Source organism: Oryctolagus cuniculus, chromosome 6, assembly GCF_051225735.1.
Source record: "Oryctolagus cuniculus isolate XC-2025 breed Fujian yellow rabbit chromosome 6, ASM5122573v1, whole genome shotgun sequence".
In the NCBI taxonomy this organism is placed as follows: Eukaryota; Metazoa; Chordata; class Mammalia; order Lagomorpha; family Leporidae; genus Oryctolagus; species Oryctolagus cuniculus.
The window spans coordinates 2,457,868-2,724,095 of NC_142872.1; the positions used below are offsets into that span (position 1 = coordinate 2,457,868).

At 50.2% G+C, this 266,228-nt stretch overlaps 12 protein-coding genes, 1 non-coding gene and 3 pseudogenes across 20 annotated transcripts; 9 read left to right on the forward strand and 7 right to left on the reverse strand.

The window, feature by feature from the left end:
- Window positions 1-5,163: 5,163 nt before the first annotated feature.
- Window positions 5,164-6,182, reverse strand: LOC100356160 (olfactory receptor 14A16-like; annotated as a pseudogene).
- A 10,970-nt stretch (window positions 6,183-17,152) lies between these two features.
- On the reverse strand, window positions 17,153-18,112 carry LOC100355911 (olfactory receptor 6F1-like). Its single transcript, XM_002723170.4, has one exon. It carries the CDS (start codon window positions 18,110-18,112, stop codon window positions 17,153-17,155), a length of 960 nt encoding a protein of 319 aa, XP_002723216.1.
- Window positions 18,113-27,568: 9,456 nt separating this feature from the next.
- On the forward strand, window positions 27,569-28,534 carry LOC100355668 (olfactory receptor 14A16-like). Its single transcript, XM_002723169.4, has one exon. It carries the CDS (start codon window positions 27,569-27,571, stop codon window positions 28,532-28,534), a length of 966 nt encoding a protein of 321 aa, XP_002723215.3.
- Window positions 28,535-30,486: 1,952 nt separating this feature from the next.
- Window positions 30,487-31,422, reverse strand: LOC100351873 (F-actin-capping protein subunit alpha-1 pseudogene; annotated as a pseudogene).
- A 3,871-nt stretch (window positions 31,423-35,293) lies between these two features.
- LOC100355420 (olfactory receptor 6F1) lies at window positions 35,294-49,257 on the forward strand. Its single transcript, XM_089334738.1, has one exon. It carries the CDS (start codon window positions 38,071-38,073, stop codon window positions 39,010-39,012), a length of 942 nt encoding a protein of 313 aa, XP_089190864.1. The 5' UTR covers window positions 35,294-38,070; the 3' UTR covers window positions 39,013-49,257.
- A 3,248-nt stretch (window positions 49,258-52,505) lies between these two features.
- ZNF496 (zinc finger protein 496) lies at window positions 52,506-75,348 on the reverse strand. Of its 7 annotated transcripts, XM_070075749.2 has the most exons (9): window positions 74,841-75,297; window positions 73,964-74,090; window positions 73,301-73,729; window positions 72,975-73,146; window positions 71,849-71,925; window positions 63,227-63,359; window positions 62,705-62,809; window positions 61,020-61,133; window positions 57,744-60,506 (listed from the first exon to the last, which is right to left on the reverse strand). In XM_070075749.2, exons 3-9 carry the CDS (start codon window positions 73,688-73,690, stop codon window positions 59,869-59,871), a joined length of 1,629 nt encoding a protein of 542 aa, XP_069931850.2. In that variant the 5' UTR covers window positions 73,691-73,729; window positions 73,964-74,090; window positions 74,841-75,297; the 3' UTR covers window positions 57,744-59,868. The 7 variants fall into 7 exon arrangements, with proteins under 7 accessions (XP_089190862.1, XP_069931850.2, XP_089190860.1 ...); XM_089334734.1 differs by lacking the exon at window positions 73,964-74,090 and having other exon boundaries at window positions 57,744-60,489; window positions 74,841-75,315; XM_051829713.3 differs by lacking the exon at window positions 73,964-74,090 and having other exon boundaries at window positions 63,227-63,338; window positions 74,841-75,303.
- Window positions 54,759-58,552, forward strand: LOC103345959 (uncharacterized). Its single transcript, XR_016234992.1, has 2 exons — window positions 54,759-54,909; window positions 55,128-58,552. It is a non-coding gene; the product is annotated as an uncharacterized LOC103345959 (transcript).
- An 18,486-nt stretch (window positions 75,349-93,834) lies between the features above and the next one.
- NLRP3 (NLR family pyrin domain containing 3) lies at window positions 93,835-120,743 on the forward strand. 2 transcript variants are annotated; one of them, XM_070075751.2, is made up of 10 exons: window positions 93,835-94,465; window positions 100,425-100,946; window positions 102,844-102,957; window positions 103,367-105,155; window positions 107,679-107,849; window positions 109,508-109,678; window positions 111,426-111,596; window positions 115,297-115,467; window positions 116,187-116,357; window positions 120,112-120,743. In XM_070075751.2, exons 2-10 carry the CDS (start codon window positions 100,670-100,672, stop codon window positions 120,209-120,211), a joined length of 3,135 nt encoding a protein of 1,044 aa, XP_069931852.2. In that variant the 5' UTR covers window positions 93,835-94,465; window positions 100,425-100,669; the 3' UTR covers window positions 120,212-120,743. The 2 variants fall into 2 exon arrangements, with proteins under 2 accessions (XP_069931852.2, XP_069931854.2); XM_070075753.2 differs by having other exon boundaries at window positions 93,835-94,461.
- A 1,667-nt stretch (window positions 120,744-122,410) lies between these two features.
- On the reverse strand, window positions 122,411-123,482 carry OR2B11 (olfactory receptor family 2 subfamily B member 11). The gene has a single exon (XM_070075764.2). The coding sequence runs from the start codon at window positions 123,365-123,367 to the stop codon at window positions 122,411-122,413; it is 957 nt and encodes a 318-aa protein (XP_069931865.1). The 5' UTR covers window positions 123,368-123,482.
- An 11,836-nt stretch (window positions 123,483-135,318) lies between these two features.
- LOC100354909 (olfactory receptor 2G3-like) lies at window positions 135,319-136,245 on the reverse strand. Its single transcript, XM_070075737.1, has one exon. The coding sequence runs from the start codon at window positions 136,243-136,245 to the stop codon at window positions 135,319-135,321; it is 927 nt and encodes a 308-aa protein (XP_069931838.1).
- A 10,914-nt stretch (window positions 136,246-147,159) lies between these two features.
- On the forward strand, window positions 147,160-150,904 carry LOC100351117 (putative olfactory receptor 2W6 pseudogene; annotated as a pseudogene).
- A 3,391-nt stretch (window positions 150,905-154,295) lies between these two features.
- Window positions 154,296-194,977, forward strand: GCSAML (germinal center associated signaling and motility like; the record flags this gene model as incomplete). Its single annotated transcript, XM_089335751.1, has 5 exons — window positions 154,296-154,573; window positions 186,392-186,445; window positions 190,915-190,964; window positions 192,752-192,780; window positions 193,348-194,977. Coding segments are annotated over 5 exons (648 nt in total), but the record flags the coding sequence as incomplete, so codon positions are not given.
- LOC100354653 (olfactory receptor 2C3) lies at window positions 162,178-163,137 on the reverse strand. Its single transcript, XM_002723165.5, has one exon. The coding sequence runs from the start codon at window positions 163,135-163,137 to the stop codon at window positions 162,178-162,180; it is 960 nt and encodes a 319-aa protein (XP_002723211.3).
- A 145-nt stretch (window positions 194,978-195,122) lies between the features above and the next one.
- On the forward strand, window positions 195,123-214,753 carry LOC100354396 (olfactory receptor 2G3). Its single transcript, XM_089334733.1, has 5 exons — window positions 195,123-195,974; window positions 196,274-196,492; window positions 197,422-197,533; window positions 200,399-200,493; window positions 210,273-214,753. The coding sequence occupies exon 5, from the start codon at window positions 213,052-213,054 to the stop codon at window positions 214,078-214,080; it is 1,029 nt and encodes a 342-aa protein (XP_089190859.1). The 5' UTR covers window positions 195,123-195,974; window positions 196,274-196,492; window positions 197,422-197,533; window positions 200,399-200,493; window positions 210,273-213,051; the 3' UTR covers window positions 214,081-214,753.
- Window positions 214,754-234,399: 19,646 nt separating this feature from the next.
- LOC138850043 (olfactory receptor 5V1-like) lies at window positions 234,400-241,594 on the forward strand. The gene has a single exon (XM_089334628.1). The coding sequence runs from the start codon at window positions 234,478-234,480 to the stop codon at window positions 235,363-235,365; it is 888 nt and encodes a 295-aa protein (XP_089190754.1). The 5' UTR covers window positions 234,400-234,477; the 3' UTR covers window positions 235,366-241,594.
- A 4,006-nt stretch (window positions 241,595-245,600) lies between these two features.
- On the forward strand, window positions 245,601-249,094 carry LOC100353639 (olfactory receptor 5V1-like). The gene has a single exon (XM_008251334.4). It carries the CDS (start codon window positions 246,870-246,872, stop codon window positions 247,821-247,823), a length of 954 nt encoding a protein of 317 aa, XP_008249556.4. The 5' UTR covers window positions 245,601-246,869; the 3' UTR covers window positions 247,824-249,094.
- Window positions 249,095-266,228: the final 17,134 nt, after the last annotated feature.

The following is a 266,228-nucleotide window of genomic DNA, read 5'->3' on the forward strand; positions in this document are numbered from 1 at the left end:
TGTAAGAGAAGCTTTCTTGTCCCTTCTATCTGTTTGTAGCCCAAGGTTTTGATTTTGTAAATGCTTGGATATGACACTCAAAAGCTTTAATAGTAGGAGTTGTACTAGAAAGGGAGAATCTTGGTCATGACTATACTAATCACATTTTCTTTAGAGAGTTTGCATTAAAGCAGATTATTGTGGCATTTCAAAATCTGTGCTGGTGGAGATCATCAAAAAACAGAGCAATAATACAAAGCAAAAGTAAGACTCTGGAAGGAGAAAAATAAAAAAACAAGATTTAATTAGATTTTATAAATCTAGGACACTATTGAAGAGAACTCACAAAACGTCCAGGAGACAAGAAACACTTTACAGATAGATGTCTATTTACTCACAGGCTGATTTCTGGTCTTCACCACACATTTATACATGCATTTTTACCAGGGGCTTGGACCATCTCTGCTGACCTGGGAGGTTAGTGTATAAAGACACCGTTTGTGAGTTTTTGAGCAACTTCTAAATCTAGGAAATTATTTCTGAACATCCTATTTGTTTGTATATTATTCTGTTGTGTACCACTTAGGTTTTGGGTATAGATGGTATGTGCATGCTGCTTTGAAACACTGCTGCACTGAGTCTCCAGGGAGAACATCTTTGTCTCTCACTGTTTCCCTCTGAGAACAGAATTGACCACGGACTGCTTCTCACCAAAAAGCTGAACCCAGCATTATCCCATCACCCTAAAGAAAAGGAACTATATTATGTCTTTAATTCAGAAAACCTAGCCCCTTAGAGTTCTCCATGTTGGTACCTACTCCATCACTGCACACGGGCAATTCAGCACTAATTCTTGTTTTTGCTACTAAAGTCTTTTCTAACATCCACATATTCTCATCTTCAGACAGACCTGGAATCTGAGACACATGTGTCTATATTTCAGATGCCTCCATGACTACATCTGACCCCTTCCTTTCAAGGTGTCTTCTAAATTGTCTCCCAACACCCACTGAGGGAACACTTCACAATGTCAACTAGGCACATTTTCAAATAAAAAAAAAATCTGAGCCGGCGCCGTGGCTCAATAGGCTAATCCTCCACCTTGCGGCGCCGGCACACCGGGTTCTAGTCCCGGTTGGGGCGCCGGATTCTGTCCCGGTTGCCCCTCTTCCAGGCCAGCTCTCTGCTATGGCCAGGGAGTGCAGTGGAGGATGGCCCAGGTGCTTGGGCCCTGCACCCCATGGGAGACCAGGAAAAGCACCTGGCTCCTGGCTCCTGCCAGGATCAGCGCGGTGCGCCGGCTGCAGCGGCGGCCATTGGAGGGTGAACCAACGGCAAAGGAAGACCTTTCTCTCTCTGTCTCTCTCTCTCACTGTCCACTCTGCCTGTCAAAAAAAAAAAAAAAAAAAATCTGGTATGAGAGGCACTCACTGCAGCCTCACTTTATAACTTTTTTTTCACTTTATAATTAAATATCTTGATATTGTTAGTAACAAGATGAAAAACTTTATTGGATTCTATGTCCCATACAATATTCTCTACTTCATAAATTCCTCTATGTTGGACATTGTTTATTTCTGTTATTTCAAAACAGCTTTGTGACCAATACACTTGGACAATACATCCCAGAGATGTGCACCTCGTGCAGTGATTGCCAGGATAGCAGTACTTCTTACTTTGAGCCCTACCACATCTCCCTCCCCTCCCCTCTCCCTCTCCCTCCCCCTCCCCCTCCCTCTCCTCTCTCTGTGTAACTCTGACTTTCAAATAAATAAGTAAATCTTTTAAAAAAAGGAGAACTTTAGAAATTGCATTTAGGCCGGCGCCGCGGCTCACTAGGCTAATCCTCCGCCTAGCGGCGCCGGCACACCGGGTTCTAGTCCCGGTCGGGGCGCCGGATTCTGTCCCGGTTGCCCCTCTTCCAGGCCAGACCTCTGCTGTGGCCAGGGAGTGCAGTGGAGGATGGCCCAGGTGCTTGGGCCCTGCACCCCATGGGAGACCAGGAAAAGCACCTGGCTCCTGGCTCCTGCCATCGGATCAGCGCGGTGCGCCGGCCGCAGTGCGCCGGCCGCGGCGGCCATTGGAGGGTGAACCAACGGCAAAGGAAGACCTTTCTCTCTGTCTCTCTCTCTCACTGTCCACTCTGCCTGTCAAAAAAAAAATTTAAAAAAAAAAAAAAAAGGAGAACTTTAGAAATTGCATTTACACATGGAAATTAAGCATTGTGCTCTTTCACCAAGGGCTCAAGGAAGAAATTAAAAAGGAAACTCTAAAAATATCTTGAGATGGGGCTGGGAATGAGACATAGTGGTTAAAGCTGCTGTCTGCCATGCAGGCATCCTATACGGGCACTGGTTCTTGTCCCAGCTGCTCTACTTCTGATCCAACCCCCTGCTAATGGTCTGGAAAAAGCGGAAGAGAATGCCCCAAGGATCTGGGACCCAGACATCCATGTGGGAGACCTGGAACAAGCTACTGGCTTTGGCCTGCCCCAGCCCTAGCCATTATGACCACCTAGAGAGTGAATCAGCAGATGGAAGACCCTCCCACCCCATCTCAGTCTCTCCCTCTCTCTGCAACTCTACTTTCAAAGAGATAAATAAATTTAAAAATGAAAATGAGACAAATAAAAATGGAAACAAACTTTCCAAATCCTATGGGATAGAGCAAAAGCAGTTCTCAGAGGAAAAGTTTGTGGCTATGACACCAACATCAAAAATCAAAAAAGAGCCCAGATAATTGAATGTTGCACAAAGAGAATGAAAAACAAGAGCAAATTAAATGTAAATCAGTAGGTAGGAAGTAAAAAAAGATCCCAAGAGAAATAAACTAATTAGACTAAACAAATAATACCGAAGATCAAGGAAATGAGAGCAGATTTTTTAAAAAAATTAACAAATATTTAGATATAAAAAAAGTGATATATGACTGAAATAAGAAATTTGATGGGAATGCAAATTAATATAACCACTATAGAAAACAATATGGAGATTCCTCAAAAAACTAAAAATGGATCTTGCCTATGACCCAGCTATCTCACTTCAGGCAATATATCCAAAAGAAATGAAATGGGGCTGGTGCCGTGGCTCATTTGGTCAATCCTCTGCCTGCAGCACCAGCATCCCATATGGGTGCCAGGTTCTAGTCCTGGTTGCTCCTTTTCTAGTCCAGCTCTCTGCTGTGGCCCAGGAGGGCAGTGGAGGATGGGCCAAGTGCTTGGGCCCCTGCATCCCCATGGGAGACCAGGAAGAAGCACCTGGCTCCTGGCTTCAGATCGGCGCAGCGCCGGCCATAGCAGCCATTGGGGAGTGAACCAAGGGAAGGAAGACCTTTCTCTCTGTCTCTCTCTCTCTCACTGTCTATAACTACCTGTCAAATAAATAAAAAATAAAAAAAAAAGAAATGAAATGAGCATATAGGAGTGGTAGCAGCACTCCCATGTTTATTGCAGCTCCATTCACAGTAGCAGAGGTAAGTAATCAACCTAAATGTCCATCAGCTGATTACTGGATTTAAAAATGTGCTGTACATACACAATAGGATGTTACTCAGACATAAAAAAATGAAATGCTGAAATCATTATGCAATAATGAAATTATGAAATAAGCCAGACACAGAAAGACAAATTTTACATGTTTTCTCTTGTATGTGGAAGTTTATATATATAAAGAGTATAAGAATGTGTGCATGTCATATTATTTGGCATATGGACAGCTTTAAGTGCTTTCTTTACTAAATTATACCTTCTACAAAATAATACAGCCTCCTTTCCTCACTCTGTAATCCTTGACATGAACCCCATATTATGTGATATTAAAATCCCCACTTTCAAGAAAAGTAGTATGTAGATTATGTATGTAACATTCACATATGAATATGGGAAAATGTTAAAACTGCTAAATATAAAATATAAATAGTTAAAAAATCAATATCATAAATAAAAAAGGAGGGGCTGGCGCTGTGGCGCAGTGGGTTAACGCCCTGACCTGAAGCGCCAGCATCCCATATGGTCACCGGTTTGAGACCCGGCTGCTCCACTTCCAATCCAGCTCTCTGCTGTGACCTGGGAAAGCGATGGAAGACGGCCCAGGTACTTGGACCCCTTCACTAGCACAGGAGACCTGGAGGAAGCTCCTGGCTCCTGACTTCAAATCAGCACAGCTCCGGCCTTTGCAGCCGATTGGGGAGTGAACCATGAGATGGAAGATCTCTCTCTCTCTCTGTGTAGCTCTGACTTTCAAATAAATAAATAAATCTTTTTAAAGAAAAGATAAGCTTATTCTAAAAGTAAATAAGGAAACATTAGAATTAATACCACATATTTACAATGGATCATTAGGAACTATTAAGAAAAATTATACAACAAATTGGTAAACCTAAAAGAAATAAACTCCCATGCACATAAAAACTACTAAGATTGAGTCATAAAGAATGAGAAAATACAATAAAGAGTAATGAAACAGTCTCAGTAATAAATTCTCCATCAAAGAAAAGTCGAGCCCTGATGGTGTCACTGCTGACTCTACAGTGTTTGACAAAGACCTAAAGCCAATTCTTAAACTACTTTAAAAAGTAAAAGGGAAAGAATTTTTCCAAGCTCATTCTTTGATGCTGGCATTACCTTGATATCAAAAAAAAGGCAACTATACAAGTCAAAATCCCTATTGAAAGCAGCATGAAAATCCTCAGCAAAATACCAGCAAACCAAATCAACAGCACATGAGAGCACTCACCATGATCAACTGGAATCTACCTCATGGAATTAAAAGGCTGGCTCAGTGTATACAAATCAATGGATGTTACATTTCACGTTACAGAATTAAACACAGCAACCTCACAACCACTCCAACAGACACAGAAAACAGTTGATGAAGCATTCTTTCATGATAAAAATGCTCAACAAATTAGGTGTGGAAGGCACCTCCCTCAACATAATCATGCGTGGCAAACCCAAGGCAAGCCTCATAGTGAGTGGGAAGTTTGAAATTCTCCCTTCTAAAATCTGGAATAAAATAATGAGGCCCACATTCATCACTGTGTTCAAAAGTCCTAGATGCAAAAATTAGGTGAGAGAATAAATACAGAGCATAGAAATTAGCAAGGAATAAGTCAAATTGTCTGTTTGAAGACAACATGATCTCATATATCAAAACTCAAAAGTTCCAACCAAAAATCTAAATTGTATCAAATAGCAGAGAAAAACAGAACTGTCTTTTCAGAAGCAATTATCATCAATCTATTTAAATCAAAAAATTTTTTGAGCATTTTACCAACAACAATCCCAAGGCCAAGGCCTAAGGCCACCTGCATGTCCCAATTTCTCAGGCTGTAAATGCGGGGATTTAGGGAGGGGGTAATAGAGTGTAAAGTACAGATGTCAGCACTTTCACTGAAGGGGAAGATCCAAAATTTGGGGCTAAATATGCAATAATTCCTGAAGAAAAGAACAACTTCACCACAGCAAGGTGAGGCAGGCAGGTTGAAAAAGTCTTCTTTCTGCCCTTTTCAGATGGGATTCTCAGAACAGTAGAAAAAATGTGAACATAAGACACAACCATAAAAATCAAACACATAAGATCAAAACAGAAGCTAGCAATGATAAATGCATATTCTAGGGATTGCTGTCCAGAACAAGCAAGCATGATCAGCAAAAGGATATCACAGAAGAACAGGTGCACGATGTTGGACCCACAGAAGTGGACTGAGAATGTGCCTGCAGTGTGAAGAGATCTATACACACACCCACTGAGCCACGAGACAGTCACCATCTGCACACAGGTGTGACTACTCACGATGGCCTCATAGTGCAGAGGGTGGCAGATGGCGACATAGCAGTCATAGGACATCACCAGAAGGAGAGCATACTCCGTGCCAGCGAGAGCAATCACGAGGAAAATCTGTGAGGCGCATCCCAGGAAGGAGATGGAACGACTGTTGGTCAGAGAGTTCATGATGGATTTGGGGAGAGTGACAGAGACATAGCAGATGTCAATCAAGGACAAATTCTTTAGAAACAAATATATGGGTGACTGGAGATGCTGATCCAGAGTGATGAGGGTGATGAGGAGGAGGTTCCCCATCAGGGCTGCCAGGTAGAGCAGCAAGAAGAGGGTGGCACACAGCACCTGAAGCCCCCAGTCCTCAGGGAGCCTCAAGAGCAAGAATTCTGTTATGGTGGTCCTGTTTGCCACTTTCCCAGCCATGCTGCCCCTTTTCTGTGAGAAGGTCTATAGCACGGATAACCATCTACTCAGACAAGCACGCACCAGTCCTGGTCTTCTGGTTGTACCCACCTTCTCTTAGGTGGACCCCGGTCAAGCTACAGTTCACCAGACAATCATCAGATAAATGTGAGTATACATCAAAATGTTTGTGGAGAATGGAATTAAGAGATAAGTATATTTTGGCCCAAGAAGAAACTTATACTCCACTTACAGTTCTCTCATAGTGTACATTTCCCATGAACATTTTGAGACATCTCATATATCATATAACTCATCACATCATATTTTCATGGAAAAAGTTTAAATGCAGTTGATATTAAGGACAACTTAGGATAGGCAGAAAATGTATGAATTGAAATGTGTTCATCATTCAGGAGCAGCAGGAGTTTTAGTGTCTTTCCCTCCTTAGGTTGTCCGTCTGGCAGATGGGAGGAAATTTCCTGTAAATCTGTTCCAATACTTCACAGGTGTCACAGATCTACATAGTGATAGATGAGAGGAATAGTTCTAGTGTTCTTTGATACAGCAAGCTGAGTGCCATTGTCAAAAATGCATTATATGTTTCAAAATAGAAGAGAGGATTTAGAATGTACTTGACATCAAGAAATGTAAAAAGTCTGTTTGTGGATAATGTAATTACTCTGAATTGACCATTGACCATTGCCTCATAGATAGATAAATAGATAGATATACTTAATGTAAAAGGAGACTTCAAAATATCTACAGTAAATAGAGTTACAAGATGTATGTTGTGGTGCAGAAAATTTGAGATTCATGCACAGTAAGGGTTTTCAAAAAGCTCAAGGAAAGTGAGTTCTATGGGAAAACTATACATGGATTTCATAATTTTTGTATAAAATAAACACATTTCATTCCCATTTTCCATGAACTTTTCAAAACTGTTTTTGATTTGAAAGGTAGAAAACAGAGATGGGACAGGGTGGAAGAGGGACAGAGAAAGAAAGTTCCCATCTCCCTAAATACTGACAAAGGTCCAGGACTGGGCTGGAACCTTTGACAGAAGTTGTCAAGAAATCCAAGTCTCACAAGATTGGCAAGAGCTCAGTCAGGGGGTCCCTTGAGCCCTCGTGACTACCTCCCTGGGTCTGCATTGCTGGGGAGCTGGGGTCAGGAACACAGCCAGGAATCAGACCCAGGGAATTCAATGTCGGACGTGGGCATTTAGCCACTAGGCGAAACACCGGCTTCCTTTGTAAAATTATTTTTTTTATTTGAGAAGCAGAGAGACAGAGTTCCTGAACCCACTGAGGTTCCCTTATATACAGCTCTATAAATACTGTAGCTGTGAAACGAAAACACCAAATTCCAATTTACAGATATATACACATGTTGTATGCTGATCAAAGACTAAATTTTTATATCTTAAAAATCATCCACATTATCACATTTCAAGAGGTCATGTGACAAGAGCGCTGAGTAAAACAAGAAGTGCGCGTTTGTCTCTCGGAGCCGCGGCGGCCCCGGAGGCCGGCGCGTCTGAGGGTCCTCGCCACACCCTCGGCAGAGCCCCTCGCGGCGTGCGCGTCTGGGGCCGCTCCTCGGTGCACCATAGGTGTCCGTCACGGAATCGCCCGCGGCGCGGGACGCCTCGCTACACTGTTAAAGGCGCATTTACAACCGGAGAATCGCCCCGTCCCCGACTGACCTCTGGCGAATAGGAAGCTGGGTGGTCTGGACGCGCGGCCGTGCACTGGCCGCCCGGGTCCTCGCGGACACCTCGCGGCGGTCTCCCGGGTCCCCTCACGCCCGGCGGGCGCCCGCGGCGCAGCTCCCGCCCGAGCACCGCCAGGAAAGACCCGCGTCTCCGCCAGCACCGGCTGCTCTGTCTGCGGCGCCAGGAAACCGGAAGGTGGCGCCGCGGTGAGCGTGCGGGGCTGAGCCACGACCTCCGGGGCAGGCTCCCCGCGTGCTGACAGGGGAGTGACGGGGGTCCGGAGCCCGCGTCAGGGAGTGAGGAGGGGTCCGCAGCCCGCGTGCTGACAGGGAATTGAGGGGGGTCCGCAGCCCGCGTGCTGACAGGGGAGTGACGGGGGTCCGGAGCCCGCGTCAGGGAGTGAGGAGGGGTCCGCAGCCCGCGTGCTAACAGGGGAGTGACTGACGGGGTTCCCGCAGCCTGCGTGCTGACAGGGGAGTGACTGACGGGGGTCCCGCAGCCCCCGTGCTGACAGGGGAGTGACTGACGGGGTTCCCGCAGCCTGCGTGCTGACAGGGGAGTGACTGACGGGGGTCCCGCAGCCTGCGTGCTGACAGGGGAGTGACTGACGGGGGTCCCGCAGCCTGCGTGCTGACAGGGGAGTGACTGACGGGGGTCCCGCAGCCTGCGTGCTGACAGGGGAGTGACTGACAGGAGTCCGCACCATGCGTGCTAACAGGGGAGTGACTGACAGGAGTCCGCACCATGCGTGCTGACAGGGGAGTGACTGACGGGGGTCCGCAGCCCGCGTGCTGACAGGAGAGTGACTGACGGGGGTCCGCAGCCCGCTTGCTAACAGGGAATTGAGGGGGGTCCGCAGCCCGCGTGCTGACAGGGGAGTGAGGGAGGGTCCTCAGCCCGCGTGCTGACAGGGGAGTGACGCGTTCCACAGCCCGCGTGCTGACAGGGGAGTGAGTGACGGGGGTTCCGCTGTCTGGGTCTTGACGGGTGTGAGGAGGAGCCACAGCCTGCGGGCTTCCATCCAGCTGCCGGCCACGGGACATTTATTTCCTCCCCGATTCCCCAGGGCTGGGGGGACTTTGGCACCGGCCCAGGGGTGAGAACGTGGTGAGGTCCTGGTGGTGGGGTGAGCCTGGCCAAGTGGCCGGTGGCTCTGGAAGCACTCAGGAAGGTGACACGTGTGCCCCCCGGGAGGAGATCGCAGCGTCGGTGGAGTCTTTCCACTCCTGAAGCTGTTTTCACCTTACCTTGTTGTGGTAAATAGAACTTTTGCATTCAGGTATTAAAAGGTAAATCCAGGAACACATATTGAGCCATATGCTAGTTTGTTTTGCATTTCTACTTCTGCAGTAGCTTCTATAAAAAAAAATGGATTCTTATTTTTTGAAACACAGAACTACAGAGCAAGAGAGAGAGAGATAAAAATCTCCCATCTGCTGGTGCACCCCTCAAATGCTCTCAGCAGCCAAGCTGAGGCCAGGATCAGTCACCGTGATGGGTGGCAGGGACCCAAGTACTGGAACCATCATCGGCTGCCCCCTATGATGTGCTTTAGCAGAAAGCTAGATTCCAAGCTGAGGGGGAACTGGATCCCAGGCGCTCCAATGTAAGATTCAAGTGTCTAAGTGGTAGCTTAACCCGCTACATCACAACGACCACCTGTGCAGTAGCATTTATAGAAGAAGTATTCAAGTAAAATAACAAGGACTGTAGAAAACAAATTGACTGCAAAGTCTACTGCCACATTTATTCCCAGAGCTAACTGGAATTCAGGTTTGGGAGTGTTTCCTCAGCACACTTCCTCTTTAGCCGCGTAGTTATGGAGAAGGGTCTTCTCACATGCACTGCCGGGGCTCATAGACTCAGCTCTTTACAAAACCCCACTTCACAAGACTTCTTGCTTTTATATATAACACAATATTCTATTATGGGTAGTCAGTGTTTTGACAACATTTCTACCATAGTAGCACATTAACATAATTTTCCATATATTGCCTCTGTGCACATGTGCACATGGTTCAAGAATGTCTTTGAAACATAATTGATATATCGAAGATCAATTTCCTAAAGTTTCTGCTAAACTGGTGCCAAAAATGTTTGAAAATATCTGTTTCCAGCATGTGCTCAGGAGTTTGCCATCAACCCATGCTCATATATCTTGCAGTAAAACAATTCAATAATACTTTTATTTTGTGAAAATATGTATGATAATGTTTACCACTTTAGCCATTTTTACGTTAATTGGCATTATCTATGCACATGGTTGTTCAACTCTCACCCCTTTGATCTCTAAAATGTAAATGTTTCCATCTTCCTTAGCTAATATTGTGTCCCATTGCATAGTAATTCCTCGTCACTTTCTGCCCATAGCACTCAGCAACTTACATTTGTCTTCTGTCTTGGAGTTTGACCAGTCTATCATACAAGTGAGAACATACAGCATTCCCTATTTTGATACTAGCATATTTCACATGGCAAAATACCCTCAAGTCTCACATTGTAGAATTGAGTTAACATTTCCTCATTTTTAATGTTGATTGTTACACAGTTACACACACATACACAGACGGGCCTTTAAAATGTTCATGGAGGGGCTGGTACTGTGGTACAGCAGGTTAAAGCCCCAGCCTGCAGCACCAGCATCCAATATGGGTGCCGGTTCAAGTCCTGGCTGCTCCACTTCTGATCCAGCTCTCTGCTATGGCTTGGGAAAGCAGTGGAAGATGGCCAACTCCTTGGGCCCCTGCACCCATGTGGGAGACCTGGAAGAGGCTCCTGGCTCCTGGCTCCTGGCTCCTGGCTCTTGGCTTCAGATCAGCTCAGCTCTGGCAGTTGTGGTCATTTGGGGAGTGAATCAGCAGAATGGAAGATCTCTCTCTCTCTCTCTCTCTCTCTCTCTCTCTCTCCCTCTCTCTGTAATTCTGTCTTTCAAATAAAAAAATTAATTAATTTTAAAAGTTCATGGAAAATGTATATTATGAAAGAACTATGTGGCCGGTGCCATGGCTCACTAGGCTAATCCTCCACCTGCGGCACCGGCACATGGGGTTCTAGTCCCGGTCTAGGCGATGGATTCTGTCCCTGTTGTTCCTCTTCCAGGCCAGCTCTCTGCTGTGGCCCGGGAGTGCAGTGGAGGATGACCCAGGTCCTTGGGCCCTGCACCCACATGGGAGACCAGGAGGAAGCACCTGGCTCCTGGCTTCGGATCGGCGCAGCGTGCCGGCCGCAACATACCAGCTGTAGAGGGCACTTGGGGGGTGAACTAACAGAAAAAGGAAGACCTTTCTCTCTGTCTCTCTCTCTCTCTCACTAACTCTGCCTGTCCAAAAAAAAAAAAAAAAAGAAAGAAAGAAAAGAACAGAAAAAAAGAACTATGCACAGATTTCAAAAATCATTTGCACCAAAATAAACTTAATTCCATTTTCCACAAATTTTTTAGGTCCCTCACCATCTCTGTGTGTATAATATTTTGTTTGTTCATATAATTAGGTTGGATCTGTGTTTTATTTATTGTGAACAATGCTGCTATTGCAATTGGTGTATGAGTACAAACTCTCTTTGCATTCCTGCCTTCAAAACTTTCACGTAGACTTTCAGTAGTATGGATCAAGCGGAAAGCTGGGGTGTGATTATCTGAGTAAGCGGATACCGCTTTCCACAGGAGCTATACCATTTTACATTCCAAGCACCCATACTTTAAGATTAAAGTGTCTTCACAGCCTTACCACACTTGTCCTTAACTTTTGCTTCTTTTTTATTTTGACAGTAGCTATTTTAATGTATGTGAAGTGATATCTCCTTGTAACTTTCTTTTATATATCCCTATTGATTAATGATATTAAATTATTTTCTATATAGTTATTGGCCATTGGTATGTTTCTTTGGGGAAAGTTATCACACAGGCCCTTAACTTATTTTAAATCAGATAGTTTTGTTCTTGCTAGGTTTTCAAATTGGTTTATATACACAAGATGTCAAAATATAGCAGATACATGGCATGCAGATATTTTCTGCCATTCAATGAGTTGTTTTTTTTTACTAAATTCATAGTGATGCTCTATGCACACATTTTTAAAAATTTTTAAATGAAGATCAAGTTGTCTATTTTGTCTTCTGTTGCCTGTGTTTTTGGTGTCAAAATGAAAAATCATCAAAAAACCCACTATTGTGAAGTTTTATTGTCTATTTTTTGGCTTTGATTGCCTGTGCTTCTGGGGTCTTTTCCAAGAAGTCTTTCCCTATGCCAATGTCATGCAGGGTTTCCCTGAATATTCCCTAGTAATTTGATGATATCACATCATAGATTTAGATCTCTGTTCCATTTTGAGTGAACTTTTGTATAAGATGTGAGCTAGGGAGTCTTGTTTTATATTTCTGCATGTGGAGATCCAGTTTTCCCAGCACCATTTGTTGAAGAGACTGTCCTGGCTCCAGGGGTTGTAGATGTGTGGGTTAATTTCTGGAGTTCCTATTCTGCTCGATTGGTCTACACATCTCTTTTTGTGCCAGTACCAGGCTGTTTTGCTTATAACTGTCCTGTAGTATGTCTTGAGCTCTGGTATTGTGTTGTCTCCAGCTCTGTTTTTGTTGTTTAAGATTGCTTTAGCTGTTCACAGTCTCTTGTATTTACATATGAATTTTAGCATCATTTTTTCTAGATCTGAGAATAATGTTGTTTGTATTTGATTGGGATTACATTGAATCTATAAATTGCTTTTCAGTAGTATGGACATTTTGAAGATGTTGATTCTTCCAATCCATGAACATGGAAAATTTTTCTACCTTTTTGTGTTTTCTTCTATTTTTTTCTTTAATGTTTTGTGATTTTTAACATGGTGATCTTTCACATCTTTGATTAAATTTATCCCAAGGTATTTAAATTTTTTGTAGCTATTGTGAATGGGATTGAGCTTAGAAGTTCTTTCTCAGCTATAGCATTGCCTGTGTATACACAGGCTTGATTTTTGTGTGTGTGCATCCGAAGCCAGGAGCCAGGAGCTTCTTCCAGGTCTCCCACGCAGGTGCAGGGGTCCAAGGACATGGGCCATCTTCTACTGCTTTCCCAGGCCTTACCAGAAAGCTGAATTGGAAGTGGAGCAGCCCAGTCTCCAACAGGGACCCGTATGGGATGCCTGTGCTTCAGGCCAGGGCTTTAATCTGCTGAGCCACGGCGCTGGCCCCCTCCACTCTCTTCTTTATGACAGGTTTTCTCCCTTCTCTCCTCTAACATTGTTGAAATGCATTTTTGTTGTTAAGTACACCAGGCCCAGGAGACAAATGCCAGAGGGCTCGCTCTTGCCTGGGATCTGAGAATCCCAGCTCCTAGCAGCAGAGGGAGCAGTGGTTCCCCAGGCTGGGGCTGGGGCCAGGGTCGGGGGCCAGCAGAGATTGGTGAATGGTGCAGAGCCCCCAGGAGAGCATAGAGGTGAGCTCTGCTGTTCCACTGCATGGCAGGGAGACCAGAGCCAGCAAGATCATGTGTCTGAAGAAACCAGAGAGAGGCCTTTGACAGCGCACACCACAAAGACACGATATGGTTCAAAGTGAGGGACGCTGCCATCCTTGCGACCACTGCATGGGATGCATGTCTACAGGAGCAGCAGGGCACCCCACAGACACATACAATGTGTCAAGGTGTCAATCAGGAGTAAAAGTTGAAACACCGTGCAAACAGCAAACATTCAATCCAAAGAAAAGAGGTCAATGAATAAAACCACAGCTATTCATAGTGTATCTAATGCATGTGGAAATACTGTGGCTGATGATTGTGAACTGACACACAATGTTGAGCAAACCGAGTGTTTAAAAACTATCTGACCTACACCTCACATCAAGTGCCCAGTTACCAAAACTACAGCATAAACTAAGACTTTAAGGAAGAAAAAATAAAAGTTCTGAAACAAAAACACAGTGATAGCCTTGAAAACATTTGGGTAATGGTGGTATTTCTAAAAAACTTCTCTAAGTACAAAAAAGGTGGAGTTTAGGATCAAAATATAAAACAAAATGAACACATTTTCTACAGATTAAAAATAAAGAAGCATTTTAAAAATATAACTGGAGATATATCTGCACCTCCAAGAATAGAGGAAGGATTGATGTTTCTGATAGACAAAGAAAACCCATGGTTTGAAGAAAAAAAAGAGTTCAACACAACAAAAAAAATGGGAAAATGCAAGGAAAGATTGCACAGCTCTCATATAGGATGCTCTTGTGCATTTCTGTGAAATGTCAAACTCATCCAACTAAAATTCCCAGTGTTGCTCCCCCTCTTCGTGGAGGAACGACACTAAGCCCTGCCTAGGCTTCATATCCGAGTCACGGCACCATTATGTCGCTCCCCCTCTTCGTGGAGGAATGACACAGGACCCTGCGCTGTTCTTTCGTCTGCTCGGCCCTCCCCGGGTTTGCTGCTGGTTCTTCCCGGGTTGGCTACCGACCCTTCCACCTCCGTGGAAGGGCGGTTCCCCCTGCCACATTCCCCACTTCCGCGGGGGAGCGGCACACCGCCAGCCGGCCGGCTCTCTCGGGGGCTGCTCAGGTGTTCCTTCAGATAGATGTTCCTCTTAGATGTTCCTGGTGCATGTTGTCTCTCTCCTCCTTTATAGTCCTCTTCCACCAATCCCAACTCTGCTACCCACACGCCGAGTACGCTGCTCTCCTCCAGTCAGGAGTAGGTCCTACAGTTTATTGGTTGAACTGGAGGCAGCTGTGTAGAAGCTGTTTCTCCCTTCTCAGCGCCATATTGTGGGAGAGCAGATGCATAGAATAAGTCTTAATTCCAGTAACTTAGTCTAGTCCGAGTTGCTCCCCACACCCAGGGCCTGCTTTGTGGTGCAGTGGGTTAAGCTACTGCCTGTGATGGCTTTCCTTATGAGCACTGGTTAGAGTTCCAGCTGCTCCACTTGCAATCTAGCTCCCTGCCTGGGAAAGCAGCAGAAGATGACCCAGGTGCTTGGACCCCTGTCTGCGCCCATGTGGGAGACCCAGAAGAAGCTCCTGGCTCCTGAATTTGGCCTGGGTCAGCCCTGGCCATTGATGCCATTTGAGGAGTAAACCTCCCACCCCTGCAATCTCCCTTTGCCTCTGTAACACACTGTTTAAATAAAAATAAATAAATATTTTTAAAAAAGAAAAGAAAATGTGATTATTAAGTTCTGTCAATGTTTTCCCCTTTCCAGTGAAATAGCAGGATTACAACTTCTGGAAGCAGTATCCAAGCATTTACAAAGAGAACCTTGGGCTGAAAATGGATGGAAGGGACTAGAGGCCTTAATTTGCAAGTATTCAAATTGCACTTGGAATGATAGCCATACCAAAACTCACACTACCTTTGCCCATATAAAATGGAAGACCAAGTAGAAGTATGTAGACAGGGAGTTAGAAAGAGGGAAAGACATGAACCTTTCCAAAATACCAGTTTTAGGGAAAATTGCTACTGTTAATGGGATAAAGAGCTCTATCATCTGTTGGGAAGGCACAAAGAAGTGGCTATACACTGATTCAGTGTAATGCACTATGGCTGAGGTGGTTTGCATGTGTTGTTTGACAAATTAAGGGGCAGAAAAAATGATAGTGTAGTACAGCTGACGTTACATTTACACATAAAAATAACTTGACAACAGGTGCCATGACTATATATTACTTTAAAAATGAACACAAATTAGCATTAGAAAAAATATTTTTATTACACTTTTCACAGGTTCCAGAAAATCACAATTGAGGTAAAAGTAAGAAAATATTTCAAACATTGGCCTGGGCACCAAATTCTAGATTTTATTATTGTCTTATCAGTAAAAATGGGTTGTTTATGAGCCTAGATGCTTAAATTGTGTTTCTCTAAATTTAATCTGTTTGCGCATTCCCTAGGTTCTGGCTGAAGGGCAGATTCTCACTTGGGGACCTGCACACCATTCTGCACCCACCCCCGAGGAGATGAGGCTGAGGTCTAGGGGTGGTAGTTTGCCAGAAGAACAGTAGGGGGTAGTCCCAGGGTGGGTGGGCACTGGTTCTGAAGAGCACAGGTGGGCCTGACTTCCTCCCGCAGCCCTGTTACCCTCAAGTCTGAAACCAGACTCGCATTGCTGAAGCCCATACAGCTCTCCTGAGCCCAGGAAGGGGAGAACACACAGGAATAGTAGAAGCCCAGTGTGCTGTGTGTCCCTCTCTCCTTCACTTGGTGAACAGTCAGTTGCTGCTGAATTAAGCCTCTGCTTGGACCTTTTATGGGAGAGTTGATGCTCATTTTGCTATGTTAGAGACACCATTTCTGCACCAAGTTTTCCTTTTCTGTCCCTCCATGTATTCACAATGTTACCCTTGCTAATATTTTGAAATTGAGTTAATTTACTCTCATTCCTGTATAATCAAAAAATATTATCTAATATTTTTCAAATGACATACATAATTATAATTACAATAAAAATTAAATCATTGCCAATTCCTACAATGCATCTAGGGCATCAAAAACAATTATTAAAAGTTTACCTAGTTTATATGCATATATGTACATACACATATAGGTATATTAAATACATAGTTTATAATTTACTTGAGAGACAGACAGTGAGCTCCTATCTGCTGGTTCAATCTCCTAACAAAAGCGATGGGAGGGTTGGACCAGGATGAATCGGGAAACAGGGAACTCAATCCAAATCCCCTATGTGGGTGACAAGAGCCCGATTACATGAGCCATTACTGCTACCTCCTAGGGTCTGCATGAGCAGGAATCTTGCAGTCAGGAGCCAGAGTGGAATTGGGAAACCAGGCACTCTGATGTGGGATGTGACCATCTTCATCAAGTGTTTTCACCATTAAGCCAAAAGCCCACTTCCAGTGCGATATATTGTGGGGTGTGAAGGGTTAAGCTATGTGAGTCCATCTACTCAGCAGAGGAACACTGCTCTGGTCAGTAGGGTTCTTCTGGCTGTGGTTACTCTTATGGTGTACATTATGAATGAATCCATGGTTCCTGTTAAGATGTACATTATGAATGAACCCAACTGCAATAATTGGACTAAACAAGTCTGCTTTCCAATCGTGCTCACCGCCTAGGCAGGGACTGTCCTTTCTTTACATGTCTGACAAGGTAGCTTTGTACTAAATGTTCTTAAACAGAGCAAGATTAGGGAAACTCAGTAGAATTCAACCCAAAATATAGAGTACAGACATGACTGTACTGGATGGCCTCATTTTCCTAGTAGAATATCTATGACTTACCATTTTTCAGTGTGGCTTGAGAATCTACTCTGAAGTGCTCACTTCTGTTGATAACTCAAAACTCCTGCCTGCTTCTAAACAAGAGAAATCTCTTTTGTTGCAGGAATTTCCTGAACGCATTCTTCACATCTTTGTTTCTCAGAGTGTAAATGAGAGGGTTTACCAGGGGGGTGATCACACAGTAGAACACCGAGACCATCTTCCCAATGGTGAAGTTGTACTTGGAGGGAGGGCGGACATAGGTAAAGATGATGGTGCCGTAATAGATGGTGACTACAGTGAGGTGGGAGGCGCAGGTTGAGAAAGTCTTCTTGCGAGCCTCCCGGGAAGACAGCCTGATGATGGTGACCACAATGTTGCTGTAGGAGGACATAGTGAGAAGGAAGGAACTGAGAATCACAACAGAGCTGCAAGTGTAGCCCACGGCCTCCACCAAGAATGTGTCTGAGCAGGAGAGCTTAAAAATCGGGTCTGAGTCACAAAAGAAATGGTTGATCTTCTGGGGACCACAGAAGTTCAGATGAGTGATGAGTATGGTAGGTGGAAGGGGGGCAATGAAGCCCCCAATCCAAGACCCTGCAGAGCAGCGCAGGCAAATCTGGAGGCTCATGAGGAGGGAGTAGCGCAGAGGGTTGCAAATGGCCACGTAGCGGTCATAGGCCATCATGGCCAGCAGGATGCACTCTGTGGCCCCCATGGAGAAGAAGAAGTAGTACTGGGTGATGCAGCTAGCGACGGAGATGGTGACAGCCTTGGAGAGGAGGGTGGCTAGCAATTTAGGCACCGTGGTGGTCGTGTACCAGATCTCCAGGAAGGACAAATTTCCCAAGAAAATGTACATGGGCGTCTGCAGTGTGGGATCCATGAGAACAATGACAATGATGAGGGTGTTTGCTACTAGGGAGAGCAGGTACACGGTGAGAAACATCATGAAGAGCATGCGCTGCAGAGAGGGCGTGCCTGGGAACCCCAGGAAAATGAACTCTGTCACTGCCGTGTGGTTTGTTCCACCCATGTCTCATCTGCTGTCGTCTGAGAGGGAGGAAAGCAGGAAGGAAGATAATGGGAGACTCAATTTGTGTAGTGAATGACTAGTGGAGCCCCTGATAATAAAGGAATTTTGGCTTTGCATGGATTATCTATTTGAATTTCAACATCTATCTCAAAATGTCTAAGTTTCATTTGTAAGTATTCCTCTCCCTTTCCTCATCTTTGACTCTTTGTTATAAAAATGATTGGGGATGGTGCTAGGGAGTAGATGGTGAAGCCGATCCTGCCGTTCTGGCATCCAGCGTGTGCTCTGGTTCAAGTTCAGACTGCTGTACTTCCAATCCAGCTCCCTGCTGGAGGCCTAGGAAGGTAGCATAGGATGGCATCCTTAGGCCCCTCACCCACATGGGAGACCCAGAGGAGACCCCTGGCTCCTGGTTTGTACTCGCCCAGCTCTGGCTATTGTAGCCATTGGGAAGTGAACTAGAGGATGAACAATTTTTCTCTCCCTCTCTGTCTGTAACTCTGCCTTTCAAATAAAGAAATAATCTTTAAAAAATGATTATGATACCCTGTCTCCCAATATTGGTGAGGAAGGCTCAAGGAAAAGAATTTTCAAGAAGGTCAGAAACTGATCCTAAGAGAAATGTGCACACCCAGGGATGTATTCATGCCCCTGTGATGTGTTCATGCACTTTAGTACCAAAGCAACTGATAATAAGTAAAATTAAATTGAAAAAACATTGTAGTTGCCACAAAAATGTTTTTGTACTCTATAGGAAAAATATATATGAAAAATAATTAAATATCTACAATAAGCATCCTGACTTGATATCTGTTTGCCACAGTGCAAATGGCAGCAGAAGACAACATGGAGTCAATGAGGCTCCTACCTGTAGATCACCTGTGTTGTCTTTCTGGAAGTTTTGACTGGTGAGGAGGACAGGTACACAGGCATGCTACACAGCATCAAGGCTCCCTATGGGCACTGCTTTTGCACTCAGGACATTTTTGAGTTACATTTTATGAAATTGTAGTGAGACGTGGTGATTGTATTCTGAAATGAAAATATGGTGAGAACATTTTACTGCTCCAATATTTGACCCCACACACAATTGATTCCCGAAAAATATGAAGGCTTTACCATTGTACTCTTAATAACAAAAATGAAATTGTCCTTCTTACAGTCCACGCTATAACTAAAAGCAAAAATACATGAAGAACATTGATAACTCAAGAAAAACTATTTTTATGAAAGAGTTTGCAATGCTTTAAAAAACTTTCCCCTATCTTTGATTATGTGATGCTGTACGAAAACCACTCACAATGCTGTTTTTCACATAAGGACTAAGAACAGAGGGCTTCTCATTGCTGTCATGAAAAGATGCTGCAGGTGCATTTCTCCTACTGGTAACAAAAAGGGCAAATTTATTATTTAGAAAGAAAACATTTAGACTCGGGGACAAACTCAAAACAGTATTACCACCCAGAAGAAAAATGTTTGCTTTTCCTGGAACAGATCGTGGTTGTTCAGTTCAGCCTAAACTACAAGATTAGGATTGCTTCTTCTTTAGATGTAAACAATCTTAGAAAGGAAGTAGAAGATAGAGAAAAATTCATCCTAAACCAATGAATATGTCTATAAAAATAAACTCTAAAGTATAAAATGAATCTACATATGTTTAAATTTCATTTTGTGGTTTCAGTTTGTAAACTGCATGCATTCATCTAAACGAGTATCTGAGGGAGGGAGGGCATTGCTTCAGACCAAAGGAGGATCCTAACTTGCAGAAGCACTGGGGTCCTGTCATTTGGCCCACCCCTCCCTCACTAAGTGGGTGGGTGAGAACAGCATGGATAGTGTCCCTGAGATACACTCACGGCTTGTGTTCTGTTTTGTGTTTTCCTAGAATGTTCTGGTATGAGGTCGATCTTCGTCAGTCTCTTTTCCAGCAGGGCTGTGTCTGGGAGCATCCTGTGTCCATCGCATCACAGGGGAATGGACCAGGCGTCTCCTCACTGCTGTGTCCTGGTGTCCAGACCTGCTGCACTATGGATAAGCTCCAAACTCTTTTATTTTATTATCATTTTTGTTAATTTCAGCTGTGATTTCCCTGTGGCCAGTGAGTAGGGAGAAGTGAGGTCTGAGAGACCCTCGTGAGCAGCACAGGGATCATGAGCCTGGGGCCTGGAGAGCCGCCCTCCACCCGGGACCTCCACCTGGGTTCCCCAGGGCCTTTCCTTGTGAGGGTCAGGGAGTGCTCCCTTGGCAGCAGGAGGAGGCAGGGAGCATCAGGAGGCTCAGAAATGTTGCCTCAGGAACCTAGGGAGAGCACTCTCAGTAGCGTCATTAGCTGCCACTGCCTTTGGTGTGCACCCCTCAGAACAGGAGGGCAGAAATCCATCTCAGCTATTCCAGCCACCAGGAGTGTGGGCAGAAAGTTGTGTTTCAGCATTCAAAGTGTAAATTAGATCAACCTTCAAGATTCTTCCTTTCCAATAGCAGAGCTACAAGAGAAATCACGTAAGCACTAGACTGGCATCTCTTTATAACAAATAACACAACCAAGGAAACGATTTTTTATAGCTATAGTTTTTATTTCATTTTAAGTGATTCATAAGAAATGTGCATATTTAGGGGGTCCCATAAATTGATTCAGTACATACATCTATGTAATAATGTTGGGCTTAGAGTAAAAATATCTATCTCCTCAATCATTGATTATTTCCATATAGTGAAAGCCTTCAAAATCCTTCCTTCCAGCTTTTAGAAGTATATATGCTGGGCCAGCGCCATGCTCACTTGGTTAATCATCCGCCTGCAGCGCCAACAACCCATATGGGCACTGGGTTCTAGTCCCGGTTGCTCCTCTTCCAGTCCAGGTTTCTGCTGTGGCCCAGGAAAGCAATGGAGAATGGGCCAAGTGCTTGGGCCCTGCACCCACATGGGAGACCAGGAGAAAGCACCTGGCTCTTGGCTTCAGATAGGTGCAGCAAGTGCGCCGGCTGCAGCAGCCATTTGAGGGGCGAACCAACAGAAGGAAGACCTTTCTCTCTCTGTCTCTCTCTCTCATGGTCTAACTCTGCCTATCAAAAAAAAGGAAAAACAGAGAAATGCTTATTTAGTTCTGTTTCTCATTTTTAAAGGGATAATTTGTATTTTAGCTATCGAGTTCCTAACATATTTTGGATAATAACTTCTTTTCAGATGAATAGTTTCTCCTATTATGGAGATTTTTCTCTTCACTCTGTTGGTTGCTTCCTTTGCTGTGCAGAAGCTTTTTAGCTTCGTGAAATCCCATTGGTCTAGTTTTGCTTTGTTTCTGTGTTTTAATGTCTTGTTTAAAGAATTCTACCCATCAAATTTCATGAAGTGTTTCCTCTATATTTTCTTCCAGTAATTTCATAGTTTCTGGTCATTCATTTAAGTCAATTTTTTTGTACATGCTGAGAGATTGAGGGGTCTAGTTTTATTCTCCTTTGCATACAGATAATTTTCCCAGCACCACTGAGTGAAGAAACTTCTGTTCTCTAAGCATGTTCTTAGCACCTTTGTCAAAGAATAGATGGCTACAGATGTGTGGGTTTATTTCTAGGCTATTTCATTTTTCTCTCTATTGGTTTTAAGGCAATATCATGCTATTTTGATTATTATAGCTTTCTGGTATATTTTGAAGTCAGACATGTGATGCTTTCTGCTTTGTTCTTTTGGCTCAAGATTGCTTTGTCTATTTGGGGGCTTTTACAGTCCCATATAAATTTTTTTTTTTTTGACAGGCAGAGTGGATAGTGAGAGAGAGAGGCAGAGAGAAAGGTCTTCCTTTTGCCGTTGGTTCACCCTCCAATGGCCACCATGGCTGGCATGCTGCGGCCAGCGCACTGCACTGATCCGAAGGCAGGAGCTTCTCCTGGTCTCCCATGGGGTGCAGGGCCCAAGCACTTGGGCCATCCTCCACTGCCTTCCCGGGCCACAGCAGAGAGCTGGCCTGGAAGAGGGGCAACCGTGACAGAATCCGGCGCCCCGACCGGGACTAGACCCCGGTGTGCCGGCGCCGCTAGTTGGAGGATTAGCCTATTGAGCCGCGGCGCCAACCAGTCCTATATAAATTTTAGGATTTTTTTTTAGCTGTGAAGACTGACATTGATATTTTAACAGAAGTTACATTGAATCTGAAGATTGCTTTGGATAGTAAAAACATCTTACCCATATTGATTCTTCTAGTCCATCAACACTCAATGCATTTACATTTTTTTCTGTCCTCTTTAATTACTTTCATTAATATTTTATAGTTTTCACCACAGAGATCTTTAACTTCTGTTGTTGAATTTACTCCTTGGCATAATTTTGTAGTTATTATAAATGGGTTTGTTTTCTGGATGATTTCAGATGATTTGCTTTTGGAGAAAATGCTATCTAAACAATACTGATTTTTGTATGCTGCAACTTTCCTGAACTTATTACTTCTGATAGTTTCTAGTGGGATTTTTGTGGTTTTTCATATGTAAGATCATGTCACCAGTGCACAATGACAAGTTAGCTTCCTCTTTTCCAATAGGAACAGCATCATTTATTTCTATGTGTTCATGCAGGAAATTCCAGTGCTGTACTGAATAAACTAGTGAAAGTGGGCATTATAGCCTTGTTTGACATCTTAGAGATTAAGCTTCCAGTTTTTCCCATTCTGTATGGATGTATTATTTATATATGGCCTTCATTATAAAGAAGTACATTGCTTTGTACCCAACTTACTCAAAAATGTTTATCATGAAGGATTTTGGCAAATGCCTTTTCTGCATCCATTGGGATGATCAGAGGGTTTTTGACCCTCATTCTGCTGATGTGGTGTATCATGTTTACTGATCTGCATATGTTAAACCATCCTTGCATCCCTGGGAGAGATCCCATTCAATCACGGTGAATAATCTCTGCACTATGCTGTTGGAGTGAGCTTGCTAGTGTTTTGTTGAGGATTTTTACATCCATGTTCATCAAAGATATGGGCCTTAGCTTTGCTTTTTTTTGTGTATTTGTCTGATTTTGGTATCAGGGTGACATTGGCATTGTAGAATGGGATTAGAAGAATTTCTTCTTTTTCTATTGCTTGAAATAATTTAAGAAGCTTTAGTGTTATTTATTCTCTAAACATTCAGTCATATTCAGGAGTAAAGTCATTTGGACCTGGACTTTTCTCTAATGGAGATTATTATTATGGATTTAATCTTGTTACCCTTTATTGATCTGTTCAGGTTTTCAATTTTTCCAGGATTCAATCTTGGTAAGGTGTCCAGGAATTATCCAATCTGTTGTCATATAGTTTTTCATAATAATCTGTAATTATTCTTCATATTTCTGTCATGTCGGTGGTAGACTGTGCTTTTTTAATTTTATTCATTTTAGCTTTTTTGCCTTAGTCTAGCTAGGAGTTTATATGTTTTGTTTTTCTTTTGCAGAAACAAGCTCTTCATTTTAGTTACCTTTTCTATTGCTTTTTTTTTTTATTTTTTTTTATTTTTGACAGGCAGAGTGGACAGTGAGAGAGAGAGACAGAGAGAGAAAGGTCTTCCTTTGCCGTTGGTTCACCCTCCAATGGCCGCCGCTGCAGCCGGCGCACCGCGCTGATCCGATGGCAGGAGCCAGGATCCAGGTGCTTTTCCTGGTCTCCCATGGGGTGCAGGGCCCAAGCACCTGGGCCATCCTCCACTGCACTCCCTGGCCATAGCAGAGAGCTGGCCTGGAAGAGGGGCAATCGGGACAGAATCCGGCGCCCCAACCGGGACTAGAACCCGGTGTGCCGGCGCCGCAAGGTGGAGGATTAGCCTATTGAGCCACGGCGCCGGCTTTCTATTGCATTTTAAATGTGTATTCCATTTATTTTTGCTCTCATCTCCATTATGTCTTTCTTTCTACTAGTTGTAGATTGGTTTGTTCTTGATTTCTAGTCTCTTGATGTTTACTGATGAGCTTTTTATTTGAGATTTTTTTGGTGCTGCCTGCTATAAGCTTCCTTCTTAGTACCACTTATTATGTATCCAATACATTTTGATATGCTGTGTTTTCATTTTCACTGGTTCAGAAAAAATTTCAAATTTCCTTTTTAACATCTTCTTGACCCATCAGGTGTTCAGCCATAAGGTTTTTTTTTTAATTTTCATGTACATATTTTTATCATTTTGAAAGTTTTTTGCTACTAATTTCTAATTTTATTGCATTATGATTGGAAAATATGTTCAACATTATTTCAAATTTTTGAGACTTGTTTTATGACCTACCATACGAGCTGTCACAAAAAAATGTTCCATGTTCTGTTGAGAAGATTACATATTTTGCAGCTGTGGGATAGAATGCTCTATGGCTGTCTTCTATGTCCACTTGGTGGTTTTTTATTGATTTTCTATCTAGATGACCTGCCCATTGGTGAAAGCAGGATCTTGAAGTCCTCCACCATTCTCATTCTAGTAATAATGTATTTCTTCAGTTTTTCTAGCTATGAAAAGTCATTTTTTCCATAATTTCTGAAGGGCAGCTTTACTAGAACTTTCTTGGTTGGCAGTTTTATTTCAGGATTTGAATGTCTCATCTGTTCCTTCATGGCTTGTAAAGTTTTTGTTGAAAAATTCTATTCCTTGGTTATTTAGAGCATGTTGTTTAATTTGCACATAAATGTGAATTATGCAAAATCCCCCATTATCTCCTTTAGCAATCTGACAGGATAACTGAATTATCCCTGCCTTTTTCTCCCTTTGAGAAATTTACAAAATGCTTAAGCTTATGACCAGATTTTACTTTTGATACACTCTTTTTGCCTTTGTGTATATGCATAACTTCCAGAGCTCTCTTTCTCAGAATTCCCCAGCATCAACCTCACTTCTGAGACCAGCTGCATGTTTGGAGATATCTGAGAAAGAACATTCTGTGGCTCAGCAGGTTAAAGCCCTGGACTGAAGCACCGGCATCCCATATGGGCACTGGTTCAAGTCCCGGATGTTTCACTTCCAATCCAGCTCTCTGCTAAGGCCCAGGAAAGCAGTAGAAGATGGCCCAAGGCCTTGGGCCACTGCACTCATGTGGGAGACCCAGAAGATACTTTTGCCTCCTGGTTTGGGTGGGTGCAGCTCTGGCCGTTGCGGTCAATTGGGGAGTGAACCAGTGGATGGAAGACCCCCCTCTCTCTCTCTCTCTGCCTCTCCTCTCTCTGTGTAACTCTAACTTTCAAATAAATAAATAAATCTTTAAAAAAAGAGAATATTCTGAGACAAACAAAAATGGAAACACAACATATTAAAACCTTGGAATACAGCAGTGTTAGTTTTCAGAGAAAAGTTATAGCAGAAATGCCTGCATCAAAAAGGAAGAAAGGTGTCAAAAGATTAACCTAACATTACTCCTCAGAGAACTAGTAAAAAGAAGTACTAACTAAGCCCAAAGTTAGTAGAAAGGAATAATAAACAACAAAGATGATAAACAAAATAGACATTAGAAAAACAATATGAAATTTCAAGGAAACTAAGAGTGGATTTTTGAAAAGATAAATAAATTAGGATCCTTAGATTAAGAAAAAAAAGGAAGACTCAAATAATTAAGATCTCAAATGAAAAAGGTATATCTTGCATAGTTTCTATTTATATTTGGCCTATAAATTGTATTTTGCCTATAATTAGACAAATAGCAAACTACTTTTGCCTGATACGAGTTTTGTGAGTTTGTGAATTCAAATTATTTCATTACCTGAGAGTGTGGCATCACAGCAGCCCATCAATGGCAGGCCTGCCATCAGTGAGATTAGTCTTACCATAGGAAAACCCACCGGATGTAACGGTTCCTCAAACATAGACCTTAATGTTTACACTCCCCAGCCTCAGCACCTGTAATGATCTCACAAAACAGCAACAGAAACCTTGGCCATAGAACTTAATTAACCCTCATCTAATTAGTCAACTGTTACTGCCCCAAAAGATTCAAGAGCCACATAAGTGTCTTCGTTGGACCTGTGCTTGCCAAAGCAGAGAAGACAGAAGCTCAGTGAGCACCCTGGCAGCAGACAGGACGTCACCATCCTGCAGAACCAAAGTTCCCCTCATCCAGCTTCCTTCCTCAGACTCATCCTTGCCTTGGAGGACTGCAGTGCTTTCAACGATGTGCCCCTGAAATTCAGGAAAGCGATGCTTTATCAGGTAATGGATTTGCCCTAAACCTGACCCCTCCTCCAGAAGTTGACCTGTGTCACTCTAGCTCTCAGTGTGTGTCTTAGGTAGGAAAACCTACCTGACCTTTTGACATTTCACTCAACTTCAGGAATAAAAGGCAAGACTGCATTTTAACGTTGTTTACTAGATCCAGGGAAGATGATAAAGCTGTTCTCAAGTCAATTTCTTCTTAAAAAACTGATGGACCAAGTAGAATGTGTGGGTACTGCACAAACTATTTATTTTATAAAGCGAGATCACATATTACTTCCTTCATTAGACACTCCATGAAAACATCAGTGGTCCAGGGATGACCTTGACATGTGAAGGATACAGGTCAGGATCATGCAATCTGTCAGCCGTTGGCTCAAACAGCGTTGCAAAGAACCTGTTCCTCTGCCTTCTCTCCCTTCCCTCACATACTGCAGCTAAAATGACAAGCAGGAAAATACACTGTCAAAATTCTCTTGTTGCTTTTTCTAAAGATTTATTTATTTATTTGAAATTCAGAGGTACAGAGAGAGGGAAACACACACACACACACATATACAGAGAGAGAGAGAGAGAGAGAGAGAGAGAGAAGAGAAGAGAGACAGAGATCTTTCATCCACTGGGTTCACTCCCCAGATGGCCACAACAATCAGCTAGCCCAAGAGGAAGCCAGGAACCAGGAGCTTCATCCGTGTCTCCCACATAGGTGCATGGGTCTAAGGACTTGAGCCATCATCTGCTGCTTTACCCAGGCCATTAGCACGGAGCTGTATTGGAAGTGGAGCAGCCAGGACACAAACCGGCACCTATATGGGATAGCACCTATAGCATTGAAGGCAGCGGCTTTAACCACTATGCCACAGTTCAGGTCCCCGTCAAAATTCTTTCTAATGCTTTTTCAACTTTTAAACAGTTTCCAAGTATGACTAATAATTCACTTCTCTCCTGGATCCAAAATTTCCCTGGCAATTTTCACGAATTCCCACGAAGTCGGAGGAAATCTTTATTTATGGGAAGCTTAGGCAATCTTTTTTGGTTTGCCTCCAGTTTAGACCATCACATGGTAAAGTGGCCCAGCCTACTCTTCATAACTGCCTCAATAAAGTACATTGTTTGCAAACTGAAACATTAGAGTTAGCAAGTTGTGATTTACTCTGTAATACCTTGACCATGAAAATGTCTCCGAGAATAGAAGAGAATCCATCAACCATAGAACTAAAAGCAACAATTAAAAAAACAGATTTTGAATATATTTGTGGATAAGACAATCATCATTTTTCCTATGTATCCACAGGCAGGGGTCAGCATGGCTGAGACAGTGGCAAATAGGACCACCATAACAGAATTCTTGCTCTTGGGGCTCCCTGAGGACTGGGGGCTGCAGGTGCTGTGTGCCACCCTCTTCTTGCTGATCTACCTGGCAGCCCTGATGGGGAACCTCCTCATCATCACCCTCACCACTCTGGATCAGCATCTCCAGTCACCCATGTATTTCTTCCTGAAGAATCTGTCCTTGATTGACATCTGCTATGTCTCTGTCACTCTCCCCAAATCCATCATGAACTCTCTGACCAACAGTCGTTCCATCTCCTTCCTGGGATGCGCCTCACAGATTTTCCTCGTGATTGCTCTCGCTGGCACAGAGTATGCCCTCCTTCTGGTGATGTCCTATGACCGCTATGTCGCCATCTGTCACCCTCTGCACTATGAGGCCATCATGAGTAGTCGCACCTGCGTGCAGATGGTGACTGTCTCGTGGCTCAGCGGGTGTATGTATGGGTCCCTTCATGTAGCAGGCACATTCTCAGGCCACTTCTGTGGGTCCAATGTTATTCATCAGTTTTTCTGTGATATTCCATCATTGCTTACCCATGCGTGTTCTGGAGAGCAAATTCTAGAACAGGTATTTATTATTGCCAGCTGTTACTTTGCTTCCATGTGTTTTATTTTAATGTTTGTTTCCTATGTTCGCATTTTCACCACTGTCCTAAGAATTCCTTCTGCACTGGGCAGGCTCAAAGCCTTCTCCACCTGCATGCCTCATCTTACTGTGGTGACCTTGTTCCTCTCCTCCGGGTTTATTGCATATTTAGGCTCAACTTCAACATCCCCATCATCACTGAATGTCTTTATTTCAGTGTTATACTCTCTGCTACCTCCCAGTCTGAATCCCGTTATTTACAGCCTGAGAAACAGGGATGTGAAAGCAGCCTTGGACAAAATTTGCAGTGGGAAGCTGACACCAAAGGTGTCAATGTCTGCATGTCGATGATTCTGAGAGTTGCTAACGCCTATCAGATGATGTGGTTTTACACATGTCTCAAGTTATCAGATACCTTTTACATCACTCTTGCTGCTAGGCAGGATGTCACCTTTTGGAATATTACATGGGTCTTAATGCTTGAAGTTTAGCTCAGCAATTCCCAATACTGTGCAAGTCTCTCATGTACTGTGTCCACTGCGACAGACCCCAGGCTTGCAGTGCTGTTTTTTTCACTTCATGTTCATGTTTGGCAGTACAAGACTCTTTTCCATTCTGGATGATTTTAGGATTGTTTCAAAATTTAAATAGTTTTTACACAATTCCTGTTAGTGTTTTTCCCTTCATTTTACCCTTACGATATTTAAAATGAAAACAAATAATTCCAAATCTGTCATTATTTTTCCTTTCACTTGTTTGTATTAGGAACAAAGTTTCCATGATCTAAAATACTGATTAACTAAATAGTCATTTCCTCAGTTGTATGCTTTCAAACATTACATTCAGGATAAGCTTTTTTTTTTTTTTAGAAAAAAACAGGTATATTTCTATTGGACTACCTGATACAGAAGATAGTGTGGTATGGATGGATAGTATGAATAACAAAAAATACAAATATCTTTTATTTGAAATAAACAAAAATGCTTACACAGCTCAATGAATCACTTGGAAACAAACTCTTGCTTGACGGTATTTCTGAGCAAAAACAATGCTGAAGCACAAACACCCTTCTTTTTTTTACATGTATTTGGAGACAGGCAGGAAGACACTACTTGGTTTCTTAAAAAACTGACCTTCTCTTAAGGCCTGGTCATAGAAGTGTAAACAATGTAAATGAGTCCACCATTATCAGTTGTCATATCATATCTATGTCACCTGTGTATTCTGAGATCATACATATACCTGCCAATATACCTGGGAATGGTTGCTAGATCACAGTTACATTTGTGTTCTTGGCAGGCAGGACTGAGGAAAAGTAATTTGAAACAAGTATTACATCCTATTTAGAAGAAATCACTAGTATTCCCTTAAATAACAGGTTACAATAGAAAGATACTGCCTGGAAGTTATCCTTTTCACTTTGGTTCATTTTTCATGTTTGTGAATTACGTAGTTGAGTCATTTGCTTATAGTACAATCCTGCCACAAAGTATTAAAGCACAAGATAATTATTATCCTTCAATATCTGCATTTTTCAAGTTTTATACACTATTATATCCACAGTCGGTCAGCAGTTCTTCAATAAAAAAACATAAATGCGTAAAACCATTCTAAAAATACAGATGTCTATAACTACAATGGGACTAGCTGGAAAGGAGACAATGAGCGAAGAGGAAACAAAGGAAACAAGTTCATGTGCAGGGAATGTGGTTCAAGTCTTTGGATTTAAAAACAAGTTCCCCAGAGAAGCTGGCTATAATGGAATTTCCAGAAAACCTTCTTTGTCCCTCAAAAAGGATCTGAAAAGCCCCAATTCAAACTTTTGCAAACTGCCATTATGAGATGCTGTAAATGATCAACGCAGTCAGAAGGAGAAGGACGAATGTGTCTTCCGTTTAACTAGAGTTTGTAGTGTAGCCCCTTAAGCTGTTGGTGGATCAGAAAAAAACACTGAAGTACCAGGTACCAGAGTGCTTTGAAGGATAGGGGTAAAAAAGTACTGAACATATTATCTGTCTAAATCAGTAACAGGGCTTCATGGCTAAGAAAATTTTCTAAACAGTAATATGACTTCAGGATAGATTTCTCTCTCCAACATTAAATGTAGGGAGAAAAAAGATTTACAAGTAGATATAGTGGTAACAGAAAATTACAAGGCAGAGAACACAAAAGAAATTAAGACAATGCTGTAGGTTCAACAGTACTTCAAAAACTGTTAACTTTGAAAGCCCTAGCAAAATATCATTCTTGTTTATAAACCACTTATTTATCATATGGCCACACGTTGAATCCTTTTTGTTCCACATACTGAAGAATCTAAGCCTTTAAGCATTCTGCATTTCTTTGCCAATCTTGTAGCTGAGTATCTTGTTCCAGTCGACTTTGGTGCGGGTAACTGGAAGTTGCCGGCGCAAGGCCTTGAATGTGGTGTCTGACATGGTTTGATAGTTTTCACTAATTGCTGTCTGATATTCATTTTCTGCATTCTCTATGATTTTAATAAACTCCTTGGCAGTTTGTATTTCATTCAACACAGTTACTGAGTCTTGTACATCTTTATGACTAACCAACTGAACATTGCCGTCTTCGAAATAGTGAACCTGAATCTTAAGCACTCCAACCACTTGGGCTATAGGTGGTGTCATGGTGAATTTCCAGGCTGATCTCCAACGACTGTTCCAGAAGTTTTTAGGCTGAAATTGGTGGCTTTCAATACATGCAATAATAGTCTGCTGCCCATCTATAGTTTTAGCATACACAGCACAGAATCCGTTGGAATAATGATCTTTCACATAGGCTCTCAAAGCACTGTCACAGGATTCTCTCCACGACTTCAAGCCTCCATCTACTTCCTCTGGCTGGGGATCACTTGCTTCTTTCCATAAGTGATCAAACTTAAAGGAAATTTTGTTTCTTGGATCTAAAAATCTGCTATTACCCAGGTCACCGTGCTTTGTAATTAAGACCTGATCTTCATATCCTTCTATCTTCACAGGCGTGAACTGATCCATGTTATACTGGGCAAATGCATGTGCTGCCCCTTCCCTGAGGAGATTGTCATTATTAAGTAGTAGTCGGACATCATTGAATACTTCATTAAATTCTCCTGGGGGTGCATGAGTGATGAATTTAGCAGCTATGCATACCTTCTCCTCATCCGACACCCGATCCTCGAAGTCGGCCATCTTGGACTGCTCTGGCCCAGCCCTCAGGATAAGCTTTAAGAGAGTCTGTGAGTGGAGTATGTGGGCAGCAGGTGCCCTTGGCTAACCACACAATGACAATGTTGAGAGTGGTGATAGTGGGTGGCAGATGGGACGATTCTCACTGCACATCCACATAGCAAAAACTGTGCTTGCCTCACACAACCAGGAATGGTGCAGTTATGAGAAGACAGAATTTGCTTTCTGACCATTAAAAAAAAGATGCTTGCATTCCCAGTAGGGAATTTCTTAATTTAAAAAAAAAATTCTTGAAAGCAATACAATTTGATAGGTTTAATTTCTATTTAATAAATAGTCTTAAATTTGAAACTGTCTCTGTGAATTATTTGACATTGGTTATTTGCATATTTCTGCCGTCTACCCTTGTGGCACCAAACTCTCACCGTTGAACATCAAAGTGAGCTGCAAGCCATACTGTCTTAGTTTCCCTGGCTCACAACTTATTTCTGTAATTCATGTGTTCTGGAAACACAAGGCTGGTGCATATTCCTAGAGTGTTTTGGAAAATTTCTGGAGTGTTTTGAACTAGACATAAGAAGGGCATCATGCAAAGCAGTGACACCTGTTAAGGGATCTGCACAGCGGAGATGACCTCAGGACTGGGCGACTTCTGGCCTGGGAGGGCAGAGGAGTTTAAGTTAGAGGCCACTGGGTAAATCGCCTCTTTGTAGTCCCTTTAAAACAAGGCTGGCCAAAGCAATAAAGTGATGTACACTGAGAGATAACGAGAGAAGCAAGGACACAGCACGGAGACAGCACCAAGGCCCCTGCCAACACCTTCAAGATTTGCTTCAACCAATGAAAAGGCAGGCGACAAAACCCTGGACTTTGATACAGAACGTGACTATGCTCGGTCCTCCCCCTGATATAATTCAGGCACTTGATTCACTCAAACTGCGCTCTTGATGAGGAAATCAGTCATTGCAGAGTGGACTGAGATGCATCAGTAACAGGAGCTGGGGCTTACTTGTGGGTGGGGGGTCAGATAGTTCTCTTTTTTTCTTTTTTAAAAAAGATTAATTTATTTATTTGAAAGACAGGTTCATTCCCCAAATGGCTACAATGGCCAGGGCTAGGCCAGGCCAAAGGCAGGAGCCTGGAACTCCATCCATGTCGTCCATGTAGGTGGCAGGGGCCAGGCACTCGGGCCATCTTCTGCTGCTTTCCCAGGTACATTAGCAGGGAGCTGGTCAGAAGCAGAACAGCCAGCACTTGAGGCGGTGGCTGAACCCACTGCATCCAAATGCTGGCCCCAACACTGGTCCGGGACCAGGTATTTCCTGTGCTATTGATACAGTTTTCCCACTCAGTGTGACATAAAAACCAGTCTTCTCCAAATGAAAGCAGTTATTTCCAGAGAATATGGACGACATTAGACACAATGACTCTATCAGCATCAATGTCTTGCTTCTGCTGCCTGAACTGCAGCACAATGGTTAAGGAAGGGTCATCAGGGCAAAGGTCATCAGAATTCTGCACAATGTTCTCTCAAAGCTTCAGGGAGGCTGGCGCTATTTCAAAGTTAAAAATAGGAAATATTAGAGCACAGCAAAATTATACAAAATAACTCACATATAGTAAGTATGCAATAATTATAATTATATTTTCAAGTCACATTTAATATCAAGTCAATACGCCCATGATTCAAGGAAATTGCTGTTATTTGAAACCAGAGATTTCAGACCTTATTGGCCTTAGATGTAAAAATCAGTGTCCCCTAATACAAACACCACTTCAATTCATTTTGAAATTTCACTTCGACACAATTCCACTTGGCCATATTCAGGAAAATAAAAGTCAATAGTTTGAGAATATTAATAATCATAATAAAACAGAAGTACAAATAAATAAAATCTCATTTGATTCTCTACATTTCAATGATCCCATTGACTCTCTGTGTAAGAGAAATCAAAGTTTACTGGTTATATATTTTCTTGGGATTATGTGGTAGACAAAGAGCATTTTGCTACCTATACATCTAGTAGCCAAAATGTTTTTTTAGGACTTAGCTAAAAGTTCCTCTGATGCTAGTAAGACCTATCAGAGGCCAAAGCAAACAAATACAGAAGCAAAAAGCTCTTAACTTCCAAATTCCTACAACAATGCCTTCAAAAACAATTTGTTTCATTGTTCACAGTGAGAGGTTCTAAGGACAAGCATTAAGATTTTGTTGGGGCCCATGCTATTGTGCTGTAGGTTAAACCCATGATGCCTGTGATGCTGGCATCCCTTATGAGCACCGGTTCATGTCCCAGATGCTTCACTTTCCAATCCAGCTCCCTGCTATGGCCCAGGAAAGCAGCAGCAGAAGGCCTCAGTGCTTAGGCCCCCGCACCCACGTGGGAGACCCAGAAGCAGCTCCAGGCTGCTGGCTTTGGATCAGCTCAGCTCTGGCAGATGCGGCTATTTGAGGAGTGAACCAGTGGATGGAAGACCTCTCTCTCTGGCTCTGCCTTTCTCTGTAACTGTTGCAAATAAATAAAATAATTTAAAAAAAAATAGTGAAAACAAAGGTTGTCCACCTGCAGCCCTTCTTGGAGTGCTCATTACCAAGTAAACGAAGCCCACACCTGCGACAGCACCAAATCCTGACCCGTAGACACCAGGGAAAGCCCGCATGGGGGAAACCCTCAGGAAAGCAGTCGTGGAAAGCAAAGCACGCTAACTCTGCAAGCAACTGTGCCAAGACCAGACACAGCCGGTTTCCATGGAATGGAGCAGAGACATCTGTTTCTGCAGCCCATTGCCCTCAGGAGTGTTTACAAAAGCCAGCTCCATTTAAGAGTAATGAGACCTCTCCAGTATCAAACACAGTTTTGCAACATAAAGGTTTAAGTCTTCTCATTGTGAACATTCCAGGAATAGAACATCTCAAAACTGAGTCGTGGGAAATCTTGAGAAACAGTCGTGATCCACACGGGTCCCTTCACAGATATCTGACCTTGGAACGTCAGCAGTTCCTCTGTTACATTCAAACGCCCTCCCTTGATGCTAAGATGCTCTTGGAGCTCTCCCTCCTCGTGGCTCTCTCGCCTGGGCCATTCACTAGAGATGCACACACAAAACCTAAGTACCTCGTCTTTACGAAGGATGGTGTGCTTCCTCTGGAAATAGTCTCAGATTCCCTCTTCTGAAGCCTCTTGAAGTCCCTGATCCTCGATGGCAGCCTGCCTCTAATCTGAGCGGCAGCGCCGACTAGCTGTTTCCAACACTTGGAAAGTAAGCCTGCTCTGATGAAGCATGTGTGGGGTACTGTAGAGGTTCAGATAATTTCACACAAACACTCTCACACTAAAGTTGTTAGAAATAAGCATTAAGGGGAGCTGGGAAGTCTTTCGTGCTTTCTCCCTTGGATCACTTCGCCTGGTGTTTTCAGTCCTGGTGGCTTCCTAATGCGCAATCATCAACATCTTGAGAGTAAAAGTCAACTGTTCACAACAATTTGAAAGCTTTCAAGTGATTCTGGAGTTCAGGAAACACTTCCAGATTCCTACTGTTCTGTCCCGTCCCTATCCTAAGACCACCAACGGGCGCCCTATGGTCCAGCAGGGTGAGGTTTGTCCACCCAGGCCACAAGGGGTATGGTGAGCTGCAGGGATCATGGGGTGCCTTCTTAGAGAAAGTAAGGGATTGGGCTTTCTTGGGCTTTGGTGATGGGTGCAGTTGATGTGAAATTTAAAGAAAGGAGTGTGCTCGGGCTCAGGGTCATGTGCCAACACCAGATCTGGACTGTGAACCAGACCTACATGTTTTGGTTCCTTAGGAACTACAAAGTCGTGATGAACCAGGAATTGGCATTCAAAAGCTCCATCCCTGAAGCTCTGGGGCTGGGGAGGAAAGTGAGATGTGCATCTGCACCAATGGGAGCAGGTGCTGCCCACAGGATGGGAAATTTTATTCTCACTCATACACTCCAAATCCACAAAATTCCTGATGTCTAAGATTCTAAAGAAGAGAGTTTCTCAGGAAGGAGGTAGTAATCACTTAAAGAAGGCGTCATCACATGGCACTTAACTGCATGGTGTCCTCAGGAGAAACTGTTCCCTAATCTATGTTTAGCTGTCTTTTTTTTTCCCTTGCTCTGCTACTTCCTCTTTAATGCTGGGCTACTTTGTAATTTCCAGTTGCACCATGCCTTTTGTTTCTTATGCTTTTATTTAAGGTAATTGGATTCGTTTTAAAGACTTCTTCACACATCTGTTGGACTCCTTTTACATTTGCTCGGCTGAAGCTCTCTGCCAGGCAAAAGGCCCAGGTTACCATGCACAGAACCCAAGAGACATTCCTTTCCTGTGCCGCAGACTTCACAATCCAGGCCTTTAAATCCAAGGATCAAGAGATTCTGTCACCCACTAGGAAGAGTTAACACAGGTCACATCTTCGTGCCAGCCTGAGTATCCCAGAGAGAGCCCTTCTCCCAGAAGATCCATCCGCTCTTGGCAATTACTCGATCACACAGTATTCTCCATGTGGAGCTGAGGGTGAGGAAGAGAAGATGTAAGGAAGGGGAGTGGAGACCACAGGGAGGCTGGGGCCTCATCAGAAGGACAAAGGAGGCAGAAGAGTGGCAGAGGTCATGGAGGGCTGAGATGACCAGAGAGTGAAGGCCGTCTAGAGAGGAATGAGGAAGGCAGGCACGACAGCAGTCAGTGCACAATATGTTCAAATGAAGAAAGCCATGGAATGAAAAAAGGAGGTAACCAAGGCTGAGCTCGAAAGACGCAGCTTGTGGAGTCCGTGGGGTTTGTGGCAGAAAGGACCGCAACTGGGTGAGTCTTTTGCTGACAGATTCCATCCAAGGTGAGATCAGTGAGCAGTTCTGTGAGCACAGATCCGCGCTCCTCAGTAGATCCCCACAGCCCTGGATCAATGCCCTGACTCTCCTGTGAGTCAGAAGCAGTCTACATGCAGCTGTGTTATAGACGCTGCCTATTTCCATGAAAAACATATATGTGTTCACATATAAGAAATTAACATGACTTACTGTACTTGATAGGTAAATTGTTGAATGATCAGTCTATCTCTTATAAAGTAGGTGAATCTGGTAATTAATTTTAAAAATAGAAACTTTATTTATCTAAAGAAATCTTCTTTTTTTAACTTTTACTAAGTCTTAGAATTGATACAGAAATGACTGAGCCACACAGGTCCCATCACAAGCACCATACACTTCAAATAAATCGCACCCCAGGGTGTCTGACAAACTAAGCAGCTTAACTGAAAATAAAGTCTGAAAATATCATTTCATTATTAAGTAATAAACATTCTATTTATTATCTAATTTTAGTAATCAAATTGGATTTTAAGTTTTGAAAATGGAAAGATGAATATAATGGTTTTGTTTCACATAGCTTATGAAGGTTAAGATAGAATCATTTCTAGTAGTGGAGTTTCAAAAGTACTTTGAACATAGATTTCTTTTTGAAGATAAATTAAACTATCACTTTTGAAGCTGCTGATAGGCAGCATAGGAACCTATTGGGGGAAAGGTCTCTGACCACAGCAGGTTCAAAATGCAAGGGTCAGACCCCCCAGACCCGTGCTGTGTGGACCACCCTGTAGTCAGGTGCTGTTGACACAGGGTATGTGCCTGACCAACCATGACCTTTGGTGCTGGGGAGAGGGAGCAGGAGGATGGAGAGTGGGCATGTCCTAGGCCTGATCCTAGGGTGTGGACAGTAGGCGTGTCCTAGGCCTGATCCTAGGTGTGGACAGTGGGTGTGTCCTAGGCCTGATCCTAGGGTGTGGACAGTGGGCATGCCCTTACACCTGACAGACAGTCTGGCAGGAAGGCACCAGCCTCTGGTTCCAGCATCTGCCTCCAAATGCAGGCTCCAGTCACCTGCGGTAACAACAGCAGAAGAGCTTTCCACTGCTCTCTGAATGTGCAGAGTATGTCGCCCCCAAAGGTGGTGTTCAGAAACAAACCATGGGGCCTGGTTTCAAAGCGATGCTCTGCCCAGCTGCACTCAGCACACCAGTTCCAAGTGAGCACCAGGAGGTGCCTGGTGCAGCAAGCTGGTGCAGGAGGGTCCCGCCCCATGTGGGGACACAGACCGTTTATGTGAGAGGAGTGACCACAGCCGTGAACTTAAACACAAAAGGGGCAGGATCCGAGGAGCCAAAGCATCATTCTGAAACTGATTACTTTTTAAATTCTTTTAGTTCACTTTTCCACGTTCTTTTTGAAGACAGAGATTGTACATTAGAAAATCAATTTGGAAGTCATGACTCTCACACACAAGTGAAACCAGACAGAGTTCTGAATGAAGACAAAATTGTGTGCTTATATTCAAAGGTCGTGCGGAATCTGGTTAAAATATGAAGAACGGAGTCAACATGGAATGACCAGCTTTGTGGGTTTGGTTGTACTTTTATGACAGCATTGGGTTGTGTTTGACGTAGGATGATGGAGGCACAGGCTGGACTTCAATATTGGACCTGAAGTGTAAAATTCTTTGCCCATTACTTCCCTAAACTGCTAATCCGCTATGACAGCACCTGATTCCATGCGTCATCAAACAGGTGGTGTCCACGCCTTCTGCCTCTTAATACAGTGCAGGCACTTGGCAAATCCCATGGAGACTCTGTGTGCATCCAGCTGCTGGCTGGCACTTGTTCACGAGTCAACATCTTTCTAGGACTGAGAGACAGGGACGCATCATGGACGCAGACAACAAGACACTAGCCCAGGACTTTGTCTTGCTGGGCTTCCCGGGGCCCCAGGCCCTCCAGCTGTCCCTCTTCTCATTGTTCCTCGTGATGTATGTCCTCACAGTGGGTGGGAATGTGGCCATCCTGGTGCTCGTGGGTACCGCCCCCCAGTTACACACTCCCATGTACTTCTTTCTGAGCAACCTCTCTTTCCTGGAGATCTGGTATACCACCGCCGTAGTCCCCAAAGCCCTGGCCGTGCTGTTGGGGAGGAGCCAGGACATAGGGTTCCCCAGCTGCCTCCTGCAGATGTACCTGGTCTTCTCCTTAGGCTGCACAGAGTACTTCCTCCTGGCTGTCATGGCATACGACCGCTACCTGGCTGTCTGCTACCCGCTGCACTACGGGGCCATCATGAGCAGCCTGCTCTCCTTGAGGCTGGCCCTGGGCTGCTGGGCCTGTGGCTTCCTGGCCATCGTGGCACCCACTGCCCTCGTCAGCAGCCTGTCCTTTTGCGGCCCCCATGCCATCAACCACTTCTTCTGCGACATCGCGCCCTGGATCGCCCTGGCCTGCTCCAGCACACAAGCCGTGGAGATCGTGGCCTTCGTGATCGCCTGTGTGGTCATCCTGAGTTCATGCCTCATCACCCTGGTCTCCTACGTCTACATCATCAGCACCATCCTCAGGATCCCCTCGGCCAGTGGCCAGAGCAAGGCCTTCTCCACGTGTTCCTCCCACCTCACTGTGGTCCTCCTGTGGTACGGGTCCACCATCTTCCTGCATGTGCGAACCTCCATCAAGGATGCCCTGGACCTGAGCAAGGCCATCCACATCCTGAACACCGTGGTGACCCCCGTTCTCAACCCCTTCATCTACACGCTCCGGAACAAGGAGGTGAGGGAGAGTCTGCTGAGAAAGTGGAAAGGAGGTAAACTCCCCACGGTGTGATGGGGAGGTGTGCTGTGTGCCGGCCCCCAGACTGCAGGGCTCTCCATTCCTGCAGCATGGCAGGTGTTCTGATCATGGCTCCAAGTGCACCACAGAGTGACAGGGATGCTTCTTTGGTTCCAGGGGGGAGAAAACAAAGGGGAAACACCTGGAAGACAAAATCAGACCTATCAAGGGAAACACTGGGTGCAGGAGCTCTCCTTTCTCATGCAGGAGGGGAACAGGAGTTTTTGATATAAGCAAACTAGCTTGTCCAAGCAAAATAGTCGTACATTGACATGGGTTTTCTTTTGAGTTTTGTTTATAACATTAGGGACACATACTCAGTGTGAAGCGTGCATAACTAAAACTCCAAGTTCTCGTTCTTTGTAAGATTTTTGTATCACCTTGTAAATCTGGGGTGTAAGAACTAGGACAGGAAAATACATGAAATCATAATGAAATGAGAGTGCCATTATTCCCACATGATATTTTCTTGGGTGAGGTACGGCAATAGATGCAGATGGCAGGGGAAGCTGCTAACTTGCAAGATGCCACATCTGTTTCCCCAGAACTGAAAGGGTTTGAGTAAAGCTATAGAAGTCCCGTGATGATCCGTGTTCAAGGTGCTGTCCCACAGAATTAGATTTCAGAGAAAAAATAACCTTGGGGTACAATTAGAGCGTTTTTGTTTTTAATTTCCCTCCAAAAGACCCCATCCTTAAGGAGCCAGAAGCAGGCCTTGCCTTCTCAGCCATGCACCCAGGAAGATTCATTTCCCCTCACCCACTTCCCAGGGCTGGGGTTAGACACTGCAGTCAGGGGCTGGCCAACAGAGCCAGGCAGAGGAACGGGCTGGGGCTGTGTTCTTCCCCCAGGAGGAAGGCGGGGGCTGGGAATGGCTGCCCTCAGACCTCTCTGTTCCCAATATTGGGAACCTTTCCTGGTTTTGGAAGTGAATGGGGCGGGGAAGGCTGCGTGTTGGAAGGACGCAGGAGAACATGTTTTAACTGAGACTGAGTCCCCTGGCAAAGATGTGCCTCTGCTGAAAGTCTACCTCCTGGGGCCGGCGCGATGGTGCACTAGGCTAATCCTCCACCTGTGGCACCGGCATCCCATATGGGCACCCGGTACTAGTCCTAGTTGCTCTTTTTCCAGTCCAGCTCTCTGCTGTAGCCCAGAAAGGCAATGGAGGATGGCCCCGGTGCTTGGGTTCCTGCACCCGCACGGGAGACCAAGAAGAAGCACCTGGCTCCTGGCTTCCAATTGGCGTAGCTCCGGCCATAGCAGCCATTTGGGGAGTGAACCAACGAAAGGCAGACCTTTCTGTCTCTCTCTCTCACTGTCTGTAACTCTACCTGTCAAATTAAAAAAAAAAAACCTTAAAAAAAAAAAAAAAGAAAGTCTGCCTCCTAAGAGACCGTGGGGGGGAAAAGTGGGGCACTTCTCCCACCCGTCACAAGGGTCGTGGCCGGTATCTGTGCAACAGAAGACAGGTTAGCAAAACAAAAACATGATAAATTTGTTTAATAAGAAATTTACATGATTTAAACTTTTGGTCAGAAAGGATGTCCCAAAGACCCAGAGAGAGCCATGTTTTTTTTGTTTTGTTTTGTTTAGATTTTTTTTTATTTATTTGAAAGGTAGAGTACAGATAGTGAGAGGGAGAGACAGAAAGGTCTTCCATCCAATGGTTCACTCCCCAAATGGCTGCAATGGCCGAGCTGCACCGATCTGAAGCCAGGAGCCAGGAGTTTCTTCTGGGTCTTCCATGCAAGTGTTGGAACCTAAGGACTTGGGCCATCTTCCACTGCTTTCCCAGGCCATAGCAGAGAGCTGGATCAGAAGAAGAGCAGCTGGGATTAGAACCGGCATCCATATGGGATGCTGGCACCACAGGCGCAGGATTAGCCTACTGGGCCATGGCGCCGGCCCCACAGCCGTGTGTTTTAAGGCTTAGACTCAGTGAAGAATGCACAGCCTTGTAGAGAAGCAACTGGAAAGCAAGACTGGGCTCAAAGGGTAACAAACGGAGGGGGCCCAGCCTGGCCCTGCTGCTCAGCCCCTCTCAGCCTCTGGGAGTCCATACCCAGCTCCAGTACATGGCATGGCACTTGTCACTTGAGGTTCTCCAGGGAGAGAATAGAGAGGCATTTTCCTAGGTTGGAAGAGGAATCTTTCTCTCTCTCCTCTCTCTTTCTCTCTCTCTCTCTCTCTCTCTGCCTCTCTCTCAGATTTATTTATTTACTTGAGAAGCCAGACAGAGGGAGAGACAGAGAGAGAAAGAGGTCTTCCATCCACTGGTTTACTCCCCAAATGGCCACAATAGCCAGAGCTGAGCTGACCCTAAGCCAGGAGCCAGGAGCTTCTTCTGGGTCTCCCACATGGGTGCCCAAGTACTGGGGCCATCTTCCACAGCTTTCCCAAGCCATCAACAAAGTCTAAAATAATGCTCTAGGGCCAGCATTGTGGTGCAGTGGGTTACGTTGCTGCCATGCAACACCAGCATTTCATATCAGAGCACCGATTCCAGTCCTAGCTTCTCTGCTTCCCATCCAGCGCCCTGCTAATGCACTTGGGAGGCAGCGCAAGACAGCCCAAGGGCTTGGGCCCCTGCACCCATGTGGCAGATCCAGAAAAGGCTCCTGGCTCCTGCTCACAGCCTGGGAAAGCAGAAGATGGCCAGAATGCTTGGGCCCCTGCACCCACGTGACAGATCCAGATGGAGCTCCTGGCTCCTGGCTTCGGCCTGGCCCAGCCCTGTGTTGCACGCATTGTACAGGGTGAACCAGCAGATGAACAATCTCTGTCTCTCTTTGTTACTCTGCTTTTCACATAAATTAATGAAATTAATCTTTAAAAAAAGAAAATAATGCTCTGAGATATTTAAAGGTACATTTTAAGGCAATAAATATGAAAATGTGACTGAATATCTCTGAGGAGAGAGAAAGGGAAATAGGATCTGGAAAATATGAATTACTTTATCTGCAACTGTTTTTCAATAAAAAAGTGTAAAGCAAATAAAAAATAGAAGTTTCAGTAAAAACAGAATGTGACCAGTTCAGTAGGAGACAGAGCAGGAAATGTAAGACTACTGCAATTTTTGTTAAATGTGAGAATTTTGCATGAGGCACAGCAGAGACACACACAGGGCAGTGCTTTTGAAAGCGTGTCCTCCAGGAGTGGGAGAAACGCATCTAACGTCTACCTCTAACAATCGGGAGATGTGTAGGTGCAGCACTCTCAGATACACACTGAAGTGCTGATGGATGCGTGAAGATGCCCTGGGGACACCTGGGAAAACAAGCAAACATCAGAGAGCAGGTGCAGAAGAAAACAGAAGGGATGAGATGGCGTCAGGACGCGGCTTCCTCCTGCCTTGTGGCGTGTGACAGGACAGCAGTAACCACAGGGTGAGGAAGCCTGCAGAGCACTGCCTCGGCCGTGTGACCAAGGTCAATGCTAACAGCCACGACAGGACACATCCTTTATACCACGTGACAAGAAGTCTTCTTCTTTCGTGACTTGTCACTCGAGAACATACAACCCACAGCACATGCAACCCGAGTTGATCCTGCCTAAGTGCAGTTGGCTCCCACACTGCCCTGCGCCCACGGCCTGAGGATCTCCTCGGTGCCTTTTCACACACTGCACACCTCCCATGGTCTCACCTCCACAGGCCAGGATAGCCGAGCATTCCCACCCACTCCCAACGAGAGGAGGTACTGGACTGCTGACCCTGGTTGCACAGGAGTCACCCCTACTCTGCACAGCCATCCGTACTGTGAGAAACCGAGAGGTGAGATCAACTCCATTACAGGGTAGGAAAAGCAGAAATATCAGGAAAGGGCCGGCGCCGTGGCTCAATAGGCTAATCCTCCACCTTGCGGCGCCGGCACACCGGGTTCTAGTCCCGGTTGGGGCGCCGGATTCCGTCCCGGTTGCCCCTCTTCCAGGCCAGCTCTCTGCTATGGCCAGGGAGTGCAGTGGAGGATGGCCCAGGTGCTTGGGCCCTGCACCCCATGGGAGACCAGGAAAAGCACCTGGATCCTGGCTCCTGCCATCGGATCAGCGCGGTGCGCCGGCTGCAGCGGCGGCCATTGGAGGGTGAACCAACGGCAAAGGAAGACCTTTCTCTCTCTGTCTCTCTCTCTCTCACTGTCCACTCTGCCTGTCAAAAATTAAAAAAAAAAAAAAAAAGAAATATCAGGAAAGAAGAAGGCAGGGCCCCCTCTTCTGCCAGCAGTGAGCTCGGCTACTCCCAGTGCTCCCTGCGACACCCGCAGACCACCACGGTGCTCACCCCCAGTCTACTCTGAAGGCACAGTGTGAGGTGGGCATTGGCTCCCTGCACCCCCCTGAGAAGGGATACAGCAAGGGCAGCACTGATGCACCCAGCGAAGGGGTGAGGTAACCCACAGGCAGCCTCCAGGGACAGACGCATGTGCACCAGCGAGAACAAGTCAGGAGGAGCACGGTGCAGAGGGCAGGCAGGCTGGTCACCATGTACAGGGCACCCAGAGGGAGGGGAGGATCCAGAGCAAGGCAGACAGGGGCAGGCATGGTGGCACAGTGATGCCGGCATCCTGCTTGGGCGTGCTGCAAGACCCAGCTGATCCACTTCCGATCCAGCTCCCTTTAATGCACCTGGGAAAGCAGTGGGAGATGACCCAAGTGCTTGTAAGAGACCTAGAAGAAGCTCCAGCCTCCTGGTTTGGCTTATCACAGCCCTGACCATTGTGGCCATTTGGGGAGTAAACCAGCTGGTGGAGGATCTCTCTCTCACTCACTCTTGCTCTCTTTCTCTATTTCTCTCATCCCTCTAACTCTGCTTTCCAAATAAATTAGAAAATAATGAAATAGGCCAGTGCCACGGCTCAGTAAAGTAATCCTCTGCCTGCGGCGCTGGTACTCCAGGTTCTAGTCCCAGTTGGGGTGACGGTTCTGTCCCAGTTGTTCCTCTTTCAGTCCAGCTCTCTGCTGTGGCCCAGGAGTGCAGTGGAGGATGGCCCAAGTGCTTGGGCCCTGCACTCCCATGGGAGACCAGGAGATTCCTAGCTTCGGATCAGCACAGCACTTCAGCCGTGGCGGCCATGGGGAGGGTGAAACTACTGAAGGGAGACCTTTCTCTCTGTCTCTCTCTCTTACTGTCTAACTCTGCCTGTCAAAAATTTTTAAAAAAAGAAAATAATTACATAACAAATTAAAAGGAAATGCACACAGCCCCATGCAATAAAATATACACATAGCCCCACAAGACAGAGAGAATGATGTGGACAAAATATTAATGCCATGGCTGAGAAACTGCTCTGTAACACCAGAGAAAGTTAACAGTAGTTCAATAACCTTCACAGCTGCACTGGCTAATCTGGGTCCATCTTGTTAGCTCACTTACTTCTTTTTCCTACCATTTTCCAAGGGGCTCCTTTTTTTCTTTTAAAGTGTCTTGAGGTTTACTTATTTACTTAATTGTATTCATTTTATATGGAAGCTGGAGGGGGAGGGGGAGGAAGGGGGGGAGGATGGGAAGGCTGGAGGAGCAGGGAGGGAGGTGGAGAGCTTCATCTCCCATCCACTGGTTCACTCCCCAGATACCCCAGTAGCCAGCGCTGGGTCAGGCTGGAATCAGAAACTCCATGGGTCTCCAGGTGGGTGGCATGGGCCCAGGTACTTGAGCCATCACCTGCTGTCTCCCAGGGTGCGATCAGCAGGAAGCTGGCATCTCCCAGGAACAGAGCTGGGACTTGAACCCAGCACCATGATCTGGGATGCAGGCATCCAAGCGATGATGTAACCGCTGAGCCAAGCTTGCACCCCGGGCTTGTCGTTTTAATTGTGCCTATGTTTTCAGTACTGTAACAGAAAGGCCAACACTATTCCAACTTTAAAATTAAAAAATAAATAAATAAATAAATAAATAAAGCCTTAGGGGCAGGGGTTTGGCTTGGCAGATAAGACACTGTTCGGGAACCTGTGGCCCACCTCAGAGAGCGTGTGTTGGATCCCTCACTCTGGCTCCTGGTTCCAGCCTCCTGCTAACGCAGACCCCGGCAGGCCACAGTGATGACCCCAGAAATGGGACCCGCACAGGGGAGACTGGAATTGGGTCCCTGGCTCCCAGCGTCAGGATATTTCAGGAGTGAAAGAACAGATGGGAGCTTGCTCTCTCTGTCTCTGTCTCTCTGCCTATCCAATAAGGAAATATTTTTTAGAAGAAAATCTCCCATCACAATCCAGGAAAATGCCCACCCGACAGAAGCACCAGGGAGGCCAGAGCCACGTCCTGGGATAGCACAGGGCCTGGAGTCGCTCCTCATAATACTCCACTGCCCAGAGGCCATGCTGGGAGGCCTTGGGGACCCTGCCCTCCTGGTCCACACTGCTCAGACACACGCCCAGCGTTCAGGCCTTCCTGTCCCCCACCTCAACCTCCCAGTAGTACTGCCTGGCGAAGAACTGCTCCTGGGCCAGCACGCAGGGGTCCTGGTCAAACCTGCTGGTGCTGGGTGGCAGGTCCTGGTCGAAGAGCAGTCGCCTCACGCTCTTCTGATCCTCAGACAGGGAGAGCCTGGGGCTGGCTGTGGCGGGGTCCAGCGAGGGACTCACTATGGAAAGAGGCCATGGCTGGGCATCAGGGGTGGGTCCACCATCCCTCATGCACAGGAATGTCAGGGTCTGCCCCACCTTGGGACCCCTGTACTCTTCCTGTGCTCCCTGCCAGCCATCAGCCTCAAGCAGGTGATGGGGATCTGCTCCTGGGGTGGCAGAGATCTGGCTGAGTGCACAGAGTGTGTGCATGTGTGTCTGTGAGACTGTCCCAGTGTGTGTGCATGTGTGTGTGTGAGAGAGCATGCCAGTGTGTACCTGTGTGTGTGTGACAGTGCCAGTGTGTGTGGCATGTGTGTCTATGTGTGAGGGAGCACACAAACGTGTCTGTGTGTGAGAGAGCATGCCAGCATGTGTGTGCATTGTGAGAGTAAACCAATGTGTGTGTCTGTGGGAGAGTATGCCAACGTCTGGAGAGCAGCGGGACTCCGTGGCAAGCAGGCCAGACTTTGCAGCATGGGGCTGGGAGAGAAACCATGTGGCGCTCAGGAGCCTGCTGAAGCTGACACTCGTGTTTGAAGGCTTGGGGGTGTCTGAGACGTGGGAAGGCAGCTCTGTCCTTACAGCAGGGCAGAGTGCAAACACTGGTTCCAGCTCAGAGATTTTGACTGGGGGGCAGCATCTGAGCATGGGAACAACCAGGACCAGACCCGACTCAGGATGGAGGGCCACCCTTGTGGAGTGGAGAAGACCCTGGCCCAGGCTGGGGCTTCCACGAGTCACTCAAACTCCAGGTGATGCCATGACCTTGCCACGAGTTCCACCATTCAATCTCAGCATTCTAAATAAAAGCTCACACAGGAGCTGGTGCTGTGCTTTAGCAGGTGAAGCCACCACCTGCTGTGCCAGCATCCCATAGGGGTGCCGGTGTGTGGCTCAGCTGTGCCACTTCTGATTCAGCTCCCTGCTAATGCACCTGGGAAAGCAGCAGAAGATGGCCTAAGAACTTAGGGCTCATCTAAGACACTGCCCTTGGCTTTCCTCACTGACCTTAGCTTGGATTTTAGGGGCCTTCCTAAGAAGCAGGCTACTGTCTTTGGGAAATGATAGGAAAAGGAGGTTTAGACTCCAACTGAGTGCCCTTCAACCTGGGATCCTGACCCCATCCAGGTCTCCCAGGCACTGAGGGATGGGGCTGTGTTTGCAGAATTGTGCACAGTCAAGGGGATGGCATTGGGTCAGGAGAGGAACAATCAGCAGCCCAGAAGGCCTTGGGAGCTCTTCCTGTTGGAAGGGTCCATATACTGGACCTAGAGGAAGTGACCTCACTTCCTTGGTGACGGGCCACAACAGAACATGGAACTCTGGTAACCAGGCACCCACATTCTAGTGGTAGCCATTGCCAGCTCACTTGATAGGAAACGTTGCAGGGAGAACTATGTTCCCTTGCTGCTGCCCTTCAAGGCGAGGCTCTCGCAGAGCCAAAGCCCAGAATGAAGGTCTCTTCCAGCGTGTAACACGCTGGCTGAGCTCTCACTATGGACGCCTGTGGCCACGGGGGAGGAGGCAGCCACAGGTAACAGGGTTTACAGCCCCGGGAAGTCCCGTCCAGGCCCGGAGTCTCTGGTGACCCCACGTGGGCTGTCCTCCCGTCCCCACAAAGGGGACAAGAGGAGGGGACATTCCTGCACAGCACCAGGATTCGGGCATTGGAGGACAGCTGTGGTACCCATTCCAGGGATGGCGGATGGGAAAGTGGGTGTTGGGGGCCATTTTGTCCACTCAGGAGTTACATCTGAGTTCTCCTGTGTCACCTGGAGTCCTCCTGGCTGGGGGTATATACAGATGTCCCTACGTATGTGACCTGGGGAGTGGAAATACTCACGGGGTGTCTCCTGTGGGACACTGACACCTTCTGGCCTGGCTCCGGGCACTCTGTTTGCAGGGATCCACGCTGGAGATCAGCAATGATTCCCGTGAGGAACTCATCTTCTCAGGCAACGGACAGGTGTGTCAGGCCAACAGCCGTGGACAGTGCTGGGCTGGGCTGAGGGAGGGGCCTAGGGAGATACACAGGCAGGGACTCAAGATGAGCAGACTGGGCCGAGGACCAGAGCCTGGATATAGGTACCTCTGGGTCCTGTCCTGGTGTTTCCCACCCGAGTGACTGACCCCAGTCTCGTTCCTAAGAGATCTCACCCCTCTGCTGCCCACTGACAGCTGGGTTATGGCAACCCCATGTCGGGCCCTGGTGGGATTTTCAGGGGAAAGGTTACTACTGGTTCCCTGGATACGAAGTCAAGAGCGTCTGTGTGTGGGACAGCACTGTTTTCCCACCCAGCCCAGGAATCCCGGGCAGGGGTCAGCTCTGCTGTGCTTCCAGACCTCCCCACAACCCACGACAGAGAACCCAAACCACACACACAGGGGTGAGGCTTACACTCGAGAGAGAGAGAGACTACTCCATGCATGTGTCGGCAGTGTGTCTCTCGGTCTCAGCCCTGGAGCCTCCACCCGTCTCCATCCTGTTCCATGAGAAAGGAGATTTGTCCTGCAGCTCAGCTGGGATTCCAGTGCTCGTCCCCGGCTGCCCTGCTGCAGGTCACGGCCTCAGAGAGCGCCCCTGGAAGCCTGGTCTGCTGGGCAGTCACAGCCCAGGGCCCACACGAGGGTGGCTCTCACACAGGAGTTTGCACACAGTGCTGGGGGCTGGATGTCCCTGTGTCTCCTGCTTGTACATGTCCATCTCCGTTCCCGTGTTCTCATGTTCTCCCGTGCTTCTCTGTGTCCTTGTCCCCTCTCCTTATCAGCACGGCAGAGCTGGGGCCCACACCATGGCCTGGCCTAACATCCATCACCTCCTCAGGAGCGCATGGCACATGCAACCACACTCAGGGACGCAGAGTCAGAGCGTCACCGTCGCTCTCACAGGAGCTAATGCCCTGCTGAGACAGAGGCCCAGACAGCACTTGCTGGGGAGAGGGGCTGAGGTGTCCCCCTGGAGCAGCCACGGTCAGATCACCGTGCAGAAGGGCTGTGGCTGGGACACCGCCAGCTGCCATCTCTGCACTGCTGCTCCCAGCTGCTGGCCTCCCTGGGGGGATACTCTGCTCTCCCCACTCTCCCACGCTGCTCTCTATGTGGCCAACAAAGTCATTCTGGACCTTTCATTCCCACCCCCCAGGGATGTGAGGGGTCACCTGGTGCAGCTGGATGCCCTCTGTGAGGGGATCTTCTCCCAGCCCAGACTCCCATGGTCGGGGGTCCCTGGAGCCACCTCTGACTCCTGTCCCTGCTGGTCCCCCCTAGTTTGGAGGTGTGTCCACACTGCACCTGGCGGAGGTCTGCCCCCTGCGGAGCCTGCAGCCAGGCACCGGGGCGAAGCTGGAGGAATCCCTGGTCCCAGCCTCTTCAGGAAGAACCATCACTTACCTGTCTGCTCTGCTGTGCTCACATGGCGACTTCAGTACTGTTCCGTATTTCCTGGACCAGATATTCCATAGGTGAGCTTCTGTGCCCTCCAGGCACACGGGGCCTCTGCTGTGTGCCAGAGCCCCCTAGCTGTGGCTCTCTGTGCCTGTGTGCTCCTCTGAGAAGTGGGGTGGTGTGGGCGTGAGCCTCAGGGTTTGACAGGGACCATGTGACTGCAGACATGGCAGGGGCCTGGTGCCTGCTCTGTGGCCAGGGCTGCTGGAGCTGCACTCATCCCTCTTCTTCTGGTCTCTGCACCCTTGGGACTCAATAGCCCACGGCCCTCGAGGTTTGGAAAACCCCACAGAGCAGCCCTGCTTTTCCATCTGTAAAGGAGACCTCCCAGCCCCAGTGCCCGATTCAGACAGAGCAGGGCCTGGGCACTGGGTGTGGGGTCCAGGCCTCTCAGCTCTCTGGCAAGGGTCCATGTGTGGTTCATCCCCACAGCAAGTGAATGTTAAACACTGGGCAGTCACTTTGCAGACACGTGTCACAGCTCAGCGAGCAAAGCAGACAGCATTCCCGGGGCCTCTTGACCTGGGAGGACCTAGACTCCCCAACTGAACGCCTGCCTGGATCCTGTCCACAGGGTCAGAGGGGAGAGGATCGTCCTCCCATGGTCTTGTCAGGATGTCAGAGCCCAGGCCCCACTAGGATGTCACGGACTGTGGGTCCAGTCGGAGGCCTTCTGTCCCTGCAAATTGTGGGAGCGAAATGTGGGCTGTGGCTGGGGAGAGACAGACAGGGTGTGGATCTCCCACTTTCTGTGACTCCTCTGAGAGCACCGAGGCCCGAGGACTCCCCTCAAAGGAAAGGAGAACAGAGCTGGGAATGGGGTCCCAGACCTGCAAAGGAGTGGGGGGTTGGGGCGCAGAGCAGCCCAGGACATGTGCTTCCCAGCTCCACCCACAAACCCCGTCCCCACCCCTGCCCCAGGAGGCCCAGACCTACAGAGATCCTGAGAAACCTGCTCCTAAGTCTGCCTGGAGCCTCCGTGCTGAGCACTGGGGAACCTCCCCTCATGAAAGGTCACTGGGAGGCTGTCACCACGGGGTGTGCACCAGTCCTGTTGACCAGGTCTCCCACGGCCAGGGCAGCCCAGGAAGGCTTGGGGGGTGGGGTCATGCTCTGGACAGGCTGAGGCATGCCCAGGGCCCCAGAGTCACAGAGGGGCCCCAGGCAGTGCAGTGTGACGGCCAAGGCCAGCCTCTGACCCCGCTGCCCTCGCTTGCGTCCCCAGCAACATGGCTTCCTTCCTGGGACGCTGCAGAGACCTGTACGAGGCAGAGCTCCATGGCAACACCAGCCTTCCACTGCTGAAGATGAAGGTGGGCTGCAAGCCTGTCAGCATGCCTGGAGGAGACCTGGGGACCCAGGTGTACTTTCTGTATGCCCTGCCCGGACACGCCCAGCACCCTGAGGCCAAAGCAGATGGTGAGGGGCAGCACAGTCTGCAGGTCTCTCAGGGGTGGTGTTTGGGGCTGGAATCCCCTTCCAGGCAGTGCGACCTCTCGGGGTTTGCAGAGGTCACTGGAAGGTGATTCACGTTGGCGACCCTTTCTCTTCTTCCAGCTCCTGCTCTGCGTGCAGGGCCAGCACCCTTCTGCACACTGGCTCTGGAGCCAGCTGCAGCACCACTGACTCAGCCAGGACCTGCTCCAGAGCCAGGGCCAGCTTCCCCATGGGGCCTGCCCCCATGTGCACAATCAGCACCAGGGCCAGCTCCACAGGTCTCCTCTGGCTGGGCTGGGACTGCAGAGGAGCTGCCTGGGGTGGAGATGGTTGACATCACCACCTTCTCCCCCAGGAAGATGGCAGAACAGCTCACACTTCTGGATGCGGTGAGCAGCCGGCTCTGCTGGGCAGGGCCAGGACCACGGCGTCCCTGAGGCACCTGCTGCCCCACACAAGCCCTGGCCAGAGTCCAGTGTTCTGAGTCAGCCCAGGCTTCATGTCTCAGCCCCATTGTGACCCGGGCTCGTTTCTCATGTCCTAACCCACCTGTCTCCTGTGCACAGCAGAGATGGGACACACTCATGCCAGGTGCACAGAGCGACAGACAGAAAGCTGGGCACGGTGTGGCCCGGTGGTGGTGGAGGGCACTCACTGAGGTGCAGCCAGGCCCCCCGTCCCTGCCGGTCTGCCCAGAATGCCTACCTGTCTCAGCACTGATCAGGCTTCAGAGTTGGACGGGGTCCCAGAGCAGACACGCAAACAGAGCCCCTTGTTGTAGCTGCCACAGGGAGGTGCGCTGGGATGGGCACAAAGAGCACAGGGCTGATGGCGATGGGCTGAGGGATGGGGAGTTGGCCAGGACGCCCCGGAGAAAACACCTCTGTGTCTTCTCTCCAAGAATGGGCTCTGGGCCGTGGGGCTCTGGGCACCCTCAGGGGGATGCTGCTCCCACCACTGTGAGCCCCATGCACAGCACCCCTGCACTCTGAGTGGGGGTGGCTGTGCCCATGGGACACTCTCCTCCCCAGGAGCTGTTCCAGAAAGTCGTGCCCTTCCACTGCCTGGGCTCCGTCTGGACCAAGAGCAACAAGAGAGGCAAGGAACACCTGGCCTCCACTGTCCATGCCACCGTCCAGCAGTTCAACTGCGTGACAAATTGTGTAGTAACCACATGCTTGGGGCACCCCAGCATGAAGGCCACAGACAGGGCCCGTGTGGTGGAGCACTGGATCAAGGTGGCCAAGGTCAGCTGTGGGTGGCCAGGGCCCTCGCTCACTGCACTCTGGGAATGGCCATTTTGCTTTATCAGCCCTCAGGAGTACACCCTGTGGCTGAAGACCCTACACAGACCCTGGGCCCTTCCTGGCAGGGAGGGGCCTGACCTGACTCACTTCCCCCAGGGGTGCATGCTCACCTCCCACCTGAACCTCCGTGTGGGTTGAACCCAATCCTCTCCCTGTGAGGGTGGCCACAGTGCCCTCGTGCCTTCCTGTGGCTCCGTGGGCATCTGATGCAGGAGGGGGACGTCAGCCCAGGGGGATCAGGTGACTTCTCCCTCATCCGCTCTGCTCTCCAGGAGTGCCAGACCCTCAGGAACGTTTCCTCGGCCCATGCCATCCTCACTGCTCTACAGACCTCCCCAATTTGTCGCCTGCAAGAGACGTGGGGAGAAGTCTCCAGGTGGGCGCCTTCTCCCACGGGAGCACCAGGGTGTACCTGGGACCCTAGGACTCAGCATTATCCCCCATGACTCTGGGAGGGGCCAGACGTGGACTCTAAGGGGAGGCATGGGGAATGGCACTTTTGAGACCCCTAGACCTTCTGCCTAATTTTTGCCACAGGATGATATTTGCTTTGCTGTCAGGCACCAGTTCTTTAATAGTGCTCCTGGGCAGCACCGGAGCTCCCTGTGCAGGTGAACTTGAGGCAGAACGGTGCTGCTCAGTGGAGGGGAGGGGCCCAGGAGAACCACTTGAGCTCCCCTCCTGTCTCCTGGGCACCAGGGCTTAGGGAACTCAGTGGGAAACTCACCTGGGCCGTGTGCATCCTCCTTGCTCTCAAGCATAGGGAGCTGCACTCACCACGCTCCCATCACACTGAGTAGCTCTTCCTGGTTTCCCATCTCCACAGCAAAAGCTGCAAAAAATTTGAGCGCCTGTGTGAGAAGGACAATGGCTTGAGCAGAGATCGACTCACCAAGGTAGGGGGGCTGGAAGGTGGGGCAAGTGTTTGAGGGGTAGGGAGGAAGCAAAGTGTCACCACCCAGAACCTGTGCAGACCCTGCCTGTCACTCAGAGATGATCCCTGGGGGCCACTCCCTGAGTGGCAGGGGAGATGTGCAGCAGAAGCTGTGGTTCATCCTCAACCCTGCTGGGGCTGGGGGGAGCGCCCAGTGGGACTGGGTGGCCAGCACCTTTCAGCCAGACCTCCAGAGATCACCTGGCCCTCTCCCTCCATGGCTGTGCCTGGCCAGGGACCAGGACACAGAGAGCCCTGATGGAGACTGGTCACTGCCCAAGGCCTCTGATTTCTCAAGTAGAGGATGGGGCTGATGAGCCTGTTATGCAATGCTCACAGGGGGTCGGTGAGGCACCAGGAAGGGTGATGCATGGTGCAGGGCCTGGCCTTCCTCCCAGGGGACAGTGAGGAGGGGGAGGGCAGGCGTAGGATGCTGAGTCAGGACAGCTGTGAGGGGGGGTGCCCAGCACCCTTGCCAGCCAAAGACCAGACCCAGGAAGGCCCCTTGCTCAAGGTGCCCCCAGTGAGGGTGGGAGCACAGAGTGCACTTGGGTGAGGGGTGAGACATGCAGGGCCCAGCAGAAGGCCCAGGTGTGGGCAGGGGTCAGAAGGACAGGCCCTAAGACCCTGACCTTGATCCTGGCAGAAGGGTGCCTTCAAGCTTGCTGCCCGGGAGAAGAATCCACAGAGAGCACAGATGAGGCTGCAGAAACAACAGAAGGTGTGTGTGCCTGGGCAAGGGGAATCCTCTGTCACAATGGAGCCCGGGCCACAGGAGCAGGGCCTCTACCTCCAGCACTGCCTGCAGTCCCCACACTGCCTCAGTGGCCCCCACCGGAGAGACCAGAGCCAGGGCCTGGGGCAGCTGGGCTCTCAGTGCACTTGGGGCTGAGGTGGCACTGGGGGCCACATAGCCTGTGTGCCCTTGGACATCCCAGCAGGAGTCCTAGCAGTGACTGCTGTCCTGGGAGTAGCTGGGAGGATGGAGAATGGGGGAGGCTGCCAAGGTATGGATGGCTCCCAGGGGGAGACATGAGCCAGGGTCCAGGAGCTGGGGTGGAGGGGTCTCTGGGGCCAGGGCTCGGGGGGCAGCTGAGAGCAGGTGCTCATCACCACCCCCTGTGGCACAGGGAGTCGTCCCCTTTCTTGGCACCTACCTGAAATACCTGGTGATGTTGGACACTGTGATGGGGGACTCTGTGCATGTGAGTGATCCTGGGGCAGGTGGGGTGGGCCGGGTCCCTGAGGCTTGGGGTCGGGGGGGTGGGGAGAGCCTGGACTGCGTTCTTAGCCTTCAGTGCTGCCCCCCCTCTCCTGAACCTCACAGCCATCCCTGGGGCTGGGGCTTCACTGCCTCTGCCCTGGGAGTGTCGGGGCCTCCAACCGGGTGGCCCTCCCTTTCCTGGAGGGACAAAGCTACACAAGGTCTTGGCTGAGCCTCCTTTGCCTCTCCTCGGGTAGGCTCCATGGGCAGGAGAGAAATTGGGCCCAGCAAGGTCAGGAAGCACTGACATGGCCAAGCACCCTCGCCCATCCCAGCCTCTGTTTCCCTCCTGTCACCAGGCAGGGGAGAACAGCAGGTCCCCTCTCCAGAGCTCACCCAGATCCTTGTCCTTGCCTACCCACATCCCCTTGATGGCCTCATGAAGGGGAGGGTTGGGGCTGGGCCCGGCTGGGGGTGGTTCTGATGGACTCTGTTTGCCTTCCAGCAGGCTGATGTCAGCTTCCAGAAACTGAATAAGGTGAGCAGCTGTGGCCTCACTCAGGGCAGGAGGGCACTGGGGGTCACAGGTGGCCCCAGTCGGGACCCCCATGCATCACCCCTGCAGCTTTGCTCTATTAGGAGGGCTGGGTGCACATGAGGGGGAGACCCATCCCTAGGGTGGGTGAGGGTAGAGGACTGGAATCAAGGAGAAGCCCCTGGGGAGGGGCTGTTTGCACCCCCGTCGGAGGCCAGGGTGGGGCCTGCATGGGCTGGAGGGGAGGAGGCCTCTTAAGAGGAAACACCCAGAACCTCACAACCCCTCCCCTACCAGTTCCCCACAGCGTTCCTAGCCCAGTGTCCTGTGTGTCCCTCCATCCCCAGGAAATTAAAGTCCTGCAAGAAATCCAACTACTGCAGGTGGCAGCGAGCAAGTATTATTTTAAGCGTGATGAGGAGTTTGGCCTGTGGTTCCGGTCTGTGGAGTTTCTCACGGAGAAGGAGAGGTGAGTGATGGGCAGGAATTAAGTGAAGCCTAGTGTGGGGGTGGGGAGGGCTCTCCCTGCTGTGCAGCTGCAGGAGGCATTGTCCAGGCCCCCTGGTGGACAGCAGGCCCTGTCCCATGGGCACTTCTGGCCCCAGGACTGCAGCTCCTGGACAGGCCCTGGGAGGGAGGCCTGAGTTGAGGCTCTTGGTGGACTCATGGTTGTGCTCTCTCCGTTAGCTACGCCCTCTCCTGCCAGCTGGAGCCCCCTGTCAAGAAGCCCACATCAGCCTCAAGGCCATGAACACCATCGTGATGCCCTCGTGACCGAGTGCTAGAACCTCAGGAGCAGATCTGAGCTCATTGTGAGCCTGGTGCCTGGGACAGTGGCCTCCCTGCTGTGAAGCTGAGGCTTGCGTTGTATCAGTTTAATTGCCCCTCTTATGTTTTCTCTTTTCCCCCATTTAACTATAGTCACTGTTAGTAACTCCCTAGTAGAGTTTTATTAAAGTTAATATAAATATGTTGCATCATGAGTTTCATGCTTCCTCATCATTGCTTCCCCATAACTGAGGTTGTGAGCGGTGTTCCACCCGTGCAAATGTGCCGCGGACATGGGCCCCTCCTAGTTGCAGCTCCTGGAGCTGCACCTTGCTGTTTGAGGTTCCCTGAGGTTCTTCTCCTAAGAGGATCTGGCAGATCATGTGATGCCTGGTGTAAAAACACTGCCTCACTCCTCCTGCACTTTCTGCCCTGGGTTTAGGATATTGGGTCCAGCCTGGCCTGGTCTGGCTGTGGTGGGCAAATGGGAAGTGAACCAGCAGATGGAAGGTCTCTCTCTCTCTCTCACTTTGCCTTCTAAATATATAAAAGAGGGGCTGGTGGGCTGGTGTTGTGGCATAGTGGGTAAAGCTGCCACCTGCAATGCTGGCATCAGGGGTGTGTTCAAGTCCTGGCTGCTCTCCTTCTGATCCAGTCCCTGCTATGGCCTGGGAAAGCAGTGGAGGATGGCCCCAGTCCTTGGGCCCCTGCACCTATGCAGCAGACCCTGAAGAAACTCTGGCTCCTGGCATCCGATCAGCCCAGCTCCAGCCATTGTGGCCATATGGGGAGTGAACCAACAAATGGAAGACCTCTCTATCTCTCCCACTAACTCTAGCTTTCAAATAAATAAATAAGTAAAATAATAAATCTTTAACAATAGAAAAAAAGAATAAAAAGCATTTTAGATGGAATGTAAAAATACTACCACAATGTCAAAATGCTTTATCATAAAAGTTTGTTTTGATGTCTGTATCACTACGGGACACATTAATGGCTAGTATCCCTGAGACATCCAAAAGAATGTGTTGCTTATTTTCATAGGAACAAGCCGTCTGTTTCTGGAAATAATGGACACACTAAGGGCTGGGCTTCATGGCAGCAGGTGCCCCTTCCTGACACTTGCTTTGATCTCTCATTCTCCATCTTCTCTGTATTAACTTTTCTATGTCCCCACATTTTCACTGGAACTTGCATCTTCAACCTGCGAGGCGACAGCAGTGCTGCAGGGTCAGCACCTGTGCCTGTGGACGGCACATTTGTCTTCAAGTCCCCTCAGGCAGAGCTGTCTTAGGAAACGTTCCTGACACACCTGGGAGCCACCAGCTTTGCAGAAGCTAGGCACACCTGAGGGGAGTCCCAGGGCCTCAGGCACCAGCGCTGACACACAGTGGGGCCAACCGACACCTGACGCTTGCTGTAAATGATGTCGGAGGGCAGGGACTCGACCTGGCCTTTCTGATTCCAAAGGCTGACTTGAACTTGTCTTCTTGCACTTTGCTGTGTCTCACCTTTGTCAGCATTCAATCATTGCGTGAGTAGTCACCATCAGGCACATGGCAGTGTTTTCCGGTTGGGGCTCTGAGTGCTGGTATTTAAACTCTGGCACAGGTTTTGGTGACACGGCACAGATCTGTCAGGTATGTACATAGTGGAGGAGCTACAGCGTAGAAGCTGCATCTCTGCACCCTGGGGGACACTGCCGGGTTCCTGGAATGCTTGTAGCATTGCACACCCACAGCACAAGCTCCCTTGCATGGCCGTGACCCTGCCAAATGGTGCTGTCCTTCCCATTGTGATCGCCTGACTGCTCTGTGCTTTCAGGCTCCATCTGAGTGTACCTGATTCCTAAAGAACTTGAGCATTGTTGCAGGTGTTGGTCACTGAAGAACCTCTTTTATAGAGACATTTAGGGGTGCGTGATGGGGTGCTGTGGGGTAGGCCGTTGCTTGGGACAGCTGCATGCCATATTGGTGTGCTACGCTGCTTCCCATCTGGCTCCCTGCTAGTGCAACCTGAGAGGTAACGGATGCTCGCTCAAGTGCTTGGGTCCCTGCCGCCCACACCGGAGATCTGGATGTATTCTGGGCTCCTGGCCCCTGCCTGGCCCAGCCCTAGTTGCTGCAAGCATATGGGGCCATCAGCAGATAGATCTCCCACTCACCTTGCCTTTCAAACAAATAGTTATTTTTAATTTATTTTAAAACATTGTTGCTGGGGCTGGCACTTCAGCTTAGCAAGGAAAGCTGCCACACCTGCAGTGCTGGCATCCCATATGCGTCCTGGTTTCGAATCCTGGCTGCTCCACTTCCGGTCCAGGTCTCTGCTATGGCCTGAGAAAGCAGTAGAAGATGGACCAAGTCCTGGGGCCCTTCACCCGCGTAGAGACCTGGAGGAAGCCACTGGCTTTGGATCGGTGCAGCTCCAGCCATTGAGGACAATTGGGGAGTGAACCAGCGGATGTAAGATCTCTATCTCTGTAACTCTGACTTTCAAGTAAATAAATCAATCTTTAAAAACTACACACATTGCTGCTTTTTATTTTTAGGTTTATTTTATTTGCTTGAAAGTTACAGAGAGAGGGAAAGAGATCTCCCATCCATTGGTTTACTCCCCAAATAGCCGCAGCAGCCAGGGCTGGGCCCGGCCAAAGCCAGGAGGATGGAACTGCACCCAGGTTTCCCACGTGGATGCTGGTGTTGCCAGCTGTGACTTTACTTGTTACGCCACAGCGACCTCCCCTGCCCCTAAATAATCTGCCTACAGGCACCTCTTCAGCTGCCTCACAAATACCTTGTATATTTTACCCACCTCAGCTGAGGCCAGAAATGCCAGTGGCCAAGGGAAGGCAGATACTTCTGCTCCACCACACTCGGGCCTGGCGGGCTGGGGGACCGCACCTTCTCTCAGAGAAGCCCCTGGCCGTGCCCCAGCCCTGCAGGCTCTCCAGACACAGGCTGCGGTCTTCCTGCCACCAGGTTCCTGGCTTTGAATCACAGCTGGGTGCCCTGACAGTACCTGGGGGGTGGGACTGCCTCCTCTGGGCTCCAGTCCATCACAAAGCCCGACTTGCAGGCAAGACACTCACCGGAGAGCAGAGGGCTTCTCTCCCAGCCAAGTGTCCACAGCCCCAGGGGAAATGACCTTCCTGAGGCCAAGGACATGCTGGGCACACACGGGCCAGGCCTGGATATCACAGAGTGGACTTCAGAGGGCCCCACTTCTGTGTGGGGTATCCCCATCCTGGCTGCTAGAAACCAAGGGCCTCGCCAGTTCTCTGAGGTCTGACTGCAGGGTTGGACCATGCTTCCTGTTCCTAGGCCAGTGGGTCCATCTATCCAGCACTCACTGAGGCTACAAAGCCTTGCAACTGATTGGGTGTGAGGCAGAAGCCTCTTGGTGTGAAGTGACGGGGTGACATGGAGCACTGGGCACCTCCACCCCACCTGCTGCCCAGCAGTGGGCCCGACACAGGAACACCCACCTGATCCCGGCACCCTGGCTCAGCTGCACAGCCCCCAGGCCTTCTCACTGGAGCGGAGCTGACACAGCTGCCTCCCGGGAGCAGCAGCACCAGCTCCTGGTGCTCAGCCTCACTGCCCGTGGCTGGCCATGCCTGACCCAAAACCCCCTGCAGGGGACACCAGCCCAGGAGGCAGGCCCTGCAGTCTGAATCCCGCTCCAGCAGGCTCAGGAGGGAGGGCAGCAGTGCAGGTGTGGGCGGATGTGTGCCCTGCAACTGCGGTATAGACAAGTTCATATGGGAACAGTGACTTACGTCTCTCTGAGAAGGGAAACCAGGAGACAGACTCACAGAGCACCACAGCCAGGAACAGCCACACCTGCCAGGAAGGCCCTGGAAGCTGGGGCAGAATCTCCCCTACAGCCCCCCAGGAGGGTCCAGCCTGGCTGACAGGTTGCCCCCAGACCTGCAGCCTTGGGAATTGTAACCGGCATTCCTGCTGTACCAAGCCACCTGAGGTGCAGAGCCCACTGGGGAACGCTGCTGAAGCCAGGCAGAGCAGGATTTCAGACAAGCCTCAGCTGGGGGCCCGGCACCCCCAGGCCAATGCCCTCACTGGGGGTTCAGCTCCTGGACATGGAGGGCAAGGAGGGCTTTAAGTCCTTTCAAACAACCACAGCTCAGCTTCCAACTCAAATGTTTACCAAGGGCATCTGGGCAGAGAAAGGGGCATTCTGGGGCAGGTGCACAACAGTTAAAAAGGAGAGCTTTGCCTTCCTGGGGAGCCCCACTCCCCCGCACACATCCAAAGGGACCATGGCGGGTTCCCAGCCCTGAGCACCCTGGAGCTCCCACCATAGGGCTCCCCACCCCACCCCCACCAACAGCCTTTCAGCTGCCTTGGAGACAGGATGTGCTGTGCACCGGGTCCACTCCCCACCCAACCTGTTGGGCAGGGACAGCAGCCAGCCTGGACTCTGGGGTCCGTGCTCAGGGCAAGATGGGAATGTTAGTGCTGAGGACTGGTTGGTGACCCAGTGGTCCCAGGATGGAGACCAGCCCTCTGCCAGCTGGGGCGACCGTGTGCAGGGGCCTCTGAGATGGAACAAGCACTGGTGGGGCTACTGTGGCAGCAGGTGGGGCTAGACACGGCCCGGGCGCAGGGGGCAGCAGGAGCATGGGGCTGAGCCGTAGCCCTCAGTAGGAGTTTAGGGCCTGCTTGGAGCGCCTCTTCATGTGCACGCGCTCGTGGCGGAGGAGGTCCGAGTTCTGCCCAAAGCTCTTGACGCAGTAGCGGCACTGGAAGGGCCGCATGGCGTCCTTTTGGTGTGTGTGGCCGCGGTGCCGGGCCAGGGGCTCCCGGCGCTGGAAGCCCAGTCCCTCCTCGCTCTGCTTCTCCGGCTCCAGTCTGCTGGGCTGCCGGTGGATCCGCCGGTGGGAGAGCAGGTGGGAGTTGAGGCGGAAGCTCCTCCCGCAGGAGCCGCACCTGTAGGGCTTCTGGGCCTCGTGGGCCTCCAGGTGGCCGTCCAGGTCCTCGCCTTCGCTGAACAGCTTCCCACACACAGGGCACACGCGTGGCTTCTCCCGGTCCCGGCGGCTACGCAGGTGCCGTACAAAGTTGACCCTCCAGCGGAAGGCCTTCCCACACGCGGGGCACACGTAGGCTTTCCTGGAGGCGGGCACCTCGCCTGCCATCTCCTCACTGCCCTGGCAGGGCTGCGGCCCATGGGGGCTGTGCTGGGAGTCCTCGTCCCCAGAGCTGGACAACACGATCTCGATGGTCACCTCCTCCTCCTCCTCCAGGCTGTTCTCCAGGACCTGTGGGCCGCCTCCAGCTACAGGAAACCAAGCTGGTCAGGGGTGCCACCAGCCCCTGAGAACCCTACCCAGAAGGCCTGGCTCAAAGCCCAGAGACACCTGTTCCTGCAGTGCTCCTGGGTGATCTCGGTCCTGGCTGGCCCTGCAGGGACCACAGGTAGAGCCACAAAGCAGCCATCACGGCCCAGATGCTGTGCCCTTCTCTCCTCCCTCCCCTCTGGCCACAGAGGCCCCTCCAAGCTCAGAGCCTGCACTTCTCTGTGTAGGGTGGTAACCATGGGCACACCGTATACACCACCTTCCTTCCCCAGTGGGAGGTCCCAGGGGGTCCAGGAAGGTGCCTGACTCTGAGCAAAGCCCAGCCTCCCATTGCAGCCCAGTCACAGCCCACTTGCCCATCACAGCCCATCATTCTCCCATCCCACCCGGTCACAGCCCAGCAGCCATGTGGTTGTATGGTCATGCCACACACATGTGTGTGTGCATGCACCATGCATGGGTGTAACTCTGTGCTCCAAGCCCTGCTGTACCTGGGTGGGTGCTTGGAGGGAGCGCCATTTGCTGGAAGGCCTGGGACTCCAGCACCTGCAGCTCATCCTGTTTCCTTCTTTCTTCCACCTCGAACAGCTGGAGGGCTGGGAGGTCTTTGCAGGGGAAAGGGAAAATCGTGTGTCTGGCACTGGGGGTGCACCAGGGGCCGGGCTGTGAGCTGAGGGCAGCCCCGGGAGCCACTCAGTGTCACTGAATGAGTGAGCTTGAAGGCAGAAAGGGCCAGCACCACGAGGACGGGTCTAGAGCCAGCAAGAGGGGCCGGCACTGTGGCACAGAAGGTTTAGGCACGGCCGTGGCGCTGGCATCCTTATGAGCACTGGCTCCAGTGCTGGCTGCTCCACTTCCCATCCAGCTCCCTATAACATAGCCACTGAAAGCAGCGGAGTAGGGCCCAGGTGCTTGGGCCCCTGGCATCCACGTGGCAGACCTGGGTGGAGTTCCAGGCTCCTGGTTTCAGCCTGGTCCAGCCCTGGTTGGTGCAGTCCTTTGGGGAGTGAACCAGCTGATGGAACATCCTCCTCTCTTTCTGTCAACCACTGCCTTTCTTTCTTTCTTTCTTCCTTTTTTAAAAGCTTTATTTTTTATTTGAAAGGCAGAGTTACAAAGGGGGAGAGTCAGGGAGCTCTTCCATCTGCTGGTCACTCCCCAATTGTCCAAGAGGCTCAGATTGTGCCAGGCAGAAGCCAGGAGCTTCTTCAGGGTCTCCCACGTGGGTGCAGGGGCCCAAGCACCCACATCATCTTCCACTGCTTTCCCAGGCCATTAGCAGCGAGCTGCATCAGAAGTGGAGCAGCTGGAACGTGTTGCAGGCAGTGGCTTTACCTGTTTTACCTCAAGGACAGCCCCAAAACTCTCTCTTTCAAAAGAATGAATAAATAAATATAACTGTGCAAAAATAAAGCCTTTGAAAGGATCAGTACTGACCCTGGTCTGCGCTTCTCCCTCTGGCAGGAGTAGAGCAGGCCCTCCCCTGCCCTGGGGTGCTTTCCCTACAGGCCTATGAATACCCAGCTGGACTGGTGGGAGGTGGTGGGGACTTGCGGTGGCTGGGATGGGGGCGACCACAGGGCGAGGATGGAAAGCGCGGGGTGGGACACATGGCAGCGTGGCTGCTGGCCTCAGAGCTGATGCAGGCAGGCGTGGGCACCCAAGCCCATGTGCTCCAGGGCATCTTTGAGTCCCATCGACAGGGGGCGCTGATGCTGAGGATCCTGCACATGCTGTCCCCCAAGGTGCAGACTTCCCAGCCCCAGCACTGCAGGCCCCAGGCACAGAAGGACTGCCCGAGCCCTAGCACGCACCAGGCCTAGGGTGGGTACCTGAGGGACACCTGGCCCCAGTGTGGCTCAGTTAAAATGAGGGACAGGGACAGGGCAGGGCATTAGGACCCAATGACAGGAACAGGGACAGGGCTGGGCACCAGTACCCAGACAGCGACAGGGACAGGGCAGGGCACCAGTACCCAGACAACGACAGGGACAGGGAGAAAGCAGGACAGCAGTACCCAGACAATGACAGGGACAGGGCAGGACAGCAGTACCCAGACAGCGACAGGGACAGGGCAGGGCACCAGTACCCAGACAGCATATGAGGGCTGCTCAGGAAACCCAGAAACAGCCTGGCTCTGCCCCCTCGCCCACCCAGTTCTGGAACCTTCACTCACCAGTCGGGGAGGCCTGGGGTGCTTCCTTCCCCTGCAGCTCCAGCACCTCTGGCAGCAGCTCACTCTCCTCTCCCTGGAAGGGGCCTGGCAGGGCGGCTGGGTCATCTGCTCCAGGAGAAGGCAAGGCACCCCACTGAGCAGCTCCCAAGGTGGCCAGCGCAGCCAGGCGCAGAGCCCAAGAAGCTGAGCGGAGAGGGGGGAGGAGTGTGGTGGGCAGGAACCCCTAGGGGCAGGGCCGGGGCCTTCAAGGCCGGCAGGTGTGAAGCCAGAAGCAGACAGGGATGCTGGGCCTCTGGTGACAGACAACCCGGGAAGCCTGAGCCACAGGTGTTAAAATGGGGGCAGGAGCCAGGGCGACATTTGCTGAGCCACCAGGCACAGACCTGAATACACCTCCAGTCTCCTGCTGTTACAGGGGGGAGCTCCTGGCAGGGACCCCAGCCCCCAATCTGGTGCACAGTCGCACTCGGGAGGGAGACCCTGGCAGGGACCCCAGGCCGCCATCCAGGAGCCGGGTCTTACTTGGGGTCACGGAGACTCCGCAGTCCTCCCCAATGATGAACTCTCCATAGAAGCCAGTCTGGCCGGGGTCCAAGAGGGACCAGTCCTCTTCAGAGAAGCACAGGATCATGTCCTTGAAGGGAGAAGCCCGGCTCTGGAACCAGAGGCCAGGCCTGGGTCAGGGGCTGACAGCACACTGTGGACAGACGCAGAACCAGGGACACGAGAAGCCGGGCATCGTCTGGTGAGGGCCTGCATCTCAGCTCAGGGACCTCCTGGGGCAGAAGGTTCTGGTCCTGCCTCCTGGGACCTCACACGGGGGTCAGGGGTTCATTCATGAAACCTGGGCACAGACGTCCCCACCCTGGCGCTCCAGCCCCGGCAGCCCAGGCCCACGTCCTCCTTGCAGGCTAGCACGGTCCTTGCATCCCAACAGCCCCCGTCTGGTGCAGGTGGCACCTGTGTCAGGTGTGGCTGCAGGTGTGACTGTGGAGATGACTGCTCCTGCCGGGAGTGGGATCAGGCACATTCCAAAAGGGAGAGATGCGGGACAGGAGGGACAGGTCCCAGACAAGTCCCAACCTGCGGGCGGGACAGCAGCCCTCTCTGGGCCTGCATCTGGGCCTCCAAGGCTCTGTGGCTTTGGGCGGCCCTGCCCCCACGCCCCTCAGTGTCCCAGCTGGGACGTCCCTGAGTGTCCCAGGCTGGGTCCAGGACAGCGACTCCACCAGTCAGGAACTCTTGCACTGACGCTGTCCCGCCCGGGAGGCACAGCGCGGGGACTTGGGGCCATGTGTGGAGTAAGCCAGCTGATGGAGTCAGCCTCTCTCTGCCTTTCTAATGCACGCTCACAGGGCCACACCTTTCCAGCTGTCTCCTGAGCTGCACTCTCATTCTCCTTAACCCAGACAGCCTGAGAATGTTCCGGATCTTCAGGCTCTGCTTCCCTTCTGAGTACCAACTCCATCACAAATCGTTCCCCTGGTCTCACGTTCATCACCCACAAGGTGTGCCTTCCACAGGGCACGGATCGGGGCACCCCCACTCAACCCCTCCCCTGTGTGACCAGGCCTTGCCCACCCACGTGTCCACCAACAACCTGTTCTCACCGCACAGGACCAGAGGTTGGCCCCCGAGGACGGCGCTCCCCTGGCCCCGAGCCCTTGCCCGGGCATTCACAGCAACACAGCTTTTTCTAGGACACAGCCCAGACCCTTCCAGCCTCTCCACAGCACCCGGCTCAAAAGCCACTCCCACACGTGGTCTGTCAGCCGGCACCTGCTGCCCTCTGGGCCGGCCTCCCCCAGGTGTCCTCGGCAGCTGTGCAGAGGGCCCTGCAGGGTGGTGCTGGGCCGAGGCCCTGCCCTGGTCACAGCGGCCTTCCTGTCACTGTCCCCGCTTGGCAGAGGGGCTAGGCAGCTGGCGGTCTCTTACCGGCTCTTACCACCATCTGCTTGGAGACTAGGATTCCAGACCCTGATTCTGAGGGATGCACACATTCAGACCCTTGCACCAGGGGAGAGGGTGAGCTGGAGATGGGTGGGGAGGAGCCCCAGCAGCACACAGCTCAGGGCCGGATGTGAGAACAGGCCTTCTCCCAGTGCTCCCAGCGACACCCGCAGTCCACCACGGTGCTCACCCCCAGTCTACTCTGAAGGTGCAGTGTGAGGTGGGCAACGGCTCCCTGCACCCCCCTGAGAAGGGATGCAGCAAGGGCAGCACTGACGCACCCAGCGAAGGGGTGAGGTAACCCACAGGCAGCCTCCAGGGACAGACGCACGTGCACCAGCAAGAACCAGTCAGGAGGAGCACGGCGCAGAGGGCAGTCTGGCTGGTCACCACGTACAGGGTGCCCAGAAGGAGGGGAAGGTCCAGAGCAAGGCAGACAGGGGCAGGCATGGTGGCACAGTGATGCCGGCATCCCACTTGGGCGTGCTGCAACACCCAGCTGATCCACTTCTGATCCAGCTCCCTTTATTGCACCTGGGAAAGCAGCGGGAGATGACCCAAGTGCCTGCTTGGACCCCTGCCCTCATGTAGGAGACCTAGAAGAAGCTGCAGCCTCTGGGCTTTGGCCTGGCACAGCCCTGGCTATTGTGGCTATTTGGGGAGTAAACCAGCTGATGAGGATCTCTCTCTCTCTCGTCCCTCTAACTCTGCTTTCCAAATAAATTAGACAATAATTAAATAAAAAATTAAAAGTAAATGCACACAGCCCCATGCAATAAAATATACACATAGCCCCACAAGACAGAGAGAATGATGTGGACAAAATATTAATGCCATGGCTGAGAAACTGCTCTGTAACACCAGAGAAAGTTAACAGTAGTTCAATAACCTTCACAGCTGCACTGGCTAATCTGGGTCCATCTTGTTAGCTCACTTACTTCTTTTTCCTACCATTTTCCAAGGGGCTCCTTTTTTTCTTTTAAAGTGTCTTGAGGTTTACTTATTTACTTAGTTGTATTCATTTTATATGGAAGCTGGAGGGGGAGGGGGAGGAAGGAGGGGAGGAGGGGAAGGCTGGAGGAGCAGGGAGGGAGGTGGAGAGCTTCATCTCCCATCCACTGGTTCACTCCCCAGATGCCCCAGTAGCCAGCGCTGGGTCAGGCTGGAATCAGAAACTCCGTGGGTCTCCAGGTGGGTGGCACGGGCCCAGGTACTTGAGCCATCACCTGCTGTCTCCCAGGGTGCGATCAGCAGGAAGCTGGCATCTCCCAGGAACAGAGCTGGGACTTGAACCCAACACCATGATCTGGGATGCAGGCATCCAAGCGATGATGTAACCGCTGAGCCAAGCTTGCACCCCGGGTTTGTCGTTTTAATTGTGCCTATGTTTTCAGTACTGTAACAGAAAGGCCAACACTATTCCAACTTTAAAATTAAAAAATAAATAAATAAATAAATAAATAAAGCCTTAGGGGCAGGGGTTTGGCTTGGCAGATAAGACACTGTTCGGGAACCTGTGGCCCACCTCAGAGAGCGTGTGTTGGATCCCTCACTCTGGCTCCTGGTTCCAGCCTCCTGCTAACGCAGACCCCGGCAGGCCACAGTGATGACCCCAGAAATGGGACCCGCACATGGGAGACTGGAATTGGGTCCCTGGCTCCCAGCGTCAGGATATTTCAGGAGTGAAGAACAGATGGGAGCTTGCTCTCTCTGTCTCTGTCTCTCTGCTTATCCAATAAGGAAATATTTTTTAAGACTCCCAACCTAATAACAACCCCAATGTGTGTCCCTCTCCTGGTGGTGGAAGGCAGTCACTGACATCAGTGCAGGACGGGCAGCAAGGAAGTTCTCAAGTCAGTGCCACAGCAACTCTGATAAAAAGGCTCTGAAAGCAGAAATGGGATTTAGAGGGCTGGCACTGTGGTATAGCGGGCAAAGCCTCTGTCCGCAGTGCTGGCATCCCACAGGGGGTTGCTGCTCCACTTCCAATCCTGCTCCCTGCTGATGGCCTGGGAAACACCAGAAGTTGGCCCAAGTGCCTGTGGCCCTGCACCTCTGTGGGAGACCTGGAAGAACCTCCTGGCTCCTGGCTCTGGCCTGGCCCGGTGCTGGCTGTGATGGCCATCTGGGGAGGGAACCAGTGTATGGAAGATCTCTCTCTGTGTCCCTTTCTCTCTCTCTGTACCTCTGACTTTCAAATAAATATACCTTAGGAAAAAAAGAAATTGGATTGAGGAACAAAACTGGACTGATGTGAAAGTGTAGAAGCAAACACTGGTCCCCAGGAAAACTTAACCTGCAGGAAAGAGAACGAGGCAAGGCAGTCAGATGACTCTCAGCCCATGTGCCTGATGTGGCGGTCGACTATTTAGACCCAGAAAGTAGGTTCTAGTCCTCAATCACAATCAAATCAAAATAAAAAGCCAAAACACTAAATAAAAAAATCTTTCCAGGAATAAAAGTAAAGAGAAATGATTGGCAGATGTTTCACAAAAATATTACAAATGCCTACAGTAATGAAACAGAATGAGTGAGATCAAGACCCATGACAACTAGAAGCAAATGTGCTTGACAGATGGCCTAGATCACACACACAGCCCACAAGGCACATCTGGAAAAGCCTCCATCCTGAAGAAAAACACAGGCCAAGGCAGTAGACATTTACAAACACATGTGATGGGGCTGATGTTGTGGTGCAGTGGAAATTAAACAGTCACCTGCAAGGCCTGCATTCCATGAGTGCAAGTTGAAATCCCAGCTGCTCCACTTCCAATCCAGCTGGGACTTGAACCAGTGCCCAAATGGGGTGCCATTGCCACTGGCGGAAAGTTAACCTACTAAGCCACCTGCTGGCCCCATAATAGATCTTTATATACAGATTTAAAAAGTAAGAAAGAGGTCAACATAGCAAAGAATGCACACACCATGTCATCACTCCCACTTTGATGATGAAGATTCAGAAAGAAGGGTGATGATATTTCATCAACAGCCTTCTGGGCCTCATGCAGAAAATCATCAGATTACACCTTCCTAGCCTGGAGGCTGAAATGCCCACACCCAGTCACAGAGAACCCCACAGAACCCTCAGACACATCTGAGAAGGTCAGTTCACAACACTCAGCATATTTTTATATACTGTCACAAGCACCTGGAGGATAAATGAAAAAATCCAAATATAGCATTTATAAGCATCAAAAAAATCAAAAATAAAAATTTTTCCAAAATATGTGTGCCTGACCCTAATACCGAAGAGTGCCACAAGTCAGAAAACTGCATGGATTTCAAAAATTTTTGCATCAAAATAAACATTTTTTAATAAATTTTCTGGAATTTATCTCCTTTAATTTTAATTAATTAATTTAATTTGAAAGGCAGAGAGACAGATCTTCCATCTGCTGGCTCACATTCCAAATGTCTACAATAGCTAGGGCTGGGTCAGATCAAACCCTGGAGCTCCATCCGTATCTTCCACACCTGCCTTAAACTTACTTTTTTACAAAAAACATTTTTTAAAGATTTATTTACTTCAGGTAACAGAGAGAAAGGTCCTCCATCTGCTGGTTCACTCTCCAAATGAGCTCGGTTGACTGGAAGCCAGGAGCCAGGAGCTTCTTCCAGTCTCCCACGCTGGTGCGGGGACCCAAGCCCTTGGGCCATGTCCTGCTGCCTTCCCAGGCCATAGCAGAGAGCTGGATGGGAAGAGGAGCAGCTGGAACTAGAACCAGCACCCATATGGGATGCTGGCGCCACAGGCAGAGGCTTAGTTCACTATGCCACAGCGTCTGACCCTAAACTTACTTTTTAATTTCATTTTCCATGAACTTTTTCAAGCTCCTTCATACACACACACAGGTACTTCAAAGTTTGTGGACAATGGAATTAAAGGTTAAGTTCGGGGGCCAGTGTTGTGGTGCAGTGGGTTAAGCAACCACCTGCAACACTGATGTCCCTGGTTCAAGTCCCGGCTGCTCGACTTCCAATCCAACTCCCTGCTAATGCACCTGGAAAAGCAGCAGCAGATGTGGGAGACCTGGATGGAGCTTCAGGCTGCTGGCTTCAGCCTGGCTCAGACATGGCCACTGAAGCCATTTGGGGAGTGAAACAGTGGATGGCAGATCGAGCTCTCTCCCTAACTCGGCCTTTCAAGTCAATAAATCTTTAAACACACACACACATACACACACAAAAGCTGTTTGCTTTGGTATCAGGAAAGTCTTCCCATATTACATTTTCCATGAAGTTTATGAAGATCCTTCATATAAATGTAACTAATGAATCATTCAGTCAGCGGGGAAATGCACACTAAAGCCACACCAAAGATCCCCTTTAAAGGCCTACATTTTCCGACAAGAGCAAGAGTTGCTGAGGCTATGACCAGCTGGCCTTCTGCCCTCTGCTGGGAGACCACAGGACAATCCCACAGAGGTGGCTCCTCATGCAGCTCTCCCAGGCCACAGACACGCGCACAACAGCTGGGGTGCAAGTGACCAGCTCCTCACCAACGGGGAAATGGACAGACAACTTCAGACATGTGATGGACACACCTGGTGATAAAAGAGCACCCACCGGGAGACAGCAGCTGTGCACCGGCCGGGGCAGGACGGGATGCAGACTACCAAGCACATCCAACGCCACTCATACGAAGTTCTCAGACGGGGCACTGGTCTAGGGACAGACGCTTGCGACGGCCCGGATGGGGCACAGCTGCGCTGCCAGGTGTCTCGGGGACTTGATGACTGTGGCAGCCACACAGCTGCACCCATTCATGAGCAACTCCAAACTGCACCTACTGTGTATGCAAGTCATGGCTCAACAGATTTTAAAGAGAATAGACTTATCTTAAAACCTTAAGTCGGGGGCCAGTGCTGTGGCACAGCGGGTGAACGCCCTGGCCTGAGTGCCGGCATCAAATGTGGGTGCCTGTCAGGGGAGACCCAGAAGAAGCTCCTGGCTCCTGGCTCAGATCGTGCAGCTCCGGCCGTTGCGGCCATCTGGGGAGTGAACCATCAGATGGGGGACCTCTCTCTCTCTGCCTCTCCTCTGTGTAACTCTGACTTTCAAATAAATAAATAAATCTTTAAAACAAAACAACCTTAAGTCGATGAAGATTAAAAGATGTAACAGAAAAGCAGACACCTATGTGGTGGGTGACCAGGGCAGCAGCTAAGATGCTCTCGGGACGCCCACATGCCGTATGGAGGGCCTGGATTACAGTCCCAGCTCTTCTTCTGATAACTCTTCCTGCTCTGCACACCCTGGGAGGCAGCAGGTGGCAGCTCAGGCACTTGCGTCCCTGACACTTATGTGGGAGACCTGGACTGAGTTCCAGGCTCCTGGCTTTGGCCTTGCCCGGCCTCAGTTGTTGCAGGCATCTGGGGAGTGAGCCAGGGGATGAAAGATCTCGGTTTCTTTCTCTTCCCCAGGGAACAGGTATAAAATAACTCAGACCCCCATCCCAGTGACCAGCCACACGATCCACGCGGGGCTCAGGACCCACTTGGCTGGCGTGCCCACTGCCGACCCCCAGAGATCTGTATCACCACTGCCTCCTACCACTTCAAGAACCACCGCCCCCAGGACATTCCGGAAATCCTGAACAGGACATGTGCCAGGCGAGGATGCCAGGGGGCTTCTGCTTCCGGGTGAAATCCCCCGTGGTGACTGCAGTGCTTGTCTGGGAAGCCAGTCGTCATGTGAGCAAGCCACCAAGGGCAGCCTGCATGCAGCTGTGTAGACTCAGGAAGCGTGGGGTGCGCCGGGGGAAAGCAGGGCAGAGAGGGCAAGAAGGGGGAGGGTGGGGAACTGAAGGGATTTGCCATTCCCGATCCTGCCCCCTGCTTGAAATAAATTCCAAAGAGCTGAAAATAGAAACAGAAAACCTAGTAAATCCTACATCTATCCCATTCTGACCCAGAGGCCTGAGGAGGGGCTCAAGGGGCCTGCTGCTAAGGGTGGGCATGGCCAACCCCACCTTCCCATGCTGTTGCACAGGAGGTGGAGCCCCAGGAAGACACAGAGCTCCCCTGAGGGCTTGCTGGAGACACTTGGTGCTGCTCCTCTGTGAGGAACAACAGCAACTGTCACTAGGAGGAACACGGGAACCTGGCACTCAGAGCAGCTCGGCAGGCAGAGGGTGTAGGGCTCTGGGCATGCCTAGGAGGAACAACCCACCCAGAAATGGCCCTGGGAAGACAGACTTGACACAGAAGCTCGTCTGGGGGCAAAATCATTCTGAACTCCACGTGGGTCTCTCACGGCACATATCTTCCATGACCTTTGGGAAGACTCTGCGTATGCATGGACTTCAAAATGCTTTGGCATCAAAATAAACTTGTCTTTTATTCCCTTTTCAAGTTTCTATTTATTTATTTTCATTTTTATCTGAACGGCAGAGAGACAGTAAGAGAGAGAGAAGAAAGAGATCTACCTGTTGGCTCATGCTTCAACAGCCAGGGCTGGGCCAGGCTGAAGCCAGGAGCTTGGAATGCAATCTGGGCCTCCCACGAGGATGGCATGGACGCTGCCTCTGAGGGCACACACTCACAGGATACTGGATGGAGAGCAGCAGGACAGGAACCAGGCACCCAAATATGGGATGCAGGTGCCCCAAGCAGCACCTTAACCACTGCGGTAAAGTCTACCCAAAACTTGTGTTTTAATTCCATTTTCATGAGCTTTTTGAAGTACCATTGTGGGTGCAAATATCACAAAACCTGAAACCCTGTTGGTTCCAAGCACCTCAGACAAGGGATCCTCAGCCTGTAGCTCATCCACTATTCTTCATTCAGTTTCCTACTGGCCAGGGAGCGTGCAATGAAGCAAGTGCCCACGTCCACGGAGCCCATGCTCCCGTGGAAGCAGATGACGCCACACCAGCCAACCAAGCGCTTGGAGGAGAGGCTCTGTGATGGGACGTCACAGCTGAGACAGTGACGGGGCAAGAAGGACCCAGTGTACCTGCCTGGCCAGCACCACCTCATCTCTGCAGAGCCCAAGCAAGCCCCATAGGACATGGTATTGGGCACACCAAGGCCATGCCCTAAGGACACAGGACTGAAGTCGCCTGGATCAGCCATCACTGCCTGCAGAGTGGGAGGAGGGCTTGAGACCCACCTGTCTCACCTCTTCTGGGCTGGGCTGAATACCTTGTGAGGTACAAGAAGCAAGGTTTCAAGACTTGCAAAGATCACTCACCGGAGGCAGCTGAAGGGCGGTCACCTGGGGGGCACCCCGCATACTCTCTTCCTGAAAAACTGGCATGTCCTGCAGAACTGAAAGAGACCAGACGAGGGTGTCCCAGTGAGCCAGTCCCCGTCCCACTCCAGGGCTGTCTGGCAAAGGAGACCAGGGGATGGCACCAGCAGACAGCTCGTCTGCAGGGAGGGTCTTAAGATGATACACTCCCCCATGTACAGCTTCTCTCTGCGTGGGTCAGGACGATACCCTACCCACTCTCCCCCAGCGCCTCTCCCTTCCCCCCACACCCTCAGGGCCTCTCCCTACCCAGCCTGGGAGGGTGTCCCCCACACACCTCCAGGGCCTCTCCCTGCCTGGTCCAGGACGATGCCCCCACACTCAGGGCCTCTCCCTGCCTGGCCCAGGCCGTATACACAGACACTGACTCTGGCAAGATGTGCTCCCAAGTTCATGCTGAGGTTCCAACCCTACAGCAGCACAGGCTGTGACTGCACTTGAAGGGCTGTTTCAGGAGGTAAAGCTCCAGAGGGTGAGCCCAGACCTACCCAGACTGGAACACACCCAGGTGCCCACCCTCCTAAGTCAGTGACAGAGCCCCTGCCTGGGCCCAGTGAGCAGCCCTGGAATTCACACACCCACCTCACCTTAACCATGCAGAATCCTGTACAGTATTGCATGTGGATTTAACAGGTGTTTTGTTTCTAGTGAAAAGCTGATTACAATGCCAAGGATGACAGCACAGACCCCTGGCCTCCCAGACTACTGCACAACCAGGATTCCTCCCATCCAATGGCACTGGAACCACACCTGGGCCTGCCACCTCCCTGTGCCTCCCTGGAACACCACAAGGACCCTGCAGGCCACCGCTCAGCTGGGGCCACAGGTTCCCGGAAGCTCAGGCCACAGCTGTGGACACGGTCCAGAGATGCACCTCCAAGACACCCACCTCTGCAAGCGCTCCCTCTGGGAGGGCAGAAGTCCCCATAAGGCTCTGAGTCCATCGTCCGAGGGACGGACCCACACTCTGGGAATGGCTCACAGCTCCTCAGGGGCCAGGGGAGTCAAGAGCCACCACCCTAACAAAGCCCACACCCACCACACAGGGCCGCCAGGGGCTGCGTACCTGCGTCCCCACTGAGCTGGCCTGGAGGTCTGCTTGGGAGCCCCGGGCTCTGAGCCAGGGCCACGGGCTCGGTGTCTGGGCCCCCAGCAAGGTCCCTGTGCGGTTCCGCCTGCAGCTGCTCCTGCTCCTGCTCCCCATCCTCAATCACCACGGGGTCCTCACAGTGCTTGAGCTGCAACCCCAGAGGGGGCTTTTCAGACTGAGGCAGAGCACACCGGGGCTGGGGCTCACCACAACTCCACAGCTGCCCACCCCAGGCTCCGTCCGGGCTCGGGCAGGTGCAGTGGCCCCTCCCACACGCGGACCGGGGCTGATCGCCAGCTCACCCACTGCCAGGGCCGGCCCGGCTCGCGCTCCAGCGCCTCCACCGCGGCCACTGCCTGTTCGCCGCTCTCTGGCTCCTGCGCCCGCACCCAGCTCTGCACCTCTCGGGGCAGGATGGCCAGGAACTGCTCGAGCACCAGCAGCTCCAGGATCTGCTCTTTGCTGCGCCGCTCCAGCCGCAGCCAGCCCCGGCACAGCTCGCACAGGCGGCGCAGCGCCTCACGCGGCCCCGCCGCCTCTTGGTAGCGGAAGCGGCGGAAGAGGCGGCGGGAGGACTCCGGGCTGGGCGGCTCGGCGCGAGGGCCGGGGTCTTCCCCTGGGGGGCTCTTCATCTTCCGGGGCTCTTCGCTCTCCTTCGGAGCCAAGACTCGGGGGCACAGCGCCGTGGGCATGACCAGCTGCAGTGACGGGGTCAGCGGCCGAAGACAAACCTGGTTCCAAACAGAAATCGCGGCTTCGACGCTGGGTCCCGGGGTCACGCCTGGGGCAGGGGGTCGGGAAAGCCCTGGAGTGCGTAACAACCCTTCTGGACACAAGACAGTGCCACCGCCTGGGTCCCTAATGCCGTGGGGGTGGAAGGGGTGCGGGAGCGGGAGAAGAGCCTCCAGTGGCCCTCGGGAGAGCAGGTCGATCTGGACAGGACCCACGGGTGCCCAGCCCTCTACCTTGAAGCTTCGGAGCTCCAGTGGCTGCCCTCGCCCTGCGGGCCTACACACTCGGAGCACCCCACCCTGGGCTGCAGCGCGGCTGGGAAGAGCCTGGGCCGGACCCGGAGGTCACCAGAGGCCGCACCTGCAGGTTGCCACAGAAAAACAGGGAGGCACCTAGCACCAGGTCTTCCCACGAGTCTGGCGTCCAACTCACTCGGACATCTACCCCATCTGAAGTCGCCCTGTCCCCACCCAGAGACCTGGTCCCTGCTCTGGGCTCCACCCACAGTCCTTCCCGCGCAGGCAGGGACGCCGCACTCCCACGGCGGGCTCAGAGCTCCTGAATCCCAGGCTGTAATGCAGGAGGCACAGCCCCGCAGAAGCCGCTGCCGTCGGGGGGGACCTGAGGCCACTGCAGCTGAGCGCGGGTCTCCGAGGCACATCTTGAGCACCGGAAAAGTGGGCGGGCAGGTGGCGGCACGGTGCCCTGCCCGGTATCTGCTGCTCATACCCCCTCTGCACTGACACCTGGGCGTGAGCGCCGCTTAGGCGTCCCGGTGAGGAGGCCGTGCGGGCCTGGCTCCTGCTCTGCAGGAGGACCCATGAGGCCAGAGCAGCTGCAAAACCTCCGATGGGCACCCAGGTCTCTGCAGTGCAGCCGGCGCACGGAGCGGGCACTGGGCCAGCGGCTGTGACCCGTCGGCGCCACCTGCCCGCGCTCCGCACCGGCCCGGGACTCCCAGCCACACCTGCAGCCCCAGTACCCAGGCCCCTCGCCCCTTTGTCCCCCGGCCCCTGGCGCGAGCTCGGCCCGGCAGACGCGAGGGGCGGCCCCGGGGGCCGCGGTCGCCGGGATCCTCCGAGGAGCGCACTCTCCTCCCACCCCGCGCACCTCGCGGCCTTGGCTCGGCCCCGGCGTCCACCCGGGCCCCTCGCACGGCGCCGGATCCAGCCCCCGGCCGCGGCCGCCGCTGATCCTCTCCGGTGAGGCCTCCCCGCAGGGCCCGATTCGCTGCGGGCCGGCGCCGCCCGCGCGGCCGCGCCTCGCGCCCGCCCCGCCGCTGCCAGCCGCGCGCCCCCGGCCGCTGGGCGCCGCCGAGCCCGCGGACGCCGAGGCGCGGAAAGGCCGGACCCCGCGCGCCCTCCCCCGGGACACTTCCTGCTCCGCTCTAGGACGGCGGAGGTCTCCGCATCTCAGTGGTTCGCTCCCGCCCCCGGCCGAGGTGTGCGCGGGGCGACACCCGACACCCGACACCGCCGGGCCCGCCCCGCCCCGCCCGGGCCCCGGCCCCGGCGTGCCGAGGGCCCAGGCGGGGGTCGCGCCGGCCCGGGCCGTTCCCCTCCTTGGTGCCCCTCGCCCACGTCCCGGGAAGGCGGGCCAGGGGCGCTTCCCCTCCCGGTGCCCCTCGCCCACTCCCGGAGAGGGCGGTCTGGGGGCGCAGGAAGGCCTCTCCCACCCCCTCCCTGCTCCACCGCCGCCTGATCTCCGCGAGTCCCGAAGGCGCGGCCGTTGGCTCAGCCGAGGGGCGGAGGGGAGACAAGACTTGGACCCCAGGAGGTGGTGAAGGAGTTAGGGTCTCTGCCCCGGTGCTGTCACCCACGTTTCAGATGGGGCTTCCCCGGGCCAGCCGGTTTGTCAGGCCCTGAGTCCGGGTGGCCAGCGCTCCACGCCCTGCTCCATCCTCTGTCCCCCTCCAGGGCAAGGAGAGGAGAGGGAAGGCAGACTCCTTCAGACCCTCAAGGGCAAGCAGTGGGAAGCCCTCCTCCCTAGAAGTGGCCTGGTCTAGTAGGTGGAGGGTTGTCTGGATACCAGAGGCCCAGTGGCCATGGCTGTCCTGGTGCCTTGGGCCTGAGCCCCTTCCTCCCCTCCTGCATTGACTGCAATGGGCGCCAGCACTAGTTAGATGCTGGGATCCTCTGGCTCCTTAGGGAAGGAGTGGGGCTCCTGTGTGGACAGCGATTCCTCCTGGGCTGCCAGCCAGACCCCAGTTGGCCTGGCTCTCCACCAAGTGGCAGGGGCTATGCTGGATGCAGAAGGGCCCTGTAAGAGCACCTGCCAGGAGCCACACCTGGACTCAGGTGCTGGTCACAGCTGGTGTGCTCGTCCATGAGTAGTAGTCTGGGACCAGCTCTAGGGGACTGGAATTGGTGCTCGCTGCTCCGCACCCTGTAGTTCTAAAGTAGGTAAAATGTAGGGCTCTGAGGTTGCCGCCATCAGCTTGGTCCCACCAGCAGTTAGGATCTTTCCCCTTTGAGACAGCTCCCTGCCAAGCCCCTCCTCTGTGTTCCTTCTGCATTTAGCTCAGCTCAGAGGTCAGAGTCTGGGTTCTGAGTCAGCACCTGGGCTAACTCCTGGGGCCTCGTCATTTCCTAGCCAGATGACCACAGGCCCTTGTAACTCCTCTGTGCCTCGGTTTCCTCCTCAAGAAACAGGGATGATGCTGCCAACTGCATTTTGTGGTCTGTGGGATGGTTCAGTCGTTCAGCAAACCTGCACTGAGGACCTGCTAGGCACCTGTGGTCCTGGTGGCCTTCCAGGCCATGCTGGGCATCCTGAACACAACTGGCTGCTGGTGGGAAGGGGCAAGGGCCAGGAAACAAGAGTAGAGTCTGGGCAGCGTTGTGGGGTAAAGGGTTAAGCAGCCATCTGCAATGCTGGCGCCCCATGAGTCCTGGCTGCTCCACTTCCAATCCAGCTCCCTGTTGATATGCCTGGGAAAACAGCGGAAGATGGCGAAGTCCCTGGACTCCCACCCACGTGGGAGACTAAGAGGAAGCTCCTGGTTCCTGGCTTCAGTCTAGCAGAGTCTTGGCTGTTGTGACCCTTTAGGGAGTGATCTCTCTCTCGCGCTCTCTCTCTCTCACTCTCTCTCTCTGAGGGAAAAAAAAAAAAGAGTAAAGGCAATGACGTGAGTGATGTGTGCCCTAGAGGGAAGCAAGTGGAGCAGCGTCCAGAGGCAGGAGTGCTGGGGAGGGGCTGGCAGTGGGAGAGCAGGGCAGGCCTTACTTCCGGTCACATTTGAGACTGAGGAGTTGACCAAGCTCAGCTCTGGATGGAGGGGGCCTGGAGAGGGTGGCCAGTGAGCCAGGGAGGGGCTGTCAGCTGGAGGTGAGCACACTGGAGGCTGTGGGAATTGTTTTCCTCTGCACCAGAGGCCACCAGCGCTTGCTGCATCACAGTGCCCATCCTACCCTGGGGAGACAGGTGGACAATAAAGAAATGACAGTATAATTCCATAGGTGAGAGGGGCTGGAGAACAATAGCAGGGAATGTACTGGGACAATGTGGGGGGGCGGGGTGCCCCCCCAACCATGTCACTGGGCAGAGGTTGGGGAAAGAGCACGAAGCAGCAGCTTACTTCACTGGGCAGAAAAACTGAGAGGATGGTGAGCCTGGGCCTAATGCGCTACTTAGCTTTTTTTTTTGCTTTCCTTCTCTTTTTAAATATTTACGTATTGAAAGGCAGAGTGAGAGAGAGACAGACAGACAGTGAGCATGTCTTCATCTACTGGTTCACTCCCTAAATGTCTGCAACACTCATGGCTAGGCTAGGCCAAAGCCAGGAACCTGGAACTCCATCCAGGTCCCCCATGTCAGTGGCAGGGACTCAAGTACCTGGGCCATCATCTGCTACCTTCCTGGCACATTAGCAGGGAGGTGGACCTGAATCAGAGGTGCTGGGACCCGAACCAGCACTGGGATATGGGATGCTGGTATCCTAAGTGGCGACTTAACCAGCAGCACCACAATGCCCACCCCATGGACTCTTCATCTTACCAAGATCATCAGGCAGGACAGACAGCAGGTTCCCTTTAGAAGCAGGGACCCAGGCTGACCCCTGGAGCCAGCTGGTGAATGCTGGCCCCATCTAGAGCCAACCAGGCCCACTCCTCACTGCAGGCATCAAGGAGTGAGGGGCTGTGATAGGAGATGGGACTGGGGGAATGCAGGTTTCTTGGAAGGGGCTGGGGATGACTATGGGTTGGGGACTGGCAGATTTTCCATCCCTTGAGGGAGAGAGTCTGGCAGGACCAGAAAGTGCTGGGAAAGGTAGGGGGAGGAGAGAGGATGGGAGAAAAGGGAGGGATAGTTCCTGCCCACTTTGAGGCTGAGGGAAATGCAGTTGGTGTGGAGCTCTGAATCCCAGTGAGGGGACCTGGAGCCAGGAACCGTAAGGGTCTGGGTAGAGCCAAGGCTGTGGGGCTGTGGTGGGTGCAGTGCAAGGTGGCCATGAGCTTCATTTTAGAGATGGGCCAGATAACAGGCCCCGCCCTGGAGGAGGTAGGCAGTGAGCATCTGTGCAGCTTCCTGCAGCTCCACCCACCCTCCGGAGTAGGGGCACGGTGTGTCTGCATGCTTCTGTGGCAGTAGATGTGATTGACATTTAAATCTGTAGACTAGATACTGGATGACTCTGATGGGCTAGGCCTCATCCAACCACTTGAAGGCCTTGGGAGCCAAGACAGAGGTGCCCCAGGAAGCATGGTTGGGACCTGCAGCCCACCCTAGCCACAGCCTGCCTCTCAGACTGGGATTTGCAAACCCCAGGATCTCAGGAACCAGTTCCAAAAGCTGCGGTTCTCTCTCCCCAACCCCCACCCCAAAACCCTTACCTCCCCTCTCCCCTCTGTTCTCTCCCACCCCAAGGCAGAGGGGGGACTGGAATGTGAGAGAGAGCAGGGATGACAAGGTCATCTTGCAGCTGGAAAGGTGAATGGGCTGTAGCAGAGGAAATGAGAGGTTACTCACAGAGAGTGAACTTTGATGGACAAATGGCTTGTCTAAGAGTCAGTAATTTCTATGAGGGCAGCCATTATGTCTATGCCTCACCCCTGGGGACAGATGACAAATAGTGTGGAGCCATCACCTCATCAGGGACCCTTTTACTCACCCAGAGTGAGGGACAGCTTCTGGGTGAGTTCTAAGAAATGCATCAGGAATTGTCATCACGTGTTTGGGGGAGGGGAAAGTCCATAGGGTAGCTGTTCAGAAAGATGCTCCCACATAGGATGTGTATCATGGTGGTCAGACTTAAGCACATGGGGCAGAGATGTGTTAAAGTGAAGTAAAGGGTGCCTGTCAGACACGTTCTATCTGGTTAGCAGGCATTGCTCCAGCTGCAGGGTCCAGCCTGGTTCAGGGTGGCTGGGAATTGAGGCTCCCTGGAATGTGACTGAAACCTGAAACCATTCTAGGGACCAACTATAGGGGCCTTTGGTGTCTTGAAATGGAAATGAGTCACTGTAAAGACTTTTAGTGGGGGGTGGAGGAGTCTGAGTTGGTGACACACCCCAGTGCTAGAAGCTCCTTGGTAAAGTGGTCAGCATAGCCCTGGCCCTAGCAGATGCAGGGCCAGGGGTGTTGGTTCTGTGACTTCGACTCGCAGACCTCTTGGGGCATGGACACCCAGAAGCGGCTGGAGTCTGTGGGAAGGGCTCTGCTTGCTGATGACTCTCTGGCTACACAGGCCTCCCAGCTGGCACAGCGGCCTGGGTACATCTATTTTCTCTTTTGCTGAAAGCAAAAAGACCTCCAAACACACTGGTGGGCTAGTGTAAGTCACTGCTCTAGAAGTTGTCACTAGAGAGAGGGGTGACTCCCTCCCTCCCCTTGAGTTCACCTTGTGTGCCGTCATGAGCCTGTGTGGTGATGTCGGCCCAATCAGCCCACCAGGGGCAAGGCTGTAGCTTGACAAGGTTAGGTGTGCGAGACCACCAGACCTGTTGTCTGGGTACAGTGTAGTAGAGGGGCTGGGACGTGGCTAAAAGAGAGAAGGCTTTTGTGAGGTTGGTTATGGATGAAGGAGGAGGAGGATGTCGGGCGTGTTACAAGTAATTTTCCCTGGGGATCTTTAAGGCTCAGTCTAAACAGCGAATTACACTCTGGGAGGCAGATGAGACAGAGGACTCACTAGCACAGGCCTTGGAGGAGGAGCACAGCAGCCATGCAGGTAAGAGACAGGGAGATATGGGGGCCCAAGGATAGGTCAGAATGCTGCACACAAGCACGAGATTTGAGGGGACTTGGCTGGTCACTGTGTCATAGGCAGGGGAGGTCGAGAAGGGGACTTCGAGGCAGAGATGTGCCTATCCTACTGACACACCAGGTTGTCTGGAGCAAGGTACTTGGACCTATTTATGTGGTTGTTGAGATCCAGAAAATAGGAATTTAAAAAATGTAAGCTCCTCCCCTCCCTCTTCTGTCCCCCACTTGGAGCCCCCAGGGGCTCCATTTCCAATCCAGTTCCCTACTAATGTACCTGGGAAAGCAGCAGAAGATGGCCCAGTCCCTGGGCCCCTGTACCCACCTGGGATACTGGATGAGGCTCCTGGCTCCTGGCTTTGGATCCGCCCAGCTGTGGCAACTGCAGCCATTGGAGGAGTGAACCAGTGGATGGAAGACCTCTCTCTCTGCCTCTCCCTGTTTCTATAAAATTCTACCTTATAAATAAAGAAATAAATCTTTTTAAAAAAATGTAACGGGCAGGTGTTTGGCTATGGTTAAGATGCCCATGTCCCAGTATCGAGTGCCAGGGTTTGATGCCCACCTGTAGTTCCTGACTCTGGTTTCTTGCTAATGTGGGCCCTGGGAGGCAGGAGTCCCTGCTACCCAAGTGAGAGACCTGGATGGAGTTCCTGGATCCCAGCTTCTGCCCAGCTAGCCCGGACTGCTGTGGGCACTAGGGGAATGGGAGAGAGTCCTCTCTCTCTCTTCAAAGTAAATTTAGGTACACCAGAGTCGTGGCTGTCTTGGCTGCTATTTAGAGGTGGGCCTAGGAGTAGGGGTGACTGTAGATTGTGGCCGCTTGGGAGGCCTGGGAGGCTCAGCTACGGGCTCCCCTAGTCCTAACGGGTGAGCAAGTGGGGCTGGGGTGTCCTTGGTGGGAAAGCAGGATTTACTTCCAGAGGGGGTATGGCAGTCCTTAAAGGACTCTGCTGTGTTCCCCACCTCGGCCTGTGGAAGGCAGGGCTACCTGCCCTCTCAGTCCCTGCTGGTTTTCCTGGTGTTTGTCCCAGACAGGCTTCCGCTCTGCCTGGAGGGAAGCACCCAGAGCTGCCCTGAGCGGTGACTCTGCCTTTTTTTCTCTGCTGCCTGCTCCTTGAGTGAGCTGGATTCCAGCATCCGGGAATTTCAGGAGGGAAAGTGGCTCAGAGAGGGGACACTGGTCAAAGGTCCAGTGCTGCAGGGGTGTGGTTGGGGTCAAAGGAAACTGCAGAAGGCACCGCAGTGCTGGGATGAGGGTGTGCCTTTGAAGTCTGCTCTGAGTCATCTCGGGCGGGGTGACCAGTACTTCATGAGGGGACCTCGGGCGGGGTGACGGGTACTGCGTGAGGGGACCTCGGGCGGGGTGAGGGCACCCATGAGAGGAGACCTCGGGCGGGGTGACCGGTACTGCGTGAGGGGACCTCGGGCGGGGTGACCAGTACTGCGTGAGGGGACCTCGGGTGGGGTGAGGGCACCCATGAGAGGAGACCTCAGGCGGGGTGAGGGCACCCGTGAGAGGAGACCTCGGGAGGGGTGACCGGTACTGCGTGAGGGGACCTCGGGCGGGGTGAGGGCACCCATGAGAGGAGACCTCGGGCGGGGTGAGGGCACTGCGTGAGGGGACCTCGGGCGGGGTGAGGGCACTGCGTGAGGGGACCTCGGGCGGGGTGAGGGCACCCATGAGAGGAGACCTCGGGCGGGGTGAGGGCACTGCGTGAGGGGACCTTGGGCGGGGTGAGGGCACCCATGAGAGGAGACCTCGGGCGGGGTGATGGCACCCATGAGAGGAGACCTCGGGCGGGGTGAGGGCACTGCGTGAGGGGACCTCAGGCGGGGTGATGGCACCCGTGAGAGGAGACCTCGGGCGGGGTGACCAGCAACTGGGTGAGGGGACCTCGGACGGGGTGAGGGCACTGCGTGAGGGGACCTCGGGCGGGGTGAGGGCACTGCGTGAGGGGACCTCGGACGGGGTGAGGGCACCCATGAGAGGAGACCTCGGGCGGGGTGAGGGCACTGCGTGAGGGGACCTCGGGCGGGGTGAGGGCACTGCGTGAGGGGACCTCGGACGGGGTGAGGGCACTGCGTGAGGAGACCTCGGGCGGGGTGAGGGCACTGCGTGAGGGGACCTCGGGCGGGGTGATGGCACCCGTGAGAGGAGACCTCGGGCGGGGTGAGGGCACTGCGTGAGGGGACCTCGGGCGGGGTGATGGCACCCATGAGAGGAGACCTCGGGCGGGGTGAGGGCACTGCGTGAGGGGACCTCAGGCGGGGTGATGGCACTGCGTGAGGGGACCTCGGGCGGGGTGAGGGCACTGCGTGAGGGGACCTCAGGCGGGGTGATGGCACTGCGTGAGGGGACCTCGGGCGGGGTGATGGCACCCGTGAGAGGAGACCTCGGGCGGGGTGAGGGTACTGCGTGAGGAGACCTCAGGCGGAGTGAGGGCACTGCGTGAGGGGACCTCGGGCGGGGTGATGGCACCCATGAGAGGAGACCTCGGACGGGGTGACCAGCAACTGGGTGAGGGGACCTCGGACGGGGTGACGGTACTGCGTGAGGGGACCTCGGGCGGGGTGAGGGCACTGCGTGAGGAGACCTCGGGCGGGGTGACGGTACTGCGTGAGGGGACCTCGGGCGGGGTGAGGGCACTGCGTGAGGGGACCTCGGGCGGGGTGAGGGCACCCGTGAAGGAGAGCCCTGTGTGGATGACGGCACCCGCTGAGCAGACGCAGGTCCCGAGACGCGGTAGTGGTGGCTCCGGAGGGCGAGTGCGCACGGCGCGGGGCGCGGGCTCCCGCCCTCACCTCACTAGCGGGTGCGACACTGAGACCGCGCATGCGCACCCTCGTGCCCACAGGCGGCTCCTCGGCTGGGACGGTGGGGTCTGAGGGCCCGGTTAATGGTGCGGGTTGTTTAACGAACGGGGCGTGCGTTCTAATAAGGGCGAGGCGCAGTCATCCTGCCCCTGTCCACTCCTTATACGGCCGCGTGTTTCCTGTGATGGAGGCTGGCAGGTGTCACTTAGCCTGCCCAGGAGTTGTGATGAGCGCACAACGAGCTGTACACAGGTCAGTCTGCGTCAGCCTCGGTCCCTAAACTGCTGGGACCTGGACCATGCTGGGGTCTGTTTATCTCCAGAGCCAGAGGAACCAAGCCAGGCCCGTGGCCCTTGAGAAGCAGGTGCCTCACTGCTCCCTTGCCTCCCCTCAGGATCCCCTCCCTTAGCCTTTGCTGGTGAGGGGCCGTGGTCTGTCTGCTGAGACTTCTTTGGTTCTGTGTGTGGACCTGTCGTCCCTGCCTACCCAGGGCATGGGGCCCTCTGGACCCCTGATCTGAGGGTCCCAGCACTGGAGCAGCTGAGTCAGAAGCTGTGTCTGGCTCAGCCACAGTGAGAGTCCTTGCATGCTCGTCATTGTGATGTGAAGTTGCTGTATTCCAGAGGAGATGACTTAACAAGAAGGTTGAGAAGATATGTGTTGAAAACCAGTGACACAATTTCAGCCATGTGGCATCCTAAGACAGGTGGAAACCAGGTGATACCGAGGGCATCCCTCACTGGCTGCCAGACGGAGCTGTTGGCTACCCTTGCCCAAGGGAGTGCAGCATTTAGCTAGGTCACCCATCTTCTGTCTCATTCCCCTGTGCCAGAGTTGCTGATGTAGGTACAGCAGGTCTGGTTCATTGCAGCACAGGCTGCACCTTGCTCAGTGGCAAATGGCCAAGGGCAAGTTGTTGCAAGAACCACTCCTGCCAGGGAGCCAAGAGAGGTTGATGTATGACCGAGGGCATTGCCTATGGTGTGGGCCAGGTCCCTCCTGGCCAGAGTGAGATGTTTTATGTGGCTTCATGCTAAGCAAAGCCTCCCCAAGGGGCAGTTAACCCAATGGCTGTCCCTACGCCCAACCAAGATCAGCCTAATGGCCCATTTCTTTCATGTTGGACTTGCTATTTGGTGGACAGAGATGCCTTTTGGAACCAGAGTTCCCACTGAACATCTACCCCTGTGTAGACAGCTGTCGGTGCACTGGTAGGAACTCCTGAGAAAGAATTGTGTGTTGTATTGGCCATTAGGATCAGACTGGTAGTGTCTGTAGCTTACGCATTGTTTCAAGTGTCATTATCTGTTCACCCAGGTGAAAGTTATTAAATCTGCACTGAGGGAGAGATAGGCTCCCCACTTGGTTTCTTGGTTTCATAGAATGGGTCATTACAGGGGGATTGGTGGGCCTTATAAGTTCCAGAGAAACTTTGAGATTGTGTGTTGTAGCGCCTGTTTGGCTTGGGATGGATGGGACTTTGCCTACTACTACGCACTGAGGTGGGGGTCTCTGAGTCCTACTTGGACAGGCTCCATACTCTTTGCCCTTCTGTGCATCTTGGTGTCACAGACCATGGTAGAGACCCAGGCAAAGATGTGTCTTGAAATAGTGACCCCTCCTCCATCTCTTCTGTGACAGTCAGAGAAGAGGGGACGGACTTTAACAATTTGGTTAATCTGGCTATGGTACTAAGTAGATCTCTCCCCAGGAAGGGTGCTGGCCTTCTGGCATCACAAAGAAACTATGAGATTGTGTTAAGCCTCCCATGATGCAGCACAGGGGAGAATCTTTCACTTGACTTCCTGCCTGCTCCACCAATGGTGCAGGGGGGCATGGTCAAGGGTCCAGAATTGTCAAATGAGGCAGAGCAGTTTTATGAAAATTCAGTCATCTTACCTGCCATGTCGCAGGTCACCTGAGGCTCCTCAGCAGAGATCGTGAGGTGTTCCATAGGAGTCTAGGGGTGAGGGTGGTGGTGTCTCAGGCCGCTTCAGTCCTTTAGCCACAGTGTGGGCTGCTCCAGACCCCCTTCAGGACTCAGAGCAATCTTACCCACCGTGGCCTCATGCCAGCATGTAGGGCAAGGCCTGGGAGGCATCTTTCCACCCTGCAGGTGAGGACGTCCTTTTTCCAATGGCCCTCAAGCTTACCATGGTATCAGAGGCTGCCCAGATCCTGCCCCTCCAACTTACCTTGGCCTGGGTGCCATCCTGCCACTTCTGCATTGGCTTGGGCACCCCCAGCTACCCTCTGCTTTTCCTCTGCTGTGCAGCAGGTAGGTAGTAGGGCCTCTGGGTCTTGTCAATCAGATTAGAAGTCACAGCCACTTTAGTGGGTCCTAGGAAAATCACCCAAACTTTTCCTGGCATAAGGACCAATCAGACACAGAAGCAGGTGGACCCTGAGGGTGTCCCCATGCCCCTCGGGAACCTCTCTCAAAGGGGAGGTTCTTTGTTCTGTTGCCTACTGTAAAGGGCTGTGCTCAGGGCTCCCATCCCCCTTGCTGGGTAAGGTAAAGGTGGACAAAAGCCAAAGGAGCAGGGGACAGCGCGAGGTTGTTGGGACATGCGGAGGAGTGCCTGGTTGGCTGGGATGGAACCTGGGGAAAGAGAAAGGAAGGGAGGAGCAGCTGGCCTCCTTGGAGAAGCACTCAATAAGGAGTCATCTAAGATATCAGGCTTCTGTTTGGGTGGGGGTGGAACTTGATGGAGCTGAGGCCTAAGGGCCAGATCAGAAGTGCCCCTCTCCCGGTCAGTGTGGCCCACCCCAGCTCAGGGGCTGTGATGCCTGTGTCTGAAAAAGACTGAGACTGAGACAGCCCTGCAAGGTGGGAAATGTTTCCTAAGAGTTTGGGAGGGGTGGAAGTAGGAAAGAGAAGTTTCCCCTGCAGTTTCTGCCCAATGCCGGGGAGAAGGCATCCAAGGGCCCTCAGGGAGGAATGAGGGAGAAGGTCCTGCCAGAAGTCATCAGATTGGTTTAGAGACATTAGATCATCCTACGGAGACAGCAATGGCTTGGAGTTCCTCCCCTCCCCCTTCCTTCCTGTTGCTTTGAAAAGTTTGTGTCTTACTATCGTCATCCCCACTATTTAGTGTGAACTCTTGATGGCGAAAAACTGTTGTTGCTTCTACAAACACAGAAATAAAAGTGATAAATCCTAGACATCCTCCTTCCTGCATTGGACTTGTTAACCCAGGCCCGGAAAGAGCCAGGAGGCATAGCGCTGGGGGGACTCCCGCTGAGCTCCGCTGGATTCCCTGGCTTCCGGTCTCTTTCCTGCGGGGCTGAGACCGGGCCTCCGAAATCCCAGAGCCTGCTGAGAGCGGGGTCGACACTGCCCTGTCCCCCCAGACCTCTGCACGGCTCCTGCCCTCCATCCTCAAGCACTGCCCGTGGGCCTCAGCTGTGTTTGTCGCCGAAGAGCTGCGCGCACGGTCAGGGGACACGGGACTGGTCGTTTCTAGCCCAGGGGAGATGGGAGTTCCCGCTTGGACGCACCCCGCGGATCCGGTGCCGCGGGTACTCCCAGACGCCCGGCGGAGACCTCTGGGGTCTGGGAGGCCGCGGACGCTCAGGGGCGAGCTCGCCACCGCCCAGAGAAGCCACGCAAGCACGCTTTGTGAACTTGAACGTCAGTCTGGACGAAGCCCGGGTGCGGCGGAGCCTGCGGCTGGAAGTGACCCGCACATGCACGCACCCCAGCCCGAAGGGCCAGGGCAGGGTGAGCGCGCGGCGGGCGGAGCCTCCAACCGCACACAAGGCTCCTTGCGCTGCTGCGGGCGCCCACGAGGCAGGTGCGGGGCACCTGGGCTCAGCGCCACCGCGCGGGGGCGTAGATGCAAGTGTCCCCGCGGCAGCGCTGCTGCAGGGGTTCGCGCGAGGGCGGCCGGGATCCTATGGCTGGCCAGGGCCGGAGCCAAGAAATCCTCCTTCCTCGAGAGGTCCCTGACGTTAATCACCCGCGGAAATGTGGCGGCCACAGCCTCGGCCGGCGCGGGGACCGATGGTCGTGTCCCAGCCACAGCCCCTGTGGACACCCTAGTTTGTGAATTCCCGGGGTGGGGAGGCAGCCCCGGGTGCTCTGTCGCGGGCGCGGGCAAGGCAGGGCGCGAGCGGGGGACCAGGAGCCAGCCTGGCCCTTGCCCCTCCCCTCGTGCCGCGGCGCCCCGCTCCAAGTCCCGCACAGGAGCCACCACCCCTTCCTGGGGACCACCGCGTGCAGGCAGCCCCGCTCCTGATCCTGGGAAGGCAACCCGGGCCGGGAGGGGGCGGTTCTCCCCAGGGTCCGCGCTCTGTACGTCGGCACGCGGGCCCTCCCGTCGCCGCTCTGCGCCTCCACGCTTCCCAGGTCCGCGCGGTAGGACAGTAACCCGGACCAGCAGTCTCGGCCTCCCGATTCCCAGAGCGCGCCGTGCAGATTCCAGCGTTAACGTGCCTGAAAGGATCTTCCCGAGAGAGGCGGGCGCCCGCAGTCCTCCTTGGCCTCCGTGGCCTTGCGCTGCGGTGGGTCCTCAAGGATACCCCGAGGCGATCCTGGGCAGAGCGAGCCCGGAAAGCCACTCTCACACAAGCCGCGAGGCGGTGCGTTGCTCCCAGGGGAGGTGTCCGCAGTCCCGCACCCAGGTGCTAAGCCTGGGCCGTGCGTCTTGTTATTCTTTCCGACTTCAGAGGACCGACCGCGGTCAGCCGAGGCCTCCCTTCCTCCCGTGAGCCCAGCGTTCGCTCTTCTGCACGCCAGGGTGAAAAGGCTTCCCCCGCGGGCCTTGAAGGAGGCAGAGGGCCCCGGCTGTCTTCCCACGCGTCCTGAGTGGGGGCTGCCCTCCTGGCGCGGGGCTGCTGGAGCAGAGGTGTCACCGCAAGTGCACCCCTGGGAGCCCCGCAGCAGCAGATCTATTTCCGGATTGGCTAGGGAGCAAAGGCATGGTCTTAGAGTTCAGGGCTGGGGCTGAGTTCCAGGGCGGGCCTCTGGCTGGTCCGCAGGGCTGGCATTCCCGGGAATGGCAAGAAGAACTGGGTCTGGGGTTGGATTCTGCCGTCCTTTCTGTGACCCAGACTTGGCCGGACATTGGCTACGGGCTGGCCGATTCCAGAACTGCAGGCTCAGATCAGCAGGTGAGTTCCTGCGGGTGCTCTGGGAGCAGAGGCCAGTGCTGAGAGGCCGACCGCGCTGACCCTGGTGACAGTTTGTGTCACTTTCTTGAGTTTAATGAGCCAGGCTCCACAGACGAGTTGCAAGCTGGATGCTAGAGTCTGCCAGAGAGGTGGCTTGGTGGCTTTTGTGTTTCTCCCTCCTGTCCCCCTTGCTGCCTTCTGCCTCTTGTGTTTGGGACTGGAGACTTTGGGAGGATCTCCCAGCTCTTGCTGACTCTCATTAGCTGCGTGATTTTTGTTCACCACTGGATATGAAAATTTGGTGCATATTTGCTGGTGCACGTGCACACACGTTCACTTCCATGACTTGGCCTGTGTTGTGGCAGGTGTGTGTGGGTTTGCAGTGAGATATTTCAGTCCACACTTGCGACTCAGGATGTCCTGTTCACAGGGAAGCAGAGCCCCTACCCCTGATGCCTAGAGGTCGACTTTGTCAGCTCCCAGTCCCTCCCTTAGCCTGCACTTCCTTTGTTTTCCCTTTGATGGTGGGCGGTCAATTCCTTGCTGATTAACTTGTCCAACTGAGGGAGTGGCTGGGGTTGGGGGAGGAGGCTGGCTTTGTACCCCAGCGACTAGAGCTCAGAATGCAGGACTTAGCATCTCAATGCCAGCCTCTTTGCTGGGAGCTTCACTGGGACTCCCGACCCGGCAAAGTGATGGTCTGGAGACCCCAGACAGATCAGAGCACACCTGACCCCGGACAGACCAGAGTGCACCTTTGCGGTCCTGAAAGAGATGGTTGGCTCCCCTTGAAACCGATCCCCCAGCCTCTGGTCTGTCCCCTTTAGCCCAAGGTGTCCTTGCCTGCCCGTCATCAAAAGGAATTCACTGACTTGAGGGAATGATCCAGCTGGCCCTCACAAGGTTCTAATCACCAGACTCAAGGAGTCATCTGCTCCTCCAGTAGATGAGAACCTTGCTGGCCACTGGGGTGGTCTGTGTGGGGGAATGCCAGGTCTGGGCAGGATGTAACTGCTATGTAACCCCCAGACCAGCTGGAGCCCACTTGGCCCTCTTAAATTCCCTAAAGGGCATGGCATCACTGACCAATCAAAGGAAGGTCACAAGCTCCACTGACCAACCAGAAACTTGGACACGAGCTGATCACGCACCTCTCAGCCCCAATTTCAGTCTGTAAGAACCTTCACCCCGCACTCCTCAGGGAACCTGGGCATTCAGCCAGCTCCTTGCTCCTTGCATTGCAATAAACACCTGCTTTCTCCCACCACCCCGATGTCAGTGGTGGGGTTTCTGCACGTCGGGGGAACAGACCCAGTCTGGGGGTTCTACAGTAAGGCCTTCAACCAGTTTGGGGTGTTGTTCCACAACACTCTGACTGACCAATCAAAGACAGACCAGGAGCTGGCCAGCACCGAGGCCAAATCCCTGTATTGTGAAGGCAGGACCCAGCCTCTGACCTGTGTCCCTTAGTCCAAGAAGTCTTTCCTTCTCCTTTATCAAAAGGAATCAGTGACTTGAGGGAGTGGCACAGCTGGCCTGACAAGGCTCCAATTGATAAAACCCTGCTGGCCAGCATTGTCTGGAGGGGATTGTTTAGGGCAATTCCAGGTCTGGGGCAGAGGGTTATGACCTACTGGGGCTCCTGCCCATCATAAATTCCCTAGAGAGCACCGGGAAGCACCACTGACCAGCCGGGAACTAGGATTTGAGCCAGACATCTCTCAGCCGTGTTCCAGTCTCTTCGTCGCCAGCTTCTCGGGGAGCCTTGGTGTTAAGCAATAGCTGCTCCGCTTGGTGACAGACACTGACTTTGTCCCACCACCAGGAAGTGATTGGCTTCTGCACCTCAGGAAAGAAGACCCAGAGTAGGGGTGCTATGGGAACTCCTCTAACCAGTTTGTGGGCTTGTTCTGCAACAGAATGGTGGAGCCGAAAGCAGAGGCAGGGTGGGAGGTGGGCAAGGTCCCAGCCAAGACTGGGCAGAGCCTCGCCCAGGGACTGCAGACTGGATCTGACAGAGGAGGTCTGCGTGTTCTTAACTTCCCTTGGGAGGGTTCTCAGCATACAGGGAAACAGTAGGAGCCAATCATTTAATAGGTACAATGTATAACGTAATAACTAGTACTGATGTGCCATACTTCTGGGTTACAGGATAGTCTGTGATGGATATGCACTGCAGTGTCCATTGTGCGCCACAGTTCACACACAGCAGTGTAACTCAAGCTGTGATCATCATCTATGCTTCCGTTTCCTCCTCCCAGGAATGAGGGTGTTGAAGATAGCAGTACCAGCTGTGATGCTGAGATTTCTGTGCTTCTAGTCCAGCTCTTTCCTGGCTCCGGGGTTCCTGAGTACTAGGTACAGGAGCAGGACCATCTTTTATTGCTTACCTTGGCGGGTCACGCTGATGGATGGCTCCTGGAGGAAGAGGGCGTGGCTGCCCCCGGGACTGTTAGTGGCAATGGGTGGGATAGGTTCCTGTCTTCGTACAAGAAAGAATTCAAATGTGAGACAGAGAACAGTGGTAAGCTAGGAAGCAAGGTTTAATGGGGGTAGGGTATCCATCAGAATGGATGGGACAGAATATGAGAGAGAGTGCCCTGTCGCTCAGACTGGGGAAAGCAAAGCTGCATGGTTTAATGGAGAATACCCGTGGTAGGCCAGGTGGTCGGCTCAGCAGAGAGCTGAACGCTCTCAGCCTGTGTTCAGACTGGGGCTTAGGAGGGAAAGGGGTCCAGTTCTTCCCCATGCTGTTTCTCCTTCTTCTCCTCCTCTTCTAGGACAAAGGGTTTTCTGAGTGTGAATTAGGTGAATTCCTCCCAAGCTGTCACTACTCAGTGCTATCAGACTGGGGAGCACACCTGGCGCCAGGCAGAGGCGCCTCCCCTAGAATGGAAAGGTTTTATTGCCCAGTGTTGTCAGACCAGGCAACCCATGTGGTGCTAAGGAGAGAGGACTCTCCCGGGGAGCTTTCCTTGGAGAGGGTGAGGGCTGAGACCACCTGGAGAGCTGTCAGGATGTGGGTGGGCTGCTCCCTAGGTGAGCTACTGCAGATGCTTTGTTTTCCTCAGGCCTTTCCCACACATAGGCTAATTTCTAACTTCCTACCTAACAGAACCAGCCCTGTCTGGAGCGCCCTCCCCACTGTCTTCAGCAGGGGAGAGGGGCTGGATCCTGGATGGCCAGTGGTATCACTTATGGTGTCTACATGAGCCGATTCCGTGATAAACCTCTGCATATGCCCACAAACCTGACACAGCCGCACCTAGCCCTGTCCCCACCAGCACTCCCAAGGGCTCCAGACAGAAAAGCAGCCGTGCCCTGAGCAGAGTCGGGAGGCAGAGCTGCCACTGCTACCAGACGTCTCCCTCCCTGTGAGTTGTCAGACACTGAGACTCACCAGTCAGAGAGGGGCTCGCTCAAGGCCCTGCTCCAGCCCATAAAGGGAGGCCACAGGGACTTTTGTGTGCTTGGATTAATGTTAGGATTTGCTAGGCCATGGGGACACACTAGTTAATTTCACACCTGGCACACGGGGCCCCATGGAAGAATGACCCTGAGGATGTCACAGTGGAATCTGATGTTGGGGACATCCTAAGCCGGTAAGCACATCCTTGTAACTTGTTGACTTCACAAACACCTGTCAAGGGTCAGACCACCTTATCGCTGTGGCTGCTCCCTCCCCTACAAACAGCACCCTCTGACCATGGGGTGCAGCTCTTCCTCCCCTGCTTGCTGCCTGTCTTCAGTGAAAGTCTTTTCTGCTTTTGCCTGTTGCCCTAAAATCCTACAAACCAACAGAACAGCTATGACCATGACCGCTGACATTATGGTGCCAGAGACTAAAAGCTAGAACAAAAGGTGAATTACTTGTGTAAGGAAACAATACACATGCAAATATAAGCTATATAAGGGTGTGGTGAGAGGAGCAGCCATGTGCACTTTGCCCGCCTGTCCCCACCAAGTGGGAAGTGAGAGCTGATCCTCGGCTTCCTCACAGAGTCTGCTGCTGCATCCCAGGTCACTGTACACGCATGTGAGTGAACAGACAACGTCTCAGGAGAGTGGCGTTGGCCTCACAGGTCCTCTGAAGGGGTCTCTGGCCATATTTTGAGGACAGCAGTGCTGAGCGAGCAGAGCGTGTCTGGAGGGCATGAGTGCTGGTTTCCAGCTAGGGACCGTGTGACTGCCTCACACATGTCTTACCTGTGTGCAGAACAGCCATGGGCCACATACGGGTACACAGTGAGGGCTTGTGGTGAAAATAATAAGAACATGAAGGAGGTCAAAGTTATAGGAAGATCTGGATCTGGAGAATCTGTCAGGACTGAGAAGACATTGTGTGAGTTCTTCAGAGGACTGGACCAGCATCACAGGAGGTGCTGCCATTGAATGTCACCAAGGGCAGCACAGCAAAGTGCTTTTCAAGGGCCCCAGGCTGCCTGGGGCATCCACACTGCTGTGTGCTCCAGGCCGGTGCTGTTCCTCCCATGGGTGACTCTGGCTCTTGTGAGTGGGAAGCTGGAGGCCATGCGGGCTGGGGACCCAGGGGGCGATGTTCAGGGCAGAGGAAGAGGGAGTGAACTTCCCATCCTCACCTCTGTTTTGCTGAGGCCCTCACCTTGGCTCCGTCTCCTGGTTCAGACCTGTTCAGGAACAGCCTCGCAGGCACACCCAGCTGTGCGAGCACCACCTGACCCAGTCAAGTGGACCCGAATGGCCCAACACAGCCGCCCCATCGAGGGGGATTTGGCTTCAGGGACAGAAGAATGAGAGAGCTCACACTGGGGGGCCATGCCCGCTGAGTGGAAGGACAGGAGGACAGGGGTCCCCTCAGGGGTCCTGGAGTCCTAGACCTCCAAGAGGTGCTGATCCCATGGCCTCCCAGAGCAGGACTGGCCAGCAGCAGTGGGGGGAGGGCCACACCCATTCCCCTGTGGGGTGTTTAGGACCTTCAGGTGTGGACGCATAGACAACCTCATGCAAGACGCCTTCCAGTCCTTACCAGCACTGCCCTGGGCCCAGGGCCCACAGAGATGCATTCCTCATGGAGCTGGGGGCTGAGGTCCAACGTCAAGATGAGGCTGTTCTGGCATCTTGTGATGTTGCCGAACAACACCCCAAACTGGTTGAAGGCCTTACTGTAGAACCCCCAGACTGGGTCTGTTCCCCCGACGTGCAGAAACCCCACCACTGACATCGGGGTGGTGGGAGAAAGCAGGTGTTTATTGCAATGCAAGGAGCAAGGAGCTGGCTGAATGCCCAGGTTCCCTGAGGAGTGCGGGGTGAAGGTTCTTACAGACTGAAATTGGGGCTGAGAGGTGCATGATCAGCTCGTGTCCAAGTTTCTGGTTGGTCAGTGGAGCTTGTGACCTTCCTTTGATTGGTCAGTGATGCCATGCCCTTTAGGGAATTTAAGAGGGCCAAGTGGGCTCCAGCTGGTCTGGGGGTTACATAGCAGTTACATCCTGCCCAGACCTGGCATTCCCCCACACAGACCACCCCAGTGGCCAGCAAGGTTCTCATCTACTGGAGGAGCAGATGACTCCTTGAGTCTGGTGATTAGAACCTTGTGAGGGCCAGCTGGATCATTCCCTCAAGTCAGTGAATTCCTTTTGATGACGGGCAGGCAAGGACACCTTGGGCTAAGGGGGACAGACCAGAGGTGGGTCCAGCTTTTCCATTGTGGGGGTTCCGTTTCTGCAGGGACTTGTTCCCTGCCTCACAGACAGCACCTTCTGGCTGTGTCCTCACCCAGTGGATGGGCCCCTTTCACAGAAGCTCACACACATCCCAGCCACACGGGCTCTGCCTGACTTCCTAGTCACTCAGAGTTCCCAGCTGACACTAAATTCCAGGCTCAGGAGCTTGTGTATGGATTATGGAGGGACGCATTCAGTCCACACGGCCTGCAGGAGCCGTTTGTTAGGCTCCATCCAGACGCACTTTTCCCCCTCCCAGACACGTCAGTGGGGAAGCTGCACCACCCCCTTCCTGCACTCGCTCTCCCCAGGCTGAGAGCCCCTGGCGGGGGGGGGGGGGGGGGGGGGGTGTGTGCCACTATCACCGACAACCAGCAGAGGACAGCAGAGAATAGCAGGGGCTGCCTTCAGGCCACAGGGCTGCTGGGGGCTGCACCAGGCAGCCTGGCCAGCTTGTGCTTAGTCCTGGAGGGGGCAGGTGACAGGTCAGACCCAGTAGGAGCTGGGACACCCCAGCGTAGCCTGCAGCTGGAGGAGCAGGGTGAGTCAGGTGCCCAAAAGGAGAAGTGCCCACCATGTGGTCATGAAGAGTGTTGTGACAGCTGGTCCAGGCCACTTCCAGTTTTTTTGTTTTTGCTTTGAGAAATCTCAGTACATTGAAAAAAGAAGTGACCACGGAACTGTGGAGTGTTTTAAATTTCTGCATGGAATGAACCTCTTCTTAATGAAAACTCGGCTTTGGAGGAGCAATGTGATTCTGTGCACAAAAGAGATGGAGCCAGCTGACCACGCAATTCTGCCAGGATGCGGTCCTGTCTTTTAGCAAAGTGATCTCATTTGGGGAATTTTGAGGTCTCCACTGACAACTGTTGAAGAAAAACTTATCCCAAGACTGGGTAGGTGAGTAAGAAGACTTTGTTCAGGACAATTGCTGTGGGGGTGTCTGTGGGAGACAGAACTGGCCCCACTGCAACAACAAGGACATGGTTAGGGTAAGGGGGCACAGAGCTGACACTCAGGGAGAGGGCATACAGAGCTGACGGGGTGGGGGGCACAGAGCTGACACTCAAGGAGAGGGCACACAGAGCTGACACTCAGGGAGAGGGCATACAGAGCTGACGGGGTGGGGGGCACAGAGCTGACACTCAGGGAGAGGGCATACAGAGCTGACGGGGTGGGGGGCACAGAGCTGACACTCAGGGAGAGGGCATACAGAGCTGACGGGGTGGGGGGCACAGAGCTGACACTCAGGGAGAGGGCATACAGAGCTGACGGGGTGGGGGGCACAGAGCTGACACTCAGGGAGAGGGCATACAGAGCTGACGGGGTGGGGGGCACAGAGCTGACACTCAGGGAGAGGGCATACAGAGCTGATGGGGTGGGGGGCACAGAGCTGACAGGGTGAGGGGACACAGAGCTGACAGGGTGAGGGGCACAGAGCTGACACTCAGGGAGGGGGCATACAGAGCTGACGGGGTGGGGGGCACAGAGCTGACAGGGTGAGGGGCACAGAGCTGACACTCAAGGAGAGGGCACACAGAGCTAACACTCAGGGAGAGGGCATACAGAGCTGACGGGGTCGGGGGCACAGAGCTGACAGGGTCGGGGGCACAGAGCTGACAGGGTGAGGGGCACAGAGCTGACACTCAGGGAGAGGGCATACAGAGCTGACAGGGTGGGGGGCACAGAGCTGACAGGGTGAGGAGGTGCAGAGCTGACAGGATGAGGGGCACAGAGCTGACAGGGTGAGGAACACACAGAGCTAACACGGTGAGGGGCACAGAGCTGACAGGGTGAGGGGCACAGAGCTGACACTCAGGGAGAGGGCACACAGAGCTGACAGGGTGAGGGGCACAGAGTTGACAGGGTGAGTGGCACAGAGCTGACAGAGTGGGGGGCACAGAGCTGAAGGGGTGGGGGGCACAGAGTTGACAGGGTGAGGGGCACAGAGCTGAAGGGGGGACAGAGCTGAGAGGGTGAAGGGGCACAGAGCTGACAGGGTGGGGGGGACAGAGCTGAAAGGTGGGGGGCACAGAGCTGAGAGGGTGAGGGGTGCAGAGCTGACAGGGTGAGGGGACACAGAGCTGACAGGGTGAGGGGCACAGAGCTGACAGGGTGAGGGGGACAGAACTGACAGGGTGAGGAGCACACAGAGCTAACACGGTGAGGGGGACAGAGCTGACAGGGTGAGGGGCACAGAGCTGACACTCAGGGAGAGGGCACACAGAGCTGACAGGGTGAGGGGCACAGAGTTGACAGGGTGAGGGGCACAGAGCTGACAGAGTGGGGGCACAGAGCTGAACGGGTGGGGGGCACAGAGCTGACAGGGTGAGGGGCACAGAGATGAAGGGGGGGACAGAGCTGAGAGGGTGAAGGGGCACAGAGCTGACAAAGTGAGGGGTGAAGAGCTGACAGGGTGAGGGGCACAGAGATTACAGGGTGAGGGGCACAGAACTGACAGGGTGAGGGGCACAGAGCTGACAGGGTGAGGGGGCACAGAGCTGACAGGGTGAGGGGTGCAGAGCTGACAGGGTGAGGGGCACAGAGCTGACAGGGTGGGGGGGTGCGGAGCTGACAGGGTGAGGGGTGCAGAGCTGACAGGGTGAGGAGGGACAGTGCTGACAGGATGAGGGGGGACAGAGCTGACAGGGTGAGGGGGCACAGAGCTGACAGGGTGAGGGGGACAGAGCTGACAGGGTGAGGGGGCACAGAGCTGACAGGGTGAGGGGGACAGAACTGACAGGGTAAGGGGCACAGAGCTGAGAGGGTGAGGGGCGCAGAGCTGACAGGATGAGGGGCACAGAGCTGACAGGGTGAGGGGGCACAGAGCTGACAGGGTGAGGGGGCACAGAACTGACAGGGTGAGGGGGACAGAGCTGACAGGGTGAGGGGTGCAGAGCTGACAGGGTGAGGGGGACAGAGAGTTGACAGGGTGAGGGGGACAGAACTGACAGGGTGAGGGGGACAGAGCTGACAGGGTGAGGGAGCACAGAGCTGACAGGGTGAGGGGCTACAGAGCTGACAGGGTGAGGGGTGCATAGCTGACAGGGTGAGGGGGCACAGAGCTGAGAGGGTGAGGGGGGACAGAGCTGACAGGGTGAGGGGGACAGAGCTGAGAGGGTGAGGGGCACAGAGCTGACAGGGTGAGGGGTGCAGAGCTGACAGAGTGAGGGGGGACAGAGCTGACAGGGTGAGGGGGGACAGAGCTGACAGGGTGGGGGGCACAGAGCTCAGCCATGGTGACTGGGAGGCCCCACCTGGCGGAGTCTCAGTGGGGCTCCTGCACCTGCCCCAGCCCTACCTTACTTTCCCTGTGATGTCTGCAGGTGCTGTGTTGAGCCCGCTTATGCAGAACTGCCCACGTTCCTCATCCCCTGTGCCCAGAGCCCCACCTGCCTTCGTTTTGGCCGGGATTGCCCATTCTGATATTTCCTCTCCTGCTGCCCCTCCCCTTGTTATAGGATGGACCCAGCCCCACCCCTCCCCCACTTCGACATTCCCTTTGCTGGCCCCAGCCCGGGTCACCGTGGCCCTCAGCTGTCTGCCTCATGGGCTGTGAACAAGGGCAGGCTGCTCTTGCTAAAGGGACCCAGGTCCAAGGTCCTGAGGACCCCCTCAGCCCTGCCCATCCCAGGGCCTCAGTGCAGGATCACCAGGCCCATAAAGGTGTCCATCCCCTGCATCTCAGAGCAGGCGCTTGCTTTCTTTTCCTTTGGCTCTTTTTTTTTTTTTTTTTGACAGGCAGAGTTAGACAGTAGCTAACTGTGAGAGAAAGAGAGAGACAGAGAGAAAGGTCTTTCTTCCGTTGGTTCACCCCCCCACCCAAAATGGCCGCTACGGCCTGAGCATTGCGGCCGGCGCGCTGCGCTGATCTGAAGCCAGGAGCCAGGTGCTTCCTCCTGGTCTCCCATGCAGGTGCAGGGCCCAAGGACTTGGGCCATCCTCCACTGCCTTTCTGGGCCACAGCAGAGAGCTGGACTGGTAGAGGAGTGAGGGGAGCAGAGCTGACAGGGTGAGGGGCACAGAGCTGACAGGGTGAGGGGCACAGAGCTGACAGGGTGAGGGGTGCAGAGCTGACAGGGTGAGGGGCACAGAGCTGACAAGGTGGGGGAGTACAGAGCTGACAGGGTGAGGGGCTGCAGAGCTGACAGGGTAAGGGGCACAGAGCTGACAGGGTGAGGGGTGCAGAGCTGACAGGGTGAGGGGCACAGAGCTGACAGGGTGGGACAGAATCTGGTGCCCCAACTGGGACTAGAACCCGGAGCCAGCGCCGCAGGTAGAGGATTAGCCAAGTGAGCTGCAGTGCCAGTCCTTTGGCTCTTTCAACTGGTTACTTATTATTTAATATTTTTGAAATACTCAATTAAAATTATTTAAATTTTATTTGAAAGGGAAGTGGAGAGGGAGAGTTACAGAGAGATCTTCTATCTGCTGGTTCACTCCCCAGCTGCCTGTAGCAGCCAGGAGCCAGGAACTCCATGGGAGTCTCCCATGTGAGTGCTGCCTTTCCAGACACATTAGCAGGACATGGATTGGAGACTCCAAATTCTAAAAAGTCAGAATCTGAAGCACTTCATGTCCCAAGCATCTCACACACAGAAGGCTCTGCCTATAGCCCCTGTCCCTGTGAGGCTGCCCTGCCCCAGCTCCCAAGATGTGAATCTGCACCACACACCTGCTTCCATGACAGCAGATGCCTCCCTTCTGTCTCAGAGTGCCCTGCATGTGGTGTCGGTGGGGACGGCAGTGGTGCCATCTCATCCGTGCCAGACCTGAGGGCCTTGCATTTATCCAGCCACTTGATCCCCTGTGAGGATTCTGGGACTGCCCCTACTTTACAGACGAAAAAACTGAGGCACAGAGAGGGAGATGTTTGTCAGCCTCTGTCAGTCTGGGCCCTGCTGCCACTGCAGGGAGCAGAGAGCGGGTCTGCATCTACCTCTCCTCTGCGGGTGGGTGGGCGCTGTGCAGCTTTGCACACAGGCCTGGCTCACACCACACGGGGAAGGAAGTGGCCTCATCCTGCAGTGCTGCAGAAGTGCAGGCAAGCAGGTAAGGGTCAGGGACTAGGATTTGTGGGCCAGGTGTTTGGCCAGCACTGAGAGCCTCGTACCCGATACTGGAGTGCCTGGGTGCAAGCCCTGGTTCAGCTCCCTGCTGATGTGCACCGTGGAGGTGGTGGTGATGGCTCCAGGACTTGGGTTCCTGCCACCCATGTAGGTGGCATGCAGTTCACCTGGCCCAGTCCCTGCCACTGTGAACATACTAAATGAGTGAGCCAGCAGATAGAAACTATCTCTGTCTATGATGGAGAGCTCCTCGATATGCAGGCAGAACAGGGAGTGCTGCTGGCCTGGTCAGTCCCACCTCTGCCAGGCCACACTCTCCCTCTCCGGCCTCAAGTCCCTTGCCATCCGCAGGAGGTCAAGGGAAGGTAGGTGGGGCCCTGAAACTTCACTGCTGGCTGTGGCCCTGTGGCTTCCACAGGTGCCACTGGGGAGAGTGGGCAGAGCAGATTCAGCCCAGCTCAGCACTTCCCCAACCTGCCACTGAGAACACACTGCCCCGGTCGGACTGGGCAGGAACTGCTCTGGGCCCTTGCCTCTGACACAAGCTTGCTCACTGTGGCTAAACCACATCCTTCCTGCTGGGAAGGCCCAGCTGTGGCCACTGCGAAGTCATCGCATTTCCCCTTGGGCTGTGTCCCAGGCTGGCGTGGGTGAGTCTAGCTTCCTGTGGCAGGGTGGGCAAACAGACCAGGGGAGGAATGGGAGAGGACATGCTGGCAGAATTGAAATTTCTTATGCTGGCCTCCCAGTCTATCCTCACGATGTTGCAGGAATGCTTTCTTGTGGATCAGGATCTGGGCACTGTGTGTGTGTACATGTGGGCTGAGGCAGGAGCAGCAAACGTGGCCCACACCCTCCTGGCAAGCCGCTCACAGCAGCGATGTGTGTGGGAACCCAGTGCGCTCTGGGATCAGGGCATCATAGGAAGGACCAAGGGGTTAGAAGCTGGCTGGTCTGCAGGGTAGTTGGAACAGTGTGGAGAAGCAATCTGGGTGCATATGGATGGATGTGGGGTGGTGCCTGGGGCTGGGAGCAGAGCAGCAAAGAGCAGAAAAGAAAGGGCGAGGAGTGGCCATGTTTTTGCCAACCTAGAGGGCTTCATGCTGCCCGGGTACTCATCCTTTTAACACTATACATGGTTTCGGGTGCAGGCTGAGCTCTGCCCACAGCACCAAGTGAGAAGCTGAGGAGAGAACAGCTCCACGCTTGGCCCCAGGTCCACCGACAACAGTCTCCAGGAGACGTGGAGGATCTGAGACTGCAGGCCATGTCCGGCCTCTGTGGGGCTCCAAGTGCTCTTGGGAAAACTCAGTGACTTCTGCAGGGGAAGCTCCATCATAAATGTCAGTGATTCAGTGTAGATGCCTGATGCATGTTGGTGATTCTGCAGTGTAGACGCGTGTGGTCAGTGCCTGCTTGCCTGCTTGCCCCTTGTTCCTCTGTTCGGCTGACTCTGATTGTTTGGTTTCTGCCTTCTCTGCCCCTGCCAGCTGCTGCCTGGTGTTGCTGGTTACTCACCCCCCTCCCAGCCTCCTTGTTCTGTTCCTCATGCAGCTTCCCTTGGTCACAACAGGAGCAAGAAACCAGAGCCTTCAGTTAGCAGGACTGAAATCACCTCTTCCACACTCTCATTTACAGAGCAGGGAATGGCATGGAGGGACAGGGTGACCTTGTCCAGGTCTCAGCCCAGTGGTCAGTGGCACCAAAGGGACATCAGGAGGTGTTGTTTGCCACATACTGCAATGCGATCATGACTCTGGAATTCCTTATTTATTTGTTTGTTTTTCCAGTCTTTCCACAGGAGCCTCTTGCTCCATGGCTCAGGGAATGCTCCTGGTTGGAACTGCCAGAACTTTCCAGAATTGAGGATGGTGACTCATTACAGCTAAGCGATGCTCTTGCCTCCGAGTTTTCTGAGATTTTGTTAGTTCAGTTCTTCTGGAGTGGACAGAAGCCACCTGTTACTCTTATGCCATTTCCATTGCCTGCTGTTCCCATGTGACACTAAGCCAGGGGCCCTGGAAGGGCAGTGGGGATGGCCGGCACTCGCTGCAAGTTGGCCCAGTACCTGGAGGACCTTGAGGAGCTGGACCTCAAGAAGTTCAAGATGCACTTGGAGGACTACCCCCCCGACCAGGGCTGCATCCCCCTCCCCAGGGGCCAGGCGGCCAGGGCTGACCCTGTGGATCTTGCCACCCTCATGATTGACTTCAATGGGGAGGAGAAGGCCTGGGCCATGGCCCTGTGGATTTTCACGGCCATCAACAGGAGAGACCTTTATGAGAGAGCTAAGAGGGATGAGCCAGTGTGGGGTGAGTACATGGAGGCTTTTAAAAAATAGGTGGAGGGGGCTGGTGCTGTGGAGTAGTGGGTAAAGCCGCTGCCTGCAGTGCAGGCATCCCATGTGGGCATCAGTTCGAGTCCCGGCTGCTCCACTTCTGATCCAGCTCTCTGCTATGGCCTGGGGAAGCAGTAGAAGATGGTCCAAGTCCTTGGGCCCCTGCACCTGTGTGGGAGACCTGGAAGAATCTCCAGGCTCCTGGCTTTGGATCGGCACAGTTCTGGCCATTGTGGCCAACTGGGGAGTGAACCAGTGAATGGAAGACTTCTCTCTCTCTCTCTCTCTCTCTCTCTCACTCTGCCTCTCCTTCTCTGTGTAACTATGATTTTCAAATAAATAAATCTTTAAAAAATAAAAAATAGGTGGAGGCAAGTAGAGGACATTCAGGGTGACATTCACTGTGTGAGTGGAGCCTGTGGTGTGTTCAGTGCACTCCAGTGCCACCAGCCTCAGAACCCCTCCCTCTTGCAAAACCAAAATTTCTATTTGTCACAAAGAGAGAGCTCTTCCATCTGCTAGTTCACCGCCCAGATGCCCACAGCACTCAGGGCTGAGCCAGGCTGAAACCAGGAGGCTGAATCTCAGTTCAGCTTCTCCCACGTGGATGGCAAGGGCCCCAGTGATTCGGGCCTAGGTGCCTTGTTCTGTGAGTGGGGTTCTTGCCCCCACGGAGGTCAGACTTGAAAGCAGAGGCATGGACAGTGCCCACATGAGAGCAGGATTTGTTTGAAAATAGGAATGACCATGCATCCAAGTGTGAGAGTGGGTCATCCCACATGGAGAATGCTATTCACTCCCCCCGCCATGAAGAGAGGGAGAGAAAGGATGCCTGAGTAGTACCCCCATGCATGGCCGGGGCAAAAGGATGGCCTCTCCCTGCCTCCCAGTCTCTTCCTGAGGCAGGGGTGGTGCCTTAACTGAATTGTGGTCATCATGGTGTCTCCTTCCCCTTGGTCCTGGATGAGGCACAGGTGCATCTGGGAGTGTGGGCGTATGAGACCAACAGGTGAATGAATAAATTTACATTGCAGGACTGACAAAAATTCCAGGTCACCCAGCACTAACTCCCACCCGATTGCCCCAAATCAAAAGTACTTGAGAAAGCTTCTGTTCTCTTACGGTACACGTTGGCAGGAAACTGGAGTCGGGCTCAGAGCCAGGACTTTAACCCAGACACCCTGATGTGGGATTTGGGAGTCCCAAGCAGCGTCCTACCAGCTGTGCCAAATGCCTGCCCTGATTATTCAGCACTTTTTTCTTTAAAGATTTATTTATTTTACTTAAAATCAGAGTTACACGGGGTGGGGGGGGGATCTTCAATCCTATGGTTCACTCGCGAAGTGGCCACAACAGCTGGAATGGCACAGATCCAAAGCGAGGAGCCAGGAGCCTCCTCCGGGTCTCCCACGCGGGTGCAGGAGCCCAAGGACTTGGGCCACTTCCACTGCTATCCCAAGCCATAGAAGAAAGCTGGATGGGAAGAGGAGCAGCTGGGTCTCAAACCAGTGCCCATATGGGATGCTGGCGCTTCAGGCCAGGGCTTTAACCCACTGTACCACAGCACCGACCACTGATTCAGCAGTAGAGCAACCAGATTTGACGTAAGACAGATCAGTAATTTTAAGACCCAGAAGTCTAGACCTGAAAGTATGAGATATGGGTGACAAGGGTGAAAGGCACCTGGGGTCACCACGTGTGATATTTCTTGGCCATCTCCAGGGTGTTAGGCTTGGGGATGGCTTCAGAGCCATCTGCCATCTGCACCTCTGAGTCAAGCTTTGATTTCATGGTGTCTGGGGCAGGGATCTTTGATCCATGCCAAGTGTCATCCTCTGCTTTTTGACCCTTTGTATTTATTTCACGTTCAGAACCTGCACATGTTTCTAACGCCACTGTGATATGCCATGAAGAGATCATCGAAGAGGAGAGGATGGGTATCCTTGGGCACCTCTCCCGGATCTCCATTTGTACAAAGAGAAAAGGTAAGCAGCAGGGTGGGCGTCCACTTGGTGTAGAGCCAGGCTCAGGAGGCGGGGGAAGCCAAGCAGCCAGGGGCTCTGCCGTTCTTCCCGCTGGCCCAGGCACACCCCCACTGCTTAAGACGCACACTCAACCCAGAACCTGGGGAGGAGATCCTGTGTTCCAAGGCCTGGGCTGCAGACCCCTTACAGGAAGCAGGTTGAAGAAAGGGATTTTCTGGCTTGAGGCTTTCATACAGCCCTGGTCTGCTCCACTGTGCCCATGAGAAATCAGACACTTGGGTTTCCAGGACACACTCTCCCTCCCCCTGGTGTTGGAGAGAAACCATACCTCCCAGCTCTCAGTTCTGACTGCCACTCCGTCCACAGACGTGTGGCTGTGCCCGCAGTCTGATTGCTGTCTCTGCCCTAGATTACTGTAAGAAGTACCGCAAGCATGTGCGCAGCAGGTTCCAGTGCATTGAAGACAGGAATGCGCGGCTGGGCGAGAGCGTGAACCTCAACAAGCGCTACACACGGCTTCGCCTGGCCAAGGAGCACCTGAGCCGGCAGGAGCGGGAGCAGGAGTTGGTGGCCATCGGCAGGACCCACGTGTGGGACAGCCCCGCAAGCCCCGTCCGGGTGGAGCTGCTCTTCGACGCCGATGAGGAGTGCCTCGAGCCTGTGCGCACGGTGGTGCTCCAGGGGGCAGCGGGCATCGGGAAGACCATCCTGGCCAGGAAGATCATGCTGGACTGGGCTTCAGGGCAGCTCTTCCAGGACAGGTTCGATTACCTGTTCTACATCCACTGCCGGGAGATGAGCCTGGGGATGCACAGGAGCCTGGTGGACCTGATTGCCGGCTGCTGCTCCGACCCCAGTCCCCCTGTGAGCAAGATGTTGCACAGGCCGTCCCGTGTCCTCTTCCTCATGGACGGCTTCGACGAGCTGCAAGGTGCTTTCGATGAGAGCAGCGGGGCGCTGTGCAGTGACTGGAGGGTGGCCGTGCGGGGGGATGTCCTCCTGGGCAGCCTCATCAGGAAGAAACTGCTCCCCGAGGCCTCACTGCTCATCACCACCAGGCCCGTGGCTCTGGAGAAGCTGCAGCACCTCCTGGACCGCCCCCGCCACGTGGAGGTGCTGGGCTTCTCCGAGGCCCGGCGGAAGGAGTATTTCTTCAAGTACTTCCTGGAGGAGGCGCAGGCCAGGGAGGCCTTCAGCCTCCTCCAGGAGAATGAGGTCCTGCTCAGCATGTGCTGCATCCCGCTGGTGTGCTGGATCGTGTGCACGGGGCTGAAGCAGCAGATGCAGGGCGGCAAGCACAGGGCCAAGACCACCACCTCCAAGACCACCACAGCTGTGTACACATTCTTCCTGTCCAGCTTGCTGCAGTCCCGCGGAGGCAGCCAGGAGCAACGCCTCTCTGGCCACCTCCGGGGTCTCTGCTCCTTGGCTGCTGATGGCATCTGGAACCAGAAAATCCTGTTTGAGGAGCGTGACCTGAGGAGGCACGGCCTGCAGGAGGCAGAAGTGTCTGCCTTCCTGAGGATGAGCCTGTTCCAGAAGGAGGTGGACTGCGAGGCCTTCTACAGCTTCGTCCACTTGACCTTCCAGGAGTTCTTTGCCGCCATGTACTATGTGCTGGAGGAGGAGGAGGAGGAGGAGGAGGAGGGGGCAGGCACAGGGAGGAGCCCGCCGGCAAGGGGCTTGGACCTCCCACACCGAGATGTGAGGGTCCTTCTCGAAAACTATGGCAAATTCGAAAAGGGGTATCTGATTTTCGTTGTGCGTTTCCTCTTCGGCCTTGTGAATCAGGAGAGGGCCTCCTACCTGGAGAAGAAGCTGAGCTGCAAGATCTCCCAGCAAGTTCGGCCAGAGCTGCTGCGGTGGATCGAGACAAAAGCCAACGCCAAGAAGCTGCAGATACAGCCAAGCCAGCTGGAGCTGTTCTACTGCCTGTATGAGATGCAGGAGGAGGCCTTTGTGCGGGAGGCCATGGGCCACTTCCCCAGAATCGAGATCAACCTCTCCACCCGCATGGACCACGTGGTGTCCTCTTTCTGCATTGGAAACTGTCACAGCGTAGAATCACTTTCACTGGGGTTTCTGCATAATTCACCCAAGGAGGAAGAGGAGGAGGAGGAGGAAGAGGAGGTGGAAAGTCCACTCTTTGATGTGGGCTGCCCCAACCGCCAGGGCCCTCATGCCGCCTGCTCATGGAGGTAAGCCAGCTCATCTGCAGCCATGGGTAGAGTAAGCGTCTGCTGCTGCACCTTGTTCTTGTACTCACTTCCTCTCCTCTTTTATTTTCTTATATATTTGAAAGGCAGAGAGACAGCTCCCGTCCGCTGGTTTACTCCCTAACCTGCAACATCCAAGGCTGGGCTGGAGCTGGAGCCAGGAGCCGGAGAAGGGACTTGAACTCAAGCACTCTGATATGGGATGTGGGCATCTTTTAGATAATTTTTCTTTATGCATTTTCATCTACTTGAAAGGCAGAGAGCGTGGGAGAGAGATCTTCCATCTGTTGGTTCACTCTCCAAATGCCTGCAACAGGAGCCAAAGCCAGGAGCCTGGAACTCCTGGTCTCCTGTGTGGGTTGCAGGGACTCAATCCACTACCTCCAGGAAGCATTAACAGGAAGCTGGATGCAGCAACCCAAGCTGCAGCTTCACCCACTGCACGGCTCCCTCCCCATGGGACATGGGTATCTTAACCACTGAGCTAAATGGCTGCTCCTGCTCTCCCTGTTCAGTTGTCTTCCAATCGCAGTTTCCACAGGCACAAAACAATGCCCCCCATTCCTGCCAGATCTCTTCATCGGACCCATTGACTCATGATTGGCAGATAGAAGAGATGAGTAAGAAACAACCCCCCGAAAGAGTAAAGCAGTCAGCAAATGTTTGGGGATGCTGGTTTCTCACAGAGGTTAGCTGGGATGTGGGATTTCACACACACTCCAGCCTCTGGTGATCTGCTTGGGGCTCTGTGCCAGGCTCCAGCAGTGAGATCAGGACTGCTGGGCCTACGTAGTGTAGGGCAGAGATGTGGTCTCTGATCACAGAGGCGGGAGTCCAAGACCTAGGGCCATCCGTGTGAGGGCTTCTGAGGGGCAGGCTGTGCAGCTGGCCGCACCGGGTAAGACAGCCCTAGGCCCAGAGTCTCAGGGGAGAGGGACCCGAGCTGCCCTGAGGCCCGAGGGCAGTGAGGAACAGCCCAGGAAGGCGAGAGCTTGGGAGGGTGGGCAGTGCTTTGGGACCTGGGCACCTGGGAACGAGCCTTCCGAGAGAGATGGGGGTGAGGGGGACGTGCACCCCTCGCTGGTTTTCAACGCTGTGGATGCTGAGGGGTGCCGGGTGTGGGAAAGCTCAGTCAGGTCGGTCCGTCCCTGCCCCACAGTGGTGAGACGCGAAGGTTCTGGAACCCGCCATCCTAGGCTCAGGGAGGAGCGCCGGGCTCTGCTGCCTGGGTGTTGTGGCTGCCCACGGTCTGCACTGGGTGCCCAGCGGTAGAAGGCCCCAGTGTGTCAATCTTCACACGAGGCTGGGACAGGACCAAGAGGGAACTGGGTCTTTCTGCCGGCAGTGGTGAGTTCCCGCTCTTTCCGGCTGCCCGGACGCCCTCCGGCCCACCGCGGCCGGGAAGGACCGGGTCCTGCCATGGTGAACGGAGTAGCATTCAGGGACAGGGATGGGAAGCAGGCCCATTTCTGAGACGGCCAGGAATTCAGACCTGCTGGAGACAGAGCCGAGCGTGGGGCTGCTCGCTGCCTTGCGCCTGCGCCCAGCCTGAGTGAAGCGTCCGCGTGGTGGTTCCTGGCAGGGGAGGGTGCCGTTCCTACGTGGCGGCCTCCAGCCACGTCCTCACAAAGTGAAGGGCGGGGCATCTCTGGGCTTCCTCTTGCAAAGGCCCTGATCCTGCTCACGAGGGCTCCACCCTCAGCCTCGTCACCCCCACGAGCCCAGCCCCCAACCACAGCACACAGCACTGTGCTGGGTGAGAGTTTCAACCTAGGACCTCTGGAGACCCCACATTCAGACCAGAGCCCTGGGGAAGGAGAGGTGGGCAGACAGGAAAGGAGGCGGCCCTGGGTCTGTGGGGGAGCAGCCAGGAGCCTGAGCAAGAACTCCCACCCAGAGAAGGCTGGTGGCATCCCCAGAGCAGAAACTCAGCACTGGGTTCTGGTGACAGCAGCCACTCTCGGCCCCTGGACCTCGCTTAGTGGTCCCAGAACCTTCAGGGGGCCTGGTCAGCACAGCAGAATCAACACCCAGTCCTAGATATGGAATCAGACATACGTGTGAACGAGAGCTGAGGGCGAGTCCGAGTGTCACTGCACAGAGAGCGACCTGGAGTTGGAAAGTCATTGGCAGAAGCCGGCCCTGCTGCAGATTCCAGCCTTGTGCCTGTGACAGCACCTGTGTTGCGGGTGACAGCACCTGCGATGCGGCTGTCAGCCCCGTGGGCTCACTCTCTCTCATTCACAGGAGGACCTGACTCCCTACGTCTCCCATAGTGTCTGGGCTGTGGCCAGGACAGCTGGAGAAAGGGAGCAGAAGGCCCTCTTGATCAGCCAAGCCTCAGGCTGCACTTCCGTCCATCATGAGGTGTCCGCCTGGTCTTCTCATGTCCTCAGCCCCTTCTCCCTCCAGGAATCGCCTTTGGTTCATGACCCCTTTCTTAACCCTGCGCCAGTTTCTATTGTGGAGCCTGATTTCCTTTGCTCTCCTTCCTTCGACCGCTAGATTGGTGAACTCCTGTCTCACGTCCAGCTTTTGCCGGGGCCTCTTCTCAGTTCTAAGTACCAATCCAAGCCTGACAGAACTGGACCTGAGTGACAACAGCCTGGGAGACCCTGGGATGAGGGTCCTGTGTGAGGCGCTCCAGCATCCCGGCTGCAACATTCGCAGACTCTGGTAAGCCCATGGGTGTGCAGTGCTGACAGAGGGGAGACTGGAGAAGGCTCTTAGGGACTGCATCAGGGCGCAGGAACTTCCCACGCTGTCATGGAAACAAAATGCCCCAGGGGTGGTGCTTGGACATTGGACAGCAGAAGCTTATTTCCTCACAGCTCTGGGAGCGGCAAGTCCACGGCCCGTAGGGTTGGTGGCCTCTGAGGTTCGCTCGTGGGCTCCTTGATGCTGTCTTCCCCTGTGTCCTCAGGGGTCATCCCTGTGCATCTGCGTCATGAACTCTTCCTGCATTCCTGTGAATGGGGCCCACACTGAGGACCTTGCTTTGGCTTAACTTCCTCCTTGGAGACCCTGTTTCCAAACCCAGCCATGCTCTGAAGTCAGGGGGGCAAGGGCCTCAGAACAGGAGCAGGGGGAGGCAGAGCAGGTCAGAGGCCAAGTGCTTGGGGGTGTTGGCAGGGGAGAAGGAAGGGCAGCGGGGAGGAGAGCCAGGCCCCGCAAGTTCCCTTTTCTCTGGCCTCCCTCAGAGCCCCAGACTGGAAAGCTTCGCCACACCACAAGGGGACAGGAACTAGAACACACCAAAATGTGATTTTCTCTTTCCTTTAAAAAAAGATTCATTATTTATCTGGAAGCCATGTGCCTCTGTGATACTCTCCATCACCCCCACAAGAGTCCTCTGCAGGTCCCCGGAGGGCAAGGCACAGCAGGAAGTCCAGTGACACTGTGGGGTTTGTGGGACAGAGGAGGCCTCCTTGTCCATTTGCTTGTAGTTGGCCTGGAGGTGGGGTGGGAAGGAAGGAGTGCAGCAAGTGCAGGCCCCGTGGACGCTGGCGTGGGAGGGGCTGTGGTGTCATTCTCGCCCCATGGGGCGCACACATACTGGGGTGTGTGTGGTCACAACACTTTCCCATTGCTACAGCAATGACTGAGGCTGAGCACTTAGGAAGGAAAGGAACTCACTTAGCTCACAGTTTCACTAGTGTGAAATCCAGACAGCACGGCCCTGGCTCCTGGGAGAAACACAAGTGAGACAGAGAGGGGAGATCGCAGAGGGGGAGTTGGGAATCTGAGTTAGGAGTCCAGTGCACAGACTGAAGTGGCTTGGTCTGTCAAAAGGGCTCACTGTCCTGGGAACTAAGTGGGTTCCACAAGAGCTACCTTAGTCCCTTCTGAGGGCCACTCCACGGTGACCTCACCTTCTCCTGTAGACTCTACTCTTAAAGGTGCCTCCACTTCTTAAGGGCACCAGGATTTCCACATATGAACCTTGGGAAAAACAAACCAAGGCCTCTGACAAGTCCCTCATCACCAGCGACGGCTCCTTAAGTTTCTGCTGCAGGGCACTTTAAGTGAGGTGGAGCACAGTGCGATGAGGGCAAGAAGTAGCTGGGCACAACCCCACCAGGGGCGTGGTGCGGGCCTGGGCCTGGGTAGCTCCGGGGTGGGTCGTGGTGTACCTGGTGCTCTTTGCTGCCAGGCCATCACACAGGGGTGCTCTCCATGCTCATGATCCCAGGCTGGGAGCTGCTGAACTGTGCTCGTGAGCTCGCTGGTCAGGTGATGCGCCCTTGAGAGAGCAGGGTGTGCCACCCTATGCGGGTGGCAGGGACCCAAACGCTGCCTGGTACTAACGCTGATGCTTTGTGCTTGGCGCCAAGGCTGGGCCGCTGTGGCCTCTCCCACCAGTGCTGCTTCGACATCTCACTGGTCCTGAGTGGCAGCCAGAAGCTGGTGGAGCTGGACCTGAGTGACAACGCCCTGGGAGACTTTGGGGTTAGGCTGCTGTGTGTGGGGCTGAGGCACCTGTCCTGCCAGCTGCAGAAGCTCTGGTGAGTCTGCACCACCAGGTGCCTGGGTCTCTGGGTCTCAGTCTGCTGTCCCTGTGCCAGGGAAAGACAGAAATAGAGTAATACCTGCCTTTCCGGTGGGTGGAGCCTGGCTGAACAGTGCTGGGCAGGTTGCTGCTTTATGGGAGAGTTGGAACCACCCCCAGGTCCTCTGCACACACACAGAGTGCCCCATGCTGGGGTACTGCCCTTCTAATGCTTCTGAGAGGCCAGAACCTTTAAAGTTTTTTTTATAAATAAATAAAGGCAGGAGAGGGAGAGAGAGAGAGGTAGAAGGAGGGGGAGAGGGAGAGGTAGGGGGAGAGGGAGAGGGAGAGGGAGAAGGAGAGGGAGACAGAGGGGGGAAGAGAGAGAGAGAGGAAGGAAGGAAGGAAGGAAGGAAGGAAGGAAGGAAGGAAGGAAGGAAGGAAGGAAGGAAGGAGAGAGAGAGAGAGAGAAAGAAAGAAAGAAAGAAAGAAAGAAAGAAAGAAAGAAAGAAAGAAAGAAAGAAAGAAAAAGAAAGAAAGAGAAAAAAGAAAAAAAAAGAAAGAAAGATCTTCCACTCATTGGTTCATTCCCCCAAATGCCTGAAGCAGCTAGGCTGGGCCAGGCTGAAGCCAGGAGACAGAACTACACAGGGATCTCCTATGTGGGTGGCAGGGACCCAAGTATTTCAGCCATCACTGCTGCATCTCAGGGTGTGCATTAGCAGGAAGCTAGAATCAGATGCAGAGGCAGGACTCAAACCTAAGTATTCTATGTGGGGTCTGGACATCCAAGTCTTGTCTTAACTGCTGTGCCAGCTATCTGCCTGAGACTGGAATTTCAAGGAGAAGACAGTATTGGAAAGGGCCAATTTCCACCCATTGGGATGACTTTCATAAAATAAATGCAGACTCACAAGAAACCAACAAGTGTTGGTAAGGATGTAGGGAAACTGTGCACTGTGGGGGAGGCATGAAGCAGTGCAGCCATGGTGGGCACAGCATGGCAGGTCCTCCCACAGGAGAGCATGGCCATTGTCCAGCAATCCCACTTCTAGGTCAGTGCACACCAGAACTGGAAGCCGAGACACATATCTGTATCCCCACACCTACAGTGGCACCAACAGTGGCTAGGAGTTGGAAGAAACCCAGCTGTGCCTTGATGTATGTAAGAAGTGGCACCCATGGCCTGTGGCTTTAAAAGGCATTCTGATCTCTGCTGGGACACAGATGGACCTAGTGCCAAGTGAGACGAGCCACATGAAAATGGACAGAGGCCATGTGACTCCACTTACGTGAAGTTCTGAGACCAGCCAGTGTTGCAGGGACAGTAAGCAGGATGGAGGTTGCTTGAGGCTGGGGGAGGTGGAAGGGGAGTTAGTGTTTAATGGGTGCAGCCTTTCAGTGTTGCAAGATGAGAAGAATTGTGCAGATGGATGGTGGTGAGGGTTGCGCAACGGCGGGAAGGTTCATAAAGCCACTGAGCTGTGCCCTTCAGAATAGTTAAAATGGTGAATCTTATGATGTGTATTTTGCTATAATGAAACTAAATGCAGCGGCTGGTAAGATGTAGTATTGACATAAGCTTGGAAGGTGCCTGCTTGTTATTACAGCCAACAGAAAATGGAATCAAAAGTTGCAGGCTTCGGTTCACTCCCTCCCACACGTGGACTGGCATAGAGGCAAGGCAGTTATGGGGCCGCCATGGCCCCTGGGGGACAGGAAATGACAGACGAGACCCTGACACTGTGCTGTCTTCATGGAAGGTTGGTCAGCTGCTGCCTCACGTCCATGTGCTGCCAGGATCTCGCCTCAGTCCTCAGCACCAACCACTGTCTGACCAGGCTGTATCTGGGGGAAAACACCTTGGGAGACTACGGAGTTGGACTTCTGTGTGAAAAAGTCAAGCATCCACAGTGTAACCTGCAGAAACTGGGGTGAGTCTTTGTGGGTGTCCCAGCAGAAAAGGCCTCCTCAGAGCTGTCATTTGGGAAGTGTGGGTGAGGTTATGGGGGCAGTGCCCATTGCCTCCTATTGTATTATTTCTCTTCTTCAGCCATTTGGTCTCTGCCACTCTGTTCAATGGCCGTGATTTGCCACTTCATTTCCCAGGGACTCTGGGAGCTCTGTGGTGGGTTGGAGGGTAGCGGTGAAGAAGACAGACCAAGACCTGCCCTGTCAAGCCAGTGACACTGGCACAGCCACTCAATGAAGTCTGGGTGGGGACTGTGAGGGAGCAGGGGACAGAGGTGAGGGACGCAGGATTTTGGTGCAAAGTTGGCCCTCAGGGACCCTGGCTGTTGCTCTTACAGGTCCTTCTCAGTCCTCATCCTAATTGACATCTGCTGACTTTAATTCTGCTCACCACTCCCTCCATGAGTGCTTCTCCCGCTCTGCGTTAAGGTCACTGCTGTCTCTCCTGCCAATGTCTCAACTTCTTCTTGAGATCCTGAACTGATTTCTGTGGTCTGGGGATTTCACCACTGCTTTACTATTTTTTTTAAAACTTTCTGTACTTCCTGGAATGTCTTGTATTTCCCTCAGTGTCAACAACAATCTATAGACAAACTCTAAACAGCTCTCAAACCCTGATATTGCTCGTGAGCTTTGTTACAAAAATCACAGCCTTGGTAAAAACACCAACACTACAGACATGTGAGGTCCCATGCACCCAGTGTAAACACAGAAACATGGAGTCACACATACCCAGTGTAAACACAAATGACACAGAAACATGCACCCAATGTTAACACAAATAACACAGACATGTGAAGTCACACACACCCAGTGTAAATACACAGACACATGGAGTCACACACACCCAGTGTAAACACAAATAGACACATGAAGTCACATGTACCCAGTGTAAGCACAACACAGACATGTGAAATCATATGCACCCAGTGTAAACACAAATAACAGACACGTGAAGTCACATATACCCCGTGTGAACACAAATAACGGACACATGGAGTCAGTGTAAGCACTAGACACATGGAGTCACACACACATGAAAACACAGATAGCAGACATGTGGAGTCACATGTACCCAGTGTAAACAGATAACACAGACACGTGACGTCACACACACCCAGTGTAAACACAAATAACAGACACATGGAGTCACATGTACCCAGTGTAAGCACAAGACACATAGAATCACACAAACATGTGTAAACACAGGTAACAGACATGTAGAGTCACATGTACCCAGTTTAAACAGATAACACAGACATGTGGCGTCACACACACCCAGTGTACACACAGATAAAAGACACATGCAGTCACATGTACCCAGTGTAAACACAGGTGACACAGACAAGTGGAGTCACACGCACTCAGTGTAAACACAAATAACAGACACATGGAGTCACACGTACTCAGCGTAAACACAACACAGATGTGTAGTCACACACACCCGTGTAGGTAACACATATATATGGAGTCACACACACTCAATGTAAACAGATAACACAAACATGTAAAGTCATACACACCCAGTATAAACACAAATAACACAGACACGTGGAGTCACACACACCCAGTGTAAGCAGATAACACAAACGCATGGAGTCACATGCACCTAGTGTAAACAGATAATACAGACACATGAAGAAAAAATGAAAGCCCCTCTTAACCCACATAGAGAGCAATTTACAACAGTCACATGAACATCCATCTGCCCATTTACCCATCCATCCTATTCATTCATCTGCCCATACATTTATTTATTCAGGCATCTACCCAACCACCCATTTACCCAGCCATGCATCCATCCATCCTATCTTCATCCATCCATCCACTTATCTCTCCTATCACCCATCTATCTCCCTATCTTCCATCCATTCATCCATCTGTCCTATCATCCACCCACCACCCATCCATCCATGTCTATTTATCCACTCATCTGTTCTATCATCCATCCACCCATCCATCCATCCATCTGTCCATGTTACTAATCTCTATCTATTAGTTTTCTAGGACTGCTATCATGAAGTAACACAAACTCAGGGATTCAAATAATAGTTTATTGGCTCTCAGTTCTGGAGACTGAAGTCCAAGATTAAGGTGCTGGTAGGGTTGGTTCCTTCTGAGGGCTGTGAGGAAGAATGCATTTCACACTTCCCTTCTGGTTTCTGGTGGTTTTCTGAAAACCTTTGGCATTCCTTGGCTTATAGATGCAGTATTCTGATGCCTTTACCTCTAGGTGGCATTTTCTCAGTGTCTCTGTGTCTATCTTTGTGTCTGAACTTCCTACGTTGATAAGAACTCTAGTGATATTGGATTTGGGCCCACCTAATGGCCTCATCTTAACTAATGACCCCTGTAATGACTGTATTTCCAAGTAAGGTTCACATTCCGAAATACTGGCAGCTAGGAGTTCAACATAGGAAGATTTGGGGACACAATTCTACCCATAGCACTCGTTTGTCTATTGAAACCAGATCACCATAGAAACACTTTTCACTGATTTTTCTCTCTTTATTTAAAAAAAAGATTTATTTATTTATGGGCTGGTGCTATGGCATAGCTGGTAAAGCCACTGCCAGCAGTGGTGGTATCCCATATGGGCACCGGTTCAAGACCCAGCTGCTCCACTTTTGATCCAGCTCTCTGCTATGGCCTGGGAAAGCAGTAGAAGATGGCTCAAGTCCTTGGGCCCCTGTACCCATGTGGGAGACCTGAAAGAGGCTTCTGGCTCCTGGCCTTGGATTGGCACATTCTGGCTGTTGCAGCCAACTGGGGAGTGAACCAGCAGATGGAAAACCTCTCTCTCTCTCTCTGTGCCTCTCCTTCTCTCGCTGTGTAACTCTGACTTTCAAGTAAATAAATAAATCTCTTTTTCAGATCTGAAAAAGAGATTTATTTATTTATTTAAAAGAATTACAGAGGGGGGGGGGAGGTAAGGGGGGGAAGGGGAGAGATCTTCCATTTGCTGGTTCACTTCCTGGATGGCTGCAATGGCCAGTGCTGGGGCAGGTTGAAGCCACGAGCTAGGAGTTTTTCCAGGTCACCTGCATGAGTGGCAGGGGCCCAAGCACTTGGGTTACCTTCCGCTGCTCTTTTCAGGCCATTATCAGGGAGCTGGATTGGCAGTGGAGTAGCTGGAACAGGAATTGGTGTCCGTATGGGATGCCAGTGTCTCAGGTGGTGGCTTTACCCATTAAGCCACAATTCTGACCACTGATTTGGTTTCTTTATTTATCATGGATGAGTCTCCATGCTGGTGTCTGAAGACCTAGAGATTCCATGATATGCGTTACCATAATTTATTTACCATTCATGCACGTTATCCTGACATGGTACATGATAAGATATCTCTTCCCAGTAGGTGTAGAACTAAGTTGAAGGGATTGGTTGAAACCAACACAATTACACTGGTCACATTCCTCTGATACAGTGGACTGGGGAATCTGCATGGCAAAGAGGCGGAGGAGATGGGGATCTGGATTGGTTTGCTTTTGCTCCTTCTGCTGTGATCCCAGCAAAGTGTCTGTGAGATCATCATTTGTGTCTCCTGCAGGAGCCAGAGACCGGGAGTCAGGATTATCCAAGCTGGGGCTCATGACCTCCCCTCTGGGCAGCTGCACCATGCCCAGGAGGGACTGGACATTGAGGCTCTACCTTCTCCCACAGGCTGGTGAATTCTGGCCTTACCTCAGCCTGCTGTGCAGCTCTGTCTGCAGCACTCAGCACCAGCAGGAGCCTCACACACCTCTACCTGCGGGGCAACGCCCTTGGAGACGCAGGGGTGAAGCTGCTCTGTGAAGGACTGCTGCACCCCAGCTGCAGGCTGCAGATGTTGGAGTAAGTCCCTCGGCTCGTTCAGGGGACAGGAATGTGAGGTGGCTGAGGGGCTTGGGGAGCCATGACTGTGACAACATTGGTCTCTGAGAAGGGAGGTGTCTTCCTCAAGTTTGTTTTGTCACAAATATGGAACTGGGACACATTCTAGATGGTACCAGCGGAGACTCAAGTCCTTTTGCCAAATCTCTGTGCCGTGAGATTGGGGGTTTGTGGCCTGGGGGTTAGCACACTGGTTGGGATATCAGAGTGCCTGGGTTTGAGTCTGGCTCCTGCTCCTGACTCCAACTTCCTGCTAATGCAGACTCAGGCAGGCAGCAGACAATGGCTCAAGAGAAAGCTCTGCCAGTCCAGCTGGGAGGCCTGGATTGAATGGCTCCCAATGGCTTGCAGAAATTTGGGGAGTGAAACAGAAGATGTGAGTTCTCTCCCTCTCAAATAAATAAAAATTAAAAAATAGGTTGTGGATGATGAGGCACCTCATTTTATGGAAATGTGGTGGAAGACAGAATTTTGGAAAAATCAACTCACAAACCACTGCTGCTAACGTGACCTGCACAGTCCAGTGGACTTGAGGAAGACGCTGGCATCTACAATGGGGAGAGGAGCGACGCGGGCACATGAGGTGCCCACTGCTCAGTCCCAGCCCTGCCTGCAGGGTGGGAGCTGGGGCCCAGGCGTGGTCCAAGGCACACTGTCTGTCTGCATCCCGCCCCTTGCAGGTTAGACAGCTGCAGCCTCACCTCGCACTGTTGCTGGAATCTCTGCACGATCCTGACCTGCAGCCGCAGCCTGCGGAAGCTGAGCCTGGGCAACAACGACCTGGGCGACCTGGGCGTCATGATGCTCTGCGAGGTCCTCAGACAGCCGGACTGCCCCCTGCAGAGGCTGCAGTGAGTGCGCATGCGCGCGGGGTCCTCGGACACCGTCTGTGCTTCCCGGAGGCTGCAGTGTGTGCGCGCGCAGCGGGGTCTTCAGTTGCGTGGCTGCATCTCTCAGGCAGCAGTGAGTGCACTGCCCGGTCCTTGGACGCGGGGCTGCGCCTCTCAGAGGCTGCAATGAGTGCGCGCCAGGGGGTCCCCGTGATGGATTCAAAGTGCCCAGGAAAAGGAGCCAGTTACCAAAATCCAGGACTGCTTTGCCTTTATCTGCAATGGTGCTAGGAGGGGCTGGGCCAGGTGTTGCAGGATTTAAAAAATGGGACGTGTGTCATGAACTAGGGTGTTTAGAGCAGTGGAGGCTCCGTGGTGTGGCAGGGTCTCATCCACAGCTCCAGGAGACTCCAGTCCCGGGACAGCGGCCCCCTGGTGCTGTATTTTGTGCAGGGGCGGGAGCCTGCGGGACTGATCTCCAGCCACCCAGTAGTGGAGGTGTTCACAGAACGCAGCTGTGTTTGGGGACAGCGGCCTCTCTAGGTAGAGCTTCCCAGCTGTTGGTGGCCCCTGTGGCTGTGACCACCCCCCTGTGAGACCCTCTGTGTTTGCTCCACTCTGTCAGCAGGTTCTGCACAGCCTGGCTGGCCACTGTTCTTGGTCATCCTGTCTGTGGGTGTGCAATCCTTGGAGCTCTGTGAGGGGCTAATTTTCCTTATACTTGCTCCCTCCTTTAAGCACTCCAGGCTTCCGGCTCTGCCATAGGTGTGCTGTATGCCCCGCTATGTCCTGTGAATTCCCTAGACTTTGCCACATGGACATTAATCAGCCTCCAGGTTCTACAGTGCTGTCCCCTTTGCAGTCACTTGCGAAGCCCTGGTGCCATCTTGGGCGTCTCCTTGTACAGTCCCACAGCCCACCCCTAGCCACATCTTTAGGTCTCCAGCTCAAGCCACAGTTCCCTGTTTTACTTTTTAAAGATTTATTAATTTTATTTGAAAGGCAGAGTTATAGAGAGAGAAGGAGAGACAGAGAAAGAGGTCTTCCATGATGGCCCAAGTCCTTGGGCCCCTGCACCCATGTGGGAGACATGGAAGGGGCTCCTGGCTCCTGGCTTCAGATCGGCACAGCTCTGGCCCTTGTGGCCAACTGGGGAGTGAACCATCAGATGGAAGACCTCTCTCTCTCTCTCTCTCTCTCTCTCTGCCTCTCCTCTCTCTGTGTAACGTTGGCTTTCAAATAAATAAATAAATCTGAAAAAAAAAAAGAGAGAGAGAAAAGGTCTTCCATCTGCTGGTTCACTCCCCAAATGGCTGTGGCCTCCAGAGCTGGGCCAGATCGAAGCCAGGAGCCAGGATCTTCTTCCTGGTCTGCTACGTGGGTGCAGGAGTTGAACTGGTGCCCATATGGGATGCCAGCACTGCAGACGAGGCTTTATCCTCTGCCACAGCACAGGCCCTCACCATTCCCTCTTAGTACGGCTGCCCTGGGCTTCTGCTGTGCCACCGTCTGTGTTGTTCTCACTTTGGCCAACAGAGGACGCAGCTGAGATGAGAGCCAGACCCCACCACTCCCACCCCTCTTCCCAGTGTCTTCCTGTCACAAGCTCATGGCTGCCTTGGTGGCCCTGCGACTCCTAAAGATCTAGCGCTGGTGTGTCCTGCACGTCACTGTGGTCTCTTGCTGATTCAGACCCACGCAGGCTTTGGGACTCTGCAGCCACTGCCTCTGCTTGGAGCACTCTCCTTGTAGGCCTGTGCTTTCTGTCCCCAGGTCTGCTCCCCCAGGCACCTCAAATGTGCTGCTGGACACAGGAAGCACCCCCTTTATCATTGCCTCACTCCACCCCTCAGTGTAGACACCACCTCACCTGCTGCCCTCCCCTCCCCTCCCCTCACTCCACCCTGCAGCATAGATACCACCTCACCTGTTGCCCTCCCCTCCCCTCCCCTCAGCATAGACAGCACCTCACCTGCTGCCCTCCCCTCACCTCACTCCACCCCTCAGCGTAGACACCACCTCACCTGCTGCCCTCCCTTCCACTCACTCCACCCCTCAGCATAGACACCACCTCACCTGCTACCCTCCCCTCCCCTCCCCTCAGCATAGACACCACCTCACCTGCTGCCCTCCCCTCACCTCACTCCACCCCTCAGCATAGACACCACCTCACCTGCTGCCCTCCCCTCCCCTCAGCATAGACACCACCTCACCTGCTGCCCTCCCCTCCCCTCCCCTCACTCCACCCCGCAGCATAGATACCACCTCACCTGCTGCCCTCCCCTCACCTCACTCCACCCCTCAGCATAGACACCACCTCACCTGCTACCCTCCCCTCCACTCACTCCACCTCTCAGCATAGACACCACCTCACCTGCTGCCCTCCCCTCACCTCACTCCATCCCTCAGCATAGACACCACCTCACCTGCTGCCCTCCCCTCACCTCACTCCACCCCTCAGCATAGACACCACCTCACCTGCTGCCCTCCCCTCCCCTCCCCTCAGCATAGACACCACCTCACCTGCTGCCCTCCCCTCACCTCACTCCACCCCTCAGCGTAGACACCACCTCACCTGCTACCCTCCCCTCACCTCACTCCACCCCTCAGCGTAGACACCACCTCACCTGCTGCCCTCCCCTCCCCTCCCCTCAGCATAGACACCACCTCACCTGCTACCCTCCCCTCCACTCACTCCACCCCTCAGCGTAGACACCACCTCACCTGCCATGTTATATTTTTGTTGTTTCATTACCTATCTCTTCCCCCCAAATGCAAATTTCATGAGTCTTGGGACTCTGGTGTCTGTCTTAGCTCAAAGGTGCATAGATGCAAGTGTGGTTCTGCGCTGCTCTCTTGTGCAGACGCAGCAGGGTGTGTTTCCTGCAGTAAAGGCAACATTCCCAGAGCAAGAGAAGGAGGGACCCAGGGAAGCTTGGTCAGGACAAAGCTAGGGACTCTGCTGTGGGTGAGGTCACTGGCCCAGTCCAAGGGATACTTGGGTCCCAACCTGGGGCACAGGCTTAGCGTAGATGATGCCCCAGCTGGGCTCTGCTTGCCCTGCCATAAGAAAACACTGCGGCGCTGTGCACTGGTGACTTAGACACAGATGGTTATCTTCTCACACACCCCATTGAGCCAAAAAGCCCAGAATTCAGGTTCTGGGGAATTCAGTGTCTGGCAAATGTGTTCATGAGCTGCACACACACACACACACACACACACACACACGAGTGGGTCATAGACAGAGGGACAGAGACAGACACACAGAGCCGGAGTCAGAGCAGAGACGCAGAGCAGCAGAGGCAGAAGGAGCCGTCTAGTGTCTCAGGAGGACTCCTCTGACTCTGGGGGTCTCCAGACCCTGGCCGGCCATTCACACACGTCTGGAGGAAACACTGGATTGTGAGCAAATCAGGGCCGATGGAAGCGACACAGGACAAAGATCTGGCTCCTGGGGTCTGAAGCCCTGGGTCCGAGGAGGCCTGGAGGGCCCGGGCTGCCACAGCACAGCCGACATGTAGCTGTGAGGAGATGCTCAGAGGCGGTCATTGACAGGGAGGCTGCAGGCACCGAGTGCATGGGCACTGTCTGCGGCGGCTCCGGCCGGGTCAGCTGCCACCACTTGGCCTTGCCACTGTGTTGGTAGACGTGCGGGGTGCAGGTCCCGTTCTTCCCAACACAGAGGTTACCAACTCGACAGGGCCGCGTGGACATGCCGCGCTCAGAGCGCCATACCCGCCGAGCCGCCTCTGAGTACCTGTCTGCCCCGCAGGTTGTGTGAGATGTACTTCAACCCTGAGACGATCCACGCCTTGGAAACACTGCGGGAAGAGAAACCTGCATTGACTGTCGTTTTCGAGCCTTCGTGGTAGCAACGGAGCTGCCCCCCTCCCCGCCCACCTGTGCCCAGGTGCGCCCATGTGGGAGGAACCCTCCTGCATCCAGTGTCAAGACCACAGCTCCGCTGTCCCCCAGGTCCAGCTGGAGAGCCAGGGCTTGTGGTGGAGCCCTCACGTGGGGAACCCTGTGCCTCCTGCGCCCCTGGCAGAGATTCTGGGCACAGCCCCTATGGTTAGCCTGCCTTTCCCGATTTCCGCTGGCTTTTGTCACTCACACTCCCACTGTCTGTCAGTGGACTGACCACCGACCACTGCATAAAGCTACGCCCTGCATGCTGTCTTGTAATTGTGTGTCCACTATGTATTTATTTTTAATGTTTTGTAACAGTTATATTTTCTAATAAAGATTCACGCCTATTGTAGCTTGCTGAAAATTCAGAAATATAAAACAACCTTTTTGTATTTATTGTGTTAAATTGTTTCCTGTACTTAATTTTTAAAAACAAGTACCTTGAAATTTTAAAAATTACTTATCTGAACTAATAAAGATGAATTAATTGCTCTATGAATGTAAAAGGTCTTTTTGTTCAGGGCATGCATCGCTGTGCCATGGGTTAATCTGCCACTTGGGACTCCTGCATCCTGTATCATAGTGCCTGGGATCAAGGCTGCTCCACTTCCCATGCAGCTTCCTGCACCTGGGAAGGCAGTGGAAGATGGCCCAAGTGCTTGGATCACTGCATCCATGTAGGAGACCTGGATGGAGTTCCGGGCTTCAGGCATGGATCCAGCTCAGGACCTGCTGTTGCGGACATTTGGGGAGTGAACCAGGGATGCATGATCTCTCTTTCTCTCTGTGTTTCTCCTGCCTCTCTATCACTCTCCTTTCAAACAAACTTAAAGACAGCTCTTTGTGAAATGATTCCATGTGGTAGTAGTGGGGGAGTGTCACCTAGCTCAGCTGGGACGGGGGTGGAACTCCTGCAGGGGACGTTCGTGGCTTCGTTTTTCTGGAGGAGGTGGCCAGTCCTGACCCTTGGCCAGTTTCAGTTTCAGCACCTTGGGTGCTGGATGGGTGATGTTGGCTAAGTTGTCACAACCTAAGAACCAATTCTAAGAGGAAAAAGAGGAACCATGGCAAAGATTGCACAAGGGTACGCGTTGGGTCACTCAGGGTGTTGCCTACATCTTGCAAGCTCTCCACAGATGTTGACTGGAACAGTTCCTCGAACTTCCTTTTTTATTTAAAATATTTATTTATTTATTTGAAAAGCAGAGTTACAGAAAGAGAGGGAAAGGCAGAGAGAGAGAGAGAGAGAGAGAGGAGATCTTCCATCCTCTGGTTTACTTCTACTTCCCAAATGGCCACAATGGCTGGGCCTATGCCAGGCTGAAGCCAGGAGCCAGGAATTCCATCCAGGTCTCCCATATGGGTGGCAGGGGCCCAAGCACTTGGGTCATCCTCCACTTCTTTCCCAGGTGCATTAGCAGGGAGCTGGGTTGGAAGTGGAGCAGCTGGGACTTGAACCTTTGCAGGTGGTGGCTCAACCCACTGTGTCACAGCATCAGCCCCTGAGCTTTGTATTTCAGGTTTCGTTGCCCTTAACTGTTTGGTTATAGTTGTGCTCTCAACTTGGAGGTGGTCCTTTTATTTTACTGGTGAAACTCACACAGACCCTGCCCATTTGTGGCAGGCTTGTCTGTGGCAGGCGCATCTGTGTCACGATGGGGAGAGCGCCTCAAGAAGGAAACTTGAGTGACAGAGTGGGAGCTCCCCTGAGATCACAAGAGGAGGCATTTTTGGAAAGCATCACATACAACTCACAGAGACTGAAACCTGCAGAGGCCTGTGTCTGCTGCACTGTGGTCCAGGTTGCACTATGCATGGAAAGGAAGAAAGAAGCTTGGACAGGGACAGAGAAAAACGAAGCGACAGGCACCAAGGAAAAGGAGATCAGAAAAGAAAAAATGCAACAGATACTCATCGAACAGTGAGTTGTCGACACGGTCATTGACAACCAGGGCCTGCAGAGTGGTGCCTGTGGGACCGACTTTATTTGCAGACGCGACCACACGGCTTGGAGGAACACATGTTCTGGACCTGGCACTTCCACGGTCCTCCCATCGTCCAAGGACGACTCTGGTTATCGATCCTGAACTGAAGAGTGCTCTGAGCACACAGAGCACTTGCACCGTGTTCTGTCGCCAGGGTGACTGCCGTGACTCAGACCCTCATCTCCTGCAGGGCCTCCAGGCCCTGGCTAGGAGTCTCCTCAGGGCCCCCTTCACGTCCTTATTCCTCAGGGTATAGATGAAGGGGTTGAGGGTGGGGGTGATTATGGAATAGAAGAGTGAGATAAACTTGCCCTGCTCTTGGGAGTAGCGGGAAGGGGGCTGCAGGTACATGTAGATGGCCGGCAGGTAGAAGAGGGAGACCACCAGCAGGTGGGAGGAGCAGGTCCCAAAGGCTTTGTGCCGTCCCTTGGCGGAACGGATCCTGAGCACTGCACGGGTGATGAAGCCGTAGGACAGCAGGATGAGGGCCAGGGGCACCAGCACGAAGAATGCCACCAGCACGGCCAGTGTGGCGTCGTTCACTGCCGTGTCAGCGCATGACAGCTTGATCATGGCCGGCACCTCGCAGAAGAAGTTGTCCAGCACCTGCCGCCCACAGAATGGCAGCTGTACCGTCAGCACCACCTGAACCAGGGAGTTACCAAAGCCACTGAGCCAGGCCATGGCTACCAGTAGCAGGCAGAGAGGACGGCGCATGATGATGGCATAACGAAGGGGCTCACAGATGGCCACGTAGCGGTCCAGGGCCATGGCGGCCAAGACGACACACTCAGTGCACCCCAGCCAGTGGAAGATGGCGTACTGCACGGTGCAGCCCCCGTAGCTGATGGTCTTCCTGGAGCTGCCCATGTTGACCAGCATCTGTGGGACCGTGGTGGTGGTGTAGCACAGGTCCAAGAAGGACAGGTGGCTGAGGAAGATGTACATGGGGCTGTGCAGCTGGGGATCCAGCCGGGATGCCAGGATGATGGCAATGTTCCCCAGCATGGCCAGCACGTAGGACACCAGGAGGACCACAAAGAGGGGCAGCTCCAGCCATGGCCTGTCAGAAACACCCAGAAGGATGAAGTCCTCGGGGGGGTCCCCCAAGGCACTCTGGTTGTCACTTCTCATGTCGAGGCATTTTCTGACACCTGAGGGAGGGAAGCACTGCTGGCTCAGTCCTGCTTCTCTCTCTGCCTCAGACACCTGGACACTTGATGGTTTCAAAAATTTCCTCCACCTGTGACCTCAGGTGAGCACCTGCAGCAGCTTCTCTTCCCAAGACATGCAGTGTTCCGGAGCCTCGGTCCTAGGCTGTGGAACAGGGAGAGAGTCAGGGCCGATAGGGGACACCGGGTCAAACCATGTGAGGGACACATCTGCTGCAGTGTGGCCCTAGACACGGCGGCTCCATCACCACAGGCTGCTGGATGTCCCTCTCTGCAGACACAGAGACGGGAGCTGTCCACTGACCCCCGGCCTGAGTAAGGAGCACGGCCCCTGCGGCTGTTTCCTGAAGCTTGGCCTCTGCTTGGAGGCTGCGTTGCTGCCCGTGGCCTCCTGCCTGTCCCCCTCCCCCTCACTCGGCCCCAGCCGCACACCTCCAGTTGTTGGGGGGAGAGGAGAGAGGAGCTCGGGGCAGGACTGACGAGAAGCAAGTCCCGGCTGTGGTGATTTGTGACGGGTTCGTTTCTGGGCCTTGATTTGATGCTTTATGTCCGACTGTAAAACTGATGGACCTGTCCAGTTCTGATGTGGCAGTCAGCCTGCCCAAGTCACCACTGTTTGGAAACACTCACACCCCAACATCTAAACAGCAGGTAAGAGCAAATTTCCTTTCCTCTCCTGTGGTTTTAAGACTGTATACTATTTGCGTTACGTTCCCAGCATTCCCGTGAAAGCTCAGTTCTTGCCTGTAGGACGGATCTCCCAGAGCCTGGCCCGGTCCCCGCCTGCTCAGGACACTATTAGTACAGTCAGCGGGGGCAGGGAAAAGCCAAGATTTCTTCTGGGAGCCTGAAGTAGGGTGGGAAGGGAGACAGAGACTGAAGGGCAGACGGAGGGGAATGAGCACCTGATCATGAACTCAAAGTACCAGTGCTTGCCAGAGGGGGCGCTGCGGTCATGGTTTCACATGCCTTGACCTCCTTGCCTTGGTGAGCCTAGCAGCTAAGGGAGGCTGAGACAGGCTATTCGCACAGCAGCAGGACAAAGGCGTGCTCTTCTCTCAGCCTTGCCTCTCTCTAGCTGCCCATGACACGGGAAGCAGCAGATGGCCAAGCCTAGTTGGGCTGTGGAAGGGAAGCTGGGGGGAAGGGGAGTGGTAGAGGATATTCCAGGAAGAAAGGTTTGGGGGGAGGAATCTTGTGGTCTTGTAATCATGCCATGCACCTCATCAGCGTGTACCCACAGTGTGTACACAGACACATGCACACACGTGGTACCATGCACAACTCCTCACACAGACACACACACACGGTACCATGCGCACTCCCCATACACATGCACACACACACATGTGGTACCATGTGCACTACTCACACAGACACACTCACACACGTGGTACCATGTACTCTCCCCACACAGACACACCCACACACATGGAACCATGTACCTCCCCACACAGACACATGCACACGTGGTACAATGTATATTCCCCACACAGACACATGAACATATGTGGTATCACGTACACTATCCACACAGATACATGCACACACATGGTACCACGCACACTCCCCACACAGACACACACACACACACACACACATGGTATTCACACTCACACACAGGTCTTCCTACTTGCAAAGCTGGAGGTGTCCAGCCCTGACTTTCTTGGCCTGGGCCTTACCCCCTGCCCTCCAGCCCTTCCACTGGGATCCCTGTTCAGGGCGTGGCCTCTACTGTCATGTTCCTCCTGCCCGGATGAGACACCCTGTGCTATCCTCGAAGCCCAGCCCCCCCACAGCCTCTATCCCTGTGATAGAGAACTGTCTGTCCCATTTCTGTCCGTCCTCCCTGAGGTTTGCTGAGGGAGTCCCTTCGGGTGTGGCAGCAGTTGTCACGTCCTCCGCCATGCAGGAGGGAACTTCAGATCCCACACAGTCTGAGAGGTCCCTGGGAGGAAGCTGTGAGACGGGCAGTTAGGAGCTCGGCTGAGGGTTCACTGCCGATCAGCCTGTGACCCTTTCTTCAGCCTGAATCCCGACGCGTGGGAACCAGGCTGAGGCCATAGGAGGCTGGCCCCTGGGAGGCTGGCCCCTGGGGGTGGGGACATTGACCGGTGTTCTTTCTTCACAGGAAGAGGAGGACGTGCTTTGCTCCTTGTGTGTTTGTATTTTAGTCCTGGTCCAGGGCACGCACCCTTAGAAGCTCTGACTGCGGTCACCTCAAGATGCTGACTGGCCCCAGGGGAACTCTGCAGGGCCAGGTGGGGCTCAGTCCGGGCGAATCTCAGCACCTGCTTCTTCCCGCAGTCCATGCCAGCTCCACCCGGGGCCCTGCTCGTCCCCCAGGAGCTTGTGAGCCACATCCTCCTGCTGCAGAGGCCCTCTTCTCACGGTCCTGAGTCCTCCTGGCCTCCCTCCGGAACCCCCACACCCAACCCCACAGTGGGCCAAGGGCTGATTCCTCAGGACACCTGTAAAACGCTGAGTGTGGGGGAGTGGCCAGTGCTGACCAGGCTTCCGCCACTGGCTCGGGTACTGTGGGCAGCTGTGGGGACAGGAGTCACCTGACCTGCCAGAGGTGGGGTGTGAACCACCAGCGAGCCCGGGTCCAAGCCCAAGTCCCCACTCTGAGAAGCCCCAGCTGGCCTGGGCTGCATGCCCCACAGTGGGGAAGGAGACCTGAGTCCTGGCCTCGTGGATGCTTGATGATGGTTAGTTCATGAAGCAATGACTGGCTTTGGCAATGCACCTGGGCCTGACCCCCTCAGCCCCTCAGGTTTTCTTTCTGGTGCTGACGGAGGGGAGGGGAGAAGCGGAAGAGGAGCCCGGGCCTTGCAGGGATGAGCCCTGGGACCTGAGGGAGGACATGACTGCATGCTGCACAGCCTGGCTGGAACGGGGACCCCTCCTCACCCACACCCCATGGCCTTGTGAAGTGGCCCGGGCTTTTCCCCATGCTGCTCGGGCCCAGCTCCAGGCTCACTGGCTCAAGGGACTTGCACTGTTTATTCGTTCCTTTCCTCGTTGCACAGCTGCGTTGGGTCAGCTTTGCTCTCACAGCAGGGATGCAGCAGCAGGAAAGAGGCTCAGGCCCCCGTGCCCTGGGGAAGAGCTTGTCCACCTGTGTGTTCGGGGGTGGCCTGCTCTGCCCTGGCCGTGCTTCCCAGCTCGAAGGATACAATCTGACCCAGGCTCCTTGATGCATGGCTGTTACTCCCTGCACACCTGCCTCATGTTGGCCCCATGTTCCCCCGCCCCAGTGTTGAGGGGGCCACAGCCTGGCTGAACGCTACTCACAGTGCATGTCCAGCTCGCCTGGAGCTGAGCACTAACCACTGGCCTCCGCAGCCTGGGCTCTGGCAGAAGGCTCAGGAGTGGAGGCCTTGTTGCAGCTTGGGCGGCTGTGGTGTGAGGCGCCCTGAGGGACAGAGCCGCATTCCAGGCAGACACAGCCCTGTCGCTCTGACACGGCTGCTGGGGCAGTGCCTTACCTGAGCCCGGCACTCAGAGCCAGTGTCGAGAAGATGCTGCCCTTGGTCGCAGCTTCGGGGAGACTGCGGCTTTCTCTGCAGCTCACGGATCCTCTGTCGCTGGAATGGCAGCAGAGGCACTCGGGCAGCAGAGTGAGCTCACCACTTATGTTGTGGAGGTCAGTTCTGGGGAGCAGCTGCCCCTAGGGGCCACGACTTGGTCCTCTCGCCTCCTCTGAGGCTCTGCTCTGGGGCCCCAAACATCCAGAGGGAAGTCTCCCCCTCTTCTGGCTGCGACTTCATCCCTGATGCTTTGCTTAATTAGTGTCTGAGGGGTTAGATGGCATCGGAGGCAGCGTGTGAACCAGGGACATTGGCAATTAATGGGAACTCCTGGAAGATCAGAGAAAAGGACCACAAACAAATAAATAAATAAGAGGACCCCATGTTTTCTTTTAACTCTTTAAAGCAGGGGTGGGATTAAAGCAGAGTGGACAAGAGCTTGTGCAGCACATGGCTCAGAGCGTGGACCCTGCCACCCCCATGTGTCCTGAACAAGTCCCCTATCCTTTCTGTGGCTCCCTGGCAGTCCTCCAGATCCTGACTTTTGTGACTTCTCTGGGTGACACGACTGGGTGTTTCCTGGCCACAGCCCCAGGTTTCAGAGAAAGGACAAGTCCTTGGACAGAGAGGAAGAGTGGAGTAAGCAGCTGAACTCCCGCGAGTGCTTGAGGAAGGGAACCGCCCAGCCTTGGCACCTCCTGGGTTGCTTTTTCTGGTCCAGGTCCCCAAGGACCAGTCTTCAGGCCCTGGCTTCAGATTTCCCGGTGGGGTGGGGAGAGAGCAGGAGTGAGGGCTCCATTTTTCCTCTCTGGGGTTTTAGGAAGTCTGTCTGAGACTCAGGGAGGGCCATGAGAACTCCTGGGCCTGGCTCCAAGAAGCTGGGGGCTTCCCTGAGTGGGGAGGAAGAGGGTGGTGGCTATCCTGCTGGAGGAGGTGGACGGGTAACCAAGGAGCCCGAGGATGGAGCACACAGGGTGGCAGACAGTGCCTGTCACGACTGACCTTAGCATGTGAAACATTGTGATTTGCAGGTCACTTGAGACTATGGCTCTGAGCTACAACTGCCAGCTACTCTACATTTCTGATGCCTTAGAACCCCTAGAGGATTTTCCAGGACAATAAATGTATCATCTCTTCTAGACATGTCTGTAACCACGACTGCCTAGGCCGGTGTCCTGAACTGACAGCCGTCCAGTGCTCCCAGGCCATCCAGAAGAAAAAGCAGATAGTGCTGCTCTTCCCAGCTGTCGTGCAAGTCATCTCTGGCCACACCCCATCACCCATCCTGTCTAGAATCAAATTAAATAGGTATCTAAATACAGATAAGAAATTAGTTCAACAGATGGGTGGAAAGCCCCTTAAATAAGACTTTTTCTTTTAAAAATAAATTTTATTGGGTATATTTAAGATATGCAACCTGATTTTATGAGATGGTTACTACAAACAAGTTAACACATCCATCATCTCAGTGGTTACCTGTTCCTCTCCCTTACAGAAAAAGCAGCTATAAGGTACTCACTTAATTTTTAAAATTATTTTTATTTACTTGTAAGGCACAGTTAGAGAGAGAGAGAGAAAGAAAGAGAGATAGAGAGAGAGGAGAAAAGAAGGAGGAGGGAGGGAGGAAAGGAGGGAGAGAGAGAGAGAGAATCTTCCATCACTGGTTCACTCCTCAGGTACTCCCCTGTAAGATGCAGGCACTCCAACCATCCCTCTTTGCCCACGTTTGATACCAGGTTATGTTCTCTTACTATTAGGTTGCATGAATTCTTTATGTCAATATATGGTATACAAATATTATTTTCCTAATCATGTCACCTTCTCACTTTGTTAACTGTTTCTTTTGCTGTCCAGTCTTTCTAGTGGGATGCTGTCCCTACCACTCAAGGGAAGTTTCATTCTTACACTGCCCCTATTCTGGAAATGCACACCACCCACGACTCTGCAGAGATGTGAGGTGGGGACCACTGTGGGGTGCGGGGTGTTTCTGGGCAGACTTAGGGTCTCTCCTTGCCTTTCTCCCTCCTTCTCACCTTCTTCGTCCCTGGAACATGCACTCCAGGCCTTGAACTCGGGCATGTGTGGGTGTTCTTCAGTAGATCCCTGCGTGCCCCTGGATGGTACACACATGTGTAGGGAGGCGTGCTCTCCTACATGACAGATTCTATGATAGGGTATAAATCCAAAATGTAAGTACACAGGATTAGCTTTTTTCTATTTCTCATCTGTCTCTGCATTTTCTATATATTTTAGGATACGAATCTGGACATCACATGGATGGTTACTTTCTTATTTAATAAGAAGGAATTAAGCAGAAGAAAAGCAGCTTTTGCAGCTACGTAAACTGTATCAATCACGACATCATCAAAGGCAGCAGTGGCTGTGGATGCACAGTGCTGGTCTTACCAAGGACTGACTTCTTGTGCTGAAAAACTCACCCAAGATAAATGACAGGTAAGCATGTGCCATATTAATTCTTTGCCAATTAAGGATCATTTTCACTGCTAGGATTCATCAAGAAGTGATACAAATTATATAAGAATGATATATTTATTCGATATTAGCTGCACGTAAAGTTATAGTGTATGTCAGTCACTGCAATATGCGTCCGACTCTGTTACTGTTCTTTCCGTGGGCTGGACGAGTGCACTGTGCTCTGCAGCGTCCAGCCTCCGTCCACAGGTTCTAGTCCTCCCCACGGCAGTGATCTCTGTGTGCAGAAGTCCCAGCCAGTCTTGTGCTGCAGCTTCCACACAAGACTCTGGCTTCCTCCTTCCACCTCATGGATCATCCGTCGACGTCCTGAGCCTTGCAGCCCGTTGCTCTTGCTTGTTCTGGACTTAGCGAGTACTTCTGATATTTTGAGCACAGTACTGGGGAGGCTGGCTCAGTAAGTACCCATTTTTCTTTCTGATAATGTTGTTTTCCCAATTTCTGGTATCAGGGAGCAAGACCGCTTCTGTCATCTTTTGTTCTAAAATAATTTCTGAAACCCCCTCAGGGGAGTGAATCAAGTAGCACCTGGACACTGAGACAGGGGCCATCATTGTGAGGATTCAGGTGAAGCTGCCACCTGTGATGCAGAATCCCAAACGGGTGCTGGTTTGTGTCCTGGCTGCTCCACTTCCCAACAAGCTCCGTGCTAATGGCCTGGGAAAAGCAGCTGAAGATGGCCCGAGTGCTCGGGCCCCTGCACCCGCCTGGGAGACTGGGATGAAGCGCAAGCTGTTGTGGCCATCTGGGGAGTGAACCAGCAGATGGAAGCTCGCTCTTTGTCTCTCCTGCTCTCTTTAACACTTTTAAAATAAGAAAGAATCTTTAAAAAAGAGAGAGAGAGAGAGAAACGCCTGAAAGTCGGTGCTTGCGATCCTGTAGGAGGCACGCGGCAACTTTTCACCTTTTTTCCTACCAGGGGCCTGCCAGGCAGCTCCCCGCCCCACACCCTTCCAGCTCAGAAAGACAAGTATCCCCTCACCCTCAATGCCACAGGAAGCTCACTTTACCTTCCCCAGCCCCCCACAACGGGACTTTCTTTCTTTTTTTTTTTTTTTTTTTTTTTGACAGGCAGAGTTAGAGAGAGAGAGACGAAAAGGAAGGTCTTCCCTCCGTTGGTTCACCCCCCCAAATGGCTGCTATGGCCGGCGCGCTGCGCCAATCCAAAGCCAGGAGCCAGGTGCTTCTCCTGGTCTCCCATGGGGTGCAGGGCCCAAGCACTTGGGCCATCCTCCACTGCACTCCCGGGCCACAGCAGAGAGCTGGCCTGGAAGAGGAGCAACCGGGACAGAACCTGGCGCCCCGACCCAGACTGGAACCCGGTGTGCTGGCGCCGCAGGCGAAGGATTAGCCTAGTGAGCCGCGGTGCCGGCCAACAAGAGGACTTTCAAAAAATGTCCTGCATGGCAGAGTGCAGAGAAGAAAGCGGGGCCGGCGCCGGTCCTCGCAGCCATCCCTGCGCGTCCACCCGCGCGTTTTCAACCCCGACTTCGGGAGAGTCCAGGCTTGAGAGCGATGCTGCAGGGATGCAATAAGCAGAGAGGTAGAGATACATAATTTTTTTTTTTTTACGATTTTATTTATTCGAAAGGCAGTTACATACAGAGAGGCAGAAGCGGGGGGGCGGGGGGTGGGGGACGCACTCTCCCGTCCACGGGTCACTCCCCAGATGCCCACTTCGGCAGGGCCGAAGCCCGGAGCCAGGCACTCCGCGCAGCCCACGCACGCGGGCTCTGCGTCCTGGGCCGCCGGCCGCGAAGCTGCGGGGTGACTCCCGCCTACTCCCCGGGCACGCCTTCCCACACCCCGACGGACCGCAGCCGTCGCGGGGCGACCGGCCGCGCGGCGCACTCGGCGGGAGTTCCCCGGGAGCGAGGCCCTTCCGGTCACACTCGCGTTCCGGGGGCGTCGGAAACGATTCCTGCAGGCACACGGCAGGGCACACTGCAGGGCACGCGCCGCGCTGCCGAGACCCGGGAAGACGGCGAGCCACACCCCCGCCGGCCCTCAACCCGACCCCTCACGCGCCAGCTGCTCGGCCCCGCTGGAAACCCGCGTTTTATCGTCCAATCCCAGCGCTTGACACGGACCGGCGCCGCCACCCCCCAATCCTAGTGCGCGACACAGACGGGCCTGCCATCCACTCCTGGAGCTGGAGACAAGCGGGTGTTTCCGTCCTCCAATCCCGAGGCTTGACACGGGCAGGGCTTACCATGGCTCAATCCCAGCGCTTTTCCGTGACCTCACTTGGCTGCGACGCTGTCCCGCCCCTTCCTGTGCGGAGGCGCAGTGTGCGCGCGTCGGTGCCTTGCCGGTTGCTCGTCCTGGGGCCCCTCCGTGTTTGCTGCAGGGAGACTCAGCCTTGGGGGTTCTCGGCCTGCGCGCTTGTCTCAGCCCCTCAGACTTAGGCACTTGGAGAGGCCGCGGGGCCCTCGGGTTCTCGGGAGTCCGGGCTCAGGTCCTACTGGGCGGAGCCCTTGGTTTTGGGACCCCCCCGCGTTTGGGACGCGGCACTCCAGAGTGATTCCTGTGGCCAGCGGCGGCAGAAGCAAGCGCAGTTAACCCGTGTTGGTGCTGGGGCTTCTGCAGGAGAAATGGGGGGGGGAGGGAGTCACCAGGCTGTGGTTCCCAGGAAGCCGCTAACGTAAAGATTTCACCAACCCCAGGAAGCGGCTTTTAAACACTGCCATGTACGCCTGTCACTCTGTAGAATATCGCGATGACGATGGCACCTGCTGGGCCCTCAGGCCGGGCTGGCCAGTTGTCAGGCGCGCCTGCTTCTCACCTGTCAGTGTCACACTCAGCTCCCAATGGCTTGTTCCAGACTTTCTGTTACTTCTGAGACTCCCTTCAGTCCCTGTAGCACAGGCAGCTGGCCTGCTTAGGGGTTCTCGAGGACTGTGGACAGGAAGCGCTGTCTAGTGATGCCCAAGCCTCAGGCTGTAAGGGCACAGGCTACAACCCTGAGGGGAAGGGGCATCTTCATCTGCCTGGGCAGCTGTAAGGGTTCCGGAGCGCTGGGATCTTCAACAGTAAACCCTTATCACAGCTCTGGAGACGGAATCCAGCATCAGGCGCTGGCACGTTGAATTCCCTGGTGACAGCCCAGTTCCTGGCATCCAGAAGCTGTCAGAAAGTGGCAGGGGCGGGGAGAATGGCGTTCCTCATTTCTCATGTAACAGCCCCAGTGTCACCATGAAGGACTCTCCTCATGACCCCATTACCTCCTGAAGGCCCAACGGGGCCGGCCTCAACCTCGGAATTCTCAGGGGCAGGACATATTCATCTGAGAATCATTCTAGGAAAACCACCAATGGCTGAGATAGACTCGACTCACTACAGTTTATAAACTTGTGTTATCAAGCCTAGGAAAAGTAGTCATTGTACCTAGAGTGTAACCAGGCAGAGCTAAACAAACACTTGTGGCCTTTACAGCCGAATAACAACTGAGGAAACACATTAAATGGTCACTCAGGAGGACTGCTGAGCACTTACCAAGTGGCAGAGACTCAAGGCAGTGGAAGCAGAGAGGTGAATAAAGCTGCCCTGGTCAGTGTTAAGGTCTGTGCAGGTTCTGCTGCTGCTGTCTGTTGGTTGCCTGTGGACTGCAGACATTTCAGGGGATTTTCTAGGGCAGTGAATGCATCGGTTTGCTGATGTCAGGATCGTAGTCTTTTGTTTGAGCTAATCCCTTTCCTTTATAAGCTGGTCTCCTATTTTTATTTATTTGATGTATTTTTAAATATTTATTCGAAAGGGAGAGGGAGAAAGAGATAACTTCCATGCACTGGTTCACTCCCCAAGTGCCCTCAACAGCCAGAACTGGTCCAGGCTGAAGCCAGGATCTGGGGCCCCACCCCAGATATCCCATGTGTGTACTTGAGCCGTCAACCAGTGCCTCACAGAGTGCACATTAGCAGGAAGCTGGGATGGAGTGCAGAGTCAGGACTGGAACCTAGGGGTGCAGGTGTTCCAAGCAACAACTGCTCTGCCAAACACCTGCCCCTCCTGTGGGTTTCACAGACTGAGTTTGTTGTTGATGCTCAAGATGGTTGTTTACCCCCAACAGTCATCTGTGACGGTCTGAGCAGCCTGTTGGCTTTACTCTTTGATAGCTCTCTTTGGGAGTTCATGCTCGTTAGTTCCAACAATTCCTGTCTGAGAAATAACCCCCTACTAATGTCAGGGATCTCACCAGAGTATTTCTATGTGCCTTCCTCACAGAAAGCTACATTTCAAAAGCTGCAAGTGGGATTTGTCATAGTTTCATATTTTCTGTGAAAAAATTAAACTTGCATGATTCTTGATAAGAGCCAGACTTGCCCTTTGAATCTAGTTTGGATAAGCTGAGGGAGCTCTGATTTCCTACTCTCCCAGACTGTCTTCTCCGCCCTAAGGGTGAGAGAGGGATTGGGCATGACCCCTTTGAGGCAGATGCCTCGCGTTTTCTTCCATCCCTTAAAATGCTGGCTGGGAGTCAGTGTCTGCTTATACACATGGAGAAGTGAAGGCATTACAGAAAAGAGAGGCTTGAATCCAGCTTTTGGTAACATTTGCTCTCAGGATGGGTAGATCACAAGATTTTTACTTCAAATTTCTTGGTGAACTGAAACCTTTCTGCTTTTCTTTGTTATGAGAGCAAAAGTAGATATGACGTGGCTTTGGTAGGTGCAGGAGTCAGATGCAACAGAGACAACTGTGTTTCTTGATCACCAATAAACGGGACTCTCTTTGTACTTAATTAGCCCTTTGTTCAGATCTGAATGTAATCATTATTCCACATTAGCTATGTCTAAGGCATTTAGAGCCTAATGTTTATTGGTCAGTGTAAAATGAAGAGAGCTGTCTTATCTCTCAAAGCATTAAGTGGAATAGAAATATTAGACAACTACATGTGGTAGCTCATAAATGTATAGGAAATGTAAACTCATGCAGTCATATTTGTCCTAAATTGGGAGCAGTGAAGTAATTTGTTACTTTGAGATTCTCAAAATGGCCACAGATGGGTTGTGAGGGCTTTGATGATGTCAAGATAAGATGGATTGTAGGGTGGCAGGTATTTGAAGAAGGAGAGGTTAAAATGGTTTGAGTTGGAGACATGATAAATCCAACAAAGGTTTATTTAGAAATCTTATTGGAATCTGTTAACATTTTTAGCAAATTTTCTCTAAGGGCATCTGGTGAAGGGGAGCAATTGTAGGAAGGGATTTTTTAAAAAAAGATTTATATATGTATTTGAAAAAGTCACAGAGAGGCAGAGGCAAAGAGATGTCTTCTATCTGCTGGTTCACTCCACAGATGGCCAACGGCCAGAGCTGGGTTGATCCGAAGGCAGGAGCCAGGAGCTTCCTCTGGGTCTCCCATGTGGCTGCAGGAATCTAAGGACTTGGGCCATCTTCTACTGCTTTCCCAGGCCACAGCAGAGAGCTGGATTAGAAGTAGAGCAGCCAGGACTCGAACTTGTGCCCATATGGGATGCTAGCACTGCAGGCCACAGCTTTACCTGCAGCCAGGGCTTGATCCGGCATCCATGTGGGATGTTGGCACGGCAGGTGGAGGCTTAGTCCACTATGCCACAGTGCCAGACCTGTTGCAAGGAATTTGAAAAGAGGGTGCTGTTCACCTGCATAGTTGTATGGCCTCTGCAGCTCACTCTGTCTGTGGAGAGTGCCAGGAGTGAGCACAGTGTCACTGTTTGATTTTCCAGAGAATGCGCTTTCTAGTCAGAAGCTAGTTCTGTAGACATCAGGGAAGTTGATGTTGGGAAATGGGAGCTGTTTCCTTGGAGCTTGTGGATACTCGTTTGGAGAAGCAGACATCCAGAAGTAACTGACGTGAGTGTGGCTGTTGCAGGAGACAGACTGAGATCTTGCGACTTTCTAAGACTTCACTCCACCCTGGACCATAGGACCCTCTTCCACGCTGCCTTCACATCCTTGTTTCTCAGGGTGTAGATGAGTGGATTGAGCAGAGGGGTGACGACGCAGTAGAAGAAAGACATGAACTTGGCTTGAGTACTGCTGGCAGGGGGCTGGAGATACATGTAGATGGCTGGCCCAAAGTACATGACGACCACTGCCAGGTGGGAGCTGCAGGTGCTCAGTGCTTTGTATCTTCCTGTGGCTGAAGGTAACTTCAGTACAGCCCTCGTGATGAATGTGTAGGAGATGAGCACGCACACGGGAGCCAGCAGTGCAAAAGGGACAGCTCCCAAGGCCAGGGACAGGTTGTTGGCAGTCGTGTCCCCACAGGCCAGCTTGATCAGAACAGGTACCTCACAGAAGAAATGGTCCAGGGTGTGGTGACCACAGCGGGGAAGCTGTAGGGCGAGTGTGGCTTGGAGCAGGGAGTTGGCCAGGCCACTGAGCCAAGTTGTGGCTGCCAGCTGCATACACACCCGGGGACGCATGATGAGCATGTACCGGAGGGGCCGGCAGATAGCCATGTAGCGATCCAGAGCCATCACGGCCAGCAAGGCACATTCGGTGCAGCCCGTCCAGTGGAAGAGGTAGGCCTGTGTGATGCAGCCCCAGGCAGTGATTGTCTTCTCTGGCCCCCAGAGGTTGGCCAGCAGCTGTGGCACAATGGCGCAGGAGACACAGAGGTCCAGCACAGACAGGTTGTCCAGGAAGAAGTACATGGGGGTCTGGAGTCTGGGCTCTACCAGGGAAAGGAGGATGATGGAGCTGTTTCCCATCAGAGTGATGATGTAGGAGACCAGGACCACCCCAAAGAGAGGAATCTCCAGCCATGGATGCTCTGAGAAGCCCAACAAGATGAAGGTGCTGGAAAAACTCACATTTTCTCCTTCCATGATACCACCTTGTGTATGGTTGGACAGAAAGAAAGTTTTGAAGACAAATGTAAAGACTCGCATTTCAACCACTGCAAGGCCACATTCCCCAACCTTCAGCTATGTTAGGAGAAGCTCTGTGGTGCTGGGATGATCATGTGTAATGCTTTCCTGGTAGCAGACGTTGGAGTAAGAGGGAGCAAGCCGGAATGTCCTAGTCAGGAGCAGAAATTCTACATGGAGCCCAGTCCTCTCTACTCACCTGGGACTCTGTCCATATGAAGCCTGACTCTCTCCTCTCTCTCTCATTGTTATCTTTCCCTCCCTGACTGCTCTTTTTTCTCTTTCCTCACCTCACTCCCTAACATTTCCTTTCAGCCCCGTTGGGTGAAGGACACTCGGGTGCTCAGAGGGACAGAGGTTGGGTTTGCTATTACAGCCGCATAACTGTGGAGTATTTCTGCAGGGCAGAGACCATCAAATGAGTTTAGTTTATGCAATATTCCTTCTTGCCTGCTCCACTTATTAAAATGGTAAATACAAGTAACATAATATTTGCTGTGTTAGCCACGTTTAATTGCATAGGTGGTTCATTCATGCCATTGTGCCATCCTGACCACCACACATCTCCAGAATCTGTATTTAAATGGCAAGTCTCAGACCGTACTTTTCAAGAGCAACTGCCTGCTGTTTGCTCTCCCTAGAGCCTGGCATCTACCATTCTGCTTTCTGTGATGCCGACTGCCCTCAGTGCCCGTTATGCGAGTCTGCCCTTGGCTTGTTTCACTTCCACAGTGTCAGGGTTCACGCACACTGCAGCATGTCAGCCCTTCCTACCCTTCCTAGACTGGACAGCACTGCCCAACACAGTGTGCTCAGGTGGGCATTCGTCTGTCAGACTTAACCATTCCACTTAAAAACAATGCTGCAAGACAACACACACTTTTATCTGTCTCTTTGAAATAATTAAATAAACCTGAAAAGGCAGGGAAACTCTCTGTGCCAGCAAAGAGATACCTGCCCACCAGGGCTGTGTGGAACAGATAGTTGTGTTTCTAAAGGAAGACGTCTGCCTGATAGGTTGAAGTGCATGCTAATGAGGTGTGCTATGTGAGCCAATCAGGGAGTCAGCAGAGCCTGATGTGGCCTGCACCGGGTTAGTGACCTTACCTGGAGCTCATGTTACATAGGGAAGTTAGCAGAGTGCTCAGACAGGTCCTTGGAGGGCAGGACTGTTCAGCAGATGCAACATCTGAAGATTACATTGTGTGTGCTTCTCCCTTCTCCCCTTCTCCCGGGGCTCCTGGAGGGTCAAGTCCTGTGTGTTTCTTCCTTTCCTTTCCAGCGGACCCTTGCTTAGGTGAGGTTTCAGGCTGGAGTCTACACTGATCCATCTGGTGCTCGGCCCAGAGCAGAGTGAGCTGGACCTGGAGGTGGTGGTGGTGGCATTTCTGTGCAGGCAAGCCGTGTGGGCCACAAGGAAGCAACGCCTTTCCCTTGTGGTGGGGGTGGAAGGATGGAAGTTTCAGGGGGAAAACACTGAAAACCAGAGAGGCTACTTTTGCACCTAACAAAGTTATATGCCTTTCAGGTTTATGTACCTGTTTCAGAGAGACAGATAAAAGTGTATGTTACCTTGTAGTGAGGTTTTGAAGTGGGATGGTTAAGTGCAGCTGACTGAAGGATGTATGTCACTTCACATGGTTAGCATTTTTACCATCGGACACGCATTCCCACGGGTGCCTCGCTGAGTTAGTGCATCGCAGAAATGCAAAGCCGAGCGTGTTTTGGTGCAGGTAGGTCCTAGCATCCATGCATAGCTTTCTCGTAGCAGGCATCCTCTGTGAATTATATGAGGACCATCTGTGGACACAGTGGAGCTCAAGCCAGCCTTCAAGGAGGAAGATCCCGGTCACCGACAACACAGGTGAGCCTTGAGGCCAGGCGTTCAGCGACACACAAAGCCTGTTTCTCTGAGGATTTTCCCACTGTGCACCAGCCCCGCTGGAAGCAGTTTGATCTCTGTTGGATGACCCAATATAAGGATTCTTCATGAAACTCAGAGCCCTGGGCTGAGCGCCTGGCACTTGTGGTTTGCTACTGAGCTCCCTCTATTGGCGAGGCACCTGCCTAACCCAGTCGCCTGCATTGTCTTCAGGAAAAGTGTAGTCTGGGTTTTATGCTTCTGTTGCTTCCAAGCCCACAGGGACCCTCCCAATCTGCCTGCAGCACCCAGGCCCAGCTCTGACCCAGCAGCTATGCCACCCTGCGCTTCCTCTCTCACCAGCCTCATGCTGACTGCTGGCTCCCACCACCTTCCCAGCCTCCCGCTCCGGCCTGGCTCCTTTGCCCATAGTGGTTTCTCTCTGTCCTCCCACATCCCACTCCACCAGCGCTGGCATCACTTCCTCCGTGACAAGGGCCTGCTTTCCACTTTCTGTCCTTCCACACTCGCAGTCAGCCTGGGTCCCCTCTTCCGCCACTGAGCTCCTGAGGAGGTTGATCTGTGGGTAAGCGTTCTTTGCCTCCCTAGCACCTGCTGTGGCTGGAGTGTGAACCACAGAGCTGGCCTATGCAGTCACTCACATGGCAGCGTGTAGCCTGTGTCCATCCGGTCAGTGGTTCCGTCTCCACCCTGGCTGCATTGGAGCTCCCGTCCAGCTGAGCTTGTCTGCTTCTTTAAACCTCGCCCACAGTCCTTGCTGCCTCAGCCCTCTTGGAAATGACATTGTCCTTGTACTAACTTCTCTTCCGTTTCTGCTGTGTTGTATGTGACACCGGCACAGCACTTGCTGTTTCCCAGGCCCTGGTGTGTGCTGAGAGGGGCACGGCTCTTCTATCTCTGCACTGGTGCCTTTTCCTTAGCCACCAACTTCTAAAAATGCATATGCGTTCCAGGCATCATCTTTTCTGGGACCTGGACACTTCTTTGGCCTTGGGGAAGACAGGCTTAATGATTGCATTTGGAGCCCAGTGTTTCCCGTGCCCACGAACTAGAAGAACCGCCTGGGGCTGAGCACATTACAGAACCTCCAGCACCGCCCTGCGTGGCAGTCATTGGCACCAAAGTGAGTGTGGTGGTACCTGCCCGGGTCTGACCCCACCCCGGCCCCCTCACTTTACCTGGGATAGAAGAAGCAAGTGCTGCTGAGGTGAGGACCTAGCCGGACTGGGGGAGGATCCCAGGCCAGGAGGTGTGGATTTGCTTCAGAGGCTGGGATTTCATGGAGAGATGGGTGGGACCAGCCCTTTGCAGCCCAGCGAGTGAGGATTTGTTACCGTGGGAGGAGTCTCCTGAGGTCTGTCTTGGCCCACTGAGACCTGAGCTCTGATAATTGGCTCAGGGGCTATGTTTCTAGCAGGGAGCATGCTGCAGGGGTTTCTGCTCTCTTCAGGATGGCATTGTCCCTGTGGAGTGAGCCTGGATGAGCCACCACACTCCAGGCTGTCGGCAAAGGTGCAGGCGAGAGGAGCGGGCACAGCAGCTGAGGCCCCACATGCACTGTTCCGGAAGGCAGAAAGAATGGAAGCAAACTGGTCATGAAATGAGTTGGAGACAAGGACATCAGAATCCTTGCAACAGAGGAATATTTGTTTCTGGCATTCTGCTGGATTTGCCAGATATCTTTGATCACACAGTTCTCTAGAGTTAGTATTTAGTTTCTGTAGTACCATGACTACTCTGGGAGAGGAAATAAAGCATCCATGTCCTTTAAAGCATCATTACCGTATTTCAGAGAGGAATATAGGCTTGCTTCCAGAGGTATAAAGACGCGAATATCCTTCTACCCGAAGTTGATTTCCCGCTGAGTGCTGGCAGTATTTCATTTTGACTTTCAGTCATCACTGGCAAATAAAGCTTTAAAAAATCACCACTGGCCATAAAATTTTGCCCCATTTCTTCATAAACATTTTATTTGAGAGAGAGAGAGAGAGAGAGAGAAACACCCATACATTGGATTTACTCCCTAAATGCCCACAATGGCCCTGGGCTGGACCTTGCCAAAGCCAGGAGCCTGGAACTCCATCCAGGTCTCCCAAGTGGGTTGCAGGGAACCAGGTACTTGAGCCCTCACTTTTGCCTTCCAGGGTGCAAATTGTCAGGGAGCTGGATTGAGGATGGAGCTGGAACTTCACCCAGGCATTCCAATGTGGGGTGAGGGTGTTCCAGGTCCTGTCTTAAGAGCGGTGCCAAATGCCCTCCTTGCCCTGTTTCCTTAAATCAGGCAGAGAGGAGGAGCTGTAGCTCAAGGAGCTATAGTATGGGAGTCATGCCGTTTCTAAAGAATCTGGCAAAAAGAAGAATCTCATCTTGGGGATGAGACCCAGACTCCTCCTGCAACACTGAAGCCAAAACTCCTGTGACAGTTTTACAAAACCAAGAAATTGCATGGAGAATGTAGCTATCAGTCACTCCAGAAAATGACAATGCTCTGGTCCTGTTCGCAGGTCCTGCCGCTGGCTCCAGCCTCAGAAAATCTGCAGCTTGACCCGTGGCCATTTGCATTGTCATTCTCAAGATTTGCTCAGAATCAACAGCTTTAGCAGTGATTCATAACTAATAGCTGTGTGTGAGCCCTGTGAGAATATTTTACATGTGATCTTTTCCATTTCATCATAACTGTCCTTTGAATTAGATTCTATTATGTGTACGTATTACTGATGACAGGATAGATCAGATAATCTGCAAAAGTCATGAAACTATTAAAGCAAAGATGGGATCATAGCTTGTTTGTTTCCAAAGCCTTTATACCAAAGCACCCAGGATTCACTGGGCAGCCCAGCTGAGGCTCCCTTCTCCCTCTCCAGCAGGCCCAAGAGCAGCAGCTCCTCTGGACTTCCCTTCACCTCCCCTCACCTCTGCATGGTGGCTCCAGTTTCAGATACAAGTCGGTGCAGGTCATCCTCTTGGTGAGTGGCCCTGAACCTTCCTGTCTTCAGGAGCATCTCCAGGTGAGCATGTGGGTAGAGGAATCCAGAGCTCATTCTATCAGCTGCAGTCATTCTCATCTCCACGCATACATCTGTGGGTTCTGACCACCCAGGAACAAGATACACTCAAGCCTCAAACAGCCACACAGACATGGCCGACCTGCCAGAGGACAGCTGGCCCATCTGACAGCCTGGCCCTGCCTGCTGACAAGTCTCCTGCGCACCATCTAAACCCCTGTTCCTTCCTGTGTACAGCCCAGGAGCCCTGTCTGTGCACCCTGCAGGCCCAGCTCCTGCACACCAGCAAGTCCTGGCCTTTCTGTGTACCCTGCCAAGTCCCACAACGTTGCCAACTTGGAACCAGTGCTAGCTGGAAATATCCAACATGGCTGCAGAAAGTGTCCATCCTCCCCATGACCTTCAGGTCATTATAATAAAATTACCCTGAGGGGTATGTCCCCTCCCATCAGGCACCTGACACCATGACACTTCTGACATTTCTTAGAAAAGGCACAGAAGTGAGCCCCTCCTTGGAGTGGTCAGTTGGGCTTCACCCCAATGTGCCTCCGAAGAGTGCAAAGGGGAGCCTGGCCTTGCCAGAGGGCTTTTCACTCCTTGGGTTTTTTCACTGGCGGAGGCTTTTCCTCAGGGATGGGTTTTCTCTTTGGGGTCTGCTTCAGCCTCGGCTGTTTTTTCATGTACGTTTTTTTTTTTTTTTTTTTTTTTTTTTTTAATGATTGTACTTGAAAGGCAGAGTTACACAGAGAGAGAGAGAGAGAGAGAGATTCCATCTGCTGGTTCACTCCCCAGTTGGCTGCAACAGCTGGAGCTGGGCTGATTCGAAGGCAGGAGCTGGGTGCAGGGGCCCAAGGACTCGGGCCATCTTCCACTGCTTTCCCGGGCCATAGCAGGGAGCTGGATTGGAAGTGGAGCAGCCAGGCTTGAACTGGCGCCCATATTGGATGCCGGCACCGCAGGCAGCGGCTTTACCTGCTCCACCACAGTACCAGCCACGCATGCCCGCCCCTCCCCCACCCTCAGCCTCTGTTCTTACACGTTCTTGGTGCCTGAGTTTGTGCTTTTGTGCATAATTCCTGCCTCCAACTTTGAATCCCTTCACCTGTGGAGGGATAACTGCAGTCTGCCCGGCTAGGAGCACGCAGCCACTAGATGGCGCCACTAGAATATCGCTCAGGTACTGCAAAGACCATTGAAAGGGACCCTGGAGGGGCTCCCAGCAGCAGTGTGTGCGGGCGTCTCCCTCCAGGCGGCGGGAGGGTGCAGGACCCAAGCCCGAGTTTCTCATCCAGTTCTGAAAGGAGAACAGATCACGGAGGACTGGGCGGCCAGGCCTGTGGACGTTGGTGCTGGCCCCTCTTTTCCGCAAGCTGTGCTGTGGACCTTGCGGCTTCTCTCTGCTGGAGGACGTGGCCTCAGACGCTGTTGCCACAGAAGGGAAGGGGGCCGTGGTAGGGTCTCCGGTTTTAGATAGATCTACCTGTTTTCAAAGTCCTAGAAAAGACAGAGCTGATCCATTGAACAGTTATTTGTATACTTTGAAAAAAACCCTTAAGATGGTAATTTGTGGTCTGCAGAATTACAGTTTGAGTGCTTACTAATTATCTTCCACCTCAATAAATCCCATGTTATTTAATGGGAAGAGTTCGGAACAAGGTTGCCACAGGGAGCCAGTGCTCATTTGGTAGCCACTGCATCCCAGCCGCTTGACACTGGAATAACTCACAGTGCCGGTGGCAGTTAATTTCTTCACACGCAAAACTGAGAGCTAAAGTTACCTATTAAAACTATGCAAGATTACATTTCAAAAATTTATTTTACTTTTAAGTGATGCATAAAAATTGGATGTGTTTCAATGCTTGTAAACATTGTAAAACATTCAAATCAGGATGAGCATATCCATGTTCTCAAATATTTGCAAGATTTTATTTTTGAAATTTTATTTTTAATTTATTTGAAAGGGAGAGAGAGAGGAGGGGGAGATAGAGGAGGGGGAGAGAGAGAGAGAGAGAGAGAGCAAGAGAGAGAATATCTGTCTCCTATCCATTGCTTGGCTTCCCAACTGGGGCCAAAGCCAGGAGTCAGGAACTCATTCTGGGTCTCTCACGTTGGTGGCAGGGACTCAGTGACTCTCATGTGGCAAGTACCTGCAGCCACCCAGAGTCTGTATTAGCAGGAACTTGGTAACAGGAACCAGAGCCGGGACGCACCCAGGTGCTCTGATATGGGATGTGGGTGTCTTTAGTATTAGGCTAAACTTCTACTCCAATTGTAATTTTTTAATCAATAAAGTAAACAGCTTGGATCCAAGAAAATTGTATATATTCTATTTTCTTTTGCTTTTCAAGAGGTTCCTATCTTGACTTAAAGCAGTTAAAAAAGCTAAGTGGGGGCTGGTGCTGCGGCGTAGCAGGCTAAGCTTCTGCCTGTGGTGCCAGCTCCCGTATGGGCACCGGTTATAGTCCCAACTGCTCTTTATCTGATCCGGCTCTCTGCTAATGTGCCTGGAAAAGCACTAGAAGATGGCCCAAGTAATTGGCCCCTTGCACTCTCGTGGGAGACCCAAAGAAGCTCCTGGTTTCAAATCAGCTCAGCTCCGGCCATTGTGGCCATCTGGGGGAGTGAACCAGGGATGGAAGACCTTTCTCTCTCTCCCTCTGTTTGTAACTCTACCTCTCAAATAAGGAAATAAAATCTTAAGGAAAAAAAAAAAGCGAAGTAAAACCTTCCAATCTAGTTGTGTTTTGCAAGGCCACCCTTCCCACCAGGTGCTTCTGTCTGGGAGGTCTCCTGCGGGAGGTGGGACTGGCAGCTGTGGCCCCAGGAAGACCGCGTGTAGTGAGCATGGGGGTGGGATGGAGTTGCAGATGCTGGCTGGTCACCTGTGCTGGGCGGGACTGGCTGATTCCAAGCCTCCTGGTGTGGCTGTAGCCAAGGAGGCGGCAGAGACAGGCTGGGTGGAGCGCATGAGGGGTGACTTCTCCTTGGCTTCTCAATGTGGCGAGGGCAGACCCCAGCGCTTCCTGTGACTGTGTCCCCCGCCCCATTCTTTACAAGCGGCAGGTTCAGCCCTTTGGGGTCGCTGCTTTCCCACACTCCCATGGCTTTCATTTTTTCAATCAGGGACCAAACGAAGAAACTGATCAACTTCCGTTTTTCTATGAAACCCAGAAATGGACTTTCTCTTCCAGAAAACCTGAGCCCTTGTTTGGGACCTGGCCACACTACCTCCTTGGGCCAGGGGCCCTCAAGAGCACCTGTCCCCAAGGCCTTGTCTCTGCAGACACACTGGTGGCAGCTTCCCTCGAGACCCCAGGCTAGTCCAGATTCCCAAGGTGATGATACACTGGAGTCATCCCACAGAGCTTAGCGTGAACGCTGTCCCTGGGCCCAAGGCTGTGCCACCACCCCCTTGACCACAGAGGCCACTACACAGTGAAGGGTAAGGCGCCGCCCTGGACCCTGGCTGGCGCTTTGCCCAGATGCCACCTCCAGCCATCTACACCATACCCAGTCCTTTCTCTTGCAAACTCTTCCCCTCCAGGGCTCATTAAGGCAGGATGGGGCCTGGGGCTGATGGGACTGTCCTTACTTTTGTGCTCAGTCCCCCATGAGAATACTCACTGGAACTTCCTTGGGGCAATCCAGCAACTGAATGGGATTGGCATTAGCTGCCTTATCTTGAGCTATGGGATTGGAGCGAGGAGGGCTGACGCCCCCTGGGAAGTCTCAGGTCCTCTGTGTGCCTCTGGTCCCCTGTGTATGGATGCGTGGCTGTCTCTGTGGTGGCTTCCCTCAGGATTTACATGTGCTAGGGCACCAGACAGCACAGAGCTGCTGCTTGCAGTTCACAAATGCACCAAATCCCAGCAAAGCCAGGGCAGATCAGAAATCAGTGTGTGCTGCCTGTTTCCGGGGCTGGCCCCGTCTTCTCGCTAAGGCTTCCCCTGAGGCCTCTGGGTCTCTTAAATGAAACGACAGTGGAGCTGAACAGGAAGCTCCATGTGCTTCCCGGTTGGCACAGCGGCAGGTCAAGCATGAGCTTTGTGTTGCTGGACCTCACATAGGTAAATGTCACCTTTAAGCAGCCATAGCTTGCAGGGCTCAGGGCAGGAAGGCAGTGACTGGAACCGTAAGCAGACAGCTGGGACTGGCATCCTGGACTCACTCTGGTAAGAAGCTGCCGTGCAGGTGCTGGGCGCTCTGTCTTCCTCTTGGCCATGGAGGCTGTTGTCTCTGGCACAAAGACTGCTGCTGGGCCTGGCCCACCTTGCAGGGCTGTTGTGAGGACGGCCTGAAGCCTTAGGTGTAGGAGCTCCACACAAGTCTATGGGTGGTTGTCCAGGGCGTGCCCTGCGCCTCACTGTTTGGTGCATGCAGTCCCGCTGAGTCAGCATGGAGAGCCATTTGGTGGCTTCTGCTTCGTGGGTTGGTGAATTGTGAGGCATAACCTCTGCCAGAATCAATCCATTTCAGACCTTGGGGACAAAGTTCTCAAAACTAGTAGGCATTTAGTCTTGGGCTAACTAACCCACTAAAGGATTAAAACGATTTCCTGGCTATCCTTTGGAGTTCCATGGCTCTGAGCTGGAGCTGTGGGCTAACAGGGTGCCCAATTCACAGGTGAATGCTCGCTAGGCAAAATGTGGAGGGCCTGTGGGTGTGGGTGCACAGACCAAGAGAACACAGGATTAGAAATAAACAGTTTTGAATAGATGACTACATGGTAAATTTGCAATTTTAGCCAGAGACTCAGGCTGTTGAATGAAGTAGTAGCTTGTCATTGCCTCTCCTGGGGCCTCTTGAACTTGGTTGAGAACTTGGGACAGGTCTGTGGATGGGGAGAAGCACAAGTTAATTTTCAGAACCAACACCTTGAGTGGGAGAGTCGTGCACCTTCAGAAGGCCCCTCACTCTTGGGTCATGGCTGACTACTTCTACCCTGAGCCCTTTCTGAGCCTTCTGTGCCTGGGCCAATGAGTGGGGAGATGCAGAGTTCCCAGCTCCAGTGGGTAGAGTTCATGATGTGTCCCGGCAGGATTTGGAGGCTTGCAGCAGCTGCGTGTCCTCCTGAGTGCCCCTGTACCCTCATTCCCACTGCTTCCTTCTTGTCTGTTTGCCATAAGTCACTTGCTATCCTCACAGCATGTACAGTCCTGGGTGGGCTGAGTCCCCATCAGTGACCGTGGCTTAGGCCACTGCAAGTGTGAGTGGCTGAGAGTGCTCAGGGCATATACCCAATGTCACCAGCCACATGGACCTGTGGGGGAAAGTGGGGGAATCTGGCCTCCTTTCCGTCTTGCGAAGGAAAAGCCATGCTATGGAAAGATAAACGGGAAGGAGGGCATGCACTTGCAGACCTTCCTGTTACAGGTCAAGGGTGACCGGTTCCTGCCGAGGAGGTCACAACCGGAAGGAGCAGCTGGACCTGAATGTTCATGAAGCCAAGCCCCCAGGCCTGCATTCAGTCCTGTGTGCTCTCCTCTTGGAACACACTTTGCTCAGTCTGCCACATGGTGAGTTCTTGCACGTTGTTTGGAACACGGTCGGCAGTTTCCCTTAATGCAAACTCTTCTGCAAGGGTCTCATAACCATCTAGAAGGGATCTGCCTAACACTTAACCTTTCAACAAAACTTTAGTAAACATTTATTTATTTATTTATTTTTTTTTTTTTTTGAATCAGAGAGAGAGAGAGAGAGAGAGCGAGAGTGAGAGAGAAAGAGGAATCTTCCATCTACTGGTTCACTTCCCAAGTGGTAGCAAAGGCCAGGGCTGGGCCGGATTGAAGCCATGAGCCAGGAGCTTCTTCCTGGTCTCCCACATGGGTGGCAGGGATCCAAACACTTGGGCCCTATTCTGCTGCTTTCCCAGACCTTTAGCAGGGAGCTGGATCAGAAATGGAGCAGCTGAGAACCGGTGGGCACGAACCGGTGCCCATATGAGGTGCCAGCACTGCAGCAGTGTCCCTACCTGCTGTGCCACAACACTGGCCCCTAACAAACCGTTCACTGAGCTTTCACTCCCTTCAGACACCAGCCTCCCTGGGCAGCTCCCGAGTCGATTCTTCCTCCATCCTCTGGGGGCACTGTGTCAACAGGAGAATGACAGCAAAGTGGCAAGGGCCAGTGGCTCTCCTGCCTCCACAGACTTGGGAAGGGCCAGAGCAGAGTCCAGGGCGTAGCCGGCCTTTGTCCTCGTAGGCAGTCTGCTGCGGCTCCTCCACAGCGGCTGGTGAAGGCCATGGGTGGGTACAATGCCAGCCACCTGCAGCCGTTCATCCTGGTGGGCTTTTCTGACCGGCCTGGCCTGGAGGTCATTCTCTTTGCTGTGGTCCTGGTCTTCTACGTCCTGGCCCTGGTGGGCAACGCTGCCATCATGCTTGTGTCGGTGCTGGACACCAGGCTGCACACACCCATGTACTTCTTTCTGGGGAACCTGTCTTTCTTGGACCTCTGCTTCACCACAAGCATCGTGCCCCAGCTGCTGTGGAACCTGTGGGGACCAGAGAAGACCATCACCTACCACGGCTGCGTGGCCCAGCTCTACATCTACATGGTGCTGGGCTCCACTGAGTGTGTCCTACTGGCTGTCATGTCCTATGACCGTTACGTGGCCGTCTGCCGGCCCCTGCACTACACGGTGCTCATGCACCCGCGTCTCTGCCTACAGCTGGTGACCATGGCCTGGTGCTGTGGCTTTGTCAACGCGTTTGTCATGTGTCCTCAGACGGTACAGCTCTCACGGTGTGGGCGCCGCAGGGTGGACCACTTCCTGTGTGAGATGCCTGCTCTCATCGCCATGTCCTGTGAGGACACCACGCTGGTGGAGACTTTTGCCTTTGCCCTGGGGGTTGCCCTGCTCCTGGTGCCGCTCGCCCTGGTCCTCACCTCCTACGGTGCCATTGCCGTCGCCGTGCTAAGGATCAAGTCCAACGCAGGGCGCAAGAAGGCCTTCCACACCTGCTCTTCCCACCTGACCGTGGTCTCCCTCTTCTACGGAACCATCATCTACATGTACCTGCAGCCGGCCAGCAGCTACTCTCAAGACCAGGGCAAGTTCCTCACCCTCTTCTACACCATCGTCACGCCCAGCATCAACCCCCTCATCTACACCCTCAGGAATAAGGACATGAAGGGGGCGCTGAGGAGGCTCCTGGGGTGGGAAAAAGCGGGTGGGGAAGACTAAGGGAGATGCCCTCGCATAGCCTGATCCTCATGTCCCTATCACACTGGGGACTGAGGTGCTGTGGAGTTTGTTTGTTTGTTTATTTGTTTGTTTGAGTTCGGAGTGTTTGCTTATGCATAAAGAGGTATCTTGGGGAGGGGACCCAAGTCTGAGCAAGAAATTCATCTGTGTTTCCCGTGCATCTTACATGCGCAGGCTAAAGGTGATTTTATGTCATATTTCCAGTGCACCTGCATTTTGACTGTGGCCGTCATGTGATAGGAGTGGAATTGTCCACTCCTGGCATCCTGTCAGTGCTCAAAGTTTCAGGTTTTGAAGCATTTTGGGTCTTTGGATTATGGATGCCCGATCTTTGTAGATGGTTTTCTAGACTTCTCTCAGAGCTGCTGTTATCAGGTAAGAATTAATGCTCAGAGTAGAGTGAACCAGGAAGCACCGTGCTTGTGAGGTTGGCCCAGCCCTGCCCCCCGCTGTTCACCTCCTCCTGCTGTAGGTGTCTGCAGGTGCCTCCATGCCAAATTCTCCCTCAGCATCTGGAGTCAAAACTGCCCAGGATCCACTGTCTTTATAGAGCTCACTTGTCACAGGTGATGGACAGATTTAGACCATTGTTTTAGAGAGAATAAAAATCCCACTTCTCATCTCCTCTGGGACCTGCCTGCAGCATTCAGGATGTTTGCCACATTTACCGGGAGCAAATGGTGCAGCAGACCAGCCTGGGGAGGTGGTGTTTGAGGTCAGACCAGACGTTCTCCCAGCAGCTAGCCCTCGGAGCCTCTGCATCATGGGGGCAGAGACCCCCTCCTTAGGGGATTATGGTAGATTAAGCAAGGCCACGTCAGCAAGGGCAGGTGGTCTCTCCATCACATTTACCTTTCTTCTCATGGATAGGGAAATCCATTCCTTTGGGCACCTTGCACAGATGTGATTCTCCTTGTTTTCAGCAAAGCTCTGCTTCGGTGTTCTCTGGCTCACTCTCTGTGTGGTGGAAATGTTGCCTTCCAGAGTCAGGAGTCGCCCCAGGCTGGCTCCTCGTGCCCCTCACCTGCTCAGGACTTTGCTGCACAGGTTAGTGTCCAAGCGTAGGCGTGGGCTGCGCAGTGGAGATGCAGACAGAACTGTAGAGGATGCCCTTTTGCGCTTTTGGACTATGGGCAGAGTAAGTCCACCGAGTATGATCGAAGCTAAGTCTGTGAGATAACAAAATGTCCAGATGGAAATGGAAAAAATATTTCAGAGTCATTCAACCAAAGGTTTTGGAGATATTAAGAGGAAAGTATCTAGAAACCCTTCTGCTCTGTCACTCTCCTGTTGTGAAGGTGGTTGTGGGGCCTGTGGGAGGCACCTGCTCTTTACTGGGGAGCCGACACTGCAGGAAGGTGTGATCTGCTGGGGCGGCCAGGCGACAGCTCAGCCCATCTGGTAGGACACGCAGGGGATGCTGCCATCCTGCAGCTGTGGTCACACTGGCTGTTCCCCAGACTGGCCTGTGCTGTCCTCACTCCTCATGGCTTTTCTCTGTCTGGGTCTGCTACGGGGGCCTGGCAGGGCCTCTGTCACCTTCACAGCTCCTTCCTGGGAAATGCAGACTCATGCCCTCTGCCCTCCAGACCTGTGAGCAAGCGTCTCTGAGAATCAGTCTCCAAGGTTTAATTTTTTTTAAAGATTTATTTTATTTATTTGAAAGATAGAGTTACAGAGAGAGAGAGAGAGAGAGAGAGAGAGAGGTCTTCCATCTGCTGGTTTACTTCCCAAATGGCCGCAACAGCCAGAGCTGAGCTAATCCAAAATCAGGAGCCAGGAGCTTCTTCTAGGTCTCCCATGTGGGTGCGGGGGCCCAAGGACTTGGGCCATCTTCTACTGCTTTCCCAGGCCATAGTAGAGAGCCGGATTGAAAGTGGAGCAGCCAGGTCTTGAACCAGTGCCTATATGGGATACTGGCACTGCAGGCAGTGGCTTTACCTGCTATGCCACAGCACCCCCCCCCCCAGGGTTTAATTTTTTAACAGCAGATGCTCAGCTGGTGCTTCCTGATGCAGAATTTCAGAATGTCCTACAGTAGGACAGCTGACGCTACCTCGAGTCTGAAAATCCCCTGCAGGCTTCTGCTGAGCTTTTCGACACTGACATCTGCTCTTCCATCTCACACCAGACACGTTCAGTGTGAGAATGAATGGTGGGGTCCATTCAGAAGAAAGCAGAGCCCTCCACCCTCTGGACATGTCTGCTTTTGGGGAGGCAGAGAAGACGCCTCCCATGCTGGAGTCCCTGATCACGGGGCTGGCGGAGCCCTTCTTCTCTTCCACCAGCACGAGCGGACCCCACTCCCAGGGGTTTGCAAGTGGAGTGAGCTCCGGGCCACAGGAGACCTGTGGAGAACTTGTACACATTTAAATAATTGTAAATTCAAAAGTTAGTGTCCTTGCAGGCAGGGACAATGTAATTTTCTACTGTTTCTTCTCCTACGATGCTTTGCACAGTGACTGTCAATTTCATAACAAGAATAAAAATGAGAAATAAAAATCAAGCTTCACTATAACCAGTCTGAAAACAGTATGTGGTTCCTTGTCTGTGGTATTTATAAGTGATACACGTATCTGATGTCCTCGAATTCTAGCTTTGAGAAAATACTTGGGTATTACTAAGGATGAATAATTAATCATTCACATACTGAGTGATTTGTCACTTCTTTCACTCTTTCCCTCTTCACTCAGCAAGGGCTCTGCATGACTAGGACAATGATGATGAAACTGTGAGTGATGTAAGGAAAATGCAGGGCTCGTCTTGGGCACTGAAGTTTTGTTTTCCTGTACGAGATGGTATCCCGTTTGTGTATTGAAACACAAACAAGGTGGAGGGTAAGCAATGGGAAGAAGGTGCCACAAGCAAGGAATGGAGAGGGTGTTGTAGGCCAGGAGAAGACGAAGGCGCTGTGGGCCCAGGGGCTGCACGTTTGTATCTAAGGCTCCTAGGGGGCGGCTGGGGCACAGGCAAGGGCTGCTTTTGGACACCGTCCCCTCACACTAAGCTGAGGAACTGGGACTTTATTTTGCCCAACACAGAGAGGAAATGAGTGCCTTTAGGAAAGACGGAGGCATCATTTGTATTTTGCAGGTGGATCTTTTGCTGCCATTCAAGGCATTTCTTAGACAAGAGGAGGGAAAGCCTTTTGATGACTCCAGAGAGAAGCTGTGAGAATTCAATTAAGAACACCATCGTGCTGATGAGGAGTCAGTTGGATTTTGGGAATTCAGGAGAATGGAATGATCAGGACTTGGAATTTGCTGGGAAGTGGGACAGCAGAGGGAGGACCTGGATGATCCCTGGGTCAGGCCTGCTTCCCTGGGTGCGGAAGGACCACACTGGAGGGTGGCTGAGCAGTTGATTTTAATCACGGGTTCAGAATTAGCACTTTTCTCCCAAGTAGAATGATCTTAAGAATCATTATTTTAAGACTGAAAGAGCAAATCCCATAGAACTAAAGATCTCAGGCTCAGAGTCCTCTGGGGACAGTCCCTGAGGAGAAGGGTTCATTAAGCCCCAGGCTGTGAATTGGGCCATTAAGAAGTTTGGGCTGCTGTTGCCTGGGCTGGGCCTCGGAGGGCCATCCTCCTGGAATGATCCCTAAGGCCTGGGGGATGACGCCAGACACAGTGAGAGCTCTGTCTTGCATTCAGCAAGTCTGGAGTCCCATTGCCCTGTGTGCAAGGAGCACCCATCCTTGGGTCTTTCCTCACTTGTCTGATGCAATTCAGTGAGCAGCAAAGCCCTGGGGATCATGCCATATGATTAATAACAAGCTCAGCACTGGGGTGGTAAATCAGCTCAGTAAGCTGCCCACTGTGAACAGGTTTCATTTTATTACCCAGGCTGTTTCACTGAAGTGACCATGCCCCTCCTTTGCCTTTGTTTTGGAGACAGAATCACTCCAACAACCCGAGCACCAAGTGTCCCGCTTCCACCCAAGTCATGGAATCACACCACAAACAGAGCAACAAGTGTCCCAGTCCCACGCACATGACGCAAAGGGACCGAGACAAAAACCCGGGCATTCCGGCTTTAGTTCTGTGTTCCATATCTAGAGAAATAAATGAATTTCAGGTCTGATGATTCCTGCCAGACATTGTTTTCTCAAGAGTAAACATATAAACCCTGTATATGTGTCGTTATGGATACCCATGTAAGGCTTTATTCAGCTTGTTTGGCAGTTTATTTTTAAATTTATCACAAAGCACAGCTGTAGATTTGTTGGTGAGCAGGTCTGTGAGTTTCGTGTGCTCACACATACATTTACGTACTCACTGCCAAGATGAAGACACAAATAGCTCCACTGCCCAACAAGTGCCACTGTGTGGGCTTCCGCAACACCCTCCCTCCCTACCCTTGACTCGGGAAACCACTCACATTTCTAACACCACAGCCTATGTCTTGGAAATGATGTGTAAACATAAGAGTAAGGTACTGTAGTTGAATTTAAAGTTGTTTCTTCTCTAACCAGCAGAATCTGTGGCATCAATAGTTCATTCCTCGTGTTTGCTGAGTGGAATTCTGTTGTGTGGGTGACCTCAGTTTGTGTATCTGTTCATCGGTTGAATGATATATGGGTTGCTTCCAGTTTTGGGAATTGTAAATAGAGCTGCCATAAACATTTGCCTGCATGTTTCCATGGAGAATCAGATCTGGTTTCTGTAGGGCAAATACTCGGGAGTGGGATTACAGGGTCGTGGCAGAAGTGCACCTTTATAAGGAAATGCCAGGCTGCTCTCCCGGTGGGGCCCTGATGCATGCCTCCAGCAGTGTGAGTGTTCCAGGCACTCTGTGCCTTCATCAGCACCCAACAGTGTCAGTGTTTCATTTTAGCTATACTGATGGATGTGCAGTGGCATTTCAGTGAGGTCCTAGTTTTCCTAATGCTTGACGATATTGGATATCATTTCTTCTGTTTGTCACCCATATATACTTTAAAATTGGCTCAAATGTTTGCTCATTTAAAGAATTAGGTTGATTGCGTTCTTCCTGTAGAGTTTTGAGAACTTTAACAATTACAGAAAGAAGTAATTCGATTGACATATAATTTTTGAAATACTTTATCCCATTCTATACCATGATATTTTATTCTCTTAACAGTGGATTTCAGCAAAAGTTTTAAATTTAAATTATGACTGACTTGTCAGTTTTTTTCTTACACGTTAGGTCTTTGTGTCCTAAGGACTCTACCAAAGTTTTCTACTAAAAGTCTTATGGTTGAACATTTAGTATTTTGATCTACGACTTACAGACACAGGGAATTTGGTTGGAGGATTTCTAAATTGCATATGGACATCAATTGACTCCAACAAAGTGCTGAATATGCTTGCTGAAACATTTCTGCATCTTTGTCAAATATTGGCCAGTTCTTGGATCTGTTTGTGCGTCCCTAGCCTGCTCTGTTGGTCTTTGTGTCTGTTCATTGAAACCACTCTGCTTTGCTTATTTTAGTTTGATAGTAAGTCTTAAAATCAGGGACTGTGATTTAGTCAAATGACACTTTAATTTTATTTTAAAAATGTATTCCTAAGTTTCCTTCCCTTGCCATACAAACTAGAATTAACTCGTGTCTATCTCCAAAATATTGTTGGAATTTTGACTGAGATTGCATTAAAATTAAAAGATCAACTTGTCCTGACTCAGCATCTTTGCTGTGTCGCGTTTTTACTTAAACAGCATCAGCATGGTGTGTCTCACTATGCTCTTTTATTGTTGGCTTTTATTTGTCTCATTTTTTTTTTAGCTTTCAACCCATAGCTCTTTTTAAAAACTTTTCATTTATTTTTAAAATTTTCTTTGAAGGGCGGAAAGGCGTAGGCAGACACAGCGAGATCTTCCGAGTGCGGATCGGTCCTCAGCAGCCCGCGGCGGCGTCTGACAGGAGCTCCGCCAGCGACCCCGGCGCTGACCACCGCCTGCTGCCCCTCAGGCGCGGCCGCGTGTTTCACTGTTCTCGCTCCTGGCTGCCTTCCTGCGCTGTAACAGCGGAGCCGGCACGGACCCGCGCAGACGGCGCAGCCCGCGGTTCCGCCCTCGGGCCTCGGACTCCGGCGTCCTCCGGCCGCACGTGCTGGGCTCGCGGGCAGCGGCTTCTCGCGAGAGCTGGCGGGCGGCCGAGAGCGGCCGGCTCCCCTCAGCGCGGGGGCCCCTGCGGGCACAGGCGCGTCACCTCGGCCGAGGCTCCCGGTGAGTCCCGCCGCGCGCCCTTCCCCCGCCCCGCGCCGCCGCCCCGCGCTCTTCCCCCGCCCGCCCCGCGCTCTTCCCCCGCCGCCCCGCGCTCCTCCCCCGCCCCGCGCTCCTCCCCCGCCCCGCGCCCTTCCCCCGCCCCGCGCTCCTCCCCCGCCCCGCGCCGCCGCCCCGCGCTCTTCCCCCGCCGCCCCGCGCCGCCGCCCCGCGCTCCTCCCCCGCCCCGCGCCCTTCCCCCGCGCCGCCGCCCCGCGCCCTTCCCGCGCCCTTCCCCCGCGCCGCCGCCCCGCCGCCCCGCGCTCCTCCCCCGCCCGCCCCGCGCCCTTCCCCCGCCCCGCGCTCCTCCCCCGCCCCGCGCTCTTCCCCCGCCCCGCGCCCTTCCCCCGCCCGCCCCGCGCTCCTCCCCCGCCCCGCGCCCTTCCCCCGCCCGCCCCGCGCCGCCGCCCCGCGCTCTTCCCCCGCCCTGCGCTCTTCCCCCGCGCCGCCGCCCCGCGCTCCTCCCCCGCCCCGCGCCGCCGCCCCGCGCCGCCGCCCCGCCGCCCCGCCGCCCCGCCGCCCCGCCGCCCCGCGCCGCCGCCCCGCGCTCCTCCCCCGCCCCGCGCCCTTCCCCCGCCCGCCCCGCGCTCTTCCCCCGCCCCGCGCTCTTCCCCCGCCCGCCCCGCGCCCTTTTCCCGCCCGCCCCGCGCGCTTCCCCCGTCAGGGACGGCTCCGTGGGTCGTGGTCGCCGCTGGGCCTCGTCGCTCCCTCTGGGGCGCCTGCCCACCCAGGGGTCGGAATGTGTTGATCGTGTTGCCCTCCCTGTGTAGACCGCGCTTCATTTCTCTTTGTTCGGTGGAGTTCGCGGGGAGCTGCGGGGCTGCGCGTTGGTTCTGGACGACGCGGTGTCCTGGACCAGTTTCGGCGCTGGGATTTCAGAAGCGGGGCTGTTCCTCGGAGAATTTGCGCTCCAGGACCTTTGTGCTCATCTCTGAAAATCCTTGGAGTGTTTGTGTGGTGTGAACTGAGGCCGCGCTCTTTCCTGAGGCGCAGAATCTCTTTTTTTTTTTCTTTGTCAATCTCATTAGATGTTTATAACTTCTATTGGAAAAGATCCTCTCATTTTCCGGTTGGAATGGATTGACTTCGGCTTTCTTCTTTTTTTTTTTTTTTAACTTAATTAGTTTGCTTTTTCGTATTTTTCTGGTTCCTAATGCGCAGCTGTTTGCTACCCACGGTGAGGTCCTTCATGTAATAGACACTGGGACTAACCCGCCCCACGCGCTCGGGGAGTCATCGGTAGTGAGGGCGCCGGCATCTCTGCACCAGTAGGTGGAGCCGTTTCTCTTTCGCTTGATCCGGAGGTCGCGGAGCCGGCTCAATCTCATTTATCCGTAGTCAAAGAGCTTGTGCGTAGAAGATTCTGGAATCTAATCCACATCTACCGAGATCCGATGCCTGGTTCTTTTATCTTTTACCATTGGGATGAAGATACAATGAAATCATTTGATTAGAATGCTTGGGATAATGCCTAGAACATTCACCGCGAGCAAGTGGGATTTATCCCGAGGATGCAAGGGTGGGTCAACATATTTAAGTCAATAAATGTGATACAACGTATCAACAGAATGAGGAACGAAACCCATATCACCGTCTCAATAGATTCAGTAAAAGCATTTAAAAATTTAATACCCATTAATGATGAAGTCTCTCAGCAAAACAGGTACAGAAAAAAATGTACCTCAACTGAGTGAGGGCCACAATATGACAAACCCACTGCTAATGTCACACTCAATGGTGAAAAGTTAAAGCTTTTCCTCCAATTTCAGGAGCAAGAAAAGGATACCCAGTCTCACCCCTCCTATTCAATACAGTACTGAAAGTTCTAGCCAGTAGAGCAATCAGACAAGGAAAAGAAATTTAAAAAATTCAGATAAGAAAAGAGGATGTGAAATATTCTCTGTTTGGTGATGGCATGATATTATATATAGAAAACCCTAAAGACCACCAAAAATGGAATGGATAAGTAAATTCAGTGTAGTTACAGATTAGAAGATTAAGGTGGGGCCGGCACTGTGGGGCAGCGGGTTAACACCCTGGCCTGAAGCGCCAGCATCCCATATGGGCGCCTGTTCTAGTCCCGGGTGCTCCACTTGTGATCCAGCTCTCTGCTATGGCCTGGGAAAGCAGTACAAGATGGCCCAAGTGCTTGGACCCCTGCACCCATGTGGGAGACCCAGAGAAGCTCCTGGCTCCTGGCTTTGGATCAGCCCAGCTCTGGCTGTTGTGGCCATCTGGGGAGTGAACCAGTGGATGGAAGACCTTCTCTCTTTCTCTCCCTCTCTCTGTCTGTAACTCTGCCTCTTAAATAATCTTTAAAAAATATATTGAAAATGATAACACATTGATGAAAGAAATGAAGACACAAGTAAACATAAAATATCCCATGTTTGTGTACTAGAAAAAATAAAATGTTTATACTATGCAAATATATTTACAGATTCAGTGAAATCTCTATCAAAGATTCATTGTCACTTTTGACAGGAATAGGAAAAACAATACCAAAATTTTAATGGAAGCAGAAAAGATCTAGAATAGCCAAAGTAATCTTGGGTGAAAAGAACAAAGCTGGAGACATCAAAATCTCTGGTTTCAAAACATGCCATAAAGCTATTGTAATCATGGTAGCATGGCACTGGCTTATAGTCAGACATATTGACCAAGGAGACAGGATGCAAACCCACACCATATGGTCAATTCACAGTGGGTAAAGAACAGTCCCTTTAATAAATGGTTTCAGGGAAACTGGGTGTCCACATGCAGAAGAATGAAACCGAAGACTTACCTCACACAACATACAAAACCAACTCAAATGGTAGAGAACTGAAATGCAAGACCTGAAATGGAAAAGCTTGGAGAATGCTCCAAGACCTTCGTCTGAGCAATTACTTTTCAGAGTTGGCCTCAAAGGTGAAGGCAGCAAATAGAAAAACAGACAAATGGGTTTGCAACAAAAAGATCCATCAAAAACTGTTTTTGATGGTCTTGAGGGTTTTCTACGTACAAAAGCTGGAAAGCTTCTGCACAGCAAAGGAAACAATGGACAAAATGAAAAGACAAATCATGGACTATGAGAAAAAAAATTTTTTTTGACAGGCAGAGTGGACAGTGAGAGAGAGAGAGACAGAGAGAAAGGTCTTCCTTTTTCCGTTGGTTCACCCTCCAATGGCTGCCGCGGCCAGCTGGCACACCGCGCTGATCCAAAGCCAGGAGCCAGGTGCTTCTCCTGGTCTCCCATTGGGTGCAGGGCCAATCCTCCACTGCACTCCCAGGCCATAGCAGAGAGCTGGCCTGGAAGAGGGGCAACCGGGACAGAATCCGGCGCCCTGACCGGGACTAGAACCCGGTGTGCCGGTGCCGCAAGGTGGAGGATTAGCCTAGTGAGCGGCGGTGCCGGCTGGAGAAAATTTCATAAACATTCATCTGATAAGGGCCTAACATCCAATACAAATAAGGAACTCAAACAGTGTAACAAAGAAAACAGAATCTGAGCTACAGATGGGCAAAGGATGTGAACAGTTGTTTCTTAAAGGAAGAAACATTGTTAATTGTCAGGAGAACACCAGTGAAAACCAGGAGCAGTTTTCATGTATGTTTTATTTTCAGAAATGTCTGTTTAGGTCTTTGCCCTGTACCTCCTGCCTTTTAAAATAAAATATTTATTTGAAAAGCAAAGTGACACACAGAGAAGGAGGGGGAGGGGAAGAGGGAGAGAAGAGGGGAGGAGAAGAGGAGAGGGAAGAGGGGAGGGGGTGGGGGAGGGGAGAGGGAAGAGAGGAGAGGGAGAGGGAGATCTTCCATCTGCTGGTTCACTCCCAAAATGGCTAAAACAGCTAGGGTTGGGCCAGGCTGAAGCCAGGAGACAGGAACTCCATCCTGGTCTCCCTTGTCAGTACAGGGGCACAAGTACTTTGGGCCGTCTTCTGCTGCCTTCCCAGGTGCATTAGCAGAGAACTGGATTGAAAGCAGAGTAGCTGGAACTCAAACCAGCTCTCCGAGATGGGACACCAGCATCACAGGCAGCAGTTTAAGCAGCTGTGCTACAGTGCCAGTCCTTTTAGTGCTTATTTTTTTTAAGATTTTATTTACTTATTTGAGAGTTATAGACAGTGAGAGGGAGAGACAGAAAGGTATTTCATCTGCTGGTTCACTCCCCAGATGGCTGCAACAGCCAGAGCTGGGTTGATCCAAAGCCAGGCGCCAGGAGCTTCTTCCGGGTCTCCCACACGGGAGCAGGGGCCCAAGCACTTGGGCCATCTTTCACTGCTTTCCCAGGCCATAGCACAGAGCTGTATTGGAAGAGGAGCAGCAGGGCCTAGAACCAGCACTCATGTGGGATGTGGGCGCCACAGGCAGAGGATTAACCTACTGCGTCACTGCACCGGCCCCGCTCATTTTTAAGCGGAGTTTGTTTTTTGCTGGTATTGAGTTAGAGTTCTTTACTGATGATAGCCCCTTGCCGGAGGAAGAGTCAGCAAGTACAGCTCCCATTCTGCAGGTTGTCTCTTCACGCTGTCGATAGTTTCCTTCGCTGTGCAGGAGCTTTTAAATTTGCTGTCACCCATTTGTTCTTTTGTTTCCTGTACTTTTGGGGTTTTTACAAAAAATGTGATGGCTAATTTTACATGTCAACTTGGCTAATCCATGGTACCCATCTACTTGGTCAAAAACCAGTCTGGATGGGCTGTGAAGGTAATTTTTTAAATGATGAGATCATTATTGAAATCTCCAAGTTAACTAAGTTGTGCTCAGCAATGTGGTATGCCTCATTCTATCCTGTGAAGGCTCTGAAAGAAAACAAAACAAGGTCCCCCAAGGAAGAGTGGATTCCATTCACCAGCTGCCACTGGGCCTGGCTGCAGCATGTCCCTTCCTGCATCCCAGCCTACCCTGTGGCTTCTGGACTTGGCCCAGTCCCGTGCGTCAAGTCCTTAAAATCCACTCCCCCTTTCAATTTCTCTGGAGAACCTTGCTAACATAATCGTTGTCACCAATTTCCAGAAAGTTATGGAAAATCCACGTTTTGCCTTTTTAAACCCTGAGCTCTTTAGTGTGTACATAGCTCCCACATTTCTTTGCTTGTATTTGATTGCTTTAGAAATGACACTGAAGGTGTCGGCCATTGCTGGGGCTAAGCCCTGACTGTATTTGGGTGTTTCTCCAGATCTCCCAGCATCTGCTGGTGTGAATTAAAAGTACAGTCTGTGAGACTACATGTGACATTGGGCTTAATTCAGAGAAGTGGAGGAAATTTCTGGAGGTGGGATTTTTTGAGAAAAAGCCACATAAGGAATAACTGTGCAAAACATTTTCATAAGTAGATGACTGTGGATCCCTGGCTATGGAATGCTTAAGGATGGGTATAACACTCCTTTCTCTCTGGTCAGAATTTCCTCCTCTACAGTGTCAGTATTACTGTAGAGTGTCCCCCTGTGGACTTACCTGTCTCAGGGCAGTGTTGTGCTCACGTTCACAACTTTCAGAACAGATCTTGCTGTGCGAATGAATGCATGCATGCTCGATGCATGTAAAACAAGCAGATGCACCAGTGAGTGATGGAAGCATCCCTATGTTTTCTGAAATCACAGGGCAAACACAGAACTGAGCAGGAAAATCTGTAGTTTGACAGTTTCAGGTAAGTCAGTGGAGCACGTGTTTGATGAAGCAGGAATTTGTGGACGGTGCAGCTTAAAGCTGCAAGCTGAGATGTCCTCATGGGTGGATTCACTCCTCAGGAAGAGGGGCTGTGCCTGCTCATGGTATTTCTGATGTCAGATGTGTGGGGTTCTTCAACTCTGGATACCACATGGTACCCTACAATTAAATTCAGTTCTAGCATTAACACCTGGATTGAGTGTTGAGCTCCACAGATCCAAAGACCCAACCCCACAAGACACCCTCAGCTCAGATGGCATCTCTGATCACCTGGCTGTGAGTCAGGGCTTCCCCTCAGGTTGGGGGATTTGCTGGGCCTTTCTCTTCCTTGTTTGTTGTGAAGGATGTTATGGCAGATGAAGAAAGTCCCTGGGCTGGGCTGGAAGCGTCCTGTGCAGGAAGGTTTGTCCCTGTGAGGCTGGGGAACACCACCCTCCTGGCATGTGGATGTGGTCAACAACTCAGAGCCCTCTGAACTCTGTCATTTTTTTTTTGATTTATTTATTTTATTTGAAAAGCAGAGTTACAGAGAGGCAGAGAGAGAGAGGGACAGAGAGAGAGGTATTTCATCAGCTGGTTCACTTCCCAGATGGCCACAACAGCTGGAGCTGTGGTCTTCTGAAGCTGGGAGCCAAGAGCTTCTTCCAGGTCTCCCACGTTGGTGCAAGGGGTCTAAGCACTTGGGCCATCTTCCACTGCTTTCTCAAGCCATAGATAAGAGCTGGATCGTAAGTGGAGCAGCCAGGACTAGAACCGGTGCCCATATGGGATGCTGGCACTGCAGGCAGTGGCTTTACCCACTATGCCACAGTGCTGGCCCCATGTCATTGGTTATGTTGCACAGGCGTGACTGGGTAAACCTGAGTCATTGACTCCAGACTCTGGCTCCAGCCCCCTTTTCTGCATTCTGCAACTGACCATTCCTCTGACCGTGAGACCTGTTACTCTGGCAGCAGCCCCTTCCTGAAGCTTCCCAGGGCCACTGCAGGTCACCTGATTAGCATAGACTTAAATGTGGTTAAAAGAAGCTCTGTCTGGCCAGCAAAAGATCTACTGCCTGTGTTGCTCAGGGAAGGATTAGGCATTTAGGACCTCCAGGCTGGGAACTGGAGAACAGACTGTATGCAGGGGGTATAGGCAAACGGTGTGCACACCCATGGTCAGGTGGATCTACACCTAAACCTCAGTGCCAACCCTCAGTCTCTGTCATCACTTAGCTGCTAGAGGTTAACAGTGTCTACCTCGAATAATGGCAGAATTAAATTATAAAGAATTAACAGAATCATGTATCAGTGAACATCAGTGAAACATAAACAGTTAACAAGATGGCAGTCAACCTATGCATATGTATATAAATATATAAATATACACACAACAGAGCAATATGACCATTGAAACAATATAACAGAACGATACACCCACTAACTACAGGTTAAAATAGAGAACACTTTTCTCTTTGCTTTGGCCTGGAAATTATATAGGAGCACATTTATTTCAGATTTCTGTCTGCCTCAGATCCCAGCAACTATCAGAATGAAAATCACATTCCAAATATCTAGCCCTCCAAAATAAATATTTAAAATGTTATTTTATTTGAGTGGCAAACACACACACACCTCCATGGAACAAGACATCATCTAGTTCACTTCATCCTTTAGTTCACTTCTGAAATACCTGCAACCATCTAGCTGAGCCAAGACTGGGAGCCAGGAACCCATTCAGGTCTGCCACAAGGTGGGCGGGAACCCAATCACTTGAGCCATCATTCGCTGCCTCCCTGGGTCTGCATTAGATGGAAGCTGGAGTTGGGACCTAGGTGCTTTGATGTGGGATGTGGGTTGTAAAAGTCCACCATCCAGAATTGGTTTTGATGACTCAGAACTTAGTTTTCCTCCTCGAAAATGGCTGCAGTGCTAAGCCTGCCCCTGTTTCCCCAGGAAGCTGCAGCAGTCCTCTGAGACGAGGTGCCAGAGAGCCTTCTGTACATCCTTGTTCCTCAGGGTGTAAATGAGTGGGTTCAGTGTGGGCGTGGCCACGGTGTAGAACAGAGCCACAAACTTGCCCTGCTCGTGAGAGCTGCTCTTGGCTGGCTGCAGGTACATGAAGATGATGCTCCCATAGAACAGGGTCACAACCGCCACATGGGAGGAGCAGGTGTTGAGCGCCTTTCTCCGCCCTTCCACTGACCTGATGTTTGCCACAGCCCTGGCGATGTGGCCATAGGAGACAAGGATCAGGCCCAGGGGCAGGACGACAAACAGGAAGCTGGCCACATACATCTCCAGCTCGTTGTGGCTGGTATCCACACACGCAAGCTGCATGATGAGAGGCATCTCACAGAAGAAGTGGTCAATGCGGTTGTTTCCGCACAGAGGCAGAAGCAGGGTGAGTGTGGAGCCCACCACACTGGTGCTCAGACCCCCGAGCCACGAGGCCAGGGCCAGGCCAAGGCACAGCTGTGGGCGCATGATGACTATGTAGTGCAGAGGCCTGCAGATGGCGGCGTAGCGGTCATAGGACATGACAGCCAGCAGGACACACTCGGTGGCCCCCAGCCAGTGAGAGATGTAGAACTGGACCACACAGCCTGCATAACTTATGGTTTTCTGCGGTCCCCAGAGGTGGGCCAGGAGTTGCGGGACAATGCTGGTGGTGAAGCTAATGTCCAGGAAGGAGAGGTTGGCAAGGAAGAAGTACATGGGCGTGTGCAGGTGCACGTCCACACAGGAGACCAGGATGATGAGGCCATTGCCCAGGACAGACACGACATAAAACCCCAGGACAACTGGGAAGAGCACAGATTCCAGTGAGGGCCGTGCCGAGAAGCCCAGGAGTATGAAGACTGGAGGGGAGCTTGTGTTGGCTCCTTCCATTGTCAGCCACAGCTGCATGCAGGGATGAAAGGCCCCCTGGGGGTGTGTGTGCGGGGGAGGGGGCACAGGACAGGAGAGGTGGAATGACTGCATCAGGGAGTGGCATGAGAAGCAGTTACCGGCCCCCAGCTGCCCATGAGTGTCGCTGCCTTAGCTTCTCGGAGGCCAGCTTGCAGCGTGTGATGGGAGACTGAGGATGGGCAGAGCCTGGGGAAAATGAACATTTATGCAAAATTCTGGACACGGATTTTGTGATTGAAACATCACTCATTGCAGCGACATCGGGACTCACCTGAGTGTTTACTGGTGAAATGTTCAGCAGGCAGGGGCAGTGCTTCCTGTGATAACCACTGGGCAGGCATTAGAACTGTGTCCATCCTCACAGGCCCTGGTGGTTTTCTTCTGTGTCGTCAAGTCTATCCAGGCCCTTGTCCCTTCTTGCCAGGTTGGCTGCCCCTGGCTATGCAGGTCCTACCATTGTTTGTCACCTGAATTGTGATCTGTTCCCCTTCCAGGTGATCCTAGCATAGTCGGGGGCTGCAGTAGGATGGGTAAGATCTCCCCTGCTGCCTTGGTGCAAGGCTTGCGGCTCTGTTCCACATTGATGGTGCTTCCCCCCCATGGCATCCGCACACCCATTCTGTCACCTCTCTAGGTCACTTTTCAAAAGCCACCTTCTGGCTGAAGCCCCCCTCCTGGTGTTGTATGAGATAGAAACCCCCCTCACCCCCACTCCTTCTCTCCATCTCCTGGATTTGGTTTGTACACAGCACCTGTTCCCTGGTTGTGGGTACACTGACATTGGTTCTGTTTACTGCCATCTCATTTTGCTACATCACAGATGCCACAGAGCCAGGACTTCCTGTCCATTCAGTTTACTTCTGCATCCCCAGTGCCGAGACCCAGGTCTGAATCACAGAGGTCCCTCTGTTGGCATTCAGGGAATGCAGCAGTGAACCCAGGGAACAAAGCTGTTTGAACCTTGTGCAGCCCTGCAGGGCAGGATAAGAGCACTAACCAGACACAGCTGCAGGCCGCCCAGGAAAGGACTTGGGCAGCTGTGGCTGCCCTCCACTCTTGCACAGATCGTGGTGAACAATCCCAGCTTAGCAGGCATGTCTGAAGCCAGAGGATTCCACAGGGGAAGCTGGACAATTGCAGGCCTCTTCAGACATCCCAGAAACCACTGTGTTTTAAGAGGAAGTATCAGTTTATTCTAACCCAGTTTTACCCAAGCGTGGGGACCAGAGCAGATATGGAGACAGCTGTTAGCTTTCCAGTTCCAGAGAGGGGACTTTACCTGTCCCTCTGACTGCAAGCTGACCAGGCACCATGGACATGGACACGCGCTGTGTTCCCAGTGCTGTAAAGCACATGCAGGTCTTCCATGGTGTAGGCATAGCCACGGACCCTGGGCATTTGCCCAAACCCCCACACACTGCTGTGACACTGAGATGTTGGTGATTCCCACACCAGCAGGTGTGTGTGTGTGTGTGTGTGTGTGTGTGTGTGGTGTGGTGGGAGGAGCCCTGGGGAGTAGGGTCCCACTCCTGCAGATCAGGAGGCAGCCGGCACCTGCTGTGGTGTGGATGTGGGAGAAGGGAGGCAAGCTGGAACAGTCACACGCGGTGGAGCTTTACGAGTCCTCTGAAGAGAGCCGCAGCAGCTGAGCTGGAATGGGAGGCTATGTGACAAGGGCAGTGAGTGTGCCTGCGTGCAGGTGTGCCTGGTGTGGAAAGGTGGAAACTGAGGTGACTCAGTTACAGCAGATTATATGCAGACAGTGTGTCCATGTCTCCATGAACTGGGGACTCCGAGGCACCTGGTGACCTGACCTATTTCTAGAGGTACTCAAAGCCCAGAGCTGCTTTGTGGCACTGGATCTGCGCCCGAGCCATCCAGAGTCTTGGTACAGAGGCAGCATTTCCACTCAAGTTTGTAAAAATGGTTACAATAAAAGCTCAATCCTTAAATGCCGCCCCTTCCCCATACTGTGCTGTCAGGACAGGGAGAAGTGATTGGTGGCAGCTGTGGAAGTGAGTCCAGTTCAGTCTGTCTGAGCTAACTGCAGATAATCTGTGCCCCGCAGCCTGTTAAAATACAAGGCCTGCAGCAGAGAGAATCAGATGGTTTAAATGAGTCAGTGCCCAGCAATCCTGACTGACAGAACCCTGGTTTATGTCAAATATGGAAACCAAACAAAGACACGTGTGTCACTTACCGAGGTGAGCTGGCGGTGGTGTCTCCCTTCATGCAGGTGGCAGTGCTGTCACTTGATAGCATCATGAGCCACGTTCCTGTGGTGTGGAAGCCCCCTGAGCACTGGAAGTCCCCAGGCCAGAGGGGCACCATGTGCTCAGACTATGCCTGAAGATACATGAATAGGTGCAAGCTAGGAAAACGAGTTTAATTTTTTCCGAGGAAAACTGGTAGTGGAAGGAGTCAGGGTAGCTCTCACTGTGTTTCCAGGAGCAATATCTGTGAGCCGACCCTCAGAGGGCCGAGGGTTCGTTGAAGCCCTTATGGGCACTAGACATTGGTCTCCCTTGGTGCATTCTGGAGGGAAACAGAGAAATACGGTGTTTGTCAGGGGACAGGAAGGCAGGCGGGGCCTGGGAGTTTTCCCCTATTGGGTAATTATAATTTAATTGTAATGTGCACCACAGAATTGTTTCTTCCTGTGAACAGAACGTTGTTTCAGGCTTGTGCGCTGGCAAATGCAAGAACTGATCATGTGGTGGAGTCACAGTCGCTTGCTCTGCTAGGTGTGGTGCCGGCTGCTTTGGTCTTACAAGGAAAGCAGTCACTGTTGGTGCACACCTCAGTGATGAGCTGATTCTCCTTAATGGATGTTTGTGTTTATTGTGGGAAAATCACATGGCGAATTATCGTGTGGCTATTTTAAAGTGTATGAGTCCATTCTTGCATTTTGGGGGCAATATTACACAGCCATCACTGCTATCAAGTTCTGGAAATTTTCCAAGCCCCAAATGGAAAACCTGCACCTGTTATGCAGTCACTTCCCATTTGCCAACTCTTCCCAGTCCTTAGAACCACTACTTTGCTTTCTTTCTGTGGGCTTGCCCGCCTTAGGTGTTGCACATATATGAGATCATGTAACATGGGGCCTTTGTGTCTGGCTTCAGCCATGTCAGTGCTTCATTCCCTTTGGTGATTGAGTGACAGTCCACTCCATGACTCAACTCTTTGGTTTATTTATCAGTTGATGGGCATTTGGGTTCAAACATCAGGGTTTTTTCCATTGACTGTTGTGCGTAGGGCTGCCATGAACATGCATAAACAAGTTTTGTTTCAACATTATTTAAATTATTATGAGTGCTCATCTAGGAATGGAAGTGCTTGAACTGTTGAACCTTTCTGGAGTAGCAACTCCATTTTACATTCCAACAAGCAGCGCATCACCCACTTCTCTCCACATCATTGCCAGCGCTTGTCATTGACATTCTTCTTTATTAAGCCATCCTGGTTGGAGTGAAGTAGCATCTCATGGGTTTTTTTTCCCCTTTTTTAATGAAGCTAGTTTTTTTTTTTTTTTTTACATATTTTATTTATTTATTTGAGAGGTAGAGTTACGGAGAGAGAGAGAGACAGAGAGATCTTCTGTCTGCTGGTTCACTCCCCAAATTGTTGTAACAGCTGGATCTGGGCCGATCCAAAGCCAGGAACCAGGAGCTTCCTTCAGGTCTCCCACATGGGTACAGGGACCCAAGCAGTTGGATCGTCTTCCACTGCTTTCCCAGGCAATAAGCAGAGGGCTGGATCAGAAGAGGAGCAGCTGGGACTTGAACTGGTGCACGTATGGGGTGCTGGTGCTGCAGGTGGAGGCTTAGCCTGCTGTGCCACAGTGCCTGCTCCCATCTCATGGTTCTGATTTACATTTCCCCAGTGACTATTGATGTCAATGTGCTTATTGGCTACTTCCTATCTTCTTTGGAGAAATGTTTTCTCAACACATTTGCACATTTTTCCCCCAAAGAAACCTTTTATTTAAAGAACACAAACTTCATGCATTTCATAAGTACAGCTTCAGGAATATAGTGATTCTGCCCACCATACCTGCCCTCCCGCCCACACTCCCACTCCCCCTCCTCCTTCCTCTCACCTTCCCAGTCCCATTCTCCATTAAGATTCATTTTCAATCAACTTTGTGCACAAAAGACCAACTCTATACTAAGTGAAGATTTCAACAGTTTGTGCTTGCATGTGCGTGTGCACACACCACACACACACACACACAAACTGAGAACAAGTTTTACATTTAACTCTCATAATACAACTCATTGAGGACAGAAGTCCCGCATGGAAAGTAAATGCACAGTGACTTCTGTTGTTAATTTAACAATTAACACTCTTATGTGTTATGTCACTTATGTAACATCAGTGACCATATGTCACTTATGTAATATCAGAGACCACCCAAAGCTCTTGAAATGAGCTGCCTAGGCTATGGAAGCCTTTTGAGTCTACAAACTCCATCAGTATTTGGAAAAAGCCTTAAGCAAAGTAGAATTTCTCTCCTCCCTTTAGTGAAAAGTACATCCTTCTTTGATGGTCACTTCTTTCTGCTGGGGTCTCACAAGAGTTCCTTCATGTAGAACATTTTTTGGCACAGTGTCTTGGCTTTCCATGCCTGAAATACTCTCATGGGCTTTTCAGCCAGACCAGGAAGCCTTGAGGGCTAATTCTGCGGTCAGAGTGCTACTTAAAGCGATTGTCATTCTATGTATCTGCTGTGTGGACTGCTTCCCATGTTGAACCATTCTCTCCTTTTTAATTCTATTATTATTACCAGACACTTGATCTTATTTATATGGTCACTTTAGTACTTAATCCTATCTATATGTTCACTTTAACACTTAATATGATCACTTTAACACTTAAGATGGTGTTTTTACCACCCAGCTTAATGGGATTTTGGATCCGGTGGCAAGTTTTTAAACCCTTAGAAGTAAGTCCATAGGAATGTATGCAGAACTTTACAGTATATAGTTTTGCAGTTACAAACTTCCTCCTCCCTCTCTTATTCCCACTCTTATTTTTTTTACTGAGATCTATTTTAAATTGACTTTATACATATATGGTTAACTCTATGTTAAGTAAGGAGTTCAACAAATAATATGAAGAAAAACAAAACAAAACAAAAAAGCTGTTCCTCAGCAGTCAAGACAGTCAAGACAAGGACATCTCAAGTCATCCCTTCTCTAAGTGTCAATTTCACTTCTACAGATTTTGTTTAATGTGCTCTATTAGTTCTCACAGATCAGGGAGGAAAATATGGTATTTGTCCCTTTGGGACTGGCTTATTTCAGTAAGTTTGATGTTTCCCAGATTTGCCCATTTTGTTGTAGATGACCAGATCTCATTTTTTTTACTGCTGTGTAGTATTCCATAGTGCATATATCCCATAATTTCTTTATCCAGTCTTCAGTTGATGGATATTTAGATTGATTCCATGTCTTAACTATTGTGCATTGACCTTTAATAAACATGGAGGTGCAGATAACTCTTTTGTTTGCTGATTTCATTTCCTTTGGGTAAATTCCCAGAAGTGGGATGTCTGGGACATGTGGTAGGGCTATATTCAGATTTTTTGAGGTGTCTCCATACTGTCTTCCATAGAGGCTTTACCAGTTTGCATTCCCACCAACAGTGGATTAGTATACCCTTTTCTCCACATCCTCACCAGCATTTGTTGTTTGTTGATTTCTGTATGAAAGCCATCCTACCTGGGATGAGGTAAAACCTCATTGTGGTTTTGATTTGCATTTCCCTTATGGCTAGTGATCCTGAATATTTTTTCATGTGTGTGTTGGCCATTTGGATTTCCTCTTTTGAAAAATGTCTGTTTAACTCCTTTGCCCATGTCTTAACTGGGTTGTTTGTTGTTATTGTTGTTGTTGTTGTTGTGGAGTTTCTTGATCTCCTTGTATATTCTGGTTATTAATATTTTATTGGTTACACAAATTGAAAATACTTTCTCTCATTCTGTTGGTTGCCTTTTTACTATCCTGAGTGTTTCTTTTGTCAAACAGAAACTTCTCAATTTGATGTAATCCCATTTGTTAATTTTGGCTTTCACTGCCTGTGCTTCTGGAGTCTTTCAAAGAACTTGTCTGTGCCAATGTCTTCCAGAGTTTCCCCAATGTTCTCTAATAATTTGATGGTTCCGGGTCATAGATTTAGATCTTTAATCCAATTTGAGTGGATTTTTATGTAAGATATAAAGTACAGGTCTTGATTCATACTTCTGCATGTGGAGATCCAGTTTTCCCAGCACCAATTGTTGAAGAGACTGTTCTTGCTCCAGGGATTGGTTTTAGCTCCTTGGTCAAATGTAAGTTGGTTGTAGACACATGGATTGATTTCTGGAGTTTCTATTCTGTTCCATTGGTCTATCCATATGTTTTTGTACCAGTATCAGGCTGTTTTGATTATACCTGCCTTGAAGAATATCTTGAAATCTGGTATTGTGATGCTTCCAGCTTTGTTTTTGTTGTGTAAGATTGCTTTAGCTATTCAAAATCTCCTGAGTTTCCGTATGCATTCCAGCATCATTTTTCTGGATCTGAGAAGACTGTCTTTGGTATTTTGATTGGTATCCCATTGAATCTATAAATTGAATTTGGAAGAATGGAAATTTTGATGATATTGATTCTTCCGATCCATGAACATGGAAGATTTTTCTATTTTTTGTGTCTTCTTCTATATCTTTCTTTAATGTTTTGTAATTCACATTGTAGAGATCTTTGACATCTTTGGTTAAATTTATTCCAAGGTATTTTGATTTTTGTTGTAGTTATTGTGAATAGGATTCATCTTAGAAGTTCTTTCTCAGCTGTGGCATTGTCTGTGTATATAAAGGCTGTTGATTTTTGTGTATTGATTTTTATATCCTGCTACTTTACCAAACTCTTCTATGAGTTCCATTAGTCTCTCAGTGGAGACTTTTGGATCCCCTATGTAGACTCATGTCATCTGCAAATATGGATAGTTTGACTTCCTTCTTCCCAATGTATCCTTTTGATTTCTTTTTCTTGGCTAATGGCTCTGGCTAAAACTTCTAGGATTATATTGAATAGCAGTGGTGAGAGTGGACATCCTTGTTTAGTTCTGGATCTCAGTGGGAATGCTTCCAACTTTTCTCCATTCAATAGGACACTGGCCGTGGGTTTGTCATAAATTGCCATATTGTGTTGAGGAATGTTCCTTCTATACTCATTCTGCTTAGAGTTTTCATCATGAAAGGGTGTTGTATTTTATCAAATACTTTCTCTGCATCTATTGAGATAATCATATGGTTTTTGTTCAACAGTTTGCTAATGTGATGTATCACATTGATTGATTTGTGAATGTTGAACCATCTCTGCATACCAGGGATAAATCCCACTTGGTCCATGTGAATGATCTTTCTGATGTGTTGTTGTATTTGATTGGCTAGAATTTTGTTGAGGATTTTTGCATCTATGTTCATCAGGGAAATTGGCCTGTGGGTTATCTTTCTCTGTTGTATCTTTTCTGGGTTTAGGAATTAAGGTTATGCTGGCTTCATAGAAAGAATTTGAGAGGATTCTCTCCCTTTCAATTGTTTTGAATAACTTGAGAAGAATTTAAGTTAGTTCTTTTAATGTCTGGTAGAATTCAGCAGTGAAGCCATCTGGTCATGGACTTTTCTTTGTGAGGAGGGTCTTTATTACTGATTCAATTTCCATCTTGGTAATGGATCTGTTTAGGTTTTCTATGTCTTCATGGCTCAATTTAGGTAGGTTGTATGTGTCCAAGAATTTATCCATTTCTTCTGGGTTTCTCAGCTTTTTGGCATACAACTCTTTGTTGTAGTTTCTGATGATTCTTTTTGTTTCTGTGGTGTTTGTTGTTACATTTCCTGTTTCATCTCTAATTTTTTTTTGGTTTGGGTCTTCCCTCTCCTTTTTTGGTTAGTTGGGCCAATGGTGTGTGAATTTTATTTATTTTTCTAAAATACCAGCTCTTTGTTTTGCTGATCTTTTGTAATTTTTTGTTCAATTTTGTTGATTTCTTCTCTAATTTTAATTATTTCCTTTTTCCTACTAGTTTTGGGTGTGGTTTTCTGTGTTTTTCTAGGCCCTTGAGGTGCATTGATAGCTCATTTATTTGGCGCCTTTCCAATTTCTTGATGTAGGCACCAATTGCTATAAACTTTCCTCTTAACACTGCTTTTACTGTATCCCATAAGTTTTGATATGTTGTATTGTCATCTTCTTTTATTTTTGATCTCTCTTTTGATTTCTTCTGTGACCCACTGTTCATTCAGATGCATGTTGTTCAGTCTCAATGTGTTTTCATATGTTCTAGAAATTCCTAAGTTGCTGATTTCCAGCTTCATTGCATTGTGGTCCGAGAGGATGCATGGTATGATTTTGATTTTTTTGAATTTGTTGAGACTTGCTTTATGGCCTAGCATGTGGCAATTCTAGAGAAAGTTCTAAGCACTGGTGAGAAAAATGTATATTCTGCAAGTGTAGGATGAAAAGTTCTGTAGATATCGGTTAGGTCTTTTGGTCTACAGTGTTGATTAACTCTGCTGTTTCCTTGCTGATTTTCTGTCTGGTTGATCTGTCCATTGCTGAAAGTGGGGTACTGAAGTCCTCCATTACTATTGTAATAGAGTCTATATCTCCCTTTAGGTCCTGTAACGTTTCTTTTAAATAGCCAGGTGCCCTGTAATTAGGTGTATATATCTTTATAATAGTCACATATTCCTGCTGAACTCACCCCTTCATCATTACATAATGCCTTTCTTTGTCTCTTTTAACAGTTTTTATGTTAAAGTCTATTTTGTCTGATATTAAGATGGCTATGCCAGCTCTTTTTTGGTTTCTGTTGGCATGGAATATCTTTTTCTGTCCTTTCACTTTCCATCTGCATGCATCTTTGTTGGTGAGATGTATTTCTTGTAAGCAGCAAATAGATGGGTTTTGTTTTTTAATCCAATCAGCCAGTCTGTGTCTTTTAACTTGATGAGTAACAACTTTGCCCTGCCATTTTTCCATAAATATTCCTATTTTTTTTTTTTTACTTTGGATTTCTTTTGTACTTTTACTAAAAGATTTTCTTCCTTCACCTTCTTTCATATTGATGACCACATTTCTGTGTTTCTATGTGTAGCACATTCTTAAGTATCTTTTGCAGGGCTGGATGGGTGGTGACAAATTCTTTGAGTTTCTGTTATGGAAAGTCTTTATTTCACCTTCATTTATAAGTGAGAGCTTTATTTTATGGGATACAGTATTCTGAGTTGACAATTTTTTTCCTCTTAAAACTTGGACTATATCTTGCTATTCTCTCCTAGCCTGTAGGGTTTCTGATAAGTCCACTGTGCATCTATTTGGAGATCCTCTGAAAGTAATCTAGTGTTTCTCTTGTGTATATTTTAGAATCTTTTCTTTATGGTTACTGTGATGAGTTTTATTACAATGTGTCTTGGTGAAGATCTTTTCTGGTCATGTCTATTAGGAGTTCTTGTGCTTCCTGTACTTGGATGCCCCTTTCTTTCTCCAAATTAGGGAAGTTTTCTGTTATTATTTCACTAAAAAGGCCTTCTAATCACTCTCTTTTTCCATGCCTTCAGGAACTCCTAGGACCCATGTGTTGGGTCATTGGATAGTGTCCTCTAGATTACCTACAGTGTTTTCAGTTTTCTGATTTCCTCTTCTTGTTTTTGGTCTGACTGTAATTTCCTGTGCTCTGTCTTCCAGGTCAGATATTCTTTCTTCTGCTTCACCGATTCTGTTGTTAAGGCTTTCCATGGCAATTTTATTTGTTCTGTAGAATTATTCATTTCATTTTGATTTCTTTTTAAGATCTCAATTTCATCGGAGAAATTTTGTTTCATGTCATGATTGACATGAAAATTGTTTCAAATCAATTTTCAGTAGCTCATGCATTTGCTTCTGATTACTTCTATGTAATCTTATGATCAATTTTTTGAATTCCATTTCTGGCATTTTTTCAATCTCATCATCTTCACAAGCTAGTATTGAGTTCTTTTGGGGGTGTCATGTTGTCTTCCTTACTTTTGTTTCTTGAATTGGTATGTTTATTATTTGGTATTTGTGGAGATATTCGTTGGTTTCTCCTTTGTTTTTTCACTGTGGTGGCTTTTTATCTTTGTACTATGTCTGAGTGGATTAGTGGAATGTCTTCTTTTTGTGAATATCTAGAGGTGTGTGGTGGGTGTGTCCGGGGAGCTCTGTTCAGTTCTCCAGGGTGAAAGGTGTGTCTGAGGTGACACTCCCAGGTTTGATGTGGTAAATCTCTTTTTTCTTTTTTATCAGAGGGGAAGTTTCTTCTGTTCACTGAGCTCCTCTCCTCAAAGGAGACCAATGCCTGAGGGCTAGCCCTAGAGGGTATAATATATGTCCCCTCTACCACAAGGACCACACAAAAGATCTGTGAAGTCCTCAGTATAAGCTCAGATTCCCCAGCAATGTCCCTCCCCAGGTAACCAGGGAGCCCTGAGCATGTGGAGCCTCCCATAGTGATTGCCCAAAGTTCCAGCCACACTGTGAGCCCTCCCACACAGCCTCAGTTTTTTCACAGTCCCGGCACACAAGCCTCTCACAGTCATGAGCTCCCAGACCCCTGTTAGTTCTCCCCTCTGGAGTCAGGAGTCTTGGCTGGTTTTTGGGCATGGATACAAGCTGATGCAGCTGTTACATATGTCTAAAATGACACCCACTCTATCGGCTTGTTACAGGAAGCCATTGCAAGGTGATTGGGGGAGAGAGAAATGTGCCCCTCCTTTTTATTTTTTGCTCCTCTAGTTTGGCAGGTACACTATCCCCCAATGGGATCCAAGTCAGGTTGCCTCTAGGCTCTTCCTGCAGCTTGATTGCCAGTGGCTTGGGCTGCTGCAGTCTGGTCTAACCTCATTCTCCAACACTGTTGTGTAAGGTCTCAGCTGCTGGGGTCCTGAGTTGTGTATGTCTACACCCTCCACCTAGGTCCACTGTGTCCCTCTAATTTGTGTAGGCTTTCCTCTGGTTTTCTCCCTAACTCTTCCCTGAGACTGCGCTCTCTCCACTTTTTTAAAACTATCTTCTCCTACATTAGAGTAGTAAGCTGCCCCCATACTCTGCCATCTTGGAAGCCCTTACAATTGCACATTTTTGATTGAGATGTCTTTTGCCCATTTTAAACTGTTATTAACTAATTAATTAAGCTAGTAGTTCTGTGAGTTCCTTGTGTATTTTGGAAAGTGATCAGTTATATATTTTTAAAAGATTAATTAATTTATTAGAAAGGTAGAGTTAAAGAGACAGAGAGAGAGAGAGAGAGAGAGAGGTCTTCTGTATTCTGGTTCACTCCCCAAATGGGTGTAATGGCTGGAGCTGGACTGATCCCAGCAGGAGCCGGGAGCTTCTTCCAGGTCTCCCACATGGGTACAGGACCCCAAGGACTTGGGCCATCTTCTACTACTTTCCCAGGCTAAAACAGAGAGCTGGATCAGAAGTGGAGCAGCTGGGACTTGAACCTGTGCCCATATAGGATGCTGGCACTGCCGGCAGCAGCTTTACCCGCTATGCCACAGCACTGTCCCAATTGTTTATATTTTCTCTCATCCAATCAGTTGCCTTTTCCATCTGTTGATTGTCATGATACAGTGTCCGAGTTAACAGTAAGGCAACGTTCACTTAATAATCTGTTAAGAGGGCAGATCTCACGTGTAGTGATGGGTGATGCAGTGACTCATCCCTTGGTCATATGAAATGCACGCAAAGGTCCATACTGGTCAGGTTGTATACATTAATTATGCTCCATTTTTTGGTGCATTAAGTAAACCTTAATAAGGATGGAGAACAAAGTAAAAGCAATGTTTGAAAGGCATTGATGGTGTGGGAAGACACGTGCAGAGGATGCTCTTTCTGGCTGTTGTTAAACCAGTGGGGCTGGCACATGTCCCCAGGGCAGACTGTCAAGGTATGCATCAGAACACACAAGGGGCTGCTTTGGGTCATGGGTACTGTGCTGGGTAAGTGCTTACTTGTCTAGGCTTTGTACACGAAGCATATGAGCATTAGATAAGCACAGAGAGAGTTGACAGTTCCTGGTGACCAACATGTCTCTGTCAGAGGATGGACCCTGTACTCCTTGCTCCATAGACCAGGGAAACCCCAAACAAAAGAGCTTCCCTGTGGAGAGATGCCTCCCACAGATAAGGGGCAGTTGGTGTGAGGCACCTGCACAAACCCCCAGAACCACACATGTGGTGCTGGCGTGTCTAGTGGTGAGCGACCAGCTGAGAGGAGGATAGCCTTCACAGTAGCATGGCCAGGAGGACTCCACTCCGGGTTCCCGGTTCTGCAGGTCTGAGGCAGATCCTGGGCACCTGCATTTCCTACACCACAGGAGCACCTGCTGGCCTTGGTGCTGCCCACAGTGGCAGGACAATGCCACCCAGAGGCAGCATGTGGACCCCAGAGTCCGCAGTTGATGTCATCCCCGCAGGATTTGCAAAGGTTTGTGCAGCTTTGAGAAGTGTCTTGCTGGAGTGTGAATTATGGGGACCCCAAATCTGAGAGGGGTGTGTGGCAGTCCTGCTTCTGACATCTGTTTATCATGTGTATGATCGATGAATAAAACAATCACTCCAAACTTTGGGATGACTGGAAAACACCCGCACTCTGTGGCTTGCAGTCACCTGAACTTCCTGGGTCCTGGTGTCCTCCTTGGGAATACCAGTTGGAATAGATGAGCCTTGGCCTCTGAATTCTGCAAGTTGACTTCCTGTTGGTTGAAGGCTGCAGAAACCCAGCTGCCTGCTGTTCCTTGCCTGAGGCCAACGGCTCAGTCAGCTGCTACTGATCTGCCACTGATACCAGTCTTTGAGCTTATCTGCAGGGCCAGTTTCAGCTGTGGTGGCTGTGGGTGGTGCAGACAGGAAGTTGAGTCAGATGGTGGGCCAGGTCCTCAGGCTGCATGCGTCTGTGGAGTGGGGACAAGAGCAGGGCTGCATGCGTCCCCGTGGTGTGGGGACAAGAGCGGGGCTGCATGCGTCCCTGTGGTGTGGGGACAAGAGCGGGGCTGCATGCGTCCCTGTGGTGTGGGGACAAGAGTGGGGCTGCATGCGTCCCTGTGGAGTGGGGACAAGAGCAGGGCTGCATGCGTCCCCGTGGAGTGGGGACAAGAGTGGGGCTGCATGCATCCCTGTGGTGTGGGGACAAGAGCGGGGCTGCATGCGTCCCCGTGGAGTGGGGACAAGAGCGGGGCTGCATGCGTGTCTGTGGAGTGGGGACAAGAGCAGGGCTGCATGCGTCCCCGTGGAGTGGGGACAAGAGTGGGGCTGCATGCGTCCCCGTGGTGTGGGGACAAGAGCAGGGCTGCATGCATCCCCGTGGAGTGGGGACAAGAGCGGGGCTGCATGCATCTATGGAGTGGGGACAAGAGTGGGGCTGCATGCGTTCCTGTGGTGTGGGGACAAGAGTGGGGCTGCATGCGTCCCCGTGGTGTGGGGACAAGAGCAGGGCTGCATGCATCCCTGTGGTGTGGGGACAAGAGCGGGGCTGCATGCGTCTGTGGTGTGGGGACAAGAGCGGGGCTGCATGCGTCTGTGGTGTGGGGACAAGAGCGGGGCTGCATGTGTCCCCGTGGAGTGGGGACAAGAGTGGGGCTGCATGCATCCCTGTGGTGTGGGGACAAGAGCGGGGCTGCATGTGTCCCTGTGGAGTGGGGACAAGAGCGGGGCTGCATGCGTCCCTGTGGTGTGGGGACAAGAGCGGGGCTGCATGCGTCCCTGTGGAGTGGGGACAAGAGCGGGGCTGCATGTGTCCCTGTGGAGTGGGGACAAGAGCGGGGCTGCATGCGTCCCTGTGGAGTGGGGACAAGAGCGGGGCTGCATGTGTCCCCGTGGAGTGGGGACAAGAGTGGGGCTGCATGCATCCCTGTGGTGTGGGGACAAGAGCGGGGCTGCATGCGTCCCCGTGGAGTGGGGACAAGAGCAGGGCTGCATGCATCCCTGTGGTGTGGGGACAAGAGCGGGGCTGCATGCGTCCCCGTGGAGTGGGGACAAGAGTGGGGCTGCATGCGTCCCCGTGGAGTGGGGACAAGAGCGGGGCTGCATGCGTTCCTGTGGTGTGGGGACAAGAGCAGGGCTGCATGCGTCCCCGTGGAGTGGGGACAAGAGCGGGGCTGCATGCATCCCTGTGGTGTGGGGACAAGAGCGGGGCTGCATGCATCCCTGTGGTGTGGGGACAAGAGCGGGGCTGCATGCGTCCCCGTGGAGTGGGGACAAGAGTGGGGCTGCATGCGTCCCCGTGGTGTGGGGACAAGAGCAGGGCTGCATGCATCCCTGTGGTGTGGGGACAAGAGCGGGGCTGCATGCGTCTGTGGTGTGGGGACAAGAGCGGGGCTGCATGCGTCCTGTGGAGTGGGGACAAGAGTGGGGCTGCATGCGTCCCCGTGGTGTGGGGACAAGAGCAGGGCTGCATGCATCCCTGTGGTGTGGGGACAAGAGCGGGGCTGCATGCGTCCCTGTGGTGTGGGGACAAGAGCGGGGCTGCATGCGTCTGTGGTGTGGGGACAAGAGCGGGGCTGCATGTGTCCCCGTGGAGTGGGGACAAGAGTGGGGCTGCATGCATCCCTGTGGTGTGGGGACAAGAGCGGGGCTGCATGCGTCCCTGTGGAGTGGGGACAAGAGCGGGGCTGCATGCGTCCCTGTGGAGTGGGGACAAGAGCGGGGCTGCATGTGTCCCCGTGGAGTGGGGACAAGAGTGGGGCTGCATGCATCCCTGTGGTGTGGGGACAAGAGCGGGGCTGCATGCATCCCTGTGGTGTGGGGACAAGAGCGGGGCTGCATGTGTCCCTGTGGAGTGGGGACAAGAGCGGGGCTGCATGCGTCCCTGTGGTGTGGGGACAAGAGTGGGGCTGCATGCATCCCTGTGGTGTGGGGACAAGAGCGGGGCTGCATGCATCCCTGTGGTGTGGGGACAAGAGCAGGGCTGCATGTGTCTGTGGTGTGGGGACAAGAGCAGGGCTGCATGCATCCCTGTGGTGTGGGGACAAGAGCGGGGCTGCATGCGTCCCCGTGGAGTGGGGACAAGAGTGGGGCTGCATGCGTCCCCGTGGAGTGGGGACAAGAGCGGGGCTGCATGCGTTCCTGTGGTGTGGGGACAAGAGCAGGGCTGCATGCGTCCCCGTGGAGTGGGGACAAGAGCGGGGCTGCATGCATCCCTGTGGTGTGGGGACAAGAGCGGGGCTGCATGCATCCCTGTGGTGTGGGGACAAGAGCGGGGCTTTCTCGGGGGCTCCACACCCTCCCTGCAGTTTTTGGGTCTCGTCTCCCTGTTCTCCCTTCTTTTCCATGGACTCTTTGGCATTTCAGGACTGGCACACTGGACCAGACTTTGTGGCCACAACCACAGAAAGACCTTTTGCTTTTTTGTTCTTCTTTTCCTAAGAAGGAATGTTTGGAAAAACACAGTGTCCTGGGGCCTCTGGCTTCTGAGAAGAGGGACAAGCCCTGCCTGCTGGGTCTCACAATCCTGGAATTTACTTGGGAGCAGAGCGAACGCTTCTGTAAACCTTCAGCCTGATTCTCCCACACTGTGCACACTTGCCTGTGCGTGTGCTCTCACACACACGCACATGCGTGCGCACACACAGCTTTCTGTCCCCTCCCCTGGAGTGGCTCCTGCCTCCTCTGCAGTGCCCGCCCTCTGGCAGCTGGCGGTTGGCAGGCAGAAGCCAGTGGTCAGGGCAGCGTCCTGCCTCTCGCACTTTGCCGCTGTTGCTGTGGTCGGGACAGCCCCTAGTGAACCGAACAGCAGCTGAGCAGCTGGGTCCTGGGAGAAGATGGGCAATTACCTCCTGCGGGAGCAACGGTGAGTGTGACTCTGGGCAGAGCCCAGGACGTGGCTGGGAGTGGGTGCCTGTCCAGGTGGTGAGCAGGCCGAGCTTCAGGAAGGCTGAGCGTGGAGACAGTGCCCTGACTTTGAGGCTGGAGGGTGGCCACTGTGGCTGTGTCTCTGTGTGTCTCACGCTGTGCGTCATTGCATGGGCCATCTTTACACCAGAAAGCTACTCCTGGTTTATCTGAAATTCAGTTTGACTATGTGTGCTGCCCTCTATCCAGAAACCCTGGGCTATGGTCTCCTGAATCTCTCTGCCCGTTTTTTTCTCACTGGGTGTAGGGCTCACTTCCAAACCATCAGCTGCATGGGGGTCAGTGTGAAGGCGAGCAGTCAGGGTCTTGAAAAGGATGCATCCCCAAATATGCACTGAAATGAGTGTAACCAGTGCTTTTTAGGCCTGCATTCTTCCTCGGCTTTATAAGCTATAGAACAGGACGAATGCTGTTCCGACCTTTTGCTGAGTCTTAGATTATTGGCTCTGCAGCCTTCTGTGCCCATCTGCTCACTCCTCCCAGGCCACACAGATCTGCTCAGGGCGAGACCCTGCTCATGTGCCTGTGCTCCAGTGGGGACATTCACTCTCCACTAGCCTGACTTATGTTAGATTTTTTTATATAAACTATTTATTAATGAGAGAGAGAGAAAGAGAGTGAGCAAGCTCTATCTTCCACCCACTGATTCACTTCCCAAATGGCTACAGCAGCCTGGGATGGGCCAGGCTGAAGCCAGGAGCCAGGAGCTCCATCCAGGTCTTCTACATGGGTGGTGGAGACTCAAAAACTTGAACCATCATTGGCTGTTTTCCAGGCACATTAGCAGGGAGCTGGATTGGAAGCAGAGCCTCTGGGATTTGAATGAGGCAGTCTGATAATCGGATGCTGGCATCACAAGCGGAGGCTTAACCCATTGTACCACAACAGCCACCCCATACTTGTGTTGATTTCAAGGTTCCGGGACCCTGTTTTAAACACTCCCTATTTATTTATTCATTAAGAGAGAGAGAGAGAGAAGAGAGACCTTCCACCCAGCTGGTTCACTCCCCAGATGGCTGCAACAGCCAGGGCTGGGCCAGACCAAAGCCAGGAGACAGGAGCTTCTTTTGGGTCTCCCACGTGGATTCAGGGGCCCAAGCAGTTGGGCCATCCTCTGTTGTTTTCCCGGAGTGTTATCAGGGGGTTGGATTGGAAGTGGAGCAGCCACGACTGGAACTGGCACCCATTATGGGATGTGGCTTTACCCGCTATGCCACAGCGCAGGCCCCAGTCCCTCCCTTCTTGTCCTCTTACCCCTAGGGCTTTGTCTGCCATCTTTCTTAGCACCAGACTCTAACTCAGTTTCCTGTGTCCAACAGGGAGTCTCAGGTGCTGCTGTGGAGAGCCTGGCCTCTCTGCAGCTCAGCTTTATCAGCCAGGTGCAGCTTTCTGCCCTTTCTGCCATGAACACATGGTGTGGACGTTGCAGTCCTCTCAACCTGACCACTGCTGATGCCTCCATGCACGTCTCGTGCCTCAGCCAGCGGGTCCCTTGCTCCAGAGCCCACTTTCAGTCGTGTTTGCTTGTCTCAGTCTGCACTCTGGAACGCTGTGGTCCATGCCTGCGTCTTCCTGCTGCTGCCAGCACTGGTCTTTGCAGTGTTCTTTCAGGGTTTTTGTGGGTGGTCCAGACGTTCATGCGTGGAACAGCTCTGTCGGCACCACGGTCCATGTGCGTCTGCCTTATGGAGCCTTCATGTCCTTTGCAGTCCCTGCCACTGCTGCTGTGTGCAGAGAGGGGGCCCCTGGAGAGTGCTCTCTGCCTGCTCTGACGCGCATGCACTCTCACTGACGTCCCCGAGCAGGGACATGGTGATGTGCTTTGCCATGCTGAGGTTGGGGGCTCTCACTCTTTAGTTGCACTGGGTTTTAGGCCTTTGCCTTCTGCCTGTCACCTCTCTGGAGGCAGCCACAGTCCTCCCCCTCAACTCACAAAATGACAGCGCAGAGGCTGTAGGCATTTGTAGTCAGGGATGAAGTGCCTGGGTTTGCTGAAATCAGCAAAGACCCCTCCTTGTTCTGCCTCCCAGCCCTCTCTCTCCTACATGGCAACCCTGGAGGAGCCTGTGCCTGGGGTTCAGTTCCATTTTGGAATCCAGGCAGCCAGGACTAGGAGGAGGGGTCCTATGGTTGGCATGTGTGATGGAGCCCAGCGCAGTCCAGGGTCTTCCCCACTCTGCCCCGACCCTTCTCTAGGGCAGCAGTGTCGGGGGCCCCAGAGCTGTCTGCTTGTGCTGGTGCGCATGGCTGCCAGCTGTGGCAGCTGCCATCCTCCCAGGACAGCTTCCCTGGTTTTCCTGCAGCTGCTGTGTGAGGTGGTTGATACTGTGATCCTGTTACTGTGAGCTGGGAAAAAGACGGCACCACTTGGTAACACACTGCGTCAGGATACGCGCGGCAGCTGGTCATAGGAGGCGACCTCTGCTGAGCACGCTGTGTCTGCTGAACTTGGGAAGCCAGGTCAGCAGCGCGGCTTGGAGGGAAAGGTGGTGGACGGCTTTGTCTCTGGCTTTATTGAGGCATGATTGACAGATGAAAGCTGTACGTGCTGGAGGTATGCAGTGTGAAGTGAGGTGCACCTGTCCACTGTGGACGTGACTCCCACAGCCAGGCTGGTCAGCACCCTTCACCTCACAGACACCTTGTGTGTGTGTTGACAACTCTTGGGGCCTGCCTCTGTGGACGGTTCAGCTAAGAACTCGGGAGGCCGGAAAAGCCATCTGTAAGTCTCTGCACGAGCTCAGGTACCCACTGCCCTTGTCTGTTGGCTGTTCGTGCTTTAGTGTCCATCTCCTTCCGTTAGAATCAAGACTGCGTGTGAACAGAGTAATAAACGTCTGGACCCAGGGTCTGGGTCTGGTGCCCATGTGGCCAGGCGGCCATAGGCCTGACTTCCTGGGGCCTTGCTGCGTGCCTTGCAGTTCCACTCGTGGTGGATGCTGCCCCTGGCTGTCCAGCACTGGCGTTTTGCACCTGCCTTCTCTATGTCACGGGCTGATGGCATCCTTTCTGAACACACACGTTTACCACGGTGCTGCCCGCAGCAGAAGTGGTGTCTGGGGAGATGGCTCAGGGCTTGTACTGGGCCCTGTCCCTGCACCTCCATAAACCTGCCTCACTGCCCCGTGTCCAAAGACAGAACAAGGTTGATGGAGCCTGGGGGTGATTGTGAGGAATAAGTGGACCAGTGGCTAGATGTCAGGGGAGACAGCAGGTGACTAGTCCATGCCAGCTGCTGTGTAACCAATCCGTTTTCAGCATTGCTTCCCTGAGTCACTCTCAGGAATCATCATTTAGAAGGCCGTGCATTAACATGCACGGCAAGTGCCCGTGAGAACAGGTGGCAGAATTCCACCCCGTGGAGCTTGTTCCAGCAGGAAGGGTAACCACCCCATGAACAGTACACTCGCACCATGGTGAGTCCTGCAGACAGCAGGCAGCAGAGGAGGGCTTGCAGCCCAGGTGGAGGTGTGAGGGGCGGTGCAGAGACAGAGTGACAAGGCCCTGGTCTACTTGCTGCTTCAGCTATCCTGGACTGGGTAATTTATAAAGAAGATAGATTTAGTTCTCAGGCTGGAGGATTGGAAGCCCAAGAGCACGGAGCCAGGTCTTGCTGCATCGTAACGTGGCAGAGAGAGAAGGGATGGGAGGGCTCACGTGCGACAGAACTCAGGTTTACAGTCAAGCAGTTCCTACCCCGGGGAAACCCTGCCATAGAAGCCTCACTCAAGACTCATCCCCTGCAGGCCCCATTTCCAGTACAGCCAGTGGCACTGGGATCTCATCCTGGGTTTTGGGGGGATGCTGCCATTGCTGCAGCAGGGTAGATGTGTGGGGTTTGCTTCCAGAAACAGGAACCTTAGAGACAGCCCCTGGGCCAGGTGTGAGCATGGTGTGCAGTGGTGTGGGGAGGGCAGAGGGCAGGGCAGGACTGCCAGTTGCCCACTCCACGCCCCATAGCTGGTTCTTCTGAGTGCTCCCACTCCAATTTCTGTCCTCCTCGCATCACCTAATGCCACTTGCTCTACTGGGCCAGTTCTCCCTTCACTGTAGACTTTACTGCTCACCCAAGCCCACTGAACAGGTGTTGTCAGGGGACAGATGAACCACACCCTGCCGCCCGTGCTGCCAGCACTGCTGTCCCCGACTTTGTCCTCTGGGTTTTCAGTTTCTGTTTCTTAAGGAGCCTGGAGGGCAGTGGGTGGAGAAGGGCCATGGGAGTTTAGAGTGAGGATGACTCGAGAGTCAGTGGAGAAGCGACGCCGCTGTGATCAGAGCTGAGTTAAATCACGTGCTGTGGTGATTGGTGTTTCTCTGCTGGTAGGGTGACTGTCATTTGTGGAAAGCTGCGTGAAGCTATGGTCTTGGCTTAGAGAAAACAAATGAAGCATCCAGGGGAAGTGGCTGTGGGAGCAGATTTTAGAAAGGACAGGCCCCTGAAGAAGCACTGTACTTAATGCTTTGTTGTACCTTTAAGAACATAGAAATTACAGAGCTGAGATCATTAAAGCTGAGAGAGTTAAAACTTGTCAAGGTCACCTCTGCTGTGAAGAGACCCCCGTGTGGCTTACACAGTGAACTCACACATTATTCCCAGGACGTCCCCTGCCTTTCTCGGCTTCGGCCGGCATTGGGGGGCTCCAGCAGATGTGTGAGTGGGGGTGCTGCAGAGGCGGGGGGAGGAGGGCGTGGCTGGGAATCACACTGTAAACGCCAGGCAGAGTGCTTTCCACTGCTCTCCATGAGGCACTGCTGGGTGATGAATCTTTATCTCAACACTGATGCAGCTCTCTGAGGACTTTATCCTCTCGTGTTCGCGTAAAACTGTAAACAGATTTTACGGAAAGTTCCACTTCTGATGAGTTTAATTCAAAGTCTATGTGCTGTGTCTGCAGATCTATTAGTCCAGTCACACAGTGGTCTGGGACTGTGTTTACCCACACCTTCGGCGTGTTCTGTTGGGGCTTTAAGGTTTTGGTTGTTCTTGCATAGATAGTATACACAGCAACAAATCTATGCTCCCCCCCCCAGTCTGCTTTTGCTAGAATATTATTGAAAGTTGTAAGATAATTGTACTCTCTACCAGCCTTGCTGAATTTGTCATTTCTTTTAATGGTTAATTCTTTTTTTTTTGACAGGCTTAGTGGACAGTGAGAGAGAGAGACAGAGAGGAAGGTCTTCCTTTTTCTGTTAGTTCACCCTCCAATGGCCACTGCAGCCAGCGCACTGCGGCCAGCGCACCACGCTGATCCGAAGCCAGGAGCCAGGTGCTTCTCCTGGTCTCCCATGCAGGTGCAGGGCCCAAGGACTTGGGCCATCTTCCACTGCACTCCCTGGCCACAGCAGAGAGCTGGACAGGAAGAGGAGCGACCCGGACAGAATCTGGCGCTCCGACTGGGACTAGAACCTGGTGTGCCAGCACCGCAGGCGTAGGATTAGCCTATTGAGCCATGGCGCCGGCCTTTAATGGTTAATTCTACTGTGTTTTAGTTAATATATCATCTACAAAATTAAATAATTTTCTATCTTTTGTCATTTCTTTCAGTTCTCATGCTTTTTTCTTATTTATATTATTATTATGTTTAAGAATGTCAGTATTCTTAGGTTTCCTTGCTTGCAACTAACTTTAATGGATTTTTCTCTAAAATTTTTCCATTAACTTTGTTATATAATTTTTGGTATATTGCCTTTATCAAAATATATTTTATAACAAGTTTTATAAGAATTTTTATTAATGGGGCTAAATATTATCAAATTAAGTTTTCAAACTACTGAAATAAACTCTTGCCTGTCTTCATAGATTTCTAAGGTCATTAATTATGTTAACAGGATTTTTCCCCTTATGATCTATCCTGAAGTTTCTGGGAGAAAAACCACTTAATTGTTATGTGTATTATATTTACTGTACTTTTAGATTTAATTAATTCATGTGTTGTTGGTGATTATTGCATTCATTTTCCTGGGTGAATTGGGCCTGTGATTTTTTTCTCTGTATTTATTTGATTTTGGAATGAAAATATATGAATCTCATTTAAGGAATTTGGCATTATTTTGCATTTTTCTAGGGACTAGGTGTCACTTGAAATTTGGTAAAATTATATATGCAACCATGTGAGGTAGGATTTTTTTGAATTATTGAGAGTATTCATGTATCAATATTTACATATTTTCCCCCAGGATATTATTCATTTTAAGCTGTCATGTTTATTATATATACATTTTCATATTTGTCTCATGTCTGTAGATCTGAATTCTAAATTATCTGTTTTCATTTTATTTTTAGTCCTCTTCCCTTTTTCCTTAATTCGTCTTAATAGACTTGTGCCATTGTACTGATAATATTATTTTCTAATATGACATTTATTTCTACTCATAAATTTTTTAAAAAGATTTATTTATTTTATTTGAAAGTCAGAGGTACAGAGAGAGAGGGAGAGACACAGAGAATCTTCTATCTCCTGGTTAACTCTCCAGATGACCTCAGCCACCAGGGCTGGGCCAGCCTGAAGCCAGGAGCCAGGAGCTTCATCTGGGTCTCCCACATGGGTACAGGGACTCAAACACTTGAACCATCTTCAGCTGCTTTCCAGGCACATCAGCAGGGAGCTGGATCGCAAGTGGAGCAGCTGGGACAACAACTGGTGTGCACATGGGATACTGGTGTTGCAGGCAGCTGCCTTACCTGCTACACCACAGTGCCGGCCCCTCTTCTCATAACTTTTGAATCACATGCTTTGGTCTTTCTATCTGCTGTGTTAACCGTGCAAATCACCCGGTTGCTCTGAGTTAATTTCATCATTTAGTGTTTGCTTAAGTATCACAAAGATAATAACAATGACAGGAGTGACATGCCAAAGGTCAGCTTCCCCAGGAGTGGGTAATGATGGCTTCTTCAGCAGGCTCCAGAGGTGCTTGCTGTGGCTCCGCTGCCCGGGCTGAGGGCACACACGCTGCTGCTGCTGCTGGGGTCGGCGGAGAAGCTGAGCCTCCCGGGTTGCTCTTCTGGACCTCTTACCTTTTCTGGAGAGCCAGGGAGTTTGCTGATTAGGATCAATCCTCATCCGGAGCCACCTGTGATTAAATACAGACAGGGACTCGGTGGTTAGAATGTAGGCATGTTGTCCAGGACAGCGTAAGCCTGGTCTCCAGTCGAGTTCTGAGATGTGTTCTGTGTCTGTGCCTGTTGACGGGCAGAAAAGAGACGCTTGGCAGAAGGAAGCTGTGCGCTCGACGGCAGCAGTCGGTGAAGCTGGAGAAGGGGGTGGGACAATCTGGGGGGCAGCAACAAGCTCTCTTTCCCCTGTTTCCATCTAGCTGCCTGGGAAGGAGCCGGAAGAAGTGCAGGAAGGCAAGCCCAGGCGTGACAAGGTAAGAGGCCATTGGTCTTCTCCAAGGTTCGAGTCCACGGTCTCTGTCCCTCAGGCAGGATGGCCTCTTTGGGGATCCTTTCGGTGAGTTGGCGGCAGCTTAGATGGCGGCTGCCTGAACCAGAGAAGCAGACCCCACATGTGCCTGTTTTGTTTCTTACTTCTGTAAAGCAGGTGGGCGTGAGAAGCGGGAATGAAGGATTTTTGTTTTTGGTTGTCTGCACACACCACACTTCCAACCTGTTCCTCTAGAGTGGCAGAGTGATCTGTGGAACACCCAGGTCCAGTCATGCCTTTTCCTTCCTTGACGCCACTCTGTGCTCTCCACGCAGACTCCGCACCAGGGTGTGCAGTGCCGCCAGCACTTGCTCCTGCACACCTCTCCGAACCGTTCCCCACCCCACCTCGTGCAGTGTTGCCAGGCCTTTGCTTGCAGTTCATGCTCTTCCAGCCTCACCTCAGGGCACTGGCACGTGCTGCTGTTCCACTGCACAGTCTCCCCCTCGCCTCCTTTCTTCCCTCCACCCTGTTCTCCACCCCCCTGCCCTCCCTCCTCTCCATCCCCCTGCCCTCCCTTCTCCTCTCCACCCCCCTTGCCCTCTGTCCTGCTCTCCACCCCCTGCCCTCCCTCCTCCTCTCCACCCCCTGCCCTCCATCCTCCTTTCCACCCCCTGCCCTCTGTCCTGCTCTCCACCCCCTGCCCTCTGTCCTGCTCTCCATCCCCCTGCCCTCTGTCCTCCTCTCCACCCCCGCCCTCTGTCCTGCTCTCCATCCCTCTGCCCCCATGCTGATCTCCATCCCCCTGCCCTCTGTCCTCCTCTCCATCACCCCTGCCCTCTGTCCTGCTCTCTACCCCCTGCCCTCCATCCTGTTCTCCAACCCACCCCCCTGCCCTCTGTCCTCCTCTCCATCACCCCTGCCCTCCGTCCTGCTCTCCATCCCCCTGCCCTCCATCCTGCTCTCCAACCTAAGGCTGACTGACACTCTCCTGGATGTGCTGGCTTTTGAGGCCCCCATGCCTAGACTGTGGGGAGCTGCACTTCTGGGTACCACCCTGCTAACATCTGCTGTGGCTTTATCTCCACCTGTAACTCTAGATGTGCTGTCGTAACCTGTGGCGTCCATCTCCCTTTACCAACCACAGCCTCTTTAAGACACTGACCACAGGGGTGGAAAATAGATATCTGAATGTTGATATCTTGCCTGGCCTTAGATGGACAGAGGCACCCTGCTGTGACTGCCAGCCACGGGCTTTTCATAGCGTTGCTCCCCTCTTTGCTAATCACTTCATCTCCAGCTCTGGGTTTCTGTCTCTAGGATGGCCTTCCTTCTCGTCTGTGGTAGGAAAGGGCAGGGCTGGGTGTGGTTGGTTTCCACATCAGCCACCTGGAAAATGATTCCCTGGCACTTTGCATGAAGGGGAGGGCTGAGGCCATCCTGACCCTCAGGGATGGTGGAGGGCTTGTAGCTGGAGAGGAGACAGTGAGGATGGCACTGTTGTTGATCCAGGGTTCTGCTCAGGCTGCTGCTGAGAGGTTGGTTCTGTCAGTGCCACCTCAGCCAGGCACTGGATGTGAGCATTTGAGTTAGGTACGGAAACCTAGTGTTTGCTTCATTGTGTATAAAATGAGGCTGGTGCTAAATGCTGTTCTCCAGTTCCTTGCTGTTCAAGGAAGTGAGCATGTCAACATTTTCAAGTGCCAGCAAGTCTTAATCACAAACAGACAACAGCCAGATGAAGAGCATTAAGTACTGAAGGGAATTCTGTGAGTGAGCCCGGTGGCCCTTCAGCAGTCGGCTTGGTGAGGAGGAGCTGAACTGTGTCCTGGTCACTGCAGTTACATTTGCGTAGCTTCCAGGAGTGGAATGGAGGTTGGCTATCCAGCTGGCTAATTTCACAGGATGAAGCTTGTTTTGTTTTTTTTTTTTGTTTTGTTTTGTTTTTAAGATTTATATCTTTGAAAGGCAGAGAGGAGGGAGAGGGAGAGGAGGTCTTCGACCTGCTGATTTATTCCCCAGGTGGCCACAATGGCCAGAGCTACACCAATCTGAAGCCAGGAGCCAGGAGCCTCTTCTAGGTCTCCCATGCAGGTGTAGGGGCCCAAGCACTTGGGCCATCTTCAACTGCTTTCCCAGGCCATAGAAGAGAGCTGGATTGGAAGTGGAGCAGCCGGGATTTGAACCGACATCCATGTGGGATGCTGGCCCTGCAGGCAATGACTTTACCTGCTATGCCACAGCGCTGGCCCCATGGGTGAGACTTTTTGCATAGAGTTACAATCTGAACATCTTCCCGAGTCAGGTTTGGTTATTTCATTTTTCCAGAATATCATTCATTTCATAACTTTAAACCTATTTACAGAAAGGACAGATGAATTCTTTCAAGATATTTAACTTACAATGCAGGTTTATAGAGATATAATTTACCACTTTACATACACTGTGTGGTAAGTTTGTATAAACACTGACAGTGATGTAACCACCAGCACAGTGGAGATATGGACTATGTCCACCACCCTCCCTCCCTCCCCAGCAGCCCCTGCTGACCACTGAGCTGGTCATGGTACACTTTTATCTTTATTACATCTTAGTTTTTCTTTTTTTAGCTTTTAAAAGTTGTTTTAAAATTTTACTTGTTTGTGTTCAAAACTCATGTTTTTTGGATTTTCAAGATTTATTGCCTAGGAATGGCGGCATATAGAAGTATAAAGTTCCTTCTCCATATTTTTTTCTGCATTGTATCTGTTGTTATAGCAAAACTATTATTTCTTTTTTCTTATTTTTTTTTTTGACAGGCAGAGTGGACAGTGAGAGAGAGAGAGACAGAGAGAAAGGTCTTCCTTTGCTGTTGGTTCACTCTCGAATGGCCGCTGCGGCCAGCGCACTGCGGCCGGTGCACCGCGCTGATCCGATGGCAGGAGCCAGGTGCTTCTCCTGGTCTCCCATGGGGTGCAGGGCCCAAGCACTAGGGCCATCCTCCACTGCACTCCCGGGCCACAGCAGAGAGCTGGCCTGGAAGAGGGGCAACCAGGACAGAATCCGGCGCCCTGACCGGGACTAGAACCCGGTGTGCCGGCGCCGCAAGGCGGAGGATTAGCCTAGTGAGCCACGGCGCCAGCCTAGAAAATCTATTATTATCTGATATTTTCAAATTTGCTTTTTTTTTCTTGGATATAGGTAGTTTTTAATTTCAAACATTATTTTACAATCCTAAATGTAATTCTGATTTTATTTGTCATGAGGATCTGTGTGGTCTATGTTATTTCTGCTTTGTAGGTTCTATTAGTCTTCATCGAGACAAGCTTTTTACATTCTCTAGATTTTGATTTCTTCTTCTGTAGAATAGCCTTCACCTTAGATTGTGGTCAGTGCGTGCCTGGCTGGCTTAGTGCTCAGAAAATACCATGATGTTTATGATGTCCACAGATTTTGAAAGCATGCTGTGTAAGCTTTTGCCAAACATTGTAATTGGAAGTGTATGAGTTAGAGAACATTTAACAGTGAATTTCAGATAGTCTCTTCTTATTTTTCCTGCCTGTCATTAGATGACTAATTTACCTACAATTTGTTTGCATTACCTTTTATGTTTTCTTTTTTGTTGGTTAATATCAATCAAATATTTTGATGTGTAACAATTCATGGCAGTAGTATTTGTGGGTTTTAATCTTTATCATCCCATCCTTTGGCTGGCTGCCTCTGAAGTGAGGGAGAGTGGTTTACTTATGTTTTAAAAATATTTTTTTGTTTCAGAGGTACAGTTACAGACAGAGAGAGGAAGAGACAGAGAGAGAAGTTTGCAACCACTAGTTCACTCTGAAAATGAAGTAGAGAGGTGGATCAGAAGAGGAGCAGCTGGGACATGAACCAGCGCACATATGGGATCCCAGTGCCTAAAGTCAATTTCTGAAACAGGAGGGTCCATGTTGCAGGAGGTCAAGGTGAACAGGGAACTAACTGGCAGACACAATGACCTGGTTCTTTGGTCTAGTCTGGTCCCATTTCTGCATAGCAGGCTGCTTTAGTTGTAGAGTTTTCTAACAAAGTACTGCACATTGGCTTATCTGACAGAAATTTATTATTTCATAATTCTACAAGCTGAAAAAGTTGGACATCAAACTGTTGGCTGCTTGAGTGCTTCATGATAAACCTGTCATCCTGTGTCCTCCTCGCACGTGGTAACATAGAGGCAGTCTGGTATCTTAGTATCATGACAGCATCATGTCGTCTATGTGTCCTCCATCTGCCTGGAGATCTAGGTACTCTGATAGCCTCGTAATTCCTCAGTTTCATGATATAAGCATGTAGTTTTATTCTATACTTCTCATTCTTCTCCTAGATTTTTGTGGCTTTTCAGAAAGGCTAGAGTAAGCAGACTTTTAATTGTAAGATGATTTAAAGAGCAAATGCTCTTTTTTTCTCTCTTTCATTTTTATTTTTTTTAACGAAACACATTACTGTGTTTGCTTGTAGGCAAGAAGTGACTACATCTGAAAGAGAAATTCAAGGGCAACACAAAAGAAGTACGTCACTGCTGTGCTCCGTTTCTCATTGAGGGAAGTGCAAATGTCATCAGTTCCTGTTGCTGCTGTTTGAAGGATTGTGGGAGATACTGTGTAGTCCTTTCTGTCTTGTGAGGTTGATCATCTCCTTCTCTGTATTATAGTAATATCTGATTATGATTTATTTCAGTTCACATTTGATTAGCTTCTGTGGGAAGCAGTTAACTAAGATACTGCAGATTTTAATTTAACATTGGTGTTTTTTTGTTTTTGTTTGTTTGTTTGTTTTTTGACAGGCAGAGTGGACAGTGAGAGAGAGAGAGACAGAGAGAAAGGTCTTCCTTTGCCGTTGGTTCACCCTCTAATGGCCGCAGCAGCGGGCATGCTGCGGCCAGCGCACCGTGCTGATCCAATGGCAGGAGCCAGGTACTTATCCTGGTCTCCCATGGGGTGCAGGGCCCAAGCACCTGGGCCATCCTCCATTGCACTCCCAGGCCACAGCAGAGAGCTGGCCTGGAAGAAGGGCAACCGGGACAGAATCCGGTGCCCCAACCAGGACTAGAACCCGGGGTGCTGGCACTGCAGGCAGAGGATTAGCCTATTGAGCTGCAGCGCCGGCCAACATTGGTGTTTTAAAGCAGGGCCAGTTTGAATATGAGTTGGTGACCAGTGCATTTTTTTTTGCTTAATTATTTGCAGTTTACCACAGTATTTTTGTGCAGCAATCATGCAAAAGCTCAAAGTAGATAATGAATAAGTATGTTCAGTACCTGAGAACAGTTATACCTGAGGGAAACACCTTGTTTTTTCTTTTTTCCTTTTTTCCAGCTTCATTGACTGTAATTGTCAAGTAGAAATAATACCTAGTCAAGGCTACAATGTGATGGTCTGATGTATGTATTATATTATGATTACTGCATCAAATTTGATTAGCATATTGGTTACCACGCATGGTTACTGCGTGTGTGGGTGTGTGGTGTGTGTGTGCACATGTACATGTGTGTGTGGGTACACGGGCAGGTGTGTGTTCTTGTGTGTGCGGGGTGTGTGGTGTATGTGGGTGTGCATGTGTGTGGTATATGTGTGTGCAGGTGTGTGGTATATATGTGGGGTGTGTGTGGTGCGTGCACACAGGTGTGGTATGGGGGGTGTGTATGTGGGTGTGTGCAGGTGTGTATGTGTGCACACGTGTATGAGGATCAGCCAACAGACTCTTGGCGAGGTCAAATGGGTCCTGTGGTACTCAATGCTGATTCCAAGGCACTAGTGCCTGGGCAGCCTCTGCAGGTGCAGGTGTGAGTGCAGTATCCCATCTGCCCCAGCTTCCTGTGAATAGTGGGCACGCCCCTGAGCACAGGCTGTGAAGTAGATTCCACATTGCTTCTGAAGTCACAATGCAGTCGATCCGAATTTGTGTATTTGTGTGGAATTTGAAAAATTACTCTTGTTCTGCAGCTTTCCCTGAGATGACTGCATCTTTAAAACTTATAATAATAATTTTTGGTGATATTTTATAGAATTTATCTCACATTTACAGCAGCATTTCTTCTTTCCTTCTTTACACACTCCATTGTCACCATTTGTGGCGGTATATTTTACAACTAAATTCCGAGCTCTGGTGTGTCCAGCAGACTTGGGGTCAGCTGGGCTACAGGCACCCTCAGCACATGGCGGAAGCTGGCATGTGTGAGTGGCCGCAGCTTAGGTAGCCGCCTCTCTGCAACGTCATCACTGCCTCCGCTCCTTTTCATCCTCTTCAACCTGTGATGATCCAGAGGTCTCAAGTTGCTTTATTTTTTATCCTACAGGGCAAGAAATTTCATCTACTTCTAATCAGGTAATTAGACAAAAGTAAGAACAAAGCAAAAAACAAAGAAATAGAAAAACAATTCCTTCATTCCATTTGTCTGAATATATCACAATATAGGTGATTTTATGCTTTTTTTTTTAAAGATTTGTTTATTTGAAAGAGTTATGCAGAGAGAGAGAGAGAGAGAGAGAGAGAGAGAAGTCTTCCATCTGCTGGTTCACTCCCCGACTGGCTGCAACGGGCAGAGCTGCACCAGTCAAAAGCCAGGAGCCAAGAGCTTCATCTGGGTTGCCCACATGGGTGGGAGAACTTGGGCCCAAGTCCTGGGGCCATCTTCTACTGCTTTCTCAGGCCACAGCAGAGAGCTGGATTGTAAATGGAGCAGCCAGGATTCAAACTGGTGCCCATATGGGATTCCGGCGCTTCAGGGTGGGGCTTTAACCCGCTGAGCCACAGTGCTTGCCCCTTATAATGAGGCTTAAGTCACTAGGGCTTGGACAAGGGCTTTTTTTTTTTTTTTTTTTTTTTGGTGGGCACTGAGTTCTGTTTTGATGATCTTGGGTCCTTGATTTCTTTTCTCTCTGTGTGTGGTAGGAGCTTGAGAATGGCAGTGGATCCGATGAAGTGTGCTACAGCATCATTAATCACGCCCGCCACCGGAGGTCCTCACTGAACTCCAATGATGATGGCTATGAGAACGTAGACGCCACAAGGAGAGTGAGGGTGCTGAGAGAGGGGTCAGAAACCGACTACGCCCTGCTGAGGACTTCTGTTGCTGGGCCCTCTTCCTACACCACTGAGCATGATTACGAAACTGTGCTGCCACACTAGAGCGCACGCACTGCCTCGTCATCCTCCAGCAACGCAGGCGAGGCCGAGTGGCAGCCTTGGGACTGCTCTTCACCCTCAGCAGCTCCTGACACGTTCATTGCTGGCCAGGGTTTATAAGTTACATAGTTTGATTAGATCACTTTGGGCAGCTCCTCAGTTGTGGCGTCCCTGTGTTTTCGCTTGTGATGTTTGGGACACAGAGATGTTGAAAAATCTTCTGAGGACAATAAGGATGCACAAATGTATGTTCTAGAGTCTTCACTTCCAACTTTTCTCTCTAAATTTCAAACATCAATGTCTCCAGTGATCTGGTTCCTTTTTGAGGTGTAACCTTCTCAGTAAACTTCAAAAATATAAGACCAGTGACCAGACCCTTTGTTATCCTGATACATCACTTTTGCTTCTTTCTGTGTACTGGAAAGTCTTACTTATGAACTTATGGTAATAAGTGAGAACCAGTGGTGTTTAATACTGGATTTTCTGAGAGGAGGAACTGAAAGTGTCACAAGAAAAAGCAATGAAACAGTTGCCTATCTTTGCCTTTCTGTCCAATAGTAAATTGAAGGGTTCTGTTCGAAGATTAGTTAAAAAAAAAAAAAAAGGAAATAAATCTTTGCTTAAAGTTTTGTTCACAATAGACTAGCTAATTTAACCTTTTTCTTCTTAAAGGAATTTTTAAAAAAAGATTTATTTTATTTATTTTTATTTATTTGTAAGAGTTATAGAGAAAGGTAGAGCCAGAGAGAGAGAGAGAGAGAGAGAGAGAGAGGCCTTCCATCCAATGGTTCACTCCTGAAATGACCACAATGGCCAGAGATAAGCTGATCCGAAACCAGGAGCCAGGAGCTTCTTCTGGGTCTCCCACACAGGTGCAGGGACCCAAGGACTTGGACCGTCTTCTGCTGCTTTCCCAGGCCATAGCAGAGAGCTGGATCAGAAGTGGAGCAGCTGGGACTCGAACTGGTGCCCATATGGGATGCTGGTACTGTAGGCTGAGGCTTTAACCTGCTGCGCCACAGCGCTGACCCCTTCAAAGGAATTTTTAAAGGATACACCAACTTCCCAAAAGTATATACACAAAATCCTTCATTGAGAGAATATCCATGATGCATTTTTTCTATTTGGTTATAATATTCTGACCTTTTGGTGATTGACAGGCCTCAATTGATAGGTGCGTTTCAGCTAACTTATTTGTATACAAGTTTTGCCTAAGTCTAGTGCTCCCTTGTGATGTTAATGCATAGAAGAAGTTAACAGAAATCTTGTAATTCTAGAAAATTCATCCTGTCAGAAATATGTCCATAGAAATAGCCAACTTTGTCAAAAATGATAAATCATTTATTTTCTGTGCCTTTGTAGCTATTTTAATATGTAATAAATATATTGAAGATAAGATTGGGTGCAACTCTTTACCAGTTCATAGGGTGTGTCCAGTGGTTTGGTGGATGGGGAGCTTGCAAGGGATGCCACTGGAAAACTGGTGATGAGAAGGTCTGGGGAAGATGTGGACAGACCTCTCCTGACAGGCTGAAAATATGCAGATTCTATGTTGCGTGCTTTTAGCAATAGCATGAACAGCACAGTATACTCTGAGGATATCAGTCAGCTGCCTTCTCCAGCCACCCCGTCACACCCAGTAGGCTCACGACAGAGTGGCCCTGGCAATAGAGATGGAAGTTACACTGGGTTTCCGTTGTTGGAGGATGACTGGCTGTGGCCACTGTTGTGTGCACAATCTACTAGCAGCCCCTGCTCAGGCACCATTCCTCAGGGTGATCAGCCAACTACCAAGTGGGAGACTGGTTACATTGCACCACCTCATCATGGAAGGAAGTTCTTACTGGACAGACACTCTGGGGATGGATTTTCTTTGTCTTCAAAAAATGTTTCTGCCAGAACTCCTGAACGTGGACTTATGGAATGCTTATTGCTACAGTTTGGACGTTCCTCAAAGGCCAATGTGTTAAAGAAGCTTAGATCCTAGGGTGGCACAAAGGGAGGTAATGGGGGAAAATGGGAAATGGAGCCCTATAGGATGTCCTCAGGGCACAGCAGGCGTGCCCTCAGCAGTGGCGCTCACTCATGAGAGGGTTGCTGGGAAACCATGAGTCGGCACACCTACACCCTTTGCTTCCTGGCTTGCCTTGGGATCCTTCCTTTGCCTGTGCTCTGCTGATGCCACGTTCTACTCTCATCAGAGACCAGACAAGTGTGGCTACCTGAATTTAGACATGAACTCCTGGAACTATGAGGCTAATTAAACTTCTATAAAATTTGTCTGCCTCAGATTTCTCATGAAACTAAGGGAAAGCTGACTAAAACTTGCACACTTACCTACCATTTACATTATCCTACACAGCTTTGGTTCTGATCAAGACACGGACTTCAGAGTAAGTGAGCTGTGCCCCTGGACCCAGGCTGATGGAATTCATTCACTGTGCCCTCAGCATTTTGAAGTTGCTGACTTGTTAAAACAGAGCAGTAGCCTTTGGGAGACTGACCGGCAGCATCAGTTAGGTGGCAAAGCCTTGTGAAATGGAGATGATTCTCAGGACATTACTGTGCATGTTCTGGGTCCATGTTCAACACATGGCTTTTCTCACCTAGTGAGGATTCGGGGTTTGTAATCAAAAGGGTGGAAATGGGAGTGACCATGCGTACCACTCACTTTTGCTTCCTATCCCCACAGCCTTAATCTCTGCTGGCCTAAAGGTCTTCATTCCGAAGGGAGGAGTGTCTAGACCAGGAGACACCACAGAGATCCCGTTAAACTGGAAGCTAGGGCTGCCACCTGGTCACTCTGGGTTCCTGGCTTCTCTGGATAAACAGGTGAAGAAGGAAGTTCCAGTAGTGGTGGTGACAATTGATGACCAACAAGGAGAAGCAGGATGGCTTCTCCGCAATGGAGGTAAGGAAGAGTACACCGGGATGCTGAAGGTCTCTGCAGGTGTCTCTTGGTCTTACCAGGCCATATGATGAGGGTCAATCGAAAAACTACAATAACCCAGTTGTGGCAGGGCTGTGAATGCCCTGGGCCCAGCCAGGTGAACAACATGTGAGCTGAAGGGCTTGCAGGAGACACGGGATGTGGAGCGAGCCAGAGCCATGAAAGGAGGCAGGGGGTGATCCCAGCTACCACTGTCTGACCATGTGCAGAAATGAGGATGGTGGCTGATGCTTCTTTATTTTGTGATGCATTTTTGTGTGCATGTACATATGTGTTTGCATGTATATGTATATGCAGACTTAAACATGTGTATACTATGTAAGCATTTTATGTATTACATATACATGTGTGTATACATATGGGTTAAACTGATTTCTTCCCTCTTTTATCCCCTTATCATGTAACACAAGATGCATTAATTTTAAATCATAGTATTTAACTTACAGGATGTCATGGGCAGAATGAATATTTATTGGGAGATTCATTATGGCTTAAGGAGTTGTATATGAGTGCCAGTAGAAAAAGGTGGACTGCAGGAAGTTTGATGTGTCAGCTGGCGAGGCTGGGGTGCCGATGTTTGGTCAAATGCCAGTCTAGATGTTGCTGTGAAGGGATTTTTTTAGATGTGATCAGAAGACTTTTAGTAAAGCTTTTTACATCTTCATAACATTGCTGGGTCTTACCCAAGTGTTAAAGGCATCAATTGAAAAAAGATGGATGTTTTCCCAGAAAGAAAGAATTCTCTCCAAGACTGCAACTTAGAAAACCTGCTTGAGTTTCCAGAAAAAACGAGCTGTGAAATAAATTTATTTAGTCCCTATGGTTGTCTTTGTCTTATCAACTGATTGAGCTGTCCACATATGTTTTTTATTCTGTTTTCCCTACTGTAGAGCATGGAGCACATGGAGGCAAGAATTGAAGTAGGAAGTTATCGCTGTGGTTCCTTCAGAACACGCTGGCCTGGGAAAGAGTGGATAGAATCAGTGCACTGAGAACATGGAGGTAGCATAAGGGGTGCTGGGTGTCGGTTTGCAGTTCTTTCACCCTCTTCCCTAGCATTGGAGTCATTCTCCCAGCCTGGAACACCACGGATCACACTAACAGGCTTCTCTGGTAGCAGCTGCACTAAGGGGCAGGAGGGGTCCTTCCAGCTCTCTCCAGAAATACTCATGACACTCAGTGACCAAGTAAGACTGAGGCAAGGATGCAGGGACTTTAGTTTTTAGATTCATTTCTACATATTATTAAATGGGGTGGTGATTTGTAAGTTCCAAGTGTGCTGGACCCAAAGGTATGTGTCTGGCTTTTTTTTTTTTTATTTGACGGATAGAGTTAGACAGTGAGAGAGAGAGAGAGACAGAGAGAAAGGTCTTCCTTCTGTTGGTTCACCCCCCAAATGGCCACCACAGCCAGAGCTACACGGATCCGAAGTCAGGAGCCAGGTGCTTCTTCCTGGTCTCCCATGCGAGTGTAGCACCCAAACACTTGGGCCATCCTCCACTGCTTTCCCGGGCCACAGCAGAGAGCTGGACTGGAAGAGGAGCAACCGGGACTAGAACCTGGCGCCCATATGGGATGCCAGTGCTGCAGGTGGAGGATTAACCCAGTAAGCCAAGGTGCCGACCCTGTATCTGGCTTTTTAACAACAGTGATCCCAGTTGGCTGCTGTCGCTCCCCCTCTTCGTGGAGGAGCAACACAGGACCCTGCGCTGTTCTTCTGTCTGCTCGGCCCTCCCCGGGTTTGCTGCTGGTTCTTCCCGGGTTGGCTACTATCCCTTCCACCTCCGTGGAAGGGCAGTTCCCCCTGGCCACATTCCCCACTTCCGCAGGGGAGTGGCACACCGCCGGCCGGCTCTCTCGGGGGCTGCACAGGTGTTCCCCTTAGATGTTCCTTGTGCATGCCGTCTCTCTCCTCCTTTATAGTCCTCCTCCGCCAATCCTAACTCGGCTGCCCACACGCCGAACACGCTGCTCTCCTCCAATCAGGAGCAAGTCCTACAGTTTATTGGCTGAACTGGAGGCAGCTGTGCGGAAGCTGTTTTCTTCTCTCCCAGCGCCATATTGTGGGAGAGCAGATGCATAGAATAAGTCTTAATTCCAGTAACCTAGTCTAGTCCGAGTTGCTCCCCACAGCTGCTGTGTTGTGGACAGAGTGTGGAAGCCAAGGGTGAAAGTGGGAAATCAGATGCAAGATTCAGTGAGATGTGACAGCAGCCAGGAGAACAGCGCTGTCAAGCAGAGGGCCTCTCATCCTCACTCCCTGTAGTGCAGATGGGCTTGGAAAAGTTACACTGGGTACAAATGAAAGTTTTCTTTCTTGTTATTTTAGAGTCAGACAGAGAGAGAGGAAACACAAACACGTGCGTGCACACACACCACGCACACACACACACACACACACATCTGGTTCATATCTGTTGATTCAGTTCCTAAATGCCCACAGCAGCAGTTGGTGATGCGCCAGGCCAAAGTCAGAAATGGAAGCTCAATCTAGGTCTCACCTGGGTGGTAGGGACCCTTTTCAATTTGCACTTGTAGTCCACTTAGGAATTTCATGAAAATCTTGAGATAGATGTGAAATTCAGTATTTTGGGGCCAGTGCTGTGGTGTAGTGGGTTAAGCATTTGCCTGTGGCACCAGCATCCCATATGGGCACTGGTTTGTGTCCTGGCTGCTCCTCTTCCAGTCCAGCTCTCTGCTGTGGCCTGAGAAAACAGCAGAGGATGGCCCAAGTGCTTGGGGCCCTGCACCCATGTGGGAGACCTGGAAGAAGCTCCTGCCCCCTGGCTTTGAATCAGCTTAGCTCCTGCCATTGCAGTCATCTGGGGAGTGAACCAGCAGAAGGAAGACCTTTCTCTCTGTCTTTCCTTCTCTTGTTCTGTGTAACTCTGCCTCTCTAATAAATAAATAAAATCTTAAAAAAAGAAAGTTAGTATTTTTATTTTGATAAAGTAAATACAAACATTAAAATCACCAATTTGATCACTTTCATGTATGTATTTCAGTGGTGGTAATTAGAATCACTGAAGTAAGTAAAAATCAGTGCCATAAGTACAATCAGCATAGATAGATGGATGGACAGCTGGATGGGTGGATGTTTGGGTTGATGGACAAGTGGATGGGTGGGTACATGGATGGGTGAGTGGGTAGCTGGATGGGTGAGTGGATGGATGGGTGGGTGGGTGGATGAATGGGTAGATGGACGAATGGGTGGAAGGTTGGCTAGATGGATTCACAGGAGACCACAGATCTGTTCAGTGAGGTTCTGAGTGTTTCCAGAGTTGCTGTTGAAATTTTCTAGGCTAAAAAGAATTCTTTGTATGATGAAAATTATGACTGTAGGGATTCCAATGCCTTGCTGTCCTTGGCCATCTTGTGTTTAGCAAGCATTTCCTGGTGGGGCATGATATCCCAGAGGGCCACCCTGTGAGCTCCCTCTCGAGTGTATAAGCTGCCATGCTGGATTTAAGTGGACAATTTCATTAAAAATGTGGATGTTCTCTGGATTTCAAGAGAGGACCAGCATCCTCACCCACCTCGTATGTGCAGCCTCTCTGAGCCTCATATGGATTTAGTGCCAGTGTTTCCTGTATGTAATATGGAAGAATAGCTTCTAAATGCACTTCCTAGAATTCTTCTGGTTGGATTGGGATTCTGATCAAAAGAAAAAAAAAGAGTTTTGGATTGGAAAAACTTAGAGTTGATTCGACCACTATTTGGTTGTGATAACAGTTTTACTGCTTTAGGGACATCTTGCTGAGGTATTTGTAGCAGTTTAATTTGTGAGCCGTACATTATTGATTTAAACATCACTTTAAGGTTAAATAATATTTGAAAACCTTAAAGATGTTCATCATTTTTCTTCAGAGCATATGCAGATGAGCAAAGGTGGACCTGCGAGCGCAGAGCTCTGCAGTGAGTTGGCAGTCGCTCCGATGAGCATCACCCTGGAGACTGGAAAGGTAACTGGAGTGGGTTGCTGACGGACATGCTTCAGGGAGATGGGAAGTCGGAGTTGTGGTGGGCATGCGAGACAGGAGAGATGCTCCGAGGTGTTGTGGGGGACCGGACGGAGATGTTCCGGGGGTAAGGGAGACGCACCCCTGAAAGGCTTCGGAAGTGCCAGGGCCTCAGTGCATGGTGAGAACACTGGGATTTGTGGAAGCTCTGCCAGTTCTCTGGGCTGAGAGCACCGCCTTTAACACTGCTTCCCAAGAACAGTGCAGGCATTGTGCAAAACAGGGTGTAGCAAACAAGTCTTCCCCGTTACACAATGCTTATGCTTGTGGTGTCCTCAAAATTGAAGTTTTTTAGCCCAGCGCTAACTTGATTCACAGTTCAGTTTTGCTCTGGGTCCTTTCATTTTACCTCAGGCAAAGGGGAGAGTTCGTCCACAGCAGAGAAAACTCAGTGCCTCTTGCATGAGTGATGCCAGTGAGCCTGTGTCACAGGAAGGGTGGGCTGTGGCTCCACACTGGGCAGCTCAGGGAAACATTCCATGGAAGCCTGTATGCACTACAGAGTTTTTGAAGTGATTTTGAACCTTTTCTGGTACAGCCAGCAAAGAACTCGCTGCACATTGGTTAGAGGAAATGTGCTGAGGCCCACGCGGATGTCAGAGCATTTTATGATGGCTTCCCACAGCCCCCCATCCTCTGAAGCCAGAGAGCAGTATCCTTGGGTGCAGCCATAAGCACCGGCTTTGTCCACGCCAGCTTCTCTCGGTGGGCCTGACAGAGCTCATGTCCCCAGACCCAGAGGGACAAAGTGGTGTCCTGTCTGCCCGAGTCTCCACAGTCACATCTCCACCCTCACCCCTTTCTCAGAGCCACCCTCAGTCTCTAACAGCCTTCAGTCCCACCTGCCACTGGCTTCTCTGTGTGTTATGGTGGAACCTGCCCCCTCTCCTTCCTCAAGGAGAGCATTCAGGTATCAGATAGGTTTATCTGAATGAGGACTTGACCCAGCCCCAGGGGACACAGTTCCTGCTGCAGTCCTTCCTTGTCCCAGTGTTAAGTATCTAAAGGCTCCCCAAGGAACCAGTGCAGCCCAGGAAGCTCAGAGCCGTAAGCCAGAAAAGTGGTTTACCAGGGGAAAGCCCAGCACTGCAGACTGAGAGAGGACTTAGAGGGGTGGGCTGCGCCTGCCCTGTGTGTCCACCTGTAAGAGGGTGTGCATTTTGGTCTCTTGGAGCTTTGGGATGTGAACAGCAGGCTCAGATTCTGACCGGTGGTCTTGCATTGAGTGTGTTACCGCTGCGCTCAGCCTTACTCACTATTGGCAGTGATGGGGTGGGATAGCCCCTATTCACTGGGGAGGGAATTAAAGAGGTTCATGTGAGCAATGTCTTCAGAACATAACTTGGCTCCTAGTGAGCCCCTGATGTTTCTCAGTCTCCTGTGGACTTGGTTTGGGCTCTCATGTTCCCACAGCAAGTATGACTTCAGTTCCTGTGGCAGTGTGTCTCAGGTGCACCAGGAAACAGCCCCACATTGCACATGAATATCCTTAGTCCCAGGGCCACAGCACCACTTCCCAAGGCAAGTGAGGGGTCAGCGGTCACCCTGAGATCAGTGTCCAGCTCCTGAACCCCTGCATAGCTGGAAGTTGGTGGCAGCCCCTGTGGGCAGGACAAATGCAGCAGCAACAAGTGGCTGGCAAAGTTCATCTCTTGCTTACTTTATATTCCTCATATCTAGCATACAGACAGGAACATAGCATGTGTCCAAGAGAATGGATGGGTAGATTAGTTGCAATAATGTCCAGCAAGAAATAACTAAATAATAGTTTTAATCTAGTCTATAAAGAAGTACTTAAAATGTATTGTTAAAAAAGATGGGGAAATTACCTTCAGTAAGTTTATAATTGGATGGAACGGTCTGTAAAAATGAAATAGACTATACATACATCTACATAGAATAGAAAATACAGTGAAATAAATGACAAGGCCTTCATGTAAATTCTCACCCCTGTGTAAACACACATGTGTTTAGTGTACTTGCTTTTCTGTGTTGTGAGCTATGGTGTGTGTGGGGAGCAATCCGGACTAGACTAAGTTACTGGAATTAAGACTTGTTCTATGCATCTGCTCTCCCACAATATGGCGCTGGGAGAGAAGAAAACAGCTTCTGCATAGCTGCCTCCAGTTCAGCCAATAAACTGTAGGACTTGCTCCTGATTGGAGGAGAGCAGCGTGTTCGGCGTGTGGGCAGCCGAGTTAGGATTGGCGGAGGAGGACTATAAAGGAGGAGAGAGACGGCATGCACAAGGAACATCTAAGGGGAACATCTGAAGGAACACCTGTGCAGCCCCCGAGAGAGCCGGCCGGCGGTGTGCCGCTCCCCTGCGGAAGTGGGGAATGTGGCCAGGGGGAACTGCCCTTCCACGGAGGTGGAAGGGACAGTAGCCAACCCGGGAAGAACCAGCAGCAAACCCGGGGAGGGCCGAGCAGACGAAAGAACAGCGCAGGGTCCTGTGTCGTTCCTCCACGAAGAGGGGGAGCGACAGGTGTGGGCCCAGGTGTTGCTGCAGTGACCGTGCAGGTAGGGGTCTGTGGCACACATGCCGCTGTGTGTGCCGCCCCTGGACACGGTGCTGCTTCCCTGTGGCGTGTGCCTCGTTCTCTCTTAGGCTTCTTTTCTGTGCTTCCTCTGAACACCTCCAACACCACTGCCATGCTCGACAAATCCACACGCTTACTTAACAAACTTGCAGGAGAAAATGCTCGATATTAAGGACAAAGAGTTAGGCTGGGCATTACCGTCACTGTCTTTGAGTGCTAGTACTGTATAAATATAGAAGTGCATACGAGGGGTGAAGCAGTGTCCCTGGAAGGTGACTTTTCTCTAGAGTCTGAGGGGGTGTGTGGAGCTGTGGAGGCAGATTTGTGAGTGGACGCAGTGCCAAGCATGGCGGGAAGAACACTGAGGGTGGGCTGGCAGGGGCTGTGCGAGGCTGGGAAGCTTGTGAGTCCCTCGAAGCTGCTGACCTCACCTAGTGCCCTGTTTACCCAGTGCCCTCGCCCCACCACTGGGCAGGTTTCCCGTGGTCCTTTACCATCCCAGCAGTGTGAGAGACATTGAAGCCCAGCAGGATCCAGTACCACATCTGAAGCATGGAAGACCAGGGCTTGGCCCCAGGCCTTTTCTGTTGCCAGCGTCCTCGAGTTTTCATTACACCACAGGGCTCCACAAGTGCCACCAGAGAGGATGATGATGTCCTGGTGGCAGGACACTGATTATAGGTCCATTTTGATGACAAAAAACTTTTGCAAATGAGCTGAGACAAGCTGGAGGTTTAGAGAAAGACAAACACTTAAGGTGGACAAAGTTTGCTTTCAGTAACTAACTTCAGAGCAGAGACTCAGGCCGCACCTGCTTCTTCAAAGAGGCCAGGGCACAGCAGTGACTGTCGTTGTCACACAGCATGTGACTGCCCACTCAGGTGTGTCTTGGTGGTGGGAACATCACCCCAGCCCTGGTGTCAGTGTGTCACAGGGGCAGAGTCGACCTCCAGGAGAGCTACAGCACACTTGCATCTTCAGAGTTTGGAGATTTAAGCTCCAGAAAAAAGCTTAGTAAGCTTACTGAGGCCCCTCAGTTACTTACACTGAGTGCCCGTCTTCATTTCCCATGGTGCCACTGAATGAACAGCCTTTCCCTTTGTCCTCTCCCTTCTGGATGGAAGAATTTTCACATCTTGATTCTAGGAAAACATGTGAACATGGAGTAGTATACTTTCTATTTCACTTCACGATCAATGTGGAAAGAAAATAGCAATCTATATTCAGAGTGAATGAGTTCTATGAGATGAGGAAAAATACTGGAGGAGGGTGTTGGATGTCCACGTGTGACAGTCATTTCTAAGTGTCCTTGGTAACTAGCCGTAAGCAGAAGTATCACCAGGAGAATGATGCCCGGCCCTGCTTCTGCCTCTCCAATGTTCGGGGCATTGATTTCTCAACTGGTTATTTGCCCCTTTGTTAACTGTTTTTGTAAGTTACTGATTGCCACAAGTGCTGTTTGCCACAAATAGAAAGAAAATCAGAAAAAAAATAGCATTGAATTCATTGCCATTAGGAAATATGGATCCTACAGAAGCCACCAGAGAATCAAAGAAATGAGACTGGGATAAGGCCCATGAAAAAGCAAGGAACAGGAATTGTGGCATTGACATCAAAGAGCTGACTGCAGGCTTCGCAGGCTGGCGGCATTCTCTCGGGCCTCCCCAAGCTGCAGCCCTGGAGCACCCAGTAGTGGGGCTGGATGAAGCCTTGTGAGAGGAAGGCTGGGCGCAAGCAGAGTGGCCCCACTGCCAGACAGAGCCTTCCTCCCACCCCCAGTCCAGGCTGTGTGGGCATGTGCTCCAGTGACACAGCCTGCTGTTTCCCAAAGCTCCCCAAAGTGCTACAGACCCCTGAAAGTTCTGTGCTGAGGGCAGTGGAGGCCTTGTTCTGGCTCCGTATCAGTCCCTCATGGGCTTGGATGGTTGAAGCAGAGTTGTGTTTTGAGCAGGGAAGACTCAGAGAAGACAAAGCACCCACAAAATCCCCCGCTGTCTCCCAATGGCCCTGCTGCTTCGCGTTGGCAGGAACACCGCATTCTCCCCCATGTCTTAGCAGTCATCCACTTTCCGGCTGTGTTTTGATACTAGCAGACACCTTGACCAGTGTCCCAGCTTCAAGTTTGCTGGAATGGCTTCCCTTGAGTGGCTGTGCTGCTGCTGTGGTGCTAGTGCAAAGCGTCTGCTGATGTTTCCAGAATGAGTCCTCCTGCGCTGTGCAGCTCTGGATTTTCAGCAATGATTCCAAGTCCTCCCAACCTGCTCTGGTAGGAGCAGTGGCTGCCCAGGGTCTACAGGGCCTCCATGTTTGCAGACAGGCTTTTCAGAACACTTAAAAGTGGGGCCCCTGTGTTTCTTTTATTGCCCATGGGGATGGACATTTCTTCCATTAGCAAGCTCGCTTAGGAAGTGTGAATGACACCCAGGCGTGGGGTAGGCTCGCGGGGCTCCTGGAGCTTTTAGCCCAGCTGGGGTGGCCGTGGGCACCAGCAGCCAGATGTGTCACCTGTGAGTGGGGGCCTACACAGAGCAGCATGGCCTCCCTGTGAGCAGAGGTGAATTTCTCAACCCTGTGAGATTTTTGGCAGATGAAGAGGATTAGGAAACGTGATAAATACAGACTGGCATGTTTTAACAACTGGAATCAATGAGATAGGAACATCTTGATGGGACTAAATGTAGCCTTTTCAGAACAAAGGTTTCAAGGTGAGAAGAGGGAAAAGTGTGTTGTTGGCGGTGGCTAAGTGATGGGAAGGGGCTGCGCAAGCCTAAGAAGCATCGGGGAGCCCCTGGAGAAAATTTACTTCTCCCATTCTTCTTGGCTGGATGCTGTGGCAAAAGTGAGGGTAACACTTAGAGTGCAGCCAGTGAATGCATTATGAATTAATAGAACCTCTAGTGTAACAACAATCTGAGCATGACCAGCAAGTTAATGCAATTGCTCATGTAACACAGGTAAATTAGTGATGTTGCAAGCCAAGAAAAGTGAAGGTGATTTTTAAAAACAAGATGTGACATGATGCTTTTTCTTCCCAAATAATATCAAAACTATGTTGGCATATTTCATATAGGAAACAATTAAAATTTGAAGACTCTATATCCAGAGTTCACAAAAAATTTAAACCAAATATAAAGACAGTGTCAGGATCTGGCTATTGAAGGAGAATGGGAGACAGACATTTGTAAAATAAATTCCATTTCAGCATGTCACTCCATCCCAACTAGTGCCCCACATGACAAGCCCACAGATGCAAGGAACATGGGAATCAGAAAGACAAGCTTTGGGTCTTAGTCACAACTCTTCTTCTACTAGGCACAAATCTGCAGACTTATTTTGAACTCACCCTTTTTCCTTAATTTGATACAATAATTACATTTTAACAGAGGATATCTTCTTTCAGCTCAGAAATTATACACAATTATCATTGGCTATTCTGCAGCTCAAATGACATCTTGAGATTTAAGGTACACTGAATATTGAGGTGTTAACATCTGCTCATGTAACTTCATCTTTTTAAAAAGTTTATTTGTTTATTTGAAAGACAGAGTTATAGAGAGGCAGAGAGAGAGAGAGAGAGAGAGAGGCAGAGAGAGAGGCAGAGAGAGAGAGGTCTTTCATCTGCTGATTCACTCCCCAAATGGCTGCAATTGCCAGGCCAGGCCAAAGCCAGGAGCCAGGAGCTTCTTCAGGGTTTCTCACGTAGGTGCAGGGGTCCAAGGACTTGAGCCATTTTCCACTACTTTCCCAGGTGCATCAACAGGGAACTGGACCAGAAGTGGAGCCAGCTGGGACTGGAACCAATGCCCATGTGGGTTGCCAGTACTACAAGGGGAAGCTCTACTCACTATGCCACAGCACTGGCCCCCACATTACTGAGTGTAGAGAGTAAAGGAGACAAAGTTATCACAAGTCAGATTAAAGATGGTCTCGAGCTTCTAACTTGTGTAAATGGAAGATAGAGACAGGTTGGTTTTTGCTGGGAACACTGCAGCAAGAACAGGGTTTGACTTAAGCTCAGCGAGTTTGAGGTCCATCATGGACATAGCTGGCTACTGCAGGATGTAGGCTGGTCTTCAGGAGAGGGATCCACACACAGTCTAGATGTGACAAGAGGCTATGGGAATGGGGTCTGATGAATTTATGCAATGTGTAAAAGCTTAGGAACGAAAGGTGAGGTTGCAAAATGGACAGTAAATGTAGACATTTATCAGATAATAGTTTCTGGCTTCTGTTTCCCTTGTGAAGCAGAAAGTTCCGGAACAATCTCTGAGGGAGACCGAAGACCTCACGCTGGGGGAATGGGCACAGCCTTCTCCCTGATTGATCCCCATGGGGAGTCAGTCCCTTAGTTGACTGTCTGCTGGGGACACAGGTTTCCCCTAAGCGTGGGTAACCAAAAACAAACCCTAGCCTTTTCATGAGGCGGCCCATTTCTCCAATACCATTCTCAGGAAAGGCCAGAAACCTGAGTCTTGGCAGTTGCTGGTTTAAGCCAGGTGTCTCGTGTTTTGGAAGTTAGTTGGATACCAAGACACAAGCCTGAGAAAATGCTGGATCACTTGCTTTCCGGAGAGATGGAAAATGGGAATCCATTTAAGTGTTCTTGATAGTAAGTAAGAATTCAGTCTTTTTAGCCTTGAGTATCTCTGCATTTTGAATGGGTTTATGAAAGTTAATAAGTTCCTGTCACTGTTGAGTTTGCTGTTTAATTAAAGTAATGGTGACGTTTAGTGGCATCAAATAAGGGGACGGGGTAATTTTTGTCATTCTTTGTAAGTGCAAGTTAGAGCCATGCAGTTAGTTATTACAACTGATTCACACTTTAAAGTGAGAAATTCTTCACTAAGAACACGATAGGTAGTGATGGTAATGATCAAGGTGATGACTGTGGTGGAGAGAAGGATAGATACAAGGACACAACGGTCGGTCCAGTGGGGCAGCGACCTCAGCCTAGTGTTGACACTCATGTAGGAGAGCTGAAAGGAGTGTCCTGCGGCATCACACATGGTTGCACTTGGGGGCTCTGTGCCAGCAGACGGGGGAACAGAGCAAGTGCCACCAGAAGGGGGTGGGTGGTGAGTCAATGGCTGCATTTTACTGACTAGGATTAAAATGCTTTCCAGGTCCTTTCTTTCTTGACTGTTACCACTGTGAGGTGAAATTGTGGTGGCTCTGTATTGCTCAGGCTTTCGAGTCAGCAAGAATCAACACTGGTGCAGAAAGAAGGACTCTATCTCAACATCAGACAAGGCTGGCAACTTCCACCCAGGTCCTAAGACACCTCAGGAAACACTGGGGAGTCCAGAACCCCCATCTCACAGACACTGGGAGTCCATAACCACCCCTCTCACAGACACTGGGAGTCTATAACCACCCATGTCACAGACACGGGGAACCATAACCCCCATCTCAGACACGAGGAACCATAGCCACCCATGTCACAGACATGGGGAACCATACCACCCATGTCACAGACACGGGGACCCATAATCCCCATCTCAGACACAGAGAACCATAACCACCCATGTCACAGACATGGGAAACCATAACCCTCATCTCAGACATGGGGAACCATAACCACCCATGTCACAGACATGGGGAACCATACCACCCATGTCACAGACACGGGGAACCATAACCCTCATCTCAGACACGGGGAGCCATAACCACCCATGTCACAGACATGGGGAACCATAATCCTCCACCTCACAGACACAGAACTACAGCCACCCATGTCACAGACACGGGGAGTCCATAACCGCCCATCTCATAGATACAGGGAGTCCATGACCACCCATCTCACAGATACAGGGAACTATAACCACCCATGTCACAGACGCAGGGAACCATAACCCTCCACCTCACAGACACAGGGAACCATAGCCACCCATCTCACAGACACGGGGAGTCCTTAACCACCCATCTCACAGACACAGGGAACTATGGACACCCATGTCACAGACACAGGGAACCATAACCCTCCACCTCACAGACACGGAACTACAGCCACCCATGTCACAGACACGGGGAGTCCTTAACCACCCATCTCACAGACATGGGGAGTCCGTAACCACCCATCTGACAGATACAGGGAACCATAACCACCCATGTCACAGACACAGGGAACCATAACCACCCATCTCACAAACACTGGGAGTCCTTAACCACCCATATCACAGACACGGGGAGTCCATAACCACCCCTCTCACAGACACGGGTAGTCCTTAACCACCCATGTCACAGACATGGGGAACCATAACCCTCCACCTCACAGATACGGAATTATAGCCACCCATATCACAGACACGGGGAGTCCATAACCACCCATCTCACAGATACAGGGAGTCCATAACCACCCATCTCACAGATACAGGGAACCATAACCACCATCTTATATTTTCAACAATTGTCAGAGTAATCACGGAAGACTAGTGCACAGTAGAACAGACTGGAAAATGAAACCCTGCCTTAAATGGGATTTCTCCAGAGGGAGGCAATGGCCATGACTTCTCAGACTGTCCTGAGTGTTTTGCAGGCAGGAGGCTTGGGCGGTGCTGCAGGGTAGGATACTGGTGTCAGCCCGTGGATGGGAGCCAGGTGTGGCAAAGGCTCTTCTTGGACGTGGAGGCCTGGGGCAGCTGCTCCGCCCACTGCGGCTGCTGCCCAGGCAGCACCGAGGACTCTGAAGGGGCTGCTGCAGCTCACGCCCCTCTGGTCCCTCTCCTTCATGGGGCCTTTCTGTCCTAGGTTTCTCCCTTCTTGTTCTTCGGTGCTCTGGCAGGGTCTTCTTCAGGGTCTCTTGCATGACATTCTTGTAAGGGGGAGAGGGGACCCTAAAGTCAGCTCTCTCATCTTTGACTTGTATGCAGTGCTTTTCTACACCCGGCCTCCCCAACTCCCTCTGCCCATTCCCAGGGCATGGAGCTGCAGGGACCTTTTATTCTCAGCACGCTCTCAGGTGTAGACTCCACAGCTGTGCTGATTGCCTCGCTTTCTCCATGTACACGCACAGTCGGGGAGGGAGAGGGGCTCAGGCTCCGGGCTACTCCATCACATCTGGAGATTGGGCTTCCTGCCTTCCACGTTGCTGTTGTGGCCTTACTTGGGTCTCTGATGCCTGTGGTGCAGCTGGCTCCCAGCCGAGCAGGTCCCAACATTAGCCACTTCCTGTTTCCCCAGTGTCTGCTATCCAGAGGGACCCTGCAGCGATCTGAGCACAGAAACAGGGCACCGCAAATGCGTTCATCTCCTCGTCGGGCGCTTCCTGGTGTGTTAGTGAACATTTGACGTCACACACGTCCCTGATATCGGGAGACCCAGCCCCTCTGTGTCAGACCTCGGTCAGTGTCAGACAGCCACAGTGAATAACGGAAGTAGGTGGGGTGTGGGAGGGCCACAGAGAGGATCTCAGTGGCGGGGTGGGCTCTGGGTGCTGGTGATGAGGGCCTGTGGAGCGGTTGCCTGAGCGAGGGAGGGAGGATGGTCAGCACACAGCCAGCTCTCGGTGAGGCTGAGGGCGAGGTGTGTGTGTGCAAGCGGGCACCCAGGAGGGTGCCGGGAGCACAAGAGCCAAGATGCTGGTGTCCGGCTGGCTGCACGGGGCTTCTTGTGAAGGGGAATTAGAGGCCAAGGCCACTCGTTTTTGACTCAGACTATTATTTACCTTTGTTCTCTTGTCACTTTTTTTAATTTGACAGATAGAGTTAGACAGTGAGAGAGAGAGACAGAGAGAAAGGTCTTCCTTCTGTTGGTTCACCCCCCAAATGGCCGCCACAGCCAGAGCTGTGCCAATCCAAAGCCAGGAGCCAGGTGCTTCTTCCTGGTCTCCCACTCAGGTGCAGGCGTCCAAGCACTTGGGCCATCCTCTACTGCCTTCCTGGGCCACAGCAGAGAGCTGGACTGGAAGAGGAGCAGCCAGGACTAGAACTGGTACCCACATGGGATACCGGTGCCACAGGCAAAGGATTAACCAAGTGAGCCATGGTGCCGACCCCCGTCATTTATTCCAATCAAGTCTATGCAGTCAGATTAAGATGTTTCTAGTCAGTCTCATTCAAAACCATTCATAGTTTTGCTTTCTTAATGTGAATTTCCAAGTCCTTCGCAAGCTAAACTATAGTTCTCACTGTGCAATGTGCATTTTTCCCCTTCACACACACACACACAGTCACATATATTTACATGCACACATGTGCACAATCACATAATCACACATGCACACACGCCCACAATCATATGCATCCGCACACACATGCACACGCACATGCACACGTGCACAAACCCACACACACAATCACATGCACACAATCACAATGCACATGCACACACAGTCACACACACACGTCATTGTCATGTTCGGAAAACACGAGAAGTCCCTCTCTGAGGTTCCTCACCCTCCTTGGCCCTCCCTGAACCCTGTTCTGTTTGTCGTTAATTTGTGTGTTTGTGGCTGTTTACTGGCCACTTCTGTAACTGTGCGTGTGATAAGCTTGCATTAATGCTGGTTTTTGGTCTGTTTTTCATTCCTGTTGTCGCGTATTCTGTAGTGTCTCAGGCACAGGGACAAACAGAAGCAGAGCTCCCTCCCCAGAGAGGCAGGGAGCCGCAGGCCCCACAGGGACTGCCACCCTCCTCCCCCTGCTGTGCCGGCTGATGGGAGGCCAGTTTTGAATTGGGAATCTGGGTAAATGAGACAAGGTTTTGAGAGCGGGCATTGTGCTCCCTCATTCCCAGTCCCCAGTGCTAACAGCAGGGAAGAGGTCAGCGTGCAGCCTCAGTCTGCTTCCCTCTCCACAGAGAATTGCGTTAATTTTCTTATTTTCATTTGATTGCTTTTCTTCTGTCATTCTTTAATGTCACTGTTGGTGGTTCTTGTCTATTCATGCACAAACCCAGCCGACAACATAACTCCCTGCCGTCCTTGTCTAAGCTGTCCACCTTCCTGCCAACACCAGAGCAGGGACAGGAAACGCCCCTCTGCTGTGCCCTGGGTGCCTGCGTGGCCCATGGCTCTCTGCTTGGCAAAGCCAGGCTTCTGCTTCACTCAGTATGTCACGGTTTGCCTCAGACGCTGTCTCCAGGGCACACCTTCCACACTAACCTTCCTGATCTCACAGAGACAAGAGGACCATCCACGTGGCCCACACAGCCTCCTCTCACTTCTGTTTGTGATTCCACTTGTGCTTTTGTCATGTTGAAAGTTAAGGAGTTTTGATAGATTTACCTGAGTTCTTTTAAATGAATTATATATTTATAAGAAACTATTTTAATTTCTTTATTAATACTGTAGGCTCTTTGGAGTATGATTTATTTTTCTGGTTTGTATAAATAATAAATAATATTTTAAAATGAGAGTTTTTTGCTGTTTAATCATTTAAGAGAACTTGTATGAGGTAATTTGAAATATCATATATTTTAGTTCCACAAGCACATCTATATTTTCTACCTATTATAATGTTCTCCTATATATAAAAAATCATATACTCCCTTTCATACAAATGTCAGTCATTTTTAAAGGTATTGTTTTAATTAATTAATTTCATCAATAAAAGCTTCCCCATCTCTATATTTGAAAATAATATCATTTTGCAAATCTAAGCACTTACTTTGGTCAGCTTTCAAACATCCCTTTTAAATTTTTATCACTCATTTGTGCCTGCCAGACCTCAATATTGCATTTTGCATACAGGATTTCCTCAACAGTTTACCACAAGATGCTGCCCACTTCTTTATCTTGAGAGCAATTAACTTATTTTCAGAGTCGGTGTTGGCACATTTTTGGATACGCTTGGGAATACCCACTTTTATCAGCTTTGACAGTCAGTCCCCAGAGAACTCCAACGTTGGAAGTGCTCATGGTTTTCAAAGAGGAGTCTCGGACGTGTCTTCTGAGTCAGCATCAGGGGCCGGGCCGGCAGCCTCCGTGGTCCTCTCAGCTCTCGCACTCTGTCACTCTAGAATGAAGGATGCCAAGCACACCTGTTCTGTTCCTCTCTTAGCAGGTGCCACTTCCTTTGGAGGGATGGGATGGGCCAACGAGAGTGCCCTGGTGGGTTTCATCCTCTTAGGCTTCTCGGATCACCCTCACCTGGAGGCTGTGCTTTTTGTATTTGTCCTGTTCTTCTACTTGCTAACCCTTGTGGGGAACTTCACCATCATTGTTGTCTCCTACTTGGATCCCCCTCTGCATACCCCGATGTACTTCTTCCTCGGCAACCTCTCTGTCCTGGATCTCTGCTTCACCAGCAGCCTTGCCCCTCAGACCTTAGTCAACCTGCGAGGACCAGAGAAGACCATCACTCACAGCGGCTGTGTGGTGCAGCTCTACGTTTCTCTGGCCCTGGGCTCCACCGAATGCGTCCTCTTGGCAGTGATGGCCTTGGATCGCTACATCGCCATATGCAGACCCCTGCACTATGTTGTCATCATGAGCCCACGCATATGCTGGCAGCTGGCCTGCGCCTCCTGGCTCAGTGGCTTGGCCAATGCCCTGGTCCACGCCACCCTTGCCTTGCAGTTGCCTCTCTGTGGCAGCCACAGGCTGGACCATTTCATCTGTGAAGTCCCAGCTCTCCTCAAGCTGGCCTGTGTGGACACCACCATCAACGAGCTGGTGCTCCTGGGGGTGAGCGTCCTGTTCCTCGTACTCCCGCCGGCATTCATCCTCATCTCCTATGGCTTCGTCACCCAGGCTGTGCTGAGGATCAGGTCAGTGGAGGCGAGGCACAAAGCCTTCAGCACATGCTCCTCCCACCTGGCGGTGGTGGTCATCTTCTACGGCACCATAATCTACATGTACCTGCAACCCAGCCACAGTTACGCCCAGGACCAAGGCAAGTTCATCTCTCTCTTCTACACCATGGTCACCCCCACCTTGAATCCCATCATCTACACGTTGAGGAACAAGGACATTAAAGAGGCACTAAAGAGACTTTTTTCCGGACAGCTGTGCACCACATGGAGGTGGTGCTCCAGGCACTGGTTGTGAGCCCTGTGACCCAGCGTTGTCTTGGTCACACTCAGAGTTCCAAACACCATGCCCGTGCAGTTGCCATCCCTTCATTTCATCCTGTAACCAAGGAAGGTGTGCTATTTAACCAGGAGCTCAGGCCTCAGGGAAGAGATCTCTGCATGGGTGTAACCTGGGAGCCTCACCTCAACGTTCAGACTTTATTTTTTAAAAGACTTATTTGAAAGAGTTACAGGGAGGGGGAGAGACAGAGAGAGATTTTCCACCTGCTGGTTCATTCCACAGATGGCCATAACAACTAGGGCAGGGCCAGGTTGAAGCCAGAGGCCAGGAGCTTCATCTGGGTCTCCCATGTGGGTGCAGGGGCCCAAGTATGTGGGTCATCTTCCACTGCTTTCCCAGGTGGGCTAACAGGGAGCTGGATTGGAAGTGCAGCAGTCAAGACATGAACTGGTGCCCATGTGGGATGCTGGCATCACAGGCAGCAGCTTTACTTGCTACACCACAATGCTGGTCCCAAACTTTATTTCTGATACTTATTCCCAGAAATTCAAACAATTAAATGTTACATATCTAACAGTGGTTTCTCAGTTATGAGGTTTTTAATAATTTGAGTGAAATGTTTAGTTTTTGGCCAAAGACTTTTTATTTACTTCATAATGTCACACATTAAAGTTGCATGTTACAAAATGACAGATTTCTACATGTGCTTCCTCTGTCAGGCAGAAAATTTGTCCCAGTGCCTGGATAGGAGGGATATCATATTAACTGTTCTTCTCCATAGATTGTTTCTTATTTAAAAATATATTTTCAGAATTCAAAGATGGGTGGAAGAGATGAAATACTCAAAGCATCATTTTTTTTTTTTTTACAGCTTAGCTCATTTCCTTTAGGGGTCTGAAGGTTACTCTGTGCATTGTGGATATGTGCCTTTGGAAAGTGGGTCAATAACTTTGCTCTAAACCTCTTCATTCATTAGATCAATAGAATTATTGGACTTCAAGACACATGATTTCCCTTTTTTTGGAAAACAGCCTTATTGAGGTGTAGTTGCTAGGCAAGAGGCATAACATTTAGTGCAGGCAGTTTGCTGAGTCATGACACGTGCACACACAGGGGAAGATGACGGCCACGACAGTGGAACGTCCATCACCTTAGACACCTCGCTGCACCTCCTTTTTGCTGTTGTACTGTGAGAACACAGCACGAGACAGCTTTCCAGGTGCATGGGACAGCGCTCCTGCAGGCACTGCGCTGTAAGAGCTCCTGACCTACTCTCTCACATAACTGAAATGCATGCTGGAGGAAAGCTCCCTGTCTCTTGTCTCCCCTCCCTAGCACCACCACTGTCTACTTCTGTGACTGTGGGGCTTCAGGTACTGCAAGCCAGCGGAACGTTGCACTTTTCCCTTTTCATACGAGTAGAAGCGTGCTTCTCTTCCCAGCTTAGTTCATTTACTGACAGGTTCTGCAGGGGCAGGCATCTATCACAATGACATAGGATTTCTTTCTTTTTGAAAGGCTGAAAACTATTTCTTTATAGCAGCATACCATGTCTTTATTTCATTTCCTTCCCCCTTTCCCCTTCCCTTCCTCTCTCTTTCCCTCCCTCCCTCCCTTCCTAACTTCCTTCCTATGTGTATTATGTGTCCCCATTTACTTATTGGAGAGACAGAGAGAGCTCCCATTCTCCAGCCCATTCTCCAGATGCTTGCAAAGGCTATAGTGCTGAATTCAGGAGCCTGGACCTCAACCCAGGAGCCTAGAACTCAATCCTATGTGGGTGGCAGGAACCCAATCACACAAGCCATGACCAGGCATGACCACACATTCCAGTATGGGTATGGGAATCCCATGAACAGCTCTGTCACTGCACAAACACCTGCTCCTGCTTCGTGTATTCAAATGCTGCGTTGTTGTGTGCATAGGCATTTACCATTACATGCTCTTCTAGAATTGGCCTTTTTGTCATTATAAAATGATATTTGTCTCTTTTGCTGTTTTTGACTTAAAGTCTGTCTAGTCTGGAGTAAGTAGAGCTACCCCTGCTCTTCTGCTTCCTCTTTATATGACATATGTGTTCTGTCTCTTTGCTTTCAATCCGCATGCATCCTCACCGGTGATGTGAATCTGTTGTGTGCAGCATACCCTGTGTCTTCCTTCTTTTCTAACCTATTTAGTCTCTGTGTGTCTTTTTATTGGATAACTTAATCATTTTACAGTCACAGTAATTACTGATAGGCAAGGTTGTAATCCACCCATATCATTAATTATCTTCTGGTTGTTTAAAGAGTATTCCCAGAGCAGGCATTTTGCACAGCACTTGGGACACCACCTAGAATGCTGCTTCCCATGCTGGAGGGCCTGGGTTCAAGTCCTGGCTCCACTCCTGATTCTAGCTCCCTGCTAATGCAGGCCCTGGTCGGCACCAGGTGATGCTCAAGTAGTTGAGTCCCTGCCTCTCATGTGGATTGAGATCCTGGTTGCCAGCCTTGGTCTGAAGTTCTGACTGTTGCAAGCATTTGAGGGGGTGAATAAGTGGATTCCCTGTCTGTCTCTCCCTCTCAATAAAAAAGAAAGAAAATTTAAAAAGAGCACCTCATAGAAAAAGCAATCCAACAGTTACTCATCTATTCAGGGTGAGATAGAGTTAAATAAGAAGCAAAGACATTTAAGAATATAGACTATGTCAATAAGTTTTACTTTTAATATCAGAGAAATCTATAGAAAGTTTCCTAAGACAAGAGTAACAGATTTATTTTATATTTAAAATTTTTTCATGCACGAATTTGACTTGAGACGGGAAGGGTTCTAAAAAGACAGAATATACTCATCAGGAAGAATACAAGATGAAAACATTAACACTGGAAACCTAGTCCTAGGCTCTCTGGTTGGGTTATGCCTATTATCCAAGGAATTCTCAGCAGAAACCCTCTGAATCCCTGGGTGAGTGAAGACAATACTCTTCAGTTAATTCCTATTCTTTCATTTTGCCTCACTATATAGGAAGCTTTCTCTTTATAAATCTCCACAGCTAGTGAGGTTAATCAAAGCTCTGCTCTGCTCCTGACTCCCCAGAGGTGTATCTGAAACTAGAAAATCTCCAGGTGCCCTAGGTTGAGGGCGGCCGCTCCTCCCAGATCTCATTTGCTAACCGCACTCTGTTACCAGGACTGCTACTCAGCCATAGCTCAAGAAACCAGATGTGCCTCACCAGGTTTGTGTTTTTGGATCAGTCTCAACCCAGGGGCTGTGGCCGCCCTGTGGGATCAGGCATTTTTCAGTTTGATCTGATGCATGTAAATCTCAGACAATTCAGCAGGGGCTTGGAATTTTTAACTGAAGTTGCTCAGTGACCCAGTTCAGCAGAAGCCAGCAGTATGTTCATTACTGGAACTTTTGGCAATAAACTGGGAATGTTAATTCATTTTTCAGTGAATAGGTTGGACTTACAGATTTCCATATCATATTATTGATTTATAGGCAAAGGGCCACGAGCCTTAGAACATACACCCATTTCCTTCCTTTGGGTGATAGGTGGGATACAGATTTTGTAACCTCCAATGTAAACACCTCCTCCTTCTCCTTTATGCTGTTGACATGGTGATCATAATTCATAATTCGTAATAGACATTAAATATATTCATGAACTTCCCTGGAATGTGCTTTGCAGATATTGGCCTTTTTTTCACTTGTAGAAAAGTTATAGTTCAAGCAAATCTATCAGCACCATTTCACCAGTAGTTCATATGATCTTTAGCATTTTGTTAGCCTATGAAGTATTTTTTAAATCAAGATATTCACTCATTTAGACATAATGCATAGTGTGATAAAAATGTAGCATTATAAAAATTAATTTTTAGTTTTATTTGAAAGGCTGAGAATGAAATAGGGAGAGGGAGAGAGCGAGAGCAAGAGAGAGAGAGAGAGAAAACTCTTCCATCTACTGGTTCATTCTCCAAATGCTCACAATAGCTGGGGTTGGGCCAGGCTGGAATGAGAAACCCAGATCTAAGTCCATCCATTTGCATGGCAGGAATCCAAGTACTTGATCCCCATCTTGATGCCTCCTAGACTGTGCACCATTAGGAGGCTGGAATCAGAATGTTACTGGGACTCCAATGCAGTCACTCCAATGTGAGCATCTCACAGGCATTCTAGCCATTGTGCTGAAGGGCCACTCCTAAATATAAGTTTTGTAGATACCAGGAAGCAGCAGTATTCATGTGGCTCACTTACATCCACTGTCTTGTGGTTATTCGGAGCTGAGCACACTATCTTTGGGGTGTGACTGCTGTTGCTTTCCGTGTATTGAATCCTCCTCACATCCTAGCATGCGTCCCCTATAGCCATGGGAGATGGTAGTCTCCGGGTGCTGTTGGGCTTGGTTTGCTAATGTTCTATTATGGACGCTTGCATCTGTGTCTGTCAGTGATAAGCACCTACAGTTTTCTCGTGGCATCTGTGTTTGCCTTCGGTGTTAAGGTAATACTGGTCTCAAAGAATTAACTTGGAAGTAGTCTTTACTGTTAACTTTTTGGAGGATTTGAAAAGGATTGACTTTTTTTTTTTTTTTTTAGAAGTTATCTGGACCTGGACTTTTCTTTGTGGGAATTTTGTGATTACTGATTCAACCTCTGGTATGAATTGTTGGAATTTTCAGTTTCTTCTTAACTTAGTTTTGGCAGGTTCTATATTTCTAGGAGCTCACCCATTTCTAGTAGATAACCTGCTGGCTGGGGAAAGGGGGGTCTCTGTATCCCCCACCCACTCCTGCATGTAGTGTCCCACACATCGCTTATACTTTCTTAAAAGAATTTTTTTAAAGATTATTTATTTATTTGAAAGTCAGAGCCATACAGAGAGAGGAGAGGGAGAGGGAGAGGGGGAGAGAGAGAGAGAGAGAGAGAGAGAGAGAGAGAGTCTTCCATCCGATGGTTCACTCCCCAATTGGCCTCAACGGCTGGAGCTGCACCGATCTGAAGTCAGGAGCTTCCTCCGGTCTCCAACGTGGGTGCAGGGACCTAAGGACTTGGGCCATCCTCCACTGCTTTCCCAAGCCATGGCAGAGAGCTAGATTGCAAGTAGAGTAGCCGGGACTAGAATCGGTGCCCATATGGGATGCTGGCACTTTAGGCCAGGGTGTTAACCCACTGTGCCACAGCGCCGGCCCCTCTTAAAAGAATTTTTAATCTTTTCTCTCTTTGTTTCTCTAGTTGGCTAATTTCAAATGACTTGGCCCTGAATGTACTGGGTCTTCCTCCTGCAGAATTGAGTGTTGTTGAAACTGGAATTTCTCAGTTCTGCCATTATATTCTCTGGCTCCAGGATTTGTTTGTTTCTTTTCTATGATTTCTATTTCTTTATTAAGCTCCTCATTTTGTTCAGGCATTTTTCTAAAAATTTCATTTAACTGTCTGTACGATGTTGAATCTCATTGAACTTCTTGAAGATGATTATTTTGAGTCACTCTTCAGGGAATTTGCCTGTCTCCATTTCTTTGGGGCCAGTTACTGGAGCTCTGTGTGGTTCTTTTGGTGGTGTCTTGTTTTCTCTGATGCTTGCACTGGTGTCTCCACACTTGAAGATGCAAACCCCTTTTCCAGTCTTTAAAAACTGGTTTTGGCAAATTAAAATATAGGTCTGCAGGCTGAGGAGATTGCCCCTGGATTGCAGTGGAGTGGGATTGGCTCTAGGTCACCTGACCGATGCCAAGTCTGCAGGGAAGAGCACAGAGGCCAGTGCATTCCTAGGGACTCCAGTGGGCGTGGGTCCTCCCTGGTTCATAGCTGCACTGGGACTACTAGGTCTATGGGACCTTGGTCTGTGGGGCTGAAATAAGGGTCTGCTTCAGACTCTATGGTTAGAAGACCTATTGCTGGGTGTTCTGATGGGTATGTGGCTCCCTCTAGGCCTCAGAGTGCTCTGACTGGATCACTGCGTGGGTCCCTGGGCTGTCTGTCCTGCCCTGACTAATGACTGAGATGGGATGGAACTGACATACAAGATCATTTCAGGTCTGTTTCCAAGACCAGTAGCTTCAGACTGGATTCCAGGGTCTTGATGAGGCACATCTTCCCGTGAGTTCCTGGTCCATCAGGCCTGTTCTCAGACTGTGGTTAGGAGGGAATGGAGCCAATTTATAGAGGTGTTTCAAGATCCATGTTGGGACCAAGGTCAGGGTACCAGCCTGCTGGGGCACCGCTGGGTGTCCCTCCAGGTCCTCACACAGGCAGAACTATTCTTACTCCATGGAGGGGAGAGGTCGGCACTGGATCAGGACCATTTGAGGATCTGCTAAGGGACAGAGTTTGGAAAGGCTGTCACAGGGACAGTGAGGCCTCAGCTGGCAGCTCTGCCCTCAGACCTCTGCCTGGAGAGGCTGAAACTGAGTTTCATGGCTAATTCAGAATCTTGTGTGAGGCTAATGTTAGCAAGCCCTACCTGTGGTATCAGCCAAAAGAAAAAAGGAAAAAAAACTTCCAGAAAATCCTTCCCAGCATTTAGAGGGACTTGAGCCAGGGCAGTAGCCCCTGAGTCCTCTGTGGGCAGTGGCCAGGGAGCTGTCCTGGAGGCTGTAACAGATCTGTCTGCCCAAGCAGCATAGGTTCCTGGATGCAGCCAAGAGGAGCTGGCGTCAAAACCTTGCTGCTTCAGGGGCTGCTACTGCAGGGAGACAGGGGCTGTGTCCAGGGGCTGCGTCCAGGGGCTGGCCTCCAGGCAGTTCTCTGCTGGCGGCATCACTCTAGGGCTGTGGCTGAGGGGCAGCAGCTGAGACGTCCCCATCATGTTCTTCTGTGGGTGTCCCTGTGTTCAAACAGCAGGGTTCTGTGCCTCAGGGAAACACCATAGACTGCCGTGGAGAGGACTGGGGCTGAGACTTCCTCAGGCTGTCCTTTGGGTCACGGACGCCAGCACAAATATCCCAGTGGCTCAGAAGGGTGAGCCCCCTCCCCTAGTATCCTGCATGGCTGGGACAGCTCCTTGACTGCCCCAGAGAAGGACTGCAGTAGGAACCAGGTCCCTTTGGATCTGCTGTGGGACAAGGGCAAATCCCCCTCTGGGACTGCAGCAGTACTCAGTGGGAACCCCAGCTAAGGAGGGGTGGGGCCTCTCATGTCTACTGTTGAGACAGATGCTGGTGGGAGGGGCCATTTCTGGGTTGGATCCCAGGCATGTGATCTGCTGGCCTGACACCGGCCGTGGAGCTGGACATCGCTTCTGTGGTCTGGGCTTCTCCCAGGTCTCAGAACCTCTGCTGGAATCCCCAGATGCCCACCACAGGTTTTTGTCCAAAGGTGGGTGAAGAATTCTTGTTGTGGAGGGCCATGAGTGGGTTACCTTGCTAGCAGTGCTCTGAGGATTCTGTGTCCAGGAAAACTGTCCCTCAAAAATGAAAGAGGAGTGAAGAATTTCCCAAATGACTGAGAGGTGAGGAAGTTAGCTGCTGGTAGACCTGCCAGCAAGAAACACAGGGGAAGGCTTTCCCCAAAAACACGTGTATGTGCATGAGAGGTGGGTGTACACGTGTATGTGCATGAGTGGCAGGTGCACACGTGTATGTGTATGAGAGGCAGGTGTACACATGTATGTGTATGAGTGGCAGGTGTACATGTATATGTGTATGAGTGGCAGGTGTACATGTATATGTGCATGAGTGGCAGGTGTACATGTATATGTGTATGAGTGGCAGGTGTACATGTATATGTGCATGAGAGGTGGGTGTACACGTGTATGTGCATGAGTGGCAGGTGCACACGTGTATGTGTATGAGAGGCAGGTGTACACATGTATGTGTATGAGTGGCAGGTGTACATGTATATGTGTATGACTGGCAGGTGTCATGTATATGTGCATGAGTGGCAGGTGTACACATGTATGTGCATGAGTGGCAGGTGTACATGTATATGTGTATGAGTGGCAGGTGTACATGTATATGTGTATGAGTGGCAGGTGTACATGTATATGTGCATGAGAGGCAGGTGTACATGTATATGTGCATGAGTGGCAGGTGCACACGTGTATGTGTATGAGAGGCAGGTGTACACATGTATGTGTATGAGTGGCAGGTGTACATGTATATGTGTATGAGTGGCAGGTGTACATGTATATGTGTATGAGTGGCAGGTGTACATGTATATGTGTATGAGAGGCAGGTGTACATGTATATGTGTATGTGTATGAGTGGCAGGTGTACATGTATATGTGCATGAGTGGCAGGTGTACATGTATGTGCATGAGAAACAGGTGTACATGTATATGTGTATGAGTGGCAGGTGTCATGTATATGTGTATGAGTGGCAGGTGTACATGTATATGTGTATGAGTGGCAGGTGTACACATGTATGTGCATGAGTGGCAGGTGTACATGTATATGTGTATGAGTGGCAGGTGTACATGTATGTGCATGAGTGACAGGTGTACATGTATATGTGTATGAGTGGCAGGTGTACATGTATGTGCATGAGAAACAGGTGTACATGTATATGTGTATGAGTGGCAGGTGTCATGTATATGTGTATGAGTGGCAGGTGTACATGTATATGTGTATGAGTGGCAGGTGTACACATGTATGTGCATGAGTGGCAGGTGTACATGTATATGTGTATGAGTGGCAGGTGTACACATGTATGTGCATGAGTGGCAGGTGTACATGTATATGTGTATGAGTGGCAGGTGTACACATGTATGTGCATGAGTGGCAGGTGTACATGTATATGTGCATGAGAGGCAGGTGTACATGTATATGTGTATGAGTGGCAGGTGCACACGTGTATGTGTATGAGAGGCAGGTGTACATGTATATGTGTATGACTGGCAGGTGTCATGTATATGTGCATGAGAGGCAGGTGTACACATGTATGTGCATGAGAGGCAGGTGTACATGTATATGTGTATGAGTGGCAGGTGTACATGTATATGTGTATGAGTGGCAGGTGTACACATGTATGTGTATGACTGGCAGGTGTCATGTATATGTGTATGAGTGGCAGGTGTACACATGTATGTGCATGAGTGGCAGGTGTACATGTATATGTGTATGACTGGCAGGTGTCATGTATATGTGTATGAGTGGCAGGTGTACATGTATATGTGTATGAGTGGCAGGTGTACATGTATATGTGTATGAGTGGCAGGTGTACACATGTATGTGCATGAGTGGCAGGTGTACATGTATATGTGTATGAGAGGCAGGTGTACATGTATGTGCATGAGTGACAGGTGTACATGTATATGTGTATGAGTGGCAGGTGTACACATGTATGTGCATGAGTGGCAGGTGTACATGTATATGTGTATGAGTGGCAGGTGTACATGTATATGTGTATGAGTGGCAGGTGTTGGGAGGGTGTCCAGGGATCCTGCTGGTAGGAAGCTGGATCAGTGCATCCATGGTGGAAAACAATATGGAGGTCCCTCAAAAACCTGAAAATCAAACTACCATAGAATCCAGCAGTCCTACAGACATGTAACTCAGATCCACATCTCCTGTAACAACTCATCTCATACAAGCTGAGCTGTTCAGATGACTCACTGTGGATGACTTATTTATATGTCTGTCTCCTTTATTTCTCAACATGACCATATGACTAAAACATTAACATTTTCTTGATTTTTAATAGTCTTTGTGCAAGTGTCTTCCTACTTTCATCAGTGAAACACTGTCATCAAGTTGAACAAGTGGCAAAGCTCCTCAGAGGACCCGGAAAGCCCTCCTCAGTGTTCTGGAAAGGGCCATCCTAATCTGGGGTTGAGGACAGGGGCCACCATGGTGTAGAACATGGCTGTGAGGAGGGCCTGAGCAGTAGACACATGTGAGATGGGGCTCAAGCAAGCAAACATGGAAGAATGTGCCCATCTCGGGGGAGCAGGCTGCCAGGGCATTGTACTGGGTTTCCGGAGAACACATGTGGAGCACTGTGGAAAAGATGGTCATGTAGGAGACGAGAAAGACGACAGGATGGAGTGAGACAACACCATATTCACGGCCAGCGCCCCGTGCTGGGAGAGCTGCACATCCTGGTGAGAGGCTCATGACTTGAGAGACGCTTCAGAAATACTGGTGGATCACATTGAACTCTGTGAAGGGAAGTCTGAATATGGCTGCTGTGTGGACAGCAGAATAGAGCCGCTCACTGGCCCAGGAGCCACCGGCTGCCTGCGTGCACCGCTGCAGTGTCTTGGTGAGCCTGCAGTGCAGCGAGCAGCAGGTGGTGACATAGCAGTCATAGGACATGACCACAAGAGGAAAGAACCCTGTGGACCCAAAGAAGATAAATAGGAAAGTCTGCTTGGCACAGGCTAGAAGAGAGATCCACCTCCTCCCTGCCAGAGAATTCACGATGGACTTGGGAACTGTGGCAGAGACGTGACCAGAGTCTACGAGGGGTAAGTTGCCGACAAAGAGTACATTGGCAAGTGAAGCTGTGAGTCCGTCACAATGACTGCCATGGTCAGGAGATTTCCAGCCAGCGCACCCACACAGATCACTGAGAACAGCAGACCTTGAGAGATTCGGAGCTCCTGGGAGCCCGAGATATCCACAAGGAGGAATTCTGTGATGACAGTGACGTTGTCCATGTTGGCTGACACCCTGTGCTCACCTGAGGTCTATGGAGGAAGTGATAAGGTGATGCCACCCACAGAATGGAGAGACAGCAATACCATCTTTATATGGAACATGTGAGCTAGACAGTGGCTTTGTGAATGCAAAGACCTAGGCTTCATGTATAATTACAGCACAGTGCAGTGTTCTGACAAAGCCAAAACAATCAGCATATAGGAAAACACGAAAATGTTAACAACATTGAACGATTCACACACCTTGGAAAATTCAGTTTTTCCAGGGGGACATAAAAATAAAATCATTCTCATGAAGGAATGAGCAAGATCAAAACTGAAGATACCTGGGGATGGAGGTGTGGGGTCTTCCCAGGACACCCCAGGCTAGGCTGCCGTGACTGAGTCCTGTTCACCTGATGAGGCTGGCCCCGGGGGTCCTCACCAGGGGTGTGCTTCCCTGTGGGATGCATAGAGACACCTGCCGGGGTGTCAGCATGGCTGTGGCTTTGTGAGGGCACCACTGCACTTGGCCGTTGGCCTCAGGGGCACCTGCTGGTACTGCATCTGAAACACTGGTGCCTGTGATGACTTCTTCCAGGATGGTTTTTGACCAGTCCATTGAGATTGATTAAATTGATAACGGTCCTTTATGAAAGATAACTTTACAATCAGAACTTGTAAAACTTGAGCAGATAGACGTTCTCCTGAGGGTTTCCAGGTTGGGGTGACTCAGTGGTCACACATTTATATGTACAAACAATGTGTACATATAACAAATAATCAACAATCAATGTGATTGATTGCTACATCTCAAACCTGAATTAACACGAGAGTCTGAAGTAGCTCCAGAGTCATCAATATTAATGTTAAACTTAGGTGATGATCTTGAAAGACTGGCAAAGGGGTGAGGTGGCACAATGGCCACATGAATACCACCTGAGCCCTGGCTTTAGCTGCTGCTGGAATCATGGAAAGTAATTAAATTGACAGCTTTTTAAAAATATTTATTTATTTGAAAGTTAGAGTTATGGGGCAGGGAAAGAGACAGAGAGAGAGGTCTTCCATCTGCTCATTCACTCCCCAAATGGCTAGAACTGCCACAGCCGGGCTGATCCAAAGCCAGGTGCCAGGAGCTTCATCTGGGTCTCCCACATGGTCACAGGGGCCCAATGGGCCATCTTCTACTGAGTTCCCAGGCCAAAAGCAAGGAGCTGGATTGGAAATGGAGCAGTTGGGACTCAAACTGGTGCCCATATGGGACGCTGGCATTGCAGGCAGAGGCTTCACCCTGCACTGCAGCTCCGGCCCCATAAACTGCAGGATTTTGAGATGATCCCAGTGATTCTCACAAAGAGATGAAAGGAAAAACTTTGGGACAAATTTAGGAGTTGTAAGAGGGATATATGTGGTGGGGTGGGGTGGGGTAGGGTGGGAGGGAAGAGGGGGAGAGTCACTTCCACCCCCTCCCCCGAGTTCTTATGTAAGCTCTCTGCTGGATCTGGGAACCAAACGATATAAGCCTGGCAATGAGGGAAAAGCACCCACTTTTTTATGTACATGAGGATCTTCAAGAAACAGTGAGGTCTGAGGGAATCAACAAAGCGATTCCCTTTTATGCTCTTTAGGCAAAGGACAGGTGATCATGGAGGAATGACAGAGCAAACAGGTGTCTGGAGTGGGGTGCGTGCCAGGGAGCAGCAGGTGAAGACTGTTCCAGCAGGCTCCTGTGGTCAGGCTCGTGACAGCACCAGTGTCCAGTCTCCAGGGATTATCCCGTCGTGGTGTAGAGAGGACGCCCTCCCCAGAGAAGCTCGGTGCTCCAAGGAGGAGAGGCCAGTTGCGCCGCAGCACCTCGGGTGGCTTCGTCTGGGGAACTGAGCACTTCTCCTTGGCAGGCAGATGTGCTGTGTGAAGTGAGGCCTGGGCACACAGAAGGAGACGCAGAGTGGGAGAGCCGAGAGCTGCCTCTGTGGAGAGCCTCAGGCGCTGCTCGGGCTGATGGGGAAGCAGCCCCATGGCAGCCAGAGTGAGCAGGGAGGGAGTGAGCAGGCCAGACCCCACAAGCTCTGCTGCGTCTTCCCCACCAGCACCTCTGCAGAGTCCCGGCCGTGTCCTCGTCCAGCGTCCCCTCTGGACAGAGCAGCAGTGCTGTCCTCTGGCCCAGGAAGGGCTGATACTGAGCGCAGTTTGTAGGTGTGGTCTCAGAGACAGCTCTTCTGTGACTTCCTGATTGATTTTTGGTTGTGGACTGCTTCTCACCGTTAAGCTGTCATCAACAGTTCTTAAAAGCATGTGCATGAACTGCCATTTTTACACACATCGAACATGATTGTCTTATTTTGCTCAGCTGATGGGAAAGATTACAACATGCACAGCCCACATGGAGACTTTCAGTCCAGCAGTTGGCTGTTCCAGGTGCTTTGAGTTGCATGAATTGCGTGTGTTCCTATAAATGTCTGGCTTTTGAAATCACACAGGAGCCAAGGTGGCTGTGTGACCACTTGTCACACCTGAGGTCAGGGGTGTTACAAATGAGTGAAAAGCAAATTTTAGGTCCTTAAGTCTTTGTTAGGCAACAGCAACGTGGAGTAAAGAAACCCAATTGTCTAAACATGGAAGCCAATGTGCACTTGGGGTGCAGCCGTCAGCCTAGATACCTTAACAATTTCATCAGTTGTCCACTGGAGGATTTTACACTGTGTCTAAACTGGAGGGAATGGCCCTCTGCTGCAAACAGGTGCCAGGTCACCCTGCTGCTGGGGCCACAGCCCTCTGAACGCCCGGGCGCTGGAGTCTGCTCTGCTGGCTTCTGCACTGTCAGTCACTTGTCGAAGAGTAGAGCTGCACGGAAGTTTGGAACAGAGTTGTGCAGAGCTTTCAGGGTAGCTTTATTTATTTATTTTTAACTAAATGAAGCCTAAAAAATGCATCAGCTGTGCACATGTCAATCCTTTTTGTTTGGAGACACAACTAGCATTTGACGAATTGGAATATTTCCCCAGCAAAGGGGTGTTTGGCTGAGCTGCTGTGCTGGTCTCTGTGCACCTTTCCCCCGTCTGCTGACACTTGTGTGGGGTGGGCTTGCAGGGAAACAGGCGGGGGGGGGTCTCCCAGCCTCTTGGCAGTGTAGTCCTTTGCATGGTCAACCCCAGCATTGGCAGATGGGTGACCGCACATCTGCCCCTTATGTCCCTTAGAAGTTTTAATACAGGTTTAAAGGATCAATGTGATGGTTTCTTGCTGGTTGTGTGTCTTCCTTTGAACAATGTATGTTAAGATCTGTTGTACATTTTAATTGAATTATTTGTATTTGCCTTGTGATTGAGTTTTTTGAGTTCCTTTTGTGTTCCACCACACAACCCAGCAATTCCACTACTCAGTGTTCATGCAAGGGAACTGGAATCAGTGTATCAGTGAGACAGCTGCATAAAATATCTACCACAGCAGTGTTCACAAGAGCCAACAAATGGAAACAGTCCGACCTCCTATCAGCTGATTAGTGGATAAAGAAACACGGTGTGTACATACGCAATGGAATAGTATTCAGCCATAACGAAGGACAGCATCTTATCATTTGAGACAACATGGATGGAACTGCCGGGCTGTGTGTGACGTGAGGTAAGCCAGGAACAGGAAGACAAGTACTGCGCTATCTAACTCACAGGCAGACTCCGCAAGCAGAATGGTGGTTACCAGAAGTCGGGGAAGTGAGAGGGATTGGGTGAGGGCTGGCTTCTGGGTGCTGAGCCAGAGCCGAAGATGAGCAAGGAGTTCTGGTGTCCCAAGGCACAGGAGGGTAGCTACAGATAATGATAATGCACTGCATAGTCTTTTAAAAGCTAAAAGGAAGGATTTTGAATTTTTTGGCCAAAAAGAAACGACAGATGTTTAAGGAGATGTTTATTCTGATTTGAACATTATTCACACTGTTTACATGTATTGAAACAGTTTATGGTATTGCAAAAATACACACACATTTTATGTATCACTTAAAAATAGAACATTACAGTTTAATATGTTTTAAAGTGAAAAGTAAAATAGGGGAAAGAAGTGAACACATTTATCCAGGGAAGACAGACAAACGTCCAATAATTCTGAGAAAACATGTTCAGCATCGCTAACCACCAGCGAAGCACAAATCCAAACCACAGTGAGGGGTCACCTCACTCCTGTAAGAGTGGCTCTTACCCAAAAGAAGATAAGAAACGATTGTGAATGGTGACAACGATGTAGAGAGGGGGAGCGCCGGCGCACTCAGGGCGGCCATGGAGGAGCACAGTGGCTGTGACGAGCAGGAGGGAGTTTCCCAGCGGACTGAAAGCAGTGCTGCCAGAGGACCCAGGGAGCCATGCAGCCGGAGCTCTCCTCCCCTGCAGCGCTGCTCCCACAGCCGAGGCGTGGAGTCGGCTGCCCTGCCTGCCAGCCACACTCAAAGAAATTAATAAACTTTAAAACAAAAATCTGTCATGTTTCTACACACTGCTAATAAAATTTGGAAGTCAAAATTTAAAAATTAACATTTAAGAATAACACCAGGCCGGCGCCGTGGCTCAATAGGCTAATCCTCCACCTTGCGGCGCCGGCACACCGGGTTCTAGTCCCGGTTGGGGCGCCGGATTCTGTCCCGGTTGCCCCTCTTCCAGCCCAGCTCTCTGCTATGGCCAGGGAGTGCAGTGGAGGATGGCCCAGGTGCTTGGGCCCTGCACCCCATGGGAGACCAGGAAAAGCACCTGGCTCCTGGCTCCTGCCATCGGATCAGCCCGGTGCGCCGGCTGCAGGGGCGGCCATTGGAGGGTGAACCAACGGCAAAAGGAAGATCTTTCTCTCTGTCTCTCTCTCTCACTATCCACTCTGCCTGTCAAAAAAAAAAAAAATAGCACCAAAGAGAAATGAAATGCATAAAAATCTAAATGTGCTCAGTCTGCTTGTAGCCACAAATTTATTGATGAGATATCTCAAATAAGTAGTCAAAGGAAATGTCTGTCATGTTGATGGACTGCAAAAAGGTGCCAATTTTGGTTACACTTATGCTTTTTGCAGAATTCCAGTTAAACCACCAATGATGTTTTCAAAGACATAGACAAACCAGTTGTAAAAAGCAAGGGGCGAGCGCTGTGGTGCAATGGGTTAAAGCCCTGGCCTGAAGTGCCAGCATCCCATATGGACACTGGTTCTAGTCCCAGCGTGCTCCTCTGCTGATCCAGCTCTCTGCTATGGCCTGGGAAAGCAGTAGAAGATGGCCCAAGTGCTTGGGCCCCTGCACCCATGTGAGAGACTCAGAAGAAGCTCCTGGCTTCAGATCGGCGCAGCTCCGGCCGTTGCAGCCATCTGGGGAGTAAACCAGCGGTTGGAACACCTCTCTCTCTGTCTCTACCTATTTCTGTAACTCTGTCTTTCAAATAAATAGAATAAATCTTAAAAAAATGGAAGAGGCAATGGAAGTGTGGCAGATCCAACAATTTTGAAAACGATTAAATTGGGGTGAATTACTATATTCAACTTGATATTTATAGATAAAGACTGTTTTAGCCTTTGTACTGCTAGAAAATCGAGTTAGCAGTTATAGGTTGGAATAAGTCTGAAATTCCCCTCAATTTGTGAGTCACAACATAATTTTCAGGTGCATAATAATGTACTAGGTTGTATTAAAATTTGAAGAATGCAATTTTGGAGCAATTTAATAGTATCATATTTTGCAGGAATGATTACTCTGATTTAAAATCTTAGAAAGAGGAGTTTGACCCGTTTTGCCCCAGGCCAGTATAAGAAATAAAGTGTGGCCGGCGCCATGGTTCACTAGGCTAATCCTCCACCTAGCGGTGCCGGCACACCGGGTTCTAGTCCCGGTCGGGGCGCCGGATCCTGTCCCGGTTGCCCCTCTTCCAGGCCAGCTCTCTGCTGTGGCCTAGGAGTGCAGTGGAGGATGGCCCAAGTGCTTGGGCCCTGCACCCAATGGGAGACCAGGAGAAGCACCTGGCTCCTGGCTTTGGATCAGCGCGGTGCCCCGGCCACAGCGTGCCAGCCGTGGTGGCCATTGGAGGGTGAACCAACGGCAAAAGGAAGACCTTTCTCTCTGTCTCTCTCAATGTCCACTCTGCCTGTCAAAAAAAAATGTAATTCTTTAATAACAGATTTCTCTTCCAACCTCATTGATCAGCTCTGTGTGCGTTTTGGGGGCTGGTAGTGATTTAGAAGAGAGGGCGGTGCTTGCAGTCATCACATCTCCTTCTCTCCAGGGGAACGTGGATATTACATAACCCACAGGGCTAGGACAGCAGGAGCCCAGTGCAGAGGTGAAGCGTGGCTCCTGTGTCCCAATGTGTGTGGTGCGTACACAGTGGCAGCAGCATCTGGACTTTCTCTCACTGAAATTTTGTACTGGTGACAAAACCTCTGAAACCAAGAAGGCAAGAAAATTATGTGTTACATCTAGGACTTTTGAAATTAAGATAAGCCACTGGATATTTGTAAGTTTTAAGAAACGGGATGGAGCTGGCGCCACGGCTCACTAGGCTAATCCTCTGCCTGCGGCGCCAGCACACCGGGTTCTAGTCCTAGTCGGGGCACCGGATTCTGTCCCAGTTGCCCCTGTTCCAGGCCAGCTCTCTGCTGTGGCCAGGGAGTGCAGTGGAGGATGGCCCCAGTGCTTGGGTCCTGCACCCCATAGGAGGCCAGGAGAAGCACCTGGCTCCTGCCATCGGATCAGCGCGGTGCGCTGGCCGCAGCACGCCGGCCGCGGCGGCCATTGGAGGGTGAACCAATGGCAAAGGAAGACCTTTCTCTCTGTCTGTCTCTCTCACTGCCCACTCTGCCTATCTGCCTATCAAAAAAAAAAAAAAAAGGAACGGGATGTAAGTGAATATTAAATGAGTAAGATTAAAGGAGAATGTTGAGTTGTGTGCAGTGAGTGCCTAAATAAACGTACAAAATTTCTTAACTTACCCCTAAAAAACTATGCATTCCCACATGAGGGCACACCCAGAACCTCTGTGCAAATGTGCAAAGTGGAGAGCCGGAGCCTCAGGCGGCAGTTCAGTGGCTGTCAGCCCTTCAGTCACAACAATTTTCCTCTTACTTTTAATGAAAATTTAAACAGTATTTCCTTAATCTTGATGAACTAAGCACATTATAAACTCTGAATTATCCCAGCAGCTAAGATCCCCAGTGACTGTTCTGATTTGTTAGCTGCTTTTCTTTCTCTCTCTCTAGTGGACAGCTGACGTAGCTACTTGTGGAAGAGAAACGCTCCATAGATGGTGCATTTGGCTTCGACCGTTCAAGCCAACAGGTAAGGCCTGGAGATGGAGAGGAAGCTTGGTTTCTGAGTGTTTTCCAGGAGAAGGCTGATTCCAGCCCCAGACTCCCTGCCCTGAGTCTCATCCTATGAAGGTGCTTCAATGTGGTCATGTAAAACTGGAATTAAAAGTATGAGTTTATTTTGCACAAAATGCTTTTGGTGAAATGTTTTTCATAATTCATGGAAAACATATTATGAGAAAACTATGCATGAATTTCAGAAACTTTTTCACCGAAATAAGGTCACACTTTTAACTCCATTTTCCATGATCATTTTGAATTATCTTGTTATATAGCAAGAAACATGAACTTGATTTAACAAATTGAAGCAATCAAGGGCAAAGCTCAGGGAAATCACACTGTCACTTTTTGAAGTATGCTCAATGATTAGATCCAGGTTATGTGCCCTTTTCAAGACGTTATTGTCTTAGTTCTCATAATCCTTGTTTTTTTTTTTTAAGCATTTAATATTAAGTGTGGTTATAAAGGAAATAGAGTACATAGAGTACATAGAAACAGATATATATTCTTACAAGGTGTTTATTTTTCTTTTAATAAGGAAAATCATTTGACTTCTAAAATTAGTATTTTGTTGACAAACTGAATAACTGAATTTACTAAATTGTTGACAGACTGAATGACTGTAGAACTTGAACATTTGAGAACCCGAGAATTGCACAGATGTTTCCTGTTTTGAACTATCCATTCATTCATTCAGAATCCTTTTTTCATGGTTATATACCAAGCACTTTGTGATATGGATATCCAAGCACTTTGTGATTTTTACTGTAATTTTCTTTCCTAATTTTTGAGATTTCTCCCCAGTCTGGTGCTGTGTGAGGAAAGAATCACAGCATCTTCTAAGTATTGTCTGTGATTCTGGTTTAAATTTTTGCAGGAAACAGGAAATGATTTCCATGGTGTGGATAAATCATTTTGCGTAATTTGCATTATTTATACTTTACACATTATCTGAGGAGAAAAGTAACTAATCATTTCCGTCAGGAAAATAAAAGGGGAGGGAATCACAGGAAAAGACCTTTGCATTGCATTTTCTATCCATCTTTTCTCTTTGAATTTTCTATCATGCATGCTTGAAATAAAAAGAGAAATCCATTTTCAAAGGGACAGAAATGCACAGAAGAGTAGATGTGCAAGCAGGTCTTCAGGCGAATTCTGTAAATGGTTTTAAGTGTATGATTATGTGGGCTACTAAGGTGCAAACAAGTGCAAATACCAACTAAACAGGAATAAGAGGGGCCAACATGCTTTAGCATATTTAATTTTGAAAATGTATAGTATCGGCTGGCGCCATGGCTCATTTGGCTAATCCTCTGCCTGCAGTGCTGGCACCCCAGGTTCTAGTCCCGGTTGGGGTGCCAGGTACTAGTCCCGGTTGCTCCTCTTCCAGTCCAGCTCTCTGCTGTGGCCTGGGAGGGCAGTGGAGGATGGCCCAAGTGCTTGGGTCCCTGCACCTGCATGGGAGACCGGGAGGAAGTACCCTGCTCCTGGCTTCGTATCAGTGCAGCACTGGCCGAAGCAGCCTTTAGGGGAGTGAACAAATGGAAGGAAGACCTTTCTCTCTGTCTCTCTCTCACTGTCTATAACTCTCTGTCTCTCTCTCTCTCTCTCACTGTCTAACTCTGTCTGGCAAAAAAAAAAATATATATTATCTTAAAATAGTGTCACACACATGGTCAAATATGTGTATTTTAAGGGAAAAGGTGCATGTATCTGTTCTTGCCTGAGTGATATTCAAACACTATCATAGTGTAATTTCCAGGCTAAATTTAATTTTGTTAAATGATGCTTTTAGTGGAGAAACCATGTGAACGTCCACGTTTCGGTAACCATGATTTTGAGGTTGCCGAGTTCCCGTGTTGATTTCTTCCCAGGGAAGCTCTTGGTCAGAGTGGATGACACCCTGCTCTTCCACTATTTACCTAACTTCCTGTGTCTGTTAATTCCCAGCATTGATTGAAGTTCTCTGACGAGGAACAGCACACTGCTTCTGTGCTGCAGGTACTCTGAGACAGTCAAGAAGCTGTTCACACTGAACATGGCAGAGTAACGCAGGCATGAGAAAGGTATCAGGTCTCACGAAGCTGCAAGTCTCAGATGCTGCCGGGCGCTCAGCCCTGGTTTCACTGAGAAAGTGGATTTTTCAGACCTCTCTTTGGTTACTCAAGGGGTTTCCTCCTGAAGAGGAGCTAAATGGATATTCAATGGAATATCATAGGTGTTTTCATTGTTTCTAATACTGAAATCTAACTAAAGCAAGGCTAACAGATTTATCTTCAACCAGACACCAACCATCTTCCACAAAGGTATCATGTCTAAGCTTTTTTACCCTAATCAGCGTTTGCTGGTCTCCTTCCTTCTTTCCTCCCTCACTCTCCCCTCCCTTCCTCCCCACCTCCGTCCCTCCTTCCCCCCTGCCACCCTCTCTCTCCCTCCCTCTCTCCCTCCCCCCCTTCCTTCCTTCCTTGCAGAAAGGCCCTCAGAGGTGGAGGTGATGACGTCCACAATCTTAGCACGGTGGCTCAGTTTGTCCTCATGGGGCTCTCCGACTTGCCCGAGGTGCGCTACCCTCTCTTTGTGGTCTTTGCCATCATCTACCAGATCACCTTGGTGGGAAATGGGGCCATTCTCCTGGCCATTGGAACAGAAAAAAAGCTGCACACTCCCATGTACTACTTCCTGGCAAATCTGTCCCTCATAGACATGTTCTGCTCATCAACCACTGTCCCCAAGATGCTGCAGAATCTCTTGACCGAGGAGCGTGGCATTTCTTTCATTGGGTGTGCTTTGCAGCTGTACTTCCTGGTGGCCCTGATGGGGACTGAGGTCTTCCTGCTGGCTGTCATGGCCTATGACCGGTATGTGGCCATCTGCTTCCCACTGCGTTACACCCTCCTCATGACCAAGGTTCTCTGTGTCCAGCTGTCATCTGGGACCTGGGCAGCGGGGTTTCTGAATTCCTTCATCCACACCATGTCCACCTTCCAGCTGTCTTTCTGCAAGTCCAATCTGGTTGACCAGTACTACTGTGACATACCACAAATTGTGGCCCTCTCATGCTCGTCCACCTACATGGCAGAAATGCTTGCTTTGGTGATAGGAGGTATCTTTGGGATCAGTGCCTTCCTGACCACCCTCATCTCTTACATCTACATCATCTCCTCCATCCTCAGGATCCAATCGGTGGAAGGGAAGCGCAAAGCCTTCTCCACATGTGCATCCCACCTCCTTGTGGTCTGTTTGTTCTATGGCACGGCCATATTTACCTACATGCGCCGCTCCTCCAGCCGACACTCTCCTGCCAGGGACAGGCTCATCTCTATGCTCTATGGGATTATCACCCCCATGCTGAACCCCATCATCTACAGCCTGAGAAACACAGAGGTGAAAGGAGCTCTCAGAAAAATGCTGTGTTGTGGATAATATTTTGTGCATGTGTGTGTATGTACATGTGTGAGAGAATGTATGTGTGCACATGTGTGTATGTACATGTGTGCATGTCTACATATGTGCATGTGTGAGGGTGTGTGCCATGTACATGTGTGAGTGATGTGTGAGTGTATATATGTGTGTATGTGTGTAAGAGTGTATATATGTGTGTATGTGTATGTATGTCTATGTGTGTGCATGTGTGTGAGTGTGTGTATGTGTGTGTATGTAAGTGTGTCTCTGTGATGTAGGTTAGTAGTGTCCTAAGACAACATAGGTAGTGGGGGTGTTGGGAGTTGGCAAATGGGAGTAGCAGTTAAGGCATGGGGTCTTTTATGTAACAAAATGTTCCAAGATGGATTCCAATTGTGAGTGTAAAAGTCTATGCCTACATTGAAAAAACACTCAATTATCATAGTTTAAATAGAATTCTGTGTAATGTGAATCATGTAACAATAAAATTGTTAAAAATAAAGTGAATATAATGCAAATTTGAAAAAGCAAGCCAAAATTAGGGCAAAGAAGGAAAAAGAAATAGAGAAAGTATGTTTTAAGCAGTAAGCATGCTAGCCAAGCTTAATGAAGAGAGTGGCCTGACAGGCCCTGCGGGCATCTCAGGAAAGAGATGCCCAGGCTGCATTCAGACACAGGTTTTCATGGATTTGGTGTGGTGTCCTTGTTTTGTCCTCCCTGTCCCTGTCTGGGATGTCCACTGGGTTGAGGGCTTCCTTGACATGAGTTGCTAAAATTCCTTCCAGAACTTCATAACAGACCTAATAACCCCCTTGGTTCAGGGTATTATGAGATTTCCCCAAAGCTGTCCCCAGGGAGAATGGTGGGACCCACCCAACCTGGTTATTGAACAATGAGAAGACTTTTCCTAAGTAAATGTGAGTTTGCTTCTATGTTTCTTCTCTTATTCCACAACACAAAAGACACCAGACAAGGTTATTGTGCAGGAGCAATACTTTAGATATGTAATACTTATCTGCTCCCAAGGCTTGCTTCTACATTGCTTCCCTCATCCATCCACACAAGTATTCCCATTTTATTTTGGCCTCTGTCACACACCCAGGTGTATGTCTCCCTAACTACCTTAACATCCCCCCTCCCCTGCCAAGAGAAGTAACCCATAATCTCAAGGGGGTAGCATGGGTGAAGGTCCGTCTTACGTATTTTCTTCAAACTGGCACATGGGCATAGAGCTGGTTATGGGTGTTCTTCTCTTGCTGCCTGTCCAATGGTGTTTGGGGTTGGCTTGGGAAATTATCACCTTGGGCAGTCCACGGGGCTGGTTGCAGTGTCCAACGAGGTAGGCTGGAGCTGTGTCTCATGTCCATCTGGAACTGGAAGGCTTTTATTCTGTTAGATACAAAACAAGTGACTGCATTTAATACACATGGTATAAAGATAAGCATTGAGAGGATGGGAGCTATGGGGCCAAGGAGAGGCAATAGCCAGGATTTCCATGACCCAGTGCTGGTCCAGAAATTTTAGCTCTGTTCAGCCTGGTCCTGGAGTGGCCTGGCCTCATCCAACAAACAGTGAATATCGTTTTGTAGCTGTCTCATTTGACCCAAAAACCATTCTTAGAGCATGGCATACATACCCCCTCGGCAGCAGTTAGCATGTCTAGCTGCCTGCCTCGTCTAAAGGACTGGGTCAGCACCCTAGGATGGGGGCCCAAGTCAGGACAGCCTTTACCTGGGTAAAGCAGAGGGCCCTGTTCCAACTTGTTCTTGAGAGCCTGATATAGGAGTATTGTTATTCCCCTGGATCTAGGGATCCATAGCCTGTTGGTCTAGGAAATACCCAGAGCTGTCTTAAAGTTGCAGTAGTAGGAATTTGCTGCCTGGCCTATAACCTCTCTGGGCTCAGTCCCTGCTCCCCAGAGGTGAGGATGAACCCTAAACAGTTTACTTCCTGATGGAAGAGTTGTACTTTCTCTGCATGACCAGTAGCCACATTCTGTTTGGAAGTTAAGGCTGTTAGTTAAATACCCAAGACCAGAGCTTCAGGTTGGGGAACCACGGAACATGTCATCAACATAGTAGATTATCTTCTCACCCCCTCAAGACATATGTCATTTAAGTTCTCCATGAAAGCCTGCCCGGGGAGGTAGCATTGTCGTGAGCTCTCGTGGCTGCACCATCCCAGTTGGCTGTTGCTGTACACCCTGTTTTCTAACCCATGTAAAGCAAATAGGAACTGACAGGAGGGAGGTTTTAGGCTGAATGACAATCAAGTAAGCGTTTACGGCTGGCCAGGTCTGTGTGAGGCCCAGACGCAACTACCTCTTCATATAGGGTACTTGAAGGGACATTGCAAGGGAGGTGTGGATCTCCTTGAGGAAGGCAACCCATTGACTCCTATTACCTGATGGGCTTGGAGGAGAGCTGGCCTAAGTAGGAAGTAGGCAGAGTAGCATCTATTGTCCTTAAATGGAGATCCATGGTCCCACTTGCTGTGTCACCAAGGACCTTAAGCTCTGTCCCCTCAGTGGTAGTTGGCTTGGGAGCCATGGGGAACAGGATTTTTCAGCTGAGGGCCAATAGGGTCTCCAGTTCTTTCCTGGGAGACCTTCGACTCCAGGGCAGCTCTGTGTCCCAGGGCCCAGCTTTTGGCCGAGCAAACCACGCCCCTCAGAAGCTGGCGTCTTGTCACAACAGCTGTTTGCCAATGCCCTGGCTTTCCACATTGATGACAGGTTCTGTCTGCGGGTGGGCTGGCCTGACTGGGTCCTTTCAATGATATCACTGTGTAAAGCAGCTGTCAGCTAGGCCTGCTGTCCCTCCTTATGTTGCTCCTTCTGTATACCTCATTCCTCTTCCTTCTGGTCTCTTTTAATGTAGACTATGGAGGCAGCCTTAGAGATGCCAGCGAAGGGGGTGCTCAGTCCCACTAGTAATTTTGAAGTTTCCGTCTAACATCAGGTCTGTCCTGAGCTAGAAATCTACAGTCACAGGCATGTTCTGACACTTTTCCCTGTGAGTTAAGTCAGTGCCTATGCGAACTGTGTCCTTCCAAGGAAGGTCAAATGTGGTGACCACCTTACACAACCTGTCTATAAGTTTTGAGGTTATTGGTAAAAATTCTTACCTGATCCCTTAATTTGGTTTGAAAAGGGGAATTCTGCCCATTTACTGTGCCCATGGCAAAATAAATCTCTGTGCTGTTTGGTCCTCTATATTGTGGCCAGGTATTGTTACAGGTAAAGATTAGTCATCCCTTTTATAAGGCCTGGGGATCAAACTGTGGACCCTGGTGGAGAGCCCCACAGATGGAGAATCCATTTCCCATCACTACTCTCATTCTCCCCTACCTGGCTCACCAAGTATATTATGGGAGACAGCTGCTCAGAGGATCTTGTCTTTGAGCAAGGAAGAATTAAGATGTAAGATAGAGAGAAGCAGCAAGCATGCTAGCCAGGTGTAATGAAAAATGTATACCTCACAGGTCAGGTGGGCATCTCATGAAAGAATTGACAGCCAAGAGAGAGATTACAATCTTGAAACAGATGATAGAAACAATTCCAAATGCATAGCAAGTTCAATAAGCACAATCTTAATTTAAGTAAAATAAAATTTGCAGCTTCAAGGTGACACATTGGAGGAATCTCAGAAAACTGGAAGGCACATGAGAAGCAGGTCTGGGGCTCCCCTAGGGCAGCCACAGAGGCGGCAGAGAAATGGGAAATGCTTGGTGCAGCCATTGTGGATGTTTCATATTTGTTTTTATTAAAAAGGGGTGAAGAAGGGATCCTGGAGCCACCAGAAATACAGTAGAGACGACATGAGGGCCAATGGTGATTCGAAACCCTGGGTCCTCGTTAGGAAGCAGCGGGCACTGAGGAGGTGACACAAAGTGTTCACAGCCCTGGGAAAAATGGATACCCAGAATCCCTTGCCCGTGCAAGTGTCCTGTAGCTCTGGGAGTGAAATGAAACTTCTGCAGATGGAGCTAAGGGGCTTCATCGCCAGAACGCTTGCTCTAAAAGAGTTGTTAAATATTGAACTTTTTAGTCGAGAGGAAGGAGACCAGAAATGTAGACTCTCAGGAAGAATGAAGGGTAACAGAATGCTAGACAGACTCATTTTGCTGTAGTTATTTAAAATAGATTTGATGTTAAAACACAAAACTAATAAAACAGTGTCATGGGGTTTATAGCAGATAAATGTGCAAACACACAAGACAAATGAGATAAAAAGAGGGAGGAAAGGACTGTGAGTTGATGAAATCTCTACCTTCTATTTACAAGGACAAAATACTGATTTTAAGTTAGCAGTGAAAAGTTAATTATGTGACTTCCCAATATTGGTACCATAGCAGATTCTGAAACAGCCCTGAAACTTGATCTCAGTCCCTCCCTGCTGTGGTCTGGCGCTGGTTCTGCCCAGTCCTGTCTGGAGATGTCCAGAGCAGATTCTCAAGCAAGGGAGGAATCACTAGATAGTCACTAAATTAAACTAAGAAAACAATGCATGGATAAAATGAAAATGAAGAATTAGAAATCATAAGAAAGAACCAGTCAGAAATCCTAGAGGAAAAGAATACAGTGAAAGAACTGAAAAACCCAGGAGCGAGTTTCAGTGGTACATTTTTGGTCCAAGGGAAGAAAAAAATTATCAGACTCAAAGAAAGGCAATCTGTAACTATCCAAGTGGAGGTGAAAAGAAATAAAAGATTGAAAAACAGTCAAGAAAGTATACGAGACCTGTAATAGAGCATAAATTACATGAATTATGTAAGTACCAGAAGGAAAAGAGAGAAAATGACATGCCTGTTTAAAAAAAATAGCATCTGAGAACTTTCACGTGAAGAGGGTTATGGATTTCCAGATTCAGGAAGGTCACTGGATTCCACAAAAGGAAGCTCTGAGTATTATAAAAGAATGCCAGAAGTCAAGGAGAAAATTACCACATATAAAGGATCTCCTTTAAAGCTGCTATCAGACTTTGTAGCAGAAACCTTGAAAGTCCAGAGGGAGTCAAAAGACACATCCAAATGCTAAAAATGGCAACTATACCCTGAAAGCATCTTTCAGAGATGAAGGAGAGCTGGGGCACTCCAGTGCAAGCTCAGGCTGAAGGAGTTCATCAGAGTGGCCTTAGGAGAAATGCTAAAGGCAGTTCTTCAAGTTGAAACAAAAAGACACTAAAGTATGAAAGTATAAAGCTCATTAGTAAAGGCAAATGCAAGGGTACTTCAAGGAAGTTTGTGGAGGAGTGGGCATGGTGGCAGAGTGGGTTAAACCACTGCTTGGGCTGCCCACGTGCCACACTGGAGTGCTTGATTCAAGTCCTGGGTATTCTGTGCTTCCAGTCCAGGTTCCTGCTGACCACCTGGGAGGCAGCAGATGGTGACCCTGGTGGTTGGGTCTTTGTCACCCACATGGGAGACCCACATGGAGTTGTGGGCAATGGGAGAGTGAACCAGTAGGTGGAAGATCTCCCTCTCTCTCTCCCTTCCTCTGTATCATGCTGCCTTTAAAATAAATAAATAAATATTATTGAAAAGTATGTGGAAAATGAAATTAAAAGATAATTTTATTTTGGTGCAACATAAACTACACTACTGCAAGGTGGACCTGAGATGTGGCCTGAATGGTTGGAACAACAGGACTCACTTTGATTCTGGGGGCTGGGACCCAAGTGGTGAGAACACAGGAAAGAAACCTAGGGGGGCCTTGCTGCCTGCCAGTGTTGCTAGCTGGCCTTTCACCTCTGCACTCTTCCGTGCGGAAGCAGAATAAAACATCTCACTTTGCTTAAGCCAGACCTTAGAGGCATGTTCTCTGAAGCAAGGTTGTCATGATCTCCTACTCATGCAGACTTCAGTCCCGTTCTGGAAGTGAGAATTTGAGAGCATAGGAGAGAAGGCATACAGGTGCATCATCGTCCTTTATGATAGGTTATCTGTTTACATTTCCCAAAGTCACACAGGGTAAAGTCAAATATGAAGCAATAGAGGTTAGGCCCGCGGCGCCGGCACACCAGGTTTTAGTCCCGGTCAGGGCGCTGGATTCTGTCCTGGTCGCTCCTCTTCCAGTCCAGCTCTCTGCTGTGGCCTGGGAGTGCAGTGGAGGATGGCCCAAGTGCTTGGGCCCTGCACCCGCATGGGAGACCAGGAGAAGCACCTGGCTCCTGGCTTTGGATCAGCGCAGTGCGCTGGCTGGCCGCAGCGTGCTGGCCACAGCAGCCATTGCGGGGTGAACCAATGGAAAAGGAAGACCTTTCTCTCACTGTCCACTCTGCCTGTCAAAAAAAAAAAAAAAACAATAGAGGTTAAAATCTATTTTATAAAATACACAGATGTGAAAACACAAAGAGAAATTATAAACCTTCCAATTATCAATAAAGAAATAAGGAAATCTACATATGTACAGCCCATGTGCCTCACCTTCATGGTTAGCTAGGAAGAGAAGGTTTCCAAGAAGAAATGCAGTATGAAGTTGAGTTGTTGCTTTTCTACAAAACTATGGAAGTTGAGAGGGGATGTGAGGGTAACACAGATTTTTCCTGTGTTATTTTTTATATTCGTTTGATTTTTCCCAATTTATTTTGAAAAGTTAAAATTATATAAAATTAAAATATTACAACATACACTTATTTTCCTCTCACCTTGATTCATTAATTGCATTGTATCTATCTGTCTATCTATCATCTGTATTGTTTTGTCATTTAATTAATGTATTGCCAAAAAGTTGAGTTAGGAGTTACAGGTTAAAATGACTTTGAATTTCCATTACTTTGGATGCCAATTTCCACAACTCAGGTGTCCATGTGGGTGACATGTTGCGTTCACAATATAGGTGTGTGGAACACATAAAATGCTAACATTTTCGTATCTTCCATGAACAATGGAAATTTATAAAAGGTTGATGGTATAGTCATATTTTGGAGGACTGATTACTTTGATTATAGTAATATCAATAACATTTTATTCTTTTAAAAAAATTTATTTATTTATTTGAAAGCCAGAGTTACAGAGAAAGAGGGGGAGAGAAGGATGGGGAGGGAGAGAGAGAGAGAGATAGAGAGAGACCTTCCATATGCTGGTTCACTCCTCAGAGGGCTGCAACAATGGGGCAGAACCAGGCCAAAGCCAGGAGCCAGGAGCTTCATCTGAGTTTCTCAGGTGGGTGGCAGGGGCTCAACTACTCGAGTCATCTCCTGCTGCTTTTCCCAGGCCATTAGCAGGGAGCTGGATTGGAAGTGGAGCAGTTGGAACATGAGCTGACACCTGTCTAGGATGCTAGTGTTACAGGCAGTGGATTTACCTGACATGCCACAGTGCCTGCACCAACATTTTATTTTTTTACTTAGGTTTGGCAATTAAATTCTTAGAAAATACTTTATCTTACTGTAGGCCATTACAGAAAATAAAAATGTATAATTCAAAAAAGCTCAAAACCTATTTCCAGTGTTTTTACTGAGGAAAGAGATAGAAATGCTCACTGTGATTTGGCTGTGGCTGTTACACAAGGAATACATGGATTGAAACATCACATGGTACCCCATAGTAATACAACTTTTAGTATCTGTAAGACATAAATTAAAAATGTGTCACTTGTATAACTTAGATTTTTTTCAATGTGTGTTAGATTGATTGACTGTGTCCCCACTATTCAGTTGGTCATAATGTAGACTTTTGAAGAAGGCAAGAGTGTTCTCTCTGGAGTCCTTACTATAATTCTCTCCCAAGGGGAAAATGTGCATAATATAAATTGTACACAAAACCCTAACACTAGTCTTAAATTCAGATGATGCATTTGCTTTAATTTACTGGTGCAGTTTGTCGATGGGTCATCTTGTTTTCTTCTTGTTGGAAATTTTTATTGGTAATACAATTTTCTATTTTTAAAATACAAGTGTAATATAGCCTTGATAATGATAGACTATATAACATATAATTGTATCTAGTATGTTAAGATCCAAAATGTATATGTTGATACTTTTGCTCAATTGTCTGATTTTATTTCCTCTATATAGTGCAAACTTGAAATAACTGTTTTCCAAAGAGGAACGTTTTATATATAGTGTGTTTGGCTTTGACCTTATACAAAATCATAAGTTACAGAAATAATAAAAAGTTTGGTTTCTATGAAATCTCCAGTAGAGGGCTAATCCTAGCCACATATCTCTTATTTTGATTCTCATTGAATGTTTAATTTTTTTCTTAAAGTTGAAAGATGAAAACAGGGATCATCCATATACTGGTCCACTCCCCAAATTCCTGTAACAGACAGTGCTGGGTCAGGCCAAAGCCAGGAGCCCAGGACTCGACTGGGGTCTCTCGTGTGGGTGGCAAGGACGATAATGCCTAAGCTGTCATCTGCATGTTATCAGGAAGCTGGACTAGAAGCTCAGTAGCCAGGAACTCTGATACAGGATGTGGGCATCCCAAGCAATGTCTTAGTGGCCTTGCCAACTGCCGGGCCCATATGTTGCAGTACTTACAGATACAAACTTAACACCAAGTAACCACACAGGCAAGCAGATGGACTGGACTTCTTAAGGGCTTCTCTGATTCTAGACTACAGGAACTATCAATTCCTGGGGTTAATAGAAAAATCACTGAAGTTCTTCCTCATAAGTGCACTGTTAGGAAGACATCCATCTCATGTTTCTAATTATGTGGCAAATACATGATTTAGTTATGTGTGCTTTAGAAAGAGATTGTTCTCTCCTCACATGACCAAATTCTGCATTCTCTAAATCAAAACGTTTAACAAATTTAAATAATCAAATGCAAAATTTACTGAGAGTGTATTATGTTTTGAAGGATACATGTTGATAATGTGGCATCAGTTAGGCCATGTGTATTAATTAGGATGTTGCTGTTGACTTATTTTCCATAGTAGTTGGCTTTTTTTGTTTGTTTTAAGATTTATTTTATTTATTTGAAAGACAGAGCTACAGAGAGATAGAGCCAGAGAGAGAGAGAGAGAAAGAGAGAGAGGCCTTCCCTCCGCTGGTTCACTCCCCAAATGGCTGCAACAGCCACAGCTGAGCTGATCCGAAGTCAGGAGCCAGGAGCTTCCTCCGGGTCTCCCATTTGGGTGCAGGGGCCCAAGGACTTGGGACATCTTCCACAGCTTTCTCTGGCCATAGCAGAGAGCCCAGTTGGAAGTGGAGCAGCTAGGACTCCAACCGGCGCCCATATGGGATGCCGATGCCACAGACCAGGGCTTTAACCCACTCTGCCACAGCGCTAGCCACAGTAGTTGTTTTTTAAAAAGTCATATTGTGTGAGTTAACAGAAAATGAGCATTTAACATGCACATTATTTACTGTCTCTTCTTAAAAATTATCTTACTTAAACACCTTTTCTATATATCAAAAATATTAACATGTAAGGATTTAGATAAACTTAATGGCTCTATAGAATGATGAATATTTGAGAATCTGAAAATTGCTATGACAATTACTTTGGTTTAACCTATTTTCTCATTCATTAAGCATCTTTTGTAGACTGAACATTGATGTACAAGCATTTTATGACTATTATAATAATTTTCCATATTTCATGATTTAAAGAGATCACCAGTAAATGTTTGTTTTCTCCAAAATGTGGCACAGACCTGGTGTTGCTCAAGAAAAGAGACAGAGCATCTCCCAAGTGCCATAGTGTCTTAGATATTATGGGGAAAATGGAGTAGAAAATAGTTTCATGCTATTTGAGTGAGCCAATCATTACGTATGATTTTTGTTACTTGGGATATACATTTTTTAAGAAAATAAATCAGTATTTTTTTCCCACCAGGATAAATAAACTGGAGGGAGACCATGGAAATTAACTTTTGCATTTTATTTTTTCAACAATTTATATCTTTGAATTTTCTATTGCAAGAAATTTACAAAGTGAAAGAAAAAATTCCACAGAAGTATTGATTTGTAGACTTTTAATTAAAGTCTTTTATTTTTTAAGATTTATTTATTTGAAAGACAGAGTTATAGAGGCAGAGAAAGAAAGAGAGAGGTCTTCCATCCACTGGTTCATGCCCTAAATGGCCACAACTGCCAGATCTGGGCTGATCTGAAGCCAGGAGCTGGGAGCTTCTTCCAGGTACCCCACATGGGTGCAGGGGCCCAAGGACTTGGGCCATCTTCTGCTGTTTCCAAGGCCATAGCAGGGAGCTAGACTGGAAGTTGAGCAGCCAGGATTTTAGCAGGCACTCGTATGGGATGCCAGCACTGCAGGCAGTGGCTTTACCTGCTATGCCACAGTGCTGGCCTCAAAAGTCTTTTGGTAAATCTTACTCATGGTGAGTGTGTGAACTCTCAGGGAGAATGTCAAGGTTGATGTTTTAGTGATGGAAATTTGAAGTTATGGAGCATACTCTTATTATTTCTTCCCAACAGAGACAGGAGGTAGCTTTAAAAAGTTCATGGAATGGAATAAAAAATGCAGTTATTTTGGTGCAATAAATTTTGAAATCCATGCATATTATTCTATTTTAAAAGATTTATTTATTTTACTTAAAAGTCACAATTACACAGAGAGAGGAGAGGCATAGAGAGAGAGAGCGAGAGCAAGAGAGAGGTCTTCCATCTGATGGTTCACTCCCCAGATGGCTGCAACAGCTGGAGCTGTGCCGATCCGAAGCCAGGAGCCAGGAGCTTCTTCCAGGTCTCCCACATGGGTGCAGTGGCCCAAAGACTTGGGCCATCTTCTACTGCTTTCCCAGGCCATAGCAGAGAGCTGGATTGGAAGAGAGGCAGCCGGGTCTCGAACAGGCGCCCATATGGGATGCCAGCGCTGCAGGCAGCAGCTTTACCCACTACGCCACAGCACTGGCCCCCCCATGCACATTACTTTCATAATCTACCTTTTCTAGTAACGTTTTAAAGACTCCTTGTATATTGTCTATGTGTAAAAGACCATTGATTCATCCCTCCATTATTTTTCTGTGTTTTCCTATGTGTTGCTGATTCATTTACAAAAATTTATATATCAAGGAATATACACAAGTATAAAAATATACACAAAACATGTAACAAACACAAAAATATGTGGTACACAGTTTCTACCTTGAAGATGTTTAGTGCTGAAACAGTGCATGAAGTATCCACATTGAGATAATATAAGGCAGAGCTGAGTTAAGCATGCAAGGAACGGTGGGGAGTACACCCTCAGCTTTGGCTGAATGTGAAGCCCCAGCGAATGCTGAAGGGTCAACAGCGTGTTTCCCAGGAAGGTGATTGTTGAATGTCTCTACTAAGAATGTGGTGGTTAGGGGTCTCTTTAGTTGCTCACAGGGCTTCCCCTTTAAGAGGTGCTGAGGACAAATAGTTCCAGGAATATCTGGAGTTTCGGACTTATTTTAAATAGTAGCTTTAACACCTGGAATTTTTAATTAAAGTAGGGCTAACTAATTCATCATCAACCAGACACCCACAAAGATTTTCAAGAGCTTCTCATCACTGTGCTCCCTGGCTTCTCACCCTAATCAGCGTTTGCTGCTATTCTCTTTCCAGAAAGGCCTGTGAGAGGGGATGGACGTCCACAATCTTAGCACGGTGGCTCAGTTTGTCCTCATGGGGCTCTCCGACCTGCCCGAGGTGCGCTACCCTCTCTTTGTGGTCTTTGTCATCATCTACCAGATCACCTTGGTGGGAAATGGGGCCATTCTCCTGGCCATTGGAACAGAAAAAAAGCTGCACACTCCCATGTACTACTTCCTGGCAAATCTGTCCCTCATAGACATGTTCTGCTCATCAACCACTGTCCCCAAGATGCTGCAGAATCTCTTGACCGAGGAGTGTGGCATTTCTTTCATTGGGTGTGCTTTGCAGCTGTACTTCCTGGTGGCTCTAGCTGGGACTGAAGTCTTCCTGCTGGCTGTCATGGCCTATGACCGGTATGTGGCCATCTGCTTCCCACTGCGTTACACCCTCCTCATGACCAAGGTTCTCTGTGTCCAGCTGTCATCTGGGACCTGGGCAGCGGGGTTTCTGAATTCCTTCATCCACACCATGTCCACCTTCCAGCTGTCTTTCTGCAAGTCCAATCTGGTTGACCAGTACTACTGTGACATACCACAAATTGTGGCCCTCTCATGCTCGTCCACCTACATGGCAGAAATGCTTGCTTTAGTGATAGGAGGTATCTTTGGGATCAGTGCCTTCCTGACCACCCTCATCTCTTACATCTACATCATCTCCTCCATCCTCAGGATCCAATCGGTGGAAGGGAAGCGCAAAGCCTTCTCCACATGTGCATCCCACCTCCTTGTGGTCTGTTTGTTCTATGGCACGGCCATATTTACCTACATCCACCCATCTTCTGGCCGACACTCCCCTGCCAGAGACAGGCTCATCTCTATGCTCTATGGGATTATCACCCCCATGCTGAACCCCATCATCTACAGCCTGAGAAACACAGAGGTGAAAGGAGCACTCACAAGGGTTTTGTGTCATAGAATGCATTCGCAGCAAGCACAGTATTAAAACAGAATGACCCAATACTTAATTCATAGAAGGAACACTCTTCTGTTGACATGTAAAAATGCATGCATGTGTAGAAATTTATGGACACAGATATAACTTTGTTTTACCTATCTGTATCCCCCTATCCAATGAAGACTTAAAGTTTATCATGCAAATTAGGCAGCTCTAAAATTCTGATGATTAGGAACCAAAAAGTGGTCAGAAGAAGCCAGATGAGGACTGTGAGGTGGACGTCTGATGGTTTTCTATGAGGGCCCCTGCAAAGGTGGCCAAGGATGATGAGAGGAATCATCAGAGCATTGTGGTGGTGGAGAGGGACTCTCTGCTGAAGTGTTCTCAGAATCTCCTCTGCTAAAACTTTGGTTAATGTTCTCAGAATTAACATGCAAATGGTGTCCTTTCTTGGTCCCCTAGAAAGACAGCAAGGAAGTTCCTTGAGCGCCCCAAATAACTTGCTGTGGCTTTGCTCTTGGCTGAGCCGTGTCCGCCTCTTGGTAGCTGTTGTGCTGCTTCACTTTGGGACGCTGCCTTTGAAGCCAGTCTCCTCTCCCACTATAGCTCTTCAAAGAGCGCGCAGGCCCTTGGTGCCGCTGCTGGGGACTGCTGTCGAGAGGCTGCTGCCCACATCTGCAGCTCCTCTGGGCACAGTGGTCGGCACCAGCAGGCAGGAGACTGGCCACCTCTGATCTCTCTGTCAGAATGGTGTAGGCTGAGCCAGTGGAGGTGTCTGTGGTGTTGGCTGCTGCTGCTGCTGCTGTTAATCGTGGTCCTCCTCCACCTGGGCACTGAAGCGATGGTTAATTTCCCTTGCAGGTTGATGTGGACGGTCTGCTTCCGTGAGCGTCATAGTCAATGTCATCTCCAACATCATCTCCTCCCTGCTTGAATGATGCCCATCATACACAGCTGAATCCTTTGGGACACTGTCCCCCTACACTTTCCATGAAGCATCAGTGATTGCTTCTTCACTGATTAACTGCTTCCTTGTAGAGAAGTTTTTTTTATTTTAATTAATCCCATTTGTTGGTTTTTGTTTTAGTTGTCTTTATTTTTGGGATCAAATCTGAAAACCATTGCCCGCACGATGTCCATGTTCCCTACTATGTTTTCTTCTACCGATCTTACAGAGTATGTGCAGCACTTCAATTCATTTGAGTGGACTTTTGTAAATGCTCTGAAGTGGGGTCCAATCTCATCTCTGTGTTTGGATATGGCCTTGAGGCCTATCTGGAAGAGCCTTCCTTCCTTCCTTCCTTCCTTCCTTCCTTCCTTCCTTCCTTCCTTCCTTCCTTCCTTCCTTCCTTCCTTCCTTCCTTCCTTCCTTCCTCTTAAAGGCAGAGTTACAGAGAGGCAGAGAGAGAGAGAGAGAGAGGTTTTCCATCTGCTGGTTCACTCCCCAGATGGCTGCAATGGCCGGAGCTGTGCCGATCCGCAGCTAGGAGCCAGGAGCTTCTTCTGGGTCTCCCATGTGGGGGCAGGGGCCCAAGCACATGGGCCATCTTCCACTGCTTTCCTAGGCCACAGCACAGAGCTGGATTGGAAGTGGAGCAGCTGGGACTTGAACTGGCATCCATATGGGATGCTGGCACTGCAGGTGACGGCTTTACCCACTACACCACAGTGCCATTCCCAGGAGTATCCATTTATATCTGAAGTGTATGACTCCAGTTGTTGTGGATGAATGTTCTGTGTTTGTTAAGTCCATGTAGTCTGACATCTTGTAAATTGCAGTGTTTATTAATCTTCTAGCTTCATGATCTGTTACTGAAAGTGGGGATTAAGGTCACTTCCTGTTTCCTTATTGCACTCCTCTCTTGGGGCATTAATATTTGCTTTATGTATGTGGGTGCTCCAGTCTTAGGGGAGTATGTTGATCTATAATTGTTGTAACCCTTTGAAGAATACACAACTTTACTATAATGGGTTGCTTTTGTCTCTTTCTAAATATTTTGATTTAAAGTATGTTTTGTCTTTTTTTTTTAACTTTTATATAATGAATATAAATTTCCAAAGTACGATTTATGGATTACAATGGCTTCCCCCCCATACCGTCCCTCCCACCCACAACCCTCCCCTTTCCCACTCCCTCTCCCCTTCCATTCACATCAAGATTCATTTTCGATTATCTTAATATACAGAAGATCAGCTTAGTATACATTAAGTAAGGATTTCAACAGTTTGCTCCCACACAGAAACATAAAGTGAAAAATCATAGATGATTTTTTTTAAATGATGATGAAATCAGATCAGACCTATTGTCATGTTTAATCCCAGTGAGAGTCAAGTTGGGAGTTGATAATTTCTTTCTTTTTTTTTTTTTTTTTTACAGAGGATCAGTTTAGTATACATTAAGTAAAGATTTCAATCGTTTGCACCCCCATAGAAACACAAAGTGAAATACATTGTTTGAGTACTCGTTATAGCATTAAGCCTCAATGTACAACACATTAAGGACAGAGATCCTACATGAGGAGTAAGTGCACAGTGACTCCTGTTGTTGACTTTACCAATTGACACTGCTGTCTATGGCATCAGTAATCTCCCTATGCTCCAGTCATGAGTTTCCAAGGCTATGGAAGCCCTCTGAGTTCTCCGATTCTTATCTTGTTTAGACAAGGTCATAGTCAAAGTGGAGGTTCTCTCCTCCCTTCAGAGAAAGGTACCTCCTTCTTTGAAGACCTGTTCTTTCCACTGGGATCTCACTCACAGAGATCTTTTTGCCAGAGTGTCTTGGCTTTCCATGCCTGAAATACTCTCATGGGCTTTTCAGCCAGATCCGAATGGCTTTAGGGCTGATTCTGAGGCCAGAGTGCTATTTAGGACATCTGCCATTCTATGAGTCTGCTGAGTATCTCACTTCCCATGTTGGATCACTCTCCCCTTTATTTATTCTATCGGTTAGTGTTAGCAGGTACTAGACTTGTTTATGTGCTCCCTTTGACTCTTAGTCCTTTCATTATGATCAATTGTGAACTGAAATTGATCACTTGGACTAGTGAGATGGCATTGGTACATGCCACCTTGATGGGATTGAATTGGAATCCCCTGGTATGTTTCCAACTCTACCAATTGGGGCAAGTCAGCTTGAGCATGTCCCAAATTATACATCTCTTCCCTCTCTTATTCCCACTCTTATGTTTAACAGGGATCACATTTCAGTTAATTTTCAACACTTAAGAATAACTGTGTAGCCGGCGCCGCGGCTCACTAGGCTAATCCTCCGCCTAGCGGCGCCGGCACACCGGGTTCTAGTCCCGGTCGGGGCGCCGGATTCTGTCCCCGGTTGCCCCTCTTCCAGGCCAGCTCTCTGCTGTGGCCAGGGAGTGCAGTGGAGGATGGCCCAGGTGCTTGGGCCCTGCACCCCATGGGAGACCAGGAAAAGCACCTGGCTCCTGGCTCCTGCCATCGGATCAGCGCGGTGCGCCGGCCGCAGCGCGCCGGCCGCGGCGGCCATTGGAGAGTGAACCAACGGCAAAGGAAGACCTTTCTCTCTGTCTCTCTCTCTCACTGTCCACTCTGCCTGTCAAAAAAAAAAAAAAAAAAGAATAACTGTGTATTAATTACAGAATTAAACCAGTCATATTAAGTAGAACAGACAAAAAAAACTACTAAGAGGGATAATGTATTAAGTTGTTCATTAACAGTCAGGGCTATGCTGATCAAGCCACCGTTTCCCATAGTGTCCATTTCACTTCAGGAGGTTTCCTTTTTGGTGTTCAGTCAGTTGTCACCGATCAGGGAGAACATATGGTATTTGTCCCTTTGGGACTGGCTTATTTCACTCAGCATGATGTGTTCCAGATTCCTCCATTTTGTTGCAAATGACTGGATTTCGTTTTTTCTTACTGCGGTATAGTATTCTAAAGAGTACATATCCCATAATTTCTTTATGCAGCCTACCATTGATGGGCATTTAGGTTGGTTCCAGGTCTTAGCTATTGTGAATTGAGCTGCAATAAACATTAGGGTGCAGACCGCTTTTTTGTTTGCCAATTTAAATTCCTTTGGGTAAATTCCAAGGAGTGGGATGGCTGGGTCGAATGGTAGGGTTATCTTCAGGTTTCTGAGGAATCTCCAGACTGACTTCCATAGTGGCTTGACCAGTTTGCATTCCCACCAACAGTGGGTTAGTGTCCCTTTTTCCCCACATCCTCGCCAGCATCTGTTGTTGATAGATTTCTGAATGTGAGCCATTCTAACCGGGGTGAGGTGAAACCTCATTGTGGTTTTGATTTGCATTTCCCTGATTGCTAATGACCTTGAACATTTTTTCATGTGCCTGTTGGCCATTTGGATTTCCTCTTTTGAAAAATGTCTATTGAGGTCCTTGGCCCATCTCTTTTTTTTTTTTTTTATCTTTTATTTAATGAATATAAATTTCCAAAGTACGACTCATGGGTTACAATGGCTTCCCCCCCCATACCGTCCCTCCCACCAACAACCCTCCCCTTTCCCACTCCCTCTCCCCTTCCATTCACATCAAGATTCATTTTCGATTATCTTAATATACAGAAGATCAGCTTAGTATACCTTAAGTAAGTATTTCAACAGTTTGCTCCCACACAGAAACATAAAGTGAAAAATAATAGATGATTTTTTTAAAATGATGATGAAATCAGATCAGACCTATTGTCATGTTTAATCCCAGTGAGAGTCAAGTTGGGAATTGAAAATTTCTTTCTTTTTTTTTTTTTTTTTACAGAAGATCAGTTTAGTGTACATTAAGTAAAGATTTCAGTCGTTTGCACCCCCATAGAAACACAAAGTGAAATATACTGTTTGAGTACTCGTTATAGCATTAAGCCTCAGTGTACAGCACGTTAAGGACCGAGATCCTACATGAGGAGTAAGTGCACAGTGACTCCTGTTGTTGACTTTACCAATTGACACTCCTGTTTATGGCATCAGTAATCTCCCTATGCACCAGTTATGAGTTTCCAAGGCTATGGAAGCCCCTTGAGTTCTCCGACTCTTATCTTGTTTAGACACGGTCATAGTCAAAGTGGAGGTTCTCTCCTCCCTTCAGAGAAAGGCACCTCCCTCTTTGAAGACCTGTTCTTTCCACTGGGATCTCACTCACAGAGATCTTTTTGCCAGAGTGTCTTGGCTTTCCATGCCTGAAATACTCTCATGGGCTTTTCAGCCAGATCCGAATGGCTTTAGGGCTGATTCTGAGGCCAGAGTGCTATTTAGGACATCCGCCATTCTATGAGTCTGCTGAGTATCTCACTTCCCATGTTGGATCACTCCCTTGGCCCATCTCTTAATTGGGTTGTTGGTTTTGTTTTTGTGGAGTTTCTTGATCTCTTTGTAGATTCTGGTTATTAACCCTTTATTTGTTGCATAGTTTGCAAATATTTTTTCCCATTCTGTCGGTTGTCTCTTCACTCTCCTGACTGGTTCTTTTGCAGTACAGAAACTTCTCAATTTGATGCAATCCCAATAGTTGATTTTGGCTTTGACTGCCTGTGCCTCCCGGGTCTTTTCCAGAAATTCTTTGCCTGTGCCAATATCTTGAAGGGTTTCTCCAATGTTCTCTAGTAACTTGTTGGTGTCAGGTCGTAGATTTAGGTCTTTAATCCATGTTGAGTGGATTTTTGTGTAACGTGTAAGGTAGGGGTCTTGCTTCATGATTCTGCACGTGGAAATCCAATTTTCCCAGCACCATTTATTGAATAGACTGTCCTTGCTCCAGGAATTAGTTTTAGATCCTTGATCAAATATAAGTTGGCTGTAGATGTTTGGGTTGATTTCTGGTATTTCAATTCTGTTCCATTGGTCTATCCATCTGTTTCTGTACCAGTACCATGCTGTTTTGATTACAACTGCCCTGTAGTATGTCCTGAAATCTGGTATTGTGATGCCTCCGGCTTTGTTTTTGTTGTACAAGATTGCTTTAGCTATTCGAGGTCTCTTGTGCCTCCATATAAATCTCAGCACCATTTTTTCCAGATCTGAGAAGAAGGTCTTCGGTATCTTGATTGGTATTGCATTGAATCTATAAATTGCTTTTGGGAGAATGGACATTTTGATGATATTGATTCTTCCAATCCATGAGCATGGAAGATTTTTCCATTTCTTGGTATCCTCTTCTATTTCTTTCTTTAAGGTTTTGTAATTTTCATCGTAGAGATGTTTAACATCCTTGGTTAAGTTTATTCCAAGGTATTTGATTGTTTTTGTAGCTATTGTGAATGGGATTGATCTTAGAAGTTCTTCCTCAGCCATGGCATTGTCTGTGTATACAAAGGCTGTTGATTTTTGTGCATTGATTTTATACCCTGCTACTTTGCCAAAATCTTCTATGAGTTCCAATAGTCTCTTAGTAGAGTTCTTTGGGTCCCCTAAATAAAGAATCATGTCATCTGCAAAGAGGGATAGTTTGAGTTCTTCCTTCCCAATTTGTATCCCTTTAATTTCTTTTTCTTGCCTAATAGCTCTGGCTAGAACCCCCAGAACTATATTGAATAGCAGTGGTGAGAGTGGACATCCCTGTCTGGTACCAGATCTCAGTGGAAATGCTTCCAACTTTTCCCCATTCAATAGGATGTTGGCCGTGGGTTTTTCATAGATTGCTTTGATTGTATTGAGGAATGTTCCTTCCATACCCAGTTTGCTTAGAGTTTTCATCATGAAAGGGTGTTGTATTTTATCAAATGCTTTCTCGGCATCTATTGAGATAATCATATGGTTTTTCTTCTGCAGTCTGTTAATGTGGTGTATCACATTGATTGTCTTGCGCACATTAAACCATCCCTGCATACCAGGGATAAATCCCACTTGGTCTGGGTGGATGATCTTTCTGATGTGTTGTTGCATTCTATTGGCGAGAATTTTATTGAGGATTTTTGCATCTATGTTCATCAGGGATATTGGTCTGTAATTCTCTTTCAGTGCTGCATCTTTTTCCGGCTTAGGAATTAAGGTGATGCTGGCTTCGTAGAAAGAATTTGGGAGGATTCCCTCTTCTTTGATTGTTCTGAATAGTTTGAGAAGAATTGGAGTTAGTTCTTCTTTAAATGTCTGGTAGAATTCAGCAGTGAATCCATCTGGTCCTGGGCTTTTCTTTGTTGGGAGGGCCTTTATTACTGTTTCAATTTCTGTCTCAGTTATGGTTCTGTTTAGGTTTTCGATGTCTTCCTGGTTCAATTTAGGTAGGTTGCATGTGTCCAGGAATCTATCCATTTCTGATAGGTTTCCCTGTTTGCTGGCATACAAGTCCTTGTAGTAATTTCTGATGATTCTTTTTATTTCTGTGGTGTCTGTTGTTACATTTCCTTTTTCATCTCTGATTTTATTGATTTGGGTCTTTTCTCTTCTTTTTTTAGTTAGTTGGGCCAATGGGGTGTCAATTTTGTTTATTTTTTCAAAAAACCAGCTCCTCGTTTGGCTGATTTTTTGGAATGTTTTTCTTGATTCAATCCTGTTGATTTCTTCTCTGATTTTAATTATTTCTCTTCTCCTACTAGATTTGGGTTTGGTTTGCTGTAGGTTTTCTAGATCCTTGAGGTGAATTGAAAGCTCATCTATTTGGTGCCTTTCCAATTTCTTGATGTAGGCACCTATTGATATAAACTTTCCTCTTAACACTGCTTTTGCTGTATCCCATAAGTTTTGGTATGTTGTGCTGTTATCCTCATTTACTTCCAGAAAACTTTTGATTTCTCTTTTAATTTCTTCTATGACCCATTGTTCATTCAGGAGCATGTTGTTCAATCTCCATGTGTTTGCATATGCTCTAGGGATTCCTGAGTTGCTAATTTCCAACTTCATTCCTTTATGGTCTGAGAAGCTGCATGGTATGATTCTAATTCTTTTGAATTTGCTGAGACTTGCTTTATGGCCTAGTATGTGGTCAATCCTAGAGAAGGTTCCATGTACTGCTGAGAAGAATGTAAAATCTTTAGCTGTAGGATTGAAAGTTCTGTATATATCTGTTAGATCCATTTGGGCTATAGTGTCGTTTAAATCTACTGTATCCTTGTTGATCTTCTATCCTATTGATCCGTCTATTTCTGAGAGTGGAGTATTGAAGTCCCCCAGTACTATTGTATTGGGGTCTAAGTCTCCCTTTAAGTCCGTTAACAAATCTTTTAGATAAACCGGTGCCCTGTAGTTAGGTGCATATACATTGATAATTGTTATATCTTCCTGTTGAATTGATCCCTTAATCATTATGTAGTGTCCCTCTTTGTCTCTCTTAACGGTTTTTGTGGTAAAGTTTATGTTGTCTGATATTAAGATGGCTACGCCCGCTCTTTTTTCATTTGTGTTGGCATGGTATATCTTTTTCCAGCCTTTCACTTTCAGTCTGTATGGATCTTTGTTGGAAAGATGTATTTCTTGTAAGCAGCAAATAGATGGGTTTTGTTCCTTAACCCAATCAGCCAATCGGTGTCTTTTAACTGGACAGTTCAGGCCATTCACGTTCAATGTGACTAATGATAAGTGGTAACTTTGCCCTGCCATTTGCCAAAGATAAGTTCTAATATATGCTTTGAATTCCCTGTAATCTTTTGCTGTGAGGTTTCCTTCCTTGGTTTCCTTCCTTTACCTTCTTTCATATTGATGACCGTGTGTCTGTGTTTCTATGTGTAACACATCTTTAAGCATCTTTTGCAGGCTGGACGAGTGGCAACAAATTCTTTCAATTTCTGTTTGCTGTGAAAGGTCTTTTATTTCACCTTCATTCACAAATGATAGCTTTGCAGGATATAATATTCTGGGCTGGCAGTTGTTCTCTCTTAGTACCTGGGCTATATCTCGCCATTCCCTCCTAGCTTGTAGAGTTTCTGATGAGAAGTCAGTTGTGAGTCTGATTTGAGATCCTCAGAGTAATCTGACGTTTCTCTCTTGCCCATTTTAGGATCTTTTCTTTATGTTTCACTGTGGAGAGTTTAATTACAATGTGTCGTGGTGAGGATCTCTTTTGGTCATGTTTATTAGGGGTTCTGTGAGCTTCCTGTACTAGGATTTCTCTGTCCTTCTCCAAACCTGGGAAATTTTCTGCTAATATCTCACTAAAAACGCCTTCTAATCCTTTCTCCCTCTCCATGCCTTCAGGAACTCCTAGAACCCGAATGTTGGGTTTTTTAATAGTATCCTGAAGATTCCCGACAATATGTTTTAGATTTCTAATTTCCTCTTCTTTTCTTTGGTCTGACTGTATCCTTTCCTGTTCTCTGTCTTCTAAGTCCGATATTCTCTCTTCTGCTTCACCCATTCTGTTTGTACGGCTCTCTATTGTGTTTTTCATTTGATCTATTGAATTCTTCACTTCAGTCACTATCACAGTTTCCTGTTGTACTAGTTGTTTTGTTTCATTTTGATCCCTCCTTAATATTTCATTTTCATGTGAGAGATTTTCTATCTTGTCCATTAAGGATTTCTGTAGTTCAAGAATTTGTTTTTGAGAACTTCTTAATGTTCTTATCAATTTTTTGAGATCTGCTTCTTGCATTTCTTCTATGCCATCATCTTCATAATCTTGAATTGGGGTGTCTTTTTCATTTGAGGGCGTCATGGTGACTTCCTTGTTTTTATTACCTTGGTTTTTGCGTTTGTTATTTGGCATATTGGAGATATTTGGTTTCTTCACTGTGGTGCTTTTTCTTGTTATACTATGACTCTAGATTAAGTGGACTATCTGTTTTTGATGGAGCCTTAGGGCTTGAGATGGGTGTGGCCTGAGAGCAATGTTTGGTGTGCCAAAGGTGACACTCCCAGGTTAGGCGTGGTAAACCTCTCTCTCTCTCTCTTTCTTTTTTTTTTTTTGATTCAAAAGGGAAGTTATTCTGCACAGCTGAACGAAGTTGGAGGTAGTTAGCAGGCAAATGATATACCCACAGGAGCCAGAGATCGGAAGCTCTTTCCCAAGGACCACACAGGGAATCTGTTCGGCCCTCAGAGTGGGCTCAAATTCTCCTTCAGTCTCCCACTGGGTTGCCAAAGTTACGGAATTGTAGCGTCTCTGGAGAGTGCTCACGTGAATTCCGTGAGTTCTCTCCCCCACCGTCTCTTTTTTCACAGTCTCAGTTCAGTAGCACCACAAATTTACTAGGTCCTAATCTCCTGTTAATTCGCCTCGCCCAGAGTCAGGTTTTTCTGCTAGGCTCAGGGCCGGTGCAGACCTGAGGTCGCTCTGCTTATGACGTATATCCAAGATGGCGCCTGCTCTTTGTCTTTCTCGCCCTTGAGAGGTGAGCGGAGAGAGAGAAACCCGTGTCCGTACCAGTCACCTTTTTTTTTTCTCTCTCTCTCTCTTCCAGCTAGCCTGGTGAACTCCCCCCCCCCGGGGGTCGTTCCCTGTAGTCTTCTCTCTCCGCTTGCCTGCCGGTGTCTCGGGCTATTGAGGTTAGGCTCACCTCGCGTTCCAGCGCTGGTGTGTTGAGTCTGCCGCTGGTGTCCCGAACTGTGGGCTCCCACGCTCTCCACGCAGGTCCGCTCCCCTTCCAGCGCCGATGTGTGGACTCGGAGCCCTGGACTTCCCAAGCCTCCCCGCTGTTGTCTGTGTGGCACGCACTCCCCTTCGAGCACTGGCGCGCAGACCCTGCGGCTTCCGCGGCTCGGTCCCGCAGCTCGGCTTCCGCGCGGTGGGCAACCTTGTTCTCCCAGTAGGTCCTCCGATTCATGGCCACTCGATCCAGAAGAGTTTCCTCTGCAATATTTTCCTGGTTCTTTTTTCTGAGGCTACCATAACTCCCCTTTTATTAAACTAAATTTTCCCAGACTATCGGCGCGCGCCCTCACTATTCCACCATCTTGGCTCCGCCCTGTTTTGTCTTTTTTTTAAAGATTTGTTTTATTTATTTGAAAGACAGAGTTACAGAGAGAGGTAGAGACAGAGAGAGAGGTCTTCCACCCGCTGCCTCACTCCCCAATTGGCCGCAATGGCTGGGGCTGCGCCAATCCAAAGCCAGAAGCTAGGAGCTTCTTCCGGGTCTTCCATGTGGGTGCAGGGGCCAAGGACTTGGGCCATCTTCCACTACTATCCCAGGCCATAGCAGAGAGCTGGATGGGAAGAGGAGCAGCCGGGACTAGAACCAGCACCCATATGGGATGCCAGTGCTTCAGGTCAGGGCATTAACCCACTATGCCACAGCACCAGCCCCTGTTTTGTCTTATATAAACAGCTATCTGTACTCACTTTTGATTTTCTTCTGTGGGGAATATCTTTTTATAACCCTTCACTTTCAGTTTATATGGGTCTTTCCATTAAGGTGAGTCATTTGTAGGCAGCATATTGTTGGTCTTTTTTTTAAATCCATTCAGTCACACTGCATTTTTGAAAATTTTATTTATTTGCATTCAACATAATTATTAATAGGTAAGAGTTTATAATGTCATTTTGAAGTCTGCGTTGCTGATTCTTTGCTTTTTCTTCCTGTCTTGCTATCTTTCTATGTGTGTGTGTGTGTGTGTGTTTTTTTTTTTTTGACAGGCAGAGTGGACATTGAGAGAGAGAAAGGTCTTCCTTTGCCATTGGTTCACCCTCCAATGGCCGCCGCGGCCAGCACGCTGCAGCCGGTGCATCGCGCTGATCCAATGGCAGGAGCCAGGTACTTCTCCTGGTCTCCCATGGGGTACAGGGCCCAAGTACTTGGGCCATCCTCCACTGCACTCCCTGGCCACAGCAGAGAGCTGGCCTGGAAGAGGGGCAACCGGGACAGAATCTGGCGCCCCGACCGGGACTAGAACCTGGTGTGCCGGTGCCGCAAGGCGGAGGATTAGCCTATTGAGCCACAGCGCCAGCCTCTATGTGTTTTGAATTTTTTGTTGTGATATACTTTGAATTCTTTCTGTTTTTAAAAGGTGTCTAATCATAGATTTTTGCTTTGTGATATAAGGAAGTGCTAAATTTAATCTTTTTTCTGTGAATTTTGCTCCATGAAATTAACTGATAATCTTTGAGACTTGTATGTCATGTGTTTTCGATCTTTTGCTGCTCGTATGATGTTTTGTTGTCTCTGATTTTGGTACTTGGTCATCGTGCATCTTGTTGGGCTCCTCTTCAGCTAAGTCGATGGGGGCCCTCTGTGTTTCCTGTGTCTGGATGCTGCCGTCGTTCACCCAGCAGGGAAATGTTCCCCTATCTCCATGTGCTTTCTCTCTTTTCTCTTTTCCCTCTAGTTCCCATCATGTATGGCTTAGGTCTCTGGATGGTGCCCCCCGTTTCCCACAAGGTTTCTTTATCTGTGAGTTTATGACTCTTTCTCAGGCTGCTGGAGATTGCCGTTGCATTTTCAGTGCAAGGGGAGATGTCTGTCTAGACTGATGATGGCGTTTTTCTGAACCCATCAGTTATGTGACAGGGTTCAAAGCAAGAAGCTGATCGCTTATTATACACAGCATGACTTAAGACTTATGTATTTATTTATTTGAGAAACAGAGAGAGCTCCACCCACTGGTTCACTGCCCAGTGCCTGCACCAGTTGGATTGCGCAAGGGCAGAAGCTGGGAACTGGGAACTGAATCTGGGTTTCTCGTACTGCCAAGCCCTTGAGCCGGCACCGCTGCCTGCAGAGTCTCCAGCCAGGAGCTGGAACTGGGCAGAGAACCCAGGTGCTCTGATGTGGGTGCTGTTGTCTCAGCTGCTAGGCTAAACTGCTGACCCTGTAGGTCCTGGCTTACGCACTGCAGTCAGGTAACTTGGAGTGAGGCTGGGCTTGGTTTCCCTGGGGGAGAGTCCCTGCATCAGTTGCTAACAACAGTTACCCTCCTTTCCAGAATGTGCTGTAACTTCTTAGTAAACCCTCAAAAAGACGGAAACGAGCAAGTTTGCAAGAATCCTCTGTGCTATATGAAGTGGCGAGTCCTTCTGTTTGTTTAATTCTAAGACCAGAAAGCTTCTTTCATGAATCATTCCAAGCACAGATGAAGAAAATTATGCCAATCTTCTGTAAACAGAATATAAACATCAGGAACTGATCTCCCCAAATCACCTGGATACCTACACTTAATAGAGACTTAAATGGTGAACTATATCCCATATCTCTTATGAGCATGCATGCAAAAGCTGAATGCCCGTTAATTACATGGATTCTCAGGGAAACAGGAAAGCTCCCAAGTAAAATAAAGATTGTCTTCAAAACACCCACAGTGAGGGTGCAATGGCGAAGTGTTTTACCTTTGCCCCTGGTTTTGGGGAGAAACGAGGATGCTGGCTGTGTGTGTCCCCAGTCAAGTGTGGCTGCGGGGTGAAGCCATTGCAGTGAGGAAGGAGGAGGATAAAGGGGCAGAGGCCTGGAAAGGAAGAGAAACCTCACAGGCTCTCACAGGCAGCCACCCGTGATGGCGGAGCTGCAGTGCCAAGCGCCTAAGGAGCCTGCAGACAAACCTTAGGGCACAGCCACTGCCCCACGCGGGTGCCCGTCTATCCCACTCTACCTCTCAAATAGTAACCCCAAGATGCTGGTGAGAAACCCAGCAAAGATGCAAGAGGCGTAGGGAAGGCAGCCCGAGGCGGCCTGGGGGACATGGCGCTGGCAGACTCAGACACGCTCAGGGCAGGTGTCCACTCCAGGACACACTCAGGGCTGGGTGTCCACTCCAGGCCACACCCGGAGCCAGAATGTCCAATCCAGGATGCACTCAGGGCTGGGTGTCCACTCCAGGCCATGCCCAGAGCCAGGGTGTCCACTCCAGGACACACTCAGGGCCAGGTGTACACTCCAGGCCATACCCGGAGCCAGGGTTTCCACTCAAGGATGCGCTCAGGGCAGGTGACCACTCCAGGACACACTCAGGGCTGGGTGTCCACTCTAGTACATGCTCAGAGCCAGGTGTCCAATCCAGGACACAGACAGGGCCGGGTGTCCACTCCAGGACACACTCAGGGCCGGATGTTCACTCCAGGCTGCACCTGGAGCCAGGGCAGCAGAGGGCAGTGGATTTTCCAGGGCCGTGCTCGCTAGGTACAGCGGGTCTGGGAGGGACAGCTGCACCTGTGGACCTCACACCCAGGACACGGTGACACCGTGCTGATGGCTGCCTGATGTCACACTGCACACAGCAATAAGCAGGAGACACAGGAGAGGCACATGCGTGCCAGGAAACTATGGAGCCTCAGAGCGGCTGGGCAGGCCCAGCTATGCCACAGGGGTCCCCATGTGGAAGCCTCCCCTCCCCCTTGGAAAAGGCTTTTAGAAATCAAGAATAAACGTAGTAAGAAATTAATAAAATACATGGTGAAAGGAAATGAGAAAAGTTTTTAAGAGTGTTTTATAGAATACAGTCAGGACCATTCATGATAAAGCACACTGGCCAACTTTACACTGGGATTTAAAGATGCAGCACTCGGTGAGCAGTGGGAAAGCAGTGATGGTGAAGGGCACAAAACTAAGCTCTGGGAAGGAACTTTCATTCCGTGGACAAGCGTGACCACTCAGGCCTGGGTACAGACTGATGCTGTGGCTGGGCAGCACCAGCAGGAGGCAGACACACGTAGATCGCCATTCACACAACCCCATAGGGAAAAGTGTATATACACATAAATACAAATATGCACACAACCCCATAGGGGAAAACGTATATACACATAAATACAAATATCATGCACATGACGCCATAGGGTAAAATTATATATACACATATACATACATATATCATGCACATAATCCCATAGGAAATACATATATATTCATATAAATACATATATGAAGCACATAACCTCATAGGAAATATATATACACACACATATAAATGCATATATCATGCACATAACCCCATAGGAATTAGTAATAGCTTCACTTCTTTCATATAATTGTGTGTATCTTAAAACAAACCAACTGCTAGGAATTCAGTGTTCCTGAAACAGTGGAGAGGAAGGGCTGTAAGAGTGCAGACGGGGAAAGCCCCCCTGAGGCTGCGCCTGTGACTGGGATGCAGACGCGGATGCAGAGTGGCTGCTTGCCGGGGCTGCTGTGTGCACCGCCTGACCAGTGAGGGCCTGGGCAGCGCTCTGACCGGTGTCTCCACCCGGCGGTGACTGCTGGATGGAGGTGGTAGCAAGGGCAAGGATGTGAGAGAAGCCGACACTTGGGTCTTTGAATTACATTGTAAAACCCAAGCCGGTGTTCTAGCAGTGGTGGGGTTGTCTGTCAGGGGAGGTCCCTGCTGTGCTCTGTTCTGTGTCACAGTGGTGTGAATGACAAGCAGCCTTGGGGAGGGAAAGAGAAGCAGCATCGGTTTTACCCTGAAGAGCTGTGATTCACAGCGTACTGCTCTGTTCTGCCAGGCAGGCTTCCCGGAGGCACCCCCGAGGCTGCTCGGTTCCTCCGGCCTGGTGACCCCTCGGGCCCCAGGCAGCCCCTGGACTGGGACTGTGCACCCGCACAGGGACACGGAGCAGCCAGGAGTCCTGAGCTTCAGCTTTGTTTTCTCAGCAACTTCTCGGAGCTGGGAGCACGGCCAGCTCTGGGCAGCCTGGGGACTTGTTAGAACGCAGCAATTAGAAAGTGATGATTAAGTCGGGAAAGTGAATCACCCGCCCTGTGCCTGGGCTCCCAAGAGGAGGAGGACCTTGCCAGGCACCCGTGGGTTTCTGACTTTCCTCCCGCTGGCATTAGGGCAGTAAGGAAGCTCCGTGTTCATTTAGGAAATGTGAAATCAGGGAGAAACTTGTACAAAAAGTTCTGGGTCTCTCCTGGGGCCAGAGACCATTCAAGGCTCCTTTGCTGATTGCCAAATGCACTGGCTGTGTGTGTGTGTGTGTGTGTGTGAGTGTGTGTGTATATGAATATTCAAAGCGTTCATCTAAGTTTCACCTGTTTGTAAAGCCCAATACCATAATAGGAATTTGTTGCTGATGCCACTTGTATTGTGGATACTAGATCTCCTGTAAAACACACGCACTTTAAAGTTAAGGAGGTGGAAGGATACTTTCCGCTCTAAAATAGCAGGAGACTGTGGAAAGAGGAAAGCATATAAAATAAACACAACCAAATCTTAGATACATAGAATATATTCCCCGACATAAAAGAAATCAACATGTACACAGAATGCATTCTAGACTCCACCTTGTCCAAGACTAATTACTTAATTAGTGGTCAGTAGTGAGACACTGCCCAGGATGGAACCAGGAGGAAGATAAGGAACAGGAAAGCTGCCGGTCTTAAGTCTTTCCTGACAGCCACGGAAACCACAGGCTGTGGAACGGCTCAGGAAAAATAGAAGTTCCCAAGTTTGCTTAGCTGGATACTCAAAGGATTAGTCAGTTAAGTATCTCGGTTTCCCAGGGTCTCGGGCTCCAGCTCCTGGCTTAGCGTCTCTTTTGCCCTGCTTTGGTGATTGCAAATCCCCTTGAACTAAAATTAGCTGGTGGAATTCAGGGGCAGTGCGTGGGGCCCAGCGGATCCGCAGCCAGCAAGTCAGGCTCCTCTGTGGTGTCTTGATACCTGAGCACTTGAGGACAACATCACAGGGTTTTCTTGTTTAAAACTTCTGCATTCATTTGTTGACCAAAGCAGGATAATCAAGCATTTTCTGTTTACTGTAGTAATTTTCTTTCCTAAATTTAATGATTTAAAGACATTATTATCAAGAGTTTATTTTTCCCGATTATCAATCTGGTGATTGCAGAGAGAATAATAGTATTTAGATTATTTTTATTTAACTTCTACAAGGATAAAGAGACAGAAGAACGTAATTTCATTCTACTCATGTGTGTAAATCATTATTAATCATTTCAATTTTCATTACCATACATTTGATCTAAGCAAAAAAAAATTGATTAATCATGTCCACCAGGCAAAACAAGAGTAGTCAATTGAAAGCGACATTTTCATTCTATTTCCTAGCCATCTTTTCTCCGAGTTTTCTGTCATGTCCATGAGATACAAAACACTGCAGTTCATTTTCATGGTGACAGAAAAAGTCCACTGAAGCCTTGATTGCAGATTGTCAGTGAAGGTCTTTTTGTCAACCCCCTAGCATGTGGGCTATAAAGGCCCCACGAAAGCACTTCGAAAATTCAGAAAGAGTGGATAAGGCTGCTGTGTCCCAACACATTGAAAACCCATGTTTCTGATTTTTTTATTTATTTATTTTTTATTTGACAGGTAGAGTTAGACAGTGAGAGAGAGAGACAAAGAGAAAGGTCTTCCTTCCATTGGTTTACCCCCCAAATGGCCGCTACGGCCGGTGTGCTGCATTGATCCGAAGCCAGGAGCCAGGTGCTTCCTCCTGGTCTCCCATGCGGGTGCAGGGCCCAAGCACCTGAGCCATCCTCCACTGCCTTAGAATTTCAGATATGAGATGGAGATCAGCAGTAAGCATGCTCAGTAAGTGATTGTTTTTTTAAAAAAAGTTTATTTATTTGAAAGAATTACAGAGAGGGCAGAGAGAGAGAGAGAGACAGAAAGAAATATTTTCTATCAGCTGGTTCATTCCCCAATGGCTACATTAGCTAGGGCTGGGCCAGGCTGAAGCCAGGAGCAAGGAGCCAGTAGCCAGAGGCTTCCTCCAGGGACCGAAGGACCCAAGGACCCAAGGCTATCTTCCACTGCTTTCCCAGGCCATCAAGCAGGGAGCTGGATTAGAAGTGGATCAGCTGGGACACGAGCCGGTGCCCATATGGGAGAACAGCACTGCAGGTGGTTTTTCCCACTGAGCCACAGCACCAGCCCCGAAAATGCACATTTTTAAAAATCTCACCAGGTCAGGCATGTATTAATGGGAAGGGAGTTGACTATGATAAACATTGAGTCTATTTGTTTTGTCAGCATGCAGACACTGTCAAACAGGTTTATATCTAACAGGATAATTTTAATTTAACTTAAATATACTTTTTATGGAAATGAGATATGTTTATATTTTGGTGATTATTATTTGTGAAGTTATTAGAAGTATTCTTTTATTTCTTCTTGTTTTTAAGCTTTAAAACTTATTATATATTGGCAAAGTACAGTTGTGTATATTTATGGGTACAAAGTGATATGGTTTTAGGATACAATGTGAAATTCTTAGGACAACCAATTAATACATCCATCACCTGAAATGTTTCACACTCTTTGTGATGAGAACATTTGGAATTTCTGTCTAGATAGCTAATGACTGTGCACCACCCAGTCACTGGCCAGACTCATCATGCTGTGCAGCAGACACAATAGAAATGATCCTACAGAGCCAGGCATGGCTCAGCTGAGCGGTGCCACCTGCAGCCGAGACAGAGTCACACCCGTGCTCCAGTGGGTCATCACCCTGGTGCTGAACCCCACCTGCTACCACCTGAGAAATGCGGAATGAGCTGGCCTGTGTCCTCCAGGTCACCCACGCTGTCACAGATGTCAGGATTCCACATGCTTTAGGCTGAATTGTATTTCCTGTGTGTGTACAGCATTTTCTATATCCACACATCTGATGAGGCTATGGCAGTGGATTCCTCGTCTTGGCTGCATCTGGAGCAGT

Excerpts from the sequence above, each read along its gene's own strand:
- OR2B11 (XM_070075764.2), bottom strand. The coding sequence starts at position 123,367 with ATGAGAAGTGACAACCAGAGTGCCTTGGGGGACCCCCCCGAGGACTTC.
- LOC100355668 (XM_002723169.4), top strand. The coding sequence starts at position 27,569 with ATGGCTGAGACAGTGGCAAATAGGACCACCATAACAGAATTCTTGCTC.
- NLRP3 (XM_070075751.2), top strand. The coding sequence starts at position 100,670 with ATGGCCGGCACTCGCTGCAAGTTGGCCCAGTACCTGGAGGACCTTGAG. Across the intron at positions 102,958-103,366 it reads CATTTGTACAAAGAGAAAAG|ATTACTGTAAGAAGTACCGC; the intron begins GTAAGCAGCAGG and ends TCTCTGCCCTAG. Across the intron at positions 115,468-116,186 it reads TGCAGGCTGCAGATGTTGGA|GTTAGACAGCTGCAGCCTCA; the intron begins GTAAGTCCCTCG and ends CGCCCCTTGCAG.
- LOC100355911 (XM_002723170.4), bottom strand. The coding sequence starts at position 18,112 with ATGGGTGGAACAAACCACACGGCAGTGACAGAGTTCATTTTCCTGGGG.
- LOC100354396 (XM_089334733.1), top strand. The coding sequence starts at position 213,052 with ATGAAGGATGCCAAGCACACCTGTTCTGTTCCTCTCTTAGCAGGTGCC.
- LOC138850043 (XM_089334628.1), top strand. The coding sequence starts at position 234,478 with ATGGGGCTCTCCGACTTGCCCGAGGTGCGCTACCCTCTCTTTGTGGTC.
- LOC100354653 (XM_002723165.5), bottom strand. The coding sequence starts at position 163,137 with ATGGAAGGAGCCAACACAAGCTCCCCTCCAGTCTTCATACTCCTGGGC.
- LOC100354909 (XM_070075737.1), bottom strand. The coding sequence starts at position 136,245 with ATGGAAGGAGAAAATGTGAGTTTTTCCAGCACCTTCATCTTGTTGGGC.
- LOC100353639 (XM_008251334.4), top strand. The coding sequence starts at position 246,870 with ATGGACGTCCACAATCTTAGCACGGTGGCTCAGTTTGTCCTCATGGGG.
- ZNF496 (XM_070075749.2), bottom strand. The coding sequence starts at position 73,690 with ATGCCCACGGCGCTGTGCCCCCGAGTCTTGGCTCCGAAGGAGAGCGAA. Across the intron at positions 63,360-71,848 it reads CCGCCCTTCAGCTGCCTCCG|AGCCGGGCTTCTCCCTTCAA; the intron begins GTGAGTGATCTT and ends CTCTGGTTCCAG. Across the intron at positions 60,507-61,019 it reads CCCTCCAAGCACCCACCCAG|CTGGAGGCGGCCCACAGGTC; the intron begins GTACAGCAGGGC and ends GGTTTCCTGTAG.
- LOC100355420 (XM_089334738.1), top strand. The coding sequence starts at position 38,071 with ATGGACGCAGACAACAAGACACTAGCCCAGGACTTTGTCTTGCTGGGC.